The sequence below is a fragment of the Orcinus orca genome, chromosome 6 (genome assembly GCF_937001465.1).
Source record: "Orcinus orca chromosome 6, mOrcOrc1.1, whole genome shotgun sequence".
In the NCBI taxonomy this organism is placed as follows: Eukaryota; Metazoa; Chordata; class Mammalia; order Artiodactyla; family Delphinidae; genus Orcinus; species Orcinus orca.
The window spans coordinates 45,958,815-46,247,172 of NC_064564.1; the positions used below are offsets into that span (position 1 = coordinate 45,958,815).

The 288,358-nt window shown below is 36.9% G+C and overlaps 4 protein-coding genes across 13 annotated transcripts; 3 read left to right on the top strand and 1 right to left on the bottom strand.

The window, feature by feature from the left end:
- Positions 1-28,993: 28,993 nt before the first annotated feature.
- On the bottom strand, positions 28,994-107,137 carry IFT74 (intraflagellar transport 74). 8 transcript variants are annotated; one of them, XM_004275059.3, is made up of 20 exons: positions 107,000-107,135; positions 102,112-102,250; positions 98,486-98,621; positions 96,261-96,309; positions 94,572-94,670; positions 94,345-94,405; positions 91,920-91,979; positions 90,571-90,632; positions 73,663-73,801; positions 72,180-72,242; positions 66,949-67,092; positions 65,579-65,619; positions 62,808-62,887; positions 46,362-46,415; positions 44,927-45,024; positions 44,301-44,427; positions 35,240-35,403; positions 34,206-34,331; positions 30,656-30,716; positions 28,994-29,305 (listed from the first exon to the last, which is right to left on the bottom strand). In XM_004275059.3, exons 2-20 carry the CDS (start codon positions 102,229-102,231, stop codon positions 29,187-29,189), a joined length of 1,803 nt encoding a protein of 600 aa, XP_004275107.1. In that variant the 5' UTR covers positions 102,232-102,250; positions 107,000-107,135; the 3' UTR covers positions 28,994-29,186. The 8 variants fall into 8 exon arrangements, 7 of the variants coding, with proteins under 7 accessions (XP_004275107.1, XP_033293636.1, XP_033293637.1 ...); XM_033437745.2 differs by lacking the exon at positions 107,000-107,135 and adding an exon at positions 106,828-106,959; XM_033437746.2 differs by lacking the exon at positions 34,206-34,331 and having other exon boundaries at positions 107,000-107,136.
- On the top strand, positions 81,784-85,330 carry LRRC19 (leucine rich repeat containing 19). Its single transcript, XM_004275060.1, has 4 exons — positions 81,784-81,864; positions 83,115-83,628; positions 84,290-84,478; positions 85,002-85,330. The coding sequence occupies exons 1-4, from the start codon at positions 81,784-81,786 to the stop codon at positions 85,328-85,330; spliced, it is 1,113 nt and encodes a 370-aa protein (XP_004275108.1).
- A 2,151-nt stretch (positions 107,138-109,288) lies between the features above and the next one.
- Positions 109,289-146,740, top strand: PLAA (phospholipase A2 activating protein). Of its 2 annotated transcripts, XM_004275058.4 has the most exons (14): positions 109,289-109,825; positions 116,103-116,296; positions 123,202-123,302; positions 123,390-123,510; positions 125,759-125,926; positions 126,612-126,747; positions 128,821-128,990; positions 132,573-132,730; positions 133,412-133,631; positions 135,710-135,781; positions 138,625-138,693; positions 141,191-141,292; positions 142,825-142,989; positions 144,024-146,740. In XM_004275058.4, exons 1-14 carry the CDS (start codon positions 109,677-109,679, stop codon positions 144,587-144,589), a joined length of 2,391 nt encoding a protein of 796 aa, XP_004275106.1. In that variant the 5' UTR covers positions 109,289-109,676; the 3' UTR covers positions 144,590-146,740. The 2 variants fall into 2 exon arrangements, with proteins under 2 accessions (XP_004275106.1, XP_049567713.1); XM_049711756.1 differs by lacking the exon at positions 135,710-135,781 and having other exon boundaries at positions 109,491-109,825.
- Positions 146,741-154,436: 7,696 nt separating this feature from the next.
- Positions 154,437-208,485, top strand: CAAP1 (caspase activity and apoptosis inhibitor 1). 2 transcript variants are annotated; one of them, XM_004275057.4, is made up of 6 exons: positions 154,437-154,854; positions 159,353-159,553; positions 160,391-160,475; positions 161,362-161,437; positions 188,384-188,457; positions 206,602-208,485. In XM_004275057.4, exons 1-6 carry the CDS (start codon positions 154,543-154,545, stop codon positions 206,946-206,948), a joined length of 1,095 nt encoding a protein of 364 aa, XP_004275105.1. In that variant the 5' UTR covers positions 154,437-154,542; the 3' UTR covers positions 206,949-208,485. The 2 variants fall into 2 exon arrangements, with proteins under 2 accessions (XP_004275105.1, XP_033293635.1); XM_033437744.2 differs by having other exon boundaries at positions 154,652-154,951.
- Positions 208,486-288,358: the final 79,873 nt, after the last annotated feature.

Consider the following 288,358-nt stretch of genomic DNA (forward strand, 5'->3'; position numbering starts at 1 on the left):
AAAAATCTCTCCATCAAGGGGATTTTTGAGAGGATTAAATGAGGTTTAAAAATCCGTAAAAACATCTGGCACTGTGTCTAATTCATAGAAGGCTTTCATTAATTGTGTTAACGTATTCACTTCCTTTCGTCTTTCCATTCTGTCTCTGATTTCAGTCCTAAAAGCTTCCTCCAGAATGCCATTCTCTATTCCTAGGAGATGGCTTCAAGTTTGGCCGTAAAGAACCAGACTAGGATAGGAGTCAGGGATTCTGGGTTCTAGTTTAGTTCTGCCATGATCTGCCTGTGAGGCTTTGGACCATTCACTTCCCATCTCTAGGCCACGTTTTCCTCAACTGTAAAGTGAAGGATTTAGACTGGATATGACTAATTTCCCTTCTGATTGTAACACCTCATAGCCTAAATGACTAAACTGTCCGACTCTCAGCATCTCCAGGTTGATTCCTAGGACCTTTCATCTGGGCAGTTCAAAGAAGATGCTAGCTTTGTATATCCGTCACTGTGAAAGCCTGAGGGGGTCACCAAAGTGATCTACTTAAGCACATTGTATCTGGGACTTTGTGAGGTCCACTGGCCCCAGGCCATGTGGAGCAGCTGTAGAAGGAAGACCTTGGAAACAAACCAACCCCAGGGAACCTGCCTTCCCAGGCACAGCTTCCCCTGTTTGTGCTTGATGGGCAAACAAGGAAGCCATCATTGCTCTCGCTCCCTCCTTTTTGCTGGTTCTTGTGGGCTGAATGTGTTGCTACCTTGCGTCCTTTCCTGCACTGCCTGCCTCTGTTATCCACAAAAGCAGTCCAGCTTCATCCTTCCGCATCATCCAGAATGATCTCCTCTTACCCAGAACTGTGAGTCAGGTCCTTCCTCCCTCCATTATCCAGGTTGAGTGACTCAATTTCACTCTTCTCTCTGTAATCCAGAAATATTGCTCAGTTTAATTTATTTCTTCATTATCCCAAAGATCCATGTAGCTTAACTTCATCTTCCAGGATCCAGAAATATTATTCCATGTAATCCTTTTCACTGTTATCCAGAATATTGACGCCATATAACAAGTACTGCTGGATTTCCTGAGCCTATGATTATACAGCTAGTCAAAAGGCTAAGCAACTTTCATGTGGGAGGTCTGAATCTTTGGCATGTAAATTCCAGGTGTAAAGCGAAGATAACTTGTGGACAAAAGTGTCCAGACATGCTCTGCTCCAGCTTTCTGCCCTATTGATCTTAGAACATGGAGAACCTATTGAGGAATAACAATATGAGCTTCACTACCAAGTGCAAGGCCAATAGGTCAGCAGAGCTGATTGGCAACAGGTTGGGAAGTTGCACAACTGGATGGCATGCCAGGATTTCCAAGGGAAGGGAGAGGCCATTTCCATGTCTGGACAGGACTTTCCCCAATACATAATGTATTAAGGAAATACCACACACTTGGACATGGCCACAACCCTTCTCTACAAAGCTGGCTGTGGTCATCATCAGGGCATCTTCATCCCCTGAAGAGCCTTGTTGGGGACCAGCTGGATCAGCTCTCTATCCTCAGCAGCTCCATCCACCCAGAAATATTGAAAGGCTCTTCCCATTCTTGCCTGATTAATACCTAGTTATCTTCTGGGTCTCAATTTCAGAAAGGTCTTCCCTGACCTATTCAATCCAAATCAGGTCTTCCCTGTTATTCCATCCCAACACTCTGTCTTTTTTTTTCACAGTACTAATCACAATTGGTAATCATATATTTGTGTCTTCATCTTTTTAATGTCTCTTTTCCCCCAGCTGACTGATATCTTCATGAGGCAGGAAACATATCTAATTTATTCACCACTGAATTCCCAGATCTGACCACAGTGCCTGGAAGGTCATAGTATGTATTGAATAGATACTTAATGAATTGAGAAATGAGTGAACAGGGCTTCCCTGGTGGCGCAGTGGTTGAGAGTCTGCCTGCCAATGCAGGGGACATGGATTCGTGCCCTGGTCCGGGAAGATCCCACATGCCGCGGAGCAGCTGGGCCCGTGAGCCATGGCTGCTGAGTCTGCGCCTCCGGAGCCTGTGCTCCGCAACGGCAGAGGCCACAACAGTGAGAGGCCCACGTACCGCAAAGAAAAAAAAAAAAAAAGAAATGAATGAACAGACTCCCATTGTTACTTATATACTCATACCTTGAGAACGCTTTGGAGACAGGCAAACCTAGATTACATGTTATAGCTGTAATTTACTCTCTGTATGACCAGGGCAATTTAATTCACATCTCTGAACCTCAGATTCCCCATCTTTAAAATGGAAGACAATAATGCCTAATTCATGAGATAATATATACATAGTATCTGGCACAAGTACATATTTAATAAAGGCTTTCTATGGGTTTCTTCCCCATCTACAACCACCACACTACCCCTGGATTGTTATATAGAGCTATTTGCAATGAGGAAACAAGGTCCCACACAGGCTAAGTAACTTGCTTAGTTGTGGGTAGTATCAGAATCCTGGTCTCTTGGCCTCCAATTTTTGCAAAGTTGGCTCTTTTTTTTCATAGTTCATCTTTAGACCACAATGTGCAAAAAAGTAGATAAAGAGAAAGGTAGCAAACATCACAAACACCAACAGGGTATGCCCAGACCTTAGGAAAGTATTTGCAATGAAACTTTGACAGATAGTGGAAAAGTTTGATGACACTGATAAATGCAGACATTTATCATTGTGCTTCCGAAATAGTGGTAATAACATCAGGATCTGGGGGCACCCCACTGCCATGCTCCAGGGAGGTGAAAGGGGCTTCCTTGTTAGTCAAGCTTACTCAGCTTACTCTAATTTGATTTTTCCAGACACACTTATAGCAGCACAAAAAAGAAAAACAAACCAATATACAAGCAAACAAAATATTCAGAGAAACAGGGCACTTGGCTGATATTTCATTTTCTAGTCTCTGCCCTTTGTACTTAATATGTGAAAAAATAATCTACAGAAAACATTGAAAGTCTTTGAGATGGATTAATCAAAATAGCAATGGATAAATTTAAAATGTGAAGAGGTGTGGAAAATAACTTATACAATGTTCCTATAAGCTGGTACCACATGTCTAGAGGCCACGATCACAAATATGTAGCAAGTCTTAGATGCATATCCTTTGGCCCAGAAAATCCACTTTTATGATATAACCCAAGCCCAGATAAAAGACGTGCCCAACATTTATGTATGAGGGCATTACAGAAGTATTGTTGATAATAATCAAAACCTGGAAACAATCTAAATAGCCAACAAAAATGGATTATTAATATAAATCATGGTACACGGAGAAATCCCATACAAATGTCAAAATGTTGTGATGGAAGCATACTGACATGGAAAGATGTAAGGATGTTTATGCTGTATTATTGATTGGGAAAAACAACAGTTTGGACAGCATGAAATTTATACACATGCATACATTCTCTCTCTATATATATATATTTATATATTATATACTTATATATGTATAAAATATACAACAAAATGTTAAAAGTTACTATTTCTGGGTTATTGAAAAACTAATCATTTTTATTTTCTTTATAATTTCTATAATTTCAGCATTATAGAAATGAATATATATGTACAAATGAAGATGATTAGGGGGAAATCCTTGAGACAGTGGACCCAGGGCAGTAGGATGTACCTTAAAACACCCATTGGCAAATACGAAACAGAATGCAGGTGAACCACAGCCTCCAGGAGGTGAGCAACCAGGGTGGGGTGTTGACTTCTGGCAGTGCAGCACTGGCACTCTGCCTTTTGCAGGGCTGTGGGCACTGAAGCTCCAGAGTCATCACATCTGTCTTCTTAAGGACTTTCGTGAACTTTTTTCGTGAAAACACTGCACCTAACGGTGGCTAGAAGAAAAGGAAGGGTCATCAACAATTAAGTCCTGGTCTTCAGCCAGAACACCACAGTTAAAGTGGCAACACCCACTCTGGTCTGGAGCGGAGTTGATGGCCATGGAAAATACCTGACCCTCTCTGAACCCCATTTACTCTAAACCTTTTTTTTTTGAGCATCGAAGTGGCAAGCACTGTACTAATTGTTGTAGGAAGAGACACATAGAGAAGATGTGGTCTCTGCTCTGGAAGCTCACAATTATACAATCCCAGCCATGGTGACAATGCCTCAAAACAGGAAAAGTTAAATAACAAAATCAGACACTGTGTGGTTAAATACCAAAGGGTAGTACTGGCAGTAAAAGTTGTAGTAGTCTTTGCTTTGGGATCCTTGAGGACATGACGCACCAATTCTCACGGCTTTTTTTTCTTTTTTTTCTTCTCCTGATATTTCCTTGGCACATATGGCATCTTTCCAGATAGACTATAAGCCCCTTAGGCAGGGGCTCAGGTCTTTTACATTTGTTTAGGTTTGTTTTATGGCCCAGAATATGGTGTATTTGGTGAGTGTTCCACGTGCACTTGAAAAGAATATGTATTCTACTCTTGGTGGTTGGATTATTCCAAAAATTACAGTTAGGTCCAGTTGGTTCATGGAGTTGTTTAGGTCCTCTCTATCCCTACTGATTTCTTTTCTACCTCTTATGTCAGTTTCTGAAAGCAGAATGTTAAAGGTTCCAACTATAATTATGGATTTGTACTTATGCTTTAAATTCCATCAATTTTTCTTCACGTATTTTAAAGGTTATTTGTTAGGTTCATTCATATTTAGGATTGTATGTGTCTTTGTAAATTGACTCACTTATCTTTATTTAATTAATATCTATCTCTATCTCTGATAATATTGTTCTGAAGTCTACTTTGATATTGTGGTAATTTTTGAAATTTATCATAGTAGACTTATTCTCTGTTCTTCACAGTTACTTAATTATTCATAGCCTAAAAGGGCCATACAGAAGAAGGAAATCTTGAGCTAGGTACCGAAAGCTAAGGTGTTTACCGGGTGAACCATGACAATGGCATGGAGGAGGGCAGGACAGGCATTTCTGACAAATGGACCAGTAGTCTGAGCCAAAACATGAAGGTATAAAATACTATACCATGTTAGGGGAAATGTAATGTTGAGCAAGGCTGAAATAAGCCTGAGAAAGGGCTTAGCCTGAGACAAGGTGCATTAAACAAACTGGGTCCAGGTTTGATATACCCTACTAAGGTCTATAACAAAGGGAAATAGAAGGTTTTAAATCAAGGAGTGCTATGACTAAATTTTCATTTTAGCATGATCACTCTGAGAGCAATAGACATGTTACATTTGCAGAGATTAAAGCCAGGAAAACTCATGATAGATGACTATTGCAGTGTGGTATTTAAAGATCGTTAAGTCTGAATTAAGGCTATAATTGCATCAGAAGTAGAAAGAATGACAAGTGTTAAAGTGATAGAAATATTAATTTTAATGACTGTTTGGGGTTGACTGAGAGGAAGGAGACTAGGATAAGTCCAAGGTTGCTGTTTTGCATAACAATATGAACCTGGTAGTACTCACTGTGAAAGGGCCACAGGACATGAAGCTCTTTTGTGGGGAAATACAAAATATTCAATATAGAATTCTATTATAGATACATGGGCTTGGATTGGGTATGGGATAGCCAAGTCCAGATAGATGCTTTGTTTGCAGTGGATGCATTGGTATGAAACTCATGAGAGGAATCTGAGCATTGCCATGGGGATTAATGAGCTCACCCAGATGGCATGCAGAGCAGGCTGGACCATAAGGAGTAGATGCAGAAAGGAGATGAGCAGAGGAGTGTGATAGGCCTCTGAGAGGCAGGAAGAGAGGTTTTGCAATGACTCTAGCAAAGTACTGTCGATCTGCCTTACAACTCCTTGCTTCCCTTCTAGGCTAAGAGTTCTTCAGAGGCAAGGACCATGTCGTAGTCATCTTTGTATCTCCAGTATTTAGCACAGTGCTTCACTCACAGATACTTAATGAAGTTTTGCTAAATGAATACAGAAGGGCCCATGTTTCAGAGAACAGTTTGACCATTCAAAACAAAACCAGTGCAAATGTCCTTAGAGGGTTGGTGGTAAAGTACTTACCAAATTATCTCTGATTCAATCCATATACACATCATAGAAACCAACTTTTAAGGAGTTGGTAGAAAAGCAGGAAGTATGGGGCTTTAGAATCGCCAACCTAGGACTCAACACAGACCGCACACACTAGCTGTTTCACCTTGGGCTAACTCAGGTCTCTGAAGTTTAGTTTCCTCATGTGCTAAATGGGGGAAGGTAGGGGAGGGGCCTCTCTTTGGAAATAACGTTTAATTTGTGTAAAGCATCTAGCATAATGCCTGAAAATGATGATAGGTATCATCATCATCATCATCAGATATAACCCACACTTTTTACAGGTTTAAAAACATCAACAACCACATATGACAACTGTAGAAAAAGCTGAATTGGCCTCTACTGGGAAATAAATCTACCGTGCTTCATTGTAGAAAACTGTCTGCCCATCTTTCTCTTATAGTAGACTTTGGGCTCCCTGAGAACAGGAATCATGTCCTATGTATCTCCAGCAGCTATTTTTACAAAGGTTTATAGAGTTGAAACATGAAATACAGAGCCTTTAAACTCTATTCAGGAGACATTCCAGTTTGGAGAAATTTATTTTGATACCTTTATTTGAAAACCAAATAAAGGTAGTTTAACTAGTTCCTACATAAGCAGAAGTTTGTTCAATTCAGTGCCATTAGCACTGATGGGTTAAATGTCCAGGAAAAGGTCTCTGAAAAGTCTGTTTTTTGCATATAAGATTTAAAATGTCCACATATATGTGTCCACAGATGAAACTGAAGTTACCCACACCAGGCCAGTCAGGAATACAGGCATCTCACTGTAAAATAACTAAATCGTAATTCTTTGACTTCTAAAACTGCCTGGAAAACTGCTAGACACTCAGGCCCAAATCTCTCCCTTTGCTTCCTTGGGGATGAAGTAGTGGGGTCATGAGGCACTCTCTTCTGCCTGGCATTGCCCCATGGAAGGCCCCTGCCCTTTGTGACTCATGACTACTCATCGGCTCTGTATTGTGGACTCTTGGCGTGGCCTGCCATACCCTGCAGGAGCCATCCTGCCAACCTCTCCAATTTTATAGGAGCCGCCCTCCCCTTGCCCTCTGCACTTGGGCACAATGGCCTCCTCACTGTTCCTGGAATATTCTAAACTCATAGCCCCATAAGCCATTCCCCACCTTGGGGCCTTTATAATAAATTTTCCCTTTGTCTTGAAAGCTCTTTCTCTTAATCACTTCAGTGAAATGGGAAAGAGATGGAGAAAGAGAACAAAATTAACCTTAGATTATCTTAGATCATCTCTTCAGTCACACCCACCCACTGAGATAGCAATCATAGTCCTTCTTGTCAGATACAGAAACAAACAAACAAAAATTGTAATGAAGAATTTAACAAAACAACTCAAAATAGAAACTTTTTTTTTTTTTTTTAAGTAAGGGGGTCTTTTTTTCCCTGCATTTGGCAAAATACGCTTTAAGTCAGGGACATAAGAGTCTGTCTGTGCTATCAATTTCTTGACACCGGAAAGCCCACATTTGAAATGACTTCTGAAACTGGCATTCCCGCATCACATTAAGTTAATAATATTAATTGATGATAATTGTCTATACTTTAACCTGGCTTAAAGGACAGAAAATCCAAAGCAGGAAAAAATCCTGTTTAACCAAAAACTTATTTAATCATGTATATATGTTTAATTTAAAATGTAGATACATATTAATAATACCTACAGACCCACGCACAATTCGTGCTATGGCAGATTTAACCAACCTAGACTGTCTATAAGTTGAATACGCAAGGTTCTCCCCAGTACAGCACAGCATATTGTTGAGAACAAGGCTCAAGATAAGAAAAACAAGCATAAAGGACTAAGCCCACCATTTCCTAGTATGTTACACTAGATATTTAAGCCTCTGCTTCCTTATCTGTAACAGCAGTTTGAAAGTACTCCCCTTATGAGGTTGTTATAAAGACTGTATGAGATAATGTATATACAATGCTTAGCACAGTGCCTGGGATAGAGTATGTACAAAATAAATATTACTATTAATATTCTTAAAGCTTTAAAAAGGAAGTTAATAGCCATCATGTATATGAAGCTTGAAATAATGTATCTCAGTGATTCATTTAAAAGATGAAACAATATAAGTAATTGTGCATATAATTTTTAAATGATCATAAGAGAAAAGAACCATCATAAATAATTCAAGTATACTTCTGTTTTCATTTATTCCCAAACGTAATGTCTTACTCAAGTGTGGCTTATGCCTCGATTGCCTCTTTTAGAAACAAGAAATGTTTGTTAAACCTCATTCTCCTCAAAACGTCAAACAAAAAACTTCAATAGGCAAATAGAATTGAAAACAAATTTCCAGTTTAGAGATGGTGAACTAATCATATGCAGAACGACTCCTCCCTCTCAAAATCATTAAAATAGAGTAAATGAATTCTTCAAGGATATAAAGCCAACCAGCCAAAGAAAATGGGAGAGAAGGCAGAAACCACAACATTTCAGAAGCTGGAAAACTGTTGAGCCAGAGTTACCTGATATAACAAGCACAGACATGCTACTGCTTAGTGATTGGTGGAGGGGAAAGCAATATACACTGCAGAACCTCTAAAAGATGGTAAGTTAGTGACTACCTATACCTCTGGAAGTGAGGATAAGGTGGAATTAGGACTAGTTGAATGTATATTTAAAAGCCAGTTAGACAAAATGAGATACCACTTCACACACACTAGAGTGGCTATAATGGAAAAGTCAGATAATAACAAGTATTGTCTAGGATGTGGAGAATTGGAACACTTGTACATTGCTGGTGATTATGTAAATGGTGCAGCCACTTTGGAAAACAGGCAGACAGTTCTTTAAAGGGTTAAGTGCAGAGTTACCATGTGACCCAGCAATTCTACTCCTAGGTATATACCCAAGAGAAATAAAAACATGTCCATATAAAAACTTGTACATGATTATTCATAACAGCATTATCTATAATAGCCAAAAAGTAGAAACAACCCCAAACCATGAACTGACAAATGAATAAAATATGATATATCCATAAAATGGAATTTTTTGGCAAAAAAAAAAATGAAGTACTGATACATGCTAGAACATGCATAGACCTTGAAAACATTATGCTGAATAAAAGCATCGAGTCACAAAATACCACATATTGTATGAATCCATTTATATGAAATGTCCAGACTAGGCAGGTCCATAGAAAAATAAAGTAGATTAGTGGCTGTCTAGGTCTGGGGTAGTGGGGGCAGTGGAGGATGAGAGGAATGGTCGGGCAGGTGACTGCTAAGGACTCAGGCTTGTTTATGAGGTGATGAAAACATTCTAAAATTGATGTGGTGCAATGGAATATTACTCAGCCATGAAAATGAAATAATGCCATTCGCAGCAACATTGATGAACCTAGAGATTATCATACTAAGTGAAGTAAGTCAAAGATAAAGACAAATACCATATGATATCACTTATATGTGGAATCTAAAATATGACACAGGGCTTCCCTGGTGGCGCAGTGGTTGAGAGTCCGCCTGCCGATGCAGGGGGCACGGGTTCATGCCCTGGTTCGGGAGGATCCCACATGCCGCGGAGCAGCTGGGCCCGTGGGTCATGGCTGCTGAGGCTGCGCATCCAGAGCCTGTGCTCCGCAACGGGAGAGGCCACAGCAGTGGGAGGCCCGCGTACCACAAAAATAAATAAATAAATAAAATAAAATAAAATAAAATAAAATATGACACAAATGAATTTATGAAAGACTCACAGACATAGAAAACAAACTTATGGTTACCAAAGGGGAAAGGGGGTGGGGGAGGGATAAAGTAGGAGTTTGGAATTAGCAGATACAAACTATTATATATAAAATAGATAAACAACAAGGTCCTACTGTATAGTATAGGGAACTATATTCAATGTCCTGTAGTAAACCATAATGGAAAAGAATATGAAAAAATATATATATGTAACTGAATCACTTTGCTGTACACCAGAAACTAACACAACATTGTAAATCAACTATACTTCAAATAAATAATAAATGAAATGAAATTGATGTGGTAATGGTTGCACAACTCTGAGAATATAATAAAGACCATTGAATCATACAGTTTAAATACGTGAATTGTACAGTACATAGATATCTCAATAAAGCTGTTCCAAAAAACCCCCCCAAAACCCACACAACAGTTAGATCCTTGACGCATTTCCTCTTGCTCTCCACACAGTGGAGTAAACATACCTTTTCCACCACATAGAAGACTGGGGCAGGGGTGTCAAAGAGGTCTTTTTCTCTGGAGGAGGTATAAAAGAGAGGTTCTCTGGACCATACAGTTGTAGACAGCAGGTAGGATTAAGCTAAAGTTCTGAACTGAATTTAGACCTTGGGCTTTCTTCACCCATTGTCTCACAGAAGGCTGGCAAAAGTTTATTCTCCACACAGGAGTTCAGCAGATCTCTGGGAAATCTGACCAGCCCTAGTGAATAAGTCTGAAGATGTTGATATTTCTCCAACGGATATATCAGTAGGGCACCTCCAACAAAACCATTCCGCTAGTTTTGCTGCAGAGAGGTGCAACACACTGAACTCATGCTCAGAGCTTCCAGTCAGTTTTTTGATGTCCCACTCTTAAACAGCCAGCCAGGACAAACGGATATTTGCAGAAAGCCTTTAATGTAAAAGTACAGGCCTACAGAAAGGCCAGAGGAAAAGCATCTTGGCAGAAACAGAGACTACTAAGGAAGAAGGAAATGGCAAAACATTTTTAAAAGATTATATGAATATCAGAAATATATATGGATAAAGAAGATGTGTTTTTTATATATATATATATATATGAATACTACTCAGCCATAAAAAAGAGAGAAATCTTGCCACTTGCAACAACATGGGTGGACTTGGCGGGCATTATGCTAAGTGAAATAAGTCAGACAGACAAAGACAAATACTGTACAATATCACTTATATGTGGAATCTAAAATATACTCCAAACTAGTGAATATAACAAAAAAGAAGCAGATTCACAGATATATAGAACAAACTAGTGGTTACCAGTGGGGAGAAGGGGCAGGGGGGCAATATAGGAGTAGGGCATTAAGAGATACAAACTACTATGTATAAAATAAGCTATATGGATATATTGTACAACATAGAGAATATAACCAATATATATATTTTTAAATTTGTTTTTTATTATTTTTTTATTTTTTTGTGGTACGCGGGCCTCTCACTGCTGTGGCCTCTCCCGTTGCGGAGCGCAGGCTCCGGACGTGCAGGCCCAGCGGCCATGGCTTACGGGCCCAGCTGCTCCGCGGCATGTGGGATCTTCCCAGACTAGGGCACGAACCTGCGTCCCCTGCATCGGCAGGCGGACTCCCAACCACTGCGCCACCAGGGAAGCCTATAACCAATATTTTATAATAACTATAAATGGAGTATAACCTTTAAAAATTGTGAATCACTATATTGTACACCTGTAACATTACATTGTACATCAACTATATTTCAATAAAAAAGAAATACATGAAAAGATACTGCAGGCATGAAGCAAGAGCAGGATGCTATTTTTTAAACATTCAGATACATCCATACAGTGGAATACTATTAAGTGATAAAAAGGAGGCGCTCTCAAGCCACATAAAGATATGGACGAATCTAAAATGCATAATTACTAAATTAAAAAAGCCAGTCTTAAAAGGCTATATACTATATGATTCCAATCACATGACATTCTGGAAAGGGCAAAACTATAAAGATAGTTAAAAGATCAGTGGTTTCCAGGGGTTTGGAGAGAGTGATGAATATGTGTAGCACAGGAGATTTTTAGGGCAGTGAAACTATTCCATATGATATAGTAATGGTAGATATATGACATTGTGCATTTGTCAAACCCATAGAACTTTACTGAACCAAGAGTGAACCTTACTGCATGCAAATTTTTAAAAATTGTTTAGAAGGCCAGGGGATCTCAGAATGTATACAGAATGTAACAAAAGAATCGAACTGTATTACAATTGTATGAAACAACCTCACATTAAGGAAGTGGGGAAAAAGGAGTCTCCTTACTATTTTTGTCCCAGTATTCCAGACATTAGATCATGGAATTCTATTAATGTATAAAGTTAGAACACCTTCTCAAGGGACATCTCCAAGTAGATACCAAAATACTCTAATAAAAATGACAGGGGTAGTTACAATATGTTTCCTTTGACAAAGAAAGAAACCTGCTTTCTTCATAGGGTATCCTTAATTTTTGAGAACAAGTTAAGAAGTCCATTTTTTAAAAATTTTCAGAAAATAGCTGTTGACAAAAAAGAAAGAAAAAAGACATTTAAATCATAACACAGGCCAGGCACTTACATATATGTTATCTTATTCAATTTTCCACAACCTTAAGAAATAGGAATTTCCATTCCCATTTTACAAAGAAACATTACATAAAGTCCTAGATCTCAGAGTATGTAGTAGACTTTCAATCAGTTTACAGGAAGTAAATAAGAGAATGAATAATTTAAGCACAAGTCATGCGTGGATAACAAATAGTTTATTATACATTGCTAAGGGTGGAAATACATAATGAACTTAAGTATTGTTATTACAGAAATTTCAATTATTGTTTAATTTTCACTGAAATATTCAGATATGGTTTCAGTGAGAGGATGAGACTTGAGTTGGGCTTTGAAGTGAGGCTAGAAAATAGATAACGGACATGGGGAGGAGGACATTTCAGGTGGAGGCAGCTAGAGGCAGTCAGGAACATGGTTGTGGAGAGAGTCAAGTGGATTGAAGCACTTTCCTAGGAGCCTTTCAACTCTAATTTTTTTTTTAAACACTACAATATATACAAGCTATGCAATCTATGTCTACTAATTTTATGGCTCTCTTAAAGCTAATATTTAACTTTCTTCAATATGTCAGCAAACATGGAAACATTATCAGATAAATCATTAAGTCAAAAAATGTAAAAACAAGGAGACTGATGCAGATAAGTTGTTAAAATTTTCCAAGACAACACACATGGTAAGTGGCAGAGTTGGGGTATGAACAGATGTTTCTGGTTTTGAAGTTCTATATTCTTTTGACCTACATGGCTTGATTCCTCATTTACAAATGAGGAACTGAAGTCTGGAGAGGTTATATTACATAAAATTTGTTAGAATTAATTCAGTGAGGTTTTCCTGTTCTGATTTCTCTAAAAATACAGCTAGAATAACAGAATACAAACTATAAATAGAACACAGTTAATAGGCTCTGTCATACAGAAAAGGTGTCAAAAGCAGAGGAGCAGGTTAGGAAGATAATTTGCTTGATTTGTGTTGAATTTGAGCTGTTATTAGATAAGCTTTGGATGTCTAGGCACGCTTCTTAAAAAATCCTCCAAATTATGGGAAGAACCGCTTGGAGTTTTGTCAGATCTTGTACAACTGTTTGTATATATGTTTGTTTATTCTAATCCCAAATATTCTTTTTCTCCTCCAGTTATGCAACCAAGTTGTGAATCATCCCTTTGACAGTTAGGTATTAGGTGTGTGCATTTCCTTGGCTTGATAGTTTAAACTACCCTCTAATCATTACCCTCTTTGAAGATTTAGACTTAAAAGAAGAGATATGGTACTTCTTAGCCACTCCCACTCTGTGAGATATGCCTGGTTGTACCTTCACGCCTTTCTCTTCAGTTCAGTGGAAACCTGATGAAGACCAGGCCTAGAGCTTATCCAAACCTAGAGCTGACGAAGAAAGACAATCCCAACGGTACTGAAAAAGAATATTACATATCCTGCCCCTTTTTGCAGGAACAGAGTAAGAATCTCTCGCCTTTTTCATGAACATATCACCACTTAATATGAGTTAATGTTATATTTTTTAAAAACTGTAAAATCGACTCTTAGTCCTTTTAAAAGTTGACAAATTTCTCAGTAAAATATACATAAATATTTTCCAGAATGCTCTCATCTTAAGTACAATAATGCAAGAAGCCAGAAAACGAAAGTGATAAGAAATTAAGGTAGTATTCTCATTATCTAAGTTTCTCAATGTGTTGAGAAAGCAAGCTAAGAATACTTTGACAAAATTATGTTGAAAACTATATTTTCATGTTTAATGAAACATATTTGTAGGAGTGTTTGATTTATTCTTGCAATAATTTAAATTTTATATCTACTTTGTTTCAAATTTCATCTTCATGCTATCTTTTGTCATTAGCTCACTTGACCATGAATTAATCAGGTTCTTTTCCTGCTGATATGTAGGAAAGAGGTTTTACAGTTTTAAGTTTTTACCATTTTGACCAGTTTCCTTTTTAGCCAATTTTCATCTTTCTATCATATTTTTAAAGTAAATGTGCAAATTAAGTATATAAATATTTCGTACTCATTATATATCTACTATGCACAGAACTCACATTTCCTCATGGAAATTACTAAAGGAGAAATTTTCAAAATGCTAACTAGCGTCTATTAGTGTTCTTCCTATTAACAGGAACAGTTTGATAAATTTATCAAGATGTTTTTCATTCCAATAAGTAAATGATGGTATTTTATTCTACTCCCTACAAAGATACACTATAAATTTAGTGAACTGAGCAATTAACTTTGAACTTCCTGAAGGACTTGATAGCATCATCTAAACTTTCACATGATGGACTATCTTCTTACCAGAGGAAATTAGTGAAAAATGTTTAAGTGTTATATTTCAGCATTCTGTACACCACAAAACATTTAGCCAAAAGAATACGAAGCCACTGAACTTGCAAGAAAAAGTGTGTAACAGCCATATGACCGTGTATTACCAGGATGCTCAGACATCCCGTTTTAGGACAGCCCACTTGCGGAGGGGAAAGTCACCTATTGATGAAAGTAAACGTGGAAGGATTTCTATTTCACCACCCTTTCTTCTTCAAGTCTCCTGCTCCCTGCCCCCATCCCCTACCCAACTCGACTTCCCAATTACAGTAATTAAAAAAGGAGGACATAGCCCAATGGAATGCTTCTTTTGTTTGAAACTTCCTTACCAGAAGTTTATTGTTCTTTTTTTAAAAAAAGATGTCACATTTATTGCTACAACACTACTATGTACAAGTGCCATTTTCTGTAAAAGTGACACAAAATGTTTTTACATTTCTTACTGTTGGTAGAAAAGATTTGTCAATATCTATTAAAATTAAAAATAAACATGTCCTCCAACGTAGCAATCCTTCTCCTCGGAATCTGTCCCAAAGAAATAAACACATCAGTAGGTAAAGACATATAAATATGTTTATTGTAGCACAATTTGTAGTGCCAGAAATGGAAACAAAATGAATGCTCAGCAGTTGGGGGATTGCTGAATACATAATGTTATATCTAAATCATAGAATATTGTATTGCCATTAAAATATGAATTCACATTATAGCCAAGTGAATTGTTCCTCTGGGCATTGCTGGGTGAGAAAAGCAACATGCTTGAGAATATGGTCTCATTTTTTAAATTAATAATCAAAAAACCCTGTATTTGCATAGGTATATAAGTATATTAATTAATAGGTTTGCACAGAATTGTATAAATCAAGAGAAAAAAATGGATGGATACATATTAGGCTATTAACACGGGCTACTATGGGAATGGGGTGTAAAGAGGCTCAAGAAGGGCGAGAGAGATATTTAAAAAAAACTTCACTATGAAAACATGTATATGATCACATTTATGCATTATCTAAAATGTTATGTACATTTATATAAATGTATCAGTAAAGTAATGAACTTTTAAAAATAAAAAGCTTAGTCAATATTGCTTGAAATTTGCACAAATCTATAATAATTCATCCATGAAAACTAGAAGTCAAGACAGGAAGTAAATCATCTAAGGCAATTTGTTCTTACAGTGAAAAAGTATTCCTCAGTACATTATAACCAGACTGTAGTCTTAAAATGTCATTAAAAGTTAAAATCTCTGTATTTCCATTATATAACATCTGGGAATATATAATAACTTCCATTTAATAATATTAACTGTTACTATTTATTGAGCACTTTGGTGGCAGGCACTGTGCAGATGCTTTACTGTATCAGTTCATTTCATCTATATGCTATAAAGAAGACATTGTTTTCCTTATTTTGCAGTTGCTAAAACTGAGGATTAGAGAAGGTAGGTGGTCCTGGGTTACCCTAACCAGTGGCAGACCCAGGAATAAAACCCGGATTTGACTACCTCCAGAACCCATGCTCTTAACCACTATTCTATATGTGTTCCCCATTGTTCTGAAACCAGATTTCCTCTGTATTGTAACCCTTTCTTCTCCTGGAAAGGCTGTTGTAGTGATATCCCAAACCTCTTAGCTGATGTAAGTCTGGTTGTAGGGCTTCTATGATATGCAGTATATCTGGAAAGAAGGAAATCCCATCAAGAAAAATGCTATGATGAGTGCTGCTTATCTAGTTTTGTTCACTATGCAACACTTTTTTTTATTATCTAACACTGAGCATAAGTTTCTTAATTCAGAATTTTATAATGACAAAAACAATCATCCATTTATCAAAAAATACCTGTTGAGAACCTACCATATACAAAGCATTATTCTAAGCATTATTGAGGATGGGTCCACATTCTATTATATACCAATATATACTACAAACTGTACAGAATTATGGTAAGGTCATTGTTTCATTTTGTTAATAAAAACCTAAGTGTGCACTAGCATTGTTCAAGGCACTGGTGGGTACCACAGTAAAAAAGACAAAGTCCTGTCTGTTATGAAGCTCAAATTCTAGTTGGGTTGAAGTAGGCTAGCGGGGCGTGGTGGTGGGGGGAATTAATCAAACACTTAAGAACATACCATGAAGAGATAAAAACATACGTGCCGGGAAGAGAATTAAACAGGATGATGTAAATAGAGTGTTGCCGGGTGGGAGGAGGGGGGCTGTGTTCGACTGGGTGATCAGAAAAGGCTTCCCCAAGATCACGAAGAACAGATTTGTGGGTCAAGGCAAAATGTTTAGCAGTGGGAGGTCACTGGAGGTTTTAAGCAGGGGAAGACTGTGATCTAATTTGTGTTTTAAAAATATTACTTTAGGGGCTTCCCTGGTGGCGCAGTGGTTAAGAGTCCACCTGCCAATGCAGGGGACACAGGTTCGAGCCCTGGTCTGGGAAGATCCCACATGCCACGGTGCAACTAAGCCCGTGCACCACAATTACTGAGTCCATGTGCCACAACTACTGAGGCTGCTAGCCACAACTACTGAGCCCGTGTGCCACAGCTACTGAAGCCCATGCACCTAGAGCCTGTGCTCCGCAACAAGAGAAGCCACCGCAGTGAGAAGCCTGCACACCACAAAGAAGAGGAGCCCCCGCTAGCCACAACTAGAGAAAGCCCACGCGCAGCAACGAAGACCCAACATGGCCAAAAATAAAAAATAAATGAAATAATTTAAAAAATTACTTTAATTAAAAATTTTGAAATACAAATAACATCTTACATAAAGTGAAAAGATAAGGCATAGACTGAGAGAAGATATATATCAATATATAGATATAGATATAACTAAACTATATATGGTGTAAATAATTAGGATCCAAAACAGTAATAAGTAATAGATATGAACAGATAATTCACAGAAAAAGAAAAATTAATATCCAAGAGTCACGTGAAAAGATACTTCACCTCACTAGTCATCATGGAAATCCCATTAAAACAACAATTTGAAAAAATTTAAAGTTTGAAAATACCAAGTTCAGGAGTTGATTGGTGGGACTGTAAATCAGCACAACTACTTTGGAAAGAGCTAACTGAAAATGTGCATGCATACCCTATGATCTAGCAATTCTACACCCAAGTAATGAAAGTTGTATGCATGAGCACAAAAAGTCACATACCAGGATGTTCACTGGAGCACTGTAATAGAGAAAAATATAAAGCAACCTAAACATCAATCAGTAGCAAAACTGAAGAGTAGGTTGTATTTTATTCATACAGTGGAATACAATACACAGCAATTAAAATGAATAAACAAGATTTGTAAGAATAAACATGGACAGCTTTCAACAAAGTAATGTTCAGTCGGAAAAAAGAAGGTGCTTTTATATAGATGTTTTAAGCATACAAAACAATTCTATATTTTGTTTATAAACACATGTATCAAGTAAAGGTATAAAAACAGCCTTGAGGGATAAACACCAAATTTAAGGTGGTGATTAGTTCTGGGCTATGGGGCTGAAGAAAGAAACAAACACGACATCACCATACATGTAATACCTATTTTTATCATATTTGTAATGTCATTCATATGTAAAGACAAAATATTAATAACTTACTAATTTCAGGTGGTGAGTACACTAGCATTTGTTGTAAAATTCTTTGTATTTGCTGAGTTTTAAATTTTTTTCAACAAAATCAAAAGTATTATCATGGCTGCTCTTGAAGAATGGATTGTAGAGAGGCAAGGGACCTTAACTTTTGCTTAGACCTTAACTGAACAAAGTTAAGGTCTAACTAAAACATGATGGTGGCTTGAACTGGGATTATAATAAAAGAAATGAAAATAAATAGACTAAACAGGTGATATTTTGGAGATAAAGCTTTAGAAGCTGCTGTTAAATTGAATATAAAAGTTAAGGGAAATAAAGGAATGAAGGCTGTCTCTTTTTTTTTTTTTTGTAATTATTTATTTATTTGGCTGCGCTGGTCTTAGGTGCGTCATGTGGGATCTAGTTTCCTGACCAGGGCTCAAACCCGGGCCCCCTGCATTGGAAGCGTGGAGTCTTAATCACTGGACCACCATGGAAGTCCCTGAACGATGTCTCTTAATTTTAAATCTGTTTTTGCATGTAGACTTACTTCCTACTTGGAGTTTAATTTTGTTGGGCAAAAACATAGATAGTATGAAACTACCTGTGCAGTTCCATTAAATATCACTTATAGTCACTTGAGATAGTTACTGCTTAATTATTTCAAGCATAAAGGTAAGAAAAGTATACTTCCACATTTTGTTGGGAGGTGCTCTACTCCCAAGTAATGCAAAGGCAGCACATTAAGAGAACTTGGTTGGTACATGCCATATGTCTAGCTAACTATGCTTTCTGATTCCCTTGAACTCAACCTTCCCTTCATTTGGACCAGAACTTCTCCCAAGTTGCCCATGGCAGTAACTAGATCTTCTTCAGCTCTCTATTTACCTGTGTTGTAGTGGCAGTACCAAAGAATAGCTTAGGGGAAGCTTTTGAATTCCACTCCCAATCTATATCACTATTCCCCAAATAAACAGTGTGCTTGCTAGTCAAATACAGCTTTAAGACAAGTCTCCTAGCCACACTTTCAATGAAATTACAATCCTTAAGGCCCTCTCATACAGACATTCTGGAGCCAATGTGAGACTAAACAGTCCTGGGTTATTCTGGGATGTTGGTCAGAACACCGCATTTAGGCTGGAGATGGATCCTAGAGACAGAAGCTGTGGTATTCACTTATGCCTTTAATCACTTTAGAAATTGATTATCCCATAAAGTTTGAGAAAGTTGATATGAAATAGATGAGATGTCTTGAAGAACCCCTAGAGGTTTTACTTGAATGCCTCAGGAAAAACATATTTTATGGTAGTAAAGGGTTCATGAACTTGGCAGTTGGGTTTACAAAGAGACACTTTAATTTTCCAGTATCAGCCAGTATTGACATTTACCAGGAAAAGTTATCACCACATGAACTTGCATTGTTTGTTTATTCCTCCATTAGGATGTAAGTTCCATCTGGGCAGAAATTTTGTTGGTCTTGTTCACTTCTTTATTCAATAAGCATTAGTTGAATGAATTTGATAAATGAAAACAGGCAGCCTTACTTGCTGGTATGTTCGGCTTTATATATACAGATACGTTTTGCTTTCCGCATATGATGGACTTCACACCATTAGAAGTTCCTGCTATTGGCAATGAAATTATGACAAATAAGTATGAGGATGGAAACTATAATTGGTGAAAAAGTAATTGCAGAGGGTTGTGGCATATGTTGCATAAATCTGGGCTGTAGTGAATTACCACAAGCTTAATGGCCTACAGCAACACAAATTTATTATCTTACAGTTCTGGAAGTCAGAAGTCTGAGAAGTCTTAGGTTTAAATCCTTCTAGAGGCCCTGGGGAGATTCTGTTTCCTTTCTTTTCCCAGCTTCCAGAGGCTGCCTGCATTTCTTGGCTCATAGATCCTTCCTCTACCTTCAAAGTACATCATTCCAACATCTGCTTCTAACCCTCAGGTTTTATTTCTCTGGCTTTGACCTTCTTGCCTCCCTTTTAAAGGGAGGTTTGTGATTTCACTGTGTCCACCCAGATAATCCAGAATAATCTTCCCATCTCAATCTTTAATCACACTTGCAATGTCTCTTTTGCCATGTAAGGTAACATATTCACAGGTTCTGGGGATTAGGATATCAAAATCTTAATTCTGTGTACCACAGCTACTTAGAAATCTTACTTGCAATGAAGTTTTCACTCTTTGCTCATTCACTATGTTGTTGCTTCCGTGTAAAAAACTGAAAATTTTTGAAAAGTTTAGAGGCACACAGCAGAATTTTACCCTGAATAAACAAAATTGGAAATTTATTTCCATCTCAACCAAGAAGACCTGATTATTTTTTATAATAGCTGAGAGCAGGGGGAACACTACTTCTTTTATCAATTATTTCAATAGATTGTAATATGAGTTATAAACAATGATTTTCAAACAGTAAGACTAATCCTCACCTCACTCCCATTCCTCACCTTCCAAACGTACTGAAATCTGCTTTTCAGTTAAATTCAGATGTGTGTTGAGCTTCAAAGCAGCCAACCTGGTAGGGCAGGCTCCTAGCTGAAGGATGTTGCCTTTAAACATTTTTATAGCTTTTTTTTTTTTTGGAATTGTCTTTAAAGACAGTTCACCAGACACACAGGAAAATGTGGCTCGTTATTTTAAGGTCACAAGGTACTTCGCCTACTCTGTCTTCTTCCCTTCCCCATTGTTTTAATCCACTTGCCTTCATCCTCAGTCTTTCCTCTGCTGATACTAGTGCCAGAAATCTGTGAGGTTGAGAGGAAGGCCTGGGGAGCCAGAGTGTAGCTGGGAAGGGGGCAGGGAGATCTTCATGCAGAGCTCAAGACATAGCAGACTGCAATGTAAGTTTTTTTGTGTAACCCAGCCTATTTCACACACTATTAAATAACAATATTTGATAATTTGCTAAGTGTCCAAAAAATCATGCTGTTAAAATAAATCCCTATTGAGAACTGCCTATAAGTTCATCTAAACTTTCTTTTTTTTTTTTTTTTTTTTGCGGTATGTGGGCCTCTCACTGCTGTGGCCTCTCCCATTGCGGAGCACAGGCTCCGGACGCGCAGGCTCAGCGGCCATGGCTCACGGGCCCAGCCGCTCCGCGGCATGTGGGATCTTCCCAGACAGGGGCACGAACCTGTGTGCCCTGCATTGGCAGGCGGACTCTTAACCACCGCGCCACCAGGGAAGCCCCTACACTTCTTTTTATGGCCGAATAATGTTCCATTGTGTATATTTATACACCCCATTTTATTTATCCATTCATCAGTTGATGGATACTTGGGTTGTATCCACTTTTAGACTATTATGAATAATGCTGCTAAGAACATTTGTATACAAGTTTTTGTGTGAATGTATGTTTTCAAGTCTCCCGGGTACATATACCCAGGAGTGGAACTGTTCGGTCACATGGTAACTCTATGTTTACCATTTTAAGACACTTTCAAACTGCTTTCCAAAGCGACTCTCATGCCTTCTCAATTTGGCTTAGTGTAACCCACCCAAAGTAATTCAATTCGATAAGCATTCACTGTGAGCTTATGTGCCAAGTGGTCCACTTGGCAGAGAGGATGCAGATGACTAAGACATAATCCCTGTCTGCAGGGAGCTTACAGCCTGGTGAAAGACCTCATAGTTTAGTAGAAACGAGTGAGAAGTTCTTCCTACCACCTGGTGCCTACCTTAAAGAGAGAAGAAAATACTTGTGGCCCAATAGTACCAGATGAGGACAAGATGCTCAAATGACTGCAATACTTTACAATAACAATAGCATTCAGGGAATGTTTAATAATGGGGTTTTTGTTGTTTTCATTGCTGCTACTGCAGCTTTTTTTACCTTTAGATGAGGCCACAACTAAACTCATTAGTTGTACTAAAATTTATCTACATCTAGTGACACTTTAGAAGTCTATGGGAAATAAGTAGTCACGATCCAATTTTCATTATATAGTTATCTTAATCACAAAATCATTATCAAAGTATGAAATCAGCCTGACACATAGGACTCTTTGAGATAATTCCAATAGCCAAGAAGAAAGAATTCAATTTGGCAAGTCAAAATTCTCTAAGCCTCCTGTAGAAGCAGAAGAGATGCCTGGGAAAAGAATGAAGAGTAGACAAAAAGGTAGAAGAATTAAGTGAAAATGATGTCACAAAATGCAAAGGAAGACAAAGTTTCAAGAAGGTAGTGGTTACTAATTTTAAACCCTACACAGAAGTTTTACTGGAATAAAACCTAAGAGTCCATTAACTTTAGTAATTAAGATAGCAATCCCACTACTAGGCATATAACCTGAGAAAACCATAATTCAAAAAGAGTCATGTACCACAATGTTCATTGCAGCACTACTTAAAATAGGCAGGACATGGAAGCAACCTAAGTGTCCATCGACAGATGAATGTATAAAGAAGATGTGGCACATATATACAATGGAATATTACTCAGCCATAAAGAGAAACGAAATTGAGTTATTTGTAGTGAGGTGGATGGACCTAGAGTCTGTCATACAGAGTGAAGTAAGTCAGAAAGAGAAAAGCAAATACTGTATGCTAACCCATATATATGGAATCTAAAAACAAAAATGGTTCTGAAGAACCGAGGGGCAGGACAGGAATAAATACGCAGATGTAGAGAATGGACTTGAGGACATGGGGAGGGGGAAGGGTAAGCTGGGACAAAGTGAGAGAGTGGCATGGACATATATACACTACCAAATGTAATATAGATAGCTAGTGGGAAGCAGCTGCATAGCACAGAGAGATCAGCTCAGTGCTTTGTGTCCACCTAGTGGGGTGGGATAGGGAGGGTGGGAGGGAGACACAAGAGGGAAGAGATATGGGGATGTATGTATACATATAGCTGATTCACTGTGTTATGCAGCAAAAACTAACACAACATTGTAAAGCAATTATACTCTAATAAAGATGTTTTTAAAAAAAGATAGCATTGGTTACGTTAACAAAAGCAATTTCAGTGGAGTAGAGGGAGTAGTGTTTGGAAAAAAGCTTGGGGTATGAAGTAAACTAGTCTTTTAAGAACTTCAAATGTGAAAATAATGGGAGGAAGATGAACGTGTTTCTGCATTGAGAGGATGAAATCAATGGAGGAAAGGCTAAAGCCATAGGAGGAAGGGGATGAAAGATAGAAAATAAAGGAAGATTCATAAGGAATCTGGACTGGATATGATGAGCACCAGTGTAGGAACTAGTCTTGAATAGAGAGGGAACTTCTAGAAAGACTTAGAAACTATGCTTCTAAGACATGCTTCTGAGAAGGGACAATTATGCTTCTGAGAGGGAAGAATGGGTACTGATGCAGATGTTTGCATGCAGGTAGTGGTACAAGTGAAAGGAATATAGTAACTACTACTTTATTTATATAGTATTTTATACACTAACGTAATTTCACAAATATTAGATACATGTGAGTCTCATAATAACCCTGGAAATAGGCTCAGGGAGACTGAATGAGTTGCCCAAAGTCCTTCAGCTAGTGAGCTGCATGGGTGCTTCTTCAAACTCAAAGTCCCATGCCTTTTCCATTATGCTGCATTCCTCAATCATTATGTACAAGCAGAAGAGAAAGGTGTGAAGGAAAGATCCACAGGAAGTGTATGACTAGCTTGGGTTATATGAAGGGGGATTATTTCTTCTAGTAAGTGAGGAAAATCTTTGCAGACAGCTGCTTCAATGAGGAAAGTTAAAGAAATGACTTATTATACTTATATGGTGGATGCTTTTAGCACCATGGATGAAACAGGGATAAAGTCAGATGACAGGACAAAGGGTCTGACCCGTGTGGCAGTCAAAATTCCAGCGATTTTTCCTTACTGAGGTGCCATGTGTTAGTGCTAAATCTCCTCTCCAGTCTTTATTTGGAAATGTCCTTTCTGTTTACATTTCTGAGGCTGTGATCACATAATGTCAAAACATTAGCTTGGTATGGAATTCCAGACAATCAATCCAATATACTCTTTAAAAAATTCTTTTCATCAGGTCATACCTTAATACTTACTGAGAAGATAATTAAGAGATATGGCTTGTTGAGCTTATTGTTTAGGGAGGGGGATGGCAGTGCACAGTGAGGTCAAGAAATTTCTTAGGAATCAAAAGTCTGACAAATCAGAGTATGTGATACAGAAAACCTGTCCTGGAAATCTAATCTGTGCTCAATAAAAAGATACTGGATCACAGAAACTTTGAATGTTTATTTTATGGAGGCCTTTTATCATTTTTTTTGGCTGACGTGGGGGCACCTTAGAGATAATACAGTGGTGAGTGCTTTTGTAAGAAGCTTGCTTATCTATTACCTGACACCTCTTTCAATTAGCTGTTTCTTAGGGTCTCTTATGGATACCTCTTATGGTCTAACTGGCTACCTCGAGTGTGCCACAGAAAAAGGAAACAAGGCAACTGGACTTTTACAGCTTCACCAGCCCCCCTTCTCTGACTTTGATATTTCTGGCAGAAAAAGGAACTGAGCCAAGGAACATCTTCAAGGCTAGAGGCCCCCAGGGAAGTAGGGCCAATTGGTAGTAAATGTCCATTTGGCCTTCTGATAACCACCATGAGCAAGGGACAGAGCTTATGTGGCTTACAAAGGCAAGAGCTCTGGTACTCTGCAGGGATTTAGGCTTCATCCATCCATCTACCGTTTGGCACTTTTGTTATTTCCTCCCAAGGGATGCTTGCTTTTCTCTGTAGGCTACATGGGAAGTCAGAGAGGCTGGAAAAGCAATTTTCTCTTCCTCTCCTTCTTAACCATTTCCCCTAATCCTGAGACACAAGGTCCCTGCTTTGTCCTTGGCTGGGGCGGGGATGGAGTGGTAATCGTTGGCCTCCAAGGTGGCCCTCCCTCACTCCAGTAAACAGAGGGAAAGTTCATTTTAACAAGAAGCTGTTTAAAGATTGAGAGAGGCTTTTAAAAATGAACTGTGGTTTCCTTTGATAAAAAAAAAAAATTCAGGTTGAGCTTATGGACTGTATCAGATAAATATTTTCACCTTTAGCGTTGGTGGTATAGTGATGAGCATAGCTGCCTTCCAAATATTTTCACCGTCATGTCATTTGAGACTTCCTCTAATAGGGTGAGTTTATCTGTTGAAAGTGACAACACAAAAATAATATTTCAGTTTGGCTAGTAGCAGTTCTTTCTTGACCCTATGCCAAATACAATTCTAATCAATTAAGTTTGCTTTCTTCCATGGTATTACTATGTTGTTATCATGGTAAGAATACCGTTTTACAAAAAGATTTTGAAATAAAACAAGTTAATTTTGAAAATCTCATTTTACTTTTTATATTTTTCTTGTGAAGTGCTCATCTAGTGTGTCTAAGCCTCTTTTAGGTAGAAGACCACTCAAATCCTTCTGACTCATGCTTCCTCCAAACTCTCTTCTATACTAGACTCTCCAATGGGTGTTATTTTCCCTCCCATGACACAGCTTCTCCTTATGTGTAATCACTCTGACCTTGAGGAGGATAAAGTGACCAGGCAGAACAGCCTTGTTTACTGATTAGGTTATTTATACACAGGTTATTCCTATGCCCCTTAAGGTTATACAGTCAGGTTTCAGAGCAGCAATTCATTACAATATGTTATGAGAGAAGATATTGAGGCAGCAAAGTATAATCTATTATCTTCTAAATATAAGCAGTAAGCATTAAGCTTTTGTTATTACAAAGTTATAATGAATAAATATTTTTAATAGTTTTTCAAATATTTTGTTTTCTTTTTTTAGTATGAAAACACATTCTGCATTGTGCTTTCTTGATTAAAACACAAGGTTTCTAGTTGTAGTAATGGAGCCAGTTTGGTTTACTTAAAAAAACTAAAACAAATGAGGTAGTGCAACGTCAACCTGGAAAACACAGGTAGTGGTGAGAGTGCAGGAAAACAAGCACTCTTGCACACTGCTAAGCACGCCACCTTTCTGAGAGCCTTTTGTGTCAAAAGCCTTGGACCCTGCATAAACTTTGACTCAATCCTATGAGTTAAGCACTACACTTCATTCTATAGATGAAGAAACTGAAATTCAGAGACTAAGTAACTTCCCAAGGTCATATGACAAGTTAGTGGAGCTGTGATTCAAACTCAGTTACCTTAGTCAAAGCTTACACTTAACCCCACCCCTTAAACTTCATTCAATAACATGGCGTTTGTTTTCAGAAAGTATTCCCATAATAAAATAATACGCAGCAATTTAACATGTTGTTGTACATGAATATATAATGACACAAATGTTTGCAAAACTATAAATAGCAAAAGTAAGTTTAAGAACAGTATATTAATTTTATTAAAAATACGTAAGTATATAATGAAAAATAGATATGTGTGACAAGACATATAGATGCACATCTAGAGACTAGTGTGATCAGAAGTAATTTATTTTCTTCATTTTGTTTATCTGTCTTTCCTAACTTTTCTACCTTTGTATTAAAACCGGTCTTTTTAAAGATGTTTAATCTCAGTTCTCAAACTATGAATCTGCAATTTAAAGACACAACCTGCTTTTATTTAAAAAGGTACTCTCTAGTAGTCCATCTTGATTTCTTCTTACTTCAAGCCTAAACATTCTAATTTATTAAGGTTGTTTATGCTGGAATCATATAGCTAAAGGAAAGAACAACAGAGAAATTGGGCAGGGGGACAGCAAGAGCCCCTGGAGCTTCTATTATCTTCTATCTTCTTTCATCTCTAGTGTGAACAGCATTACTCCATGCTCTAATCCTCTCACCCTGCCTGAATTCTACACATTAACACAAACCAGAATATGGTCCAAATCAGGGACTCCCATTAGTGAAAAAGAGTATAAAGAACTCATGTTTATTTACTGATAAAGATAAGGATGGGAAAAACAAAGAGTTGCTAGCTTTCCCATGTTGACGTTCATTAGTAAGACTATTCAGCATGTTTGTTCAGTCTGCAGCTTCTTTCCACATGACTTACAAGGTGTTATTTTAACAGGAATGAAACTCACTGAGCAATGTGACTGACTGAGGAAGAGCCGGTTCATGCAGATAGTAGCCTCCAGGTCTATCCTAGCAGAGAGAATATTCTTGTTGGATTTGTTGAAAAGCTCTGAGAGGAAGGAAGAGACATTAGTCAAGAATTTCCCTCAGATAACATGTTTTAGTTTAAAGAAATCCTGCTCAATTATGTTCCCCAAATATCATATATGAGTAATTTAGAATGGAAGTTGAGAAACTTGCTTTTTTCAAGAAATTTTCAAAATTTTTTTCTGCCGAACTTCACATTGTTATAATGCAAATGCATATATTTAATGAATAGGCAATTTTCCTCCTACTTCCTTTCTGGGTAAAGACTGGTTCAGTTCTAGTTCAATGACTACAGAGTTGTCTTAACTATCATATGTCCTTTCTACAAGTTAAAGTACTAACTGTATATATGACTTTATTTGAATTTTTATTGCATGTCTAAGTATTATATGTTCATCACAGAAAATTTTGAGAACATATCAGGAAGTCCAACGAAGATGAAAAGACCCACAATCCCACTACTCAGAAAAAAAGACCCTAATATTAATAGTATATACTCTTCTTGAACTTATTGCACATTAGCACATTAAGGGTTCTGAGCAGTCAAGAAGAAAGAAAACAATTTACCTTTGTTTCAAATAATGTTTCCCAAATTCCTTTGACTATGAATCCTTTGGTGGTATAACACCTATTAAAAATCTGAGGAGCTCAGGATCTGAAGAGCACACTTTATGAATGCCACCTAAATGAACTTATCACTGTGCAAGATCTTCAGCCATACTAGTAATTCAGAATTAATCAAACTCAACAATGTTCACCCCTCTACCTAAACTCACACAGAACTAAAGTCGAATAATTTAATGATAAATATTTACTTCAAGAAAGCAACATGCATGGGTATTTTTTCGTATATAAATTGTATCTCAATAAAGCCTTTTAAAAAAGAAACTAATATGCTTGTGTTTCATGAATACTGAGAAGAAGAATAACTTGATGAACATGATATCAGAGTGAAGGAAGGATAGTTTTAAGGAATATTTTATGCTGGTGCATATGCAAGGTGACTCATTCCTGCCCAAAAGAGAGGATACATCTTTAGTTACCATAATGTCTCCCAGATTCCTATAACACAATTCTACTCCTTCCACCTTTTCCTTTCAAATGTTCTAGCAATGCTTATAAATTAATCTACTTAAGTCCTCCTATAGTACTAAAGAGTGAATGTATACTCCAGGGTGGAAATGAACAGCAGTAGCCATAGTCCAGAAGAGCCGGCCATAAGTACAACATTTCTTTTAAATTTCATGTTTTTCCTAGCAAATATTTACATGTGAGAAAGTATTTTAAAAATGTAAAGATTAAAAGTCTTAATTCGAAATCTTTAGGAATAACTGATATATAAAAAGTTATATATTTACATGTGACTTTACATGTCTTAAAACACATCAAATATACCCTATTTGAGAAGTAAAGCTCAAAACTAAACATCTCCCTTCTATTCTTACTTTTTCTAGAAGCAAAAATTGGCAAGGTTGATAAGTGCTAAATCAGAATCATACTCCATACACCCCTCCTAGGCTTGACATATGAAAAGACGATCTCATGTGCTGCCATAGATGTATTATACCAACTAAATGAGTAACAATGGCCACTTTTAGTTTGTTTTTCTCCTGGTTCTTTGAGACATTTTATCACCCACGCAAAACAAATACAAGTATAAAAGGAGACGATATTTTTTTATAAGTAAACTATTTATTTAACTATTATACTATTTAAAATTTCACACTTCAAAGAGGCCACAAAAATTGTAACATTCAAAAATTTTAGGTAAAACTCTTCAAGGGTAAGCTATTATTTTTCAGCCGGCATGTATGAAGTTTAGCAGCAAAAGGATATTTCTATAGAGACTTGTAGTTGGTTCAGACTCAGTTTCTGCTCATGCTATGTAGAGCATCCATGATGGTTTTATTATACTCTGCAATCTGCTTGGTCACATTCTTCATAATTGGCCGGTAATCACTCTCTTGACTCTTGGTTGCTATGACTAATTACATGAGTTAAGGGGAAACAGTATCAAAACAAATATTAATCTAATTTTGTGACTCAGAAAGGACCCAAATTGTACTAGTGTTTTTCTTATTGAAAACTGAAGATGGCACAAAAAAGCACAATTAGAATAGTTATTAAAAAAAACAGATTAAGCATCAATTGAAACCTTAAAAGGCCAGGCAAAACTTGTTTCAAAAAAGTTCACCTATGGTATAAAATCTTTTTTAGAGTTAACATTTTATTCATCTCAATCTTAATCTGGCCATAGAACAACTCAATGTTCAGAAGAACTGTCCTTTAAAGTACTACACAGGATTTCAGGCAAGTCTCTAGACTTCACTCTGTTTCAAAATCACCTACTTTATGTTGCACAAAACCAGAATTCTGGACTTTATCATACTGTGAATGGGAATCTTCTGCTTTTAAAATAAGTTGCACAACCACTGGGAATAAAGCCCTTAAAGCATCTCATCTGGAGGTAAGCTGGGGTCCATGCTGCCCTGAGCTGATGTTCAGTAGTGTCCTAGAGGAGAATCTATGCAACCAGTGAGTCAGGATCTAGTTCTCTAGGCAGAGATGTCTGTAAATAGGTCAAAAGGGGACTAGGAAACAACCTTTGGGGAAATGTTTCTTACAACTCCACAATACTTGTCCTCAGCAGCTGCTTCCTTCTATGTCCATACAAAAAGACAAGCAAGAAGACTGAATATAAGAACTATCTTGATAGAAATAAGATGGGACATAAGTACTATCTTGGTAGATGAAGCTGAATTGGCTGAAACACAGATGAGCTTGAAGGTCAAATTTCTCATGACACTACTTGGTTTATCTCTCCCTTTGCTGCCCAGATATCCAAGGTACAGCATTATAAATAACAACAAATGACTATACATACATACATACATGCATACATACATATACATATATATGGTTATATGTAATTCTCCCAACAACTCTATGAGAAGGAAGTATTAACTGTATTTGAGATGATAAAATTGAGGTTTAAACAATTAAGTAAACTGTCCAAAGTCCATAACCTACAAGTAGTAGAGTCAATATTTAAAATTAGATCTCCTGACTCTAAAACCTGTACACTTAATCACTATGCTGCACTATGGCTTTGTACAGTCTGCTTTCTATTAGTTTGGTGTATACACACACACACACACACACACACAAAATCATAGAATGGAAACTAAGTCTTATTCATTTATTTCCCACATAGTTTAGCCAGTGTTTTGTACATATTAGGTATTTGATGTTGAACTGAATTTCATTTCAGTCTTTAAAGAAATTCCTAAAAAAATCACTCAGTCAAGCTCATTCACAGTTTTTTAAAGGATACATTCTTTCATCACAAAATTATTTTGCTCATGGTGTTGCCACTTCCTCTCCAAATTTGTAAGCTAAAAACACAAAAGAAAAATGTTAACCAGTGCCCATATTCAAAACAATTATACACCCCTTTGAGATGATAAGAAAAAAAACACCCCCAATTTTAAATCTTTTCAACTCCCTGCATTTTATTGAGATAAAGCCATGATAGACAAAAAAGGAATTTAAAAAAATTAAATAACAGTAATACAATAATAAATACAATGCTGAATTTGACAACAGGTTTACTCTGTTTACTTTAATTGGAAATTATTTATTATACCAATGAACATACCAACTGAAAGACAATTTATGATTTTTCCCTTTCCTAAAAGAACTTAAAACAGAAGAATGGGACATGATAGGAATCTCTCCTTGAAACCTGAAGGTCTAATGCCACAAAAGTACTATATATTCTAATACTGCAAAGGTTCAGCTATATAGGAGAAACTTCCTTATTTCCAGGGCTAAATTTCCTGTCTAATTCCACAGGCTGTGATAAGAGCCGAGCTGCAGTGTGAAGATTATAAGAGGGCTGGTAAAAAGCTGGCACTGTTACAATAATTTCTGCATCAACAGGAAGCTAATGTGGATATTATATTGATGGTTGCTTCCTCCAAAGACAATTTTACTGTTATAGAATTAAATTGTTTTTCTGATTTAATTAACCTTGTAACTCTGGGTTATGGTCTTTCTTTTTTAAGATGCACATAGTTTTTTTCCTAAACAAAGGACAGTCTGAAAAATGAAACATTAAAATAATGTTCTGCCTGGACATTTCCAAGAAGTAATAATCATTTTAAAAAATCTGATAATTGAAACAGCATTATTAATATTTCTTTCTAATCTCATATTAAAATTATTTTCAGGGCATAAGTTCAGTCTTAATGTAGCATCCATCCCATTGTTTCCTCCAAAGAGATAAATCTAGATATTAGGATGAATCATAACTAATTAATTATATGAACTGTATGTGCTGTAACTTAATGCTACTAAATCAGATCTAGCTTCCCCTGATAGAACCTTGAAGTTAAGATGGACTTAAGGAAGCAGTCAGCACTTTTTGACAATAAATCTCTAATAACCTTTTGCAAAGTCAAGTACCAAATTTTTCCTCTTTGTTTCATACAAAGGGGTGGCCTTATAATGCAGCAGACCCCTTAAGTGCTACATGAATAATGATATAAAAGCAACACTGTGTCAGATGGTCAAATTCCTTCTATATTATACATCTATTTCAGTTACTTGCCTTTAAAGCTCCAAGGATGTTATGAAGCACACATCTGTCTTTTTCTCCCTACAACTTATTTTACAAGTCTGTTATGAGTTCTTTATATGTTTTGGATATTAACCCCTTATGAGACATATAACTTGCAAATATTTACTCCCATCCTGCTTTTTCATTTTGTTGTTTCATTTGCTGTGTAGAAACTTTTTAGTTTGATGTGGACCCACTTATTTATTTCTGCCTCTGTCGTTTGTGCTTTTCGTGTTATAATAAAAAACTTGTTGCCAAGACTAATGTCAAGGAGCTTTTCCCCTATAATTTCTAGGAGTTTTACAGTTTGTTCCAGTATAAATGTGTTTAAATGATTTCAAATCAATAACCACTCAAAAAAAAAAAAGGTCTATTGTATAAATTACAGATCTCAAAAGCCAGTTTTTGAGTAAATAACTGCAAAAGATAGGGAGACCAGGATGTGATTCAAACAGTTGGGATTCACAAAAGGCAACAAATAATACAGAGAAGCATTGTAAGTTGTGGTTTATGTTACAAATTCCTGTACGTGGGGTTACGAATAAGATTAGTACTTAATGTGGGAATAAATGAGGTAGCCACTGACTGGCTCTAAGAAATTGTGTTTGTCAAATGTTTTCCTCTTTAAATCATCCATTCAGTGGAAGAGGAGGGTCAAAAATCCATATGAAATATCAGTATTTTTTCCTATGAACCATAAGACAATGGCCTCATAAACTTTTTCTTATGTTTCTTCTCCAGTATCCATTCCCACTCTAAACAGACTAGGATAATTTTGCTATTCACAAGTCTATATCCAGGCCTGTATATTACAAAGTAGAGACAGAGTAACTGACGAATAAATTTGAAATATGTAAATTAGTGACTTCTAAGTTTTTAGAAGTTGTGGCAAACTCTGATGAGAGTCCACCCCTTTCAAGAAGAATATAAGGTTTGTCTTTTTTTAAATGGTACATCCACACAATGAAATAGCTGATGCCATAAAAATATCATCAAAAAAAGCGCTTGAAAACACTTAAGAAAACAATTGCTTAAAGAGCATATGCATAGAATGATTTCATTATTTGTAAAAATCAATATAATTAAGGGTGTATAACTGCAAAGGAAAAAAAATTTACAAGGATATTATACCAAAATGTTAATGATGGTTGTCTATCATCATCATCATATTACTACACGAAGGAAGAAAAAATTTAACACATTTAGCATTAATAAATCATAGTTGCAAATTGCTAATGTAGATAATTAGATGTGAGAATGACCAACCTTTAACAGACCACAATTACTGATTTTGTATATGACACGCATGCTTCATTTAATCCTCCAACAAATACTTATTGAACACCTATTATGTGCCAACCACTAGCACAGTGCTGGGAAGAAAGTGAGGGAAAGAGACATCATTTCTGCCCTTAGAAAGAGCTCTCAATGCAGAAGACCTTAGACCTTGTTCAGGTAATTATCAACAGGATGAGTGATATGAAAAGGGGGCTTGTCTATGCATCCTGTGTAATAATCAGAGATGTAAATAAAGAAATTCAAGAACATTACTGCTCTTTATAGCATTATTTGAATAGTCTGAAAACAAGAAATAACCTAAATGTCCAACAATTTGGAATTGACTCAGTAAATTATGCTATATCCATATAGTCAAATATTATATAGAATCATATTTTTACAAAATCTACTGACAAGGGAAAGTATTTATGATGTATAGTTAATAATGAAAAACAAGTTTCCAAATAATAGGTACAATATGGTACCATTTCTATAAATATACAGAAATAAATGTGTATGTATGTACATGTATAAACTAAGTGTACACATAACATAGAAATATAGACTAGAAATATCTGTCTTCATATACACAGAATCATCTCCTGGGTGGTGGGATATTAGTCATTACGGCTCATTTTTGTTAACTGCAGCATTTATGTATTAGCAAAGTTTCTGCATTAAAAACACTTTACTTTTGAAATTTTTAAAAGCCATTATCATAATGGCTGTGCCCAGAACAGTGCCTAGCATAGAGTTGGCCTTCGATATAAGTTTACAGAAGTCAGGAAAGCAGGAGTAAATTCATTCTGAGTGGAGACTATACAGAATCTAGTTATCTTCAAAGCCAGAAAATCTGGAAGGTAAATAAAGCAGGTGAAAAAAAAAAAAGGAATGGATTGCTTTGGGAGTGAAAATATAGATCAAGAGAACAGGCCAGATAGCCTAAAAACAGAAATGAATTTCAGTCTTTTTTTTTTCTTTTTACCTGAGAATGTGTCTCATTTTCTTGCAATTGTGTTTTTAGTGTCTCATATTCTGTGTTTAGTTTCTGAATTAGTTTTTTAAAGGCATTTCTGCGGGTTGATAATACTGTTCTCTCCTGATGCAATTTCTAGATAGATCCAAACAGAAGTAAGTAACAGGCTTTAGCAGATACCTAGTAAACCAATATAAACAGCATTTGACTTAAACAATTTCAATAATATTCTGATAAAATTCTACCAAGGCTATAATTACTCTAAAACCTGTTTGTAAAAATATCCTTTTAATTATAATAAGCTAAATTAATATTAACTATATTAATAATAACTTATTAGGGCTGTCATATGTGTTTGTACTCCACCAGATTTACTTTATTTTTAAATTTTTTTGTAAATTTATTTATTTAATTTATTTATTTTTGGCTGCATTGGGTCTTCCTTGCTGCACGCGGGCTTTCTCTAGTTGCAGAGAGCGGGGGCTACTCTTTGTTGCGATGCACGGCCTTCTCTTTGCGGTGGCTTCTCTTGTTGCAGAGCACGGGCTCTAGGCGCGCGGGCTTCAGTAGTGGTGGCTTGCGGGCTCCAGAGCACAGGCTCAGTAGTTGTGGCGCACGGGCTTAGCTGCTCTGCGGCATGTGGGATCTTCACTGATCAGGGCTCAAACCTGTGTCCCCTGTATTGGCAGGTGGATTCTTAACCACTGCACAACCAGGGAAGCCCCAGATTTACTTTAAATTAATGTAAATGGCAATGAAAAGCCACTGAGAAGTCTTAAGTACAGAAATATCGTAATCAAATTTGCATTTAACAAAGTTTATATTTGAAGTACACTATTACTTGCTTTTCAATGTTTGTCTTTTGTTTTGAAACTTAAATCACTCTAAATTCCTACTATATATGTAAACTTCTTTATTTTTTCTTAGATTATATATCAAATAGTCAATTGAAAATAATAAATTTTTAAAAATACATATATTATTAAATTTAATCGAGAAAAAACCAACTTGACTTACAATTTCATAGAACTGTTACCATTTACCTTTTTCTTTTCTTCACCTGATGATTTTAAAGCTGGCAAATCATTATATGTTTCCAAATCAGTTATCATTTGCTTAATTTTGCTTTTTAGAGACTGTTGTTCCTCAGTCATTTTACTTTCCAGTAGCTCCATTTTTTGTAGATCCAACTGTAGACGCTGACTATCTGAAACGCAGGAAGATTCAAGGCCATAATTAGTCGAAATTTTATTCCTTACACAAAAGGAAATGCAATCATTAAAAATCATGCATTTTTTTACAAGAGTATCTGCACAAGAAACATGCATTCACTGCAACTAGTGAGACAATACAAAGATAAATTTTTAAAAAATTACTTACCCCCCAGGTAACCAACATAAACCGATGTATATTAATCACATTTGTCTCCATTCTCATACAAACATGTAAGAACACACATAGTTCTTTTTCTTACTTAATAATATATGAGATAAAGATTCATCATTTTTAATATGTGCATGACATATACACACAGTTATGTGGAGAAAAAAGCAAGTTATGAAACGTTATGAGCAAAATTTTATAAGTACATATATAGTCAGTTCTCATTATTTGTGGTAGTTATATTCCGAAAAGTCATTGTAAACACTGAGTTAGCAAATACTGAACTCCTATGGGAAATACAGGATTAGGTTTCTGTGAGTCTCTGGTCACGATACTTTTATCAACTTTGATGATACTTTTATCATCAAACTAATACATAACCTTGTTTTCTGTATGTTTCTCTTTAAATATGTTATTTAATATATATTATTGATTTGTTAACATTGAACTCAAGGCCAACTTATGCCTCAGTGAAGCTTATATAACTGACATATTTTCTCTGTAAGGCACATCACAGCCTTGCGCTTAGGAACACTAGCCAACACTTCAGCACTATACTTGGGAGCCATTTTGAATAGCAAAGCACTAGCAAAAACACACAAAAGTGTGGTTAAAAAAAAAAAGTGACATTAAATAATATACCATGAAAAGGATACTTGTTTATAGTATGAGAACTAATGCAGGAAGGCATAGTGCTGCCTTAATCAACCTCCATTGGGAACTTGAGCATTCAAATTTTTCAAATTTGAATTCCAATTTTTCACCTCTGCGTGTGTTCACAAACGACCATGAAAGTGCTGCAAATATGAATTTGGGGTTACAAATTAATTTCAGTGAGAGCGCAAGTTTACAAATACAGACTCCATAAATAATGAAAATTGCCCGTGTGTATGTGTTTGCACGATTCTTTCTTTCAAAAGTATTGAGCATCTACTATGTGCCAGGTGCTGAGGATATAACGGAAATCAACAGAGACATCATTGTTTTCACTCGAGGAGCTATATTCTAGGGGTTAAATTAGGAAATTAAATAAGCACTTACAGTAAACTGGATAACTACTATGAAAAGAGTAATACAGGGTACCACAGAACATGTGGCATTGGTCAAAAGAATTCTCTGAAGACATGCCTTTTAACTAAGGCATTAAGGATTAGGAATCAACCACACAAAGGAAAAAGTGAGTGTTCCAGAGAAAATAATCAACATGTGCAAAAATGTCTAGAGGTAAGAAAGCATGAGGTAAAGTCTAAAAGTCTAGAGGTAAGAAAGCATGGTACCTTTGCGCAAATAAGAGAAGTATGACTAGAACCCAAAGTTCAAAGTGGATGGTGGTAGGAGAGAAAACTGAAAAATTGAAGGATTTCAGTTCATGAAGGGCTTAAGTCAAGACAGGGAGTTGGGACTTTATGCTAAGGGCTATGGCAAGTCATCAATGAGTTTCAAATCAGAGAGTAACATAATTAAATTTTAGAAAGTTCTCTCTAGTTGCCATGTGGACAATTAATCGAAATAGCATAACTATGTGCAGGAAGACCAGTTAAGTGTTGATTCAGTGATCTAGGCAAGAAATCTTAGACTGGTGGGGATTTTTTTTTCATTAAACAATATTTAGGGACTTCCCTGGCAGTCCATTGGTTAAGACTTCACCTTCCAGTGCAGGGGGTGCAGGTTAGATCCCTGGTAATGGAGCTAAGATCCCACATGCATCACAGCCAAAATACCAAAACATAAAACAGAAGCAATATTGTAACAAATTCAATAAAGACTTTAAAAATGGTCCACATCAAAAAAAATCTTTAAAAAAACCCAGTATTTATTAAATAAATGCTTTCTATGTGCCAGGCAAATAGAAAGGCATGGAGAATATAGCAACGAACAAAGAACTTACATTCCAGTGGAAAAAGACTATATATATAAAATATACAGTTATGTCAGATAAAAATAAATGAAGAAACAGTGCAGGAGAGATCTGGAGGGACTCAAAAAAGATTAGGCATTTGGGATTAACAAAACAGGCAATCGACCGGATACAGTAGTTGAGCGAGAGAAAATGCGGAATCCCGTTTCCAACTTGAATAAATGAGTGTATGGGAGGGTAGGCAGAGGGACATATAAATTTTTGTCTGTTGGAGGGATTTATGATACACTGAAGTCGATTTAGGATTTGTTGAGTTTGAGATACCTCGGAAACATCCAAACAAAGTAAAGATGTCCATATATAGAAATATGGGTCTAAAACCCAGAGGGAAAAATGTGAGCTCTGAAGATACAGATTCTGAAACCACCAGCATAGAGATGGCACCTGAAGCAATGGGAGTGGTTCAAATCATCAACAGAAAAGGATTCATGACTGCACCTATAAGAATACCAAATTTTTAAAGAATAAATTAACATGAAGGATCCATATAGAATAAGAAATGACCAAAGAAATAAGAGAAAAATCAGAAGTCATGGGGAAAAGATATTTCAAGAATAAAGAAGTGGTTTGTAGTACAGAATATTACTTAGAGATTAAAAGAAAAAGATGGCAAAATATGTGTTGAATTTACTGACCAGGAGAACCTGGATGTATCTTCTGAGAACAGATTTCACAGAAAGAAATGGAATCAAGAGTGAGAGGAAGGTTTTAAGAAATTTGACTGTGAAACCTTTGAAAGAGAGGGATAATAGCTGGGCAGAGAATACTCGGAAAAGCCTTTTTATTTTTTTCCAAGATGTGATAAAATATGGAAAAAAGACTAAAAAGATACCAAAATTTTAATAGTAATAAACTTTTGATAGTGGGATTGTATTTTTAGTTTTTATTTATGCTTGCTTATATCTCCTAAATCCTCTATAATGAATATGAATTCCATTTATAATCAGAAAACAGTATTTTTAAAAATATTCCATTCTGGTAGGATTATATAATACCTACCTTCTCTATTTCAGAGACTTCTTAACTTTGTGATGCTGGCTTTAAAGGTCTCTTTTTTAAAGAGAAAGAAAGGTTTAAGAGGAAACCAACATTACTGAGAACCTGGAATGTGCCTGGCTTTATATATTATCTGATTTACTTTTCCTAATAGCCCTGGGCAAGGGTAAATTTTATTATATGAGGAAACTAAAGCTTAGAAAGGTAATTACTGCCCAAGGTCAACAGCCAGTCAAGCTTTGGTGCTGAGTGATATTGTTATCACGTTTATGAAAGGTTCATATTTTACAATAGCAAATGTTACTTTATGATCCAAAGATGCCTCAATGAGCAACAGTGAGTTGTGGGAAGAGGAACAGTAACACTTGGTCAATTTTGCTACTTCAGCCTTCTTTCCCCAGGCCCCATCCTTTGTTCTGCTTTCCTTATAGATACCAAAATAAAATCTGATTTCAGCTAACTCAAAAACAGATACTAAAATGGAATTGAAATATATATCCTGTATATTTAGACGAAGAAATCTGGATTCAAACCTGCCTTGGCCAGTTTCTTCTCTTCTGTGTTCCCAGGGATAGGCATGGGAATAACCCAATACATCCTGTAGTTACTTATTTGTAGAGGCATACAGTGATGCCCTGTCATCTTAGAACATTTTACCTTCACTTTTCCTCTAGTTTAAAGTAGGAATATGAATACCCTCAAAAAAATAGTGGTATTTCAGAGTGTCAAAAGCCAAATATGAACATCTTCCTTAAATTACTTAGATTTAGGGGTAGATTTTTATATTAAAGTAACATATTTCAGAGTAAAATACAAAATTCACAATGATTTTTATGATAAAATTTAATCTCATAGTGGGATATATTGTACCCTGTGTATACATATTATTTTTCTCTGGCTCCTTTTATTGTTTTTTCTTTATTGCTGCATTTCAGCAGTCCGATGATGATGTGCTTAGGTAAGGAATTTTTACATTAACCCTGTTTGGGGTTCAAAGAGCTTCTTAGATCTGTACAATTAAGTTTTTCATCAAATTTTCAGAAAAATTTCAGCCATTATTTCAACTATCTTTTCTCCCCCATTCTCTGTCCCTCCTCTCCTTCTGGGACTCCAATTACATGTAAATTAGACTGCTTGAAACTGTCCCACAGGTCATTTAGGCTCTGTTCATTCTTTTTTCTTCTTCAGATTAGATAATTTCTATTTATTTATCTTTAAGTTCACTGATTCTTTTTTTCTGCTGTCTTCAATCTTCTATTCAGGTCAGTGAATTTTTCATTTTAGTTATATTTTCAACTCTAGAATTTTCACCTGGTTCTTTTTTGTAATTTCCATTTCTCTGTGGGATTCTCCAATCTGTTCATTTTTTATGATTTTATTTTCCCTCAAGCCCTTAAATATGTTTATAAACTTTTTAAAGTCCTTTTTCTTTTCATTTCAATGTCTGGATTATCCAGGTTCAGTGTGTAGTGATTCCCCTTGACTCACATTTTCTTCTTTCTTCATTTTTACTAAATGTAAATTTAGTAAATTTACTAAATGTAAATTTTTATAATGGACATTTTAAATGACATGTTGTAGAGACTTTGCATTCTGCTCCTTTGAAAAGTGCTGATATATATTATAAATAAGCAATTAACTTTGCCGTACTAAATAAATCTCTAAACTTTTCTCCTTTGGAGTGGGTAGCATCTTAAATCTCTGTACTCAGTTCTTTCAACTTCTAGCTGCTGCTTTTTCCTAGGTCCCATAAAGCCTACTCAATGCATACACATTTCAGTAGTCAGATTAGGATTTGGTTAGAGTTTATACATAGATTTTTGGCACTCCTTCTTACCAGGATGTCTCTCTTATACAGGGCAGGCAATGAGTAAGTAAGTTGGTTTCTTCATGTAAGATTTAGCAAAATTTACTTGGACTTAATAAATTTAAGTTTTATTACCTATAAAGATTCTCTAATGGAAAAATCAATACAAAGCTGCTAATTATTAAACCTTCCTCTTCTACCTATGAAATCAGAAAGATTAAAATATACCTGGAAGGTGACATTATAATAAAAATGTCATGTTCAAGAATCGAGCAACTCTCTACTTATGAATATAACAAAAATCACATAGAGTATAAAATACCAAATAGTAAAAAGAAAGCTTCAAAAGACATTGATTTAAGAAAGGAGGTTGTTACCAACCAAATTTGTCCTAAGTTGATATAATTAAATGTGAACATTTCCCTCTGTCTCTTTAAAGAGTCTTAAGACTCAACCACATTGACTATATGTTATTTTAAAAGATGTATCAATATATGGACTGAAATGTTGAGAGGGTTTTGTTTTATTGGATTAATATTTCTACTAGGGTTGGAAATAGTTGAGAATCTAAGTGCTGAATCAAAGTCACTGAAGCTTATGGTGTTTCAATGCTCTAAATAGGAAATGTACTTTGTATATTTTGGCTGTTCGGTGAAAAGTTATATAAATCTAACTACAAGTTTAATTTAAAGATATATTAGGGAAATACATTTTTAAACTATATATACTGCTTTTTCTAGAGAAAGGGAGAAAACGGTTGGTTGGTACAGGGTAAAGTTTATCTTCCTTCAACCGCAGGACCCCATGAAAAGCTAAAAGCTTCTCCAAGAGAAGAGACAGGAAGAGGATGCAGACTAGTTCCTTCTGATATGCTATGAAGTTGCAAAGTTTACCAAGTAGTGTGTACATAGTAGCAAAACTCAGAAGGAACCACTTTGACCTGGGGAAATGTTCCTGAAATATTCTGCCATCAGCGCATTTGTTTATTCCCTGGAGCTTCCTTTCCAAAAATATAAATAAAAACTATTGCTGACAGGTTCCTTGTCTCTTTACTCATGCAGTTTATCAGTGTATCTTAACCTTCTTTTTTTTCATTACTGTCCCCCTAAGGAGCCTTTTGTAGACTATTGTTTTCACAGTCACCTCCCATGAATTTTTTATATTACAGATGTATATCTGTTTATGTACAGTGACCTTTTGGAGGGCCACACACCTTTATAGTTAGTATATACAATTTTTTTTACCCTCCCCACGAGAAGTAATTTTGCCCCCTTGGGAGTGATATTGCTCCATTAAGAAGCACAGAGTACACTAAGAAAATCAGGTGAGTTCCAATTTTAACTTCAAGGGTCAAAGGGAGGCAGTTCACAAAAGGGGAATGTAAAATTCATTATCTCTGAAAGATGAACCAGAATATTATAAACCTCTTATGGTGATTTCCAGATAGAAAAAGTTTCTTGTGGGGGATGGTATTAAGAGAGGAAAAACAATTTATATGCTTGGCTTAAATTAACACTTAAAAATAACTGGCTAAATGAAATTAATTGTAGGGGTCAGATAATTCAAACTTTAAAAGGGAAACTTTCAGTAAAATCCTTATCACAGTAACAAACCAGATTTTTATCTCCATTGAAGCCAGTTCTCATTCTTTTTTAATTCTACATCTCTGGAGAAGACTAGGTTTTTAAAAGAAATGTAAACACAAAGTATAAAAGTATGAAAGGAATACAAAGTCCTGATTATTGAATTCATTTCCCGGTATTGATATTTACCCTTTTAAAAAATGTATGTTTCTCGACAGCCATTATACAAAGGTAGCTTAAAGGAGGCAAAAACTTGTTGAATTAGTATTGACCTTAGAAAATGAAAAATTTTAAACTATGGTCTAAAACACAAAACAGAAGTTTCTTAGATGAAATAATTAAACATAAAATTCTTCAGCTTATAGAAAAAAGAAAATAAAGATGTAAAAACACTCATAGTTGTATACATCCAAAATAATTGAAAATGGGATCTTGAAGAGATATTTGCACACTTATGTTCACTGCAGCAGGATTTCACAATAGCCTAGAGGTGGAAATAACCTAAATGTCCACCAACAAATGAATGAATAATGAAAATGTGGTATGTACATACTACAGAATATTATTCAGCCTTAAAAATAAATCCTGTCACGTGTCACAACACAGATGAACCTTGAGGACATTATGATGTGAACTAAACTGGTCACAAAAAGGCAAATATTGCCTGATCCCACTTATATGAGGTATCTAAAATAGTCAAACTTTTAGAAATATAAAGTAGAGTATGGTTAGCAGGAGCTCAAGAGGAGGAAATGGGGAGCTGCTGTTCAATGATAAAAGTTTCAGTTTTGCAAGATGAATATGTTCTAGAGATCTGTTGCATTAACAATGTGTAGATAGTTAACACTACTATACTATACACTTACAGATAGTTAGGATGGTAAATTTCATGTGTTTTTTATCACAATTAAAAAAATACTCATAGTTAAACCAACAGTAGGTATAAATCAAATTTAGAATGCACCTACTCCACTTACGTGGAATATAATTCAGATATACAAATAAAACTATGGCAAACAAACTTTAAGCAAATCTGGGCAGATAAAATAAATGTACAGAATGATAATTTTCCACCTATATCATCAATTTAAATTCAACTGCATATTAACAGCGTTCAATATGCATTTGTGGATTCACAATCCTTTATATAAAACTCCTAGGCAGTTGTGTTTTAGAATGCAGAATTCTTTGAATTTTAGAAAAGTAATATAGTGTATATACTGATTATTATATAACTCCCATGACAGGGTCTGAGGCAGCACCCAACATCAAGTAGATAAATATACTTCTGCAGCAAAAAGTATGAACAGTCACACTAGGTAGGATAATTAAAAAGCCTCATGTCAGTTCAGGTCAGGTTAGGTTTTGCTGTAAAGAGCTTTTTTAGATTTGGGGATTCCAGATAAAGGGATATTATGGAAACTATTCCATTTTGGGAATCTTTGAACATTTTTAAGTTAGCAAATAGCGTCTTCCTTCTCCATGATCTCACAACTGCCAGAGTAATTTCCAGTAGATAAATAAAACATAGCTAATTCAAAGTCACCATACACCATCATAGTTAGAATCCACCACTTCAGAAAACCAAAGATACTATACAAATTTTGACTTGACTTTATCCTAGGCTCTTTAAGCTCAATTATATTTGTTTCTAATCCCTACCTGCACTATCCAAATGGCAGCCACTAGCCACATATGACTTTTGAGCACTGGAATGTGTCCAGTCCAAATTGAGATGGGCTGTAACTGTAAAATCTCATTGATCATTTTATATTGACTACATGTTGAAATGATAATATTTTGAATACACTGGGTTAAATATAATATATTATTAAAATTCACCTGTCTCTTTTTACTTTTTTAATGTGGCTACTAGGCAATTCAAAATATATATGTGGCTGGCATTACATTTCTTTTGGAAAATGCTACTCTAGTCTCATGTTAGTCATAATGGCTGAAACTATAATTAAAACATTACCACCTCTAGGATACCTCTCTCCTAACTACCCAAGACCACAGTGGATATGAGCCCTGTGCACGTCCATTGCTCCTTATCCTTCTATCTTAACACTGTTTCATTACACTTCAATTGTTTGTTTGTCATTCCACCAGATTGCAAGTTTCTTGAGGAAACAGACTGGATTTTTTTTTTTTAATCCCTGTATACTCAAGTTACAGCAAAGGCATAAAGCAAATACTCAATAAATGTTAAATGAGTGAGAATATCCCAATGAATTACTATTAAGTTGATATGAAAAGCCACAAAAAATTCTGAGCCTATGAATGACTGCAGCAATAGGCAGTCATAAATTATATCCTCAGTCTTTCAAAAAAAATCAAAGAGAATAACATTAGATTTTAAAAGTTCCAGTTTGTTACAGAAAAAAAGGATATTAAAATCTAGGTTGTTTCCTCACCTGAAGTCAGATTCCTAGCCGTACTTTGTGATTTCTGCATTTCAGTAGATTTAAAATTGAGATCATCCTGCATCATCTTCAGCTCTTGATTGGTGATAGAGGATATCTGTTTCATACGATTTATATTCTGTATTTGCAGAGACATAAAAGTGGAAAAAATTCCACTGATTTAACTTTCCAATAAAACTCTTGAAAATGCTGCTAAAGGACTGGATGTTTTGAAAGAGTATTCTTTTTTGAAATACATCATTCATTATACATATATTTTATAAAAGAATACAGTGAGATTCAAAGTGGTTTTCTCAATAAGGAGAGGTTAAATTAAAATTCAGAATTGTTTCTTTTACATTTGCTTTATTTTACTGTAGAAAAAATTCAACTATTCTATTTTAGGAACTGACTGGATTTTTAAAACACTTAGAATATTGAAAAGAGACCACGCATTTTTCCTCCTATGGTACCACACAATAGTAGCTGCTCAATAAATGTTTTTTGAGGAATCAAGATACTCATTAGGTATCCTGTACTCTTACATAATAGTGAACCACTGCAGTTTTTGAGTTGTATTTAGAAAGGTAATCACAGTAAAAATAATGAAGACACTAAGACAGGTACATGGTACTTACTCGACTACAGTGCTCCAAGAGTGCAACAATGTTGGCTTCTATCTGTGCCTTCCTTTCCAGTTCCTGGTTCTTAGTTTCCTCAAAAGTCTCAATAAAGGCTGCCAATTGAAAAATATGATGAGATGCTACTGTTGATATAGCTAAACACTACATAAGCTCTGATTTGTAGGTGTGAAAAGTACTTTTTAGAAATTCAAGGCAAATTTTAAACTATCACTGTTTAGTTTTTTATTAACCCAAGGGTAATTAAACTACTCAATAAGAACATTTCTACATACTTTCAGGCTTTTAAAGTTTGTTATGACCTTAATATAAATAAACTAAAAATTTATAAATTCAGGCTCAGAAGTAACAGTTGATAAAATGGAGATGAGAATAAATCCTATGTTTTTACACTAGGATCTCACTGATACACCTACAATTAACATCTATAATTAGCCACTAACTTTACTTTGGAAAATATTACTAACTACCTTTTTTACCTGCAAATTGAGTATTTTATAATGCCAAATTAGTCTCAACTAAGTAAGTTTAGTAATTTATTGTTACAAATAAATATTCTAAGAAATCCTCCCTTTTCTTCTCTAACATAGAATTAGTACATAATTTGCTCTTACTTATATTCTTAAAATATTTCTATGGATCTTCCAAAAATTAACTTAAAATAATTTTACTATTAGCATGAAACAACAAATTAATTCTGAGATAATTTTTGGTACTTGCTGAGATTTTAAAGAAATCTTGGGATATCGTTAAGCCAGAGTTGGTAATTACTGCTTTATGACATGTTTCTATGAAGGTAACAATCGGCCTCAGACCTATAAAAATGTCAGATTTTTAAAAAATAATAATTTAAAAAGGAAACCAGTAACCGTTAATATAGTCAATTTTGATAAACTTATGAATGTACAACATAAGTTTAAGTGAAGATCTATTTACAAAGTCAAATTCAGATTTTTTTTTCAGATTTTTTAAAAAAGTGAATAAGAAGCTACAATAGAAGGCTACTAAACCTTCAGTTAGTAATAGAACCAAGAAACAAAATCAGAGGTGAGGGCTAATAAATAATGAGATAAGTACTATGAAAAGCTTAAAAAAAGGTGAAAGATATTAAAGGTGAAGCATGTGAAAGAGAACATTCAACAATCAATGAGTGGTCTATAGACTATACAGACTATACATGTACGTATTAGCTTTAGAATCTATCCCTAACATACAGTCATACACATACATACACATGTACAAAATCTTTCTAGAACTCTCTACCCATCTAAACTATGCTAGATATTTAGTAATACTTCAAGGCAAATGCTTTGAATGTCCACACTTCTGCACTTCTATTATTAGTCATTAAATCTTCTCAAAATGAGATCTCTGATTCAGTATAAATGAACAACTGAGAATATATTTTCACATCTATAAGATTATCACTTACTGTCCATATTTTCCTCCCTTTTTTTTAGCTCCTTGTACTTCTGATTCATTTCACCTATAAGAGATAAAAAATTTAACATTAGTTTCAAGAACTTAAGATATAGTACTCTAAATTAGAAATATCTCTTAGGTTCTCGATATGCCATTAGTCATTAAATATTCAGTATTTTCAATTAGGTGAAATTCATTTACATTGACTTACAGGGTCTTTCAAAACAGCTATATATATGTGTATGTTTGACTATTTGGAAAGAACAATCCCCTGACTGGAAAGGACTGAAAGACTCTCCAATGGTTCTCTATTTCACTTCCAACTTGGAGCTATTCAACCTACGCATGCACACACTGGTGACGGGAAACATAAGCTCCCATGAAATTTCATTTCATCTCTGAATAGCTCATAACAGCAAACAAGATGGCAGGGTTACTTCCCTCACAGAGCTTAAAGTCTAGAGATTTAACAATTAAAATGTACTAAGTGCTATCATATGAAAGTAAAGGGTGCTATAGCAGCACACAGCAAGGACAATTAATCTAGTTCAGGGATTCAGGAAATTTTCCTCTAAAGAAGTAATATTTAAGCTGCATTATAAAGAATGGATGAATAGGAGTTACTTGGTCAAAATATAGAAGGAGTTGAAAGTCAAAGCATTATAAGTACAGAAATATGAAAGTGAGGATGAATATGGTAGCACAGAAAACCGAAAGAGTTCTGAGGCAGAGAATGTGAAGTGAAAAAGTGGCACAAAGATGAGGCAGGTTATGAGAGACCTTATAAGACACATGTTATAAAAGTCTGGATTCTCTCCTAAGGGCAAAGATTACTGAAGAATTTTAAGCAGAGGAATAAAATTATCAACTTGCATTTCTGATCTGGAGAATAAAAGAGAAGTAAGAGTGGAGGCAATAAGACCAGTTAGGAGGTTGTCAAAGTAATCCAAATGAAAGAGGAAGACTGCCTGGTGGCAATTAGGATGTAAGGTAGAGGATTTTCATTTGAGACATTTAAGAGCCAGAGTGAGGTGAGGATTTTGGTGAGGGTCAGAGAGGGAGAAGTCAAGTGTGACTCCCAGGTTTCTGGCTTGGGTAATCGAGGACATTGTGGTACTGAAAAATAAATAAATAAAAAGAAAATTGAGGAAGAAACTGCCATGTTGCATTTAATATATGTAAAAGACATGATTAAAAGGGCAAAAATCCATGGCCCGTACAGATGGATGAAATCGGACACTTTAGTTGCATAAAGGGACCATTAGTAGAGGTGGATCATGATTATTTTAGAAAAACAGGATTTTCAGTGTAACAGAAATTGAGATTTGGAGGCCCAGGGCTATTTTCCTGAACTAGTGAGATGGCTGCAGTCCTGTGCTCCCAGGGCCCCAGGTAAAGAAAGCAGAATAAATTTGTGCTTGATCCAATCTGTACAGTTTCTTCATTAAAGTCAGTTAGATCTTAGCATTCTAGAGAAACAAAGGAAGCTTACTAAGACAATGCCCAGCAAAGATGGAGAGAATAAGAGATTCCTAAGGGTGTTCCTGGCAAGAAGCTGGCATTTAGAAGGACTTTAGGAAGAAGAGTTCTAAGAAAATGGGGGAGCCAATAGTTAGAGTCCAGAGGCTAAAACCCATTGGTCAGCCTGTGTTCTATATCCTCCTATAAGCTCTACAGTTTTGCCAAGTACCGGCTAGAGCAGCAATAACATTAGGGAGTGGAGGTAGACAGTCAGAATAGAGCCCCTAATTACGTGGAGGATACGGACTTCCACTTGTATACTTGCTTGGGTGGGAAGTGAGTTACGATTACACAAAGGTGATGGCAAAGTCAGAGACCCAGGTCAGCAGACAGCTTTTCTGCTTTCTGGTCTGAAAACATTTTTCCCAAATTCACTGAGGACAATCCTTATACAGAGAAAACCTTGTCAAGGCCCCCACCACCAGTACTCATAGTAAAAAGTCTGAAAGCTACTGTATAAGGATAGTAAATACCCAGAGGTCATGAATTCCCAGCCAGTGAACACTCAGAACGAATGGGAAACATTTGGTTCACTCTAAGACTTTGGATGCATTAACAACTTTACTGATCAGTTCAGATGATCAACAATGGTCTCAGGGCATACTGATGCAGCATGATTAGTTGTAAGGGGAAGGGGAGAGATCTTTTTGTTTCACTAATAACAAAGTTTGTATATGATTAAGTTTTTTTTGAAAAATACATTATAGACAGATTAAGATTACCCCTATAATGATGTTACCATTCAGTAATTTATGGCAATAGTTTTTTGGATGGGAAACAAAGAGAAAGAATATGAGCTTGCAGCATACATGATCTGGAATATCCTCACAGGAGGCTTATATGCTTGTAAATATTATATAACATATGTGAAGTAGCAGAAAAGCTAGTATCTGCTGAATCTGCCATGGCCTAGGTTTCTAAAAAAGTCCTAGTTCCTTGTGTGGCTGTCTGCGAAGTTGTCCTCTTGGGAGACTGGTCAGGCATTAAGGGATTAAGAAGAAGGCCTGCATCCTAGGCTTTATAGGCATTTAACTACCATCTTATCTTTCCTCTTCTAAACTTAAGAGAATTTCCTACACATGCTGTTTCCAGCTCCTCATCTTGCTATTAGACCTTACGACACTGCAATGAGGCTTCTCCTCCTGACATTCCAATGAAATTGTTCACAGTAAGATTATATGACTCCTTAATTATCAAATCCAAGGGGCAGTTTCAAGTTATCTTACTCTGTAATATTTGACACTATTGATACATCCTTTCTTCTTCCAATTATTTTTCCGCTTATGTTTTTTGTTGCTTGGGGGTTGGGCTTTTCTGGTTTTTCTTACTCTCATTCCTTCTTTGTCTTCTCTTCATAACTTTCCCTTTCTTCATTTAAATTCTGGATTCTGCTCTTCATTGACTTCTAATGCTACATTATATCCAAGGAAATCCCACTCATTCTTGTGGTTTAAAAACTCTTAAATTTGACCTTTTTCCTAATTTTCAGATTGTTTTATCCAATTGTTTACTACATATATTCATGTGGGCACGTTTCATGACATCCTAATACACAGCCTATCCATAATTAAATGCATCAGTCTTCCCCCTCAAAGTCTGTACCCCTCTGTATTGCCTATTATGTTTGAAAGCCCTTCACCATACACTTATCATCCAAGTCAGAAACCTGGGAGATTCCTCCCTCCTTCTCCCCTCAAATCCATGCTCCAAGTTGCCATCAGATTGAGCTGGAAGACATATCTGGTCAATGTCTCCCAGCTATACAGCTGGCCAGCTGGATTAGTTAGGACAGAGCTCCCATATATCTTAGCAAATTCCCAAGCTTCATAAAACCTCCTCCCATATCACTGTTGCTAAAAATAGAAGAGATCAGGGCCCTAGTGAACTCCTCTATTTTGTGATTTCTTAGTTGGTGGATTAATATCTGAGCTTCTCATGAGAGGCAATGTACAGATGTGGGCAGTCCTAAAGTAGGGTAAAATATAGGGCTTGTTACAAAATCTATCCTTAGATTTAATATTATAGGAGAGGACAAGATCATAGACAGGGGAAGCTAATCAGTTATCACACTGGAGGTGCAAAGCAGGCCATAAAAAGGGTCTAATCATTTTCGAAAGATCAACAATGAAGACACCAAAGGAGAGGGAAAAGGACACGTTCATAAAATGAGGGTTATTTTAGAGCTATCCTCAAACTCTGAGTATTTGATGTGATCATAGTTCTACATAATTTATTTCTTCCAAGTTTAGTGAGTACCTATTATGTGCCAGATACTATAATAGGTGCTGGGGATATCAAAATGAACAAGACAGTTGCCACTCTATCCTAGAAGGGTGTACAATCTGTTAGGTGAACAAAAGCAAAAAGTTACAATGCAACATAAGTACTGTAACTAAGCTATATATGAAGTACTATGATAACCAGATGGGTGAAAAGAGTTCAGAAGGCTTTTATATAGAAAGTATCATATCAGCAAGGCACTTTAACAGGTAACGGAGGAATTATAGAGATGAATAAGATATTTTCCTTCAAGAAATTTAATGCTCTAGTAAGACAAGTACCCAAAAATTTCCACTATAAATTCAGGCCTCTTTCCCCTTACAAGGGGGAAAGAAGAAATGAGTACGGACTGTTACAAAACACTTGGGATATTGTAGAAAGGACACTATTGCTTTTTGATACTCTCAGCTATAGCCAGCCAGTGGAGTAAGGGAACTAGGCTCTTCTTCCAGCACTAAAGGGCTGAGTACCACCATAACCACCTTTCTCCTCACTTGTCAGTAAGGTCATCTGACTCTTTTACCTATCATAAAATGTTCTCTTGAATCAAGGCTTAACAGAGCAATCTTGGCTTTTATACTCTGAGAAGCAGTTCTGACCCTGGAGAAGGGTCTGATCACCATTTTCCAGAACAGGTAGCCACCCCAATCTTCTCTCATGATCAGTGTACAACAAGGCACAAGCTAGTGACTCCTCTGGCTGCAAGGCTCCCAAGTCAGCAGACCTACTGATTTTAGAGGTGAAAAAGTAGCAGATAGTAAATAAAATTAGAGAGGAGGGGCAAAAATAAACACCAAGGTACTTTTGCTGGAAGGTAGGATTCTTTCCTTTCTAGCACTTGGGGTCCTTCTGAGGCAAGCTAAATATCCCGGTACCTTCGAGCGTTCAGTACCTTCAAGTGTTCCTTATGTGTCATAGTTTCAGTCTTGTTATCATTCTGTTCATTCTACTCTTAGCCCAGTTCTTCTGGACTAAGAGTTCATTCTACTCTTACTCCAGTTCTTCTTCATTCCTTTTAAAGTATGATGCCAAGAAACAGGATTCCAAGCAGACTATCACTTCTCATAGTCTATATATTCATCTTTTGTTAATGTAATCTACGATTCCAGCTGTTCTGGAGGCTGTATCACATGAATTCACATTGAGCAGTTATCTAAACCCCCTCTAACATTCTCACATATTTTAGTAAGATACAGTACTTTCTCCTCCCCCATTCCTGCTTCAATTTTAATTAGTTTTGGAGTCCTATTAAACTTCATCTTTTTACATTCAGGTTCTCTCTCACCTACTTTTCACACATCACTATAGCAGTAAGTGATAAACTAATATATCAAATATTGCTAAACTGGTATGCTAAAATGAGTACATATAAGTTTAATGTTTTAAACTAACTTTTAGCTTCAAGCTTCACCCAATTTATCAATTATACATTCAACAAAATCTTTTAAATTTTGGCAGGAAAGTTTCTTTACAGCTATGCAGACAAGGTCTGATTATTCTATCTACTAGAGGCATTTAAAATATATACAATAAAAATTCTCTAAATATGTAAAAGTTAAATTATTGCTTAAAGCCTCACCACTTCTAAAGAAAATAAAAAGGACTATGAAGAAGTTTGTTTCAACAGAGTAATGTCCATAAAATCAGATGGTATAATGAGTAATCCTTGGCATGTATACTAAACACAATGTAAGTTCTTAATTATTTCCTAAAGCAGTGGTTATCAAACTTTAGCATGCATCAGAATCATCAGGAGGGTTTGTTGAAACACAGTTTGCTAAGCCCTATTCCCAAGGTTTCATGTTTAGTAGGTCTGGGGTAGAGTCCAAGAAGTTTTATTTCTAACAAGTTTCAGATGGTGCTGAAGTGCCTGGTCTGAAGATAATACCACCATACTAATAAATAGTTTAACCAATCCCCAAATTGAACAATAAGCAATGATTCATTCTTCTTCATTGTATGTATATTGAGAAGCTACAAAAGAGCAATGTAAAGATGCCATTTGAAACTCAGATACCAGCTGATAAACTGAATATATTATCTTGTACATCCTGGGGAAAATACTTTCCAAATATGTTTTGGGAAAATCTCCAGGAAAGTTATTAAAGTTTCAGTTTATAAATTAATAGCATTACATATGGTCACCTTATCTTTGATAAAGGAGGCAAGAATATACAATGGAGAAAAGAAAGCCTCTTCAATAAGCAGTGCTGGGAAAACTGGACAGCTATATGTAAAAGAATGAAATTAGAACACTCCTTAACACCACACACAAAAATAAACTCAAAATGGATTAAAGACCTAAATATAAGGCCAGATACTATAAAACTCTTAGAGGAAAACATAGGCAGAACACTCTATGATATAGATCACAGCAAGATCCTTTTTGACCCACCTCCTAGAGAAATGGAAATAAAAACAAAAATAAACAAATGGGACCTAATGAAACGTAAAAGCTTTTGCACAGCAAAGGAAACCATAAACAAGAAGAAAAGACAACCCTCAGAACGGGAGAAAATATTTGCAAATGAAGCAACTGACAAAGGATTAATCTCTAAAATTTAAGCAGCTTATGCAGCTCAATATCAAAAAAACAAACAACCCAATCCAAAAATGGGCAGAAGACCTAAATAGACATTTCTCCAAAGAAGATATACAGATTGCCGACAAACAAATGAAAGGATGCTCAACATCATTAATCATTAGAGAAAGGCAAATCAAAACTACAATGCGATATCATCTCACACCGGTCAGAATGGCCATCATCAAAAAATCTACAAACAATAAATGCTGGAGAGGGTGTGGAGAAAAGGGAACCCTCATACACTGTTGGTGGGAATGTAAATTGATACAGCCACTATAGAGAACAGTATGGAGGTTCCTCAAAAAACTAAAAATAGAACTACCATATGACCCAGCAATCCCACTACTGGGCATATACCCTGAGAAAACCATAATTCAAAAAGACTCATGTACCAAAATGTTCATTGCAGCTCTATTTACAATAGCCAGGACATGGAAGCAACTTAAGTGTCCATCGACAGATGAATGGATAAAGAAGATGTGGCACATATATACAATGGAATATTACTCAGCCATAAAAAGAAACAAAATTGAGTTATTTGTAGTGAGGTGGATGGACCTAGAGTCTGTCATACAGAGTGAAGTAAGTCAGAAAGAGAAAACAAATACCATATGCTAATACATATATGGAATCTAAAAAAAAAAAAAAAAACGGTCACAAAGAACCTAGGGGCCAGATGGGAATAAAGATGCAGACCTACTAGAGAATGGACTTGAGGACACGGGGAAGGGGAAGGGGAAGCTGGGACAAAGTGAGAGAGTGGTAGTGTATATATGGACATATATACACTACCAAATGTAAAATAGATAGCTAGTGGGAAGCAGTTGCATAGCACAGGGAGATGAGCTCGGTGCTTTGCGACCAGCTAGAAGGGTGGGATAGGGAGGGTAGGAGGGAGGGAGATGCAAGAGGGAAGAGATATGGGGATAAATGTATATGTATAAGTGATTCACTTTGTTATAAAGCAGAAACTAACACACCATTGTAAAGCAATTATACTCCAATAAAAATGTTTTTAAAAAAAGCAGATTTCTAATCAGAAACAATGTAAGTGAGAAGACAGTGGATCAACATCTCTGAAGTATTAAAAGATAACATCTGTCAACCTTGACTATACCCAGCAAAAATATCCTTTGAAAATGAAGGCAAATAGGCATTCTCAGACATACAAAAGCCGAAAGCATTCATCACCAGCAGACCATAACTACAAGAAATGTTTAAAGTCCTTCAAGCAGAAAGAGAAAGATCTCAGATGGAAATCTGGAATCTACATTAAGGACTGAAGAACAGCAGAAATGGGTAAATAGTAAGATTTTGCTCCTTATTAGTAATCGTTTAAAAATATAATTGTCAAAAATAATAGCTATGCAAAATGGATATCTCAGAAATAACTAAATTTCCTTGTCAATTGCATTATTATGAACTTTCATCAAATCTTTAACCGTGGTCATTTTAAAGTCTTTTGTCATTTACAGACAGTTCTGGGTGTACTCGGATGCTTTTGCAAAAATGTTCCTATAAAAGGGTTTCATCTTCAAGGAATTCATGGAAAAGACTCTGAGACGTGCAGGTTTCTGGTAACTGACTGTACTGCTGAACTGAATGAATAAGCATTTTCAGAAAGATCAAGATGAAAAAAAAATTAATGACATGGGACTGAGTGAACTGATGAGGATGATTACAATTTTTTGACTTTCTGTTTGAATTAAAAAAAAAACCCCACAAGGACTCAAGAGGCAAAAAATATGCAAACCAATTTTCACTGCAAAGTAAAGGAGCTGTTACAATGGAGGATTACTGGACTGAATGTCAATATTATGACATAGTATGAGTGTGTTTTGTGTTCAGTAATTGCAATCATTGTTGCTTTTGTTGTGGTCAACCATTTACAATGCTTGGTGTCAGTTTATCTCTTGTAAAAATAAAATACAGTGTATGTGTGTGAAAAAAAATAGCTATGTAGTTATTACCTTATAAAATACGTAAAAGGAAAATGTGTGATGACAATACCACAAAGATCAGGAAGGGAGAAGTAGAAGCATGCCATTGTCAAGGTTCTTATACTATACATAATGAGGTATAACATAAAGGTAGATTGTGATAAGTTAAAGATATACACAATATCCTAAAGCAACCACTAAAATAACAAAGCAAAGAATTATAACTGAAAAACCAATAAAGAAGATAAAATGGAATCATTAAAAATAATTAATCCAAGTCAGACAAAGAAGAATGAATAAACTGTGGTTTATCTTCACAGTGGAATACTACTCAGCAATGAACAGGAGCAAACTGGTGACATGTGCAAATATATGGATAAATCTTAAAATAATTATGCTGAGTGAAGGACCAGAGAAAAATGTGTACATAGTTATGATTCTGTTTATATAAAATTCTAGAAAATGTAAATTAATCAACAGTGACAGAAACAAGATCATCGGTTACTTGAGGATGGGAGAGTGAAGCAGGTAGGAGTGGGAGGGAGAGGCTGCAAAAGGGTATTAGGAGATTTTGGGGATTGTTGAGTATGTTTACTCTCTTGATTGTGGTGATGGTTTCACAGGTGGATGCATATGTCAAAACTTATCAAATTATGTACTTTAAATATGTTTACTGTATTGTATGTCAATTAAACCTTTGTAAAGCTGTTTTAAAAAAACTAAAAAAATTAATTAATTAATAGCATTAATAATAACAGCCAATAACATTTATGTGCAATTTTTAAATTGCATGCTATTCTGAGTCATACACACACACGCTCCATTCATCTAATCTTCACAGTAACCCTAAAAGGAAGGTAGGTACTGTTATTATCGCCACTTTAAAGATGAGGAAACTAAGGTACAGCAAGGTCAAGTAGCATGTCTGAGATCAGCCAGTAAAACAGCACAGCTCAGATTTGAATCCTGGCATGCGGGTTGCAGAACCCGTGCCCTAAAACAAAACTATTCTGTCTTTATAAATTCTATTTTACTTGACATAATCAGAGAATAAAAGCTTCTAACCTGAGCCTTGGAACTATGAGTAGGAAGAAGTATCCTACAGACAAACCAAAGAAAAGTGTTGTATTTTATGTTTTTACTACCCTTGAAAGCAGCATATAAATTATAGAGTAAATTGCAATGAATTCATTTGAAGTTTAGGGCAGTAATCCAATGATCCTGTAGCATTTTATGCATACTTCTATTATGATACATATTTATCACACTGTAGCTGTTAGATATTTAGATATCTGCGATATGCTGTATTGATAACCACATGATATTCCATTTTATCAATCTTTGGGAAGATACTGTATTCTAAAATTGAAGGAATAATTTGTAGTGAGCAATAATGCCCAAAAATCCTTCTTGGGGAGAAATGTGACTGTACTTTGTAAACTGTGTTCCTTAAGCCTTGTCTGAGCACGCAGATGTCCAGAAAATTAGCTCCACCTCGTGGATCATGGTAGTACTACAAATTCAGGCCTTTGAGAACAGTGAACTGTCAGAGAAGTAATTAGCACTGGTGAGGATGCGCTTTCACATACTGCTGCTGGATGTATAAACTGGTACAACCATTTCTGGAAAGAAATTTTCAAAAATAATCAAAATTGTATACATAAGTAACCTTCTATTCAAAATTTCACTTCTAGAAATTTAGCCTATAGAAATATACAAATTAACAAACATATATGTATCAAGGTTATTTAGTGCAGCATTGGTCTTGGTAGTGAAAAATTAGAAACAACCTAATGTCAATGTGGATATAGCTAATACTATTTAACAAGAATATCAACATGACTACAGCTAATAGTTTTTGTAAGTACTTAAATATGTGCCAGGGACCATTCTTAGTCTGGCTTTAAAGCCCTGACATTGGCTACTATGCAATACTTCTTAGAATGAAGTATATACATCCTCATATGGAAGAGTGTTCATCATATACAGTTAAATGAAAAGACTCAAGCTCAGAAGAATTGTATCACTCAATTAAATATATATACACTAAATATATATATATATATATGCCGTGTATAGAAAAAAGTCTAAAAGGCTATACATACCAAACTGTAAACAATGATTACCTCTGAAGAATGGGTTGCGTATGAGGAGAAAGGAGATGATTTTTACTTTATACACTTTTGTATTGCTTGAATTTTCCACATTAAATACACACCAGGTTTGTATATAAAAAGTACACAATTAAAAAAAATAAGTTAATTGGAGTCTTTAAAATAACTTTAACTACTTTAAGGAAAATTTTTTAAAACTAGTAAGGGGTAACCTCCTAGATGCTGACTGATAATTTGCACAGTTAATGACAATACATGAGAATGGTCATTTGAGGCAACACACACACACACACACACACACACACACACACACACCCATAAAATGAAGTACATTCAAGGTGATTAAAACGCTTCAGAAATTCTGGGTAAGTTTATAACTGGTAATTTTTTGACAAAGATGGTAGGTTGAACATGCACATCTAACCCTAACCTGCCCCACCCCCCAAACTCCACTAAAATTATAGTAAAAAGAATTTTTAAAGGTCAAACTCCCAGCAATGAGGAAAATAGGAGAGGAAACAATAGTAATAAAATTTTGGAAGCTGGAAGCAGATGGACAAATGGTAACTAACTTAGCAGACCTGAGAAAGTCTAAACCTAAGCTGCACTGGGTAAAGATGAGAATTAACCAGATTTCAAAAGGCTCAGGAGTTCTGCATAGACAATCACTTATTTTGTGTTCCTACACCATGAAAGGTTTTGTCGTGTCTTAAAATAGTAACACTGCTCTTTTTAGAATTTAACAGAATATAGTGAAGAGTACAGTAGAGGCCTGAGTTAAGTGGACCAATAAACACCATTTACTTTGAGGGACCTTCAATATGAAATATACAAAAATTAATTTGTGGTGAGAATAAATTTTCTTAGTCAACAATTACCTTATCAAAAACTAACTACTCAACCATATGTTAGAAGTAAATCTTTAGGTAAAAGAATAATAAAAATAATATCCTATGTTGAATGAGAATATAGGCTACTATTAGCTTGTTGCCTTCACCTAGAGCTACAACTCCTTTTCCATTACTTTCCCTTTCTCATACAGAAGCAGCATTTTAAAAAGCAACAATTAAGTAAATATTTAATGGTTGGCACTTCAGCTTGAGAAAGGAGAAATCAGGATGGATTCCAGGAGAAATCAGGCTTTTCTGAAAAGTAGCATGGCATCTGCCAATAGTGCTCTGCTTTAATAATGATGCAGATTGTAGCCGAATTCTGACCATATAACAACTTTCAATAGCGCTATTTCTCACTGCTTCTAGTTAGCAAAAATAGTAACAATTCCTTTCCTGCTAAAATATAGGATAGTACACATATTTAAACCTAAGTATTTTTTAGAACCCATATAACAAAGTTACCTGATCCAGCAATAAAGTAAAACTACTGTAGGGGTGAAGTCTAACAAATACTTAACATAATAGGATTAAATCCCCCAGCAGTTTAAAAAAGTAATGACATCTTATTATAATGAAAATTCTCTGTTATCAGGTTATTTCTCCTTTAAAAATTACTTACAAAGACTAAATAAAGATTTGAGAGCAAAGAAGCCCATCTAGAATTGGTCAAAAGTGTAAGTGTATTATGAGGATTTTTTCTGCATTATCCAGATTGTCACAGAAACTGATAACTCAGCATCCAGGAATAATGAAGATTTTTGTAGAATAGCCAAATAACTGTTAATTGATTTTATTAAGTTAACTTTGAGACAATGTAACTTTTAGCAAATTGTAACTTTAAGGACTTAAAAAGTGCAAAAATATGATGAACTTGAAGAAGCTGTTTGATTACAGGACCACCATTAATATCTAGCAGAGAACATAACTGTACCTAAACCAGTATCAAAGGATGCCTTTAAATTTAGAATGAATTATGCAAACCTTTTAAAAGTTTATTTGAAAACTGAAGGGTTGGAGCAAGTACTAACAAAGTCAGACATGTACAAACACATTTACAGTTTAAGTGTTATGTTAACCAGAACCCCTACAAGGCAAAAGGTGGCCTAGCTGGATTACACACAGGTGCCATAAATGGAAGAAACCAGGTAACATCTAAGAAATTAATAAAATGGCCAGAAGGAATAAAGCTGGGGGCAGAGATAAGTATGGACCAGAAAGTCAAAATAACTTGATAATCCTCCACATCTTAAGGAGCAGATTATCCACAATCTTGAGTCAAGGGACTGCTGAGAATGCAGATGTAGATAAGAATCCACCTCTTTACTGGAAATCATAAATCGAAGGTAGGAATCCTCTAAAAAGTAATAAAACTGTTGCTAACTAATCAAGCTCTCTCTGTAGATAAGAGTGCATTTGTATATCTTAAGAACTAGAGGGCCCAAAGAAGTGACTAGAGCCCAACTCTCACCTTTAATTCATTCTACAAATCCTTCCCTTCTAAAATACAGGACTGGGAATTCCCTGGCTGTCCAGCTGTTAGGACTCCATGCTCTCACTGCTGAGGGCCAGGGTTCAGTCCCTGGATGGGGAACTAAAAATCCCACAAGCTGCACGGTGCAGCCCAAAAAAATAATAATTATTTAAAAATATATAAATAAAATACAGGACTGTTTAATTCATTCCACAAAGACTTATTGAATGTTTATTTTCCCAGGCATTGTGTTGATGAAAGAGGTTACCAAAGTGAACAAGACACAGTCCCTGTCCTGGAGGATGTAGAGCTTAAGGGAAAAGACAAACACCTAAGTAGAAAGTGGTAAAGTAATGTGGTCAATACATTTATGCCGTGTGTTCTGATAACAGAGGGGATCACTCACTTAGCCCAGCCCAGAAATAGGTCAGGGAGAGAAATTAGGGTTACTATGTTGGATATGAAAGGATACCTGAGCTAGATCTTAAAAAATGAGAAGTTAGTAAAGTAAGTAACAGAGAAAAGAACATTCAAGAAAAGGGAACAAATAATAGGAGCAAAGGATTGAGCATGAAACAATCCTTTGATGTATGATAAGAGGGTGAGGTGTGAGGTACCACTGGTAGATTATTATTATTATTCTTAGAATGTAAGGATAGAGATGCTGAGGGGTAGGAGAGGAGGCTGACAATGTACAGGTCAGATTATGGAGGGACTAGAATGCCACACAAAGATTCTTAAACTTTATCTTGTAGGTCACGGGGAACCACTGTTAAGTGGAGAATGATACAGAATCACATTTCACATAAGTCACTCTGGCAACACTGTGGTGGATGAATCTGACAGGGAGCAAGATTGGAGGTCGGGGACCAGTTAGTAGACTACTGAAATAGTTCAGGAAAGAAACAATGAGGTCCTGAACTAACAAGTGACCTTCTAATAAAAACCCCAATAATCCAGGATGATCAAAGTGTAGTAGAACAAAAAACTAATGCATTGATATATATGTGAACATACAATACATAATATTTATATATCACATATATTTTTATAGGTACATATATATATGCTTTTTTGCTACTATTACATTACATTATAGATTGTGCCTTTCTACATTAATCAAAAAGGACAGGTAATTCCCTGGTGGTCCAGTGGTTAGGGCTCCTCACTTCCACTGCAGGAGGAACCGATTCGATCCCTGGTCTGGGAACTGAGAGCCCGCAAGCTGTGGTGCGGCCAGAAAAAAAAAAAAAAAAGGACAAAGAATTTACGAAAACAAAAAGGAAAAGGGAAGCTACAATTCAAAGCATTCTATTTATCGTAGAACTAGCAATTAATAATAAATTGTTTAAAAACACAGACCTACTAGAGAATGGACTTGAGGATATGGGGAGGGGGAAGGGTAAGCTGGGACAAAGCGAGAGAGTGGCATGGACATATATACACTACCAAACGTAAAATAGATAGCTAGTGGGAAGCAGCTGCATAGCACAGGGAGATCAGCTTGGTGCTTTGTGACCACCTAGAGGGGTGGGATAGGGAGGGTGGGAGGGAGGGAGACGCAAAAGGGAAGAGATATGGCAACATATGTATAAGTATTACTGATTCACTTTGTTATAAAGCAGAAACTAACACACCATTGTAAAGCAATTATACTCCAATAAAGATGTAAAAATAAAATAAATTGTTACCCCCAAATGAGTTATTTTACTGGAAAAATAAATAGAATTCTGCTAGAAATTTAAATTTAGAAGGAGGAATATTATTTAAAATGTATCCCATAAAGCATCTGAAATCAAGAACATTATCAGATTTCTCAGAATAATTTATTAACAAAGAAAATCTATATACTAGATCTACATAAATTAAAAGCAATAAAATAATTTAATAAAGAAAACAACATGACCTTAGTAACAATTTATTGTGAACCTACCTTGCCATGTGTACCACTTACTATTTGTAAATCTTAGTGAGGTAGGACCACTATATTCATTTTGCAGATGAGAAAATGAAAGCTCAGATAAGTTTACTTACCTAATAACCAGGACTTAAGGTTTGTCTGATTTTAGATGTCTTGTTTACATGTAGCCACATGTAAATAAGACTGTAAGCATTTCACAAGAATATTTTTATTTCACAAATACAGCACTTCATATCAGAAAGCCAAGATTAGGTTTGGGCAATAGAGCTAACACTGGTGTCAAAGAGAACTTGATTTATATCTAGACTTTACCCCTTACTAGCTGTGAGAATTTGAGTTAACTTCTCTGAGTTTCAACAAGCATAAAAGAGGTTAGAAGCCTTCAAAGTGTTCCTGCAAAGATCACAAAGTAACCAGTCCAGGAAGTAATCAATTAATAGTAGCTAATGCTATTATTCATAAATCAATAAAATGTATAAATAAAACTAATACACTGCATTAAAATTGAAATAAAAAATTAATTTAGGAAAAGAACACCCTTTTCCTCTGCTATGAATGTTTCTTTAGCCATAATAGGCATATTATTTACAATAGAATACCTAACTCATAAGAATATATAGTCAACTCTTGATAATCCAATAGCATATTAACTGGCTTGCAGTTAATCTGTGATTAAAGTGCCATAGTAACCCAGCTTTTCCTCCCTTGTTAGAGAAAAGTTGGTTAGGAACCTGTGATGCCCAAACTCTTCCCTCAACCACACATACACTGTAGCTCCCAAATCCCCACCACTGCATTTCCGCCCGAAGTGCTCTGGTCCCTGCCTTGGCACTTCAAATCCCACTGCTGGGGAAAGCTGAGAGAGGACTGGAATAATCAGTACTTGCCACCACACTAGTGGGTCCCCTAGCGAATAATTCTTCCTACATTTTTTGTGATATTTGTGATGTGATCCTCACTCCCCTGTAACTCTACCACTTACGCCAGTTAATAGCTGACAATATTGAAGAAGTATAACTTAGAAATCTGTGAGCAACTTTAAACCATTTTACTTGATTAAAAAAAAAAAATTTCTTGGGCTTCCCTGGTGGCGCAGTGGTTGAGAGTTCGCCTGCCGATGCAGGGGACACGGGTTCGTGCCCTGGTCCGGGAGGATCCCACATGCCACAGAGCAGCTGGGCCCGTGAGCCATGGCCGCTGAGCCTGCGCGTCCAGAGCCTGTGCTCAGCAACGGGAGAGGCCGCAACAGTGAGAGGCCCGCGTACGGGGAAAAAAAAAAAAAAAATTTCTTGCTGTATAGCACAGGGAACTCTACTTCACTTCGCTGTACAGTAGAAACTAACACAACATTGTAAAACAACTACATCCCAATTAACAAAAAAATTTGTTTGCAAAACAAAAATTCTTGCCATTATATAACCATTTTAAGTTATATAAGTTTTTAGTTGGCTTAAATAGTTCAACACTAACTATAATATTTAGTTACTATTAAAATATTTAGTTACTATTAAAATTCAATACTAACTGTAACATTTAAAATATTACTTAAATGATTCAATACTAACTATAATATTTAGTTACTACTACTAAATATTTTAATAGTTAAACTTAGTGATATCACAAAGAATTAAATAATAAACCCCAGGTAAACAGTCCCTGAGGCCCAAGTTAATACTGTATAAATACTGCTATGTATCTATATTATACTTCATAAAAATATTTAAAAAATTACCTTGGTGTTCTTCTAAATCCATGTCAAGTTGTCTAATTTCTTCATTAAGCTGACTTATTTTTTCTTTTATATCTGTTAACCTGTTGAAAATATTATTTAATGAATTTATGGCAGACAATTTAGATATTCAGTAAAAACATTTAGTGACGATGTTATGAAATCTTACATCTTTTTGAATCTGCAGAAACAATATCAATAAATAATATGCTTTATTCTGAGGACAATACTATAAATTTGAGAGAAAAATCTTTTTTCATGATTCGCATTTAGAGTATAAAGTGTGTTCTGAGAATGCTGGCTTGCCTGACTTCAACAGTAGACCCTTCCCTGCCAGCCATCTTTTGAGCTTTACTTGTGATATTAAGAAAATAAAAAATCTTTAGCAACCTTCTTTTTGTAGGTTTATATAAACTAAACTAAGTTAGCAAGTTTGTCTTAAAAGTTAGAAAATAAGAGAAAATTTACCATTGAGAGAAGATTATATGGGTTAAAATTTTAACAAAAGCAGTTGTACTTATTACAAAGCTATAGTAATCAAGACAGTATGATACTGGAATAAGGATAGACATATCCTTTTAAGGATAGACAATGGAATAGAATTGTGAGTCTAGGAATAAGACCCTGTATCTATATACAACTGATTTTTGACAAAGGTGCCAAAACAATTAAACAGAGAAAGAACATTAAATAATATTTCTTAAAAGAATATTTCAACAAATGGTGCTGGAATAACTGGATATACACAAGCAAAAGAATAAAACTGGACTCCTACCTCATACCATACACAAAAGTTAACTAAAAGTGGATCATAGATCTAAACATAAGAACTAAACTATAAAACACAAATAAAAAAACATAAGCATAAATCTTCAAGAAATTGAACTAGGCATTGGTTTCTTACATATGACACCAAAAGCACAGATGACAAAAGAAAAAAATAAATAAACCAGATATAATCAAAATTTAAAACTACTGGGACTTCCCTGGTGGCACAGTGGTTAAGAATCCGCCTGCCAATGCAGAGGATACAGGTTTGACCCCTGGTCTGGGAAGATCCCACATGCCGCAGAACAAATAAGCCTGTGCACCACAACTACTGAGCCTGCACTCTAGAGCCCATAAGCCACAACTACTGAAGCCTGTACACCTAGAGCCCATGCTCCGCAACAAGAGAAGTCACTGCAATGAGGAGCCCGGGCACCGCAACAAAGAGTAGCCCCCGCTCGCTGCAACTACAGAAAGCCCGTGCACAGCAATGAAGACTCAATGCAGCCAAAAATAAATAAATAAAATAAATAAATTTATTTAAAAAATAAAGTCTTAAAAAAAATTTTAAACTTTTGTCTTCAAAGGACACCATAAAGAAAGTGAAAAGAAAACCCAAATAATGGAAGAAAACTTTTGCAAATCATTTATCTGATAAGAGACTTTATTTAGAATATATAAAGAGCTCTTACAATTCAATAATAAAACAATAAATAACCCCATTTAAAAATGGGCAAAAACACAGGGAGATCAGCTTGGTGCTTTGCGATGACCTAGAGGGTGGAATAAGGAGGGTGGGAGGGAGGCTCCAGAGGGAGGGGATGTGGGGATATATGTATGCATATGGCTGATTCACTTTTTTGAACAACAGAAACTAACACACTATTGTGAAGCAATTATACTCCAATAATGATCTATAAAAAATAAATAAATTTTAAAAATGGGCAGAGAATGTGAATAGACATTTCTCCAAAGAATATATATATATGACCAATAAGTACAGGAAAAAGAGTTTAAGATCATTCATTAATCATCAGGAAAATGCAAATCAATGATACCACTTCACACCTACTAAGATGGCTACACAGTAATCAAAAATGACAGATAATAACAAGTGTTGGTGAGGTCATGGAGAAACTGGAACACTTATACACTGCTGGTGAAAATGTAAAATGGTGCAGCTGCATTAGAAAATAGTCTGGCACCTCCTCAAAAAGTTAAATATAGAGTTACCGTATGAACCAGCACTCCTAGGTAAATTCCACTCCTAGGTAAATACCCAAGAGAAGTGAAAATATATATGTCCACACACAAAAACATGTACACGATTGTTCATACCAGCATGATCCATCACAGCCAAAAAATAGAAACAATCCAAATGTCCATCAATTAATGAATGGATAAATAAATACGGTATAGCCACACAAATGGGATATTATTTGGCAATAAAAAGAAATGAAATACTGATACATGCTACAACACAGATGAACCCTGAAAACATTATGCTAAGTGTAAGAATCCAGCCACATAGGACCATATATTGTATGCTTTCATTTATATGAAATGTCCAGAACAGGCCAATCTACACAGACATAAGGTACAGTGGTTGCTTAGGGCTGGGAATGGGGGATGAGAGGTGTGATGGTTAAGGGATATGGGTTTCTATTGGGGTGACTGAACTGTTCTGAAATTGACTGAGGTGGTGGTTGCACAACTCTGTGAATATAATAAAAAACTCTGAATTGTACACTTTAAATATGTGAATTGTACGGTATGTATTATATCACAATAAAGCTGTTTTTAAAAAGCAATTATACTATGTAATGGCTCTTTACTAAACATTCAAAGAATTATTTAAAGCTATAAATAAAACTGAAAGCTGCATCAATATTGTCAGTGTGAATCACAGAAAAAATGACTGTAACAATATGCACCTCTTACACATTTAGAATGCAATTTAAAAGATGAGAAATGAATGTAAAATGTCCTAGTGTAAAAGTACTTACTGTCGCTCCATACTGGCTATTTCCTGATTATCTTCTTTAACCTATAAAGGCATGAAGAGAAAACAGAATTTAAAGAATTACTCATTGTTAGGCTATCTTAAAGAGATTTTCCTTCTAGGGTGTGTACTAAAATATCAAATCTAGTCGCTTTAAACTTATTTCTTGAAATTCAGCCTTTGAAGTTGAAAGGAACATCATTAGGGAACTATTCACAGATTTTTCTTTCCTCCTCAAAGGAAGAGTGGTGACTGATAAATATCCATACCTATCCACGTGGCACCAAGAAGTTAACACATCTTCAGGCCTGGATCAATTTACATAAATATCTAGGATTTTTGAGCCTGTCTCCCCCGCCCTGCTCCCCCTGCTCCCCACCCCCAACCCATGCACACGGTAGGGCTGCCAGATTTAGCAATCCTCGTTACATCTGAATTTCAGAAAAACAATGAATAACTTTTGTGGTATGTATTTGGAATACACTTATTGTCCTTACGTGTATACTTATTCTAAAAGATTATTCACTGCTTATCTGAAATTCAAATTTAACTAGTCATTCTGTATTCTATCTAGAAATTCTATACCAAGATCACACTCTTCGTCCCCTGCCTTCAATGATCTCTTTCCAAGGAACTTCAGAGATTCTAGATTTTGATACCTTTCTAGAATGATTCTAACACTTAAATAGCTCCTGAGTTGATCCCTAAGCCTCCTACAAACCCACTGGATTCAATCTAAGACCACAAAGGAGTCCCATTTGTAGGTTCCTGACTAGAGGTGCTCCCAAATATATAGGCTCCTAAGGGCTGTATATTTAGGGTGTCTCAGGATAAACAATAGGATAAATTAAAGCCAGTATTGGGATAGTAAGAAAGCTACTGAACACATCTGACATAACATGGTGACATACTGTGATTTCACAGGACATTTTAATTCCATTCACTTCATGGTGGCACTGATAGAAATAACCACACAAAGTTGTCAGCCTTGGGGCACTTCATTTTCTAAATATGAGGCCCAAAACAAATAATGGAATACATCTTCAATAAGATTAATTATTTACTGATCAATAAGAAGAGTTTCAAGTTTTTCTTATAAGGATCCAAAACATGAAAAAATGACCAAAATATGCATGAAGACCATATAAAATTAGGATTTAAGCAAAAAAAAAAAAAAGTTTATTTGAGAAATGACTTTTACCTAGATCTTCTTAGTCAAGCAGTTCATATTAATTTAGATGGAGTTCACTTTTCACTGTTTTTTAAGAAAATAAACTTATTAGTTTTCTGTTCAATTCATATGCCTTAAATAAAACAGACTGATACATTTACCAAATCCTGACATATTAAAATACATATGTTTGTTTTTCCTACCTGCTTAAGTAATCTCTCTCTCTCTTCCATTGGGGATCCCGTGCTTTTGTCTTCCGCAATCATTTGATCTCGATGGGACTCCAACTCATAAAGTTTTTCATGCAACAATACAGCCTCCTGTTTTACCTGGGAGTGTGCTATTTCCTGAAGAGAATTAAAATAATTTTAGTATTTTATCAAAAACTATTCAAATAGTTTTCAGTTTATAAGACTAAGGACAAATTTAAACTACCAGCATCTTTAAATAGAGATATCAAGAACCTAGAGTACTCAATAATGCTACAAAGTACGTTTCTAAACATTGAAGAATAAAAATAAATCCCTATATACTTTCATAAGCAATTTTCAGTCTAAGGTTCACAAGAAGGTGGTAGCTTTAGTTTATTTTCTAAATATAAGACCTAAACAAAGATAAAGACATCTCTACTAATGGGAAGATAATAAAGAAAATGTAACGATGTATGTATAACTTTAACCACAAAACCCAATCCAAAGTCCAAGGAACTGATCGCTAGAGGGAAGATATTTTCCCCTGAATAGATCATATATATGCTTTCCTACAAGTTTATGGGTTGAACTATATCCCCCAAAAATGTATGCTGAAGTCCTAATCTCCAGCACCTGTGAACATGACCTAATTTGAAATGGAGTCTGTGCAGATTTAATCAAGTTAAGATTATCTTGAGGTCATTAAAGTGGACCTTAATCCAGTATTAACTGCTCTTTATTAGAAGAGAAGAGGTAAAAAGCAGAGACACCCGAGGAGAATGCCATTTGATGATACAGGCAAAGAATGGAGTGATGTAGCTACAAGTCAAGGAACAAATGCCAAGGATCGACAGCCAGCACCAGAAGCTAGGAAGAGGCAAGGAAGGATTCCACCTAGTGTCCCAAAAGAAGCAAGTCTTTGATTTTAGACTTTTAGCCTCCAGAACTACAAGAAATTTCTGTTGTTTTATGTCACCCAGTTTGTGATACTTTATTACAGCAGCACTAGGAAACTAATAGACACGAGTAGTAAAATTATCATGTATTCACCACTGTTCTACTGTTCACAAAGAGAAAATAAGGGATGTGATAATTTTAAAAGATAACCAAAAGAGCTAGGGATGTTGGTGGTAGTGGTGATGATGATGATGAAAATGACATTTGAAGCTGTTATTTATTGAGCACGTATTCTGTGCCAGGCACTATACTTCATATTTTTTATATACTAGCTCTAACACTCAAAGCAACTCTGTAAGATAGTACTATCATCTCTGTTTTACAGATGAGAAAACTGATGATCTGATATCTAAATTTTTCTAAGTTAACAAAAATAAAAGTTAATCATGAAAAAAAAGTTAATGATATCTGAAAACAGGCTCACAGTATGAACAAGATTTTTAAGAGGGGAGACCTCCTCCTTTTTGAAAGCAAAAGAGAAGGAATCTTAAAAAAAGGAAAAAGTGAACAAGAGGAAATGTTTGAAAGTCCATAGGCAAAGGGTTATATACACAGCTTAAGTAATGTCTTAGCTTCAGGTGAAAAGGCATGATAATAAAATACCGATAGAAAAAATGCAGACATTTTGATGTATCCCTTTTCATAGTACCTCCCCCGTCCCTTTTGCTTAACCACCTATAGACATGTTCATCATTGCATCTTGATAAAACCACTCCTGAAGACTCAAGCTCTTGTTGATCTTTCACCTGATTTTTTTCACACTCCTATGAACTGAATCAGCAATACTTAGCACAGTAGGGAGCATACAGCAGATATGCAATAAACACTACTTGACTGATATCTGACATAATGTTATCTTGAAGAACAAATCTTCCCCCCCCGCAAAAAGACCCACAAAGGAATCCAGCTAAAGTTAAACAGAATTAGGATCTACATTTTCTTCATTTGAGAATACTGTAAGTTTTTTTAAATTCATGTAATTTTAGGCATACATGTACTAATGCCAAAGTAGAGTGGCATCAATAGAAACACTAATTCCAAGGTTATACCCTACACCTCTTCCTGTGGAAACTAAATCTGCCAATGAAATAAGACCTAACTCTCTCCTACACACCCTAAAAAAAGATAGTGAGGAATTCTGAAAGCTGGCTGTATTAATACTATATAAATGCAGTCCTTATTCCTTGAAGCATATTTTTATTACCATAGAGATCAAAGAAAATAAAAATTCTGTGTACCCACATGTAGACAACTGGATATAGAAAATCATCTTAATATTTTTAAGCAAACTAGTTTTTTCAATAGCAAATTTCCAAAAGAATGATTACAAAATACTCATGGTTTATTTCTTTTGCAAGCTAGGTGAAAGCAATCATGTCAATTTACAATTGTTACTAATCCTATCATCGTTATAGCTACCTGAATACATAGGAAATCAAGAAAGGCAGGAAAGATTTGATGTACAGACAGTGGGAAGGTAGTTTGCAGAAAAAGAATGCATTGGCCAACAAATATATAAAGAGATACTCAACTTTTTGTATAAATAAATGAAAATTAAAACAAGATACTAATTTTAAACTATTAAACTAGTAAAAATGGAAAAGGTGGATGGATAATGCAGCTGTTAATGAGTACGGGGGAAATAGGCACTCTCATACATTGAGATTAGGAGTAGAAAATGGAACTTTTTTGGAAGGCAATTTGGCAATGTTACAACGTTTTAGAAGTTTGTACCTTCTGACCCAATGCAAGAAATTTATCTTAAGATACACTCGTAGTAACTTTGCATAAAATGTGTTTTCACTACACCATTGTTTTATAATCTCAAAAAACTATCAATATAAACAACCTAGTCATCTACAAGGCTGTGCTATATATAGTCATACAATGTAATACAATGCAGTAATTTCAAAAAATGAGAAAGATATCTTAAGAGCTGACATGAATAGACATTCAAGAGAGAATGTTAGGTTAAAAAAAAAAAGCTGCAGACAGCATATCCAGTGTACATCCCACTTAAGGTTTTTCTCAACAGTAAAATGAAGGTAGGATTATAGGATTGCTGTGAAGATAAAATGACAATGCTGGTGACATATGTAAAGAGCTCAAAAAAAGCACATAGTAATCACTCAATAAATGTGAGAGCAGTTCTGTCTGGAAAGAGGGAAAATAAATAGGCATTTTTACTTTCATCTTATTCAATTTTTTAACAGAAAACATGTTTTGTGACTTTAAAAACGCTTTAAATAAATAATAAAACAAATGCAAGCTTTTACATCTTTAAAGTAATGAACTGACTTCTCCATCTTCACTTGTCTTTAGTCTCTTGCTTGTATGTTTTTTTTTAACATCTTTATTGGCGTATAATTGCTTTACAATGTTGTGTTAGTTTCTGCTATATAGCAAAGTGAATAAGCTATATGTATATATATATCCCCATATCCCCTCCCTCTTGTGTCTCCCTCCCACTCTCCCTATCCCACCCGTCTAGGTGGTCGCAAAGCACCGAGCTGATCTCCCTGTGCTATGTGGCTGCTTCCCACTAGCTATCTATTTTACATTTGGTAGTGTATGTATGTCAGTGTTACTCTCTCACTTCGTCCCAGCTTACCCTTCCCCCTCCTTGTGTCCTCAAGTCCATTCTCTAGTCTGCATCTTTATTCCTGTCCTGCCCCTAGGTTCATCAGAACCATTTTTTTTTTTTTTAGATTCCATATATATGTGTTAGCATACGGTATTTGTTTTTCTCTTTCTGACTTACTTCACTCTGTATGACAGGCTCTAGGTCCATCCACCTCACTACAAATAAATCAATTTCATTTCTTTTTATGGCTGAGCAACATTCTATTGTATATATATGCCACATCTTCTTTATCCATTTGTCTGTCAATGGACACTTAGGTTGCTTCCATGACCTGGCTATTGTAAATAGTGCTACAATGAATATTGTGGTACATGTCTCTTTTTGAATTATGGTTTTCTCAGGGTATGTGCCCAGTAGTGGGATTGCTGGGTCAGATGGTAGTTCTATTTTTTGTTTTTTAAGGAACCTCCATACTGTTCTCCATAGTGGCTGTTATCAATTTACATTCCCACCAACAGTGCATGAGGGTGTCTTTTTCTCCACACCCTCTCCAGCATTTACTGTTTGTAGGTTTTTTGATGATGGCCATTCTGACCGGTGTGAGGTGATACCTCATTGCAGTTTTGATTTGCATTTCTCTAATGATTAGTGATGCTGAGCATCCTTTCATGTGTTTGTCGGCAATCTGTATATCTTCTTTGGAGAAATGTCTATTTAGGTCTTCTGCCCATTTTTGGATTGGGTTGTTTGTTTTCTTGATATTGAGGTGCATGAGCTGCTTGTATAGTTTGGAGATTAATCCTTTGTCAGTTGCTTTGTTTGCAAATATTTTCTCCCATTCTGAGGGTTGCCTTTTCTTCTTGTTTATGGTTTCCTTTGCTGTGCAAAAGCTTTTAAGTTGCATTAGGTCCCACTTGTTTATTTTTGGGGTTTTTTTCCATTTCTCTAGGACGTGGGTCAAAAAGGATTTTGCTGTGATTTATGTCACAAAGTGCTCTGCCTATGTTTTCCTCTAAGAGTTTGATAGTGTCTGGCCTTACATTTAGGTCTTTAATCCATTTTGAGTTTATCTTTGTGTATGGTGTTAGGAAGTGTTCTAACTTCATTCTTTTACATGTTGCTGTCCAGTTTTCCCAGCAGCACTTATTGAAGAGGATGTCTTTTCTCCGTTGTATATTCTTGCCTCCTTTATCAAAGATAAGGTGATCATATGTGCGTGGATTTATCTCTGGGCTTTCTATCCTGTTCCATTGATCTATATTTCTGCTTTTGTGCCAGTACCATACTGTCTTGATTACTGTAGCTTTGTAGTATAGTCTGAAGTCAGGGAGCCTGATTCCTCCAGCTCTGTTTTTCTTTCTCAAGATTGCTTTGGCTATTCGAGGTCTTTTGTGTTTCCATACATTGTGAAATTTTTTGTTCTAGTTCTGTGAAAACTGCCATTGGTAGTTTTAAATTACCATTAGATTTTGTGTGCCTCAGCAAGGCAGAATGATTTTTGTACAGGGTAGGTACTCAATAACTGAATCTGCTTTCTTACTAAACTAAGATATTTGTAGTCCTGAATAGGAAAAAAAATTATTACATTTCTATTAGTAAACTACTAAATAAATATGTACCTGAATGAGTTCCATTAATATATTTAACTGAATTTTCTTTTGTAGCTGAGTAATATGAAAACTTTTACTTGATTTTTACTTACAGATTCCAAGCTCTCTTTTTTCATGTTCAGTGAATCTAGTTGTTGCTGAAGTGTATCTAATTCCTAAGAAGAAGGAAAAAAATCAAATATATAGGCAAATTACATTAAGAATAATTTCCTTCTCAACATTTTAAATACAGATGTGACAAAGTAAATTTTGTAAATGTTTTCAACCCATATTTTAAAATCTGACTAGAATTTATTAACATTCATTATTTCTATTTTTGCCAATTTATTTCATTATTACTAAAAACCTTGCCAAGATCAACCTTTTAAAATACTTATGAGCTTTTTAAAGGGAGCCAGAACTTTTCACAGTGAATCATCACTGTATTCTGAGAATATCAAATATCAGAATACTTCAAATTAATGATGATACTGTTTAAAGTTATAATTTTTATTTGTCTTTTTAACCATGTTTCCATATCTTTTGCCTATTTTCTTTTAAGGCCAAGACCTGTAGCCATTTATATGGCTCACTCTTAGGGATAAGTCCCTTGAACTGTTTATAGTTGACCCCTGAATAAGACATGTTTGAGCTGCATGAGTCCAATGACATGTGGATTTTTTTCAAGAAATACGTACTACAGTACTACTCAATCCATGGATGGTTTAATCCGTGGATGTGGAACCTTCGATACTGAGGGTCAACTATAAATTATACACAGACTTAAACTGCACAGGGGTCAGTGTGCCTAAAACCCAAGGTGTTCAAGGGCCAACCAGACCCATTCAAACACCCCTGTGTGATATTAGCTATATTTTGATAATATTTTGGTATTTTTATAATATTCTTTCATCAATGTTTCATTATATGTTATAAATTCTGTCTAACATAAAAAGTTATATTAAATTTTCAATAAAGGATTATCTGAGAAACTAGAACTACATTCATTATTGGCATTTGCGGGGACTAATTCTCTGTTAACTGGTTAAGGGATATCTGGACATGAAAGGGCACTACCTTGTAAACCTGAGTCACCACCATGACTGAATGTTGAGAGGATTCTCAATAATCCCTCAGTAGACATCCAAATTTCTTATTTAAACACCATAATTAGGGGACAAAAGCTGTTCAAATTAAGGGCATAGCAAGTAAACGACTTGCTGTTTATTAGGCAGGAAGAAAAGGAAAGAAAGTAAATATCCATATGGCTCTGGTGTATGAGGACTTTTAATGTTTTCATTAAAAGTTCATTAAAAAACAATTGTTTCATGTATCTTTATGACCTGCAAAAATGAATGATGCATAGAACTGAATAACAGAGTAAAAGCTAGGTCATTATGCAACATAAGAAAACGAAATTTTCTAGATCAGTGCTTCCTAAATTCAAATGTCCATGTGAATCATCTTGTTAAAATGAAGACTCTGATTAGTAGGTTTAGTCAAGCTCTCAAGGGATGCCAATGCTGCCCACCTTCAGATCACCTTTTTAGTAGTAAGACTGCTATATGCCCAGCACAGAGTAGTAATTAGTATTACCTGCAACAATTTCTCATTCATGGTTTTCATTTCTATATACTTGACTTGTTTTTCTGGAGGCATATTTTTGATAATGCCCTCTGCTGCTTGTTTTTCCTGTTCAGTTTCTTCTTCTACACTTCTAATTTGTTTTTCCTTCCTGAAATCAAAGGTATACAATATTCCTCTTACAATATTGAGGGGAAAAATCAATTAACTTTACTCAGTCTCAATTAAGTAGGATACGTAAAAGTTATTTAACCATAGTTTGTAATCTAAAAGTCCTTATAGATGTACACACAAATTTTATTTGACCTGTACAAAATTTGGCCCCATCAACACAGACTTATTGGGACTTCCCTGGTGGTGCAGGGGTTAAGAATCCGCCTGCCAATGCAGGGTACACGGGTTCAATCCCTGGTCCAGGAAGATCCCACATGCTGCAGAGCAACTAAGCCTGTGAGCCACAACTACTGAGCCTGCGCTCTAGAGCCCACGAGAAACAACTACTGAGCCCGTGTGCCACAAATACTGAAGTCCGCATGCCTAGAGTCCATGCTCCGCAACAAGAGAAGCCACCGCAATGAGAAGCCTGCTCACCGCAACAAAGAGGAGTCCCAGCTCACCGCAACCAGAGAAAGCCCGCGCGCAGCAACGAAGACCCAACGCAGCCAAAAACAAATAAATTTATAACAAAACAAAACACAGACTTATTTTACATCTTTCTCTTCTCAATCTCCAAATCCTTGTATTTCCTTATTCTCCAGTTTACTTTCTTATAAAAAACCACAAAGATTATCACAGAAAATCCTTAAAGTCTTATACATATGAGAATGTATTTGCACTTTTTGTTATCATACCCTCAAGACAAACAAGAGAGTTAAATTTTAGAATAGTGGTTTTCAAGTATCTTTTAGCTATAGAATTCTTTGACCAAATGAAATCTTGCATGGAAGTTTACCACATAAATCATCTCAAGTAACACAGCTCTGACTGCACTGGGGAGTAGGAAGACCAACAGTGCAATTTGATTAAAAAATTCATAGCTTTAGATTAATATATTTTGCTTAAATTCCCTTTTATCTACTGCTTTAATTAAAACTGGTATTGATATTTCACAAATTATCAACTGTACTTTAGCACTGCAAAATAATAAGCTAATTTCCTTGAAAATATAACAGGAACATTATAAGTCTAATCATGTAAGTAGTAGTAATGAAATTAATTACAAACAATAACAATCTTTATCATATAATCACAAGAAATACCAGTGATGTGCCACTTATTACCTATGCAAGATCAATTATAAATAGGGTAAAGAAAAATTCTGAAAAAAATAGAGGTAAGATGCTAGTTATCATGTAAATACTTCAAGATTTACATATAAAAAGCTTGCTTGAAGATAAATTCTCAGTCTCAATATCATAAATTTCTACTTTGAGTTTCAAAATATAATTATTCTATTCAATCTCTTTCAAATGTAGATATCGTTAACAGTTTTCATAATCACTAACTGAGCCTCATAGATCCACATATCTATCCTCCACACACTTTACACATTCATACCCTAGTACCAGAATAAGATAATCTAAACTCAGAAATTTTCCTACAGAGAGCATCTCATAATAACCAAATAAAAGATGAACATAATGAAACAGACAACCTGGAATTTCTATTTATTTTTGTCTCATTATTGAACAGGAAGTGATGTCTTCACTTTGAGCCTCAATTACTATAGCATAAAAAAATGTGTCTGCTGCTGCTACAATTTACACGGGTATATGCATGTGCTCATAGAAATTTCAAACAGCAAAGATCATCTGTTTCAATCTCTTTGTTTCACAGATTAAGGATACTGAAGCCCAGAGAAGTTTGTTAGATCTAACTCATTCTGAACTCCATGATTATTTACTACCAACAATGAATCTTAACCATGTTTTTGCCTGATATATCTACTACAGTTAGATGGGAACTAATGTTGTAAAGTATTCCATTTTACAGAGGGGAAGTTACACAAGGAAGCACAAGGAAGGTAACTGATTTTTTTGAAGGTCACGTAATGGCCAAGGGTCGGGTCTTTTGATGCTTTGAGCAGTCTGCTCCTGTTATAACTTGGCAGTAAAACTACCAATGATGGTGTCATAAAAATGAGTAAACAACAAAGTTGAAACTCAGTGGAATACAAAACTTGGTGGAACCTTTTCAACTTGAATCTTTCAAAATACAAAGTACCTTTAGGATCAACACTTAAATCACTGTAGCAATGTATCTTTCAAATTATGCATTCTCAATATTATATACTTTAACTCACAAAGTAAATTTGTTAATATTTAAATTTTCTAAGATTAAGAATCACAAAGGTTAAGCAAGCCACCTTAGTTGTTACACTGAAAAAGTCAAAGATGACTTTAAGAAATTATTCTTCTAGTCAATCTTTTGCTAAGGAAGTCTAGTTTCTTTCTTTTTTGTTTTTTCCACCTGTTCACGGTACAAAGGTTAAAACAAAGTGAAAGAAAATCATATGACATACTTTTTTTTTTTAATGGTGTGGAAGAAATAGAGTACATTCCTTACACACCAGTCTCGGAGACAAAAGAAAAAAGGAAAGGTAAGATCCTATATATTTATAGGTTCAGTGATTACTGATGAATTTTTTTAAATCATATTTAAACTTGTTAAGTCTATACAAAAATCTCTGTCTCTAATAAGTGATGAAAGAGAAGAAAATATGATTGTATTTTTCACAAGATCTACCTTAGAAATATAAACCTGGGACATGGCCAAAAAATCTTTCCCAAATAAATTGAAAACGTAATAAAAATTAATTATTTTTCTTTTAAAAAAAAAGGTTTCATCTAACCAATCAAATTTATAAGATCTTTTTATTTTGAAATATGTAATCACAGAGCATTTTGAAGTGATATTAACTTAAAAACAAATTTGTAAGATGAAAAAAGACTGACTACCAGGTGATAATTGTTGAAACTACGCAATGACTATCCTACTTAGAGGTTTTTTCTTGATAGTTTCCATTATAAAAGTTTTTAAGTTTGAAAAAAGAAGTTCTATAAAATTACAAGAGATAAGTTAATTGTGAATTATTAATACCTTACTCCAAATACATTGAATTCTGGTATAAATATCTAAAATATTTAATGATAAAACTGTATTACAGTATATACATTTTATTTAACAAAACCAAAATAATTGCAATATCTTTTTATTTCATGGTATATAATAGTCATATAAAGTACATGACCAAAAACTTCTCAGAAACTTGTACTTGAAACTGCAGTAAGAAGAACATTGTTTCTTTTTTAATATCTACCATTTCCTTTTGTGAAAATCTTTTTTTCTGTAATATAGGTTATAGGCTATATAAAAGGGCACTTAATTTTGTAAGATAGTTTTTAAAAAAACTGATATTCCATTTATTCTCTATTTTTTAATCACTAAACTCAAGCCCACATATCATTTCAAAATAAATATCAAATTGAAAAAAAAAATCCAAAGGGAGAAAAAGGCAATAATAGCTGTTTCCTTTTAAATCAACTTTTTAAATAGGGTAAACTGACTCAAGAACAATTTCTGCACAAACTATTGGCTAGTTATTCTGCCAATCTGATGTCTTCAAGATAGCCAATAAAGCTAGCAAATGTTGCTGTCTTAGGATTTGTCTATTTAGTGTTGTGATGGTCAACATCCACCTACCCCATCTTTCAATCTTTCCCCTCTCAAAACATGTACAAATATATGAAAAGCCCCATGGACCTTGTGGCTCAATCAATGCATTTCATAGCTTTAGACCTAATAATGGTTTAGATCTATTGACTGCTTTCTTGTACAGAATCTATCTTAAGCTCTAAGTATATATAGTTTCTAACTCTAAAATTTATCAAATAGAAGGAAAAAAAAGATTCCTTTTCCAACCCTTACGATTTTATTCACTTTAGCATACTGGAGAAGACAATTATTAGTATAACACAGATGATAAAGATAATAAATACAAGACAATCCTCTGTCTCCATTTTCACAAGTCTCACAGTCCCACCTGACCTCCATTACCTTCTCCGGCTGCTTCTATTCCACATAAACTCTTTAGTTTAGTTAATTTTCTTTGTAGCCTATCTGCTGCCTTTATTCACCCTTATCCTATTTATTTCTTGGGGAAAAAAAAGAAGCTCTTTTTCCTTACCACTGCCCTACCCACATGGGCATCCTACAAAAACATCAGGAAGAATTTCACTACACCATTGAGAAATACTGAAACAAGCCACTGGAGAGGTTGCATACTTATTCCTAGAAATCACTAAATACGGGTAAACTACCTTTTATTTATGATTTAGGGATCTCCTTTTGTAGGCAGTGGTCTGGAATAAGTGATAGCTTGAATTCATTTCTGACTCTAAAAGGGATTCTATTATGATCTACGTTCAAATTGTAAAATCTAGGAGAACAGTGGCTTTTTCTTCAAACTTTGATTTAGCCATGTAAAGAAAGAAAGTGGAAAAGGAATAAACATAAACAGATCATCAGATGGAAGGCAATGAGGAAGTTAACTAGAATAGACCAGTACTCGCATAACAATAAATTCCTCATTGCTAATGCAGCAACAGACTTTAGTAACTTGAAATGAATCTTGCTCACCGAGTAGTTTCTTACCTCCTGCTCTCGTGGAATAAATTTTCCTAAAAAATCATAAGCAACTAATTGTAACAAGTGCAATAAGAAGGCTCAAAAGACTAAATTTTAACTACTAAGGATGATAGTAACAGGACATATTCATATCATTTCAAACAGATCATTTGTTTGCAGCAGTTTCTTATTTATTTCTTATTTATTTATTTTTGATGTGGACCATTTTTTAAAGTCTTTATTGAATTTGTTACAATATTGCTTCTGTTTTGGTATTTTGGCCGCAAGGCATGTGGAATCTTAGCACCCTGACCAGGGATTGAACCTGCACTCCCCTGCATTGGAAGGCCAAGTCTTAACCACAGGACCGCCAGGGAAGTCCCTATTTATTTATTTTTTAATAGATCTTTTTAAAATTAATTTTTATTGGAGAATAGTTGCTTTATGCAGCAGTTTCTAATGTTGACTTTAACAAAACAGAAATAAAAATAAGAAATATCAAGGTCATGAATAAAATGACTAAATGGAAAGTACTTATAGTAAGAAGAATTACTGAAATAAATGGCAGTTTCCAGTTAAACATGGCATGTTGAATGTACCCACTAACTTTGACTCCTGTCCAAAACCCTACTAAAATGAAAATAAAAGGTAATTTGAAGTATGTAAACTCATAAAGACAAAAAGAATGGAAGAGGAAAGAACAGCAATAAAATCTAGAAACTAGAAAGCTAACAGTTAAGGGCAAACTGAATGGGAAAGCAAAATTCTCCCAAGCCAGCAGTGGGGAAAGCTGAGAAGCCACTTGATTTACACTGCAGAATCCCTAGACGGCCCAGAGATTGGCAGTACCAGATATTCTAGAAGTAGAAAAGGAGGGGCTGAAACATAGTTGAAAGTCTTTCTCCCTGACACTGCCCAGCCAGGTAAAGGTCCTCTCCTACCTAAGCAGAAAAATAAGGCTTCTGTTTTTTTGCTCTGGGGAAAATAAAACAAACAGAATCTGGGCACTAGGCACAAGTGACTGCAGGGACGTTATGCCAAAAGCAGGGAGAGTAAGTTAAAGTTTACATACTAATTACTGAGGTAAACTCAACTTTTCCACCACTGAGCTCTCAGAATGCTGGCTACTTGGCCTCACCTTTTCAGGCAGATTAAAAATGTCATTTTGGGGAATCCAAGCAGACCAAGAGAAACAATCTAAAGATAATGACATTTAGGGATTCCCCCAAAAAACAGTCCATTAAGGTCACTCTACAGTAAGATCTAAAGTTAATAAGAACTGGGAATTCCCTGGTGGTCCAGTGGTTAGGACTCCACGCTTCCACTGCAGGGGGCACGGGTTCGATCCTTGGTCAGGGAACTAAGACCCCAAAGGCCATGCGGCGTGGCCAAAAAATAATAGCGAAGTTAATAAGAACCACACAAACGCACAGTTTCCCATCAGCTTTTTTGTTTCCCACTCTTATATGTAAGTCCTAAACCAAATATTAACAGATACACAAAGTTCAAAAGAAAACCTCTAACATAAAGGATACTTATAAAAATAAACTGGAAAAACACAACTTGAGAGTACAAAGGCTATTCAAGGAAAAAGAAAACAAGAGATACAAGAAAAAAACAAGGAAAAAATATATTCATACCACAGTATACTAAAAAAGTAATTTTCAGAATTAAGAAGATGACAGGAAAAAGAAAACTTTAACAGAAGAGCTTGATGATAAAGTTCCAGAAAGCAGAGCAAAAACACACAGAGATGAAATGTGGAAGAGTAAACATAAAAAATTAGAAAATCATACCAGGAGATCCAACACCTAATTAAGGGGGTTCTAGAAAGAGAAGTGAGGTTTTTTTTTTTTTTTTAATGAGGAAGAAAATTATCAATACCATCAATCAAATAATTCAGAAAATTTCCCATTGTTTCCAGATTGAAAGTGCCCACCAACTGCCCAGTTTCATGAATGAAAACAGACTCTCATAAAGGATCATGAAATTTCAGAATATCCATATTAAGGCTATATTGTACAACTCAGAGAATATAGCCAATGTTTTATAGTAACTATAAATGGAGTATAACCTTTAAAAATTGTGAATCACTATACTGTACACCTCTAACTATATAATATTGTAGAGCAAAGAAAAAGCTTTGGGGTTAAGAAACGGCAAGTTACATAAAAGGATAAAGAATTAGAACGGCATAGCATCACAGTTCTCAACAGTAATACAGTCATGGTTGGTTGAATCCACAGATGTAAAACCCGTGGATACGAAGGGTCCACTGTATTCATTATATTGCACCATTTTATGTAAGGGACTTGAACATCTACAGATTTGGTATCTGTAGGGACTCCTGAAACCAATCCCCTGCTGATACTGAGGGACGACTATACTAGAAACCCAAAGACAATGGGGCAATGCCATCAACCTTTTGAGGGAAAATTATTTCCTACTTAGAGTTCTATTTCTAGCCAAAATATCTTTCACAGTCTAAAAAAAATTCTCTTCTATGGACCTTCTCAGGAAGCTCCTGCAGGAAGCTCCATGGAAAAAAGGCAGTAATCCAAGACAGGGCATTCTAGAAAACAGGAATCCAGTAACAAGGGCAAAAGGGAGTCTTTACAATGAGGGTGGAAGGAGAGTGGAAGTCAACGGCTGTGTAGAGGGCCTAGTGATCAGCTCATCTAGATCAGAGCATGGAAGCAGGCTCTGGGAGAGACTTCTTCAAGCAAATGAAACAAATTAAACTATCTAATATACATAAACAATTGAGAGATTTGCTAGGGAGAGTTTGGGTATAAATTAGTGAGAAAAAAAAAAAAAACCCTAAGCACATGAAAAGAAAACCAGGACAATTAATTAGAGGAAAAACAGTGTGCAGGAACAGAATAATAATCCTGTTAACAGGGCTCAGTCATTGACAGCTTTATACATTCCTGATAGTATAAACACTGAGTACTCATCTAAACAAAATTACAAGTAACTATGCTCGGAGAGTAAAGAGACAGTAAGTATATATTTGATGCATTGAAGATGAAGGTAGGGAGTGTTTGAAAGAAAGCTGAGGACTCTCATCTCCCAAAGTGTTAAGTCAAAGGATGGTATCAATAGATAATGCCTAAAATTGAAAAATCAAGAAGTAGCAATATAAGCATATACTTAAACGTGTATATATACGTAAATATATATCCTTCTGGATTTGCTTTTGTGCACATATATTAAAATTTTAAAATGTACAACCACTTCAATTGTTTTAAAGTTCCTTTCACTAGATCTAGGAACTAAAGAGACACCCTGAAAATTACTGTCTTTCATTCTCCCCAGGAGCCTTCCAGTTTTTTAAGATTAGAGTGCAGGGAGGGTGAAGGGATATTTACTTGTTTCATATTTTATATATTTTAAGAAAAAATAGATTTAAAAGGAGAAAATGGAAATCAAAATGTCCTAAAAAATCTCTAATGTTCTAGTCTCCTAATGAGATATAAATACTCTCTTTTCTGTCAGGCTTGCAATATGAAAATCACAAGCATCACAATCTTGTTTTGGCCACTCTCCATGCTATTGTTATCAGACGAAAGCCAGACGTCTAAAACCGTAAGTTTTTACAATCAAGCTAGTGAAAATATTTTCAAAGGTACACTTTGTGTAGATTTAGTAAAATATTGAAGGTAATAAAAGAAAGAAGAAAAAAATCAAGCTATCAAAACAAACTCTTTAGTTAGCTGTGTATATTCAAAACATGTGATCTCTGAGCCAGATTCTAATTTGACAAAAGCGGTCTTCATTTTTTAAAAAACTGAGTTCTTTAAAAGCTGACAAAAGGAGAAATACGTAAAATTTCACTACAAAACCGGAGATTAGTTAAGACATAAAAAACACACTTTAAAATGTAGGAAACTTTTTAAAAAACCACGTATTTATGAGGGAAATTGCTGTTGTTACATTATTATTATTATTGGGGGACATTTCGACTACAAAAACAGTCAAAACAAGAACTATTTCTTTGGATTTATATCCACATAAGGAAAGCACTTCTTCCTGTTGCCTGACTCTTTAAATTCAACACATGGCTCAATTTCTGTTACAAGATATTTTCTTTTAAAACACCAAATTTTGAGCTGTTAACCCTATAGAGATATATATTGAATATTGTTTCTTAATTATTTAATAGTCCTAGATGTAGTGCTGGTAGCTCTGATTTTTAAAAATCAATTTTTAAAAATTACATTTTTACATTATTTTCTCATTATAAATGTCAATCTTGCACACTGAAATACTAAATAAGTTAACAGAATTATTATTTACCATTTATTTCCACATATATAAATGGCAATATACCAATATTTTCTTTCTGTAATGATTATGTAATAACAGTCGGAAGATACTTGGCAAACTACAATCTCCTTCCTCAATTATATATATCAGAATTCCTTAATCTTCAACATTCCATCCCAATAAAAAAAAAAGTATTTGCTTTACCTTTTTCATATTTTAACATAAAAAGATTATATAGGACTTCCCTGGTGGCGCAGTGGTTGGGAGTGCGCCTACCGATGCGGGGGCCGCGGGTTCGTGCCCCGGTCCGGGAGGATCCCGCGTGCCGCGAAGCGGCTGCGCCCGTGGGCCATGGCCGCTGGGCCTGCGCGTCGGGAGCCTGTGCTCTGCGACGGGAGAGGCCGCGACAGTGAGAGGCCCACGTGCCGCAAAAAAAAAAAAAAAAAAAAAAAAAGATTAGATTTTTTTCTAAAAGTATTTCCTTCTAATGTCTAATTGCCTGCATATGAAAATTGGGGAAATTCTGCTAGCATTTTTCCTTATTAATGCATTTCTAATTTTCTTTTTAGGAAGTCAAATGTAATTTCACTGCAAAGAATTATGCTTTGATTCCAGCAAATATCAATAAAAATGTTACTATACTTGACCTCAGTTATAACCAAATTACTCTGAATGTTACAGATACAAGAGTTCTACAGACATATTTTTTACTCACGGAGCTCTATTTGATTGAGAACAATGTCATTATCCTACATAATAATAGTTTTGGTAACCTCTCCAATCTAGAAATTTTAAATATCTGTAGAAACTCCATCCACATAATTCAACAGGGTGCCTTTACAGGCTTAGATAAACTAAAACAGTTATATCTCTGCCAAAACAAAATAGTTCAACTGAATCATGATATATTTGTGCCTCTAAAAAGCCTGATACTATTGAATCTGCAAGGCAATTTGATAAGCTATCTTGATGTACCACAACTGTTTCATCTGGAATTCATAATTTTATACGGAAATCCGTGGAACTGCTCTTGTAGTCTACTGAATTTGCAAAACTGGTTGAACACATCGACTGTGACACTAGGTAAGCAATCATAATTTAAATTAGTCAAAACCAAAATGTGATTGATTTTGGATTGTTCTACCCCAGAAAAGTCTCTTGTTTCATGTCTAAAAGAAAAGGAAACTTCCTGTTTAAGGGAAACAAGAAGAAACACTGAAAAGTAATTGCTGAGTACAAGCTCTCCCTCTGCCTCTCCAGAAAAAAAGAAAAAGAAGAAAAGAAACTTAAATGTTCTATATATATGAGATGAAACTGTCACTTTGTATACTAAGTTTGCAGTTTCAATATATAAGACTAATTTTTAAAAGCACTTCCTTTTCTTAGGATAGCTTGTCAGAGAGTAGGTGAAAACAGGTGACCCACTTTCTAAACTACATGCCATATTCCAGATGTTCACCATAATCTAAATCATAACATTTTTACATTATTAACACAGACAAACTAAACAATAAACAGATACTGCACTTAAGCTACATTTATAACATAAACAGAAATGGGCATTTCGCTTGTTGTGTTGCTAGGCAAATACAACAGTTTCTTTTTTATAATATCTTTAATGACGACAGATAAATATGTCAAAAAATTCTAGATAAAAAATTATAAAATGTTGTTAACCATAATAATTTATTAACCATAATAATATTATTTTCCATAATAAATCTTATTCTTTCTAATTTACTAGAAAATGAGAACATCACCATGTGCAGCTATCCGGATACACTGAAGTGCTACAATATCAAAACAGTACCTTACAAGGCTGAATGCTACTCAAAATTTCCTTCATCTATAACTAAAGATCTTTACATTCATTTTCAGTCCATTAGCAATTCAACATTTAATAGTTTTTTGAACAACTTAACAAGAAATTCAGGTAATGTACTGGTTTTGAATAATAATATTGCTGAGGATAGCATACCAAATAAACCGAGATAGTTTTCATTATTTTTTTGTATTTTAAATTTCTAGAAACTATGTAAAAGAACAATTCCTCCACCCAAGAAAAGACTGACAAAACACTGGGTTTCTAAAGTAGGCTCTGCTAGCTATCAGTCAAATGCCGTTATGCAAATTATTGGTATTTAACTTCTCTGAGCCTTGGTATTAACTAGTTAAGTCACAATTCTTAACAGGTATAAATCAATAATGTTCCTAGGTGAACGGATAAACAATACCTGCAAAGACAGGTAGATATTTTGACAAAAGGTATTCTTTCACCACACTATGAAATATCTTTATTTTTGGCAGTTTTAGTAACTTTTGCTTAAAGAAGATTATGTACATTTATTTCTAATACCAATATTGGGGAGTTATTAGGACATGTAATTATGATTATTTTATTTTTGTCAATTTAACAAAACTACCCCCACCCTCTCTTTCTCGGTATTCCATTTAAGAACGTGAATCTCAAGGAAAAAGCTGGACTTTTCTTGTCAGTGTGGTAGTCACTGTACTGATGACTTCACTCCTCATTTCAATTGCTATCAAATGTCCAGTATGGTATAATTTTCTGCTTAGTTACAAGCATCATCGCCTGGAAGAGCATGAAGCAGAAACCTATGAAGATAGTTTTACCAGAAACCCAAGTCCTCCTCCACAGATACCAGACACAAGCTCCGAAGAAACTATAGTAATATTTGAACAACTACGTCAATTTGTGGTAGATGATGATGGGTTTATTGAAGACAAATACATAGATACTCATGAATTACGTGAAGAAAATTAATTTCTTTCAATGTTTGATTCTTTAAAAAATGTTAACAGCTCACTCACAGTTTAGACGTGGAGATTTTGATACATGACATACTGAACTATAGCTAGTAGAACATCATATTAATTGCAACACACATATATATCATAAAATTATGCTCTTCTCATTGGCATTGTGCAAGTAGGTCCAAATACAGTAACTGCCACTCCTTGTTAGCTAACAGTTAAAATACTAGCATTACTATTCTCAGCAGTATTCAGGGGACCATACATAACAGTAGGAAAAGGCCTAAAGTAAATTATTCATTAATTAAAATGAACAGATTTTCATATTAGTCAGATATGTGATGTAATACATATTAAAGTTTTACTGATTGGAATCAGAAAAGAAATAAAGATTATGGAATTTTATCACAAGTCAAAGTGAAGAACAGAGATAATTTAAACTGACAACACGCTAAGGTTGATTTTATGCCCATAGAATGAATTCATGGAATTGGAAAATGCTTTTTAAATTTTTTTAATTTTTTTAAATTTCTGAAAATTTAGTAGCGACTTAAAGCACAGGTTCAATGTCCAGGCACAATCTCTTGATTTTCGTTACAAAGAAAGACTGTCATCAAAATGTATGACTGTCACAATTGAATAATATGGTGGCTTCCAAAGTGGGAATCATCTATGAATCTTGTTTTTTAAAATACCTATTTCTGCCTCTCTTTAGATTTTTATTCAAATGATTCTGTGCTGTGGCTGAGGAATCTTCAGTTGGTCCGTGGTCAGTTCTTTGCGATGCTGTAGATAGAGCAATGTTTCCCAAATTGTCTTCTAGAACATTAATTTCCAGAGAGACATTCAGAAGTATTTACAGGGTGGGGGATTAAAAGGTACATGGACAAACTACTATAGAATTACTAGGAAATACTGGGTTTAAACAAAGTCAAACAAGTTTCTTTACTATAGGACCTACCCAAGGCTTTACTAAACTGCTCTCTGTTCTTCAAGAGCGAAATATTAAGAATTTGCCAAACTTCCTTGACAACAAAACCTTTTCTTTGATGTATGGCTGCTAATACCTCATAGGACAACAATGGTCCAAAGAATACTGGCCTTGAGACTATTATAGGAAGAGTCTAAAGTGAATTATTTGCCAATTCCTTATAATCCATTGGCTACAATCGTAATTTTAACAACTTAATGCAAATAGTGGCATTAAAAACTGTAACAAAATCTATCATTTTTACCTTCCATATGTGAGGAAATTTAGTATACAGTATTCATATCTTTTAGAGAAAGGAATATCTCTAAAACACTGAAATATATTTATGGATTAAATAATATGGGGTTTTAAATTTTCTTCATCATTATACAGGGAAGGCAACAGTGTCTAGTGGTCTGGATGGAGCAGGGTTGGATAAAAGCTGATGGAGATGGGTGCATAGGAGTATAATACACTATTTAATTTTGGGGTATGTTCAAATTTCTCTATAACATAAAGTTTTTAACACATGTACATACCTGCTAATTTCTTAGAAAAAAGAGACTAAAAATAATGTAGATGTACATTATATCCTAAAAATAGTCATTTTTAAGGTTATATCAATAGTAAATTCAGTTCAAATGTCTACTGAGGAAAATAAAAACTGTTTTGGATGATATACCCTGTGAAATAAAAGAACTGACTCATTTGTAATGCGTATTTGTATTTATAGGAACATGTTTTCAATAAAATATATAAATGTTTTAAGTGTAATATTTCCTAACAGATAATGTAAATTATAAGTTATGGTTTTAAATCTCAATTAGAAGAGTGAGATAACTTTAAAAATATAAGTCATCTTTTTCTAAATAATCTATCATTTTACCAAAATATCATTTCTTAATTTGAGGCAAATATTCATATTTGAGAAATGTAGTAAAATGAAATATAATTATGAATGAGCAAAAACTACCTTTCATCTCCTACATTCAAAAGCCTCTTATAATTAAATATTGGGTATTCAATAGATATCTGACTAAACAAAGAAAAATAAATGGGTTTAAAATTATAATTTCATATATTTTTAAAGGATAAATGATTTTAGCTAACACCAAACTAGAAAACTGTAGACATTAGAATTGGAAGAGAATCATTAGTTCAAGCAGGCACATGAAACTGAATTAAAGCCACAGGTGTCATAGTAACATATTGAGGCTATATACTATAACCAATTTATTAAAAATAGGTGTTCCATAATAAACTAGATGGTCTCATACCACAGTAAATGGTGGTACTAAAAGAGAAGAGAATAAAAACAAGATTTTTATACCTGCTTTCTCAAGGTATGACATTTCCTGCTCCCTTTGAATGTACAGAGTCAAGGTAAAGTCTCGTGTTATTAAGATGTTGGCTATCTGATTAACACATGAAATAAATCTATCCTGTGATATATAAAAATAAACTTTATAAAAATAACTTGTTATTAATTTAAATTTCCTCTTAAAGGGTAGTAGAACCTATTTCACTCAGCCTTAGTTACAAACTACAGATATTAAGTTTTGAAACTGCTGACATTTTCAGGACAAAGTACCTTATTTTAAGAACATTTTCCTTAATCAAATGAACCAAATAGACATAAAAACCTATGAAATTCTTAAATTTATAATCTGGGAGTTATCTTTTTGGATAAAATATCTATAAAACATGTACATATAATATTTATAAATCTGACCTGGGTATCATATAACTTTTCAGATAAATGATGAAATAAATGAGTACCTAAATGTTCTAAACTATATAAGGTCCTCAACAGGGTATAGCTTATTATTTCTTATTCTTTAGGTATCTAGGAAAGTATTTTATATGTAGTAAATGATAAATATTTGCTAAGTGGTCTAAAACCAGAACAACAACAAAAGGAAGTTTTCAAGTAAGTGCTTGGTCACCATGAATATGGAATTTTCTTTGTAAAAGGGAAGAGACTTCCAGTATATTTGTAATTTTTAAGATAGCACTTTAGGGACTTCCCTGGTGGTCCAGTGGTTAAGACTCCATGCTACCAATGTAGGGGGCCTGAGTTCAATCCCTGGTCAGGGAACTAGATCCCAGATGCCGCAACTAATACCCAGTGTAGCCAAAAAAAAAAAAAGATAGCACTTTACAGTAGCATCAAATGATAGACGGGGAAAATGAGATTCCTTTGTTTTTCATCAATAGAAAATTACATTTATCTTTCAAATAGTTCATCCTTATATTTAAAATCCTATTCTTCATCAAATATTTACTGTACATGCAGAGGTAATATGACAGTATGTTTGATGTTACATAATTTTGGTTAATTATTATCCTTGCTCTCAAGGAAATTTATATTGATAAGTTTATGGAACAAAATGTGTGCAGTATTAGTATGTACAAAATAGCTCATCTTCTGTTTGCACTGCTTTAGACAGTAATTAAGATCAAAAAGTCGATAGAGAATAATTATGTTAACTAATGCTGTTGTCTGAATATTTGTGTCCCTCCAAAATTCATACGTTGAAATCCTAACCACCAAAGGTAATGGTATTAGCAGGTTGGGGCCTTTGGGAGGTGATTAGGTCATAAGGGTGGAGTCCTCATGAATGGGATTAGGGCCCTTATAAAAGAGATCCCACAGGGCTTCCCTGGTGGCGCAGTGGTTGAGAGTCCGCCTGCCGATGCAGGGGACACGGGTTCATGCCCCGGTCTGGGAAGATCCCACATGCCGCGGAGCGACTGGGCCCGTGAACCATGGCCACTGAGCCTGCGCGTCTGGAGCATGTGCTCCGCAATGGGAGAGGCCACAACCGTGAGAGGCCCGTGTACTGGGAAAAAAAAAAAAAAAAAAAGAGATCCCACAAACCTCCATAGCCCCTTCCACCATGTGATGATACCTTGATAAGGTGCTAGGTATGAACGAGTAAGAGGGCCTTCACCAGAATAGGACTATACTGGTGCCTTGATCTTGGACTTCCCAGCCTCCAGAACTGTGAGCAATAAATTCCTGTTGTTTATAAGTAACCAAGTCTATGGTATTTTGTTATAGCGGCCCAAATGGGCTAAGATAACTACACTATATCCATTTATTATCTTTGTAGTCATTACTGTCACTGCCACATTTACCTTATAATCAAACTCAAAGTTACTTGGTATTTGGTCTTTAACCAGGTTATATATAAAGATGCACAAATAATCTACATCTATGATTAGATTACTAATATAACAACTAATTATCAATTAATAATTGAATAATGAAATAACATAAATAGCCCACTGAATAATAATGTGCATTTCATTAGACTGGGGCTTAAATCTCATAATTCGAATTAGTTAAAAAGCTCAGGTTAGGGACTTCCCTGGTGGTCCGGTGGTAAAGAATCCATCTTATAATGCAGGGCGGGAGGGTTAGCTCCCTGGTCGGGGAACTAAGATCCCACATGCCGCGGGGCAACTAAGCCTGCGTGCCATAGCTACTGAGCTCACGTGCCTCAACTAAAGCCCACGTGCCGTAAACTAGAGAGCCCACGTGCTCTGGAACCTGCATGCCACAACCAGAGAGAAGCCTGTGCGCCACAATGAAGAGCCTGCATGCCGCGATGAAAGATCCTGCATGCCTCAACAAAGATCCCGTGTGCCGCAACTAAGACCCGACGCATTAAGCTGGGACGAAGTGAGAGAGCGGCATGGACTTATATACACTAACAAATGCAAAATAGATAGCTAGTGGGAAGCAGCCACATAGCACAGGGAGATCAGCTCGGTGCTTTGTGACCACCTAGAGGGGTGGGATAGGGAGTGTGGGAGGGAGACGCAAGAGGGAGGAGATATCGGGATATATGTATATGTATAGCTGATTCACTTTGTTATAAAGCAGAAACTAACACACCATCGTAAAGCAATTATACTCCAATAAAGATGTTAAAAAAAAAAGACCCGACGCAGCCAAAAATAAATAAATAAATAAATAATAAACAAATCTTTTAAAACAAAGAGTTCAAGTTAAAATTGCAAATGGTAGAGATGAAGATGTTCTTATCCATCTTAGATTTTAAACTCCAAGACGTAGAAATTTTATTTCTCTGAATGAAGATAAGATACATAAACAATACAATTTGTATTGCAAATATTCAACTTTTTAAAATAAAAAATACATCAGGGAAAACCAATTAACAAAATTGTAAAGAAATAAATGGCTCAGAAGTTAAACTACCTTATACAAGTCACTTATAAATCTGTTTGATTTCTAAACGGAGTGTACTCACGCTTGTCTTTCAGTAAATATAATATCCATACTTTGTGTTTCTCGATCATTTTGAGCTTTAAGCTGAATAAAGAGTTAACACAAAAGTTATTGATAAAAATTACCATTAGGCCAAACTATCTCTTTAAAGGTTGTTCTGATTATGAACCAATTAGAGATTATTATAATAATCATAATGCCACAGGCAAAGTTTTAAAAAATACAGTATGCTTCATTTAACAAACCACTACAAACACCAAATACAAATAAATGGTCTTTTTCACAGGCACTGTAATCTCACACCAAAAATATTCACTGTTTACTGATCTGTCAAGTAATCTAATGTAAACTTCATTAATGTAAACAGAATTTCAAGATTTTTTTAAGTATTCAATAGTTGATTAGTAATATGTTAAATTTACACCCAATGCAAGTTGCATTCTTAAATCATTTAGCATTTTACCTGAGTACTCCTAGTTGACTCTACCTGTGCATATTCAGCCTAGAATTTGGACCCATCTCAAAAAACTAAGAAAACACAAAGATTTTACTTTTTTACATTTGGCATTAAAAAATACAGTTTTTAAATTGGGAATTCTCCTGTGTTTTAAAGCTAAGAATAATTTCACTACATTATCATTGCTTTTATTAATAGAATCCCAATTTAGAAAAGTCATTTTATAAATACTATGCTTTTATAAAATAGTCTTTGATTGTATAAATAAATTATAAACTATGCTATAAGTTGTATGTTATTTTTTTCCAAATGTTTATAATCAATTAAGCTAGCAATTATCATTTTACTGTTTTCTACCAAATAATCCAAGACCACTGAACATAAATTCTCATTTACTAATCAAAAGTAGTATTATGTCTGGCATCATATGGTAACTATTCATTTTCTCCCTTTCTAATAAAACTCTTCATTGAGTACTCAGCTCCATTTGCACAAATATTAAACCAGAAGTATTGCAAACTAATTTATATACAATTAGTATATATATATACTAATTTATATAGAAACTAATTTATATACATAATATATATTGTATATATTATATACATAATATATATTATGTATATTATATACATAATATATATGTAGACGGGACTCCCTAACTAATGCTTAGTGAGACACCAGTTTAAACACAGCCTTGCAGAAAGACACTGAAGCATCCACTTGGGAGAGCCAACCAACAGGAAGAAATTTTAAAAGAGCAACTAAAGGAACTCAACTATAACAGTAGTATTTAGGATCAGAGTAATACCTATCTCCAAGGTACATAAGGTTTTATCAAATTATTTCTACATATAAATGCTTTGTTTTGGAGGCAATGTAGATCTATTTCTTATACTTATGAATTTTCTTACCATGTTGTAATCATTCATTACTTCTTCCATTTCAGTATTGGTATTAAGTTTATCTACCAACTAAAAAGAAAAGTACAAAAAAACCATATTATATTAGTCTTCATAAATTTTCTCTGTAATCCATAATATAGGTATTCAATCTTACAACTAATGAGTAGTCATTTAAGTATTAATACTTCCAAGTACTTTACATTCTAAGACAAAAACAAATATTGAGCTATCTAAGTAAGCATATACTATGAATTACGGCAATCAATAAACTACGTCTTTAGGGTGGAAAAGTAGGCAGTAATGAACTACTCTTCCTGCCGATAGTACCTCAAAGAGCTTTGTCTGCTCTGAAAAGATGTCTGAGCTTATAAAGAAGGATGTTGAGAAGACAAAATCTGGGGGAAGATCTCTCACTCTCTCTCTTTTTTTTTTCTTTTCGGGGGGAGGAGTGTTAACGGATTTACAAATTTACACCAGTGTAAATGTAAAATGATTTTCTTGGTCTTCTAAAAATTAAAAAAAAAATTTAAAAAAAAACAGGGCAAGGCACAAACAGAACACTAGTTAGCGTACTTCAAAGAGTTAGGCAATGACAGGAATAGCAAACATATTTATCTATTTACCTTGTACCAAACCCTGTTCCGAACTTATTAGATGTATTATTTCACTTAATTTTCACAATTACCCTATGAAGTAGATATTTTGTCCACATTTTGCAGATACAGAAATTTAGCAAGTTGTAGAGCCAGAATCTGAACAGGAGGCTACTAAAAGCAAACTATTTGGATGTAACTGATTTTAAAAGACTAAGCTTTCCTAATGTAATATAAATTACTATATATCACGTTTTCACTTGTGGTATGAATAATAAGTGCTAATGAGCTCTAATATTTATTGAGACCTTACTATATGTTAGATATCTGGCTAACTAACTGCTTTCTCTGTATCAGAGAAAAACCTACAAACAGCATATTTTACATGTTATTAATATTTTTATATTAAGTAACTTACCTAATGCATTCTAGTACAACTAAAAATCCCTTTCATCTAATGTCTTTTTATATTTTATAAAAAACTATTTTTCGGGCTTCCCTGGTGGCGCAGTGGTTGAGAGTCCGCCTGCCGATGCAGGGGACGCGGGTTAGTGCCCCGTTCCGGCAAGATCCCACATGCCGCGGAGCGGCTGGGCCCATGAGCCATGGCCGCTGAGCCTGCGCATCCGGAGCCTGTGCTCTGCAACGGGAGAGGCCACAACAGTGAGAGGCCCGAGTACCGCAAAAACAAAAACAAACAAACAAAAAAAATTTTTCTCATATTTAGAACAGAACATCATTTACAGAATATTATGGATTATAAAGTCCAACAAATGTGAAAATTACAATATACTATAATCAGAGAAATTTTATGAGTACAATGTAACAATATCAAGTAGGTATATCATAATTTACCTAACCGTTATGGTGGCATGTTTCTTATTTTGCGTAACACTTTTTTTTTTTTTTTTTTTTTGTGGTACGTGGGCCTCTCACTGTTGTGGCCTCTCCCGTTGCGGAGCACAGGCTCCGGACGCGCAGGCTCACCAGCCATGGCTCATGGGCCTAGCCGCTCCGCGGCACGTGGGATCTTCCCGGAACGGGTCACGAACCCGTGTCCCCTGCATCGGCAGGCGGACTCTCAACCACTGCGCCACCAGGGAAGCCCTGTAACGCTATTTTTTAGTTGGAGAAGTGAGATAAAAGTTTTCAATAGGTCCAGAGACCACTGCTGCCTAAAGTACCTACAGAGTAGGAAGGAAGAAAATTTTGCCACTAGAAATTTTCATGGGGCCAAGATTACCCCAAAGATTGAGGCAGTAATCAACACTGCCAACGGGATCATTTCTTTTGTAAATCCACATTAGGAATCACCTTCTGGAAGTCCACATTAGGAAGCAAAACTATGTTTATGTTAGATACTCTATTTTGACAGAAGGCAAACACTGTATTTTGAATGAAACATACTGATGAAGGTAATTTGTGGACTAAGTAATTAAATTTTTAAAATTTCATGATGACAACACTCCATAAAAAGACAAAAACATTTTTAAAGTAATGACATTGCTAGTACCCAATAAATTTTATCTACTTTAAAAATTATTATTTTAACATTGTTAGGGAAAAAATGTGTGCATGTTTCTGTATTTTTAAGTATTGATAAATTTTTTTTTTTTTTTTTAAAGGCTTGAAGAATACTTATCAATCTGTTAAGCCAAATTATTTCTGGGGAGGGAAAGGAGGGAGAAAGCAAAGCGAAACTTTAATATCTACACTTTCTATGGTTTCAATCTTTCTCACTACGCATGTATTCATGTATTATTTGGTATTTAAAATAACATTTTTTAAACTGGTAAAAAACAATGAAAATATTCAAAAGAGATTCAGAAAAGAACAAATACCATGTTGTAGTCTGCTAGTTGTCCTTGAAACTCTTTGATTTCAACAGCTAAAGTCTCAGCTCTGGAAACATAAAATAAAAACATTCATAAATACAGAAATAGGCAGATGAACATTATAAATATTATGTATAACTACAAATTCAGTATTAAACTCCTGATACATACTACATTAAATGTTACTCATAATAAAAACATATCTTGCATACTTTAACTGCAAAATTACTCACCTCTTTTCATATGACAAATATACTGAATTCTCTTGATTGTACATTTCTATTTCTTTCTGAAGTTTATTGATTTCTGTTGTAAGTTCACTTATTTTACTTCTAAGTGAAAAGAAATTAAAAAGTCAGTAGTACTTCCAATCCAGAAAACAGTCTCTCTAGTTAAACAAAGCAAACTTTTCATAAATGTGTAACAACAATATAAATGGTTTTGTGAAATTTCACTAAAAAAAGAAAAACAATTTAAGTGGCTTATTTGATTAAGGAGGTATATCCCAACTGATAAACTGATACAGGTTCTCTATTCATTAAAAAAGATGAAACAGTACTGGTATGGAAACCTGGGCAAACTGGTACAATCTAAGACAGAAGTAGATACCTAATTGTCACCCTTACAGCTCTTGCTACCCTCTAGGACAGGGTTTCTCAAGAGCAGCACTATTGACATTTTAGGTCTTTGAATAATACTTTGGTAGGGGGGTGGTATTCTGTGCACTGTAGGATGTTTAACAGCATCTCTGGTCTGGATGCCAGTGGCACACCCCCCAAACCTAATTATGACAACTAAAAATGTGTCTAAAAATTGCCAAATGTTCCTTGGGGGGCAAAATCACTGCCAACTGAGAACCACTGCTCTACAGTCAACTACACAAATAGGTAAAACTATCTTTTAATACAGAAGCACAAATCCTGGAGAAGAGAGGCAATGCAATGATGAGAAACAGCTCTATCACCTTCCCTTCTTTTGATTAAAAAGTGGCTGGATATCAAAAGATGCTATTCAACTGATGGCCTCACTATCTTTCTTACTGATGTCAACTTTGAGGACAGATGGAGAAAACCTACCCTTCTCCTATTGCCTTCTGGAGTTTGAGAATCAAAAGGATTCAGGTAATTGAACAACAAAAGAATTAAGAAGGACTAAGAAAGAAAACAGAGCTTTCAGGACACGATACAAGGATGCATTAAATGGAATGCAAGTCAGAGAGAAAGAAGATATAGAGGATGAGCCAACAAGAAAACAGTGTAATGGAAAAATGGAGATAAGAAAGTAGGACACCTGAGCAGAGAAAAAGGTAGGTATAGAAAGAGAAAAGAGTTCTTAATTTAGAGCTGCATACTTAGAGATATATAACAAAGCTTATGAATTAATTAAAATTAGGCCACATTTATAGCAACTGACCAAATACATACCTACTTAAAACTCTGTACTAAATATATTATAAATAAGCATATATATTTTATCATTAATACATATATATTAATACATATATGCTTATTATAAATAAGCATATATATTTTACCATTAATACAGATATCATTAATACATAATAATATATTATTCATATATGTATGAATAATATATTTCAGAATAACTAGTGAAAGAAGCATAAAAGATTATTATTATTAAATGAAAAACAGTGAACTTGAAATATATAGTTCACATACATTCAAATACATAAAATTTAAAACCTCAGCCTAACTGTATCACCACATTTTGTGATGACATCTATTTACAGCCAAATTAACCAAAAATGATGTTAGAATACAAAATTCTTAGGAATTAACAGACACCTAATTATCTTTTTTTTCATCTTTATTGGAGTATAATTGCTTTACAACTTAACTATCTTAATAAGTACTGTAGTTAAAACTTCATGATCATGCATAGAAAAAAAGTATTTAACATACCGAAGAAGCCCAAGATAATAAGATTTGTCTAAAATTTGCCTCTGGGGACCTAAAAAACATTTTTTTAAGTATTAGTGTTCAGTTTGAAAATGCCACCAAAATAGCAAATCCAAAGCACAAGCAGAATTACACTCAACAGCTCTCTAATAGTACTGACAAATGCCCCAGTAAATCTGAAAATAAGGAAGAAGCACTGAAATAGAAAAGAGAACTAATATCTTAGCATCATGACATAATGGAAGCTTGAATTAAGACCACAAAGAGTGTCAGGACAATGGACTCAAAAAAACAAAAACAAAAACAGTGGATTCTACAGGTCAGGTTGGCTGAATGAAAACTGGGTCTAAGGGGGTCTAGAACAGGGGTAACCAAAAGAACTTTCTGCAACAATGGAAATATTCTATAGCAGCACTGTCCAATAAAGTAGCTGCATGGGAATACTGACCACTTGAAATATGGCTGGTGCTACTGGGAAGTGTATTTTTATTTTACCTAATTTTAATTAATTTAAATTTAAATAGCCACATATACCTATTGGCTATCATAATGGACAGTGCAGATTTAGACTACAAATTTCTCAATGTAGGCAAGATATTATGATTTTACATAATTTTTTCAGAGACTTTTTAGAAAGAAACATAATCTTACATTTCAGTAGGACTAAAAAAGTATTCCTAGGTTAAATGTCCCAAACCTTGAGAGAGGTAAAGTGCCCTGCAAGGCATGAGAGAAACGGCTAGGGAGTACTGACTGAGGTCTATGCTGAGAAGAGGGAGAGAATGTCTCACTAGAATGGGAAATGAGAAACTGGAACAGGTAAGAGCAAAAGTCACAGCAGATAGTGGTGCATGATGGTAACAATCAGAACTCTTTCGCACAAGGCTTTGAAGTAGAAAATTACTATCTTAAATGATACTGGTTCTGTTTTAAAGGAGAAATTAATACAGTAATAAAATTTGATGAATTCTCTATAGAATTGTAGTATGTTTCTACCCTTGTTTTTAAATAATATTAAACATAAACACTTCTATGAAGACATTTTTAAAGACTAAACAACTACAAAATTTTGACTCATTTTCCTTCACAGTATTGATAATTATTAAGCAAGCATTTCTAAATAATCAATTTTTTTTTCCTCATCTTTTGGCCACGCCACACAGCTTGTAGGATCTTACTCCCCAACCAGGGATTGAACCCACACCCCATGCATCGTAAGCATGGAGTCTTAACCACTGGACCACCAGGGAAGTCCAGTAATCAATTGGTTTTTAATATTTAGTGAGCTAAGGGTATTATAATACAAGTAAGAAAATTTAAGTCTCCTGAAAGGTATGATATACTGTATTACAGAATGTAGTATGACATCTTATAATTAATTTTGTACCAGTAGAGTATCTTCATCCCTGATAAGTCATTTGCACAAATCCAGAAAATAAAAAGCTCATTATAAAACAGTTCACCGTGCTTTGAATTATATATATATTATAGACCAACTTCCTGAATCATAACATATATTATTATGCCTTTCTAAACACAGAGAGGCATAATGAGAGATGTAGTACATAAATCTAAGTGTTAGCCTCACTTCCTTACTTAAGCATTATAATGGAATATTATTACCAAAAGTAACAATTCTTGATTCACTACTCATAAATACACAAGTACCTTACCAGTGTCACTTTGGTATAGAAACCAAAAAAAAAAAAGTATTTCAGAATATTTTTATATAGTACTAGAAATCTAATTTTTAACCCTGAGCTTTTCTTTTCTTCAAATTATTTCAAATTTCTTCAAGTTATAGCAAAGTTTACCAACAAGAACCTACTGTATAGCACAAGAAACTATACTTAATATTTTGTAAAAACCTATAAGGGAAAAGAATCTGAAAAGGAGTATATATACACATATGTACGTATATATAACTGAATCACTATGCTGTATACCTGAAATTAACATGACATTGTAAATCAACTATACTTCAATTTAGGAAAAGTTATAGCAAACTTTTATGTTAAGAACAATGAAGATTAAAATAGCTAATATATGTATATAACTCCCTAGTTCACAATGAATTTTCACATTCATTCTTTTATTTAACCCTTACAATTTTGTGAATCAAGGAATAAGAATTGAGTAAAATAGCCTCTTTCAGTCTACAATTCTGATTTAGTAATATGATACTGTAATACTTGTACAAAATATACTCATCTTCTTAAAATAGATACCTTTCATCCCAGTTTTCATTCCACTCAAACCTTGTTGTGTCACAGGACGATCAGCAACTCTGATTTGAGAGGACAGAACTCCTACTGTCCCTATGGGACCACCACGAGAGCCCAGTCTTGCTGTTCCAGGTGGCATCTAAATGACAAACAAGATTCAGTTTTAATAAACAAGAAAAAGACTGTGCCTCTAATATTGTTAAGATTGCAAAGAGAATATTAAAAAAAACTAAGATTCTATATAATTTGTAAAATTTTCCTTATATTTTAAATGTCTGAAATATTAAATAAAATTAACCTCTAAAATTCTATGATAATTAAATAATACATTGCTTTAAAATTTAAAATTCTATGTGTAGATGTATTTATAGTACTCCCAAACTGGAAAGGAGCAAAATGTCCACCTATTTGTTCTTATTTAATCATAGGAAATGGTTATAATTCCATTTTTGTAAAATAAAGTCTGGAGGATTACATTAAAAAATAGTAACAAAGTTTATCCCTATATAATGATATAATAGTTCATTTTTATTTTATGTTTTATATAATTTCATATTTTCAACATTATTACAGTAAGTATATATTACCATTAAAATCAGAAAAAAATAAAGAAATTTTCATCTTGAGAAAAAAAGATATAATTACATCACAAGATAGCCATATAAGTATTAAAGAGTTTCCATCATTCAGCAAGCATTCATATTATTACTCTACATGATTCTCTACTTCAGGTCTGCAGAATCTAATGTAATATTATACACCCTGAGGAAAGGTCAAAAGACTCCCTTCTTGTCAGTTCATATAGTATGTACAGGCATGGGAAGGTATAAAGGACAGCCTGAAACTGTTCCAAGATATCCTTCTTTTGTTTATCTTCCTTTCCCTATTTTCTTTTTTCTCACTCTCTGTCAAAGAATAAAGTAGTAGATTTAAATATGTAGTAGAAATTTTAGATAGAGGTTAGATACAACCATTCTGGTTGATTTTGATTGTTTTTAATTCTTTTAGCTGGTAGCCTCAAATTCTATCAGCTAACATAGTTCTCAAGTGACTCTGAGAAGTACTTGGTAATTAATTTGAGTATGGGGGCCAGGAACAGTAACACATTCCAAAGAATACACTGTATACAGGAATACTGTCAACTACAAATTCAAATAAAATGAGTTCAGGATTATCCTGAGTGATCTTTGGGAAGGAATGCTAAATCTCTCCTTGGATAAACCTTCTGAATAATTTCTTCTTTGGCTCTATGCAAGCATAATTATGACAGCTACTCAAATAACTATATCACTTAAAAAAAATTTACCAGATGAAAGTATAGAGAAGAAAGCATAAATTAAAACTGCACAGGGCTTCCCCTGGTGGCGCAGTGGTTGACAGTCCGCCTGCCGATGCAGGGAACATGGGTTCGTGCCCTGGTCCGGGAGGATCCCACATGCCGCGGAGCGGCTGGGCCTGTGAGCCAGGGCCGCTGAGCCTGTGCGTCCGGAGCCTGTGCTCCGCAACGGGAGAGGCCACAACAGTGAGAGACCCGAGTACCGCAAAAAAAAAACAAAAACTGCACACATTAAAAAGAATGGGGTAGGTATTCATGTGTTCACACAGAAATATATTTACAATACCTTATTGAAAGAAAAGGACAAGATAAATAAGAATGTATACATATAGCGCTGTCCTCATTTTGGAAAATACTAAAACCATACAATTATATATGGATGTGTGTTAATGTTTGTAAATGGATAGAAAAAGGTCTAGAAGGTTACACATCACACCTTAGACAATGGTTATACCTGGGGTAGAAGGAGGGAACTCTGACACTTTTCCTTTGCATGTTTTACAACAAGCATTACTATTTTAGTAACTGCAAAAATTAGTTAAAGCACCTGGCAAACAGTAGGTGGCCAATATATTTCAGATTCCTTTTATAAATATTTAACAAGCATAAATTCTTACTCTTAGAATAACAGAAAAAGATACCCTCGCTCAGTACCATATATATGAAGACTTTAGAAAAATCATTTCAGTATAAGTTGATGATGATGTTGATAATATTACCTAAAATTCTAGAAAAATCTTAAAACTTTAAGAAAACCTAACTTTAACAAAATTATTCCCTCCAAAAATTGCTGCTCTTCTTACGATTTAAACACAGGACCCAACATTATCTCTAGTTTGCAATTAGTCTACCGTCCGAGCTTGAGTACCTCACACGCACCTTGAGATAGGCAAAACCATCTCTCGTGAGCATCAGAGAAATAACTATGAATATTTTGGTGTATTCATTTCTTTCTATGTAAATGTAAATATATATATATATATCTTTATGTTAAACGGACACCACACTTCTTTTTTCACTTAATACTGTACTATAAAGATATATTATTTCCTGAAATATTTTTTGAAAATAATTTTTAAAGGCTACTTAATAGCCGATTATAGGGATAGACATATCATAATCTATTTAAGATTAACCTGTTGTAAGGCCATTTAGGCTGTTCTCAAATTTTCACTATTATAATTATAATGAAAATGTAATAAATATCCTTACAGGATATTATTCTGCTTAGAATTATCAGCTTATAAAGTTTACCAATTCTTTCTAATGGGGTGTGTTTCTCTTACTGATTCACTGATTTATGACACTCTCTATCTTACATTAAGCTCTTAACATTTACTAGAGTTTGTTTCTAGGCTGCTGTAGCAACCAGAACACTGTTTTACTTCTTATATTTTTATATTACAGTATTGTACTTTTTCTTATTTTTGCCTTTGTACCATTCTAAGTGAATGCTAGAATAGTTTTACAATGATATTCCTTCCCCTACCCCAAGAGAAATCTCAAGGAATTTTGATTGGACATAGGATTTATAGCTTTAATACAGAAAGAGCTTTTTCAAATGAGTAAACTTTCCTTTTTCATTTTAAGAGTCTGAATTCTATGTATGACATATATGTTGCAAATACTTTTTTTTTAACCAGTTTGTCATTTTTCTTTTAACCTTTTTATGATGTTTTCAATTTTTTTAAATTCAAATATATAAATATAAAAATACTTTCCTTTTCAGTACTCGATGTTTCCTGTTATTTTTACAAAGGCCTAGCCTACGCCAAGTTTATACAAAATACTTACCCATATTTTCCTCTAATACATTTATGGTTTCATTTTTTAAATATAAAATTTCTAAAATATCTAGAATTTTGTGTGAGGGAGGGACTTGGTTTTTTAAAACAAATGGTTTACCAGTTATTTGAGTGCACTACTGAATACTCCATGTTTTTCCAACTAATTTGAAATGTCACCTTAATCATTAATTAAATTCTTACATGCCCGATTCCATTTCTGGTCTTTTCCATTTCACTTGGTTTTGGCACCAATACACTATACCACTTAAATTATTGTAGCTTTAAAATAAATTTGAATATCAGCATGAGCAGGCGTCTTTCTCATAACAGTGTCTTTCAAACATTCTCCCACATTTATACTTCTAGATGTTTTCTAAAAAACATACTTATATAATAGTATGTTTTCTTTATAAAGAAAAACAAAGAAGAATCTCTTATTATAGACAAGCTTTCCAAATTCTACCAGGATATATGCATAATAATTCAATTATTTGTTTTAAACTTACTCCAGTTGCCACTCGAATATTTCCTGATGGGGGCCGTATTCCAGAAGGAGGCCTTCCTGTCAATCCAATCCCACCTCGAGAAACAGGCCGAGCTGCTGAAGGTTTGTGATTACTGGCCATTGCTTGCTCACGTTAACTGCTGTTTGGAAACAAGGAATAGGTCTCCTTTGGTATCTTCTGTAGTAAGATAGTAGTGACCTGCATACCCTTCCTTCAAACACTTAATCCATGATGACTTTTCTTGCAAATTGCCATTGCAGGTATCACTACGTACAAGGTTGAGCTTGCTTTAATTCTGTTCAGATTTGACATTAATGTTCTATTTAGAACCATGAAGTCATTTATTACAACATGCCCTCCTCATTTCCCTGTTATCTTATCAAAATGCAAGCCCCTCTAGATATCTTTCTCTCTTGGACTCTCATCCCATACTCTAGTAAGCTTTCTCTCTCCCGGCAAAACCAGTATCTTTCTTCTCTGCCGATATTTTCTCTGTGAGTTCTGGTCTATAATAAACTCCTTTATATTCTCAATCCTATTATAAATAGTTCCTTTTACACTTTGCCTTAACAGGTTCCCGTCTTCTCCTGAAAATGCTTTTGGTAGTGAAGGCTGTTTTAGCTTCCTGTCCCACAATTCCAAAGCAAAGGAGTACACCGCACTCTCCTTGCTCCACAATGTCACTGTCAAAACATTATTCTTCCAAGTTTTTAAAAAAATAAACAGGATTCTCTTCCTTTGAGGACCAAATAATGCAACTATATTGCCCTGCATCTTTCTTGGTTGCTTTTATTTAGGGACCTCCTAATCTCTCCCCCATGTTTACTAGTCTTTTGTTCACAGTCCTCTATTCCAGTACCACCAACATCCTGGATGACTTCCATATGGATACTGGATTCAATATGTAACATTCTAGCTTCACAGTTCCCTGACCTAAATTTCAATAATCATTTCAACTCTATTTTAGTCATTCATAGCCATGGCCAGAGCTGGAGCCTGTCATCATCTGGAATTGCTTCATCTCAAATATCTTAATTGAAACACTTTATTCTCTGGCCTTAATTTCCTCTCCTTCTTCCTTTTTCTCACCTTTATTCTCACTACACCTCCCCTTAAACTATTTCCTTTATTCACTCATTCTCTCCCAGTTTACCAGCCCCCTCCTTTACTCATCAGAACATATTATTATTTAAAGTTTGGGCTAATAATTTAAAATAGCATTTTAAAATTATGGGTCACAACCTATTAGTAGCTTATGAAAGCTATTAGTAGCTTTAGCAGGTTATGACCAATATGGTTTAAATATGAAATAAAATAGAAAATACAAGGGAGTTCACTGCACATAGGAAGAGTACTGTTTCATTAAATTCTTTTTCAGTTATATTTATATAAATTTACACATATGTGTATACTGGTCTATAATGTAAAATATATGTCCTATTATAGGTCATGTTCAAAAGAGTTTTAAAGATACTGAACTAGAGAGAGAATATGGAGAAAAAGAGTGCCCAAGACCCTGGCCTCAGGAATGTCAATACCTAGAGATTGCACAGAAGAGGAGAAACTAGTATGAGACTGAAAACTAAGACTCAGAAAGCAAACAAAAAACCAGGAGTGTGTGTCAGAGATGCCAAGAAAAGACAGGAATGGTCAATGTCATTTTCTGCTGGGAATTCAAGTAAGATGAACACTGAAATGTCCATTGGAATCCCCATCCAAGAAACCATTAGTGACCTTGAGGAGGTCAGTTTCAAGGACTCCTTTCCTTCTCAATATTAAATTACTGTCTCAGGAGCACCATCAACAAATTTGCATCCTCGAACTCTTCTTCAACCCTTCTGGCAAAATCAGAAACCATTCTCTACATTCAACCTGGACTGCTGAACACTGTTGATGGAAATCCCAAGACTATACAGACTGGAGAACTGCAAAGCCATAGTAACCAAATTTAGATGGACCCTCATCTCAGAAATTATTTTATTAATCCTTTATAAGCTACTCCGTCCTTGATGATTCCAATTCTTAACCACTTTTCTAATTAAGTCTGTTCCTGCCACTCTCAGCAGATGACTCAATTTCATAATTGAGAAAATTAAGACATGAAATCTATCACATTTGGAGCACATAAACTTTCCTATATCCACCCTGACCTCCAATCTCAATAGCCATCCTTTCTTTCATTCAAGATCAGTCTCTATTCTGATTTATCCTCTTGATCCCATACCTCTGGGACATTAGCTTCCCTCTCCTTACCAACCTCCTTCTCCCTCACCCCTGCCCCAATTTCCTTTGGGGCATTATCCAGCTCTTATGTATGTCTTTAAACTTTCTCCTTTCTTTCAGTCTGTTATCATGTTCCATTCTTTCCTAACCTTAAAAACTAATTTCTTGATCCTGAAACCACCTTTAATACAGTCTTATATGTCCTTTTTCTACACAGGCAAACTCTAAAAAATAGCTTATATCCATTATTCTCTACTTTTTCCACTTCCTCTATCTCCTGGATTCCTACTATTCCATTCAAATGGTTCCTGCCAATGCAGCTAGGAATGTAAATGTCATCTCTCTGTTACTGGTGTCCACTCCTACATGAAACCATCTCCGTGACACTCCCCTCCTCTGTTTCTACTTTTTCAGTCTCCATCTTATTCTACCTGCCTTTATTAGCAGCATTTCTCAAGATATCATCCACAGTCTATTTTTCTTTTTCCTCTTTAAGTTCTCATTGTGCCACCTCATCTACACTCAGGGTTTTAACAATAAGCTAATGACTCACAACACCGTATCTCCAGTCCTGACTTCTCACACTCTAAGGTGTTTATATCCAAATAATTACTTGACATTTCCACTTCAATATATCATCAGTATTTCAAAATAAATATATCTAAATGTAAACTCATTGTCATCTCCCCCAGATTTGCTCTTCCTCTTGGTACCAACTCCTAGCCACACAAGTCAGAAACGTAATCCTTGATTTCTCCCTCTCCCTCATTTCCCATAGTTAATGAAATAATACTACTGATTTTATGCCTAAATGCTTAAAATCTAACTTCCTCTCCATTCCTATAGTACTGCTCATGGCCTCATGGACTCAAGTGGATTATTATACTGGCCTCCTGAGTGGTCCCCTTGCATAACACACATCTTGCCTGTTATCCTCCCTAGGAATCCTTCAATGACCAGACCATAACCACCCCCACCTTCTTCAATTTGAATTTACAGGGCTGAGCTAAATGCTACGATGGATCCATACACATCTCTGTCCCAGGACCTATCACACCAATTGAAATAATCTGCTTAAGTATTTCTCTACCTTGAAGGCAAGAGCTGGATCTTATTTATCTTTATATCCCCAGCATATATCTCAGGGCCAGGCAAAAACTTTCTGTTCTTTTGTACCGTCTGAATTTCCTCCCACATGAAGGCATTGCCAGTTACAAAAATTTACTAAATTATTAAAAAGGAAATAAATCATTTCTCGAACTAAAATGGTTTCTCAGTTTCTATAGCCCATGCCCAGTACTTCTTCCCTGGCTTTCCTTAGCATCATTCATGATCAGTCCTTGGATTACTTCTCGTCTCTCCATAATATTTCTTCCTTTTCTTATAACTTGAACTAGGCTGTTTACTCATAAATCAGTATCTCCTCTTCTGTCCTTTAAACTGGGCACCAATTCTAAGTTTTCAACTGTTTATTGGGAATTTCTATTCAGATATCCCATTATCACTTTATATTTAATAGGTTCACGCCAAACTTACAACCTTCCCATTCCAACTAGCTCCGTGATTCTATTTTCTTGCCGTTTTGAACTTTTCGGACAAAGTAGTAAAATTACTACTATTATTATTGCAAATAGAAAAGAGAGTTTCATGAAACAACTTTTTGAAAGGCAGACAAGATCTGTGGTCAAAACGGTTTCTCCCAGAGAAAGCTAATACAATAAACCTGTTTCCAACAGAATTAGTCAGTGTTAATCCAGCTTTCCTGAGGAACTTTAAGAAAATGTACGATATATAGAATTTCCACCTGATTTTCTTTGCCACTGCTTTACTGTCGTGGAAGAAGTTTAGTTAGCATTGGATCAGTTCCACCGGGTAAAATAAAAGGGAGAGGCACTAGTAACAAATATGCCACTAACTCCGGGGTTAGTCATTCAAATGTTCACAAATCGCTGGGGTTATTCACACAACCAGAGAGGTTCCAGAAAGTTTAGGGATGCTAACGGAGCTCCGTCAGTTACCAGCCATATTATCCCCTCTGGACGTGTTTCCTTATCTGCAGTGTGGAAGCGAGCTCTAGCTTGCACAGCCGTTGTGACGATTCCAGATACTTCACATGAAACATCTGGCTCCTAATTATTACAATCATTATCCTCCCCGAATCAACCATTTTAACATATAGGAAGAAGTGGAAAGTTGCTAAGTCCCTTCCGCTCTGACCAACAGACAGAAATCTATTATTACTTCGAGTAAAATCCCTCAGCCCACAGTGAACTTTATCTTTGAGGCGCTCGAATCGTTCCCTCTGGTCTCGCCTTGGCAGGTCTCCACAAGGGACTGTTTCAGGTCTCTCCTCACGCTCTGCCGGACTATAAATGGAACTTCCTTGGCGGAGGAGAACACCTAAGAGCTGGATTTATTTTGTTTGAAGCGCATCAGCATCTCCAAGGCTAAAATAATCGGCAAGGGAGGCAAAGAGGGACCGGGATTTCTCACCTCCGCCAGCGCTGAGGGCGCGGAAGGAGAGAGGTCGCTCCGCGGCGGGGCGCGGAAAGAGCGAAGTCGCACGACTCAAGGGCACTCGCACTTCTTTCCGAGCCCTCCACCACCGCGTAGCCCTCTAGTCGGGCCCGCGAACCCGTTAGCTCACCCGAAACGCCCCGCTCACCTGCGCGCAGCTTTCCTGGGCCCTCAAGGCCTAACCCCTAGTGGCCGCTTGCCTTCGCGTCTCCCGGCAACGGGGGCTGGTCGCGGTGAGGCCCCCTCCTCCTGATTGGCCAATCCTCGGCCTTCGCTCAGTGAAGCGAGAGTGAAATGCTCTCGCGAGGTTTGAGGACTATCTTCTGTTACCTCGATACCTCTGGAAGACAGGGAAAACGGCGAGTTGGCTAGGGAAGAATATTTTATTTAAAAACCTTGGTTTTCTTTGTAATCAGAGTAACCTCTCTTGATTGTGTGCATGACCTGAACTCACTCCAGCGAGTTTTATCATATCGCTGTGTAACATCATTTGTAATACATCAGACTTTTTAATAAGAATTATTTGAAGTTATTCCGTGGTAGGCAGCATTCATTGTACAGTCTTTTTGTTTTTCATAAGTAATAGTTTCCTTCCTGTTAGAAGGAAGGAATACAACATAGACGATACAGCATTAAGTATTGATGCGATTCTGGTACCATGTTTCATTTCATTGAAAGTTTTATACCTTTAGGCTTCCTTTCAGAATTATTTTGTGAGGGCTGAATTAAAAGCAAAGTTGTTTTAAAATAATGTTTTTTAAACATGTTTTTTTAAAAAATGAGAATTACGTCGTCTCAAATCCTATTTCTCTAATAAAAGTAACTTGCAGTTTGTTTTTTTTCCAGTCTTCCTATAGACAGCTTAAATATGATGGGAGTTCAAAAAAAAATGTGATGGGATCTCTAAACATACATACATATTGGACTTTTAACATTTTCACATTATTCCCATCTTGCATACTTTTTTTTTTTTTTCCCGGTACGCGGGCCTCTCACTGTTGTGGCCTCTCCCGTTGCAGAGCACAGGCTCCGGACGCGCAGGCTCAGCGGCCATGGCTCACGGGCCCAGCCGCTCCGCGGCATGTGGGATCTTCCCGGACCGGGGCACGAACCCGTGTCCCCTGCATCGGCAGGCAGACTGTCAACCACTACGCCACCAGGGAAGCCCTTGTATACATTTTTTACGCCCAGATTTAGTCTCTTGTATACCTGCCTTCAAGTGGGTTAAAACCAGTGCAATACAAAATGAAATAATGTCATGTGATTGAGTTCTCAAAGTTTGTAAAACATTTTCACGTAATTATTCCATTTGAGACCAACATATTTGTAATGGTCATTTGTTATACTTATGGTCGTTGCAGTGAAGGGTGGTAGAATTTGCCATCCCAAAATATGCCACTTTGGTATTATAAGGATTATTTGGAGGGGAAGGCAAGTGAAAAGCAGGTACAGGAAAAGTTCTCTACTATTCTGCTATTTGCTTAAAAGCAGAATATAAATTTTCAAAAGTGCCCCTCCTTGCTTCTTAACCAGGAAGGACAAAAGTTAATCATTGGAGACAACTTCAGACCTTTACCATCCTGGAGACTGCACCAGAAGAATCTACATAAAAACTTTACTAATTAATTAGCCTTTAACTACTGCTAGTTTCCCATATAGTCGGCTTCCCATAATTTGCTGTCTCTAAAGATTTAAAAGTTCTTTTCTTTTATCGCTTGTGTAAAAACTTATTGTTCCTTTGTTAAGATGCCATATAAGCCCAAGCTCTCGTCACCTCTTTGAGTTATTCATCTCTGAATTTCTCCCTTGTATATATGACATACACGTTAAAACACCTGTTTTTCTCTTGTTACTGTCTTTTGCTACAGAGCCCCAGCAGAAAACTTTTCTGCTAGAAGAGTAGAAAGAAAAAAAGATATTTCCTCTCCTACAACCTCTGTCCAACTATTCCGTATGTTGTCTCACAAAGAAGCTACTGACATTTCTCCCTTAGTGTTTTCAGACGTTAAGGACCCAGCATTTGCCATTTGTATAGAGATGTGACAGTTTGAGAGAAAATTTTAAATCTTTAACACGTAAAATAAAACTTTTTTTAAAGTACCAAAAACCCGGCTTAGTATTCACAGAATTCAAGGAAAGTGACTTGTTTCCAACTTGACCCCAAGCTCTCTCGTTTTAATTTAAAAAAGTTTAGATTAAAAAAAAAAAATCTCGGGGAACTACTCAGAGAAGGTTTGGGGAAATCGGCGGCGTAAACCTGCCCCCAACTCTACACGCGACGCAAATTCACTCAGCCACAGAACGGCCCTCAGCACAGCGGACTAAGATTTAAAATATCCGGATTGGCGCGCATACGACTCACGCCCCGCTGGCGCGTGGCATTGTGGGATTTGTAGTCCGGCCCACATCCGGCATCACAATAAAAAGCTCAGCCGGGGCTCGGTGAGGACGCGGGCTCGGGAAAGTCAGGGATTCGGGCGCCCACTCTGAGGGGCTGGACGGTGGTATCTCTTTCTCCGTTGGCGGTCCAGCGCGCATGAGGGAATCGAACCTCAGTTCCTCAACGGCCTCAGCAGTCGGGACGCACACACTCTGCGTCATGGCGGGCTAAGGCCGATGATGAATTCCGGTGCGCACGTCAGGGTTGCTGTGTCACTCGGCTCGCTGGGCGCGCCCCTTCCCGGCCGCCCTTCCGCACCGGCCTTCGGGCTCTTCCGGTCCCGACGCCTCTCACCTTCAAGGCCCTCTCCCGCTGCACGCCCGGCCTCTCAGACGGACTGATCTTGGGCGGTGCTCGGGCACCGGGCGCCGGACCTCCTAGGGCCATGGCGAGTGGCGCCGCCAGGTACCGGCTGAGCTGCTCGCTCCCGGGCCACGAGTTGGACGTGCGGGGCCTGGTATGCTGCCTCTACCCACCGGGGGCTTTTGTGTCCGTGTCCCGAGACCGCACCACCCGCCTCTGGGTCCCAGACAGGTGAGCGCTGCGAGTCCCGCTGTTACCCGGCTGTGCTGCAAGCTTCCTTCTCTGGGAAGAGAGTGACCCTTCCCTGCCCTATCCTGCCCTTTTCCTCTTTTCCCAGCCTTTCCGACGGTCCACGCTCCCTCCCAGTTCTTAGAGCACTGGCAGTCTGGGCACGCAGTGTAAGAAACTAGTGAGGTTTACGTGGAAAGAGCACCGGGTTGGGGGAATAGAGGCCTACTTTCTTGTCCTAACTTGACCACTAAACGACTGAGTGACCTTGGACGAACTTCTTATTTTTTGTGGCTTCAGTTTGTGGACGATGATTTCCTGTGTTTCTTTTCGATTTGAAAACTTTTGACGCCAGGTGCACCCTCCTTAATGAGGCCGTGTGAAAGCATCTGGCATGTGTAATTTAAGGAAGTCCACTTCTTTCCCTGGAATTTGTTCTGTAGTCTTCCCTCAAATTTGAGAATTAAGGTTCTCAAAAATTGCATTGCAAAAAGTTGTCTTGGCCCCTCTCCACGTTGTCCAACTCAGACTTAGTCTGGGGTATGTGATGGACTTGGGCGGAGGGGGTGAAACCCCTCAAATGTCTTCTGGATGTGGCAGAGTGTGTTTTCTTGGGGAGAGAAAGCCCATTGCCTTTAAAAGATTTTCAGAGAGATTAATCAAAAAAATATTAGGAAACAGAAGGTTAAGCTCCAGTCCAAATCAAGTTCAAGGGTTTAGCCCTGATTTAGTTGTTGTAAGAGGAAATTTAAGACCTGGAAGACAGATTTCAGTTCAGATAGGGAAAAATTGAGGTAAGTTACTTCAGGTAGTAACTCTCCCATCAGAGGTTTCACTCATTGAAACCATACGTTTTCCTCCATAAATTCAGATGACAACTGTTTATTGAGTGGCTCCTATTTGTTTGTGATCCGGAAGAAGAAGAAAAGGACAGACAAGTTTCCTGTGTTTATAGATCCTGCCTACAGTCTGGGAGGGAAGATGGATGAAAAAAGAACCAAGTAAATAATTACGCATTGGCATGTGTACTATGAAGAAAACAAATATAGATATAACATACAGAATTGAGTGGAGGGTGATGTTAAAGAAAGAAGCCTCTCTGAGGAAGGTGTTTTTGGTATTTTTTTTTTCTTAAATGATACTGAGTTTGAGCTGGTCTAGGGAGTGAGGAACCAGAAGGGTTGAATTGGAAGAGCACTGTAGACTGTAGGAGGAGCAAACACAGTGGCCCTGGATTGAGAAGGAGGAAATTCCCAATGTGCAGGAGGGAATGAACTGTGAGGTGAGGGCAGGTCTTAGAGGCTGGTGGGAGCCAGATCATGCCCTGGGAAGAGGCCTGAGGAAAGAAGTTAGTGGGTGGAAGCCTTCAGAGTTTCAAGCAGAGGACAACATTATTTGATTTACCTGTGGAGAAGTTTCTGCTAGCTTCAGGTGGAGAATGAATCGCAAAGGGATAAATGTGGAAGGAGACCTGTTTAGAGGCTTTTGCAGTAGTGCAGCCAAAATACGACAGACTAAACTAGGGATATTGTAGAGGAAACTCCTATATTGAATTAGATAAGGTCTTCTCTAATGCTTAAGATTCTATGATATTCCAAACCACTTGGTAACATTGATACATAACTTCTGTGTATTTGAGTACAAATTACTGATTAAGCTTGTACATTTAAAATTTTGTTCAGTAGAAGCACATGCCCAGTAGGATATGAACATTGCAGTAAAGAGTAGCTAAAGGATGCTTGTTGTAATAGTTGAATTCTGTTGAACAGCTAAATCCTCAAACTTTTACATTGTAGGACTGTGGTAGGTTGACAGGAGCTTAAATCACTGGATCACAGGAACTTGACAAACTTTGAGCTGCAATGACCCTCTCTTTGAAAACTGGTTTTTTTCACGTAGTTCATGTTGTCTTTCGGTTTTGTTTTTTAGAATTCATGTGGTATTCAATTAACACTGATTGAGAGCCTGCATTGTACCAGGCACAGGACTCCATAGTGAGGGATTGGTGCGATAAGGTTGTTTTCCTCTCATTTCCAAGTGCTGTGGTAGAGCATCTCATAGTCACTCTTAGGCATCCTAACAAGTGTCTCAGCCATACCTTTAGTGTGATAAAAAGTGTCCTCAAGGCTGACATCCTGACAATTTCTATTTATTTCATGGTATATTAATAAAATCAATGAAGTGCAGTGAAATGTTTGGAGCCAAGTAGTAACCATTTTTATTTTCTCATGTACATTGTTGCTAGGGCTCTGAATTGGGGTGGATAATGTAGGGGTGGACTGGTAATGATGGGGGATTTAATTTAGTTTCAAGGAGGCAAAATAGTTCTATTCTAGGGTGGACTAAACCAGATATTTCATCTTTCACAAGAGCCCACTGAAAACCCAGAAAGCCTCCGGGTCTTCTGAAGGCGCTTCAGAATGGAGATGCCATTTTTTGGTTGTACATTGAACTGAACCAGTCAATATGCCTTTGTTGCAGACTGCTTCAAGCCTCTAGAAGCCCACCTCAGAGTAAACTGGATTTCCCAAGTCTGTCACCAACGATGGCTTTGCCTTTTGAAAACTACCCGTTTTGGAAAGACGCCAACTTCAGATTCAGCATCATGTGTTAAATTTTCCCTGACCGTGCCAAGGCTGGAGTGACTTCTCCCTCATGTAAACACTCAGCACCTTGGGTCCTTAGTCAAGTAGTTATACAGAGTTTAAGAAATTAGAGCCATTCCCTTCCTACCCTCCGACCCACTATTCCCTTTTCTTGGAGGCAAAATTTTCATGTCTTTTAATGGCTTATTTTTGAATTTTGCTTCTGTATCTGTATATAAAGTGCTATACTACTATTTCTTTTCATTTAAAATTTCTTTTAGTTTTCTGTTTTAGCATTTTCTGTTAGTTCTTATTATGGAATATGAAAATTTAGCTCTCATTTCTACCCTCTACCAACCCCCATCACATATGCATCCTTTCTATGTCCTGATCCTTATAACATAGTTTAATTTAATGTAGACTAAATCAGTGTTTTGTGACTGTACAGAGTCTATCTACACCTGAGCTGTGGAATAAACTATGATAACTTTTCCTCAACAATTTTATGATCTCCCTATAGCTAATAATTGTCTTATTTTTGGTTTTCATCTGTTTAATTTTCTATGTATTTATCATTAATTCAACTTCATATTGTTTGCTAGTTGTCTAACTCTCCTCTCAAGACCTCTAGACACATTGAATATATAACAGTTTCATTTTCTTGATGATGAAAACTTTCTGACCTGGTCTTTCTGCCTCTGGTGCACAGCTGATCCTGGGATCTCCCTTCACTGTCTTCTCAAGAATCCCTTTTTGGACCTCTTGTCAGATTTCTATTATCAATATCCTTTAACTTTCTTGGTTTTCTTCCTTGTTACCTTATTGGAGCACATCCTCCAGGAGCTTTCTGAAATACAGTGCAGTGATAATAAATGTATTAAGACCTTGCAATTGGAACATGATTTTAGCCTGCCTAGCTACTTGAATAATAATTTAAATGTTTGTAGCATTGTAGTTTCCAAATTTTCTTCAGAATTTTGAAGCCATTGCTCCACTGTATTCACTGTGTTACAGTTGAGAAGTCTGAAGCCATTCTTGTTCTTGACCTGTTACTTTTTCTCTCTGGGAGGTGGTCTATATTCATTCATTTTTCACGTTCATTAAGTGTGGTCCCTTTTAATGTCCATAAGTCATGTCCATACGTTCTGGGACATTTTCTTAAATTCTTTGGTTTCATCTTATTTTCTCTGTCCTCTTTTCTGGAACTTTTTATTCATATATTGAATTTGTTTCTAAATTGCTTTTTAATTTCTCTCTATAAATTTCTTTCTTTCTCTCTCTACTATACTTCCTCAGAAGTTGCCTTAACTTTTTGTGAAATTATGTTTTTGTTTCATGGTTGCAATATCTTATACCTAAGGATGGCAATGCTGATTTTTTTAAAGTTATTTTCTCCTTAGTGGTCTGTTTCCTCCAAATTGGTTATTTCCCCTCCCTGTTTGTTTTGGTCACTATTTTACCCCAAATGTCTGGTAATTCTTATTCTGTGCTTTCCATTAAGGGTGGAGAACTAAAAAACTTGAAAGATCTGTGTATCCGTGGAGCTTCATGGCTATGAGCTTCACTGTAGGGTTATCTGGCTGGACTGTTTCATAGGGCTGATCTCCTGCCCAGAGGATGATTGCCTGGCTTCTAGATTTTGTCTTTGGTGGTCTTGGCCTCTATGGTGAATGTACATGTTTCTCAAACCCCAAGGATCAACTGTGCCTTGTGTCTACCCCCAGCCAAAGACTTTCACCTTTTCTAAAGAAAAAACTTCAGACTTTTGCTGGGTACAAGAGGGGCAGTTGTCTGGCTGGAGTGTCTTTTCTTTTTTTTTTTTTTTTTTCCTTGATGCTTAAAGCATTTTTTCACTGATTCAAGAAGTACTTAATAATTACCATGTACAACATTGTGCTACAAACTTGGGCAGAACCAGCTCTGGATTCTGCCATTAAGAGCTTCACAGATCATTACAGTGGATACACACAAGCATCCATCTGTACTGGGGAGTGCTAAGGGACACATTTAGGTAGATTTAGTGGTTTATATAATATAGATTTTTAAACATGTCCTATCTTTTACATTTCTTTGGGCTTATTGATGAAATGGTTTCTAGGGCTTCCCTGGTGGCGCAGTGGTTAAGAATCCGCCTGCCAATGCAGGGAACATGGGTTCGAGCCCTGGTCCGGGAAGATCCCACATGCCGCAGAGCAACTAAGCATGTGTGCCACAACGACTGAGCCTGCACTCTAGAGCCTGCGAGCCGCAACTACTGAAGCCCGCACGCCTAGAGCCCGTGCTCTGCAACGAGAAGCCGTCGCAATGAGAAGACTGCACACCGCCACAAAGAGTAGCCCCCACTCGCCGCAACTAGAGAAAGCCCGTGCCCAGCAACAAAGACCCAACTCAACCAAAAATAAAAATACAAATAAAAAAAAAGTTTCTAAAACGACACTTAAAAAAAAACAACACCAAAATAAAGTAAACAAGTTAAAACTAGCTACTACCAAATACCTTCCTTTGAAGATTTTTTGATATGATTCTGTGTCTGATTCCAAAGACTTTCAACTAGTCTTCCTAATTCTAGTTTTTTGTTCCCATTTCCTAGAGATACATAGTGCTGCTAATTCTTGAGCCTTCTGCAGATTCGTTGGTAAATTGGGCCTCTTACTTTCCCTGATGCCTGCTTAGAATTCATTTTTTTCAAGTATCCTAAGGCCTTTACTACTTTTCTGTCAGCTTTCAGTATTCAGTTATATTTCTGTTCTTTTTTTTTCTTATTCTCTCTGGCCTTGTGGGTTTATGCCTTTCTTAAAATATACATAGATGGATAGATAGATATAAAATATACATTATACATATTGTTGTAGTGGTGTTTGGGAAAGGAGTGAATATAGATGAGCATGTGTGCAGTCTTTATCTGGGAGTCTTCCCTTTTATGTACAGTTGTTTTATCTCCTTCAGCTAGATCACAAACTCCTTGATTTAGCTTGAATCAGGGATATAATTCTTTTATCCCCCTCTACAGCTAACTTACTGCCTTCCACATATAGTATATCATAATCTGTTGTTTGACCTGGTATGTAAGGGAGTGGTGCTAAGTGAAGGATGTGTATAACAAATTGGTAATCATTCTAATTCCCAGGCAGTTATTAATATGCTGTGTCCCTAGAGCAGTCATTTGTATGTCCTGTATTAGTTCCTTTAGTTTGCATATTGAAAGTGATTGATAGTCTAGCTATTTAGATACACATGCTATACTAATGAGTACTAAGTTAATGTTTCAGAGTGTGCAAATGTCCTCAATGTGTTTACGGCTTATTGATAGTAGATTCCATTATCCTAATTGCATGAATGTTTCACTTCACCAGGGATTTCTTAAGGTAACAATCACTGATAAGTAGAAATGCAGATGGAGGAAAAAAAAAAACCACTTATGATATTTGTCTCCTTTCCTTTCCTTCCTTGTTCTTTCTGTTAATTAACATACCTCTTAACAGTGAAACACTAATTAAACTTCTCCTAATCTGATTAAGCCTCTGTAGTAGCTAAGACAAATTAGGTATTTAATATTTAATTTAAAACAATAGATTCTTAAAGTGGTATATAAAGTTCAACCTAGATACTAAAAGAAAATGAGTACTTTGACAACGTCTATCTTAGGCTAAGTCAGAGGACAAATGTATATCTTATGAATTATCATGTCTTTCCAGTCCTAACAGGGGCTTTACAGAAATGCACTGTATGAGCGGCCACTCCAATTTTGTCTCTTGTGTATGCATCATACCTTCAAGTGACATGTACCCTCATGGACTAATCGCCACTGGAGGAAATGACCACAATATTTGCATTTTCTCACTGGAGAGTCCAGCACCACTTTATGTACTAAAAGGTCACAAAAATACTGGTGAGTATAATGCTTTGGTATTTTTCTGTTTGAATAAGTTTCATCCTTTTGAAGATAAAATTCTTATATCTGCTTTCCCTAGGTTTTTTTTTTTTTTTGCGGTACGCAGGCCTCTCACTGTTGTGGCCTCTCCTGTTGCGGAGCACAGGCTCCAGACGCGCAGGCTCAGCAGCCATGGCTCACGGGCCTAGCCGCTCCGCGGCATGTGGGATCCTCCCAGACCGGGGCACGAACCTGTGTCCCCTGCATCGGCAGGCAGACTCTCAACCACTGCGCCACCAGGGAAGCCCCCTAGTTTTTATTATTATTATTTTTTACCTATAGCTATGGCTTAATAGTGAAAACCTTTTGGATCATCATTGTTCTGCAAATTCTCTGTTACAGACTTATTGTCATCAGTAATGGTTGACATGATTATATATGTAAAAAGGAAAAGATTATGGTTTTATATACTTTGTAATTTTGGTTTTTCAGCTATCTTGTGCAAGAAATTCATTTACTCAGGAAAACTGAGAGCACTTCTTTATCTTTGGGCTGTTATGTCTGTATTTATGCAGCAAATTAAAGCCCCAGAAGGAATGTATTTAGGGTTCTGGTATCATTATTTGAGAGTATTTAATACTTTTGAACAGCATTTTCTGTGATTTGTATTTCTGATTCTTTTATATTCCTGGATTTGTGTTTGCTTAACAGCTCTTTGTTATAAAATGATATGCTTAATCAGTGCAGTATGTATACTACTTTTTTTTTAATGTATCTGGAATAGTTTGGGACATCTGTAAGCAAATAGTATGGCCCATAAGCAGTCTAAACTTAATTTCTTTAAGGAGTTTGTAAAATGTTTTGTGTGTAGGTATGGGAAATCTTCAATACAGGGTGATACAGATTTTTTTAAACTTTTTGAAGGAAATCTTCAAATGTATACAAAAGTAGAGACAGTATTTTATAAGTTATATATAAACAAACATAAAAGAGAATAGTGTAATGATCTTTTCTACTCATGTATTTACATAGCTTCAAGGATTATCAACACAAGGCCTATCTTGCTTCATCTTCTGCTTCTTCCAAAATATTATTTTAAAGGAAATTTCCAATATACTCTCTCATTTGTAAATACTTCAATATATAGCACTACAATAGGGTTTGGCAAACTTTCTGTAAAGGGCCAGGTAGTAAATATTTTAGGCTATGCAGGCCATACAGTCACTTTCACAACTGCTCAGCTCTGCCATTGTGTGCAAAAGCAGCCACTGACAATAAATGAGTGAACATGTCTGTGTTTCAATAAACCTTTATTTATGGACACTGAAATTTGAATGTCATAATTTTCACATGTCAGGAAGTACCTTTTTTTTTCTCTCAACCACTTGAAAATATAAAAACCATTCTTAGTTTGTGCACTGTACAAAAACAGATGGCCTACAGGCCACAGTTTGCTGACCCCTCAAAAATAAGGATTCTCTTTTTTTTTAACTAATTAATTAATTAACGTTTGGCTGCGTTGGGTCTTCATTGCTGTGTGCGGGCTGTTTCTAGTTGCGGCGAGCGGGAGCTACTCTTCGTTGGGATGTGCGGGCTTCTCATTGTGGTGGCTTCTCTTGTTGCAGACAACAGGCTCTAGGCGCATGGGCATCAGTAGTTGTGGCACGTGGGCTCAGTAGTTGTGGCTCGCGGGCTCTAGAACGCAGGCTCCGTAGTTGTTGCGCACAGGCTTAATTGCTCCACGGCATGTGGGATCTTCACAGACCAGGGCTCGAACCCGTGTTCCCTCCACTGGCAGGCGGATTCTTAACCACTGCGCCACCAGGGAAGTCCCTCTCTCTTTTTTAAAAACAATATCATTATCACACCTAAAACAAAACAAAACCTAATTTCTCATTACCAAATATCCAGTGAGTGTTCAAATTTACCCAGTTGTCTCAAATGTTTCTTTTTACAGTTTGTTTGAATTGTGACCCAAAGGTCCACTTGTCTTTCCATCTATTGGTTTCTTTCTTTTTTTAAATCCCCTCTCTATTTGAAACCAGCTTATTTTACCTGTAGAATTTCCTGTAATCTGAACTCCGCTGGTTAAAGCCTCATTTCTCTAGCCTCATGTTCCTCAGTCCCGTAGTCTTGTAAGCTATTAGATCTAGAAGCTTGATCAGATTCAGATTCAAGTTTTGAGCAAGAATTTTATACTTTCTGTTGTAGCACAACAGGAGGCATGTAATATTTCTTTTCATGATGTTAAGATTCATCCATTCTTTTTTTTTTTTTTTTTTTCCGGTACGCGGACCTCTCACTGTTGTGGCCTCTCCCGTGGCGGAGCACAGGCTCCGGACACGCAGGCTCAGCGGCCATGGCTCGTGGCCCAGCCGCTCCATGGCATGTGGGATCTTCCCAGACCGGGGCACGAACCCGTGTCCCCTGCATCGGCAGGCAGACTCTCAACCACTGCGCCACCAGGGAAGCCCTATCTTGATTTTTTTTAATGTGTTTCTCATAGAAACCTGTGCAGTAAAAATACTGCTTCACATTTTAGAGTATTTTTTCTGCCTGGTTTGTTTCTACTTTATCATAAGGTCATCTTTTGTTATTTTGTTAAGTTACTTGATGGTTTGAAGCCAAATGTCATTTCTTCCTTCCTTCCTCCCTCCCTCCCTCCCTCCCTCCCTTCCTCCCTTCTTTCCTTTCTTTCTTTTTTAAATTTAAAACATACCACATTAGTGAGTAGGAAATAAAGAAATTAATGATTGACATCTTTATGTCATGTCATTTTTCTGTTAGCTTTCTAGCCCAAATTTTATTTTCTAAATGGTAGAGTGGTACTGTTTTTTAGTCAGTGTATATATATAACACTTTCCAGTTACATTACAAGTTGCGGTTTTAGGTAATGGAGGAGGAAAGTGCCATCCCACACTTCGGGGCAAGTGCCAGGGCCCAAAAAGAGAGCTACCACAGTTTGCCTCTGGTCACTAGTTATTCAGCTTGCTCTCTCCTCTGCAGGCAAAATATACCCACTTCTCTCTGAATGTCAGACAAGCCAAAAGTCCCATCCAGTTGCAGCATCAAGTTCAAAATTAAGAATTTCTGGATGATACATAGTATTCTAAATATCAGGGAAATGATGCTCAGGTGTTTCTACATCAGGTCCAGACATAGTTCCTCTTAAATTTGGAGATCCGTGGACCAAAAAACACAAGTTATCTGTCACCCATTCACTCAGTATACAACTGTGGAATATTGAGGGTAGTCAGAGGAAGCACTCCCATTCAGAAAAGGGAGCAATGCAAGACAGCAGTTTCTAATCTGTAGTCATCTGAAATTCAGATGGGTGGCTGTTTCAAGGACCCCCTACTCTGAGAGTGATAGGTTTTTGTGATCAGTTCCCTCTGGTCTCCAAAAGGGGTTTCCCAATCCATTGTTCTTCATGGCTCTCCTTTAACCCTCTGGGATTCTTTTCTGTTATTCTCCTTGGTCACATTGACCCTCCTTGGGGACTACCAGCTTTTTCAACTTGCTTTCTGCTTGTGGGAGCCAGGTGCACAAGGGTCGTGTTAAGTCTTGAACAGTCACAGACATTTTTAGTTATTGGCAGCATAACTCTCTGAAAAACTTATGTTTTTTACCTGTTTGATTTCCAGTCAGATCTCTTTGTCAGTAGTCATACCTCAGCTGTAGTCTAGATTTGCTGTATTACTCCCCATCTCTCCTTCTTTCTTTCCCTGTGTGCCTCTTCAGATTTAGCTACTGAAACCTTGTGCCTTTCAGACGTTAGTTGGAAAGCTGAACCTTTAGGTTCTTTTCCCTGAGCTCTTTTCCCAGGTGAAAGCATTTATTTTCAGGGCAACAACCTTAATTTTCTTTGCTTTGAAAATGCTTTAAATCCATTTGGAAGTTTTGGCACTGTACAGGATGGATGGCCATGTTTTTGATTTGTTCCTGTTGCATGGCTGGGTTTCAGTTGTCCTTTGCTGCTGAAAGGACTTCTCGGGTTTACATTTTTCATTTGGGCTTGAGAAGCAATTGGCTCTTCCAACTCTGCAAATCCCTAAGTTTGGACTCTTCGTTTCTGGCTGGGAACCAGCCAGTTCTTGATCTCATTCCATTCTTTTAGTACCTAGCCAAATGTGGCCAGTAGTAAGCGACACCCATCACTGAAGTCCTGTTTTCCAACCTCTTTCTTTAGACTACAAGTTTGTCATGTCCTGAGTTATTGCCGGTAACAGCTTTATCAAATGTTCCTTACTACATGATAAGGAGCACCAGCCTTCTATTCTGTGGTAATAGTCTCCTCATAACCTGCCTGTTAAACCACTGCCATATATTTCAGCTTTTTGCTTCAGCAGTGCCTCACTTTTGCTGCTAATTCTGAATCGGTCAGGTAGGCTAGGTGACCTTGTGGTAACAGACAACTCCAGAATCACAGTGGCTTAATGCAGTAAGTTTGCTTTGCTTCTTATAGATCCAGTGCAGCAGGGGGCTCTACTCCTTGTGGGATCCGGATGACAGTAGCTTCACTGCAGCATGTGCTTTCACAGAGATTGGAGTAGTGGGGAGGGAGCATGGCTTCATTGTGCACCTATCCTTAAAGCTTCCGCCTGAAAGTAACATTATTTCTGCTCACTTTTCAATGCCAGAACAAGTCATGTAGCATACCTAAAGCCAAAGGAACTGGGGAGTTCAGTCTTACCATTTGCTTAGAAGGTGAAGAGCAGAAAATATTTGATGAATATAACTAATGGCTACCACACACGTTAAAATATTTATATGTTCCATGTATTTCCTGGAAACTTCCTCTTGTAACCTTCTAGCCTTTTGTTGGATTGGTACTACCTGGGCTAATGTCATCCCGGATTTCCCTATTTCCTAGATCCCGTGTTTTGTCATTCTTAACTTACTCTTTCATTTTAGTGTAATACAGCTGTTGCAGCTTCCTAAGAAAGCTGTGACATGGGGGTTAAATATATTGTATTTGCATATTGGAAAATAGCTTTATTCTAGTCTTATTGAATATTTGATTTTTTGGCTAGACGTAGAATCCTGTGTTAAAACCATTTAACCTCAGAATTTTGAAGGCATTGCTCCATTGTCTTTAATGTATAACGTTATTTAGAAGTTTGTCCCGTAGAAAAGATGGGGAATCAAAATAGCATCACTTTTCTGGTCCCCTCCCAAACTTTTGGAGTCTTCTCTATTTCTAATGTTATAAAATTTCACAATGCATGTCTATCTCTGTTTCTCAAAGTGCCTTTCATTGGGCACTTCTGTGGGTTCATTCAATCTAGATATCATGACCTTCATTTTTAGGAATCTTTCTTGTACTATTTCTGTGTTCTTTGCCTCATCTTTCTCCTCCCCCTCCACAATTATCTCTTTCTGGAATCCCTGTTAGATGTTGGACATTTTGAAATTACTTTCTAACTTTCTTAATTATCCTTTCCTATTTTTCATATATTTGCCTTTTGGGTCTAATTCTCAGGAGACTTTTCTCCCCCTAGTTTTTTTTTATTATTTTTTCAGTTTGGTTCTTCTATTTTTAGCATTTAGTTTTCTCGTTCTCTCATTAGTTCTTTTTTTATATAATATCTGTTTGCAAATAATACTGTATTGAAGATTTTTCTTCTGCTTCCTGAAATTGGATTTGTTTCTTATGGGTCCCCCAAACCCCTTCCCCCTTATTTTTCTGTTTCTTTGTTTTGGTTTTTCTCTTTCATGTAGGTGGAGCTTGATGTTTGGTGGGCTTCGTTAGAGGGTGATCTGATGGTCTGACTTTTTAGATGGAAACCCTCTCGAATGTCTGCATCTGGAGTTCTTTAACATTATTCAGTCCTCTAGAAAAGAGTCCTCCTGCCTCTTACTTAGGTGGAGTGGGATGTATGCCTGGCTGCGGATACTGTGGGAGCAGGGACACTGTAGGTACCACATTTCAGGATGGAGACTTTCTACTTATTCCCCTTGTGTTTCTTAGGGTTCCTTATTCCAGCCCTTTATTATGCCTGGTGACCAGAGTCTAGAAACTCTGCTTCAGTTCCTCCAGAGAATAAACCTCCAGTCTCCTTCCTGCAGTGGATAAGGATGTACTTTCCTGACACTGTAGGCTGAGAGGAGAGGTCTAGTGTTTCACTCTGTTGTGTGCAGCCTTTGAATCACTGTTCTCATTTTTCAGGTCCTCTGCTTAGCCCCATCCTCTATGGAACCTAGTGGCTGGATACTTAGTCTCAGTTTTGTGGGGCCAGTTACTCTGCTTCTAATCGCTTTCTGTGTAACCTCCTCCATTTTGCTAAGTCAGTTATGTTGTTTTCTGTTTTCTTTGTCCTTGTAGATTAATACCATTTATAGCATTACTGTGGATAATCTGCCATTTTTAATCAGAACTCTGTCTTTTTTGTTTCCATGTTTTTAGATAATTTTTCATACTTACAATTTTTAGCTTGTACAGTGTTACATCAAGATCATAAGGCATTTAATTAACCATTTCACTACTGTTGAGTAATGAAATGAGTCAGCTTGACTCTAGTTTTTTCTGTCATGTTAACTAAAGTGACCCTAAATAACTATATAAATAGCGTTTGAAAATCATTTGCATTATTTTCCTGTGTAGTTTCTTAGAACTGGAAGGGATTGTGCAGCCCACTTAATCCTGCTCCCTCATTTTACAGTCTAGGAATCTGATGTTAAGTAATATCCCTGAGGTCAGACAGCTCCTAAGTGGTATAGCTAGGACTTGGACGCACTCAGTCTGGCACCAGAGTCTGTGCTCTTGACCGCTGCACTCTTCTGCATTTCCATTGAGTTGAGCCTTAATTAGCTAATACTGTCACTTCATAAAGTGTTTTTAAAATTGTAGTGTTTTAGTAACTAGCAAGGTTGAGCATTTTTCTCTATGAAAATGTGTTAATTAATGCCTTTTTCCCCTTTAGTTTGTAGTCTTTCATCTGGAAAATTTGGGACATTACTTAGTGGCTCATGGGACACTACTGCTAAAGTCTGGCTGAATGACAAATGCATGATGACCTTACAGGTACAGTAGTTCTATGTGAATATTCGAGAAAATAATTAAAGATGATGATTCTGTGGCAATTTAACTTAATACCCATTTTTCTCACAGGGTCATACAGCTGCAGTATGGGCAGTAAAGATATTACCTGAGCAGGGCTTAATGTTAACTGGATCAGCAGACAAGACTATTAAACTTTGGAAGGCTGGAAGGTGCGAGAGGACTTTTTCTGGTAAGATCAGAGTAGACAGCTTTTGTAATCTTTTTGCTTCCTATTTGCACAGGTGATTTTTTTCAAAAATTTAGAAGTTTTAAAGTGGTATTTGAGCCATTTAACTTGGGTGAATGTAAATTTTCTGACAGTTAATATGTAATATCTTTTTTTTTTTGAATTATTTATTTATTTTTGGCTGTGTTGGGTCTTCGTTGCGGTGCGCAGGCTTCTAATTGAGGTGGCTTCTCTTGTCGCGGAGCACAGGCTCTAGGTGCGCGGGCTTCAGTAGTTGTGGCTCACGGGCTCTAGAGCGCAGGCTCAGTCGTTGTGGTGCACGGGCTTAGTTGTTCCGCGGCATGTGGAGTCTTCCCGGACCAGGGCTCGAACCCGTGTCCCCTGCATTGGCAGGCGGATTCTTAACCACTGCGCCACCAGGGAAGCCCGGTAATATCTTTTTAAAATAGGTACTGAGACCTCTCATAAAACAACCAGATATGGACTAATAAATAGCTACAATATGGGTATATGCTTCTGTGTATTTTATATATGTAATTTTTGGTACTCAGTTATGTTTTGGTTGTCATTTGAACAAGTTCAGCCTGAAACTTCCAAGCGTAAGTCTTATTGAGGGTGGGTCAGTAGTGTTATCTTCATATATGAGGAAAACATCAGTTGTGCTTTTATTAATATTGAAGTACATTGTTTAATAATAACAACTTTCAGGCTTTGTTTATGTTGTGGTTTCAGGTGGGTAGTCTTTTAAAACCTCAGCTATTAAATAACTCCTAAAACGAGGCATCTGCTGTCTAATATTAGAACTGATGATTTATTTGTGGGGCACTTAACATTTTTGGTATGATTTTGCTTGTTTGTTTGTTTTTCCTTTTATTTATTCCTTAAAAGTTGATCATCCTGGATAATACTTCAAGAAGTCCCTTTGTGCAGATAAAACTATCTGTAGGTGGAAAGTAGACAATGAGTTGTAACTAAACATCCCTTTGTTTCTGCTTCCATACATACAACATATGTGTTAAGTTTTTATTAATCTGCTATAGATAATCTGAATCAGCATAGGAAATACTGAGCATGGGAAAGGTTTTGACTTCTGGTCTCCTTTATTAGGTCACAAACTTCTGAGAATGTTTTTGTCTTTTAAAAAAAATTGTAGTGGCATCTACAATGCCTCAATTAATATTGAAAAAAATGGAATCTTATCAAGTTTTTAAAAACATTTAATATCCTTTGATGAGAGGAATAAATACACACACACATGTGTGTGTGTATATATATATATATATACAATCAACATAACACAAGAAGTTTTCATTCCATAAATTCTTGCCCTTTTAAAAAATCAATAGTCATTAATTTTTATTTTATCATTTTAATGCCTGCATTTATATAAATTATGAAATATTTCCCTTGGTAAAGCAACAATGTTTGGCTTTATATTTATGTTTTGGTTGAATCGAAAGAGGCAGGAATAGGAGGCAGGAAACTTGAATTCTTGCTTTAGCTCTGCCACTGATTGTGTGGTTTTAGATAAATTAATCTCTCTCAATGTGTTTCACATTTTAATAAAGTTTACTTTTCTATGATATTTTATTTCAAACTCTTAAATAATTGAAATCTTTTTTGTAATCTTAGTTTTTCTTTTCTTGGTGCTTTATAAATATTAATCTCAGTATTATGTGGTGAGAAATTTAGGGGATATTTACTCTTCGTTATATATCTGTTTATATTTTAATATTGTGTATGTTATGAATTACTCTTGTTATTGGGGAAGAGAAGTTGACATGAATTGTCAAGTAAAAATTGGAGGACTTCGCTGGTGGTCCGGTGGTTAAGACTCCGAGCTTCCACTTCAGGGGGCACGTGTTTGATCCCTGGTCGGGAACGAAGATCCCAAATGCTGTGAAGCCAATCAATCAATCAATCAATAAAGGATTTCCTTTAAAAAAAATTGTGGGGATCAGAAACTTATTTCTGGAGGGGTTTAAGAAATTTTTAAGAAATAATTTAGAGAAGATATGGTAAATATAGAACTTCCCAAGACTGGTGATAAAAAATACTGCCAAGCCTACAGTACAAATTTTGGCTATCAGGTTTTTCTACTGGAAAAAAAAAAAGTATTTCTCTAACTTGAAAATCAGTTTTTAATATTCACTGGTATGTGTTTTATAATGTTAATAAAATACATAGAGCCATCAACCAAATGATCCATTTTTATTGATTTATCATGTTCTTTTTTTTTTTTTTCATACAGGGCATGAAGACTGTGTAAGAGGCTTGGCAATTTTGAGTGAAACAGAATTTCTCTCCTGTGCAAATGATGCTAGTATTAGAAGGTGGCAAATCACTGGCGAGTGTCTTGAAGTATTTTATGGTCATACAAATTATATTTATAGCATATCTGTCTTTCCAAATTGTAAAGGTAAGACTGTCTTATACTACATATTTTAAATTTTGTATTGAGCATTGTTCTATTCCATCTTGAGGTGGGGGGCAGAGGGCTAATGATTTAAATCAATTTACTAACTGTAACTTGAGTAATTTAGTAACTTTATTTCATAAGTATCTTTTTCCTAAAGGAGGAAACTGTATGATCATCTTTATATTAATTCAGACTTGATGGTGTGTTGTAAAAAGTTCTTGGGCGGGTTCCCTGGTGGCGCAGTGGTTGAGAGTCCGCCTGCCGATGCAGGGGACACGGGTTCGTGCCCTGGTCCGGGAAGATCCCACATGCCACAGAGCGGCTTGGCCCGTGAGCCACGGCCGCTGAGCCTGCGCATCCGGAGCCTGTGCTCCGCAACGGGAGAGGCCACAGCAGTGAGAGGCCCACGTACCGCAAAAAAAAAAAAAAAAAAGTTCTTGGGCATCTGAGGAAAGACTTCTTATAATTTATTGGTATAAAGTATAGTGTGTAAGATGTTAAATATATAAAAATGTGATTCTTTGAAGTTGTATATTGTATAAGTGACAAATACATAAAATTTAAAGCTATAATTTATAAATACTTGGGGTTTAAAAATCAGTATGCCTATTTAGAAAGGTGGTATATATAAATGTACTTAATTTTATATATTCAAACTAATTTTTCCTGTATTCATTAATTTTAGATTTTGTGACAACAGCAGAAGACAGATCTCTGAGAATCTGGAAACATGGGGAATGTGCTCAAACAATCCGACTTCCAGCTCAGTCTATATGGTGCTGCTGTGTGCTAGACAATGGTGACATTGTGGTTGGTGCGAGGTACTCATATTCTAGTCAATCAATCAATAATATGTGTCTAGGCCTTAGGTAGGTGTTAGAGTGCACAGAGATAAGCCATAGGAATTTCAGGTGAACTGGGGAGACCACAGGCACATTTGTGTTACTAAACAAAACAGTAGTAGGTATAACAGGTTTTGCACTAATGATACATGATATATTATAATAGTATTGCACTGTAAGTTCTGCAGTCGAAACATGAAATTAGAGAAGTTAGAGATTGGTGTGGGCAAACTTTCTGGAGAAGAAGAAATTTGAATTGGGTTTTGAAAGATAATGAAGGAAAATGGTGGAGGAACAATGCTGGGGAACAGTGGGTGACAGGGGAAGATGGTAGCGTGGGGCTTAATTATGGAGAACCTGGAATGCCCAGCATTTGTTAGATTCAGTGCTTGGGGTTAAAGGGTTGTAGCTCTTGAGCAAGAAGTGCTGTGATTAAAGCAGAACTTATGAATTATTAAATACGTAGGTTAGATTTAACTAGTGGTGACAATGGGCAGGAAACCAAGTTGGTAAGCAATTGCAGTAGTAGGTGTGAAGTTGTGAAATATTGACCCTGCAGTGCTAATGGATAAAAGACTGGAAAATGAGATAATGCGGAGGGAAAATGATCAGAAGGGGGCGTGTCAGAAAAGGATAGAGTTTCAAACTTTGGATGATTAGAAGTCCACATTAATAAAAATGGACAAGAGTGAGAGTTGGTTTGGTGAAGAAGGTGATAACTTCCTGGGATCCGAGTGGTGATAAGCCACACTCATGCAGATTGGTCATGGGCATTTGGACTGGGTCCTAGTGTAGCAACTGAGACTGAAGATCAAGATTGGCACAGAGCTTCCAGAGTCAAGCAATAGGGCATCTTTCTCTGAGGGAAGAAACATAGAAGGGGAGGAACAGAACTAAAGACTGAACTTGTGATACACTGTGGGTAGAAAAAGAAGCCAGTAGCCTAAACAAAAAGCAATCCAGATGTTGAAATTCAGAGATGGAAAAGAGATTTTGGAGGGAGATTGTGATCAGTGTCAATAAGTACATGAAGGGGTTAAGGAATGGAAAGTTAGGAAAGCTTTTGGATTTGCTTTGAAAGATGTTAGCAGTGACTTTTTTGACATCACATTTTCATAGAAAATGATAGAAAAAGGTAAATGAGAGGAGACAGATAGAAAGAGATTTTTGAAGAAATGGATGAGGGAAAGGATTATAGACTACTGTGGCACTGAAGGCAAGAGGAAAAAGGGCGACAGCCATAAGGGATACAGTGTCTAATAAAGCGGATGTATTTTACTCCTTGGCTGGGCCAGAGGTTGATTTGTTGGTTTAGTTATTTTCACCCTAAAGTCATTTAAAGTTGAAGAAAAATAAAGGGGTAACACTGCTGTTAGTAGAAGGTTAAGTAAGAAAGTTTTTCTGCAGAGTTGAGTAGGATTAGTACAGTTGAAAGTGGCTAACTTGTCTCCCCTACCCCAAAATTTCACAAAGAGAAATTATGGAAATGAAGTCATTTTTCTGAGAATAGAGGCTGGGACTGTCATCTATTCCAGAGGTGAAGCTGTTTTTTTCTTGATTCGGGTTACATTGCTAGTTAATGGCATAGTAAGGACAGGCTCCATGCGTTTCTAATGAACGGATATCAAGCATCTAGTATTTTCTAAGCCCTGTCCTGGGTATTTGAGCCCTTTATAAGTTAAACAGTTTACTACCCTTCTTTATACCATAATACCTATGTGTGTAATGTTCATTTTAGAAGTGTATGCTATGTCTGTAGATTTTTATGAGGGTAAATATTTAATTTGGAATTGAAAATTGTGTTAAATATATATTTCTTTGTTCTTTCCGAGTAACTTTTTCCTTAAATAGTCTTTTTCCACCCTTTCCATTGCTTTAGAAAGTAATAGAGGGTAGTGTGCTGAAATCGGCATAGTTCTACACTCAGCAATAAATACATAGTAACATTTCTCGTATTCACAAATACAGATTATTTTTGCTTTGGATCATTGAAGTGTGATAATGTTAACCTACTGTGGCAGTGACTTAAAATCACTTTCTGTTTCCTTATAGTGATGGTATTATTAGAGTGTTTACAGAATCAGAGGATCGGACAGCAAGTGCTGAAGAAATCAAGGCTTTTGAAAGAGAACTCTCTCAGGCAACCATTGATTCCAAAACTGGTGATTTAGGGGACATTAATGCTGAGCAGCTTCCTGGGAGGGAACATCTGAATGAACCTGGTAAATATTTCAATGTATCTAGTAGTAAAAAATGCTGCCTTGTTTGCCTTTTGGAATAATGAGTGACAAGAAAAAAAGATTGTTTTGTTAAGTCATTCAGTATTATTCTCATTGCCAGGTACTGATCTTTGAGACTTTTTATTATGCATAACCACAGTGAAAAATCATGTTCTTTTTGCCTCTGCCTCACAGTTTTAAAGACTTCGAGCTAAGTTCCCATAAACAGGAATCTTTTTCTTTAAATAAATCACCTAATACTTAGCTCATATATAGTAGGTGTTCGGAAATCACTCATTTAATACCTTTTGGTTGATTGGTTTCTCTGAGAGGTTGTAGAGACTAAAAATAAAAATGAGTTTAAATAAAGCAATGTCTGCTTAATGCATTAGGGATCATTTGATTTTAAAATCAGAGGACAGTAGTTGTCTCAAATGAAATCTTAGGTTGGATATGTCCATGATCCCTTGGTCCGTGGACCCCTGGGGATTCTGAGATCCTTTCAGGATATCCATGTGGTCAAAGCTAGTTTTATAATACTAAGATGTTATTTGCCTTTTACACTGTGTTATCATCTACATTTATGGTATAAAAGCGGTGGTGGGTAAAACTGCTGGCTCCTTAGGACGTAGCTGGAGGCAGTGGCACCAAACTATTCAGGTAGTCATGGTGTTCTTCACTGGTATGCAGTCGTCATTAAAAAAGAAAAAAATGCCATCTGCCCTTAGGAGTGTCCCTGATGAAGCATTAAAAATTAATTTTGTTACATTTTGGCCCTTTAGTATGTGTCTTTTTTAACATTCTGGATGACAAAATGTAAAGTACACATACAGTTTACCGAAGTACCATGTGCCTCAGGGGTAAGTACTTCTGCAGTCATTTGAGTTGCAGGCTGAACTCTCCCTTTTTTCAGGGAATTCCATTTTTATTTCAAAGAACAACTATGGTTATTCAGGCTTAGGTATTTGGCAGATATTTTTTTGAAAATGAACAAAGCGAGAATGTCACTTTAAGGAAAACAACTGACAGCATTCGTTGCCAAAGATAAAATTCAGACTTCCAAATGAAAATTGAATTTTGGAAAACTTGTGATATTAGTGGTAATATTAACAAATGCAGTTTTTTTATATTGAATAATAAAATGTGTAATCATATGGAAGATCTGCATAGCTCAGTGAATCAGTATTTTCCAAATGACCAGTTCATGGTCTTACAAAATCATACATGGGTAAAAGAACTGTTCAGAGTATAAGATCAATGGATTTTAGTATAATAGAGCATGAAAAGTTCATTGATACAGTTTCAGATTCTAAATTTGTAACCTTTAGGATCTACTACTTGTAGAATATCCACATTTTTCTGAAAAGGCTATTAAACTAGTCCTCTGTTTCTCAACTGTATTATCCGTGTGATGCTGGATTTTCTTTGTATACATCAACCAAGCAACAGATTGCAACAGGTTAAATGCAGGGGCAGGTATGATAATCCAGCTGTCTTCTATTAAGAGAGACAGTAAAGAGATTTACAAAAATGTACAACAATGCCAGACTTCTCACTAAATTTTTAAAACTATACTTATTTTTCATTGAAGTATTACTTATTCAATATGTAATGGATCTATTACTGTTTTCCATGAAGTAAATATACTTTTTGCTCTTCTCATTTTTAATTTCAAATTCAGTAAATCAACTGATATAACCTACATAAAAAAAAGCTGTTTGGGCTTCTGAATAACATTTCTGACTGTAAAGAAATATTGAAACCAAAAGTTTGAACACCACTGTATTATTTCATGTTTTTAATATTCTTACAGTTCTTTGCAAAAATGTAATCTTTTTGTCTATATATACACAGTCAATAAATATTTACTAGGTACCTACTGTCTGCTCTGCATTGGTCTAAGCTCTGGGGAATACAGATAACAAAAGGGACAGAAATCTCTGTTCTCACAAATTTATGTTGTACAGGAGGAGACAGATAATTAAAAAGTTAATAAGTAAATATACAAGTATGTCAGATAAGTACTATGGGAAAAGTAAAGCAGGCATTGAGTTTTAATAAAAAATAAAACAGGAGTTTGAAATTCAGTGGTCAGGAAATGTATAATACTTAGGATAGCACTGGTTGCTGTAACAGATAAATCCTAAAATGTCAGTGGCTTAACACAAGAGAAGGTTATTTGTTGCACATTTGAAGTTCAGTTGACAGCAGGGTATGCTGGAACATGTTCGTAGAATAATTTTACTCCTCTAGGTCATTGAGGGACCCATGCTGAAATCACCATCTTCATCATGTGCTTGCAGGGTCCCCCTGAATTATAGATATTCAGCCACTAGACAGCATAAGAGGGGAGGGTAGAAGATGATGAACTAGGCCTAGAACTGGCATTTATCACACCTACCCAGATTCCACTGACCATTACTCAGTGTGTAATCTAGGGACTACAAAATGTAAGGGGGCGGAATAAGGTAGTCTTCGACTAGACAGCTACAGCTCTACCCATTGGAATAGGAGCAGGAATCTCTGGAGGACAGCTAGCAGTCTGTGCCACTGAAGGCCTTGCTGAGAATGTGGCTTTCAGGTAAAGTCCTTAAGGAGACAAGGGGGCAAATCTTGCTAACATCTGTGTGGAGAATGTCGTAGGCAGAATAAACAGCCAGTGTTATAGACTCTAGGGGGCTCCAGGGCCTATAGTAGGAGGCCATTGAATCAGTGCAACGGAGAAATAATGGTGGCTTGTACCAACAGGTAGCAATGGAGATGGTGAGAAGAGGTAGTCTTTTAGCTATATTTTAAAGATAGAGCTGATGGAATTTGCTGAAGGATTAGAATTGAGAGAAAGGAATCACACTCTTCTATTCTTTTTGGCCTGATCAGCTAGAAGAATGGAGAATCATTTACTGAAATGAAGTATTGTCAGAAGATACTCGTTAATAAAATTTGTTTTATTTTCGATCAGCCAGCTGCTTTTTAGTAGAATCACGTTTTTAACCATCCTTTACTTAATAGAGTTTTTTTTAAAAATTAATTAATTATTTATTTTTGGCTGCATCGGGTCTTCATTGCTGAGCACGGGCTTTCTCTAGTTGCAGCGAGAGGGGGCTACTCTTCATTGCGGTGCGTGGGCTTCTCACTTCTCATTGCGGTGGCTTCTCTTGTTGCGGAGCACGGGCTTTAGGCGTGCGGGCTTCAGTAGTTGTAGCACGTGGGCTCAGTAGTTGTGGCTCGCGGGCTTTAGAGTGCAGGCTCAGTAGTTGTGGCACACGGGCTTAGTTGCTCCGCAGCATGTGGGATCTTCCCGGACCAGGGCTCGAACCCGTGTCCCCTGCATCAGTAGGCGGGCGGATTCTTAACCACTGCACCACCAGGGAAGTCGCAGTAGGGTTTCTTTTAAACTGTTATTTTGTTTTTGGCCAGTTTCCAGTAGAATTACATTTTAAAATATTTTGTTTCATAAAATTTTCTATTAAACCAAAATACATATTTTCTTTTATATATAAACTTTAATGTTAAAACTTTTCGATCTAATGTTTGTAAAATTTACTCTGCCATTCTCTCTTTGATTCTTAAAATTTTTATTTTAAGGTACTAGAGAAGGACAGACTCGCCTAATCAGAGATGGGGAGAAAGTCGAAGCCTATCAGTGGAGTGTTAGTGAAGGGAGGTGGATAAAAATTGGTGATGTTGTTGGCTCATCTGGTGCTAATCAGCAAACATCTGGAAAAGTTTTATATGAAGGGAAAGTATGTCGACTTCTTTCTAATTGCTATTATCTTAAAGCATTAGACAAATTAAAAGTTTTTGTTTCCCTTTCCCCATGCTAATAAAATTTTCTTTGGTGTTTTGACATTTAAAAATAGATTTCAATGGGGAGATTCTTAGTCTTGAAGTAGTTTTTTTTTTTTTTTTGATATCTTTGCATGTAGAGAGAGCTGCATTTGTGATGGACACTGCCATTATTTGCCTTTAGGTAGTTACATAGATAAGCTGTTCCCAACCATTTTGGATTAGGCGCTTCTGTGTCACCTTTCATCTAATGCTTTGTGCCTAGTTATATTTAACTTGACAGGCCATGAGGGACCCTGCAGGGCTGTGCTTATAATGCCAGCATGTTTTCATGAGTAGGGTAAGGTAACAGCTAATACTTTTGGCCTTGAGATCAATTAATTGGAAACCATCCTTTGGTCTTACAATTAATATGTAGTAATAATCCATCCCCCACATCTACCTGCCAGTGAACTACTATTCTTGCACCACATGCATATGGTTGCTATTAAACATTATTTGCCAAGTGGAAGATTTTAAAATTGTGCTTTGGAGAAAGTTTAGCACTATAATTATTAACATAAATCTGTGTTATGTATGTCATTAATTTATGTGAACAGATAGTAATCACTTATCTCCTTTTTATATTCCTATTAAAGGAGTTTGATTATGTTTTCTCAATTGATGTCAACGAAGGTGGACCATCATATAAACTGCCATATAACATCACTGACGATCCCTGGTTAACTGCATACAACTTCTTGCAGAAGAATGATTTGAATCCTATGTTTTTGGATCAGGTGGCTAAATTTATTATTGATAACACAAAAGGTCAAATGTTGGGACTTGGGAATCCCAGTTTTTCAGATCCGTTTACAGGTAAGTTAGGGTTTGTATTAAGTCTTATATACTTCCACCAATGTTGATTATTTTTTTTTCTTTATTTGTTGTGTTTAAACACCTATTATGATTAGCTGTTTAAATAAAAACCAAGATTTACAGCAGGTTTTTGCCGCAGATATATATTTTTGAGGCTCAAATTATATAGTAATTTTGTATTTATGGAAACAGTTGTAAATCATTCTCTTTCAAAAATACAGCCACACTGTAAACTAAATAAAATTAAACTGAAACTAATTCAGTCATTTGAAATGAAAAGAAACCTGTAAGTTCCTTCATGTTATTGCTTCTTTTTAAAATATATATTTTGGTGAAATTTAGTAAATAGAAATTCTGTTTTCACATGAGGCGAAACTAGTTAGTTATGCATCAAATCTAGAACTGAACTATGGGTAGTTTTAGTTTACATGTTATTTGTATTCCACATGTTCATTTTTTTTTTTTTTTTTTTTTGCGGTACGCGGGCCTCCAGCTGTTGTGGCCTCTCCCGTTGCGGAGCACAGGCTCCGGACGCGCAGGCTCAGCGGCCATGGCTCACGGGCCCAGCCGCTCCGCGGCATGTGGGATCCTCCCGGACTGGGGCACGAACCCGCGTCCCCTGCATCGGCAGGCGGACTCTCAACCACTGCGCCACCAGGGAAGCCCTCCTCATGTTCATTTTAAGTCAGTTGTTTATAACATAGTATACAGCGTCTAAAATGTTATTAATGGGATTAGGTTCTCATGCCAGTAGTATTATAATCCCAGTAGTATTAGTTTGAGTCTGGGATCCTTGGAAATGGAGTTTAATTCTAGAAGTATTAGCCTGAGCTCTGGGCCCTGGGAACTGAGGCCATGATATGGGATAGATATAGAGCTGGCCCTATATCTATCTTTTCTTAGATATAAGGCTAGTTCTAAATAAAAATTTGAAATTGACACTTTATTGTTAATGGGTTCCTATTATTTCTGACTCTATCTTTCATGTGCTAGTGCTCTTCCTCGTATTGCAAGGATCCCATATCCTCTTCTTGTCTCAGGTCTTTTTTTTTCTTCTTCCCTCACAGGTGCTTCATGCTCCTAAATTATCTCCTCTCCTTCTAGTTCAAAATTCCATTGTTTGTTCACATAATAAAGTTAATCTCACCTGCATGTTGACTTAAACAGATTATCAGACTGATTCACTATGAACTATAAATGATAGGACCCTCCCAGCAGATGCACTTGACAGAATAAGAAAAAAAAAATGTTTATTACCTGTATATTTCTGTTGGTTGGAATATCAGTCTACAGTACAAAAGAGTACTGTATTTCATAAGCTATCTTGTGGGATGGAGGACCGAAAAGCAGCTGGCTCTGTCTGGAAATCTAACAACAATTTGGCTTTTTTGCTCCTCTGAAACTCTGTCAGCATCCTTAGATATATCTTTTTGTAGACACCTCTGATTATTTCCTTAGAGATACTAACAAAACGTACTCACACACACCACACATTTGTAATTGTATAAATGGGAAGCCTGTTTCCTTTGAACCACTCATCCCCTTTGTGATTTTCTCCAGTAGGTTGTAAGCTTCAGTGGATACAAGCAATCTTGTTCCCTGCTAGATCTCAGCACTGAATGCACTGTTTGACACATGAATTAATGAACCCAGGGGTTCTCTAAAAGATTCACAGTTGGTGCCTGTGGTTTGATAGCAACAACAGCAGCAGGAATTCTAGTGAATTCGTATAGGAACAAGAACTGATTGTATGTGTATATTATTTAGGTCAGAGACCAACTGCAATTTATCTTTTTGTATTTGAATTCCTAGTTATTTTAATATTTAAGTGCAGAAGCTAAGATATAATAAAGGATTAAAGTTAACAAAAGCAAAACTTGGAGAATCACTGAAATTTTAGTTTCTTACTAACCTTTCCAACTATAAGACTTCTGACTGTAACTCCTCTTATTCTGTCATGGGACAGCCTTGCTCTTTTATTTCTCCCCAAATTTAGAGTCTTCTGATGTAAGCAATGTGCCATTTATGAAATGCAGGATTCTGGCGTACTTGAGACTTTTCTTTGTTTGCATGCACAGGTGGTGGTCGGTATGTTCCAGGCTCTTCATCAGGATCTTCTAACACACTGCCTGCAGCAGATCCTTTTACAGGTGGGAAGCAGTTTTAATCAATATGTCTTTCTTCACTAAATGTATAACATTTTGTATTATACAGCTTTACATTTTGAAGATATTATCCAGTAACTGATAATTCCCTTATTATCTGTGTTTCCAATTTTGATGGATCTCCTTTTCTTTAACTTCTAATTTTTTCTTTTTCCTCGAGTACTTTTATAGCTTTCCTCATGACTTTTAATAACATATTATTAAAATTCATCATTTTCTCCAGTGGTCCTTCCTGGAAGGAGAGCAGTCATTAAGATCATAGATTTTAGAGTCAGACAGACCTTGGTTCAAAATCTGGCTCTACCACTTACTTGCTATGAGAAGTTGGCAAGTTACTTAACCTGTCTGAGCCTATTTTTTTTATCTGTGAAATTAGATAATAGGGGAATCCACCAACCAAGACACAGCATGAGTGCTATCACTGGCGAGATGCTACTGATCACGAGCAGAGAAGGAGCCATGTGAGTCCCTGAGATTGGATGGAGCAGTGCAGTCAAGAAGTTTGCCCAGGCATAATTTGCCTTTAGCATGGAAGGAGACAGTCCACCCAGCTACCCAGGATTAGTCTTCCTAATCTAAGTTATTAATGGCCTTCATGAAGCCCTGGAGGTGTTGGTGTCTCTTCAAAGTGACTTTATTTACCAAAGGTATGCATGCCTCAGCATCAACACTACTGGAAAAAAATTGGACTTTAATACAACTGAAGAAATCTCTGTTTTCAGAATAGCATTTGATGTATTTTATGATGCTGTTGTTGGATCTTCAGCCAGAGTTCCTGGACAATATACCAAATTTGGGAAGAAATTCGTAGTATTTATGGTATCTATTGGCCTTGCAGACTTAGTACTGTGAGCTCTAAAAGTGACCGTATAGTCCTTTCTAAACCATAGATGGGACCAACACACAACCTTGGGTCAGTATCATGAAGTTGTGAACTGCTCTCAGTGAGCTTCCCTTCTCCTAAGAATGCATTGGTGGCCCAGATGCAAATAAATAGCTGTACCCTGTGCAGTGTACCAGTGTACTACAGAAACCAACTATCAAGCTAAATGTTGTGATAGCATGATGGCTATTAAGGAAGTCTTTGGTGACCCTGAAAAGGCAGTAAAGATCTGAAGAGTAGATAAGATGATAACTTTCTCTATCAGCATATTCAGGCACAGTGATGCTCTGAAACTTAGAACAACAGAGTTCCTGAATCTCATTAGCAGCTTTTTTTTGGAACAGAAAGAATATACCAAGCTTCAAACAGTACCAACAAAATCAAGAGAACAACTGGGGCCATCGTAACTGGAGCATGTCTCACTGTTGCACAGTGTCAGTAACTCAGAAGATGCACTGATTATGGAGATATGCAAGATAGCATACTAAAAGTCCAAGAGAATTATGGAATTAATAGGTTAACTGAACCACACTGTTACAAAAGATAGGTAAAAACATTTGCCGTATTGCGATATTATAAAAATTAAGTGGTATAGTACATATAAAGTGTTTAGCAAAATGCCTGGAATATATTTAAGCCCTCAATATATGTTAGCTATTACTATTGTTGATGTTGTTCCTCCAGTTTTACCAACAGCACTGGGGCCAAAACATTACCCATCTTGCTTCTCACTTAAGGTCAATCTTAATTCTTTTTTCTTTTCCTCATTTATATGATTCTCAAACATTTAATGTCAGTTAGAATCACATGGGATGCTTGTTTAAGTTAGTTATTGCAAGGTCCCACCCAGAGTTTCTGATACACTAGATTAGAATTCCCCAGGAATTCTGATTATATGGTCTTGGGTGTGGTTTGCTGTTTAGGTAGTTTTAAAAGCTCCCTATTGGTTTCTAAAGTGAAGCTAATTTGGAGAACTACTAGGCTATTATTATGGGCAGGCCCTGGGAGTCTGCATATTGAACCAGTGACTCTCATTCAGGTGGTCAGAGAACCACATTTGGAACAGTGTAGGACTACTTTCTGCCTCATAATAATGCCTTGGGCAAATTATTCAGCCTTCCTCTTCTGAAATATTATATAATAATGATCTCTAATTAATATTTAAATGATTCATGCATATAAGATGCTTAGCATGCTAGCCAGCATGTGGTAAAAACTCAGCAAATCCACTTATTCTGTGTTCTTCATTATTTTAATGAATCCTGTTCACATCTGCAGTTTTGTTTTTTAGTTTTGTTTGCTTTTTCTGTATCTGTTGCACTGGTTATACCAACTCCTGAATATTAAGCTTAGAGGGGCTAGAACAATAGCTCATCTTTCTTCTTCCCACAAAGGCTGATCCAGGACTCCGAACATCTCCAAATCCTGCTGATTCTCTCTCTGCACTTGTTTTTCCTGTTTCTTTCTTTCTTTCCATTTTCAATAAAGCAGCTACAAGTATTCTCAAATCTGAGACTGGGCTATTATCATAGCATCCCTAACTCTTACCTAGTTTCTTTTCTATTTGTCTTATGTGCCAGCTAATCCCGTCTCTATTTCAATAAAATAGTGTTCACATTTCATTATGGAAACTTCTGACTTTCTTTCTCTCCAATCTATTAATGCTTTTATAATTCATTAAACTTCTATAATTATAGTATATAAGGCATGTAATATTTATTTTATAACTTGAGAATTACTTTTCCGGCTAATTTTATTGAGATCTAACTGCATGCCAGATACTGTTCTAAGCATTTTGCTGTATTAAATTTACAGCTGTTTTATTAAGATGTCATTCTGAAGTGTGACTAATAATGAAAATAAGTCATTCTGTGTAAAGAAGGAGCAGTTTGAACTTTATCATTTGCTGTTACCTATGCTTACTAGGAGTATTATTGCATTTTAGGTGGTGGTCGGTATGTACCCGGGTCTGCAAGTATGGGAGCTACTATAGCTGGAGTTGATCCATTTACAGGTACACATTTTTCATTTCCTCTTTTTTTTTATGTAATGAAAGGTTAAGGAAATTGGCATCTTCTTCTTGCTGGAAAACTTTTTATACAGTAAATCAAGACCAAACTTTTGACCTGGCTTTTAGAGTGTTCTCAGAATTGTGTCATTACTGCACATTAGAATCATCTGGGGAGCTTAGAAAAACTACTTCAACCTCATCCCCAGCGATGCTCACTTGATCTAATGTTGCTCTGGGTTGGGATCTTAGCAAGAGTAGTTTTATAATTTTCTCATGTGCATCCAGGATTGAAAACTGCTGTTCTACTGTGTTAAGGCTGGTTTCCTCACTATCCTTACAAAATCTGAGTTATTCCCATCTCTTCCACTTCATTCTTACATACTTAATGTGTTTAGAATATTATTTACACATTGAGAGGACTCAGGAAAGAATTTGCTTTTACGATTTAGGCCTGGAATATTTGGCTTTCCCCTGAGCAACTAACTTTTTTTATTCTTAGTATCCAGCCTAAACCCTGACACATCTTACTTGTTTAGCATTGTTGAATATATGCAGGCATACTTTTTTACTCTGTATAGGCTGCCATAAAACGCAGAACCGAACTTGTGGTTCACCTCTTGTAAGCTTGACAGATCTCTTGGCATATATATTTCCCTATTATTTTATACAAGAGAATATGTGTGACATATATGTTATTGAGCATAATAAAATATTCATAAACCCAGCACTCTACTTGAGAACTAAGTTGGTATGTGATTTTTTAAGCTATTTTTTCATTGTGAAAGTAACATTGGTTGGCAGTATTGAAGTTTAATGTAGTAAGTAATTAAGATTAAGGACTCTGGAGTGAGAATGCTTAGACTCAAATCTCAGTTCCACTACTTTTTATGTGTTTTACCTTGAGCAAGTCATTCTGTTTCTGTGCCTCTCTTTTTCTCATTTGTAAAGTTATATCTACTTCCTAGAAATAAGAGTTTAAAATTACGAAATATATGTAAATCATTTTATATGGAATAAATTCTTAGTAATGTTATACCTGTTGTATTACAAAAGAGTCTTAAAGTTAACAGTGCTTCCTCTCATTTTTAAGAAATTAAAGTTTTTAACAGTTTGGTGTATGTCATGGACCTTTGTATACCTTATCTAAGCCACTGTCATCTCTCACCTAGACCAATGAAATAATGGCCTCCAAATTGGTCTCTCAGTCGTCCTCTGTTTATGCCCCTCCCTTGATTAAAACCCTGTAATAGCTTCCCATTGACTATTTTCTCTTGCCTTGTATCACATTCCTCTCTGCCTTTTTTCTTCCATACTGGCCTGCATCAGTGTCTTGAGCATGGCATGCAGTTTTCTACCTCAGGAATTTGGTACTGCTGTTCTCTTTGGGAATACTTGTGCCCTCTACTTTGCTATTTTGACCAGTAATTATTGTTTGGCTTTTTCCCTCCTTTTTCTTTTTTATTTAATTTTGCAGTATAGTATTTATTAAATGAATTCAGTGAAACTTCCTGGATATGCACATATACCTCTTGCTAGATCCTCTAGTCTATCATAAGCTCTCAATGCATCCTATACTTTTCCTTCAGAGAACTTTTCATTGTATTTAATTGTTTGGATGATAATTTGATTTGCAGTCTCCTTACCACAACTAGACTCTAACAACCAGGAGTACAGGCAGTGTCTTTGATCATGTCAATAAATATTTTATGCTTTGTAAGCAATTAGAATTAATTTTGTGCACTTACCTCATTCTTCATTTATCTACCTTCCCCCTTTCTATTCCTAATATACTCAGAAGATTAAAATGTTTTATTCATATTTTTGCAAAATACCTTCATTTTACGTCAGAACAAAAATGTTGTATAAATTAAGATTTGAAATGAAAGACATAAATGAGATTTAAATTATGCTTTAGTTGAAGTAGCTTATACACTGAGTATTGTTGAATTTTCATCTTGTGGCAGTTTTTTGTTCATCATCAGATACTGAGTTAGTGTTACTATAATGGGGACTTAAGAAGTAAATACATATGCCCTTCAGGAGCTTACAACTTGGGAGGGATTTATAAAAATGATGTAGAAAATGATTGGAGAAAATGACAATGCCTACTACATGATTTGGAATGAGAAAAGAGAGATTAGTATGCCTGGAGAAGAAGGAAATGGAAAGTTTCATAATTGTTTTGTGTTCTTTGATCTTTTAAAAACTTTCAATTTAGATTGAATCTTAAAAATATGAGAGAAGTAGAAAATATGAAATGGAAAGGCTTTGTTTTACAATGAAGCTCCCATTCCAAAAACTAAAATTTATTATATTAACAAATATATACAGTATATAAAATCTTACGGATTTATTTTCTTTTTTTCTGAAGTTGGTTGTTATTTTATTGCATGCACTGAATAGTTATGTATCTCAGTAATTTTGAAAACAAAAATCAGTTAGAAAAATCTTGCTCTTGACCACTCTGAACGATTTTCACTTTCTTCTATTCTGTAAATAGGGAACAGTGCCTACCAATCAGCTGCATCTAAGACAGTGAATATTTATTTTCCTAAAAAAGAGGCTGTCACTTTTGAACAAGCAAACCCTACACAAATATTAGGTAAGTGTATTTTAATTAAATAGTTTTCTCACATATCCACAGACTCCTTGAGTTACTCTCAAGGCTGTTTCTGTCCTAAGCATGTGCTGGGAACCAGGTGCTTACATGATAGAGACTTGTATTTTGGTATTACACAACTGAGTCAACTAAAAATACACGATCTGATAATGGACATTAATACTTTATAAGAAACCTTACACAAATATAAGTAAATGCTTTTTGATGACTTTAATGAGAAAAAAAATTAAAGGGGAAAAATATCAGTCACATTCCCTAAGCTCTTAACTGATTTCAGAAAAAAAATAATGAAAACGAATGAGTAAAGCATTTAAAAAACAAAGATCTTGTCTGTAAAAATGAAACTGCTCAGTTGGCTTTCATTGCTTTTTCTGTTAATGTTTTCCTCAAAACAAAATGACTAGGTTTTGTTTTTTGTTTGTTTATTTTTGACTGAGAGTATTACTAGCTCTGTTTTCCTCAAAGATTATGGTGGGAGTCTATTGAGATAAGATAACATACATACCTGAATATATGACAGGGGTGTTATTGTTTTGGGGAGGTTTGTTTTGTTTCTCATCATCCTTCATACTGTCTTTATAAAAATCATTCATAGGTCTTTTCTTAATTGCTTTATTTTTGAACAATAAAGAAGTGTATACACACTTTTAGACAACTTGACATTTTTAAACTCTTGTACAAATATAAAAGATCTCTTTTTGTATTCCCTTAATAAACTGTTTTAATATTCTGTTAGTGTTAAGCAATTTTTAATGCCAAAGAATAATGAAATAGATCCAAGTTTCCAGTTATGATAGATAAAAATTTGTAAATTTGGACATTGTATCTTCTTAAACCTTTTGTGATGGAAATTTGGCCTTTTTTATGCTTTGAGATGAAAATTTTTGAGGAAATAGTGTTAGATGACTCAAAGTAACATTAATGATGACAAAGATGCTGATATTGAAGATGCATGTGAAGAGTTTGAAAGAAATAGTTTCATGAAATGTCAATATTATGGGAAGCAAATTAAATGTTTTTTTTTAAAATGTGATGTCAAATGTACAGATGAAACTAAGTCAATAAATTAAATATAAATACACATTTAGCTTTTTGACTATTTCATTGGTAGTCATAGAAGTTGCCATAAGTTGGCTAAAAGATGTTATAAATTTTCTCTCTGAGAAAGTAGGGGATTGACTTATATATGACATAATATTACTTTGAAAAGCATTCAAAATGATAACAAATATGGTATACTTAAAAACTTATTCAAAGCAAAAAGCTTTAGAAGATCTTAGAAGACAACAGGTAAAATAAAAATCATAACAGTAATCTTTCTTTTTCTATACTGTACTCAGCTTAAAATTACTCCCAGGCCTTATTCTTGTTTTATGGTCTTTGATAATTGCTGTGAAAAGTCTTACCTCCCCATGGTGTGTGGTAGAGTACTTTTATTGAAAATGTTGGCATTTATGTGATATATCTGCCTAATTACAGTTAGAGAAAATTGAAGGTTTGGATTTGGGTTCTAGGTAAACTGAAGGAACTTAATGGAACTGCATCGGAAGAGAAGAAGTTAACTGAGGATGACTTGGTATTTCTTGAAAAGATACTGTCTCTAATATGTAATAATTCTTCAGAAAAACCCACAGCCCAACAACTTCAGATTTTATGGAAAGCTGTTAACTGGCCTGAAGGTACAGAAACACTCTTTAAAATGTAACTAGAAAGCAGAAATTATATCTTTTAATTTCATACTACTGGTGTTTCTGGATTAAATAAAAGTTGACATGTTAGTTGAAATTCGCATTGGGAAAAACTTCACAAAAAGGATTCACTATACCACTGTAACTCATAGTCTTGCTTTGGTCACATACCTTAAGAGAATCTGAAGGTAATGTAATGATCCCATACATGGACCATTTTGTATACTCTTTCAGAGCATTTGTGGGTTCCCTGCAAGCCATCCACGAAACTCTATCTGACCTGTTAAACATAGGCTACAAACATTTGCTATAAGTATGTTTTCTTTTATTTAGTTAATTAACTCTTTTTTATTCTAAAAGTGTCCTCTTCCCTGTTATTTTTTCATGTAATTGATTTATTGGAGAAAAAAATCATTTTTCCTGCAAAATGTCCTATATTTTGAATTTGGCTGATCACTTAATGTGTTCCTCTATCTGTGTTTTTCCTGCTAGACATAATTAGATTCTGGTTCAGTAGTTTTTTTCAGGTGAATATCCTTTATAAATGATGTTGCATACTACCTTTATATCACAGGGCCCATAATTTCTGCTTTCCTCACTTTTAATGATGTTAAGATTGTTTAGCGCATTCATTTACATGGTGTCTACCCAGTCCCTTAAATATAAATCCTTCTACCAATGTGTATAGTAAGCATCCTATTGGCATTTGTGAACTGGAATTCTCCTATAAAGAACTTTCCCTCAATTCTTTGGTCTTGTTTTAGAATTTTTTAAAAGCAAGGTCCCAATCCTATTCTTTGCACAAAGATTTATTGAATACTCACTGTATGTCAAGCTATTTTAATAACCCAGGAGAGTTACCATATTTTTAAAGTAATGTGATCTTGTAGCAATAAATACAGTTTCTATAAATATGAAAAATCAGTTAACACAAGTTTCAGAAGTATACACATTTTGTAAAGCAGGCGTATGATTTTTAATGTTTAAAATTTTTTTTAACATTAATGAATTTTTCTTTTCAATAGATATTGTCTTTCCTGCACTTGACATTCTTCGGTTATCAATTAAACATCCCAGTGTGAATGAGAACTTCTGCAATGAAAAAGAAGGGGCTCGGTTCAGCAGCCATCTCATCAGTCTTCTGAACCCTAAAGGAAAGCCAGCAAACCAGCTGCTTGCTCTCAGGACTTTTTGCAATTGTTTTGTTGGCCAGGCAGGACAAAAGCTCATGATGTCCCAGAGGGAATCACTACTGTCCCATGCAATAGAACTGAAATCAGGGAGCAATAAGAACATTCACATTGCTCTGGCTACATTAACCCTGAACTATTCTGTTTGTTTTCATAAAGACCATAACATTGAAGGGAAAGCTCAGTGCTTGTCAGTAATTAGTACAGTCTTGGAAGTTGTACAAGACCTGGAAGCCACTTTTAGACTTCTTGTGGCTCTTGGGACACTTATCAGTGATGATTCAAACGCTGTACAATTAGCCAAATCTTTAGGCGTTGATTCTCAAATAAAAAAGTATGCCTCGGTATCAGAACCAGCTAAAGTAAGTGAATGCTGTAGACTTATCCTAAATTTACTGTAACAGTGGGCTTGGGGACTGAGATTTTAAATTGATAAGTTTTTTTTTTTCTCACATTTCACACGTCTGATTACAGATGATGAAAAGAATGCTGTGGATTAAGTAAAATTTCAGATCTTGTAAAGTGGGGGCGGGGGAGGGGAAACAAAGGAGAAATAAAATTTTTGCACTGGTGAACTGTGAAATTTTCCTGGGTAATGGGGATAGGTTTTTTAATAGTTCAGATATAAATTAAGAATGAGCTATGACCAACGGCAACACAACTACAGTGGTGTAGTTCCCTTACCTTAGCCAACTAGGAGAAGACAAGGGCTTTTATTTATGTAATCTGCTTTACTACTTATATACCCCAGACTGTTACTTGTTGGTGGTTGTCTTTTATTTAATTTCTGCTCTACTCATTTTCATTGCTGGATTCTTTCAACAGCACTGATCGATTTCAAGGTTTTGTTTTAGGACAACTACTTTAGAATTTTTAAAATTAAGTTTGTTATAAATTATTCCATATATTGAAAAGATATAACATAATTTCTTCATTTAAGTCCTCTGTAAATAGAAAGTTTGTTTGATGGCTTATTTTTAGTTGAAGTAAAAGCAAATTACTAAGCTGTGTTATGTGTATCAGTTCAGACAGATGAAGCCCCAAATTGACTACAGGCTTATGATCCAGTTTCTTTTCCCCTTCACTATTTGAGGTAACTTCATTATTCATTCCAATTTCGATATCTGATTGTCTATTTTTGGTCATTTCCATTATATCAAAGGGAATTTAGAATGTGTTGAATATTATCAGGCAATTGAGCGAGCAAGAATACATCAAACTGTTATTTGCAAGTCCAGAGACTGTCATGGGAAATTAGTATTTTTGAGCCTCTAACATGGTCCCGGTATAGTGCTAAACACTTGGATATTTAATTCCCAAATCCTGTTAAATGTAGGGTGATGTTATCTCTATTTTCAGAAGTAAAGATAGTGGGATGAATCATGATGGAAAAAAGGAAAAGTACAAACCATGCCATACTTCCTAGAGAGGGAGGGGTCACAAATTTGTCTGTGAACATCCTAGCAACTAACACCAAGAAGGAACCAACCCATTAATTATATAATTTGTTGTGTCTAAGAGAACCTTAATTTCTTAAGAGAAGTGTAACTATTCTTAATCTAAAATAGTGAGCATCATTCCCAACATTTATGATATTTAGAACCATGAATTTCCTGGCTTAATGCCAAATTGCAGTCTAAGAAGAACATTTCCTCCCCAATAGGAGAGGAATGGTTTGATTGTCTAGATTAGTCCAAGGAAAAACTTTTGGAATATCAAAAGAGAATGGGTAAAATGTAAATTGAGGGGATATGTATTTTGCTAAGTATTAAATTGCAATTTTCTGGTGTGTACCCAGACGTTAAATATTGTTTGCTGGTTCCATTAGTTACCCGTGCTTTGCTTTTTGTTGAATTGGGATTTAGGGGGTTAAGTCAAAGTTAAATGACTGCATTAAGAGTGTAACTGGGTCAGCCTGGTTCAGTGCTTACAATACAGTGCTTTCTTTTTAACATGTCGTGTTTAGCATGCAATTGTAAGTACAATTTATCTGCACTATTTTGAAATACTAGGTACCTTTGAATAATGGTAGGATGTAAAGTCTTCGTTAAGAATAGGAGTTTACTCTTGAATGTAAGGGGTGGCAAATGGTAAACACTGTTTGCTTCCCATTAGTGTGCAAGTGTTTTTATAACCACTTTTACTATACTGTTATGTTTATTGAAGAAAAATTACAAGATACAGTTTAGCAAAAAGGAAAAAAATCCCACTTGAAAGATAAGTGATAAGTGGTGATCTAATTGTTTTAAAGATTTTTTTAAGTTACTTAAAGTTACTTAAGTTACTTTTTTCCATTCCCTTATTATTTTTTTCTGAATAGAAAAATGCACATTCATTGAATAAAACACACACACATTAAATAAAAATTGCCTATAATTCCACTACCCAGAGAGAATCATTCTTGACATCTTGTGCCATATCAATTGGTATGTAAACATGTTTTATTTTTTAAAAAAGGATTGTATGATACACATTGTTCAATAACCTGATTTTTAAACTTGACATATAGTACACATATTTCCACCTTAATAAATACGTTATATCGATGTGCCCATTTCCTATTATCTGACATTGTTTCCTATTTCAGCTATCAAGCAATGCTATGGCAAATCTCACAAGTTTCTTACTAATTCCTTCGGATACATTTTATACTTGGAATTGGTGGGTCAAGTTAATGCACATTTTTAAACTTTGATAAATGTTGCCAAATCACCTCCAGTGGTAAAAGTCTTGGAGTTAATGTCCTTCATATTGCATTAGAAACAGTTGCCTGCAAAAGAGCTAAGTTATCATTGTCTCTAATTCATTAACTATTGTAGTCCCCCTCTGGCATTACATTTTTAAAAATGAGCATTTTAGGGAATTCCCTGGCTGTCCAGTGGTTAGGATTCCACGCTTCCACTGCAGGGGGGCAGGGTTCGATCCCTGGTTAGAGAACTAAGATCCCCCATGCCACACGGTGTGGCCAGTAAATAAATAAATAAATAAAATGAGCATGTTATGACTTTTTTTTCATGACTAGCTGAATTTATAACTAAATAACAATGTGACAAATTTTTTTTATCTACCTCATAATCTTCTTAAAATAATGGAAGAAGCATAGCTAAAAACCTTCACAAAGATAATTCTGGGGATAAGACTGGGTTATGGCTTCCTTAGCAGTTATCACTGTATATTATGGTTATTTTGTGAAAAAATAATAAAATGTATAGAGGATCATTAGTGATGTATCATCCTTCCTAGAGGTCTTGAGATATAAATTACCCACCTGAGAATAGGGAATGTTATTCAATCATTAGAAAAAATAATTTATAATTACTCTAAATTCTAGTGCATTCTTCTGTAGAAAATTATACACAGTATCTCAGTCTGTTTCGGCTGCTACAACAAAAATACCATAGATTTGGTGGCTTAAACAACAAACATTTACTTCTCACAGTTCCAGAGACTGGAACGTCCAAGATAAAGGTGCTGGCATATTTGGTGTTTGGTAAGGGCCCACTTTCTGGCTCTTAGATGCTGTCTTCCTGTGTCCTTGCATGGCAGAAGGGAGGGGGGAGCTCTCTGGGGACCCCTCAATCCTGAGGGCTCCACTCTCATGATCTAATCACCTCCCAAAGGCTCCACCTCCAAATACCGTTACGTAGGAGATTAGGTTTCAACATATTTTGAGGAGGCACATTCAGTCTGTAGCACAGTGTAGTTGTCATTATAAATACAATTTTGAAGGCTCATTTAACATTTTTCCATGTGTTTCCTTTCAATTTTTTAATGAAAATGTTCATACATACAATGAACACCCATGGACTTGCCAACTGGGTTCTGCAGTTGTTAACATTTTGCCATATTTGCTTTATCTCTATTATTAATACTTCCATTTGAAATTATTTTAAAATAAGTTACAAATAACACACTTATCAACTAAATAATTCATTATGCATCTTTTAAGAAAAAACATTTTAAAGAATATTCTTATTAATAACCACATACTAAAAGAATTAGTAATTTCATAACATCTAATATCCAGTGTATATTCAAATTTCCTCATTGTCCTAAGAATGTTTTTTATAACTTTTGTTCTAAAGGCTCTAATCTAAAAAATCAAGGTTTATGTATTGAATTTAGTTATTTGGTTATATGGCTGTTTGGTCTCTTAATCTACAACAGTTCCTCCATCTCTTTTTTTTTTGGTCATTGACTTTGAAGTGTGTTGGCCAATCCAGAATGTTAACTACTCCCGTTTTGTATTTGTAACAAACATTCTTATAACCCTACTGTATTATCTACTGTTGCTTAATAAATTACCTCAATACTTAGTGACTTAAAATAACACACATTTATTATCTCAAATTTTCTGTGAGTGAGGAATCCTGCCACAACTTAGCTGCTTCCTCTGCTTCTTTGTTTCACATGAGGCTGCAATCAAGGTGCCCACCAAGGCTGGGGTCTCATCTGAAGGCTGGACTGGGGAAGGATGCATTTTTTTAAGCTCACTTATGTAGTTAGTGTTCAGTTCTTTTTGATTGCTGAGTTAAGGACCTCAGTTCCTAGCTGGCTGTTGGCCGAGGCTGCCATCAGTTTTGCCTGGTGGGCCTCCCTGACATGGCCAGTTGCTTCATCAAAGCCAGGAAGAGACAGTCTGCTAGCAGGACCAACAAGAATCTTTATAATTTAATCACAAACATGACATCCCATCAACATCAAGATACTCTATTGCTTGGAAGTAAATTACTCAAAAAAAGTGGATTACACAAGGTTATGAATACCAGGGAGAGGGATCTCTGGTGGCCCTCTTAGAATTTGCCTGCCACACCTATTTCCTATAAACAGAAAGCTAAATCCAAAGGCTTGGTTAGATTGAAATTAGACTATTGTGGCCAGAATATTCACAGGTGATTAGTACTTGTTTTTTGTTTGATTTTTTTTTTACTTGATTGCATCATATCTGAGCTTCCTTAGTGATGTTTTCCTTCCCTTAACTAAAGGAGGTTAGGAGAATAAAAATGGTATAATTGGCATTCTAGTTACCATCTCAACAAAGATGGGGGAACATTTTTTTGAAGTTTTCTTGTTCTTAAATATTTTTCCACCTGTCTGCTTCCTAAAGTGGTTATCAGGTTTTATTTGTTTAATATTTGAAATTAGGATGCTTGTTTTCCAGGGATACTAAGAAAGGCAGGATCTTGACTTTGAGGGCAAAAGTAAACCACTCGTGCCTGTCATGGAGGAAAACAGCCTTCAGAATAAGGTGGGTAATGGAAGTTTTAGAGGAGAAAGTTGACCAACATACTTCTGTAAAGTAGGTAAGCTGATATTGATGCTAGGCCTAAGATGAATTCCTGGGACTTAACACTTGACCCTGGGTTTCCTGGACACTTTATAATAAATCACAAAAGTATAATGTCCAAGTGGCAATGATATTTTCATTAGATATGATGTGATAGAGATAACATCACTCTACATTTAAGGCATATGATATAGTAATGTTTACTCAATGGTTTGCAACTGTATTTAAAACCAACCAGTTGAGCAGCATTGCAAAGAACAGATGAATTTAAGTAAACTAAATAGCATGCATTAAGCAAGTACATTATGCTATTTCCTATGTTTACCATTATTTCCATGGGGCAAGTACTGCTAGTAATCTTACAGGTGAAGAAACTGAAAGAGGTCAAGTAAATTTTTTTGACAAGTCAGTAGTAACAAAACAACAAAATTATATTTAAAAAATGATGTTGGCAAAACTGGACATCCATATGGAGAAAAATCTCGATTTGTAGTAGCCACTTCACTTTATCATAATAGCAACTATGATGGTTGGTAGTGGCATGTAAGTTTGATACATAGAGCAGAAAAAAGTGGCCTGAAACAAGTCCTCAAACCACATTTCTTTCATTCTTGTGTCCTCAAAGGAACTAATAAATTCAAGAAATGTTTGCTTACGTCTACATCATTTAAAATTTCAATAGTAAGAGCAACCAGAGATGCAGTGTAATATAGCAAAAGAGTACTGGCTTTGGAGTTAAAAAGCCATATAGTTCAGTGATAGTTCCACCACTTACTAATGAGTTAAGGCAAGTTGCTTAACCTCAGTCCCAGTTTACATATCTCTACATTGAGATTTCATAAAATAGAAGAATAAGATATTTGTGTAAAAGCCTAGCAAAATACGGGCTTCCCTGGTGGTGCAGTGGTTAAGAATCCACCTGCCAATGCAGGGGACACATGTTCAAGCCCTGGTCTGGGAAGATCCCACATGCCGTGGAGCAACTAAGCCCGTGCGTCACAACTACTGAGCCTGCGCTCTAGAGCCTTTGAGCCCAACTACTGAAGCCTGTGCGCCTGGAGCCGGTGCTCTGCAACAAGAGAAGCCACAACAATGAGAAGCCCGCGCACCTAAGGAAGAGCAGCCCCCGCCGCATCTAGAGAAAGCCCGCGCATAGCAATGAAGACCCAACGCAGCCAAAAAAAAAAAAAAAAAAGGCTAGCAAAATATCTGCCACATATGTGTTTACCAAGCATTACTTTCAAAGATAACCAAGTCTAACATCTTCTTTAACAATGAAAGTGACTGCTGTGTACAAAGAATATTTAAAAGGAAAAGAAAAATACTAGATTTTATTGCTACGGGGGAAAAATTGCCCATGTAGGTGGTAGGGGGTGGTGGTGTCCTGATGATTTTTTAATAAAAGCAGTTGGTTGGAACTCTAAACACAAATATCCTTACACTTCTTTATAATGCCACAGAACCTCACCATGAAATATAAAGGCATTTCTGTTAGACTATAAGAATCACATCTACCCATCCTACAGCTGTAGCATTGAACAGTGACTCATTTGATATCAAACAGCGTTGAAGGTCCTTCTCATAACTAGCAGAGAAATACAAGGAAAGAGGGGGCAGGGGGAGTCTAGAAAGTATGCATGCAAGTTAACTATAGCCACAGTAATACTGCGCAGAAAACAATAACAAAAACGATAGCATTTATTTAGCTCAGGAGTTAACACGTTTGGGGTTTGGCTGATCCTGGCTAGGCTCATTTGTGACTCTGCTCTACTCTGGACTTGACTGGATAGCTTAGCTGGGGCAGCTGAGCCCTATCTGTCTCCTCTTTCTCCTGGGATCAATGGGCTAGCCTGAGTATATAATTTTTATGGTGATGGTGGAAGCACAAGAGTGGACCATCTTAACTGCACAAGCTTTTATTGAGACTGCTTGCTGCACATCTGCTAATATCCCCTTGGCTTCATTAAGTCATATGGTTGACTCCACTTTGCAGGAATTATGTCTCTAGTCAGTGGAAGAAGGACATTATCAAATTACATGGCAAAGGGCACGAATACAGAGAGGTGAAGACCTGGAGCCATTAATGCCATTTACCACAGTGACGACATAGAAAGAAGCTCTGTGTGGATCTGCAACTTCTCAGTACAGAGTTTAACAAGCATTGAGTTTCTAGCATGTGCCAGATACTGTATTATATGTTGAGACTAATGTTGAGACTACAAAGATATGTAATACACGGCCTCTGTTCATGAGAACTAACAGTATTTTGAAGAAGATATTAGCAAGTGCCTGCAGTAGAGAGTTTTGGTTGCTCTGTAGGGAGAACAGTAGGTTACAAAGGAAAAAGCGGCTAATCTTAGCAGGGTTCAGAATGCAAGTGATTTGGAAGGGTTTTCAATAAGAAGTGATACTTGAAGTGAAATCTTAGATGTAGTTAAGGTGAGTGGAGGTGGAGTTTTTGAATAGTCTCGATTATTGGCTCACTGATGAAAAATGACACCATTAGGACTTTCTGTGTCTTGTTTCAGCAAGTGTCTCTTGTTGGTCTCATTCTCTTAGCATCCTTCCCAGGACAGGGAACACGACAACTAGCAGCTATGAGGTAACTTCCTTATAGTTCATAATTTAAGATGAAAGAGCAAAATTCTCATCTAATGTCTCTTTATAAAATTCCAGAGAAGTACTGATTGGCCCCAGCATTAATGCATCCTGTCCCGAGCCAATCACTGTGATTAATGCTCACTGGGTTAACTCACTGAAGAGTAGTTATGAAAATGGCATATAAATCCCAATCTCTGTCCACCCTCCCGTATATCTGTTCCAGGGCAGAAAAGCAGTCCTGCATCTGCTTGCAGAGCTTTTAAGTTCATAACAATATTTAGTGCTGGGCCTCTTAAGCTCTATAATATTGGGTTGAACCATATGAAACTGTCACCATCCAACCAGTTTTGACTTAGAAAAAAGGCAATTTCATATGGTTCAACCTAAATAGACAATGGCATCTCACTGACTCTATGACAACCTGGATGTCATATTCACACCATGAGTCAAAGCCCTTTCCCTGTCCTCATGAACTCATTTAAGCTTAATTACCTCCTTAAACTCCCTACCCAAATATAGTTATATTGGGTTAGTTAGGGTTTCTACATATAAATTTTGGAGGAACATAATTCAGTTCATAACAAGGTCACAACAATTACATGTTATTGATTTTATGTATTTATTCTGTGTGAATATACTGTAATATTCCCATTCCTTTCAGGCATGAGACTTAATGAGGCCAATATGGAACTCCTGAGGGCACAGTGGGCTTGGCCTCAGCACTGACTTTAGAAGGCAAATATAAGGGTAGAATGGGGAGTGGAGACAGCTATTTTCCCAGACCTGGGATTGCCCCTGCAACCTGGTTTGTTTTAAGCACTTACTAAATTGTTGCTGAGTGACTGAGACAGGTAGGAAATGTAGTCAAAGGGAGGTTTCTTTTTTCAACTGCTTTCTGTCACCTCAATGAAAGTTAGAAAATTACTACCACCCAACTAGTGTTGCCCTATCCTTACCTTTTTCCTTCTGTGGCTAAAGGCCTCAGCTGAGACCACCGAAGCCAAAAGGTGACACATTTTTTTATGTGTTCTTGATCTCTGATTTTAAAACCTGGTTTGTGTTTAGATCCAAAAATCCCACACAGCAGCCCACAAAAGCTAACATTCATAAAACTATGACCCATAATCTATTTTCAAAAACTCACTCGTCTTTTTCTTGTCCCTCATGCACTCTATGCAGGAAATACATAATCTCCGGAAGTACTCCCTAAATTCTCTTCTATTCTTTTCCATTGCTGCCTTCACACACTGCTCCTTTTCTTTTGCATTTCTTGCCTCAAATCCCTTTAAAAAATGGTCTGGGATCTCCTTATTGGTCACCTCCACTCCTAAACTCTTCTTGTTTTCCTCTCCTTCAAAACACCATGAACTAGTGTGAAACGGCAGTTTATGAGGAAAGAAGGAAAAGAGAAAAGGTAGCAACACTAATATGCCAAGAGTATTTTATTCCTGCTCCCCTTTCCCCAACATAAAGAATTAATTTACATTTAGCAGTTCGCTATACTTATTCTGGTAGATAAAAGGTTAAACAATACCGGACTACTTGATGATGAGGAAACAGTGTTTCAATCAGTGGAAAAGTATTCAACACTGTAAGTCAAGAATCCAAGTTAAAACTACTATTATCATGTGTTAGAACAAATTCTTACAAAGATTTCAGTGTATGCATGACATTCTAAGTTGGTTCAGCCCTTCTTTTTCAAAAGAACTCGATTAAATAGAAGAATAATAAGATGCTTATATCCTTTGGTCAATTTCTTTTTTTTGAGTACAAAATAATGTAAATTTTTTCTTAAGTTATATATAGCGGCATTTTTCTGACAATATGCCAAGCTGTCAACAATCTAAGCGCCAGTATTTGAATATTAAATAAATTGAGAAAGAATAAATACAAGCGTCAAGGGCCTTTAGAGTGAAAAGGCATCATGCCCAGAGAGTAGTGTTAATGGGGAAAAACAAAGAAGCAGAAGAACCTACTCTTGTACAACTCCCTATAATATATTAAAAAAAAAAAATCTATACACGTGATGATGATAATGAGATTTCCCTTAAATTTTCTTTATTGTCATTGTCAACCAAAAACTGAAAGACAAATGACACTGGAGAATCAAACAATATACCTTTACCTTACTGTGTATTGTATATAGACAAAGATTGAAAAACAATATCAATAAGGCAAAGAGTTGTTGTAATGCTCCGCCTTCGGCCCTTTGTAGGGGTATGAAAACAAACAACAAAAAACCACCCGCGCTGCTCACCTGCCGCAAACTCAAGCCTACCTCCTCGGCTGGCGGAGGCAGCGCTATTGGCCCCGGCCCCGGCTCCAGAAACGCCTCCTGACGTCAGCGATGCGGCCGGAAGTGACGTCAAAGCTGCGACGCCCCGTGCCCGCTGCTAGCTGCTGCGGCAGGGTTTCGGTCGATCCACAAGCGGCGGGCTTTCCCCGGATGGTTGTAGCAGAGGGATCATGACGGGGAAGAAGTCTTCCCGGGAGAAGCGGCGCAAACGAAGCGGTCAGGAGGCGGCGGCGGCGGCGGCGCTCGCGGCGCCGGACCCGGTTCCCGCCGTCGCCAGCGGCGGCAGTGGAAGCACCAGCGGTTGCGGGAGCGCCAGCGGCTGCGGGAGCGTCACCTGCTGCGGGAACACCAGCTTGAGTGGAAGTGTCACTGGCGGTGGGAGCTGCGGCAGCTGCTGGGGTGGGGGCAGCGTGGAGCGCAATGAGCGCCGTAAGCGGAGGAGCACTGACTCATCTGCCAGCGTCTCCGGCTCCTTGCAGCAGGTGCGTGCGTGCTCTTCTCGCCTCTTCTCGAAGCGGCTGCGTTTCCGGAAGAAGGTGGGCTAGGAGCGGAATGTGGCAGCGGGATGCGGAGCCGGAGGTATCTTACGTTAGCGCTGCGATCCTAAGGGGTCCCGTGTTTGAAGTTCACGTTCCTAAGTTCCCTTGAACCCCACACTCGCACGTCTTGAACTTAAAGTTTCCGATTTACCGATCGTCTGACTCATACTGCTTTTGGCTTCTTCCACTCCTGTGGTCTCCTCAGTCTCCTTGAAAAGTATGGGTCAGAAACTACCCTTCAGTGCCCTTGCGAGCTGCGCTTTATTTCTCTCTTCCTCCACGTTACAAGATGAGAAAATTGAGGCTCAAAGAGGTTAAGGAAGTCTACCCACAGTCACAGTTTGTTAATAATGCCTACATTCGAATGCAATATCTGATTATAAAAGCCATGTTCTTTATGCTCCATCGACCTAGCAAGATATTAACGTTTTTTAAAAAAGTTTGCTTACATTATAAAACAAATGCATGAATACATACTTTAAATGTATACAACACAGAAATGAAGGGAAAAATCATGGAAGTCTCTATGCTTCCCCATTAATAGTTTGATATGCAGCCTCTTTATTAACTCTTGTCAGCCCTGATAATTCTTTCTTTATAGAATTTTTTTTAATTTTTATTTTTTATTGGAGTATAGTTGATTTACAGTGTTGTGTTAGTTTCGGGTGTACAGCAAAGTGCTTCAGTTATACATGTACATATATCTATTCTTTTTCAGCCCTGATATTTCTTATTTTTTGTTCTTTTCAAAATTTTATTTACTTATTTTTCACTGCGTTGGGTCTTTGTTGCTGCGCACAGGCTTTCTCTAGTTGCAGTGAGTGGGGGCTGCTCTTCATTGCGGTGCGCGGGCCTCTCATTGCAGTGGCTTCTCTTGTGGAGCACGGGCTCTAGGCGCACGGGCTTCAGTAGTTGTGGCACGCGGGCTCAATAGTTGTGGCTCAAGGGCTCTAGAGCGCAGCCTCAGTAGTTGTGGCGCACGGGCTAAGTTGCTCTGCGGCGTGTGGGATGTGAGATGTGGGATCTTCCCGGACCAGGGCTTGAACTCATGTCCCCTGCATTGGCAGGCAGATTCTTAACCACTGCGCCACCAGGGAAGTCCTTTTCTTTCTTTTTAATCTAAGGCTTTTAGTATAGTGTTGAACACAAGCGTTCATAGTAGGCATTCTTTTCCCATTTTTTTTGTAGTGGAAACATTTCTAATTTTACACCAGTAAGTGTATTTGCCATAGGTTCTGAAAGATACCTTTGATCAAGTTAAGGACATTTTCTTTAATTCGTGGTTTTCTGAGGGTTGTAGAGTTCTATCAGATGTCTTTAGGGCATTCTGTTGAGGTGATCAGTAGTTTTCATTCTTAATCTGATTATGTAATTTTATTGATAAGTTAACTTATATTGAATTGTCCTCAGCATTCTTGGGATAAATACTGTTTGATTTGTTGATTTGGTTGTTGTACTCGGCTGAAATTCAGTATTTTTACTTTTGTACCTATGTTCTTAAGTTAAATCAGCTTATTGTTTTTATTTTTGTAGTTAACCTGTCTTGTTTTGGTATCAGGGTTATGGTAGCCTTACAGATTGAATTGGGAAAGCTTTGCATTTTTTTTGGTGTGTTCCAGAGCAGTTTATATCTTTTTCTCAAAGATATGTCGGAACTTGACTGTTGGACCATACAGCTGTCGGGGTCTGGTGGATTTTTCTAGGGGTGGTTTTTTTCTCTTAACTGCCATCTATTTTTCCCCAAATTCTTCAATAGTTATAGATCTATGCATTTTTCCACCCCTTTTAGATTCAGTTTTGGATATCACCATTCTTATCTTAAATAGTTTCCATGTCTTTAGTACTCTTTATTATTATGGGGAGACCAATAATAAGGATTCTATAAGCATTTGCATACAGAACTAAACTGTACTTCTCATGAGAAGTAACTGTAGTTGTAAAAAAAAAAAAAGAAGTCATTATATATTAGGCATGTAGAGGACATCGCAAAATTCCAATAGTGCCATAATATTTGTTGTGTATTGCATTCCCTATTGTTGTTAACAGCTTTATAGAGATATAATTCACATACTGTACAATTCACTAATTTCAAGTATACAGTTCACTGGTTTTTGAGTATATTCACAGAGTGGTGCAACCATCACTGTAGTCAATTTTAAAATATTTTCATCATCCCCAGAAGAAACCCTATATGCAATTTTTAGCTGTCATCCCTACTAGCCCTACACCCATACGCCCATTCTATGCCTAGGCAATCACTAATCTACTTTCTATCTCTATAGATTTTTTTCTTTTGGCTGCATTGGGTCTTCGTTGCTGTGCGCGGGCTTTCTCTAGTTGTGGCGAGCGGGGCTCTTCTTTGTTGCGATGTGTGGGCGTCTCATTGTGGTGGCTTCTCTTGTTGCGGAGCACGGGCTCTATGGCGTGCCGGCTTCAGTAGTTGTGGCGCGTGGTTCTAGAGCGCGGGATCAGTAGTTGTGGCACACGGGCTTAGTTGCTCTGCGGCATGCAGAATCTTCCCAGACCAGGGCTCGAACCTGTGTCCCCTGCATTGGCAGGCGGATTCTTAACCACTGAGCCACCAGGGAAGTCCCCTCTATAGACTTATAAATTTCCCTGTTCTGGGCATTTTATATGAATAGAATCATATGTGATCTTTTGTGTCTGGCTTCTCTCACCTAGCATATTTGTTTTTCAGAGTCTGCCCATGTTTTAACACATATCAGTACTTCATTTCTTTTTGTAGCTGAATAATATTTCATTGTGTGGCTAATACCACATTTAAGTTTTTAATTTGTCAATTGATATAGACATTTGGATTGTTTCCAACTTTTGGCTATTATGCATAATGCTGCTATGAGCATTTGTGTACAAGTTTCTGTGTGGACATTATGGTTACATTTCTTTTGGATATATATCCAGGAATGAAATTTCTGCATCATATGGCAACTTTATAAGGAACTACAAACCATTTTCCAAACCAGCTGCACTATTTTATATTCCTACTAGCACTGTATGGGAGTTCAGTTCCTTTACATCCTTGCTAACACCTGAATTGCTTTGTGAGCCATTAGAACAAGAGCTAACCTTTGCTTTTTCAGTGTAATTATCATAGTGTTCTTTAAAATTAGCCTGTTTTTAAACTGCATTTTAAACAATTGCGTTAGAAAGTGTAAAAAGGAAACCTACTTGAATAATATAGTTAGGGATTTTCCTGAGGAAATGACTTTTAAATTGATACCTGAGTTTGTTGATCTTGGGAGTATAGAGTGATGGGGAAGTGGGGAAGAAAGACTCTCCTAGACAGAAGAACAGTGTGTACAAAAGCCCTGCCTGTATGAAATGAAGGGAGAACACCTTATGTTTGAGTAGTTCAGACAAGGTCGTTGTGTTTGGAACACAATGAGCATGAAGGACCTAATAGGCTATATTACCCTAAGAACAGTGGGAAGTCATTGACAGCTTATATCAGTAAATAGGGAGGATGAGTATATGTGCATTTTATAAAATCCATTTTGGTGTCAGTATACAAAACAGATTGTCAAGACCTCAGATTAGATGTAGGGAGTCCAGTTAAGTGCTACTGAGGTAATCTAGGCAAAAAGAGGATGGTACCTTGGATCAGGATTATGGCAGTAGATTTGGAGAGATTGGATAGATTTGGGAGATAGGAGGTAAAATTGATAGAAATGTCTTAAATTACTTGCCTGCTTTGAATATCATTAGATATATAACAGTTTTTAAAATGATAGAGACTTCCTTGGTGGCCCAGTGGCTGAGAATCCATTTCCAATGAAGGGGACGCGGGTTCGATCCCTGGTTAGGGAACCAAGATCCCACACGCCGCGGGGCAACTAAGCCTGCACGCTGCAACTACTGAGCCCATGCACCTCAACTAGAGAGCCTGAGCCCGTGTGCTGCAACTAAGACCCAGTGCCACCATAAATAAATAAATAAATAAATAAATATTTTTTAAAAAGAAATCTTTATTTAAAAAAATGACAATAGCTTCTGGTAAGCAATGATACTTTAGTATATAATATTTGTGGTTTATAACATTTTTGCTGCTATCCCATTTCTTTTTATGAATTAAGAAGAATGACAATGCATACATAAAATTCTTGGGTGAATTGTCTACTGGAGGAATATCGTATTCCACAAGTATAAAATTGTAGGAAATCATTCAGTATTGAGTATATTTTCATTTGTGTGTCCTAGGATATTATCTCTTCACTTTTCCTCAATTTATTGATAATTACAGAGTGGAGAGTAACTTCAAAGAATACTGAGCAATTAAATAATCTTTCCTATGGTTTTAAATAAATAATTTGTGCAAAAAAAGAATTTGGAAATGTTTAACGAAGATTTTATTAAATGAAAATGTATAACATTATAGACATATTTCTGTTGTTTAACAGTTCTTTATCTGTTTTAATTTTAGGAAGCCAAATATCTTTTGCCAACTCTGGAAAAAGAGTTATTCTTGGCAGAGCACAGTGACCTTGAAGAAGGTGGATTAGACCTGACTGTGGCATTAAAACCAGTTAGTTTCTATATATCAGACAAAAAAGAAATGCTTCAGCAGTGTTTCTGTATCATAGGAGAGAAGAAGTTACAGAAGATGCTTCCTGATGTGTTAAAGGTACTTCATTACATACATTATCAGGCTATCCACATATACAGGATATACAAACACTTTTTTTATAGCAGTCATTTTACTTAATGGAAATTATAATCGGACGTTTTCAACTAATATGAGCTACTTCGAAAAGATATAAAGAAGGGATTTTGTAGAACCATAAATGGCTTTGTATATTTAAAAATTTGCCAGGAAGAAATAGGGTACTTTACTATATTTAGGTAAGGAATTTTTTGACCTTCTGGAAATTATTCTATTAAATACAGGCAGTTTAAGTAACTAAGTTAGAGGTATACTGATTCTTTCTAGTGCTTTAAGAAGTAGTGTACTGCTGTGTAACAGTATGTAATGATAGTTGGTAATAGCCTATATTTCATTAAATTCATAAATGTTTTCATATATTTATCTCTGAAAATTATTCAGGGAAATATATGGTATTCTAATTTTACAGATGTGGAAAAAAAGCCGTGGACAAGTTAAGCCCAACATCATATATATCTACGATGTATGGAGCTAGGACTTGAATATTTAAGCCTTTAGAGGTATTACCTAACATAAGTAGGCTGCTATTAAGAATATCTGGGCAACTACTTATTCTTCAGTTCTTTCATAATAAACATGACTTTATATATCCAAATCAAAACTCTATAAATTACAATATTTACATGTTAACTGGCAGGTCTTCACATTTCATCCCAGAAAAAAATTTATGTGGCTTTTAATTTGTTTTACTGTAGGATTTTGCTTAGCAGACTTTTTTTTTTTAAATGGTTGCTGTTTTCTAGTTTATATTGGCGCTTTGTTATATAAATGCATTTTTTAAAATGTCATTTTCTTTAGAACTGTTCCATAGAAGAAATTAAAAAACTGTGCCAGGAACAGTTAGAGCTCCTGTCTGAAAAAAAAATCTTGAAGATTCTTGAGGGTAAGAATGCGTATTTCTACCTTCTGGTAACTTAGTGGTTAATACTATACTTAGCATAAATCCTGAGGTATTCTTTTTTTTTTTTAACTGCTACTTTAATTTTATTATTGGGTAATCACTGAGTATTTTTACTTCTGTTTGTACAGAAATGTAGTTTACATATCAGAATAGCATCTCAGGAATGGACTTTTTGATGTATGTATGGTTTCTCCAAATCAGTTGTGTAGGTAAGAGCATTAAGTTTGTGCACAGTAAAAAAATGAAATAAAAAATGTTTATCCAAAATACTATAAAAAATTACTTATTGAGAAGGCAAAGCCTTCTCTTAAAATATTTAAAAATTTTCTGCTTTATATTCTTACTGCTTTTAATTATCTGTTGAATACCATTTCTGCTCTGATAAGACCCAAATGCAGAGTTAGAAGAATTGCCAACATTTATCTGTCTGCCTGAACTAAGACTCTTCTTTGTATATATTACCTGTAGAATTTTGGATTTTAAAGCTTTTCTTTTTGGACTCTACAAGGATATTAGCATTAGCATTACAAGAGAAGGAACAAAAAAATGGAGAATTTCAATTTCCAGAGATAACATATTTTTTAAATGTAAAATGGTGATAGATGTATACATGTGTGTATAGTTTGTAAGTATTATATGTACACACCTTCTTGCTTATATATATTTTATACATTTATAAAATAGATCAAGGGAAGGCAATGACAAATACCTAATAAGGCATTTTAAATATAAGCAATTAAAAATGTCATCTTTCAGCAACTCTCAAGTTATTTAATCATCACTTTATACATGACACTTTCTGTATAATGATTAAATCACTCTGACATTTTATGAGCATGCTTTCAATTTTTTTTATGTCATTCATAAGGTGACAGTGGTATGGACTCTGATGTGGAAGAAGAGGCAGATGATGGCTCTAAGATGGGATCTGATTTAGTTAGTCAGTAAGTTAAAAACTTTCATTTTTATTTCAGAATTTCTTTGTTATCCCTTTGGTGATTTCTTACCTCAAGAATGTGATTGTTTTTCTGTGTTATGTTTATATAAAGTGATTCAACAATGTTGGATTGATCTTTTTACTTGTAATGATTAGTCCTTTTGGTATATATGAGAATGAAGTTAATTGCGTTCAGGATTAAGATGATTTTCTTAAACTACTGCTCAGATATAGGACTGCAACAATGCCAACCTCAAGCAGAATCACATTTCTCATTTGGAATTTGAATATATGTATCACTAGTGATCCCACTATTTATTAAATATTATACTTACTCTACCAAACATTATGTTAGTAGTTTAGAAGACTTTATCTCGCTGAATATCTTCTACATACCTATTAATGTTTGGTGATAATAGCTTCTTTTCATAGCTGAGATAGTAAGGTGGTTCACTTTATATAGGTACATATAATTTGATTATTGTGATGATGAAAAATACCTGATGTTTTGGGATGCTGACTAATCAAGAAGCAACATGCTAATTTCTTTTTCTAGATTATTCTGCTCTGCCATGGGCTCATCAAACTTTCACCCACTGATTTTATCATCTATTGATGATTTTTGCCTAAAACAATTTTTTTTTGGTAGTTGCCAAAGACTGACTTGTATCTCTGTTTGCAGACTTTGGCTATAGGCAGGAGCACAAATAAAAACAGGTAACCAGAGGCAGTAGCATAAATAAGTAGCACAGATTTAACCTGAAACCTTGAGTATATTTTCATTTCTAATACAATGCTATTGGGTAAGTATCACTGCAAAAAGATAATTTAATTTCATGTTATAACTGTAGAGGGCATCAAATAATCTACTTATACTGAAGCATTGAAGAAATCGTTGTATCTTGGTTGCCTCATAATCAGTAGATTTTTGGTCATCACATACATCTTGCCTAGGAGTGTCACAGGATGATTTATACTTACCCACAGAGTAGAAAATGTACACATTTCTAAGAAGTCTTGCTATTGATTTTCCTTCAAAATACTTAGCTTTAAATTGTCTATGTAGTATGCTAATCTAGTTCAGATAGTTTAACCATTTACAAGGCTTGTCACTTTTTAGTTTCTTTTTTTAATTTTTATTTATTTATTTATTCATTTATTTTTGACTGCGTTGGGTCTTTGTTGCTGTGCACAAGCTTTCTCTAGATGCAGTGAGCAGGGGCTACTCTTTGTTGCGGTGCGTGGGCTTCTCTTTGCAGTGGCTTCTGTTGTTGTGGAGCAGGGGCTCTAGGCGCGCGGGCTTCAGTAGATGTGGCACGTGGGCTCAGTAGTTGTGGCTCGCGGGCTCTAGAGCACAGGCTCAGTAGTTGTGGCGCATGACGGGCTTAGTTGCTCTGCAGCATGTGGGATCTTCCTGGATCAGGGATCAAACCCGTGTCCCGTGCATTGGCAGGCAGGGAAGTCCTTAGTTTCTTAAATTATCTAAATTAACCGTCTTGCTTCTTGATGTTTCTTACAGAGCATCAACTTCTGCTTGATTACATTTGTTTGCCTTTATTTAAGGCAAATGTTTTGCCTCTTTGCCTCTGCTTATTTTTCCCAGTTTTTGAGGTGTCAAGTTTAAGTCCATTATTGTTCACACCTGAACATTAATGCTACCTTTTCTACTGTCAGAAGCCATTTGATGGATAGCCAATCAGATTAGAAACTTAATTCTCTTAAAAAAAATTACAACAAAATACAGTATTTGACTTCTGAACTTTTCTAATGAAAAAAATGGTGATTAGATTCAAAGTGACTATTGCAAAGAACCCACTTTTACAGTGTTACTGTAAGACAGATCATGTTAGCTTTTAAATGCTGCAATGAGCAGGTTAAGCAATCACAAATATTACCCAAAACTGTCATAGTAGCCACTTGTGGATCTGATAAGTGCCAGATCATTGGGATTCTTTTGAGTTATTTGAGAATATAGGCTTTTTTTAAAAAAAAGCTACAAGATGCCAAATAAATAATAATACTAAGCTAGAAGATGCCAAATAAGCTAAAGATGCCAGATAAATAATAATATTAAAGCTAACACTTACTGAGCCAGTAAGTGTTGTATGCCAGACACTGTTCTAATCACTTTATATGACTTCATTCACTCATTGGGTTTGTACAGCAACCTTGTGAGGTAGGTGGTATTAGCATCATCATTTTACAAATGGAAAGATAAGGCCCAGAAAGATTTGTGTGCCTGAGGTCACACAAATGAACGTGGAAGTAGGAGGAATGTTAGTTCTGAAGAGATTATATAAGCATTCATGTTAATGGACCTGGCTTTAAGACACTCAACCTTCCCTAAAATCACTTTATACATTTGTAAAATGTGGGTAATCCTTGCTTCAATAGGATTGTTGGGTTTAAATGAGCTAATATGACTTGTTTGTTATTATTTGTTTACTATTTTATTATTAATAATCTTAGTTATGAATGGGGAGATATACTGCAGTGTGAAACGATGAAGGTGGGACAGGGAGTTAATGTGAGAAGATGCTGGCTTTAGTGCATGTTCCTGACATTTGCTATGTGCTTTGTGCTTAAAGGGACAATTCAGTCCTGTTAATCTCTATAGAAGAGAACTGAACCTGGTGGGCAGACTTATAAAAACCTCGTTCCAGTGCTTCAACAGAGGGCTGTTAGTTAACATGTTTGGTCCTTGGTGCTGAAAATTTCCATGTTTTTTATTACCTGCTGGTTTTTTACTCTCTAATAAATAACAGTAGTCTGAGCTGTCCAGATGCTGAGGGAACAGTTATGAGTAGGCAAAGACCAATGAAAGGAATTCAATAATTTGAGAGAGGAAAATGAAGCTGAATAAGTTGAATAGGTAGCTTCTGTGGAACACAGAATTAATAGACTATAGGAAAGAAAACTTTAACAAAATAATGAAAACTCTCAAAGAAGTACAATTAGAGCACAAGTGTAGTTTTTTTTAAAAATAAATTTATTTTTTATCTTTTTATCTTTGGCTGCGTTGGGTCTTTGTTGCTGCACACAGGCTCTCTCTAGTTGCAGCGAGTGGGGGCTGGTGGCTTCTCTTGTTGCAGAGCATGGGCTCCAGGTGTGCGGGCTTCATTAGTTGTGGCACGTGGGCTCAGTAGTTGTGGCTTGGGCTCTAGAGCACAGGCTCATTAGTTGTGTCACGTGGGCTCAGTAGTTGTGGCTAGTGGGCTCTAGAGCACAGGCTCAATAGTTGTGGCACGCAGGCTTAGTTGTTCCGCGGCATGTAGGATCTTCCCGGACCAGGGCTCGAACCTGTGTCCCCTGCATTGTCAGGTGGACTCTTAACCACTGTTCCACCAGGGAAGTCCCCACAAATGTAGTTTTAGGAACTAAAAATAAATTCTGAATTCCTAAACTTAGTAGACAAACTGATAAAGAGGTTAGCTATGACTGGGGGCTACATCATTTTCCTAAGAAATCAAGTTGAATAAATAAACAGAATAATAGAAACCACACACAAAAAGTATAAATCCTTATGTTTAACTCATGGCTACCTGGAAGACAATTTTAGACCTATCCTGAACATACTAGAAATTATAGAAAGAGAAACAAATAGCTAGAAAAGTATTGAAGAAATGATAGAATTAAAATTTTTGATTTAAAGACTTAATACTGTAAGGGCAAGGATAACGAGAAAACACCTGGTTATGGGCTGAATTATGTCCCTTCAAAATTCATATATGGAAATCCCTAACCCCTACCACCTCTGAATGTAATCTCATTTGGAGATAAGGTCTTTAAAGAGGTAAATGGGACTTCCCTGGTGGTTCAGTGGTAAAGAATCCACCTTACAATGCAGGGGATGTGGGTTCAATCCCTGGTCAGGGAACTAGGATTCCACATGCCGTGGGGCAGCTAAGCCCATGCACCACAACTACTGAGCTTGCACGCCTCAACTAGAGCCCGCGTGCCTCAGACTACAGAGCTCATGTGCCCTGGAGCCTGTGCACCACAGCTAGAGAAGAGAAAACCTGCACACAACTAGAGAGAAGCCCACGGACTGCAACGAAGAGCCCGAGTGCTGCAACTAAGACCTGACACAGCCAAAAATAAAAATAAAACAAATAAACAAATAATACATAATATTTAATGTATAAATAATAATAAAAATAAATTTATTATATATTTATATATTAAATAAATAATCATAAACAAATAAATAATAAATAAATCTTTTTTAAAAAAAGAGGTGATTAAGTTAATCCAATCTGATTGGTGTCCTTATAAGAAAAGAAAATTTGAGTACACTGAAAGACTCCAGGGCTGGGCACACACAGAGAAGGGCCATGTGAGGACACAGCCAGAAGGCAGCCATCTGCAAGCCTCAGAAGAAACCAAACCTGCAGACACCTTGATCTTTGACTTCTACCTTGTGGAACTGTGAGAAACACATTTTTGTCATTTAAGCCAGCCAGCCTTTGGTATTTTGTTATGGCAGCTTTAACAAACAAATACAAACTTACATGTACGTGTGTGTGTATATATTTCCCAGTGAAATTTTTTTCCCCAAACTTTTTATTTTGGAAAACTTCAAACTTATATAAAAGTTGAAAGAATGATGTAATGAACATCCATATACCTTCTACCTAGATTCAGCAACATTAACATCTTGCCATTTTTGCTTTTGCTCTCTCCTTATATTTATCCTTTTTCCCCAAGAGCCATTTGTATTAGGCTGCTAGAGCTGCCATCGCAGAATACCACAGACTGCCTGGCTTAAACAACAGAAATTTATTTTCTCACAGTTCTGGAGGCTGGAAGTCCAGATCAGGGTACAGGCAGGGTTGTTTTCTCTGAGGCCTCTCTCCTTGGCTTGCAGATGGCTACCCTCTTGCTGCCTTTTCACTTGGTTGTCTTTCTCTGTGTGTGTGCCCCTGGTGTCTCTCCCTGTGTCTTAATCTCCCCTTATAAGGACACTAGTCAGATTGGATTAGTACCTACCATAATGGCCTTATTTTAAGTTAATTAGCTTTATAAAGGCCCTATCTCCAAAACAGTCAACATTCTTAGGCACTGGGGTTAGGGTTTCACATGTGAATTCTTTGTGGGGAAACAGTTCGGCTCATAACCTATTAAAAAATAAGTTACAGATGTCATAACATTTCATGCTTAAACAATTCAGTGTGTACTTCCTAAAAATAAGGAGAGTTTTACAGCCACAATGTCATCATCACTTTTCAGAAATAAACAGTAATTCAAATAATATCATCTAATATATTGCCCATATAAAATTTCCCCAATTACTAAAAAAAATTTATAGTTTACTTATTTATTTTAATTAATTAATTGATTGATTCTGATCCAGGATCCAGTTGGAATTCATGTGTTCTGTTTGATTGTTAGTATTTCAAAGCTAAATTTAAAGAGAAGATTTAGATATGAGAGAGAAAACCTTAATGACTAGCCCAGGAACTTAGTTCACATCTTAAAGGAATTTTAAAAATAACAAAATAAACCAAAAGAAAGTTGGAAAAATGAAACAACAAAGGTAAACATTAAAACTAAGAAACAGAAAACAAAAGGATAATTTAAATTTATTAACTTGATTTTTGTAAAGACAAGAAAATAAGATAAACTCTTCTTCGGTCTGATTAAGGAAATAGGTAGAGAGCAATGAAAATTGAGATTAGTGAGAAAGGAGGAGACAGAATCATAGGCATGTATGAGTTTAAAAGAATAATGAGAATCCACGTGCAGCATTGTATAAACAAACTTGAAGCGAGCAAATGTATGGTATTCTATCAAAATACAAATTAACCAAATTAACTTCTCCCAAAAGTGGAAAACTTGAAGAGATTAACAAAGAAGAAATTAGAAAGGTGAATAGAGATCTGTTGAAAAAGACAAGGTGAATTCACAACTGAATTATTATTTGCATGATGTAATGTGTTTAATGTGTTTACAGCTAATAAAACATTCAATAATGCATGCCATCTGTTACTATTTTCAAACAGATTACACCTGTGTTATTTAAATTAGTCCAAGCCCTAGAAAAAGATGAAAAGATCTTCAGTTTACTTTATGATTTCTGCATAGCTTTAATATCCCAGATTTCATAAATAGTGCCAAAAAAGTGTTCAGGGGATTATAGGCCTTCTCACTTGTGAATATAGATGTAAAAATTGTAAGTACAACATTAGCATATCGAATCCAGCAGTGTATCAGTGGGTAATTATGCTACTGACCAAGTAGGATTTACTATAGGAATTTACAGGAGACTTCATTAGAAAGTCTATTAGCATAAGTCATTTCATCAAATTAAAAGAGAAAAATTACATGGTCAGATAAGTAGATGCTAAAAAGACCTTTGCTAATATTCATCAGTCATTTCTAATATAAGCTGTAGGTAAAAAAATATAGTAGAAAACTATTCAGATATGTAATGACCATTTGACCAAGCTTAACTACCCACTTGGTGAATTAAAATGACGAATCAGACAGGATCATTCATTTTTCAATGTTTCTTGGAGGTTCTAGCAAATGCATTTAGACCAAAAAAACAAAAAACAACTCGGCCCCCCCACCCCCACCCACACACACGCATGCAACATTGGTGGTAGGGAGTAATTAACTGGTCAAAGGCAGCTAAAAGAGATGGGATGATGGAAGCAGAGATTGGAGTGATGTACTTTGAAGATGGAAAAAGGAGCCACAAGCTAAGGAATGCAGGTGATCTTTCAGAAGCTGGAAAAGACAAGGAAATGGATTCTGCAGAAGAAATGTAGCACTACCTACACCTTGATTCTAGTGTCGTAAGACTAATTTGGGATTTCTGACCTCCAGAACCGTAAGATAATAAATTCACATTGTTTTAAGCCACTAAATTTGTGGTGAGTTTTGTTACAGTGGCAATAGAAAACTATGCAAGGTACTTGATTAAAACCTAGACATAAGCCAGAGTTTTAGATTGTTGCCTGTAACCATAGAGATGTTTTGCTCAATTTAAATATTTAAAAAATTTTTATATAGTTCCAACATTTAAAAATCAAGTGATAACACACCAAAGTTTGGATTTCTGACTTGCTTGAAAATCAGATCAAGCAACCTTTCCTGAGAGGGCAAAAAAAATTTGGAGCTGAGTGTAGGTACTCTCTTTTTGAGTGGCATATATATGTTTCACTTTGCCACATAGTACTTCATTTGCCTATATGCTTAATGTACAGAATGTCTAGAAAGTGAAACTCTGATTCAAGGGAAAATACATAAAGGCCAAAGGTTTGCCTTGGAACCAGTTCTGTCAGTTTGTCAGTGTCTTATCAACTGAGACATACACCTTTACCTTTTTATCCCAATTTTTTTTGTTTGTTTGTTTGTTTTGCGTTACGCGGACCTCTCACTGCTGTGGCCTCTCCCATTGCGGAGCAACAGGCTCCGGACGCGCAGGCTCAGCGGCCATGGCTCACGGGCCCAGCCGCTCCGCGGCATGTGGGATCTTCCCAGACCGGGGCACGAACCCGTATCCCCTGCATTGGCAGGCGGACTCTCAACCACTGTGCCACCAGGGAAGCCCTATCCCAATTTTGATGAACAAAAAGAATTTTAAATAGGTCTAGATAAAGCAGTCTGTGGTATTAAAGACACGTGAAAATTTTGATATTTTCTTTTAACGGCAACCTGTGTGCTTTTATTGTGGTGTTTATGGGAAAGGACATAACATTAATAGCTTCTTAGAATTATCTAAGAAGCTGTAAAGTGACAACTTTCAGTATGAGGTATATGTATGCGTATGTGTATGTACATGGTATTTAATATGCCCTATGTAAATTAATTTTCTCATAAACCATTAAAAGTTTGAAAATACAGAAGTACACACAAATGTTTACGCACAAGGGAAAAAAATCTTTATATTTTCAGTTTCATATGATCTCCTCACATTGTTAGCTTTATATTTTTAAGTTATATTTATCTTCTAAGGTCAGCTTTCAAATACATGTTTTTTCCCCCAAGCTCTCTTGATCTCTACTGCTTTTTAAATTTTTGATTGCTTACTCTTACTTTACAATAGTTCTTTTTTACAACCCAAAGGAAAAAGAAAGTAGTAGTTGTAAGAAAGTTTTGACAGTGTACTACTTTGAAACTTGAAATTAGTGTTAACTTATAACAATTTTAATCGGAATGAGATGCAGGAACTGTGAAGATAGAACATTCATAGTTTCTAAATACCTTCATTTTTAAAAAGGTGAGGGATGGGTTTGTCTGTCACTTTAGTTCACCTTAGTTAAGTAAATGAGCAACTTTGTATTGTACTGAGATAGTCTAAAAATTTTAGCATTTACAATTTTGCAGTGTTTTAAAACTTAGATATTGTGACAAGATTTGCACGTTACAGATTACAAGTTGCTTAACAAGAACAACAATTTTAAGTAAATAAGGTAATATGCCTGGAATCAGAGCGCTGTCTTCATTTGGAAAAGAAGCTTTATTATAGCTAAAGTAACACTAAAAATGAGAACAGGTATTAGCTTGGCCTATAATGTGAGATGATTACACCCTAAAGAATATGTTTGTAGTGAAATTTAAATCTTGAATAGTGCAATAAAATAATCAGGATCGAGGTTTTATATAAAAAGAATAAAAATACAAACACTTTAGGGAAATCTTAACAATGTTTTAGAATTGATTTAATAAATACCTTTATGAATTTTAAATTAATATGCTTTTAGTGAATGATATTAAGGGAGATGTCAGTGGAAATGAAGTTGTATTTCTCTATGGATAATAAGCAGTGATGAGATAATATCCCAGTTCTAGAAGGCAAAGAAATTTAAAAATCGAGATTCTCAAACTAAGGTATACTGCAAAGTAGGTTCTGTAGGAGTGTTCTGGAACTATTGATCCTAGTCACTGCTTCTTATCAGAGGATGGGCATGTTCTAAATTAGTTATTATCAAATTCTAGTTTTGGGTGATTAACTTTCTGAAAAAGCAAGATACTCCTGAACAGGCCTTAGAGCTTTTAGGTAATACATATAATTTGGACAACAACCCTTATAGTGATATGTGGTAGAACTCTGATGCCATTTGTTAGTTGAATAAAAAGCGTTAGTTTTGTTTTTAGTAAGGGAGAAGCATTCATGTCCTTTTTGATAAGTTATAGCTGTCTTGTGGGTTCAGCTCAGCTGGCATTAGAGTATTGAGTTGAATTTGTTCCAATTCAGGCAACGCACTCCTTGGATTATGTACGTATAAGTAACTTTCAAAGGGGCAATAGTACTAAGCCAAATGTGAACTCTCAGTAAGTGTCAATAAAACTAAACTTGTTGGGAATAAAAGAGTCCTTCATAAACTGCTATTATTAAGCTTCAAAGGAATAAAGCATTTGAATAAAATTTACAGTGCTCCGGAGCATTGAATTAATGGGCAGCATAAATCTACAGTACATAATTAAGCATTTTTATCAATAGATACAAAAATAGGCCTCAGGTAGACCCTAGACCCGGGCTTATTAGTAATAATACCTTCACAAATTGACCTGTGATTGATCTAACTCACATAACCCACTCTGGAATGTATGAGGTTGTTTTGTAACAGTTATTTGTTTGTTTTAACTCTATTATGAAAAATTTCAGTGTACGATGAACGCTTGAATACCTATCACCCACTACGTTTCCTCCCATATTATTTTAAACCCCCTGCTTTCAACTTGATAACTTTGAAGCAGATGTTGACCCAGTTCTTTTTAAATATTTAGCAGATAGGCACCTCTCTAGAATCTTTAGAACATTCCTTGAAATGGGAGGGCCTGAGCTTCTCAGAGGTCTTAGATAGGCTCTTCATTTGAATTGCAACTGTGTTTTCCATTGGGGAACTTTGAGGGTCTTGGGAAGGATTTTCTGGTTTTGTAACTGTCTACACACACAAAAAATCTTTCTTTGTGTTACAGAAAGCTGATTTTTAAACTGTATCTGTTGTTGTTTTCCCATCAGTCGTTTTAATGCCTCAGCTTGCTGCTCAAGCACTAGATTAGATGTAAGCAGGTAGTTTTCCTTTTTTCTGCTCTTCCCTTACGACTTTTTAAAAAAATGTAAGATTTTCTTAATCACTTATCTGATTCTTTGTATTAACTGTCTTTTCCATTTCACTTGAAAAATAAATTCACTGATGTTAAGTGCACTAAACTGGTTGTTAATGATTATTCTTTAATATGCTGGTGCACTTCTCCCACCATTTGAAGTTTTTGCTTACCAAGAGTCACTTGTATTTGTTTCCAGTGCAGTTACTGTAGTTTTACAATATAGTTATATGAAAAAACAGGTGAAATATCAGTATAAAAAGATTATTTGATCACGCTGAATGCTTTGGAAAAACTCAAACTGCAGTTGTTTTTAGCTGTGGGATAACACCAGTAAAAGTTTGGGCAGCACTGTATAAATAAAGAGGGTTATTTTTTTCTGCACTCAGATTTTTGTACTTTAAATAAGCCAAAAGTAGAGATGTAGTCAATGGCTTATATGAGTAGGATGAGACTGAACTCTTTTCCATGGATTCATATCAAAGATAAGACTTCATATCCAAAGGCTGATGAATGAAGATACATTTCTGTTTTATGTTAACCTAAAAAGCTTAAATTATATATGTAACTTTTTTTCTTTTTAACATCTTTATTGGAGTATAATTGCTTTACAATGGTGTGTTACTTCCTGCTTTATAACAAACTGAATCAGTTATACATATACATGTATCCCCATATCTCTTCTCTTTTGCAGCTCCCTCCCTCCCACCCTCCCTATCCCACCCTTCTAGGTGGTCACAGAGCACCGAGCTTTTCTCCCTGTGCTATGCGGCTGCTTCCCACTAGCTATCTGTTTTACATTTGGCAGTGTATATATGTCCATGCCACTCTCTCACTCTGTCACAGCTTACCGTTCCCCCTCCCCATATCCTCAAGTCCATTCTGTAATAGGTCTCTGTCTTTATTCCCGTCTTGCCCCTAGGTTCTTCATGACCATTTTTTTCCCCCTAAGATTCCATATATACGTGTTAGGATATGGTATTTGTTTTTCTCTTTCTGACTTACTTCACTCTGTATGACAGACTCTAGGTCCATCCACCTCATTACAAATAACTCAATTTCGTTTCTTTTCATGGCTGAGTAATATTCCATTGTATATATGTGCCACATCTTCTTTATCCATTCATCTGTTGATGACAGGTTGCTTCCATGTCCTGGCTATTGTAAATAGAGCTGCAATAAACATTTTGGTACATGACTCTCTTTGAATTATTGTTTTCTCAGGGTATATGCCCAGTAGTGGGATTGCTGGGTCATATGATAATTCTATTTTTAGTTTTTTGAGGAACCTCCATACTGTTCTCCATAGTGGCTGTATCAATTTACATTCCCACCACCAGTGCAAGAGGGTTCCCTTTTCTCCCCACCCTCTCCAGCATTTGTTGTTTGTAGATTTTCTGATGATGTCCATTCTAACTGGTGTGAGGTGATACCTCATTGTAGTTTTGATTTGCATTTCTTGAATAATTAGTGATGTTGAGGAGTTTTTCATGTGCTTCTTGGCCATCTGTATGTCTTCTTTGGAGGAATGTCTATTTAGGTCTTCTGCCCATGTTTGTTTAGGGTTGTTTGTTTTTTTTAATATTGAACTGCATGAGCTGTTTTTATATTTTGGAGATTAAGCCTTTGTGCATTGAGTCGTTTGCAAATATTTTCTCCCATTCTGAGGGTTGTCTTTTTGTCTTGTTTATGGTTTCCTTTGCTGTGCAAAAGCTTTTAAGTTTCAATAGATCCCATTTGTTTATTTTTATTTTTATTTCCATTACTCTAGGAGGTGGATCAAAAAAGATCTTGCTGTGATTTATGTCAAAGAGTGTTCTTCCTATGTTTTCCTCTAAGAGCTTTATAGTGTCCGGTCTTACATTTAGGTCTTTAATCCTTTTGAGTTTATTTTTGTATATGGTGTTAGGGAGTGTTTTAATTTCATTCTTTTACATGTAGCTGTCCAGTTTTCCCAGCACCACTTATTGAAGAGACTGTCTTTTCTCCATTGTATATCCTTGCCTCCTTTGTCATAGATTAGTTGACCATAGGTGCATGGGTTTATCTCTGGGGTTTCTATCTTGTTCCATTGATCCATATTTCTGTTTTTCTGCCAGTACCATATGGTAGTTCTCTTTTTAGTTTTTTAAGGAACCTCCATACTGTTCTCCATAGTGGCTGTATCAATTTACATTCCCACCAACAGTGCAAGAGGGTTCTCTTTTCTCCACACCCTCTCCAGCATTTATTGTTTCTAGATTTTTTGACGATGGCCATTCTGACTGGTGTGAGATGATATCTCATTGTAGTTTTGATTTGCATTTCTCTACTGAATAATGATGTTGAGCATTCTTTCATGTGTTTGTTGGCAATCTGTTTGTCTTCTTTGGAGAAATGTGTATTTAGGTCTTCTGCCCATTTTTGGATTGGGTTGTTTGTTTTTCTGATATTGAGCTGCAAGAGCTGCTTATAAATTTTGGAGACTAATCCTTTGTCAGTTGCTTCATTTGCAAATATTTTCTCCCATTCTGAGGGTTCTCTTTTTGTCTTGTTTATGGTTTCCTTTGCTGTGCAAAAGCTTTGAAGTTTCATTAGGTGCCATTTGTTTATTTTGGTTTTTATTTCCATTTCTCTAGGAGGTGGGTCAAAAAGGATCTTGCTGTGATTTATGTCATAGAGTGTTCTGCCTATGTTTTTCTCTAGGACTTTGATAGTGTCTGGCCTTACATTTAGGTCTTTAATCCATTTTGAGTTTATTTTTGTGTATGGTGTTAGGGAGTGTTCTAATTTCATACTTATACATGTACCTGTCCAGTTTTCCCAGCAGCACTTACTGAAGAGGCTTTCTTTTCTCCACTGTATATTCTTGCCTCCTTTATCAAACATAAGGTGACCATATGTGCGTGGGTTTATCTCTGGGCTTTCTATCCTATTTCTGTTTTTGTGCCAGTACCATACTATCTTGATTACTGTAGCTTTGTAGTATAGTGTGAGTCAGGGAGCCTGATTCCTCCAGCTCCGTTTTTCCTTCTCAAGATTGCTTTGGCTATTCGGGGTCTTTTGTGTTTCCATACAAATTGTGAAATTTTTTATTCTAGTTCTGTGAAAAATGCCAGTAGTTGGATAGGGATTGCATTGAATCTGTAGATTGCTTTGGGTAGTAGAGTCATTTTCACAATGTTGATTCTTCCAATCCAAGAACATGGTATATCTCTCCATCTATTTGTATCATGTTTAATTTCTTTCATCAGTGTCTTATAATTTTCTGCATACACGTCTTTTGTCTCCTTAGGAAGGTTTATTCCTAGATATTTTATTCTTTTTGTTGCAATGGTAAATGGGAATGTTTTCTTAATTTCACGTTCAGATTTTTCATCATTAGTGTATAGGAATGCTAGAGATTTCTTAGCATTAATTTTGTATCCTGCAACTTTACCAAATTCATTGAGTAGCTCTAGTAGTTTTCTGGAAGCATCTTTAGGATTCTCTATATATAGTACCACGTCTTCCACAAACAGTGACAGTTTTACTTCTTCTTTTCCGATTTGGGTTCCTTTTATTTCTTTTTCTTCTCTGACTGCTGTGGCTAAAACGTCCAAAACTACGTTGAATAATAGTGGTGAGAGTGGGAACCTTGTCTTGTTCCTGATCTTAGTGGAAATGGTTTCAGTTTTTCACCATTGAGGACGATGTTGGCTGTGGGTTTGTCATATATGGCCTTTATTATCTTGAGGAAAGTTCCATCTGTGCCTGCTTTCTGGAAGGTTTTTATCCTAAATGGGTGTTGAATTTTGTCAAAAGCTTTCTCTGCATCTATTGAGATGATCATATGGTTTATCTCCTTCAATTTGATAATATGGTGTATCACATTGATTGATTTGCATATATTGAAGAATCCTTGCATTCCTGGGATAAGCCCCACTTGATCATGGTGTATGATCCTTTTAATGTGCTGTTGGATTCTGTTTGCTAGTATTTTGTTGAGGATTTTTGCATCTATGTTCATCAGTGATATTGGCCTATAGTTTTCTTTCTTTGTGACATCTTTCTCTGGTTTCGGTATCAGGGTGATGGTGGTCTCGTAGAATGAGTTTGGGAGTGTTCCTCCCCCTGCTATATATTGATAGAGTTTGAGAAGGATGGGTGTTAGCTCTTCTCTAAATGTTTGGTAGAATTCACCTGTGAAGCCATCTGGTCCTGGGCTTTTGTTTGTTGGTAGATTTTTAATCACAGTTTGAATTTCAGTGCTTGTGATTGGTCTGTTCATATTTTCTATTTCTTCCTGGTTCAGTCTCGGAAGGTTGTGCATTTCTAAGAATTTGTCCATTTCTTCCAGGTTGTCCATTTTATTGGCATAGAGTTGCTTGTAGTAATCTCTCATAATGCTTTGTATTGCTGCAGTGTAAGTTGTTACTTCTACTTTTTCATTTCTGAGTCTATTGATTTGAGTCTTCTCCCTTTTTGTCTTGATGAGTCTGCCTAATGGTTTGTCAGTTTTGTTTATCTTCTCAAAAAACCAGCTTTTAGTATTATTGATCTTTGCTATCATTTCCTTCATTTCTTTTTCATTTATTTCTGATCTGATCTTTATGACTTCTTTCCTTCTGCTAACTTTGGGGTTTTTTTGTTCTTCTTTCTCTCATTGCTTTAGGTGTAAGGTTAGGTTGTTTATTTGAGGTGTTTCTTTTTTCTTAAGGGAGGATTGTATTGCTGTAAACTTCCCTCTTAAAACTGCTTTTGCTGCATCCCATAGGTTTTGGGTCATCGTGTTTTCATTGTCATTTGTTTCGAGGTATTTTTTGATTTCCTCTTTGATTTCTTCAGTGATCTCTTGGTTATTGTGTATTGTTTAGCCTCCATGGGTTTGTATTTTTTTCAGATTTTTTCCTGTAATTGATATCTGGTCTCATAGCGTTGTGGTTGGAAAAGATACTTGATACGATTTCAATTTTCTTAAATTTACAGAGGCTTGATTTGTGACCCAAGATATGATCTTTCCTGGAGAATGTTCCATGAGCACTTGAGAAGAATGTGTATTCTGTTGTTTTTGGATGGAATGTCCTATAAATATCAGTTAAGTCCATCTTGTTTAATGTATCATTTAAAGCTTGTGTTTATTTATGTATTTTCATTTTGGATGATCTGTCCATTGGTGAAAGTGGGGTGTTAAAGTCCCCTAATATTATTGTGTTACTGTCACTTTCCCCTTTTATGGCTGTTAGTATTTGCCTTATGTATTGAGGTGCTCCTATGTTGGGTGCATAAATGTTTACAATTGTTATATCTTCTTCTTGGATTGATCCCTTGATCATTATGTACTGTCCTTCTTTGTCTCTTCTAATAGTCTTTATTTTAAAGTCGATTTTGTCTGATGTGAGAATTGCTACTCCAGCTTTCTTTTGATTTCCATTTGCATGGAATATCTTTTTCCATCCCCTCACTTTCAGTCTGTATGTGTCCCTAGGTCTGAAGTGGGTCTCTTGTAGACAGCATATATACTGGTCTTATTTTTGTATCCATTCAGCCAGTCTGTGTCTTTTGGTTGGAGCATTTAATCCATTTACATTCAAGGTAATTATCGATATGTTTGTTCCTAGTACCATTTTCTTAATTGTTTTGGGTTTGTTATTGTAGATCTTTTCCTTCTCCTGTGTTTCCTGCCTAGAGAAGTTCCTTTAGCATTTGTTGTCAAGCTGGTTTGGTGGTGCTGAATTCTCTTAGCTTTTGCTTGTCTGTAAAGGTTTTAATTCCTCCATCAAATCTGAATGAGATCCTTGCTGGCTAGAGTAATCTTGGTTGTAGGTTTTTCCCTTTCATCACTTTAAATATGTCCTGCTACTCCCTTCTGGCTTGCAGAGTTTCTCCTGAAAGATCAGCTGTTAACCTTATGGGGAATCCCTTGTGTGTTATTTGTTGTTTTTCCCTTGCTGCTTATAATATGTTTTTTTTGTATTTAATTTTTGATAGTTTGATTAATATGTGTCTTGCCGTGTTTCTCCTTGGATTTTTCCTGTATGGGACTCTCTGTGCTTCCTTGAGTTGATTAACTATTTCCTTTCCCATATTAGGGAAGTTTTCAACTATAATCTCTTCAAATATTTTCTCAGTCCCTTTCTTTTTCTCTTCTTCTACTGGGAGCCCTGTAAGTCGCATGTTGGTGCATTTAATATTGTCCCAGAGGTCTCTGAGACTGTCCTCAATTCTTTTCATTCTTTTTTCTTTATTCTGCTCTGCAGTAGTTATTTCACTATTTTATCTTCCAGGTCACTCATCCGTTCTTCTGCCTCAGTTATTCTGCTATTGATCCTTTGTAGATAATTTTTAATTTCATTTATTGTGTTGTTCATCATTGCTTGTTTCCTCTTTAGTTCTTCTAGGTCCTTGTTAAATGTTTATTGCATTTTCTCTATTCTATTTCCAAGATTTTGGATCATCTTTACTATCATTATTCTGAATTCTTTTTCAGGTAGACTGCCTATTTCCTCTTCATTTGTTACGTCTGGTGGGTTTTTATCTTGCTCCTTCATCTGCTGTGTGTTTTTCTGTCTTCATTTTGCTTAGGTTACTGTGTTTGGGGTCTCCTTTTTGCAGGCTGCAGGTCTGTAGTTCCCATTGTTTTTGGTGTCTGTCCCCAGTGGCTGAGGTTGGTTCAGTGGGTTGTGTAGGCTTCCTGGTGGAGGGGACTAGCGCCTGTGTCCTGGTTGATGAGGCTGGATCTTGTCTTTCTGGTGGGCAGGTCCACGTCTGGTGGTGTGTTTTGGGGTGTCTGTGACCTTATGATTTTAGGCAACCCCTCTGCTAATGGGTGGGGTTGTGTTCCTGTCTTGCTAGTTGTTTGGCATAGGGTGTCCAGCACTGTAGCTTGCTGGTCATTGAGTGGAGCTGAGTCTTGGCGTGGAGATGGAGATCTCTGGGAGATTTTCGCCGTTTGATATTACGTGTGGCTGGGAGGTCTCTTGTGGACAAGTGTCCTGAACTTGGGTTTCCCACCTCAGAGGCACAGCCCTGATGCCTGGCTGGAGCACCAAGAGCCTTTCATCCTCACAGCTCAGAATAAAAGGGAGAAAAACTAGAAAGAAAGAAGATAAAATAAAATTTAAAAAAATAAAGTAAAATAAAGTTATTAAAATAAAAAATAATTATTAAGAAAAAATTTTTAAAAAATTAAAAAAAGCAAACACACACAAAAAACAGACGGAACCCTAGGACAAATGGTAAAAGCAAAGCTATACAGACAAAATCACACACAGAAGCATACACACTCACAAAAGTAGAAAAAGGGAAAAAATATATATATATATCTTTGCTCCCAAAGTCCACCTCCTCAATTTGGGATGATTTGTTGTCTATTCAGGTATTCCACAGATGCAGGGTACATCAAGTTGATTGTGGAGATTTAATCCTCTGCTCCTGAGGTTGCTGGGAGAAATTTCCCTTTCCCTTCTTTGTTTGCACAGCTCCTGGGGCTCAGCTTTGAATTTGGCCCCGCCTCTGCGTGTAGGTCGCCTGAGGGCATCTGTTCTTCGCTCACACAGGACGGGGTTAAAGGAGCAGCTGATTTGGCAGCTCTGGCTCTCTCAGGCCTGGGGGAGGGAGGGGTATGGATGCAGGGCGAGCCTGCAGCAGCAGAGGCCGTCGTGACATTGCACCAGCCTGAGGCACACCGTGTGTTCTCCCGGGGAAGTTGTCTCTGGATCCCGGGACCATGGCAGTGGCGGGCTGCACAGGCTCCCAGGAGGGGAGGTCTGGAGAGTGACCTCTGCATGCACACAGACTTCTTCGTGGCGGCAGCAGCAGTCTTAAAGTCCCATGCCCGTCTCTGGGGTCCGCGCTGATAGCCGCGGCTCGCGCCCGTCTCTGGAGCTCCTTTAAGGGGTGCTCTTAATCCCCTCTCCTTGTGCACCAGGAAACAAAGAGGCCAGAAAAAGTCTCTTGCCTCTTAGGCATCTCCAGACTTTTCCCGGACTCCCTCCCCGCTAGCTGTGGTGCATTGGCCCCCTTCAGGCTGTGTTCACGCCTCCAACCCCAGTCCTCTCCCTGCTCTCCAAGCCCGAGCCTCAGCTCCCAGCCCCGCCCGTCCCGGCGGGTGAGCAGACAAGCCTCTCGCGCTGGTGAGTGCTGGTCGGCACCGATCCTCTGTGAGGGAATCTCCCCGCTTTGCCCTCCGCACCCCTGTTGCTGCGCTCTCCTCCGTGGCTCGGAAGCTTCCCCCCTCCGCCACCCGCAGTCTCCGCCCATGAAGGGCCTTTCTAGTGTGTGTAAACCTTTCCTCCTTCACAGCTCCCTCCCACTGGTGCAGGTCCCATCCCTATTCTTTTGTCTCTGTTTATTCTTTTTTCTTTTGCCCTACCCAGGTACGTGGGGAGTTTCTTGCCTTTTGGGAGGTCTGAGGTCTTCTGCCAGTGTGCAGTAGGTGTTCTGTAGGAGTTGTTCCACATGTAGATGTATTTACGATGTATTTGTGGGAAGGAAGGTGATCTCTGCGTCTTAGTCTTCCGCCATCTTGAAGCTCCTCCTATATGTAACTTTTAAAAGTGTTTCCCTGTGTTAATAAAATATTTTTTTTTTCAGTTAAGTGATACCATCTTGTCCGAGTTAGACAAAAGGGACTTCACTGTATTAGGTTGTTCTTGTGTTTATTTTTTTATTATGAAAATTGTCAAGTGTATAGAAAAGTAGAACAGTATAATGAAACCGCCAAATAACTATTGCCTAGGCCTAACAATTATTACAGTTTTCCATATTTATTTTATCTATTTTCTTGAAGTACTGTAAGTTGATTCTACATATTTATGTTTGAATTTTCAGTAAATGAGGACATTTTCCCACATAGCCATATATTTTGTGTGTGTTATTTAACAGCTTATTTATTTGAATGGTAAATATATGCACATAGTATAAAGTTTTTTAAAGTATATAGTGAAAATAAGTCTCACTCTTTTTTCTGTTCCCCATTCTGAATCCCTTCTTGTAGGCAACCACAGTAAACCAGTTTCTTGTGTATCCTCCCAGAGAAATTGTATACATTTACAAATGTATAAGTGTATGTATAGTTTTTCTTGTCACGCAAATGGTAGCATACTGTGCAAACTGTTCCATACCCTTTTTTGTTTAATTTTTTCCATTTAATAGTATGACTTTTTTGGATTTTGTTCTACCTAGTGCATATAAGGCTTCCTACACACACACACGCGTGCGCGCGCACACACACACACACACACACACACACCTGTATACTATTCCATTGTTGAATATAGCAAAAGTCTATCTATAGACATTTAAGTGTTTACTGTTCTGTTACTGTATATGATGAGTATCTCTGTATATAAGTAGTCTTGTTCTTCTGGACATTTAAGTGTTTACTGTCTTCTGTTACTGCATATGATATGAGTATCTCTGTATGTAAGTCATCTTGTTCTTCTGTGATTATATAAAGCCCTATAAGTTAATTGTTGGATCAGATGTTTGGGCATTTGAAATTTTAATAGATACTGCCTAATTGACTTTCAGAGTTTAAACCAATTTATACCCCTCCCCCAAAATGTGGAATACATGTTTTCATATACTTTAGCTAATATAATGTTATCTAACATTTTGATCTTTGTTCATCTGATAGGTAAAAAAGGATATCTCATTGGAATTTTAATTTATATTCTCTGAGTGAAATTGACTGTTTTTCCGTATATTACAAAGCTATTTGAATTTCCTTTTTCTGTGAGCTTTGTCATTTTTGTTTACCTTGTGTGTGTATGTAGGTAGAGGGCTTTGGTCTTTTTTTTTAATTAATTTATTTTATTATTATTTGTTTTGGGCGCACTGGGTCTTTGTTGGGGTGCACGAGCTTTCTCTAGTTGCGGTGAGTGGAGGCTACTCTTCATTACGGTGCACAGGCTTCTCTTTGCTGTGGCTTCTCTTGTTGCAGAGCATAGGCTCTAGGCGCACAGGTTTCAGTAGTTGCAGCATGCAGGCTCAGTAGTTGCGGTATGCGGGCTCAGTAGTTGTGGCTTGCGGGCTCTAGAGGGCAGGCTCAGTAGTTGTGGCTCACGGGCTCTAGAGCACAGGCTCAGTAGTTGTGGCAAATGGGCTTAGTTGCTCCACTGCATGTGGGATCTTCCTGGACCAGGGATTGAATCCATGTCCCCTGCATTGGCAGGAGGATTCTTAACCACTGCGCCACCAGGGAAGTCCCCTCTGGTCTTTTTAATCCGTTGTTTGTGATGTGGGTTGCAATTTTTTTTCTTTTTGCTTGTTGCTTTTTTTTTTTTTTACTTTGTTTATGGCTTTTATTGTTCTTTTGCACATGCATAAATATTTCATGTTTATGTAGTCTGATTTTATCAATCTTTTATGGTTCCTGGGTTTTATATTTACAAAAGTCCTTCTCTATTCTGAAATTATAAAAAGTATTTTTCATACTTTCTCTTAGTACTTTATGGTTTTTTTAAATGTTTAAATCTTTTGATTCATTTGGAATTTGTTTTGGTTACCAGTTGTATTTGCTCATGTCTGTCTTTTCATTGAAATTTTCCACTGTAAAATAATAATTCTGTCTTGATGATTTAATAGCATATCTTAGTTTTTCCAGTAGAAAGAAGTATTTTCCTATGAGGTCTTGGGGTCAAATTTTGAATGAAAACTGACCTGATACTTTGAGATATAGATGATGGCTACGTATAATTTTTAATATTACCGCTTGGAGAACTATTTCTTTAAGTAGGAGAAAGTCTGCATAAATGTAAAGAATGAAGGTTCTAGAGTTAAACTGCCTGCACTTTTAGCAGCAGAATTCCACCGCTTACTATCTCTCTGACCTTTGGCAAGTTAGTTAACCTCTCTGGGCCTCAGTTTCCTTGTTTGGAGAATAGGGGTAATATCAGTACCTACTCATAGGATTGTGATGATGATTAAATGGGAAAAGATTGTAAAGTGCTTAGAATAGTAGTTGTTGAAATGCATTGAAAAAAATGTTGCTGTATTTGCTCTAGAATTTTTACTGTGAATCACTGAATTTTTACTTTGAGTCACACAATCACTGTTCTTAAAATTCCACTTTACATTGATGAGTATTGGGGATTCCCTTCCCCAAATTCCTTTTATGAAAGCCTAAAGAAAGCAAAAGAATTCATTGTGATTTTTAAAATTATTATTCTTTACTGCTACTGCTTTTTAAAAATTTATTGCTTACAAGTGTCTAACTTTTTCATTTATTACAAACATAGTTTAAATTAAGAGAAAACTATTGTATACATATTTTAAAGCATAAAAGGATTTTTTTCACAAATGAGATGAATTTGTTAAATTGCCATTACTTCTGTATGCTAAATTCTTTTAAAACATAGTATATGTATTATAAAGGGCTTGACTGTGTGCTTTTTGGCTGGTAAAGGGTAATAAATTGGTTATCTGTACCCCACTTATGTTCTTGTGTCCTTCTAAATTAGCTGTAATACTTATGCAGACTATTCTATATAATAACTTTATCAGAAATAACAGAATACGTTTTTCAGAAAACCTTCACAGAAAGTACTACTAATCATTGACAGTATTGCGACTTAATGCTTAGATAGGACTCCACATTCAAAGTAGTAGGATATTTACACATCCTACTTGTGCACCTTTAAATAAAGCACTTATAAAGTGATCTCATACAATTTTTAAAACTGGAAAAGGCTTGAAAGCAGGAATATAGGGATAGAACAAAGAGGAGAACCTCTGTGATTGCCTTTAGTCACTTTTATATAGATTAGAGCCCCCATTTAGAGAATTGACTTATTTACAAAAACTTGGAGTTGTGGGGGGCAATTTATAGAATGAATTCTTAGAGAATCATGGATCAGAGAAACTGGAGTATGGTAACTGATTTTTGGAATTATGTTATTTGGGGAAAGGAAATGGAAACAAGGGTTAAATTTTGCTATCTTGAGGAATGAGCTTGCTGAGGGAAACACTAGAGATGTGAATTTATTTGCTATTTGGAAAGGCCCTTTGAGAAAGATTGTTTTGCTCCATTCCATAGTGTTTGAGGGTTACATTTGAGCACTAGGTGATTTCATTTTTCTGAACTTGTTCTAAGGCTTTGTGGTACCCCAACTTAAAAAATATTAACAGTGTAATTTAGATACAAAAATATTAAAAGTGTAATTTAGTTTTTTTTTGTTTTTTTTTACTATATAGTTATGCAGGTTTGGACAAATTTATCTACCATCACAGCCACAATATAGACCCGTTCCATCATACCCAGAATTTCCCCCATGGCTCTTTGTAGTCCACTCCTTCTCCTGTGTCCAACCCTTGACAACCTGATTTATGTCCTCACACTTTTTCTTTTTCCGGAATGTCATATAGATAAATACAGTATATAGGCTTCTTTCACTTAGCATAATGCATTTGAGATTCACTTATGTTGCTGTGTATATAAGTAGTTCCTTCCTTTTCCTTGCTGAGTAGTTGATATTCCATTGCGTGGGTGAACCACAGTTTGCTTATCCATTCTCCAGTTCAGGTAATATAGTAGGCAGAAAAATGACTCTCTGATCTCCAGAACTTAAGAATGTGTTACTTTATATATTGAGAAAAGGAACTTTACAGATTTGGTTAAGGTTAAGGACTTTGAGATGGGGAGATTATCCTGGATTATCCAGGTTATCCCAGTCTCATCACACTGAGTTATTAAAAGTGGAAGAGGAAGACAGAAGAAGAGTAGGTCAGAGAGATGTGACATGAGAAGACCTTGACTGGAAGCTGGGTAAGCAGCAAGGCAACAGGGATTTTGGCCCTACCATCTCAGGGCACAAATTTATGCCAAAAATCCAAACGAGCAGGAAATGAATTCTCCCCTAGAGTCTCCAGAAAAGAGTGCAGCCTGTGGACACTTTGATTTTAGTCCAGTGAGACCCCTCCCAGACTTCTGACCTACAGAACTGTGATACACATTTACGTTGTTGTTTTAAACTATTGACCATATATGTGTTAGATCTGTTTCTGTACTCTATTCTGTTTTATTAATCCAGATGTTTATCCTTTCTCTAATACCATTACTATCTTGGTTACTGTAGCTTTTTACTCTTGAAATGTGCATCCTTAAACTTGGTTATTCTTTTTCACAATTGTTTTGGCTACTCTAGTTTCTTTGCCTGTCTCTTATTTTTAATAGTAGAAAGCTCATAACATGATAAGCTGGCATCATTCAGCCTCTAGTTTTACTCCCAGGATAGTGGCGAGAACCAAGGGTGTATCTGTCGTTAGGCCAGTTTGCCTGATTCTTTGTTAGCTGACTTTTTCCAAAGTGGGAGGAATCCTTCTGGTTTGGTTCTCTCTTTATCCTTCTGTTGAGGTCTCTTCCCAGTATTTTTCTTTTAGACAAGAAATTGATTTTTTTTTTTCTGTTTAGCAATATATTTTAAACCTTAGTAATTCACATGTGTGGTTGTTCTTGATTAAGTCCTACAGATCTCCCCAGTGTATTACTCTGATTTTAAAAAACAAATTCATTGGAGTTATAAGAAAGCATCACTCATAGAACCATATTTGGAGTAAAAGAAAGAAAGTTGGACTGATATTGGTTTGAGAACTTAAATCCCAAGGATAGATATAGGGCTCTTTTATAATTCAAGGCCAAGATTGTAAATTAAGGTGCTTTAAGGAGCATTGCAGATGGGAGAAGAGAATTGGGGAAATAAAAACTGTCTTTTTTTTTTCTTAATGGAAAAGACTACAAAAAACATTGCAAGTTTCTTAACCCAAGCCAGATTTTTAGTGTGTTCCTTCCCTCCCCCCTTTTTTCTCTTCACCTCTTCTCTCTCCAGTTGTTATAAAATTCTTATATGGTATTAAAGCGTTTGATAGAAATATTTAAATGTAATTTAACTATAAATTGGAATTCCTTTAGTTTTCCTAACTCTGACACTTAGTATGTTTTATTATGTTGGGGGAGACATAATTTTCTTACACTTTAAGACATTTCCTTTTTTGTTTCCGTCTTGCCTTTTATGCTCTTTAGTGAAAATCTTTAAATTGCATTACAGAACTCTGAATGTGTATGATAATTTTAGTTGCAAATCTACGTCTTGGAAAAATTAAAATTCCAAACTATTTTCTGGAACATTTTTTCAGCTTCAGATGATACTGATGTAAAAGCATCTAGCTTTTCACTTTTCAGCCACAAGGTGGTGTACTACCTCTACTGTCTGAAGTTTTTTTTGGTGATTTTCTTCAACAGCCTGATCAAATCCAACTTAAGAGAAAACAGAACATTATAAACATTCACTTTGGGCAATAAAAAAATTTGTTTATGACAGCAGATAGACTTTATAGAGGGGTCCAGTTTTATTTGAAGGGGATTCAAGGAGCTTTCACAGAGAAAATCAAATAATGCATAAAATAATGCACTTCACTACATTATTATTAATTAAAAATTTTTATTTGGAAATAATTTCAGAATTATTAAAATGTTGCAGGAATAAGAATAGTACAAGAAACATACATATATCCTTTACCTGGATTTACCTATTATTAACATTTAGTCCCATTTGCACACCTTCTCTTTATATACTTGTATATTTTCTTCTGAAACATTTGAGGCTAAGTTACATACATCATGACACTTTACCTCTAAATACTACATTGTACTTTTCCTAAAATAGTGATATTCTTTTTCATATAACCGCAATACATTGTTAACTTCAGTAAATTCAGCTTCAGTAAATTTAACATTGATACTTTTATCCAATCTGCCATCAGTATTTTAGTTTGTCACTTGATTCAGTAATATCCTTTATAATGTTTTCCCCTCCAGTTGAGCAGTCTCAAGTCAGTTATAACATTTAATTGTCATGACTCTTTAGCCTCCTTTAACCTGGAATATTTCCACAGCCTTTCTTTGTCTTTTATAACATTGACTTTAACTCCCCTCCCTCTTTTTAATAGAACATTACTCATTTCCACTTGCAGTTTGTCTCATGATTCCTCATGATATAGATTATACATTCTCAGCTATAATGTTGCGTGAGTGATGTTGTGTCTTTATTAGGTATTGCATATGCCCATGGTCCTTTTAATGGTGATGTTACATTATGTTTTTGTTCAAGTCATTTTTTGAAAAAGTTAGGTGTATATGTTTAGAAGAGAAATATAAGTGCCATTCAGGTATTAGAGGAAACAAACATTTTCTCTAAAGGAATATACTTAGAAATAGATTAATGTTCCCAGTAGGTAAAGTCTAATTTGACGTAAGGCTTGAGGTGGCACATTTTAACTTTATTCTTTGCAGAGCTTTTTTTTTTTCTTTTTTTTTGGCTGCGTTGGGTCGTCATTGCTGTGCTTGGGCTTTCTTTAGTGGTGGCGAGCGGGGGCTACTCTTCGTTGCAGTGGCTTCTCTTGCCATGGGCTCTAGGCATGCAGACTTCAGTAGTTGTGGCTCGTGGACTCTAGAGCGCAGGCTCAGTAGTTGTGCACTGGCTTAGTTGCTCCGTGGCATGTGGGATCTTCCTGGACCAGGGATCGAACCCTTGTCCCCTGCATTGATAGGCAGATTCTTAACCACTGTGCCACCAGGGAAGTCCCCTTTGCAAAGCTTTTAATGTGGTATATTGGCATTTAATCTGCCCTTAGATTGCCAGGGTGTGTTGTTGATATCCTCCTTGGGATCTGCTAGTCATTCTGGTGAAAGAATAAAATCTGAGTAGGCAACATTAGACAGAAAGAAGGATAAAAAATGGAGCTATCTCAATTATAAATCTCTAAGATGTCATAGTACCAAGTTAAATACTTTCATAGTTTCTATTTGAGTTTGTACTGTATTAGTAAAGTTTTAATACAGAACAAACTTATAAGTGCCAAATGTGTTGACTGGAAAGAAAATTGTAAACTTCTCAAAGAAATAATCACAAGTCTTTATCCTTTAGTCATTTGAGGGATTTGTTATTAAGTGGATATAAAAAGTTTTGTGAATACGAAAATTTCCTAGATATTTCTAGTATGTTAGTCTTAGGGTGTGTATAAAAATTCTCAGAAGGTAATAGATATGTATTTTAAAGAAGATAGTTACTTTGAATATTTACAATAATTAATGTCTTGACTTTTGCTGTAAAGTATTTGTAACATCAATATTATAATGGTATAATGCTCTCTAAGAAAGAGTATTAGTTTAGTTTACAGCTCTTTTGCAGAAATAGTGAATCAAGAACTTTTTTTATGGCATGATCTTATACATAATCCATTTACTTTGATTACATATGTATATTACAAATAAGATATGTATTTTCCACATCCTGTAGACACCAAAGCATTTGAGGTATGAAATTAGATGAATATAAAATAATTTGAGGCTTCCCTGGTGGCGCAGTGGTTGAGAGTCCGCCTGCCGATGCAGGGGACACGGGTTCGTGCCCCAGTCCGGGAGGATCCCACATGCCGTGGAGCAGCTGGGCCCGTGAGCCATGGCCGCTGAGCCTGTGCGTCCGGAGCCTGTGCTCCGCAACGGGAGAGGCCACAACAGTGAGAGGCCCGCGTACAGCAAAAACAAACAAAAAAAATAATTTGAATGCCAGAGTGCCCATTAAATTTAACAGTTGAACTTGAAAAGTTACTAGATTCTTCTGTGAGTTATGACTTCTCCCATCAGCTACCCTGCAGAGTATTGGAAGGGAGAGAAAATTAACCTCGGTATTCATTCCAGGTTTGTTCCTTGATTTTACAAAGTATACTACTTAAATTGGTAGTAGTTTATAGCCGCTGCTTCTGACACTTGTATACATGTTTCTGAGTTTCCAGAATGTACTGAATGGTACCCTGGGGGCTGAGAAGAATTCACTGTCTTCTCAAGTGTATAACTTAATTCTAGGAACCTCAGCAGTAAATATTATTTCATTGAATAATGTTTAAAAGATTGTTTTTATTTATTTTCATTCCTCAGACAAGACATCTGTGTAGATTCTACCTCATCCCTGAGAGAGAACAAGCAACCTGAAGGTCTGGAATTAAAACAAGGTATGGATCACGTACTTAACTTTTTCTGTAACATTTTACCTGAAAATTATAAGCATTTTACCAATAATAAATTTTCACAGTCTTCCAGTTTGCCCCCATTTTATAGATAGGGAAACAAAATAGTTTATTTAGTCTAAGATCAAGAGTAAGATATACATCCTTTATTTCATGACTCCTTTAGCCATTGGAGTGGTTCTGTCTTAGTGCTGTATGGTTACAGATGCCAACAGAAAGGTGTCATTTTTGAATAGTTTTAATTCAGTAATCTATTATATATTCTCACCTCCAAGATACTGTAGCTGTGTTAACTGGATATCTTTGGGTTGTATATGGGGAGAAAGTTTTATAGAGTAACTTTTTTCTGTCTTTTTTTTTGCTAGATATTTTATCCTTGTTTACTTTCTTCCTCATATATTATTTTCTATAAATCAGTAATTTTTGACATTACCAGCTAACAGAAGTAAAATGGTAGTTGTTATTTATTCAAGCCAGGTAGATGAATAGGGCTAATCTTTTAGATGTCTTTTTGTTGTTGTTGTTGTTTTCTCATGCCTAGTAGGGAAAACTGAATGTAAAAATAAATTTTTACTAGTTAGTCAAAGATTACTTCACATTTTTCCATTTTTCTGATGAAAATTACTTCAGAGCAGTGAGAATCTGTTGCAGCCAAGAGGGTTATGTTGTTTATTTTGTAGGCAGCTAGTCTTTGATGGCTTAGAATAGTTTCTCTAAAACTTGAATCATAAGAACTTATTTGGTAGAGAGAAACAGGTCATCAGTTTACTTAGGCAGAATTTCTTTTTTTAAGCCGTGGCCTGTACTACTAATGCTTAATTAAGAAAGGGAGGGACTTCCCTAGTGGCACAGTAGTTAAGAATCCACCTGCCAGTGCAGGGGACACGGGTTCGATCCCTGGTCCCGGAAGATCCCACATGCTGCCGAGCCACTATGCCGGTGCACCACAACTACTGAGCCTGCTCTTTAGAGCCACAGGCCACAACTACTGAGCCCTTGTGCCACAACTACTGAAGCCCACTGTGCCTAGAGCCCGTGCTTTGCAACAAGAGAAGCCACCATAATGAGAAGCCTGCACACGGCAAAGAAGAGTAGCCCCTGCTCGCCGCAACAAGAGAAGGCCCGTGTGCAGCAACGAAGACCCAATGCATCCAAAAATAAATAAATAAAATAAATAAATTTAAAACAAAAAAACAGGGCTTCCCTGGTGGCGCAGTGGTTGAGAGTCCGCCTGCCGATGCAGTGGGCGCGGGTTCGTGCCCCAGTCCGGGAGGATCCCGCGTGCCGCGGAGCGGCTGGGCCCGTGAGCCATGGCCGCTGGGCCTGCGCGTCCGGAGCCTGTGCTCCGCAACGGGAGAGGCCACAGCGGTGAGAGGCCCGCGTACCGCAAAAAAAAAAAACAAAAAAACAAAAAAACAAAATATGTATTTAAAAGAAAAAGGGAAAACGTTGATTAATTAATTTTGTGATTCCTTCAGTTTATGTGTAGTGAGAACAAAATCTAGATTTTCTGTAATTCTAACTTACGTTCTCTGGTGTTTATAAATATTTCTGATGATTTTGAGAATTCCAGTGCCAGACAAAATTACATCTTTGTGCCCTTATCCTTCTCAGCACCCCCATAGACAGAAACTCAGATTCATAGTTTTATTTACATTTGTTTGTCGTGTATCAATACATGCCAAGCACACATCGTTTCCATATAATGTAGTCATGGTCATTTAACTCTTATGCCCCATGTGTAATTTGACAGCACTGCTATTGTTTCTGCCTTTGTTCTGTTCTTTGCATTTAATGAGCAGAAGGTGTGGAGACTGTGCTATTAAATTATCTGTGGAGAGAAGAACACCGTATACGTATACGTACAGCTGATGAACTTTGTTTTGCAGCAGAAACTAACACAACATTGTAAAGCAATTATACTCCAATAAAGATGTTAAAAAAAATCCTGAAAAATAAATTTAAAAAAAGAATGCCATATAAAGGATAGAAAAGTCTAGAATGGGCAGGTTGATTCCAGTTCCCAGGGAAAAAGGAATGGAGACCTCATTGTGCACATTAGCCAGTGCTGCCCTCTAAGGGAAGGGGTTTTTCTGCTTCTGTGTTCAGGTACCTGGACCTCTCTTCAGAATTCCCTTCCTGGTGCTAACAGCCTATTTTGCTGTGATATATATATATTTTTTATGGTAACTTCAGTAATTGGAAAATTAGCAATGGAGGTGAAGAAGGAGAGAAAAATAACTCAGTAACCAGATATCACAAAGCCTAGTTTTTTATGCTCAGGAGCCTTTATAGACACTCTTGGGTTCTCACCTCAGCATCAGAAACATCAAGAACACACTGTCATCAGTAAGTGACAGCAAGCAGAGGAGAGGAAACAGGAGATCCAAGCACAGCAGTTACCATTTTGCAGTACAGTTCCTGTTCATACTGTAACTAAATTTGTAGAAAATGGTTAAATTAAATTTCAGCTCTTTTTAGAAAGCTGTGAAATAAGTGAAGTCTTTTAGAAAAATGCCTATGAAATGGTTAAAATTTTAAATTTTGTTGCATAATGGGATAAACGTAAGTCATTTAGAAGACTCAATTATATGGAACTTTTTACAGACAAATATTAGTATAGCTGAAATCTGAACCAGATAGTAACTAACTTGCTTGGAGTTAACCAAGAAGGTGAGGTACCCCAGGAAACAAATCCTGACAGGCTCAGTAAAGATTATTGCCTTTATTTATTTATTTATTTTTATTATTATTATTTTTTTGCGGTACACGGTCCTCTCACTGTTGTGGCCTCTCCCTTTGTGGAGCACAGGCTCCGGACGCACAGGCTCAGCGGCCATGGCTCACGGGCCCAGCCGCTCCACAGCACGTGCGATCTTCCGGACCGGGGCACGAACCCGTGTCCCCTGCATCGGCAGGCGGACTCTCAACCACTGCGCCACCAGGGAAGCCCTTGCCTTTATTTTAAATGAACTAATATTGTCTGTCTTTAATATGCAGAACTTTCAAAATTGATTTAATATTATCTGTAACTTTCTATTTTTGCTCACAGTTATTAGCTCAATAAAAACAGAGCATAATTCTCCTTGTGAATGCGTTGTCATTTTATTTAATGACTTGACCATTTAAGAAAATTAATTGAAGCTTACTTAGCACTAAAGTAACCCTTTGCTCAGTAGACCAAAATATAAAGCAGCACTGAATTTTCCCTTTGTTCTTTCAGGATAAAATAAATCTTATATGCCCTATTAATGGTATATGATATTGACAAGTTATTTAAATTATATTTTCAGTTTTTTCAGTTTCTAAAATACTCAATACTGAGAAACAGTGACTATGAATTAGGTAAATTGAAAATGGCATTTCTTTGTCTAGTACTGGTATTATTTATCTTATTGATAGGAAATTTATTTATGAAACTGGCTGTGCTGAAGGTATCAGATTGTACACTAACTTTCACCTTCACTGTGCAAACATTATTTAAATGTAAATATAATCTACTAGTTGATTGATTGGTCCTGTAGTAAAATAGGATTAGGATTAGTGTCCTAAGTCATTCATTTTTAGCAGGAGGGTAGTTGTATAAGAATGGTTTATATAAATTTTCTAAATTAGTCATTTGTGCTACAGTTAAGAAAAAAATGAAACTGCTGTTTGTCAAAGGTATTTAATGCATAGAAAATACTTTTAAAATATCAAACAAATCTTTGCTAATCTTAATGAGTTCTCTTCTATATATTTATCTATAAATAAATAAAGTTAAGACATTTAGTAATATTAAAACAATTTAAATTTTTGCTTTAAAGTTTACAACTGGGGTAAACTTTGTGTAATTTTGCAAATTATTCTCCTTTGTAACTTCAAGAATTAAAGTCTTATGTTTGCATTCCTTCTTGGAAATTGTTATGAGAAATTTTTTTTTTAACTATACATGATTAATCAAATAGCTAAGTTAAAAATTGTGTATTTAGGTTGACGAGAAGAGTTGAGGAGTAGTCCCTTTAAAATATTTGAAGGGCTGTTAAATAGAAGACTGACTAGGCTTGTTCTGTATTGAGAATTTGAGAATAAAAGCAGGGCCAGTAGATAAGGTTATCATTAAACATGTTTGGATCGATTTATTTATTTCAAATAATCAGATGTATCAGAAAATGCATAGGGCTGCCTTCTGAGATACGTTCATCCCTATTGCTGAAGGTGTTTGAACACAGGTTGCACAAATGGCCACTTGGTGTTGCTGTTGTAGAGCAGATTCTCGCAATGTTTAAATATTTGGATGTTTGGCCTCGATCTTGAAGTTCCTTTCTATCAGATTTTCTAAAGAACAGGGCCTAGAGCAGTGTCTGCACTTGTGAAGAGTGCTTCTTAGTAACTGTTTTATTAAATTGTTTAATGGAAGAAGAATGAGATATACAATTTTTTCTATCTCTACATTTTTCTGTTAGAGAAAAAGATGCTTGAGTTTTTAGTCTTTAAGCTGTATGATGGTTCCTTAAGATGCATTCATTTGAATACAGTTATAAAAATAAGTAATGTAACCACATGGTGTATAAAACGATTAAAATTAATAAGACATTGACTACATTTTACTCTGAATCTTTTACATTAACTTTCTCATGTGAAAATTATTCCTCTTTTCTATTAGAGAAAGATGTGCAAACACACACACAAAATGCACAGACTTTTGCTGTGATTAGACTCAAATCTTGTCACTTTTTTTAAAGTAATATAGTTGCCTCATGCAATTATATTTTGGCCTTCTAATTCAAGAGTTAATGAATGATAGGACTTCCCTGATGGCGCAGTGGTTAAGAATCCTGGGGTAGAGTGCAGGGCACACGGGTTTGATCCCTGGTCTCGGAAGATCCCACATGCCGCAGAGCAACTAAGCCCGTGTGCCACAACTACTGAGTCTGTGCTCTAGAGCCCGCGAGCTACAACTACTGGAGCCTGCGTGCCACAACTACTGAAGCCCATGTGCCTAGAGCCAGTGCTTTGCAACAGGAGAAGCCACTGCAATGAGAAGCCTGCATGCTGCAACAAGAGTAGCCCCTGCTCACAGCAACTAGAGAAAGCCTGTGCACTGCAACGAAGACCCAACGCAGCCAAAAATAAATAAATAAATTAATTAATTAATTAAAAAACAGTTAATGAATGATAGACAGCTTTAAGAATTACCTTGTTGAGAGCTTCAAGAATTTGAAAAGTAGACTTTAATAGGGGAAAATTGTTTTCAGTGGTTAAACCGTGTGATGAAAGTTTAGATAGGTATTTTCTTTGGGCTTCTTTCAGCCTTTCAGACCACTGGTCACCACAGTGTAATTATACACACTCCCTGGGAATGCAAGATAAAAATACTAGAGCTTCTAAAGTAAATAAATACATATAAACTTATATATTTAAACCTCTCCCTTTTAAAATTTTCAGTTACATGTATGTAATTGTAATGGTTCATATTAATTATGTATTAATTTATAAGTAAATAAAAAATATGTAGTTGGACAGGTACTTAAAAAATGTTTTCACTGATAGGTTTATGTAAATAATGAAGTTGAGAGACCACTCTTTTAGACTGTTATAAAGGATTGATGGTGGCCATAATGTATTCATTTATTACTTCAAAAAAATTCAATTATATATGGGATATTTTCCATCATTTAGCAAAGATTAAATGTAAAATTGTGTGAGACTGTTTGAGTCCTTAAGGTGAGAGAGAAATGGAAAAACTCAATTTTTGTTCTTATTGCTTCTGTTGTTGTTCTGAGGTAGTACTGCACTAGGAGAAGGGAAGGTAGGTACGGAGAGGGACTAGAATAAAAAAGAATGAAGAAATCAGCTTGCAGTTACAAAGGGGTTGAGTTTTGCTGAAAAGAACTTTACAACCATGAAGGAATAAGTACAAGTTATAAAAAATTGAAAAGATAATGAGAAAAATGTCATCAGAGACTTTTATTGCACTGTAAAGGAAGAGAGAATGAAGATCATCAGTTAATTAAGTAGCATTTGTAGGCCAAAAGTTTTACGTGAAGAAGTCTGGATTGGCAGATGAGCTCTGTGCTGCCTCTTCCTTTGAAAACCAAAATTGCAGGTAGGAGTGTTAGAGAGCTGAGGGGAAATTGAAAAGAAAGTGTTAGAAGGCTGTTCTGGAGTTGGAAGCAGAGAAGCATGCGTACTACTGATTTGTTTTCAAAGTTTGAGTCTAATTCCTTTCCTCCTTGCCCTTGATTATCTCCTTGACTGACTCTAACAAATAAGTATTCACAGAATGCAGCTTTTCAACACGAGTTAACTTCTTTAAAAGATTTTAAAAAACTTGTTCTGGGGAAATGTTACCCAGTTCAGCAATTGGTGAAGTAAGAAGAGATTGTGGTGTAACCATCGGTGTGGCATGAGAATTTACATTTCTTTTCTCATTCCTTTGAGCTTTTTCACAAGTTATTACCAGCAGTGACACCAACATGATCCTCCCTGCTTTTTAATTTGTCTCTTTCTATGAGTAGTAGTTGAATGAAAGGGTAAAAATTACACTTTATATGGAAATTAGCCCATACTGTTCCTGTACCTTTTGAAGGCCCCTCTGTTGCATTTGAATGTGAGACTTTTCTGGATTTAAAAAAAAAAAAAGTAAACTGATAAGGTTTTTGGATGCATAATGCTCTGTGTGTTTTTTATCAAGAATGAAATTATGAATTTGGTTCAGTATTGAGAGAAATGTTTATTTCCATGTTTCTTTAAATTGTACTCATTTTAAACATTCTATCTTGTGATGCATTTCATAGGATCCTAGACACACTCTCAGGGGAGCTACTTTGGAGGTTGCATACTCCAACCCTTCCTCAGATGTTTGGATCCTCTGCGTTTTTCAGCCACTATGTTCTCATCCAGTTCATTGGGAAAAGTACCTCCTTATATAGAAGTGCTGCTACCAAAAGAAAGATAGTAAATACTAGGCTTGAAATCAATTTTGTTAACAGTTCCTGAACTTTTTATACACCTCACACCTAGCCTATGATTTAATCAGCCGTTTTGGTTGCCACATCATATAGTTGATAACATATTGAGCTTGTAGTTAACAAGCTTTATTTTTATTTTTAAAAACTAATACTTAAAATTTTTTTGAACAGCTTTAAATTAGGTTTACAAAAAATTGAGTGGAAAGTACAGAGCTCCTGTATACCCACTTACCACCGCTTCTCCCTGTTTCCCATATTATCATCTTGCATTAGTGTGGTAAATTTGTTAAAATTGATGAGGCACTATTAATACATTATTACTAACTAAAGTCCATAGTTGCCTGTTTATTTACTTCTGTTATAACACTGCCCAATAATTAATAATTGTTTTCAATTCAATAAGCATTTATGAGTACCTAAATTTAGGTACTTAAGGTAAAGGATTGTGTCTTAGGATTCTTTTAAGTCTTCACTGCTTGTCTATAGTGGGTACTCATATTCTTTTGAATGAGTAAGTGGATGGATAGATGACTAAAAGAATTCCTTCTTTCTCTTCTGTCCTGTCCAGTATGTTCAAGTTTCTTAAAAAGAAGATAGAAATGAAATAGAATATTAGTTATATTTACCTATTAATATTCTACCACCTACCCCAAAGAGTGAGTTGCTTATAAGCTTGTTTTTCTTTCTGGTCTTAACAAAACTGAGCCATGTTTTGGTTTGTTTCCCTTAGCCTTTAGCTTTGTTTATATTGCTTGTATAGATTAATACCAGTCTTTTATATTAAGCATTGATCATGTGCCCTTTATAAAATATGTGGTCATCATAGAGATTCTTCTGTAGCTTGTATTTCTTTGGATATTTCCTCATTTGGATAATTAATGTTTGGTTAGAGTTTTATTTTTTTATTTTTTGCGGTACGCGGGCCTCTCACTGTTGTGGCCTCTCCCGTTGCGGAGCGCAGGCTCCGGACGCGCAGGCTCAGCGGCCATGGCTCACGGGCCCAGCCGCTCCGCGGCATGTGGGATCTTCCCGGACCGGGGCACGAACGCGTGTCCCCTGCATCGGCAGGCGGACTCTCAACCACTGCACCACCAGGGAAGCCCGAGTTTTATTTTTGAGCATCTTTCTACACTCTTGAACTGTCCTTCCTCATGAGATTATCTTTTTTCCAACCATTCTGAAAACATACAGGACACTTTATACTGCACTTTCCACCTTCATACCATATACTCTAAGGTGACATAGTTATTTTTTCCAAAGACTCTCACTACTTCCACATATTTTCTTTTATGAGAAGAATGAGGGTGAAACTGACAGTTTTCATTATTTTTCCTACTTCTTTAATGAAAGTGTTTTTAGTTTTAGGGTAGGATTTCTATGTTTTATGAAATGCACTACCACTTTTCTGGCATACTGATAATGACTGGCTGCTATCTGCATGAGTATATAAAAGATACTTTTACATTATCTAAAATTAGAATCCAGTCTTTAGTATCTCTTTGTAAGCTTATATTTATATTTAAACAAACTAAAGCAGTGTCGCAGGAAACGTGGCCTATTGTGAGGTAGATGATGAGTTTAAGAACGCCTTGGATGGGCAGATTGTGGAGCACTGAGATGTTACTAGCAGAGAATATTTGAGTGTGATGCCCTTTTAAATTCATAAGTTCCAACAAATCTTTGGGGAGAACAGTTGCCTGATTTTAAACAGCAGTGCTTGTAAATACGCTACTCTGTCTTCATTTTTAACCCCATGTTTTATGTTTTGTATGTTTTCATATTAGAAGCCTGTTTAATCAAATGATAGGAGAAATGATGAATGACATTTAAAAATATGTCCTTCCTGTTTACTTTCAGATTACTAGAGGAAGGGTAGTCAGGAATCTCTCATGTGTTAGCCCGTTATTGTACCCCAGTGTGACCCCAAAATATTTACTTACCTGATCCATTGTAAAAGCCTGTTGTGCTTTTTATCCTGGAATGGTGATGTCTTCAGAGGCAGTAATTTTGGGTACTACCCTTTTTTGTATTCTCACGTCTGCGTTTTATTCTGTTAGGCTCACATATTGTACTGAGTTTAGATCTAATACTTTGCCTTTGTCCATTCTGTCCCTCACACTTGGAGTTTCCTCCCCTGTCAATATCACCTGTTAGATTCTAAGACCTACTTAATAATACATGTCTGTAAAGATCTCCTTGACTTTTCACTATTGCTTTATATACTGTGATCTTCTATTATGCTTTATATTGTACAATTTAGCATTTTAAAGTGTGATGTTCATATTTTAAGCATCCTCAAGCACCATGAAGGCAAAACCTGTGTCTTAAATCCTGCCACACATATTTAGTCTACACTACCTGTGGCATTTTGTAAGGCCTACTTCTGTGGCCTTTACAGCACATATGTAAATAGATACTGAGTGAATATTTATTGATTCTTGGACTAATCTCTGGATTCGTGTTTCTTAAAAGTTAGGTTTACAGGTTAGCAGACAATCACTTATCCAGAAGTTTAATGGATAGTTCAAGGGGTTTGGTAGAATACTAGACAGTTTTTCTGTATTAAATTGTTTGCATTTTCTTTTTTATGAGTAATAGTTGGTTAATGTCATGATTAAGTTTTGAATATGATGGTTAACATGATGCACTTAAAGTTAAATCAATAGTTTAAAACACTGCATGAAAAAAAATAGCCAAATCTGTTAGTTTTGCTGAGAGGAAGATTGAAGGCTTATCCAGAAAAAATTATTCTTATATATTAAAAGAACAGTTTTGTTTCTTTTTCAGAAAATAAAGTTTTGGCTTCTTGAAAAGGCTGGAACTCACTAAAAATGTTAAAAGTTATCAAGCTGACTTTCTACAGTTAGAATACATTAAAAATGTGTTCTTCATAACTTAAAAAAATTTTAAACCAAAATTATCTGTAGTCTAAGAAAAGAAATCCATGGAGGCATAGCATTGCTGTCCAATATATCATACGCTTTGTTACTAATGAGATTCCAGCAGATTGATAACGCCGGAGGCCTTGGAGAGTTAAGATTCTAGAGGGAAGGATGGTGAAATGTGTTGTTCTAAATGGCATAACCACTGAACGTGAATAACTTAAAATCAGATGAGAAAAACTAATTAAAATAGAAAAAGTAAAGTAGTTTAACCCTTCTAATAACCAACTCTATGTTTGCTTGATAGGAAAATTGGATTTCGATTTTCTCATTTTCTTTTCCATTGTGTGTGTGTGTGTGTGTGTGTGTGTGTGTGTGTATTAAAACCTGTTGTTACAGGTTTCTAAATAAAAATCAACTTTAAAAAACCTTTTTATTTGGGAAATTTTCAAGCAAAACTAGGAAAGAAAATAGGAATATTAATTCCCATGTACTCAGCTACATCTTCAACAATTATCCACCTATGTCTAATCTTTTTTCATCTATATTCCTACCTGCTTCCTACCCGTTATGTTATTTTAAAGCAAATCCTACATCTTTTCAGTTCATTTGTATATATTTTAGTATCAATATATCTCTTAAAGATAAGAGGTGGGTTTTTAAACATAATCATAATACCTTAAAAAGTAGCATTTCTTAAACCATCAGATAATATTCAGAAAGTGTTCAAATTTAAACCTAGTTGTTCATTGGTGGGTATTGTGATATTAAGGTTGATCTATTGGGTCAGGTGTTGTCAGCCTAATGGTTTTAATAGCTATTTAGTATTGTCTAGTTCCATTATTTCATTAGGGGTTACAGAACAGTGATAATGTAATTTTAATCCTGAGATTTTCAGTGTTCAAACTTCTCTGATTGTCTTATAGTATTTTTAAAACTATATTTGTAAGAATCGGGATACAAATAAGGTCCCTACATTGCAATTGGATGATACCGAGTCTCTTTTTAATCTACTCCCCTTTCTCTCCCTTTCTCCCTCTCTTTGCAGTTTATTTCTTGAAGAAGCTGGGTTGTCGGAGTTTCTCAGTTTAAATTTACTGATTGCATCTCAGTGTTTTATTTAACATTATTTTTCTGTAAATTGATAATTAGATATAGAGGCTTGATCAGATTCATGTTCAATCTTTTAACAAGAATATTTAGAAGCAGTGTTGTGTCCTCGAGACACAGAGTATGTCATTACTCCTCTTTCTTGTGAGCATGTCCGTAGCCATTGGAATGTATTGTCCACAGTGGCTGATAAGAATGCTCTTGATTTCTTGAGGCTATCTTTTCTTGAACATCTATTTTTTTCCCTCCTCGGAAATTTTAAGAACTATTTTTTTTTATCGTTGTGTTGTGATATTTCACAGGATGTGTCTTAAGTGTGATGCTCTTGGCAGACCCTTTCAGTGTGAAAGCCTTCTTTGTTTCATATCAGTTTTCTTCTCTTATTTCTTTATTTGTATTTTTGGGGGGTATAGTTGCTTTACAGTGTTGTGTTAGTTAGTACAGTGAAGTGAATCAGCTATATGTATACATATATCCCCTCTTTTTTTGGATTTCCTTCCCATTTAGGTCACCACAGAGCACGGAGTAGAGTTCCCAGTGCTATACAGTAGGTTTTCATTAGTTAACTATTTTATACATAGTATTTTCCCTCTTCACTCCCTCTCTTCTTGCTTTCTGACTTGTTCTGTTGCTTTAAGTCTCTGCTCAGCTGTTACTGTATCAAATCACAGTGATCACTCTGTATGAAAACATTCTGCTACTATCTTCTATCCTGATTTATTTTTTTCATAGCACCTGATATTGATTTATTTATAGTGTCTCTCCTATGACTTAATGGTAAGGCAAGGAATTTTTAAAATTCACTGCTGTTTCCTCAGTGTTTAAAACAATGTCTTGTACATAGTAGGTGCTCAACAATATTTGTTGAATTAATTATATTAGGTTGTTGGACTTGTGAGTCATTCATCCTCATCTCTTAACTTTTATTGCATATTTTAAATATATTTTTATTTTCTACATTTTGAAAGTTTTTTTTTTTTAAACATTGTCTTTCAACAGCCATTGAATGTTTGCTCTTGATAACTGTAATTGTAAATTATAATATTTATTGTTCTCTGGTCCTTTTTCATTGCATCCTGTGCTTGTTTTATGGCTACATTGTCTACTTCAAACTCCATAAGGATACTAAGTAGACACCCCAACCCCTCATTCTCCTCAGGTAGAATATCTTCTGATCCCTAAATTTTCTTTATGTCCTCCTTTGTTCATCTTGGTTCTTCTTTTATTGTAGTTTTTCTGGTAGCTGGTTTGGATTTCTTCAATAGATGTTTAGTTATATTTCTCTACCAGATCTCTTTAGTGTAAGTGAATGGGGTAGGCCTCCCAATAGAGTGCCTGGGCATGTGTCAGGGAAGGGGAGAGAAGGAAGGAAGGGTTCAGTTGACTCAACTATTCTGAATGAGTTTAATTATCTTGCTGTATGTTCCAAAGCCAACTCTTCCCTGCTTCCAAGACTCTAAGAAAGAATTACACTTACCTGTGGTGTCTTTGGCAGTGATTTTGCTTTGCTTTTATTTTTCTGTCAGTTTTATCCTGCCTACTTACATTTTGTAAAAATCCAGCAAAATTTCTTTTTAGATGATACCCTTTCTTATCTAATATTATAATTTCTTTTTAAACTTTCTACAAGGTTATATTCTTAGAAATGGTTGAAAAATACATATGTTCATAGAGCAAAATTGGAAAACTCAATTTCTTCTCTTCCCCTTCTACTTTTACTCCCCTCCCCAGAAGTAAACCACTATTAATAACTTACTTATGTTATTTTTAACATAGTATGATTATTACTCTTTAGCTTACTTTTTTGACTTAACAATGTATCTTGATCATTTTTGCATCTTGCCAATTTATTATTTTTTTCTCCAGATGGCTGAAATTCTTATTTTTTACTAATGAGTAAAAAGTAATATCTTAATGTTTTAATTTGTATTTCCCTGATGAAAAATTATGTTGATCATTTTTTATATGTTTATTGATCCTTTGTATTTCATATTTTGTGAAATGCTTAACCCGTTTCTATCCTTTGCCCATGTTTTTAGTTATTTCTAACAATACCCAGACGTTGTATATATCCTTACATTTGTCCTGTTAAAAAATGTATTTTGCTAATATTTTCTTATAGGTTTGCCCCGTCTTATAATTTTATTTGTAGTCTATTTTCTTTCTCAGAAGTCTTACATTTTTTCAGCTTTGTTTGTTGATATTTTTCCTTTGTGGTTCTCCGTTTTGCATTTTACTTAGGAAGGACTGATGTTTGTTATTTTCATTCTCAGTTAATTTACAGGTTTTTTTTCTTTTTTATAAATTTATTTATTTATTTGTTTGTTTGTTTATGGCTGCGTTTGGTCTTCGTTGCTGTGTGCAGGCTTTCTCTAGCTTGCGGCAAGCATGGGCTACTCTTCGTTGCGGTGTGTGGGCTTCTCATTGGGTGGCTTCTCTTGTTGCAGAGCATGGGCTCTAGGCACATGGTCTTCAGTAGTTGTGGCACTTGGGCTCAGTAGTTGTGGCTCACAAGCTCCAGAGCTCGGGCTCAGTGATTGTGGTGCACGGGCTTAGTTGCTCCGCAGCATGTGGGATCTCACTGGACCAGGGCTCAAACCCTTGTCCCCTGCATTGACAGGTGGATTCTTTTTTTTTTTTTTTTTTTTTGGCGGCACGCGGGCTTCTCACTGTTGTGGCCTCTCCCATTGCGGAGCACAGGCTCTGGGCGCACAGGCTTAGCGGCCGTGGCTCACGGGCCCAGCCGCTCCACGGCATGTGGGATCTTCCCGGACCAGGGCACGAACCCATGTCCCCTGTATCAGCAGGCGGACTCTCAACCACTGCGCCACCAGGGAAGCCCGACAGGTGGATTCTTAACCACTGTGGCACAAGGGAAGTCCTAATTTACAGTTCTTACGCTATTATTTCTAAGTATCTCTCCTGTCACTTCAGTGGATTCTTGATAGGGAAAGGAATTAGATATGTGTGCTCAATTTGCCATCTTTATCAGGAATTCAGACAGGTACTTAATTATTCCATGTACTAGGGTTTGTCTCTTGGCTTAATTTAATAACTCACTATCAAGAAGTTTCACAAGCATGTAGTCACTCATAACATTAGATATGCTTTCATTTTATGCCTTAAAAGTATTCTGATATGTTGAATTATTTGCAAGTGGAATATTATAGGCCCTATCAAGGTTTTAATGTAATATAACTTAAAAGACCTTTTTAATTTTTATTACTCAAAATATTTAATAATTCTTCTATGTTTGTTTACTTTGGATAATTAAAACTTTTATTTTAACAAAAAGCAAACATAAAACATAAAATGTTTTCCTTTATCTAGCTTAGGGGAATCTCTGTAGCTTTCAAGCATTGAGGTTTGTTATAGATGATAATAACAATACAGGTATTGCATTTCAGCTTTTCTATTATGTAGTACACTCCCATTTTTAAATACCGAAACTCTATTAATTTTAAAGTGATTGAGTCTTTTGTAGTTGTAAATTTTCTTCTTGTCAGTAAAATATTTAAAGAGTGTTGGGTGTTCTGTTTAGTTGTGAGATATTTTCCCTTATGGTTTTATCCCATGTTTATAACTATGCCTCATTAAATAATATAAACAAATATTTTCTCTGATAAATTGTTCCATTTATTCATCTGTGTTAGTGATGAATTTAGATAGTGATTGATTCATTTTGCTGTCTAGATACTGAATCTAGATGGATTGATTTGTTATTTAAAAAGCTTTGGTACTTGGGTAGAGTTTGACGGGTATGAATCAAGTTGGTAGCACAGAAGATAGCAGGAAAACAAAAGAAAAGAGAAATGATGAATGTATCCAGATCAGAGGAAAATGGAATAGAATGTATATTTGTGAGTAGTTGGCTAGGGGATCAACCATAAGAGACGAATGCTCAATAAATCCTTGTATTACTTTTTCCCTGAAAAATATTTTAACTCTACTCTGTGTTCCTTAGCCAAATTCTTCAACTCCTTTAGTCCTTTCCCTTAAGTTATTTGATTCATTTCTTTAGTTATGCTGCTTTTTCTCTGAAGTTCTCTAAATGGTATGTAGTATTTTAAGGGCCACCCATGTTACATTAATTCTGCTCTTTTATATAATCTAGTAAGGAATATATCATACCCTCTTGTTTCTGTGTGTATATTTTAAAGTTACTTTATTTTTAAATTTTTAAATTTAATTTATTTTAATTTTAATTTTATTGGAGTATAGTTGATTTACAATGTTGTGTTAGTTTCAGGTGTACAGCAGAGTGATTCAGTTATACATAAACATCTACATATATTCATTCTTTTATAGATTCTTTTCTCATATAGGTTATCACCTATATTCATACTCAATATGAATATTGAGTAGTTTCCTGTGCTATACAGTAGGTCCTTCTTGGTTATTTATCTTATATATAGTAGTATGTGTATGTTCATCCCAAGCTCCTGATTTATTCCTCCCCCCACCTTTTTCCTTTGGTAACCATAAGTTTGTTATTTACAACTTTGAGCACTCAAAGTTGTAAATAACCATAAGTTTGTTTTCGATATCTGTAAGTCTATTTCTGTCTTGTAAATCTGTTCATTTGTATCTTTTTTTAAAAATTAGATTCCACATATGAGTGGTATTATATGATAATAATGACTTACTTCACTTAGTATGATAGTATGATAATCTCTAGGTTCATCCATGTTGATGCAAATGACATTACTTCATTCTTTTTTATGGCTGAGCAATATTCCATTGTATATATGTACCACATCTAAGTTACTTTAGTTATTTTGCTGCTTTATGACATCAGTAATTTGGGTCTAATTTTATGCTTGCTCTCTTCCCTGAGCCATTTTTTATTGTAATGTCTTTAACAGTCAACAGTCTGAATTCTTATTCTTAATATTTTCAATTACATTTGTATTATTTTACCTCAGACCCACCTGTCTTTTTATTTTTCTTGGTGGATTTCAATAGCCTTACTTTAACATCATGCGTACAGTAAAACTGTTTTTATTTATTTTAGAGGAGTACAAACGATTTCCCTGAGATTGATTTGTTACTCTCAGACTCCTAAGCCCATGTAAAAACTTGAAGATGCTCTTTTGTAGAATTCTCTTATAATTTAAATGTGTACTCACTTCCCTGTGAACACACATGCACACACACACACATTTTCACATATGTAGAATGGGGGTGTGGAAGGACAGAACTTTACCACACTGACATTTTGAGGGCTTAGAATGAGGCATTTTAGGTTAAAGTTACTTTTTTAGAAAGAGTGTACAAGTTATACCCCTTCTGATTTGAGGGTCATAATTGACAACAAAAAAACCTGCTATTTCTAATACTTAGGATGAGAGTAAATTATCTTTGAAAATGTATTCATATATTTGCAAGCTATACTTTAAAAGTGAGTCAGTAGAATGAAGAAAATTAAGAAATAGTGAAAAGACTTGAAGTATGATCCTAGATCTTTACATAGTTTGTCAGATTACATTGTACAAATCACTTACCTTATTTTCACATTTGTGAAGTGAAGTGCTTATGCTAAATCATTTCAGGTACAGATTCTACAAAGCTTTGGCATCCATGGTGCAGGTATAATGGGCAGATGGAACTTGTGAATGCTTTTACCAAAACTGTGCTACAGAGAACCCAGTCACTTGGATTTGGATAATTTTTAATGTAAACTGAGAACACCAAATTTATAGAGCCCCATTTCTTCAGTGAATAACATGTATAGCTGTTTCTGATTAAAAAAATAAAGCAAACCCCACCTCTGCCCTCTAAAAATGTTTGAAACAAACCCGTAGAAAATATAATCAAAAAAAGTTTTTTCATAAAGAATTTTCTCCTTTGAAACATTGAGAGGGTGTGTAGCAGAATCAAGGTCACTAAATCATTTATTTTAAAATCCATGGAGTAGAATTGTTTGTACATTGTATTATCAGAATTTTCCATCTGTCAATCTATATTTTGTCAATAAGTTCTTCCTACTACAAGAAAACTAACAAAGCTAACAATTGGGGGATCATTACTGTCTTTTTAAAAAAACATATTAGGAATTTAAAAGATAAATAAATTGGAGGTATAAGGGAGCGCTCAAAGTTGTAAATAACTCGTGGACTTCAGTAATGGTCCAGGCCAAGGTGGTTGAGGGCTACAATCTTTGTTTATATGCAAGTTCTTAGCATCAGTTATAGAAGTTTTATAACAAATGTACTTTAAAAATTTATGGCATGCTAACTTTATTAATTAAAATCCTCTTGGTGAAAAGTTATTTTACCTTAGAAAGTGGCCTTAGGCATTCTCCTTTAATTTATTGATTTAGAACAAAGTGTTTGAAAAAGTATATGAAAAGCTTTGAAATAATTGCAATGCACATGGTGTCCAGCTTGCCAGTGATATTTTTCCTTTTTTGTAGTTTATAAGGCAAAGTATTTTAAACTCCTTCTCAAATAGAATTTTGCTTCTTCAGTAATAAGCTATACTCTATCCAAAGGGTGTCAGCATTTTGTAACGTAGAGGCTTCACTGTGGTCTAAAGAGTTAACGATATTTTAATTAGGAAAATTGATCAGGGACATCCATATGATGGTATACATTTCCCAGTGCTTCCATATTCTTCTAAAGTGGAATGAAAAATACATTAAAATTTGCATTAAATTAGATCTGTTTTCAAAGTTGAAGGGGGGAACCCTGGCGGTCCAGTGGTTAGGACTCGGCGCCTTCACTGCTGGGGCCTGTGTTCAATCCCCGGTCAGGGAACTAAGGTCCCACAATCTATGCGGGGGCGGAAAAAAAAGAAAGGGAGGAAGGGAGGGAGGGAGGGAGGAAGGAAGGAAGGAAGGAGAAGGAAGGAGAGAAGGAGGGAAGGAAGGAAAGAAGGAAAGAAAGGGAGGGAGGGAGGGAGGAAGGAAGGAGAAGGAAGGAAAGAAGGAGGGAAGGAAGGAAAGAAGGAAAGAAAGGGAGGGAGGGAGGGAGAGAGGGAGGAAGGGAAGAAGGGAGGAAGGGAAGAGGGGAGGAAGGAAGTTGAGTCAGGGGAACAGGGGTTGGGATGGGGTTTATGGAATGTATTTGGGACTCCATGGTGGGAGGTGTGGGTCACAGCAGCCCTTTCATCATAAACAGAAAGGAAATTTTGATCAGGGCATTTAGGTTACATGGTTCTTTGCCTTTTTTTGTTTGTTACAGGCAAAGGGGAAGATAGTGATGTACTCAGTATAAATGCAGATGCTTATGACAGCGACATAGAAGGCCCATGCAATGAAGAAGCAGCTGCTCCTGAGGTCTCAGAAAATACAGTCCAAAGTGAAGCTGGTCAGATAGATGACCTGGAGAAAGACATTGAGAAAAGTGTGAATGAGATTCTGGGACTGGCAGAGTCTAGCCCAAAGGAACCGAAAGCCGCCACCCTGACTGTTCCTCCACCAGAAGATGTTCAGCCTTCTGCACAGCAGCTGGAGCTGCTAGAACTTGAGATGAGGGCAAGAGCTATTAAAGCCCTAATGAAAGCTGGTGATATAAAAAAGCCAGCCTAGTTTATTTAAATTGTATCTGAATATTAGATGTGTTTGAACAAAGCCACATCATATAATTTTGTATCTAAAGTTTATTTGGGGTCTTACATGATATTTCTCATGTAACTCTTATTAGATAAACTCATTTTAGGCCTAAAATACATGTTTTTGTTGTTGTTGTTACTTTTGTATTATATATGTTATTGTTTTCTGAATTCATGGCAAATATCATTGGGTAACCGGGATACTTTGTTAGATGAGTATTTAGCTATATCTGCAAATTAATACCAGAAAAGCCATTAGCAAAGAGTCATGGTATTTTTTTCTTTATTTTGAAATGTTTTGACATCAAACCAAAAAGTTTATGAAAGATTGACCAAGCATGTTGCCTTTAGGCTACCTGTATTTTGCGATAGAATATTAAATTATTGCTCCTAGGTTTGTTAACAGTTTAAGAAATTTAGTTATGCTTATATGCACTTTTAAAATATGTACTGCATTGAAGATGCCTTCTATGGGTGTGGACTTGCTAGTAAAAACTGAGTGACATTTTTGTTACAAGACTTAGAGATCCAAAATGGCTGAGAAAAGCTTTCTTTATAAAAGAGAAAAAGGACTTAATTTAAAGCATTTTTTAACAATGTAGAAGTAATTGCCCAACTTTAATTCCAGCAGACAAGTTATTCTAACAGGTATTTGATATTACTGGACGCTTAGTTCATTTTTTTTCCTTCAATAAAAAGGGAAGGGCTTCCCTGGTGGCGCAGTGGTTGAGAGTCCACCTGCCAATGCAAGGGACACAGGGTTCGTGCCCCGGTCCGGGAAGATCCCACATGCGGCGGAGCGGCTGGGCCCGTGAGCCATGGCCGCTGAGACTGCGTGTCCGGGGCCTGTGCTCCGCAACGGGAGAGGCCACAACAGTGAGAGGCCCGCGTACCGCAAAAAAAAAAAAAAAAAAAAAAAAGAACACATTTTAATTTACATTCCAAGCTATTAGGAAAAGGAGACTATTTTATCGTACAGCCTTTCATCCGATGTTTTTGCTTGAAGATCTGATGTGCTATAATTAAAATAATTTTAAATTAATGAATTAAAAATAATAAAGACTATCATTCTGGATCTGAGGACTTTTGATACATTTCCAAAAATGAAACTAATTTCAGGAAGCTTTGATAAGTTGATGTAATAATTAATCTAATTTTGTATAGTTTTTGTAAATAACATCCTGCCACAATTATGGATGCTTGCCCCATCACTAATTGTAGTTGTTTGATACCAAAATGAATTTAGGCGGAGACTCTTAAAATAAATTAATTTTTTTTCTAAAAGATAAATCTGGAACTGTTGTTTTTATATTTGCTAACAAAAACAGTATATTTTATTTATAAGCCATGTTCTGTTAATGTTGTATGAGGATTTTCCTTATACACAAAACTTACAGGGATTGTGTCTTACTAGCTGGCTTAATTATATGTAAATTTTAGAGGGTTTCTTATGAAAATAGTATTTATGAAACACTGGAGTTGCAGTTAATAAATTCATTTTTGTTGTTCCTGAACATGCCTTTAAATAATCCTGTCATTTTTTTTTTCTTGTGGAATCTTTCTAATGAAGGACAGAGGCCTATATCATTTGAAATGCTTCTCTTAGGCTGATAAACATGGATATGATTTAAATAGTTCTCATAGTTACTGCTTCAAAATGAAAAAATCAGTTTCTATTTCAACTTAAATTAAAAGTTAAAATAATAACAAAGTAGTGCAGAATAAACTTTATTGCTGCTTATTAATTATAAGATGCAGTAGATGACTTTTGTGTGATCAAACATAGGAGTAGAAAAAGGTCTGAGTGCTTTGTAGCTGATTAAAGTCACCACCTTCATGAAGCATTGTGTGTCTGCTGTATTCACTGTGCAGAATTGTTTAGAGGACATTTGACTAGAGGGAGTGTTTGAGGTAGAATGAACTGAACAAATCAGAGGCTGCTTGGATTCTTACCTTGGAAAATCAACTTTCTCACTTTTTTTTTTTTGTAATGTTGAAAGACGAGAGGTTTTTGCAAATGAATGGCTTTAGAGAACAGGAATAAGGTTATTTTAGAAATGCCTAGATCAATATATGGGAAAATATCATATATTGATCTGATGCTGTCATTTAAATCATCAGCTCACAGGTATTTATTGACTACCCCAAAGGTGTTTAGTCTTGTTCAGAATCTTAAACTGTTATGGTGTAGGAATGTTGTGGTATAGATTTTAGCATGGAATAGACTGATGAATAAACAGATGAGCGCTGCTTCGTTTTATGCCTAATTCTTCCCTTTTGCCAAGGTAAAGAAAAATTTTAGGCAATGTTTAATTAGTGATTAAGAGGAAAAAAAATGGGCAGCCTAACTTTCCATCCAAAGTCAGGTAATTCTGATATTTGACTAGGAACTTGACCCAAGACTTGAATGATAGGTGGCAACTGGTAATAATGGGTCCTCTGCAATAGGCCTTGGCCCGCTTTTTGATGTTCCTATTAATTCAGAGACTCAAGGTATATCCTAAAAACCTATCACTAGGTTACCAGTGTGTAGCATAATAATTATGAAAATCACCTAACACTCTCAAGTCCTTTGGTTGAACACCATCAGTTCCTTAAAACTATAGGGCAGTATATCTTTTCCTAGTAAATCTTGTTGTCAAAACCTACTTTCAGCAAATCGTTAGATCCTAGGGCATGATTAGCTATCTGAATAAAGGTGTTCTGAGTCATTTGAATAGTAATACAAATTGCAATAAAATATGTGTTTTCAATGCCATTTTCCAGGTAGATAAAGCAGGAGTGAACCCACAATTTAAGCAAAATATAGATGGCAGCCTGAAAGTTTTAAAAATTCTCGGTTCCATTTCATCATAAAAAGTAGGAAAAGAGAGTTTGGTTATAGATACTTTTCCTTTATTGTATAATGTCTAATTATTTAAAAGTAAAAGACCAATATGCTTTAACTTAAAACTAATAGATATTTTTACATTTTTTATTTTCAAGTAGTCTCCCTTTTTAAATAAAAAGAAAAGTGCTAATGAATATATCAGTAGGAACTCAATTTCCTTGATACTTAATTATTATTTTAAAATGCATTGTGATAAAATGACAAGAGTGTGAGAGTTAACAGAGGGTTCTGATTCTGCCCAAACCAGCTGTGTAACTTTGGACAAGTAACTATAAAATAGGAGAGATGAATCATTAGCAAATATATAAGGTTTCTTTCTGCTGTAACATCCTGTGATTCCAGTAGAAAATACCATAAAATTTGTAAAACTTAGGGAACTCTTTTGAGTTCAAGTATTTTTTAGGGCTTCCCCTCCTCTTCCCCCTATTCAAAATGAAACAGTCTAATCTTTCTTTGTCCCATAGGGTTGCTAGATATGAACAATAATCCAGTTTTTTTTTCTTTTACCTATTTTTTTCACTATTTATTTATTTACTTACTTATTTATCGTTGCTGCCCGCGGGCTTTCTCTAGTTGTGGCAAGTGGGGGCTACTCTTCATTGTGGTGCGTGGGCTTCTCATTGCGGTGGCTTCTCTTGTTGTGGAGCATGGGCTCTAGGTGTGCAGGCTTCAGTAGTTGTGGTGCATGGGCTCAGTAGTTGTGGCACACGGGCTTAGTTGCTCCGTGGCATGTGGGATCTTCCTGGACCAGGGATTGAACCCATGTCCCCTGCATTGGCAGGCAGGTTCTTAACCACTGTGCCACCAGGGAAGTCCTACCTATTAGTCTTTATTGTCAGGGTCACTTGGTCAGTATTGTCTAGAATTATTCACTTTGGCCTATAAACTTAGGTTGCTATCTTTAACTTATTGCTTTATTTATTTATTTCAAAATATGTAGATAGTTTTAAGTCAAAAAATTTTTTTCCAAGGCTTATTATAATGAAAAACAGTACTGCCTTCCCTATTCTTTTTACACCAGCTCTTGCTACTGAGAGGTAACCACTTTCAAATCTTTTAGCTTTCTTAAAATTTTACCTTTGTATTTCTGAGTAACATGATTTTTTGCTATTCCTTGATATTTCAGTCTTAGATTTTATTTATTGATCTATTTTGGAATATGAAAATTAAGCTCTGTTCCTTCTCCCTGTTCCCTAAAAATGTAGCTTCCTCTCTCATCCTCCCAATTTAGTGCAGTTACATCACAGTTTTGGTTCAATTAGCATTCAATATTTATACTCTTTTGACTGTGTAAACGTTATTCACAACTGGGTTGTGTGGTATCTGTAATTAGATTTCCTTTTTTGTTCCAATTTTTGTTTTAAGCCGTTTGGAATTAATTTATAATGACCTTATTCTTTCATTTGCTCAGTGTTCTCTGTAGTAGCAGTTAAATTGTACCCTAACTACCTTCCAGGAGTTTCAGTTTCTTAGTAGGTTCAAACACATCATGTAATCTAGCTTTGTTTTTTTCTTTCTTTAAAGACATTTCTCCTGGGGCTCTCTGTCCTATGCTAATCTGGATTGGTTGCTCTTCACCTCTTTCATGCTGGATATCTCATTTCCTGAATCCTGTCTTCCTCTTTTCGTTTATTCCCTCATTTTGGTGGTGTACCTCTTCCAGCAGCTTCCTGTGAAAAACTGCATAAAGAATAAATAGTTTTGATTCATTGGTGTTAACCAACATGGCTCAATTCTATCCATATGTTCAATTGAAACATTATGTGAGTGTTGACATTAGGCTGGAAATCATTGTCCTTTTCAATTTTACAGCATTACACCAGTGCCTTTTAACTTCCACTGAAGCTATTGAGAAGTCGTTTGTCATTTTGATTCTTGATACTTATGTGTGTCCTGTTTGTTTCTCTTTGGAAGCTGTTAGTATCTTATCTTTACTCCTAATATTCTGAAATTTCTTGATGATGTGTTAAAGGATGGATCTTTTTTTTCATCCTTGAGTTCATCATTGATGGACTCTTTTAAAAGGGAAATTCACATCATTGAGTTCTGGGAAGATTTTTAATATTACTTCTTGGATAAGTTCCTTCCCTCTAATTTTTTCTAATCTCTATTTCTAGAACTCCTTTTATTAAGATGTGGATATCTAGGCCTAATTTTAAAATTTATTTCTCTTTTCCATCTTTTTCTTCTGCTTTCTTATATATTTTCTTAATATTCTCTTCCAGTTCTTCCAATGATTTTTTCTCCTATCATATTTTTAATATCCAAAAGATTTTTTAATTCTCTGAATATTCCCTTTTAAAAGTAGCAGTATGTTGTGTCTGTAGGGCCATGGCTCCACTCCATGGTGTTCTGGTGACCTTGTACATATCCCCGTAGGCCATGCAGTCAGAGCTTGAACCTCCTGGCCTAAGTCTTGGTGCAATGCCCTGTTATCTTCCTAGGAACGTGGTCAGACAGTCAAGTCTTGTGAGGAGCCGTCACAAGAATATTTTCTCATCGGCCTTTTCTTCTTGAGGGAAGCTCCCTATTTTGCAGAAGGATGTCTTGAGGCAATTTTCCCATCTGCCTCCCTGGTTCCTTGGAGACTTGAAACTTTCTATCTTGCCCCGCTTAGGGCACAGCTGTAGGCTATAAAATTTCTTAGCTGCAGCCTGGCGTTAGCACCTCAGCAGCAGTGTCCCGTTAATCCTGTTGCATCTGGTTCCTTTTACTTTGGTGTCACCCTACCCAGAGGCCATGGGGACTTGGCACCTTTGACTACGATTTTTTCACTGTGTAAGTAATAAGCTGCCTGCATCTAAAAAGAGCTTGTTGTTTTTCGTTAATGGCTAAGTCTGTTGGGCCTTGCTTGACCCTTGCCTTGGACTTGCGCTTGATAGTTTCGTGGACGAAACATTTTTACCTGAGGATGTTAATTTTAGTGGTTGTTTTCAAGTTTTCTTCTGCTTTTTTGCCTTCTAGTTCCTTCAATTTAATTTTTTTCTTATTTTCCTCTCTAAGGTTGTCTCGAATTTCCTTCCATCTGTGGTGATGTTTAGCTGCTTTCATGAGTAAGACCCTAAAAAGCTGATTGGAAGCCCTGTTTATGGATGAGGCTCGCTAATTGGTACAATTCACTTTTCTTTGGGGCTGCCTGAGGATATCCACGGTTTGCTCTGAAGGCTTTTTCCTGAATGCCCTTAGCTCTGCTTGGTATGCCTGAGTTTAGAATCTCATGCTTCAACTCTGCCAGAGTTTTCTGTGGAGTTGGTGAAAGAAGGGTTGCCTGTTTGTGAAAACAACTTTCGCGTTTTCCCCTCTGCACTGTCATTGGAGGAACCCAGGATCTTCATTACTTGGGTTTGTGTTTAGAAGCAAGTTGCTTCTTAGTTTCCTACGGCCCTTCGGGTTGCAAATTTCTTCACCTGCTAAGTCAATTCCACTCATTTGTGCTTCAGCTTCCAAAATTTTCTTACCATTTCGGTGGACTTTCATGAGAGAGCAGTGGCAAATGTGGTTGTTTAGTATACGTTTGAGCAGATGTGACTTGAATTTTTAACTTGTTTTTGCTTTGGTCAATTCTGAGTTTTTGTTTTTCTTAACTCCAAGCTTAGATTAATTGGTTTCAAGTGGAAAGGTGTGAAAGAGAGTGGACCAGGATGATGGTAGACTAGAATCTGTGATACCTGAGGCTGGCTTATATAGGTCACCATGTGTTTTTCTTCTTTCACTCTAGTAATTTTTAAGAGAATATGTGTTGGCGTTAGTTATTGTGCTGATATTTTCAAATATGCCGTGTGCTCTTTCATTATGTAATTTCACATTCTTTTTAATTTTACAAATATTTACTTGAGTTCTTATTGTAGTATTTGTTCTTTTGCCCTTGCTTTGGTTTTCTTCTGGATTTCCTGTTATTTGCCATGTGTCTTTGCTTATCTTCAATACATGTCACTTTCTTGTGAACCTTTTTTATCCGCATTTTGAGTTAAATTTTTTTCCCTTTTCACCTGTTTCTCTTAAGGCACTATCTGTTATGTTTATTCACTCCTATGTTTCTTCTAGTTTTGTTTTCATTTCTGGAGTGACATTTTTCTTTCATTTCCAATTTCTCCCTAAATTCTGTCTCCTCATTTCTAATTCTGATTCATATTTCATTTTTTTATGGCTTGTATCATTTTTGTAATGACTTTAATCTCATTTTAAAATACAAGGTAATAGTTTTGATATGTTCTGTGGGTCTTTCTGGTGTACTTTTATTGTCTGGAGGGATGTTATTCTTTTCCTTATTCTCTGTTTTATTTCTAACAATATAGCATAGGATTTGATCTTGATTTTTTTTTTTTTTTTTGCGGTACGCGGGCCTCTCACTGCTGTGGCCTCTCCCATTGCGGAGCACAGGCTGCGGATGCGCAGGCTCAGCGGCCATGGCTCACAGGCCCAGCCGCTCCGCGGCATGTGGGATCTTCCCAGACTGGGGCATGAACCCGCGTCCCCTGCATCGGCAGGCGGACTCTCAACCACTGCGCCACCAGGGAAGCCCTGATCTTGATATTTTTGTTTCTCATTTTTAGTGAAGCTCATTTTTCTGAACTTTAAAAAGGAACCTGGTTCAGATTAGCTTTTCTATCTTCATACTCCTTTTGGTTTGCAGTAGTTGTGGCATGCAGTAGTTGTGGCATGTGGGCTCAGTAGTTGTGGCTTGCGGGCTCTAGAACGCAGGCTCAGTAGTTGCGGCACATGGGGCTAGTTGCTCCGCGGCATGTAGGATCTTCCTGGACCAGAGATTGAACCCGTGTCCCCTGCATTGGCAGGTGGATTCTTAACCACTGCACCACCAGGGAAGCCCCTCCTTTGTTTTTTGTTCTCTGCTGTTCAAAATTGTGCTGCCTTGCTTTCAGAGCTCTGTTCCCCTTTCCCACCTTTACTTGAACTCCTCTTTCCATCTGTTGATTTCCTCTATCCTGATCAGTTTTGATTCTACCACCAAGTGATTCTTCTTAGTGGGACTCTCTCCTAGAAAGGAGCCCTGGCTGGTCCGTTTCAGGAGTGCTTAGGGTCTAGAGTGCTCCTGCTGCTTTGAGACATTATTATCCTCACATTCACCTGCTATTATGAGAGGCAAAACCCATCCCACCTTCAGTTGCTGTCTCAAATTGCCTCACCTGATTTCTACTTATTTTGAGCGTCTCCTATTATCAGGTCTGTTAGATGCCCAGTTGGCTTCCCTTTGTTTTCTCCTACAGAAGTGCTGATATTATGAAGGTCATAAGACTTGTTAGTGGTTTGTTCTACCTACTTATATTTTGAGGTTGTTGCATACCTGTACTTAGTCTTGTTTTAAATGTTGTCCATGGTTTTCGGGTTTTCTTTCCATTGCTCTCCCTGGGTTTATGGAGAGATTCAAAAACTCTTGCTTTTGCTATCACTATCTTCCCAGGGTACTCCTGTGTTTTCATTTTAAGACATGTAGTCAGTCTTCATTGTATACAAATAAAAATGTACTTTATATAAAGGAGGGCTGACATATATATGAGATATCTTATTGAATTATTTCAAAGAATTCTTAAAATTATTACGTTAATTTTATCAGAGTTATTTTTAAATTTTAAAACCAAAGCTTGATTGTTATCTGGTAGAAGCAGTTGTTACCCTGAATGTAAAACACGTTAGTACTGCTCCTTAATAGCAAAGGGAATTAGCTTTATTAGGTATATTCTTATAATAGTTATTGTCAGTTGTAAGATCTTTTTTATTCTCTTAAGATTAAAAGTCATTTGTACAAAAATAAAAAGATATGACATTATAGATTCAGAGAACCAATATTTTAATGTTTTAAAATTTGGGGGGAAGATAATTCACTGTGTCACTTTTAAAAGATAAATTGTTTCTTATTCTTTGAATAACTTATATTTATTCATTAGTCTTCTGTTTTAGTATATCTTCTCTGCCTGGAACGTATTTCCTGAGGCCAAAAGAGAGCTACGAGTTTTAGTAACTGATTTTTTTCCCTCTAAATACATTTGGTGGAGGATTTTAAATAAGATTCTATCTTTAGTGTGATATTTAAAATCACCATATTAATGAAAAATTGGTACTATCGTATGCCATGTTTATCAATCTATTATAACATGGTCACAAAAACCAAAAAAAACTCTGCCTGAAAAGACATTCAGAAAGTGTCAGTATCATTATTACATAAAGTTTTTCTCTGTCTTTTAGTTTAAAAGATAGCTTGATGTGGTTGATTACTGTAACACAATTGTTTTGGTATTAAATATCTGTGTAATAGCTTATTTGTGGAATTTTTCTATTAGTAAACATGGAGACTATATTAGGAACACTTAAGATATCAAATTAAAATCCGATTATGCCTTTGGCTTATTCACGATTATATAAATTTTCTTGTTTACATCTATGTCAAATATGCAATATGTAAAAAGAGAAAAAATGTTTATTATGTATATTTTATTTACAGCCAGATTTGAAGGTTAAAATACTGCATTTTCCAATCAGGTTTCATGTTTTATAGTTCTTGCTATTAACATTTAAATGCATAAATGGAATTCTTATGCATTCTGAAGTCTGCAAAAAGATTTTTGCTGCATACTAGTTGATCAAACTGCTGCTATAGTCCCATGAGAAAGAACCAAAGATGATAACTGTAAATACTGTATGTTTATGAAACTGTGGAGGACAAGTAATCATCCCTCTTTTTAAAAAAAATATATGTTCATACAATTGACTATTCTCTTTTCAATATACCTTCAGATATCATCTTTTTCCATTTACTCTTTAGATACTTTTGTCAAAACTTAATGTGAATATTATCTTTTTCCACTTAATCTTTAGACTCTTTTGTCAGAACTTAATGTGAATTTTAACCTATGGTAAAAATCAGTCTTATATAAATGCTTATTGTTTTCTGTGTTGAGTAAATGAAATCAATCCCTCCCAGTTATGGAACACGTTTATATTGACATGTGACATCTATAAGAACTTGGTTTTCATATTTCCACTTATATATTAATTAAATGTTAATTGATTTTTTTTTTTTTTAGGAAAGCCTGCTAGTCTTTAGTGGAGGAGAGACATTTCATTGGCAGTTTTTTTTTTTCCCTGAGTCTCCAAAATGAACCTCTATTAGTGCGTTGATTTGGAATTCAGAAGCTTTTAAATTGTAGCTCAAAGTATTTAAACATTGTGAGTTGGCAATCTTAAGCACACTTTACTGTGAATTAGTTTGAAATTATTTGTCTTTATTAGCTAGTTATTATCAGAAAATAGAGTTTTGATTGGTAAGAGAAGGAACTTCATATTTAGAGCTTATGGATCTAACAAATGGATAGGAGACCATGGGGTGCAGCTACCCACATTAGCTTGGTTGGTGTGTCTGTTTTGAAACAGCCCTACTGACCAAAATTTTTAGTAAATCTTCTTTGTTTGCTTTTCTTTCCTTTTTTCTTCCACCTCTCTATAAATATTAACTCTTTCCTTTGCTCTTTTTTCATTTTCCTGCTCTGCATTTTCTTCCTTAACTGATCATTATTTGAGAAAGTTTTTTAAATTCTTTGTTGTATTCTCAATCTATATATTTAAAAAAATGTCAAAAACTTTATGTTTAGAAACCTGTTTTTCTTTAAAGTATATAATTGAGAATTTTATAATAATTGAGAATCAGAGAAACAGAATTTTTGATTGGATGAGATATTAAAGATCTAGTTCAAAATACCAACAAATTGAATGTCTATTTTTGTATATGATCTTCAAAAAACTTCATTTTTGAATTAGTGTTTTACCATTACAAGAAAAGATTAAAGCTTTTGGTCATGCCACTTCCTTCCCCCATTCCCCACAATCACTTCAGTGCATATATCACCCAAATATTAATTCTCTTCCTCCTGTTTTATCCACAGCTTCAGTTTAAATTATCAAAAGTATATGAACATTAGGTGATTTTGAGTTCAAAGTTTTCTTTCTCTTTTTTTAAAGCTCTGTTTCCTAATTTCTCATTTGCAGCATTAGAGCTTTATTGCAGATAACTTGGACAAAGAGAAAAGCATAGAGAGGAACCTCAATGTCTAGACGTAATCTATTGGGTATTTTACCTTGTTCTCCAATGTTTAAAATCATTGTCTGTTGATCAAATTAGCAGTACAACACACACACACATACACACACACACAGTGTGTTGTCAAGATACTCAGTGTTGTCAAGAGTACAGAGCTTCCTTGACTTACAATGGTGTTATGGCCTGATAAACCCATTATAAGCTGAAAATACTGTAAGCTGAAAGTGCATTTAATACACCTAACCTACTGAACATCAGAGATTAGCCTAGCCTACCTTAAACATTCTCAGAACACTTACATTAGCCTCCAGTTGGACAAAATCATCTCACACAAAGCCTATTTTATAACCAAGTGTTGAATATCTTACGTGATTTACTGAATACTGTACTGAAAGTAAAAAACAGAACGGCTGTCTGGGTACAGAATGGTTGTAAAGGTATCGGTTGTTTACCCTTGTGATCGCGTAACTGATGGGAGCTGCAGCTCCCCACCACTGCCCGGCATCATGAGTATCATATACTGCATGTCGCTAGCCTGGGAAAAGATCCAAATTCAAAGTACGGTCTCTAGTGAACATGTATATTGCTTTCACACCATCATAAAGTGGAAAAATCCTAAGTCGAACCATCATAAGTTGGGGACCATCTGTATAAGGAGTAAAAACATAAAAGGCAAACGATCTAGAGGAAAAAGAGCATGTGTACAAATGAAAGCCATAGGGTTGATATTCTTAAGATACTAAGATTTAATACATATAATCAAGAAATTACAAAGTGTTAATATCGTAGAATTGTGTGTTAACTGTGGTTGCTGATTCTTCCAGCTCAGAGAATATTGGTAGGAGACAGCGCTGGGAGATGTGCGGAGTAAGCACATCCAGAGGAGAAATGACAGCTCACAATGAAAGAAGTGAAAGAGCTCTGGTTCCGTGGTCCCTGGAGACCATTTAGTGCAGGGGCAAATAGTTTCACACTCAAGAGGTTTTGTTTGCTCTAAGTATCACACTACGGTGTGATAACTGACGTGTCTAATGATGAATCCGAGTCTGTAAGAAATGGAGTTCCTGTGGAATTGTTTGCAAATTTAAGTTTCGTTGTAAAGTGTAAAAGCAGATGTTTGGGTATAAGAAGACTGTATATATGGGCAGCTTCTTTTCTTGATTTACTGGATAAATGAGACATCATCTTTAGGTAACTATTTGAGAACATCCTGTTATATTCTCTTATCTCCGCTTTGAGTCCTAGCTGCAGTTAGAATATATGTAATTTCTGTTCACTGAAACAATAGAATAGAGAAAATGGACTTGAGTATTCCTTGGTAGATGGCCACATAATGTCATGTGAAGCATAAAACATATTTATAACTGAAAACTGAAATTAGCCCCAGAACTAGGGGGCTGTGTTTGACACTTTAAAGGTATAAACTCAGTGAGGAACATAATTAGGGATAACAGGCTTTAATGCTTGGCAGGAGTAGGTGGCGCATTTACTTAACATAGAGTGCTTAATATTACTCTCTTGACAGATTCTCCAAATATCATTTTTTTCCATAGCAACATGTTCCCCCCATGTGTCTGATACTTGATATGAACAAGATTTTTAACAAATGGTTGATTGCAGTTAAATGAGAACCCTGTGGTATGGTCAAAGTGAAGTATTGTATACGTTGTATGTAACAAGTGTGAATATTATAACTTACCTGAAAGTTAAGAAATCAAGTCAAGAAATCCAACTTTTTTTTTTTTTTTTTTTTTTTTTTTTGCGGTATGCGGGCCTCTCACTGTTGTGGCCTCTCCCGTTGCAGAGCACAGGCTCCGGACGAGCAGGCTCAGCGGCCATGGCTTACGGGCCCAGCCACTCCGCGGCATGTGGGATCTTCCCGGACCGGGGCACGAACCCGCGTCCCCTGCGTCGGCAGGCGGACTCCCAACCACTGCGCCACCAGGGAAGCCCCAACTTTTTTTTTTTTTTTTTTAACATCTTTATTGGGGTATAATTGCTTTACAATGGTGTGTTAGTTTCTGCTTTATAACAAAGTGAATCAGTCATACATAAACATATGTTCCCATATGTCTTCCCTCTTGCGTCTCCCTCCCTCCCACCCTCCCTATCCCACCCCTCCAGGCTGTCACAAAGCACCAAGCCAATATCACTGTGCCATGCGGCTGCTTCCCACTAGCTATCTACCTTACTACGTTTGTTAGTGTGTATATGTCCATGACTCTCCCTCGCTTTGTCACAGCTTATGCTTCCCCCTCCCCATATCCTCAACTCCATTCTCTAGTAGGTCTGTGTCTTTATTCCTGTCTTACCCCTAGGTTCTTCATGACATTTTTTTTCTTAAATTCTATATATATGTGTTAGCTTATGGTATTTGTCTCTCTCTTTCTGACTTACTTCACTCTGTATGACAGACTCTGGGTCTATCCACCTCATTACAAATAGCTCAATTTCGTTTCTTTTTATGGCTGAGTAATATTCCATTGTATATATGTGCCACATCTTCTTTATCCATTCATCCGATGATGGACACTTAGGTTGTTTCCATCTCTGGGCTATTGTAAATAGAGCTGCAATGAACATTTTGGTACATGACTCTTTTTGAATTATGGTTTTCTCAGGGTATATGCCCAGTAGTGGGATTGCTGGGTCATATAGTAGTTCTATTTGTAGTTTTTTAAGGAACCTCCATACTGTTCTCCATAGTGTCTGTATCAATTTACATTCCCACCAACAGTGCAAGAGGGTTCCCTTTTCTCCACACCCTCTCCAGCATTTATTGTTTCTAGATTTTTTGATGATGGCCATTCTGACTGGTGTGAGATGATATCTCATTGTAGTTTTGATTTGCATTTCTCATGATTAATGATGTTGAGCATTCTTTCATGTGTTTGTTGAAGTCTGTATATCTTCTTTGGAGAAGTGTCTATTTAGGTTTTCTGCCCATTTTTGGATTGGGTTGTATGTTTTTTTGTTATTAAGCTGAATGAGCTGCTTATAAATTTTGGAGACTAATCCTTTGTCAGTTGCTTCATTTGCAAATATTTTCTCCCATTCTGAGGGTTGTCTTTTGGTTTTGTTTATGGTTTCCTTTGCTGTGCAAAAGCTTTGAAGTTTCATTAGGTCCCATTTGTTTATTTTTGTTTTTATTTCCATTTATCTAGGAGGTGGGTCAAAAAGGATCTTGCTGTGATTTATGTCATAGATTTTCCTGCCTATATTTTCCTCTAAGAGTTTGATAGTTTCTGGCCTTACATTTAGGTCTTTAATCCATTTTGAGCTTATTTTTGTGTATGGTGTTAAGGAGTGATCCAATCTCATACTTTTACATGTACCTGTCCAGTTTTCCCAGCACCACTTATTGAAGAGGCTGTCCTTTCTCCATTGTACATTCCTGCCTTCTTTATCAAAGATAAGGTGACCATATGTGCGTGGGTTTATCTCTGGGCTTTCAATCCTGTTCCACTGATCTATCTTTCTGTTTTTTTTAGAAGATGTTGGGGGTAGGAGTTTATTTATTTATTTATTTTTGCTGTGTTCGGTATTCGTTTCTGTGCGAGGGCTTTCTCTAGTTGTGGCAAGCAGGGGTCACTCTTCATCGTGGTGCGCGGGCCACTCACTATCACTGCCTCTCCTGTTGCAGAGCACAGGCTCCAGACGCGCAGTCTCAGTAGTTGTGGCTCACGGGCCTAGTTGCTCCGCGGCATGTGGGATCCTCCCAGACCAGGGCTCGAACCCATGTCCCTTCCATTAGCAGGCAGACTCTCAACCACTGCACCACCAGGGAAGCCCTATCTTTCTGTTTTTGTGCCAGTACCATACTCTCTTGATTACTGTAGCTTTGTAGTATAGTCTGAAGTCATGGAGCCTGATTCCTCCAGCTCCGTTTTTCGTTCTCAAGATTGCTTTGGCTATTCGGGGCCTTTTGTGTTTCCATACAAATTGTGAAATTTTTTGTTCTAGTTCTGTGAACAATGCCAGTGGTAGTTTGATAGGGATTGCATTGAATCTGTAGATTGCTTTGGGTAGTAGGGTCATTTTCACAATGTTGATCCTTCCAATCCAAGAACATGGTATATCTCTCCATCTATTTGTATCATGTTTAATTTCTTTCTTCAGTGTCTTATAATTTTCTGCATACAGGTCTTTTGTCTCCTTAGGTAGGTTTATTCCTAGATATTTTATTCTTTTTGTTGCATTGGTAAATGGGAGTGTTTTCTTGATTTCACTTTAAGATTTTTCATCATTAGTGTATAGGAATGCAAGAGATTTCTGTGCATTAATTTTGTATCCTACTACTTTACCAAATTCATTGATTAGCTCTAGTAGTTTTCTGGTAACATCTTTAGGATTCTCTATGTATAGTATCATGTCATCTGCAAACAGTGACAGCTTTACTTCTTTTCCAATTTGGATTCCCTTTATTTCCTTTTCTTCTGTGATTGCTGCGGCTAAAACTTCCAAAACTATGTTGAATAAGAGTGGTGAGAGTGGGCAACCTTGTCTTGTTCCTGATCTTAGTGGAAATGCTTTCAGTTTTTCACCATTGAGGACGATGTTGGCTGTGGGTTTGTCATATATGGCCTTTATTATGTTGAGGAGAGTTCCCTCTATGCTTACTCTCTGCAGGGTTTTTATCATAAATGGGTGTTGAATTTTGTCAAAAGCTTTCTCTGCATCTATTGAGATGATCATATGGTTTTTCTCCTTCAATTTGTTAATATGGTGTATCACGTTGATTGATTTGCATATATTGAAGAATCCTTGCATTCCTGGAATAAACCCCACTTGATCATGGTGTATATCCATTTAATGTGCTGCTGGATTCTGTTTGCTAGTATTTTGTAGAGGATTTTTGCATCTATGTTCATCAGTGATATTGGCCTGTAGTTTTCTTTCTTTGTGACATCCTTGTCTGGTTTTGGTATCAGGGTGATGGTGGCCTCGTAGAATGAGTTTGGGAGTGTTCCTCCCTCTGCTATATTTTGGAAGAGTTTGAGAAGGATAGATGTTATCTCTTCTCTAAATGTTTGATAGAATTCGCCTGTGAAGCATCTGGTCCTGGGCTTTTGTTTGTTGGAAGATTTTTAATCACAGTTTCTATTGCAGTGCTTGTGATTGGTCTATTCATATTTTCTATTTCTTCCTGATTCAGTCTTGGCAGGTTGTGCATTTCTAAGAATTTGTCCATTTCTTCCAGGTTGTCCACTTTATTGGCATAGAGTTGCTTTTAGTAATCTCTTATGATCTTTTGTATTTCTGCAGTGTCAGTTGTTACTTCTCCTTTTACATTTCTAATTCTATTGATTTGAGTCTTCTCCCTTTTTTTCTTGATGAGTCTGGCTAATGGTTTAAATCACTTTAAATATGTCCTGCCAGTCCCTTCTGGCTTGCAGAGTTTCTGCTGAAAGATCAGCTGTTAACCTTATGGGGATTCCCTTGTGTGTTATTTTCCCCTTGCTGCTTTTAATATGTTTTCTTTGTATTTAATTTTTAACAGTTTGATTAATATGTGTCTGGGCGTGTTTCTTCTTGGATTTATCCTGTATGGGACTCTCTGTGCTTCCTGGACTTGATTAACTATTTCCTTTCCCATATTAGGGAAGTTTTCAACTATAATCTCTTCAAATATTTTCTCAGTACCTTTCTTTTTCTCTTCTTCTTCTGTAACCTCTGTAATTCGAATGTTGGTGCGTTTAATGTTGTCCCAGAGGTCTCTGAGACTGTCCTCAGTTCTTTTCATTCTTTTTTCTTTATTCTGCTCTGCAGTAGTTATTTCCACTATTTTATCTTCCAGGTCACTTATCCGTTCTTCTGCCTCAGTTATTCTGCTATTGATCCCTTCTAGAGTATTTTTAATTTCATTTATTGTGTTGTTCATCGTTGTTTGTTTCATCTTTAGTTCTTCTAGGTCCTTGTTAAATATTTCTTGCATTTTCTCTATTCTATTTCCAAGATTTTCGATCATCTTTACTATCATTATTCTGAATTCTTTTTCAGGTAGACTGCCTATTTCCTCTTCATTTGTTAGGTCTGGTGGGTTTTCATCTTGCTCCTTTATCTGCTGTGTGTTTTTCTGTCTTCTCATTTTGCTTATCTTACTGTGTTTGGGGTCTCCTTTGGAGGCTGCAGGTTCGTAGTTCCCGTTGTTTTTGGTGTCTGTCCTCAGTGGCTAAGGTTGGTTCAGTGTGTTGTGTAGGCTTCCTGGTGGAGGGGACTAGTGCCTGTGTTCTGCTGGATGAGGCTGGATCTTGTCTTTCTGGTGGGCAGGTCCACGTCTGGTGGTGTGTTTTGGGGTGTCTGTGGACTTATTATGATTTTAGGCAGCCTCTCTGCTAATGGGTGGGGTTGTGTTCCTGTCTTGCTAGTTGTTTGGCATAGGATACCCAGCACTGTAGCTTGCTGGTCGTTGAGTGAAGCTGGGTGCTGGTGTTGAGATGGAGATCTCTGGGAGATTTTTGCCATTTGATACTATGTGGAGCTGGGAGGTCTCTTGTGGACCAGTGTCCTGAAGTTGGCTCTCCCTCCTTAGAGGCACAGCTCTGACTCCTGGCTGCAGCACCAAGAGCCTTTCATCTACACGGCTCAGAATAAAAGGGAGAAAAAGTAGAAAGAAAGAATTAGTAGAAGTAGAAAGAGAGAAAGAAAGAAAGAAAGGAGGGAGGGAGAGAGGAAGGAAGGAAGGAGGAAAGAAAGGAAAAAAGAAAGAAAGATAAAGTAAAATAAAATAAAGTAATATAAAATACAATAAAGTTATTAAAATAAAAAAATATTTATTAAGAGAAAAAAACAAAACAAACAAAAAAATGGATGGATAGAACCCTAGGACAAATGGTGGAAGCAAAGCTATACAGACAAAATCTCACACAGAAGCATACGCATTCACACTCACAAAAAGAGGAAAAGGGGAAAAAATCATAAATCTTGCTCTCAAAGTCCACCTCCTTAATTTGGGATGATTCCTTGTCCATTCAGGTATTCCACAGATGCAGGGTACATCAAGTTGATTGTGGAGATTTAATCCGCTGCTTCTGAGGCTGCTGGGAGAGATTTCCCTTTCTCTTCTTTGTTCTCACAGCTCCCAGGGGCTCAGCTTTGGATTTGGCTCCGCCTCTGCGTGTAGGTCGCCAGAGGGCGTCTGTTCTTTGCTCAGACAGGACGGAGTTAAAGGAGCCGCTGATTCGGAGGCTCTGGCTCACTCAGGCCGGGCGGAGGGAGGCCTACGGAGTGCGGCACGAGCCTGCGGCGGCGGAGGCTGGCGTGACGTTGCACCAGCCTGAGGCGCGCTGTGCGTTCTCCCGGGGGAGTTGTTCCTGGATCCCGGGACCCTGGCAGTGGCGGGCGGCACAGGCTCCCCGGATAGGCGGTGTGGATAGTGACCTGTGCTCGTACACAGGCTTCTTGGTGGCGACAGCAGCAGCCTTAGCGTCTCACGCCTGTTTCTGGGGTCCGCACTTTTAGCCGCGGCTCGCGCCCGTCTCTGGAGCTCCTTTACGCAGCGTACTTAAACCCCTCTCCTCACGCACCAGAAAACAAAGAGGGAAGAAAAAGTTTCTTGCCTCTTCGGCAGGTCCAGACTTTTCCCGGACTCCCTCCAGGCTAGCCGTGGCGCACTAATCCCCTGCAGGCTGTGTTCACGCCGCCAACCCCAGTCCTCTCCTGGCGCTCCGACTGAAGCCCAAGCCACAGCTCCCAGCCCCGCCCGCTCCGGCGGGTGAGCAGACAAGCCTCTCGGACTGGTGAGTGCTGGTAGCACCGATCCTCTGTGCGGGAATCTCCCCGCTTTGCCCCGCGCACCCCTGTTGCTGTGCTCTCCTTCGCGACTCCGAAGCTTCCCCGCTCCGCCACCCGCAGTCTCCGCCCGCGAAGGGGCTTCCTAGTGTGTGCAAACTTTTCCTCCTTCACAGCTCCCTCCCACTGGTGCAGGTCCCGTCCCTATTCTTTTGTCTCTGTTTTTTCTTTTTTTCTTTTGCCCTACCCAGGTACGTGGGGAGTTTCTTGCCTTTTGGGAGGTCTGAGGTCTTCTACCAGCGTTCAGTAGGTGTTCTGTAGGAGTTGTTCCACGTGTAGATGTATTTCTGGTGTATCTGTGGGGAGGAAGTTGATCTCTGCGTCTTACTCTGTGTCTTTATATTTAAATTGTGATTCTTGTAGGTAACATATGGTTGGGTCTTACTTTTTTTATCCAATATTACAATCTCTGACTTTATTTTTTAGAATTTGTTTGCAGTTTATTTTTTATACATATTATTTGCACATAGTGTATGATATGTAACACTATCTCTCGCCTTTTAGATATCTTCCACACTATATTTCTATCATTTCTTTTATATTGACAGTCTTGTTGATATATAATTCACATACCATAAAGTTTACCCTTTTTTTCTTTTTTCTTTTTGGCTCTGCCACTCGGCTTGCGGGATCTTAGTTCCCCGACCAGAGATTGAATCCAGGCCCCTCGCAGTGAGAGCACTGAGTTCTGATCACCAGGGAATTCTAAAGATTACCCTTTTAAAGTGTACAGTTCAGAAACTTTATACCTATTAGCAGTCACTTCCCATGCACACCTTCTCCCAGCCCCTGGCAAACATTAATATACTTTTCTTTGTATGGATTTGCCTATCCTGGATATTTCACATAAAGGGAATCTTACAATAGGTGGCTTTTTATATCTAGCTTTGTTGTTTTCAAGATCCATCCATGTTGTAGCATATGTCAGTACTTCATTCCTTTTTTATGGCTAAATAATTTTCCATTGTATTAATATATCACATTTCATTTATCCATTCATTAGTTGGTTAATTATTGGGTTATTTCTACTTTTTGGCTACCGTGAATAATGCTGCTATGAACATTCATGTACAAGTTCGTGTGTCAACAAATGTTTTCATTTCTTTTGGATACATACCTAGGAGTGGAGTTACTAGGTCATATAGTAACTCTATGTTTAACTTTTTGAGGAATTCGCAACCTTTTTTCCAAATGACTGTACCATTTGCCTTTCCTACCAGCAATGTACTAGGGTTCCAGTTTCCTTGCCAATACTTGTAATTGTCTGCCTTTTTAGTATTTTAAAGATGTTGCTTCACTGTGGTCTCATTTGCTTGTTTCCAATGAGATATCTCCTGTCATTATTATTCCTCTGTATATAACATGTCTTTCTCTGACTGCTTTTACAGTTTTCTTTATTACTAGTTTTGAGCAATTTGATTACAATGTGGCTTTATGTAGTTTTCTTCATATTTCTTGTGCTTGGGGTTCATTGGTATTCTTGGATTTGTGAGTTTATTATTTTTATCACATCTGGAAAATTTTCAGCCATTATTACTTCAAATAATTTTTATTGCCCTCTTTTTCTTTTGGGAACTCCCATTACACATATATAGAGTACTTTAAGTTTTTATCATAGCTCACTGCTGCTCTGTTCATTTTTTAAAAGTCTCTTTTCTCTTCATCTCTCAAATTCACAATCTTTTATTCTGTAATATCTAACCTGCTGTGAATCCCATCTAATACTTTCTCATATTTTACATTGTAATTTTCAATTTAAGAAGTTTGATTTGCATCTTTTTATATTTTTCATATCATTACTTAACATTTTGAAAATATAAAAAATAGTTATAGTAACTTTTTAAAAAGTCCTTGTCTGCTTATTCTGTGTCAGTTCTGAGTTCGTCTCAATTGATGAATTTTTCTCCTACTGATGGGTCACATTTTCCAGTTTCTACACAGGCCTGGCAATTTTTGATTGAATGCCAGACAATAGGACTTTTACTTTGTTGGATGCTGGATATTTTTATTCATATAAATGCTCTCGAGCTTTTTTACTGGGACATCGTTAAGTTACTCGTAAACAATTTGATCCTTTCCATTCTTGCTTTTAAGATTTGTTAGGCCCAACTGGAACATGCTTATGCTCGGTGTAGTTTGTCCTCATTACTGAAAAAAGCCCTCTGTGTATTTAGCCTAGTGCTCTGTGAGTCATGAGGTTCCAGTCTGGCTGTTGTGAACAGGCACTGCTCCTAGCTTCGTGTGAATGCTGGGCCTTATTACCTCCTGTCCTTATAGTGGTTCTTCTCCTGGCCTTGGCAGCTTCCTCACCTGCATTCCCTGTTCAATCCCAGCTGAGTATTTGAGAAGGCCTCTGTACTTCTGCAGAGTTCTTTCTGCGTCGCTCTCTTGTCTCTGGTTTAGAGTGCAAGTCAGAGTTTGTCTTCAGTGCAGATTTGTCTTTGACTAGTTTATTCTGACTTCTGTTCTTTAGGGTGTTTCTCTAGTCTTAATAAATCTAGATTTATCATACTCCCTTCAGATGATCTGAAGCCTTCTCTCTCTGCCTCTCTTTACACCTATTTTCCTGTATTCCCTCACCCTACATAGCAAAGAACTGTCTTTTATTTATCTTATATGATGTGTTGTCTGATTCTGGAGACGTACTCATTTCTGTGTTTCATAGAAGTAGAGAACTAAAATGTTAATCGTTTATCCATGTTTTGTTATTACGCAATAGGATACTTGCCTACGTAAGTGTATTAGTTAGTGCAGCCGTCAACTGGTAGTTATTTGTGTTACCCTCATTTCCTTTAACAGTGTGAGTTATAATTTAGATTGTCAGTTTTCCCTCTTAATTTTAGAGGTAATTGATACTGCTAATAAATTTTTTAAAAATTTCTTTTAGGCCTTCTTCATTTGCAATGAAATAACTGTATTGCCATCTGTTTTCCTTAGTATTATAGGTAATGAATTTTAAGGAGAGTTGAAATGATGGTAACTTTAGGCCCTTATTAAAGTGGCAAAGAAGAATTATTGGGGAATAAATGTACAATTCTATGAATAACTGTTTTCTGGTTGTAAAATAATGTTTATTCATATAATGTTTAAGTAATACAAAGACAGATGGTTAATAACTCCTATCTGCAGCCATAAAAGTAAAATAAGTTTGTTTAAAAAAATTTTTTTTGTCAAATGGACATGTGGGCAATTAATCTGTTGCCATCTTTCCATTGAGAACAAATTTAAAATGGTATAAAAATATTCAGAAACAATTTCTTAGTCATGGAACATAGTTTCTTATTTTGCTTCTCATTGGTACTTCTCTGTTCTTGTTGGAACTGCTGAAGTATTGAAATACTTCAATAAAAAGGGGGTGGACCTCCCTTTTATCCAGGAATAGATTTTGTGGCAGACCACTGAGCCAGCAGTTATTTTGACTTTCCCTGAAAGAGATGAAGTTCCTAAGAATTTATTATATATGTGTTTTGCCACTGAGTGAGCAAGAAAAATACATACCCATCAGTGCTGACTGGATGGTAATTTCTGAAACATGATGCCACCGTCCTCATAAATAACAGTGTAACAGAATCACGGAGAATTTGGCAGAGATCAATCTCTAGATGGATGAGTTAGTCTGCAAGCAAAGAGCTACTCAACTTCTCTTGACTTTTAAGAATGCTCTGTGGGTTTTCTAATCCAGACCCTTGGATTTCAGTGAGTCTCTGGAGATCAAGAAATTTTTACAGACTAACAAAGACTAACTGGTCAACCACTGAGCGTTGGTGTGTGGAGGTACATTGTAATTTCAGTGAGAGATGCCCCTGTGCTGCTTCTAGACACTCGACTCCACTTGCTATCATGGAAATTTGCCATGACTGTTTCGTGAGTTGAATTTTACCCTGATGTCGTGAGATGAGAAAGTATAGATTTCATCAGTGAAAACCTCACCAGATCTGTGAAAACCTGCCAATAAAATATTTGTGTAGTTTCATTTTTGGTGTATTTATGAGGCTGGGTTATGTGGTGTCTTTGAGATCATCTATCTATCTATATGTCAATTGCCTTGTATAAAAGTATAACCTTGGTAGCCAAAGACATTTCCTGCTCTTGCCATGTTTCTCTATAAATATGCTGCAGGGACTATAAACTTGTAGTTGTTTGATAGGTATGGTGCCTAATAGCCCCTGTTTCCCTGTTTGGAACCTAGCAACATTCCCTGGCTCTATAAGTGAACAAAGAGATGATCTAAAAGCAAGTGAATATGATTTGAATTTTCAAGTGAGATATGGACCCAAGCAGTCCTTTATGCATCTCTGCATATGAGGAACGAGGAACCAGGAGATGCCTGAAATGGTCCCTAATGTGCCATCAGCTATTATCTCGGGCTTTTGGCAGGTGTAGGCAGGCAGGGTGGTTAGAAGTTTGAAAACAGAGTTGAAAAAATTATGTCACATTTTTAACAGCCTTCATACAGGGTTTGCCTCATTGCACTGCTTTTTACTACCTCTGTACATTTGGACAAGCTGAGGTATTTTTTAAAAAAGATTTTTTTTCAATATGGCCCTTGGCAGGGGCAAAGCTACTGTATGGGGAATGTTAACTAATTTGGAATGGATGTCCTCAGACAGAGCTGTGAAATAGGCCAAGTGCCTTTCTGGCAACCCATTGCCTCTTTTGAAGTGTCCTTCCTGCTGAAGGGATTTGTGCCATCAGTGCTGCCTGGGCCCCAAAGAGGGAAGAAATCCCATCAAACAAAGACAGTGGGGACTTAATACATTACACATACCAAGAGCAGTGACATTTTAAGAGAGAACCCAGGGAAATGGCAATGCTAGCCATAAAGGTAATGGTAATACTAATAATGATAATGAGTTACCTGTATCAGGCACTGTGCCAAGTACTCTATATACATTGTCCTCCAGCATGAAACCAGTGGGGAGTGATTGTTCTCCCCATTCCTTAGATGCCACGCCCACAATAACACAGGAAAATAACAGAGTCAAGGTTCGTTTGTCTGACACCAAAGCCAGGCTCTTTCCTTTGTGCTGTGATTTTCTACTATGAATGGCTGGTAACTGGAATTTTGGATATCACAAGGGGACATGATTTTAGGATAGGGACCTTCTTAGCTTTCTCAGATTATGGAGAGACAAAGTTAATTCTGGAACCAGAGATTTTTTCACACCCCATACAAATGGTTTCCTGGCTCCGAGGATCTGAATCGATTAAAACGTATGCTGGAGCTATGAGCCAAGAAAATAAACAAAGTGCCTTGATGGTGACAGGAGGTTTTGTCTGATCACTGGAATACCACCCTGGGGAAGCATGGCGCCCACGGGCCATCAGCCACTTTGCCCCTGTTTGTTCCTGAATGCCATTGGTGACCTTCTGTGAATGTCAGGGGAAGCAGCATCTCCCCACTTGAGTGGCTGCACGCCATGGGTAAGAGCATCATTAATCATCGATAGAGGCATTTTACATTTTCTAGCTGTGCTCCAATAGCATAGAAGTCACTAATCATAGATGGTGCATGAGCAAGTGCCAAGTAGGTATTTTCATTTAATGGGAAAGTGAAGTAAGGGCAGATAATTGGTAGCTGTATATACACCTCTTTTTCAGTCAGTGGTCTATTTTATGTGAGGGATAGTAGGTTTCTCACATGTCAACTCCAAATGACAATAAGGCCTGCTCTGAGCTCTATGTTACAAAGGATTCTGAGAACCCACCTGGAGGCCATGATCTATTAATGATGTCTGCCAAAGGTGCAGGAAGAGCTAGTGAGTCATGAGTTTGCCACCACTTGTTAGATCAGTAAAATATATTCCAAAAAGACCCTCAAGTACCGGGTAGTTTTCTCAGAGTATAACCAAATACTAATTCTGCTCTGGTGTCGGACCTCTTGGTTCTAACCCTGGCACCTTTGTGACCTTTGGCCTCGAATTTCTCTGTGCCTCAGTCTTCCTCATCTATGAGATGGGGCGTAATAATAGTATTTAGCTCAAAGAGGTCGTTAGTTTAAATAAGTGAATATATGTACATTTCTTAGAACAGTGCCTGGCACATTCAGAGTGTTCAATAAATGTTAATTACGATTAATACAAAAATGGCTTGAGTACCTATTATGTATAGGCACATTCTGAGTTTTGTGCCACACCTCTAACCTAACATCCTGCCCAATTTAGGCTAGTATTTATTGAAAGTGCAGCTTGATTCTCACTTGGTATCACCCTAAGGGCCAAGTGAATGAGAACCTCTCCAAGCCAACAAATCCTGTTTTGGTCTAATACCAAAATTTTATAACTGGAAGGTATCATAGAGATCATGGAATGTACTTCCTTATTTTATATAGCTGAGAATCTGAAGCTCAGGAACATTGAAAAGACATCTCTTTTTGTGACTTAGGCATTTATCTTATTTGTTAATGAAAGAATCATAGGCTGTTATAGCAGATTAGGGTTTATGTTTCATTCATGTATCACATGAAGTCGTTATGTGCACCGTGATGCCTCCTTAGAAGGAGATATTTAGGATAAAAGAGGAAAGTTGGGCACTAAAAAGGCATTGGACCCAGGAAGGCTTGATCTTTTCGGCAGTAGAGTGTGTCTGGCTGAGACAGTGCTCTTCTGAAAGGGATGAGCTGCAGGATGTCTTGAGCCCCCTGCAGGGAGAACAGCGCCAAGACTTAGAACACCTCTGCTGTGAAACCATATAATGAAGGATGGAAGTTTTACATTTTCAACACCTGATTCCTGATCCCACTGTCCCTGAGAAAAGACCCTGACTTATCATGTGCAACACAATATGGAATATGAAAATCTTAATAAAAACGTGTGTGTGTGTGTGTGTGTGTGAAGCGGTATTGTCTGTAATTAGATTGTCTTCAAACTTGGAAACAGCTTAAAAGAACTAAAGCCCAAAGAGTCACTTCAGCAATCCAGGAAGGAGGTAGCAATTTACTGTTGACCTTGACCACAAATTCTTTATTCTAGCAGTGAGGCAGATGACAATTTGCCTAAGATATGTTTAAACAGTGAAGAGCTAAAGACTCTTGTTTTTGTGTGTGAGAGAGAGGAAAATGCAATATTTAATTTGGGACATTTATTTGGAGAACTCTGAGGATTTGAAGTAGAGCACTATAGGTATAGAAAGAATTGAAGAATAAAGATCTAGAACTCTCTTTCTCCCCTCTCCCTCCAAAGCTCCTCTGGAAGCTGTAGATAAAGGGTCACATTAGCTGCTCTTTTCCATTGATACTGGAACAAGACAGAGGCTGAGGTTATACCAACGGGCATTTAAGTAATAAATTAAGAATTTGTTGCATGATATCACAGTTGCTAATGCCAGAAGAGAAAGTAACTTTTCTAGGAACTTTTCCCCTTATCTTTTTTGAAAAGGTTAGTTCTAGTGTTGTAGCTTTGTAGACACATCTGGCTTCAAATCTTGGGTCCTCTACGGTTAGCTATAATGAATTGAGTCAAAGTTACTTAACATTGTTTAGTCTCAATTTTCCAAACTGTAAAGTGGAGTTAATAATACTCACCTGTAGGGGTCATTGTGCAATCTAAATGGGATAACATGAACAGTACCTAGTATGTGGAAGCAGCTAAATAAAGGTTACTTCTCTTGCCATTTATTTGGAAGATATATTTGAAGTAGTTGAAAAGAAATGAACAAGGTCATTGATTGGCACACCTAGATATGCTATGAAATTACATGAGGACTTTAAAAAAAACTACTGAACTACTGAATCAGAATCTCCAAAGTATAGCCTAGAAAACTGTAATTTTTATAAAACTCTCAGATAATTCTGATGCCAAACTCAGTTTTAGATCAATAAACTACAAGAATTCTTGAAATTCTTTGTATTTTATTATCTCCCATCATCATTTAAAAATCAATTTAGTTAGGCAACGAATATTAACCAGTGTTAGAATCATCTGTACTGAGTTTAGAAATACTTCTGATCATGGGCTGAGCTGTAGAAGACACTTGAATTGCTTTGATCACATCTCACTTTCTGAAAGCCTTGAAATAGTCTGATTAAGAATTATATGTAAAAAAGTTCATTCCACAGATATTTATTTACCACCTCCTATACACCAGACACCATGCTAGGTGCTTATAATTGGTTAAACAGGCAGAACTCCCTGCTTTGTGAAGCTTAATAAAGTTAAGCTTGTTTGTGTGTTTTTAAGACCTGAGCAAATAAGCCTTTACTACAATTATAATTTTAACCTTAATAAATAGCCAAACCGGAAGTTTACTGCCATGCACATCATACTTCATATTTATTTTTTTCATGTTTTCTAACATTTTGTTATGAAAATTTTCAAACAAGTAGCAACATTGTAAGAATTTTACAGTGAGCACCCACATACCCAACACCTAGATTCTACTATTAACACTTTACCAGACTTGCCTTGATACTTAGCTATCAATCCCATAAACAAACCCATCTTAGTATTTGTGATGTACTTCAAAGTAAATCTAAGACATCAGTGTACTTCCCCTAAATACTTCAGAGGCATATCATTAGCATCAGAGTTTAATATTTGTTGACATTTTTCTTTTGATGTAACATTTACAATGAAATGCACCATCTTAAGTGAACATTCGCTGCATTTTGGCAAACGTATATACACATATAAGCTATCAAGACACAGAACACAGAAAGTTTTCTCACTCCCCTTCCTAGTGAATCCTTCCTCCAAACCCCAGCGGCAACCTCTGTTCTGAAGTTTTTCCACTGTAGATGCGTTTCGTATTTTCTGGCATCGTGTCAATGAAATCATACAATATATACTCTTGTGTAAGACTTCTTTTGCTCTGCATAATACTTGTGAGATTTATCCATGTTCTTTCATGTATCAGTCATTTGTTCTTTTGTGTTGCTAGTTTCATTGCTTACCACCATGTATTTATCTGTTTTTCGGTTGATGGGCACTATGACTCTTTCTAGTTATTGGCTATATGAATAAAGCCATGATAAACATCACAAGTCTTTTTTGTGAACGTATTTTCATTTATATTGGGTAAATACTTCTGTGTGGAACTGCTGGTCATAGGGTACATGTATGTTTCATTTTAGAAGAAACTGCCAGACCTTTTCCCAGCGTGGTTGTGTCATTCACCCCACCGTGGACAGCATTGCTCCAGGTGCTGCGTCCCTGCTTCCATGGGTAGCTGGTGTCAGTCTCTTTGACTGTAGCCCTTCTGATAGGTGTGTAGTCCTGTCTCCTTGTGGTTCTAATTTGCATTTTTTGATAACAAGTGATGTTGAGCGCTTCTTTCATGTGCTAATTGGCCATTCTGCTATATATATTTTTGATTCTTCAAATCTTTTGCCCATTTTTAATAGTTTTTTTGTCTTTCTATTGTTGAAGTGCCACAGTTCTTTGTATATCCTGGATAACAGTCCTTTGTTAGATATATGTTTTGCCAATGATTCCTCCAAGTCTGTTGGGTTGACTATTCATTTTCTTAATGGAGTATTTTGATGAGCAAAAGTTTTTTAATTCTGATGAAGCCTGTTTTTGTTCTCTTTTGTGGTTATTGCTTTCTGTGACCTAAGAAATCTTGACTACTCATGAGTCATGAACATATTCTCCTATACTCTGTTGTAAAAGTCTGATAGTTTTAGCTATTATGTTTAGGATATTTATTTCACTTTTTCACTAATTTTCACAATTTTTCAAAAATGGATCTCCTAAGCTATGTAAAATAATATCCAGTTAAATTTCTTATATATAAACAAATAAATGAATTTTATTCACTGTCAGGGAGGGGGAAATTTCCCCCTCTATCCCTTCTTGAGTTCTGTGGCTGTACTAGTAATAAAATTGGCACAAGACGGATTAATAGGAGAAACAAATTTTAATTTTTGCACATAGAGACCTAAGAAGTGACCAAAGCAAGCAGCTGTTATACTATTTAAACAAAGAAACAATAAATTTTTAAAATTGAAGTATAGTTGATTTACAATATTATGTTAGTTTCAATTATATAGCAAAGTGATTCAGGTATATATACATATATTTTTTTTGTTCAGGTTATTTTCCATTATAGGTTATTATAAGATACTGAGTATAGTTCCCCATGCTATACAGTAAATACTTATTGCTCATCTATTTTATATATAGTAGTGTGTATCTGTTAATCCCATATGCCTAATTTATCCCTCCCCCACTCTCTTTCCCTTTTGGTAACCATAAGTTTGTTTTCTATGTCTGTGAGTCTGTTTCTGTTTTATAAATAAATTCAGTCATATTATTCTTTACATTCCACATATAAGTGATATCATATAATATTTGTCTTTTTCTGTCTGACTTACTTTACTTAATATGATATTCTCTAGGTCCATCCATGTTGCTACCAAGGGCAATATTTTATTCTTTCTTATGGCTGAGTAATATTCCATTGCATATATATACCACATCTTCTTTATCCATTCTTTTTTTTTTAATTAATTAATTTTTGGCTGCATTAGGTCCTCGTTGCTGCACGCGGCCTATCTCTAGTTGTAGCGAGTGGGGACTACTCTTTGTTGCGGTGCATGGGCTTCATATTTTTTTTTTTTATACAACAGGTTCTTATTAGTTATCCATTTTATACATATCAGTGTATATATGTCAATCCCAACCTCCCAATTCATCACACCACTACCACCACCGCCCCCCCACCGCTTCCCCCCTTGGTGTCCATACGTTTGTTCTCTACATCTCTGTCTCAATTTCTGCCCTGCAAACTGGTTCATCTGTACAATTTTTCTAGGTTCCACATATATGCGTTAACAAATGATATTTGTTTTTCTCTTTCTGACTTACTTTACTCTGTATGACAGTCTCTAGATTCATCCACATCTCTACAAATGACCCAATTTCATTGCTTTTTATGAATGAGTAATATTTCATTGTGTATATGTATCACATCTTCTTTATCCATTCGTCTGTCGATGGGCATTTAGGTTGCTTCCATGTCCTGGCTATTGTAAATAGTGCTGCACTGAACATTGGGGTGCATGTGTCTTTTTGAATTATGGTTTTCTCAGGGTATATGCCCAGTAGTGGGATTGCTGGGTCATATGATAATTCTATTTTTAGTTTTTTGAGGAACCTCCCTCCTGTTCTCCATAGTGGCTGTATCAATTTACATTCCCACCACCAGTGCAAGAGGGTTCCCTTTTCTCCCCACCCTCTCCAGCATTTGTTGTTTGTAGATTTTCTGATGATGTCCATTCTAACTGGTGTGAGGTGATACCTCATTGTAATTTTGATTTGCATTCCTTGAATAATTAGTGATGTTGAGCAGCTTTTCATGTGCTTCTTGGCCATCTGTATGTCTTCTTTGGAGGAATGTCTATTTAGGTCTTCTGCCCATGTTTGTTTAGGGTTGTTTGTTTTTTTTAATATTGAACTGCATGAGCTGTTTTTATATTTTGGAGATTAAGCCTTTGTGCGTTGAGTCGTTTGCAAATATTTTCTCCCATTCTGAGGGTTGTCTTTTTGTCTTGTTTGTAGTTTCCTTTGCTGTGCAAAAGCTTTTAAGTTTCAATAGATCCCATTTGTTTATTTTTGTTTTTATTTCCATTACTCTAGGAGGTGGATCAAAAAAGATCTTGCTGTGATTTATGTCAAAGAGTGTTCTTCCTATGTTTTCCTCTAAGAGCTTTATAGTGTCCGGTCTTACATTTAGGTCTTTAATCCTTTTGAGTTTATTTTTGTATATGGTGTTAGGGAGTGTTTTAATTTCATTCTTTTACATGTAGCTGTCCAGTTTTCCCAGCACCACTTATTGAAGAGACTGTCTTTTCTCCATTGTATATCCTTGCCTCCTTTGTCATAGATTAGTTGACCATAGGTGCGTGGGTTTATCTCTGGGCTTTCTATCTTGTTCCATTGATCCATATTTCTGTTTTTCTGCCAGTACCATATTGTCTTGATGACTGTAGCTTTGTAGTATAGTCTGAAGTCAGAGAGTCTGATTCCTCCAGCTCCGTTTTTTCCCCTCAAGACTGCTTTGGCTATGCGGGGTCTTTTGTGTTTCCATACAAATTTTAAGACTTTTTGTTCTAGTTCTGTAAAAAATGCCATTGATAATTTGATAGAGATTGCATTGAATCTGTAGATTGCTTTGGGTAGTAGAGTCATTTTCACAATATTGATTCTTCCAATCCAAGAACATGGTATATCTCTCCATCTGTTGGTATCATCTTTAATTTCTTTCATCAGTGTCTTATAGTTTTCTGCATACAGGTCTTTTGTCTCCCTAGGTAGGTTTATTCCTAGGTATTTTATTCTTTTTGTTGCAACGGTAAATGGGAGTGTTTCCTTAATTTCTCTTTCAGATTTTTCATCATTCGTGTATAGGAATGCAAGAGATTTCTGTGCATTAATTTTGTATCCTGCAACTTTACCAAATTCATTGATTAGCTCTAGTAGTTTTCTGGTGGCATCTTTAGTATTCTCTATGTATAGTATCATGTCATCTGCAAACAGTGACAGTTTTACTTCTTCTTTTCCAATTTGTATTCCTTTTATTTCTTTCTCTTCTCTGACTGCTGTGGCTAGGACTTCCAAAACTATGTTGAATAATAGTGGCTAGAGTGGACATCCTTGTCTTTTTCCTGATCTTAAAGGAACCGCTTTCAGTTTTTCACCATTGAGAATGATGTTTGCTGTGGGTTTCTCATATATGGCCTTTATTATGTTGAGGTAGTTTCCCTCTATGCCCACTTTCTGGAGAGTTTTTATCATAAATTGGTGTTGAATTTTGTCAAAATCTTTTTCTGTGTCTAATGAGATGATCATATGGTTTTTATTCTTTAATTTGTTAATATGGTGTATCACATTGATTGATTTGCGTATATTGAAGATTCCTTGCATCCCTGGGATAAATCCCACTTGATTCATGGTGTATGATCCTTTTAAAGTGTTGTTGGATTCTGTTTGCTAGTATTTTGTTGAGGGTTTTTGCATCTATATTCATCAGTGATATTGGTCTGTAAATTTCTTTTTTTGTAGTATCTTTGTCTGTTTTCGGTATCAGGGTGATGGTGGCCTCATAGAATGAGTTTGGGAGTGTTCCTTCCTCTGCAATTTTTTGGAAGAGTTTGAGAGGGATGGGTGTAGCTCTTCTCTAAATGTTTGGTAGAATTCACCTGTGAAGCCATCAGGTCCTGGACTTTTGTTTGATGGACGATTTTTAATTTCATTTAATATGAAATTCAGTTTCAATTTCATTACTTGTGATTAGTCTGTTCATATTTTCTATTTTTTCCTGCTTCAGTCTTGGAAGGTTTTACCTTTCTAAGAATTTGTGCATTTCTTCCAGGTTGTCCATTTTATTGGCATAGAGTTGCTTGTAGTAGTCTCTTTGGATGCTTTGTATTTCTGCAGTTTCTGTTGTAACGTCTCCTTTGTCATTTCTAATTTTAGTGATTTGAGTCCTCCCCCTCTTTTTCTTGATGAGTTTGGCTAATGGTTTATCAATTTTGTTTAACTTCTCAAAGAACCAGCTTTTAGTTTTATTGATCTTTGCTATTGTTTGTTTCTATTTCATTTATTTCTGCTCTGATCTTTATAATTTCTTTCCTTCTGCTAACTTTGGGTTTTGTTTGTTCTTCTTCCTCTAGTTCCTTTAGGTGTACGGTTAGGTTGTTTATTTGAGATTTTTGTTTCTTAAGGTAAGATTGTATTGCTATAAACTTCCTTAGAACTGCTTTTGCTGCATCCCATAGGTTTTGGATCATAGTGTTTTCATTGTCATTTGTCTCTAGGTATTTTTTGATTTCCTCAGTGATCTCTTAGTTATTTAGTAACGTATTGTTTAGCTTCCATGTGTTTGTGTTTTTTACAGGGTTTTTTTTCCCCTGTAATTGATTTCTAATCTCATAGCATTGTGTTCAGAAAAGATGCTTGATATGATTTCAGTTTTCTTAAATTTACTGAGGCTTGATCTGTGACCCAAGATGTGCTCTATCCTGCAGAATGTTCCATGCACACTTGAGAAGAAAGTGTAATCTGCTGGTTTTGGATGGAATGTCCTATAAATATCAATTAGATCTATCTGGCCATTTGTATCATTTAAAGCTTGTGTTTCCTTCTTAATTTTCTGTTTGGATGATCTGTCCATTGGTGTAAGTAAGGTGTTAAAGTCCTCCACTATTATTGTGTTACTGTCGATTTCCACTTTTATAGCTGTTAGCATTTGCCTTATGTATTGAGGTGCTCCTATGTTGGGTGCATATATATTTATAATTGTCATATCTTCTTCTTGGATTGATCTCTTGATCATTATGTAGTGTCCTTCCTTGTCTCTTGTAGCATTCTTTATTTTAAAGTCTATTTTGTCTCATATGAGTATTGCTATTCCAGCTTTCTTTTGATTTCCATTTGCATGGAATATCTTTTTCCATCCCCTCACTTTCAGTCTGTATGTGTCCCTAGGTCTGAAGTGGGTCTCTTGTAGACAGCATATATATGGGTCTTGTTTTTGTATCCATTCAGCGAACCTGTATCTTTTGGTTTGAGCATTTAATCCATTCACATGTAAGGTAATTATCAATATGTGTGTTCCTATTTCCGTTTTCTTAATTGTTTTTGGTTTCTTTTTGTAGTTCCTTTGCTTCTCTTGTGTTTCCCACTTAGAGAAATTCCTTTAGCATTTGTTGTAGAGCTGGTTTGGTGGTGCTGAATTCTTTTAGCTTTTGACTGTCTTTAATGGTTTTGATTTCTCCATCGAATTTGAATGTGATCCTTGCCGGGTAGAGTAATCTTGGTTGTAGGTTCTTCCCTTTCATCACTTTAAATATGTCATGCCACTGCCTTCTGGCTTGTAGAGTTTCTGCTGAGAAATCAGCTGTTAACCTTATGGGAGTTCCCTTGTATGTTATTTGTCGTTTTTCCCTTGCTGCTTTCAATAATTTTTCTTTGTCTGTGATTTTTGCCAGTTTCATTACTGTGTGTCTAGGCATGTTTCTCCTTGGGTTTATCCTGTGTGGAACTCTCTGTTCTTTCTGGACTTGGGTGGCTATTTCCTTTCCCATGTTAGGGAAGTTTTTGACTCTAATCTCTTCATATATTTTCTCGGGTCCTTTCTCTCTCTCCTCACCTTCTGGGGCCCCTATGATGTGAATCTTTTTGCATTTAATGTTGCCCCAGAGGTCTCTTAGGCTGTCTTCATTTCTTTTCATTCTTTTTTCTTTATTCTGTTCTGCAACAGTGAATTCCACCGTTCTGTCTTCCGGGTCACTTATCCGTTCTTCTGCCTCAGTTATTCTGCTACTGATTCCTTCTAGTCTATTTTTCAGTTCAGTTATTGTATTGTTCATCTCTGTCTGTTTGTTCTTTAATTCTTCTATGTCTTTGTTAAGCATTCCTTGCATCTTCTCGATATTTGCCTCCATCCTTTTTCTGAGGTCCTGGATCATCTTCACTATCATTATTCTGAATTCTTTTTCTGGAAGGTTGCCTATCTCCACTTCATTTAGTTGTTTTTCTGGGGTTTTATCTTGTTCCTTCATCGGGTACATAGCCATCTGCCTTTTCATCTTGTCTGTCTTTCTGAGAATGTGGTTTTTGTTCCACAGGCTGCCGGATTGTAGTTTTTCTTGCTTCTGCTGTCTGCCCTATGGTAAATTCACGGTGCATGGGCTTCTCATTGCAGTGGCTTCTCTTGTTGCAGAGCACAGGCTCTAGGTGTGCGGGCTTCAGTAGTTGTGGCATGTGGGCTCAGTAGTTGTGGCTCACAGGCTCTAGAGTGCAGTCTCAGTAGTTGTGGCGCACAAGCTCAGTTGCTCCATGGCATGTGGGATCTTCCCGGACTAGGGATTGAACACATGTCCCCTGCATTGGCAGGCAGATTCTTAACCACTGCACCACCAGGGAAGTCCCTCCATTCATTTATTCATGGACACTTAAGTTGCTTCCATGTCTTGGCTATTGTAAACAATGTTGCTATGAACATTGGGGTGCATGTATTGATATCTTCTCAAATTAAAGTTTTCATCTTTTCCAGATCTATGCCCAGGAGTGGGATTGCTGGATCATATGGCAACTCTATTTTTAGTTTTTTTAAGGAAACTCCATACTGTTCTCCATAGTGGCTGCAGCAATTTACATTCCCACGCACAACGTAGGAGGGTTCCCTTTTCTCCACACCCGCTCCAGCAAGTATTATTTGTAGACTGTTTGATGATGACCATTCTGACCCATGTGAGGTGATACCTCATTGTGGTTTTGATTTGCATTTCTCTAGTAATTAGCGATGCTGAGCATCTTTTCATGTACCTGTTGACCATCTGTATGCCTTCTTTGGAGAAATGCTTATTTAGGTCTTCTGCCCATTTTTTGATTGGGTTGTTTGTTTTTTTTGATATTGAGTTGTATAAGCTATCAAAGAAATAATTTGTGAGGAATTGACAGGACAAAGACACTTAAGTTTTGGGTGCTTAATTAGTGAAGAATCTAAACAGAGTTTGGTCTTGGGGTAGTAAATTAAAGAAGTAACAAGGTTTGTTTATAGAAGCTTCTCGGCCCAAACTCCTTGTATCTGCGGTAAGGCTGTCTTACTTCCAAATGCAGGGTGTGCACTTTTCACATGAGAGATTTATTTCCTGCTTTCAGGGAGGCAGAGGAACATCAGAGTTTCCTCCTTGGGTCCTCTGCTTCTCAAGTAACTTCAGTTCAAAATAATCAATATGTCATTGTGGCATGTTTTGGGGTGTCCTGCTGTGAGCCCCAACATCACATTACAAGAAACCCATTACAATGTCTTTCCAGAGAAAATATGTGTACACATGGGATTATTGAAAAGATCGGACTATCTTCCATATTCATGCTTTGTTTTCAAGCATATCATTTAAGAATAATAAAGGATTCTCTGATTAAAGAGCAACCTTGACTTAAAGAGGTTTGAAATATATGTTTGTTTAGTTAAAAGAAAATGGACTGTTCTGTGCATTTATAGGTAACAGTGAGGGGCAGGGAGACAAGAATAGCATCCACACGCTGGGCTTCGTCTGCTCGCACGGAATTTGGGAGGAAAGTGAGAGCAGAAACCACATCCTCCTTGATGACACAGGAGAGAGAAACTTACTCCTCCTGTTCCCAGTTGTCCTCATAACTTGTTCTTTTCTATCTCATATGTTCAGATCTGATAGTCAGATGATGACTCTGGCCACCCTGCTTCAGGCGGAGTGTCACCTGTGTTCCTTTACAAGGCCTGGCTCCCAGCTGTTACCTGGTGGAGGAATCTGACACTCTGATAAATGAACAGGCCATTGGATCGTCTATCCAACAGAGGGCAGTGGCTCATTGAAACATTTGCTCTGAAAATAGATTTTCTGAAACTTTCCACTTAAATAGCTGTGGATTAACTTTTAGTGAGGCCAACATAGTGGAAACTAAGCAGAGCGTATAACCCCAGACTGTTGGGCAGCCGCACGTGGTCACGGTTCTGCCTTAATTTGCTGCATATTACTTCCTTTGAAATTTGCAACCAGATTCTAAACTATTCACCTTTTAATGTCTGGAAGTGCTGAAAGCATTTGGCCATTTGCTCACCTTGTTTAAGCTGAACAACCCAGGGAGCGTAAGACTGTATTTGCCAAAGCAGAGTGTACGTCTCTGAAAGTTTAGACTGGTACTTCCAAAATGTTCTTCTAGCCTAGACAAGCCATAGAAGGTTAGTGATCATGTTTTTATGCAGTCCAATAGTGATAACATTCTATGTTATGATGCCTCCCCCCAAAGCTTTTTTTATGAAGTTAAAAAAGTTTCTAATATAAAGGTTGTATTATCAACAAATGCTGGTTTGAAAGAACCAAATAGGATTTTGAAGATTACCCTTCTTTAACAATGTCTTAAATTTTTATCTCCTTATACATTCCTCGTTGCTTTCTTTCTCAAGACATTATGGTTTATTGTGTCTCCACTAGGTGCCTTGCATGTGATTTATACAGTGAATGGCCCTGCTTTTGGAGCAAGTTAATGATATAATATCCCCATTTATATTCAGAGCAGTCAACACTTTCTAGCTCCCAGAATAATAAAAGCACCTGCATTTAATATACATGGAAGAATGGGAAAGCAAAGAGCAGATAAGGCACAATCAGGTAAATGTAATCCGATAAAATATCACAATATTATAGTAGATCAGCATCTGGTAATGACTTGAATTTTGAAAGACTGACAAACAGCGTGGCCTAAAGCAGCCAGGAAAACCTCATTCAGAGCAACTCTTCCCGGAGCTGATTGCTCCTCTCATGTGTTTCCTGCCAGATCATGCAGGTATGGTTTCTTATTTTAATTCTTCTAGGACAGCATTGTGCCACTGGAAAAACACTGGCAATGTTCCTTTTTGAGCCCAGATCAGAAACAAAAACAAATGATGTCTCCAAAATAAAACCTGGCATCTCCCAGCAGTTATCTCAAATTGATCCAAATCAATTTTATTAAAAAAAATAAAGCTTGTGGTGGTAGGCAGAGCTTTCATTTCCATCTCTGTAAACTTGCCTGCACAGCATTGACATTTTATTCTTATTTTTTTAAAAGCAGGGAAAACTTAGTTTATTCGAAGCTTATTTGTCTCTGAGAGCTTCTTCACTTTTGACCCTTGGAAGCTAGTAAACCTAGCTATCTTGGCCTTGCACAAGTCCTAATGTAACAGAACCATAAGGAGACAAAGAGAACGCTTCAGATGTGCAAAAGTAAGAACTGAACAAACCTGGTTTGTATAGTGGAATTTAGTAGTTTTCCTCTCCTTTTAAGTTACTCTTTTTTTTTTTTAGGTTTTTAAATTGAAGTATAGTTGATTTACAATGTTGTGTTAATTGCTGCTGTACAGAAAAGTGATTCAGTTTTATATATATATAATCTATATATATGTGTGTGTGTGTATATATATGTGTGTGTGTGTATGTGTATATATATGTATATATATATATATATATATATATATATATATACTTTCATTTTATATTCTTTTCCTTAAGTTACTCTTTGATGGAGGCAGGTGAGCTCTTCAATTAATTCACTTCCCGGTACCGCAGAGGCAAGGGAGGGTGGCAATGGGGTGCAGAAGGGCTCTTTGGCCCACAGTCTGCCCCAGTGCTGGCCTCTCTGGTGGGACGATCAGGAAGTGTCTTTGCTTGTACCTGCTGCCACTGGACTAGACATCAAATGTAGAAAATGGCATCGACTGCTCCATCTTCTGAGAAGGGCTGTATCCACCCTCTTGTTCCTTAGTTCTTATCCTTCTGTTCCCTGTTCTAAGGGTGGTAGCCCTGGGCATGGCCAAGGGATGTCTATTTCAATGAAACTTTCATAAATATAAGTATGAAGGAGATAAAATAACTGTCCATTGAATTTAGAACAACCATATCTTTATGGAGATCACTCTTCCCGGAATGTCTTTGTCTCTTCACCTGGTTTAGTCAGCTAGCGCTGTGATAACAAAATACCATAGACACAGAAATGAATTATCTTACAATTCCAGAGGCTGGTAGTCTGAGATCAGGGTGTCAGCATGGCTGGGTTCTGGGGAGGTCTCCCTTCTTGGCTTGCAGACCATGACCATCTCCAGTGGCGCTCACTTGACCTCTTCTTTGTGCATCCACAGGGAGAGAAAGAGCAAGCTTTCTGATGGCTGTTCTTATAATGATACTAATCCCATCATAAGGGCCCCACCCTCATGACCTCACCTAAGCCTGTTTACTTCCCAAAGACACCATCTCCAAATACCAGCACTTTGGGGGTTAGGGCTTCACCACATGAATCTGGGGGGCGGTGGTACAGGTCAATTCATAGCATCATCCAGTTGTATTATTGTGGCAAAGTTACTAAGGCTGAGACAAAGAGAGCTACTGTGTGGCCAACAAGGCTGACATGAAGGATATTAGTAGCTCGGTCCACGATGGAGCAAATATCAATGAACCAGAGCCCTTGATGGCCATATTCTTCATCCCTTCTTCGAACACACCCACACCCACACTCACTCATCCCTGCCACACCCACTTGCAAATCTTAGGAAAAAGATCACAAGAGAAAGCATTTGTGTCAGGAACAAAATGGGAAAGCCACGGCTTCAGGATACTTATGGTGTCAACATTCTCTTGTATTTTTCTATCACACTTTTCACCCTTGCTATAACATGGACTGATCACTGATTTCAGAATGACAAATGAACCCACTTGGGAGGCTCACTCACTCAAGAGTTTTCAGTTATATTCTGAATATAAAGGATGGCAAAAGAACTAATTTTCAGACGTCTAATGACAGGAGTAGAAAGTAAGAAGGAGTTTGTGGAGCATCATGGGTTTATTATAACACCCTATTTCCAGAGCATCCCGTTTTATATAATGCTTTTTTTCACAGAATTCATTATTCAATGCTTTGGGGAGGTGGGCTGAGATTTACACTGTACAGTTGAAAAATGTGAGCTTCTCCAAGGTCATGAGAAGAGATCTGGATTGTCAGTTTAAACATGAACTGTACAATATTGAAAATGGAAAACACCTTCCTCAACGGTTCATTTGTTGTTTGGTTGGTTGGGTTGGTTGAGGTTCTTCTGCACTTTAGTTTTGGCTCAAGAGGACAAACAAAGCAGTCTGTTGTTATTTTTTTTTAATATTTATTTATTTATTTTGGCTGTGCCGGGTCTTAGTTGTAGCACGAGGGATCTTCGTTGCAGCATACAGAATCTTTAGTTGTGGCATGCAGACTTCTTAGTTGTGGCATGCGGACTTTTAGTTGGAGTATGTGGGATCTAGTTCCCCGACCAGGGATCGAACCCGAGTCCCCTGCATTGGGAGTGTGGAGTCTTATCCACTGGGCCACCAGGGAAGTCCCTATTGTTACTTTAACTTGTCATTTAATGAGTCTGGGCCATGAAGAGCCATGGCCTTGTCAAAAAAGAGATATATCACTACCTGATTTGTGATAGAGACGACCTTAGACAAAGCCCAGTTGAGGCTACTTCAGCCTCCAAATTGAAAACATTTCTGTTTCTGCTTAAAGCCACATTAAGGGGTATTTTGTAAATAGTGATGGTGATATTGCAACCAGACAAATTCTTCTCTGGTTCCACCTGCATTCCTCACCCTTTCATCAGAGCCCCTGACCTGGAGAGCCAGGCTACTGCAGTAAGTAAGCAGTAACACAGTTGTTTGAAGTATAGGGTGAGCATTGAACCATCCTGGGTGTTTCAGTATAGACTGTGCTATACGTAATTGGGTATGAAGCATAAGCCTCTCTGACTTAAGACTGTGGCTTATGTGTTTTGCTACCACCATCTCTGTTTTGGGCAGATAAAGTACTGATCTTTTAGAAAGGATAGTGGAAATAGATTGAGGAGAATAAAAAGACTGGGGAGATATATGGGTGTGATGGCCTTCACCCACACACAAGAAAATAAGAATCATTACTTGAAGAGAGAATTTGTATTTTAGGTAACAGAAAAATATTTCTTACTTTTTCAATTATATTTGAGTTATTTACCTTGACCCAGAAAAATACCTGAGTTTGCCTTTGTTAAATGCACACCCCAAATCTAAACTTGGTACATTTCAAGCTTCTGGAATTAAAAAGATTAGATCTTCATGCATGTTAGTTCTTAGGAATTCATCTAGCTCTGTGCCTCAGCTTTCTCATTTCAAAAGCAGAAACATATTATTTTTATGCCACATTTCATAATCCACTCATTTCTTAGCTGAATTCTCCAGATACTTGTCAGAAGATTTTTTTCCTTCCGTGATGAGGCACAAATGTTTAATAAATCATTGCTATCAAGACATTACAAAATATGTATATAAATAGATTTCTTTTTTTAAAATTTATTTTATTTATTTATTTTTTGGCTGCATTGGGTCTTTGTGGCTGCACACGGGCTTTCTCTAGTTGTGGCGAGCGGGGGCTACTCTTCGTTGCGGTGTGCGGGCTTCTCATTGCGGTGGCTTCTTTTGTTGCGGAACATGGGCTCTAGGGCATGCGGGCTTCAGTAGTTGCGGCATGTGGGCCCTAGAGTGCACGGGCTTCAGTAGTTGCAGCACACGGGCTCAGTAATTGTGGCTCGCGGGTTCTAGAGTGCAGGCTCAGTAGTTGTGGTGTACGGGCTTAGTCGCTCTGCGGCATGTAGGATCTTCCCGGACCAGGACTCAAACCTGTGTCCCTTGCACTGGCAGGCAGATTCTTAACCACTGCACCACCAGGAAAGTCCCTATAAATAGATTTCTAGGGAACAAGTATATGCATAGTTGGAAATGACAAATTGTTAAATATCAGAAATGACTAGTGGAGAAAGCCCATCTGAAAAAAAATGGTAACTTAGCTGAGTAATGAGTGCTCTGATTAACATATTCTACAAATCTATCAATACTATGGCTCAGCATGTCCTTGTTACTCTGTAAAATTAATAATGACAGGTACCAAGACCCTTTTAATATTGTAATAGTCTAATAGGCCCAGGCAAGCATGCAACAGAGAAGAATGTAAATCATTTGTCAGGGTTGCTGGGTGGTCTCCAGAGAGTCTGCCAGGTGGGAGAGCTAAGTCCTCATAAAGCTTTCTTAACTTCTTCCTGCCTTCATTCACATCTCAGCAACCAGTTTCAGAAAATGTACTAATTTTGAACAGAAGGATGTGCTAGTACAAGGCAAAACCCATAGAGTATTTAGCATTCTTTATGCCCACAATGTATTTTAAGAAATACTAATGTTCGGGCTTCCCTGGTGGCGCAGTGGTTGAGAGTCCGCCTGCCGATGCAGGGGACATGGGTTCGTGCCCCGGCCTGGGAAAATTCCATATGCTGCGGAGCGGCTGGGCCCGTGAGCCATGGCCGTTGAGCCTGTGAGTCCGGAGCCTGTGCTCCGGGCACAAACGGGAGAGGCCACAACGGTGAGAGGCCCGCGTACCGCAAAAAAAAAAAAAAGAAAAGAAAGAAATACTAATGTTCATGTCAGTGTATATCCTTAAATGCTCTGTCATCTGAAAACTAGTAAGAACTCTTACAAAGAATATATGTACATGAGTTTGAAGAAATAGGCTTTCTCTGACTCTAGCACTAGCAGTCTCCTTGTTCTCGTCATCTCCAAATTCATCCTTAGTAGAAATGGCATAATGTGTATAAACTACTGAGAGATACTTGAAAGAATAAAACTGAATGAAATGAGCAAAGAAGGGAAGAAAAACATTCAGTAACATGTGTAAAGTACCCATGGTGGTGCCCAGCACAAAAGGGGTACGTATACAGCAGTGTTCGTTTCCTGATCTTTTTCGCTTCAAGGAAGTGGTCCATTTCCTCAGGAACTTTCGCTTCACCTTCCTGTGTGGCCCACATGTATCTTGCAGCTCTCATAAAGTTTTCCTTGGAGTAGACTTTGGATTTGAGGATATATTGATAGTTCCCCACTATAATAGCATGTCCCTATAATTTGATGCTCATTGACGTTGTTCTTTAGAGAGGAAGCATCTGTGTATTGAGGGCTGTCATCATCGGGTAGTTTTGAAGGATCATTTGTTGAAAGCCATACAGGTCCAGGGAGGAGAGACCAAATATTTTGGGGTTGGAATATCTAATCTAAATACCACAACGGATCTATAAAGCAAGGCGGGGGGACAAGCCAGAAGAAGAGAGGCCAAATTCCAGAAAAAAAAAGGGAATAAAGGAATTTTTGCCGGGAAGCCAGAATTTGTATATACACCCCAGGACTAGCACCCCCAGATGTAGGTTTGGTGGCAGCTGCTGGAATCTCTCCAAGACCAGAATTAGCTCTGTTCTTGGAGTCTTCTTATACCTCAGCTGGCAATGACTCATTTTTAATCACCTGATTATACTTAGAGCTCAGAGATAGGAAATATTTCTTCTCTCTCCCTCTCTTTTATATTTTCTTACAACTTAAAAGAGGTTGGTTTTTATTTTGGTCTTGACTCTGCTGCCAGTTTGCCTGACTGAATTTTCTCACCACAAGTCCCACCCAGCTCTCACTCCTGTATATGCTTGCTGTATTTTCTGTATTTTCCCTTACCACCTCTCACTAAGCTATTGTGCCAGGCATGTATTGGAACCAGCCACCTTCTTTTTTTTTTTTTTTTGCGGTACGCGGGCCTCTCCCTGCTGTGGCCTCTCCCTGCTGTGGCCTCTCCCGTTGCGGAGCACAGGCTCTGGACGCGCAGGCTCAGCGGCCATGGCTCACAGGCCCAGCCGCTCCGTGGCATGTGGGATCCTCCCGGATCGGGGCACGAACCCGTGTCCCCTGCATCGGCAGGCAGACTCTCAACCACTGCGCCACCAGGGAAGCCCCAGCCACCTTCTTGTCCCTGCCTTTTGACCAACTGTTCATCCTCAGGGTCTCCTCCAGCATCACCTGCAATGAAGTTTTCTCTTCCTTTCCCACCATCTCCGGTCTAATGAGCTCCATTTTCTTCATTTCCACAGCACAAGCACTGCAATCTGTACCTGTAGGATTATGCTTCTATGCAGGCATGCTCGTCTTTTTCACTGGATTGTCAGCTCCTTGGCGACAGGGTCTGTGCCATTCATTTTTATATGCGTGGTACATAGTAGGTGCTGATGGCACATTTGATAAACAAACATTCAGTACATTCTCTTGTGTTTCATGCAACAAAATAATTTGAAGTTAATAGGGAGCTTCTGACGTGCAAGATATTAATGAAGAGATTAACTGCTTGTATTTTATTGTTTGTTGAAGACATGGAAGGCTACATATGTTTAATAAATATGGGAAAAAGTTATTGACTTGGTGAAGTTATGGGATGAACCATCCTGAAGGATGGCATGATGAGGTAGGACAAGAACCCTGGTCTCAGGTTCATAAGCCAGCATCCTAGGCAGAGCTTTGCCATAGAATCTTATCATAGTCCCTGGAGACTTGCCTTTTCTTGACCTAAGTTTCTCATCTTGTAGAATGGAGAGATAGGATGAGATAATTTTTTAAGAACTCCAGGTCATTCAAGCTCTGAAACTTTATCATCTATCATAATAATCCCGGTTAGGAATTGTCGTTAGTTCCAAGAAGCCCCATCTCTCTAGCCCCCAAATAAGGTACTTAAATTTCTTATACCTTATTCAGATTTGGGGTCCTCTAGGTACTTTTTCTTACTTCCCTCCTTCTCCTTCCTCTAGAACTATAGTGTTTGCCTTGAAGCTGCAGGGTAGTTTGAATGTGGTGTTATATGGTGCCCCTGTTCTTCCTGTAGGGTGACCTCATTCCCCGCTCCATGGCCTCATTACACCAGCCCTCATACAAGCCTTGGCCCCTCTCCAGCCCGGCCTTACCTCCTACTGGCCCAGATAAGATTTTAAAACCTCCTTGCATTTTGCCCTATCTTCGTTTTTTGTGTAAAAGCCATACCACCATGAAAATCTGTGGCCATTTCATTTCACCATTAGCTCACCTACTTTTTTTTTTTTTAAGTTATTTATTTATTTATTTATGGCTGCGTTGGGTCTTTGTTTCTGTGCGAGGGCTTTCTCTAGTTGTGGCTAGCGGGGGCCACTCTTCATCGCGGTGCACGGGCCTCTCACTGTCGCGGCCTCTCTTGTTGCGGAGCACAGGCTCCAGACGCACAGGCTCAGTAGTTGTGACTCACAGGCCTAGTTGCTCCGAGGCATGTGGAATCCTCCCAGACAAGGGCTCGAACCCGTGTCCCCTGCATTAGCAGACAGATTCTCAACCACTGCGCCACCAGGGAAGCCCTCTCGCCTACCTTTTATCTGTTTTTTTTTTTTTCAGAACTCTCCCATTTTTAATATGAATCAAGTAGTAAATACTGTTTACAGAATGGTTACTATATACATGCCAGGTTTTGTGGTAGATATTTACTTACATCTCTAATGCTTGTAGCATCCCTAAAGGGCCGATATTTTACATTAATTTTAGAGGTGAGGAAATTGATTCTCAGATTGTTTAAAGAAATCGCCCAGATTGTCTAACTCCAAAGCCAGTGCTGTTTCCATTGCATTAGGCTACATTTCAGCATATGTAGGTCCATATCAATTTTTGTTGTTTTGTTCATATCAGTTTTTTATTTGTTTCAGTAACAGTATTATATCACCAAAAAGAAAAACATTTCACCACTTTATGACACATCAACTTGCTATTTTATATTTCTTATACACTAGTCTATTCTTTGTTTATATTCACACATATTTTAAAGAGTTATGATTGTAATGTGAATGTAGGCCGTATTCTAAAAAGAAGAATTCCATAACTATTTTCTTTGTTGCTCTCTTCTGTATTGTCATTTTAATGGCTGCCTAGTTTTCATCAGATTGGTTTATCAGAGATTAAAAATTTTTTTTCTCCTGTAGAACATTTAGATTATTTCCATTTTGTGCTGCAATAAATTGTTATAATAATGATGCTTATGTAGTTTTTTAGATTAATGGTAATGCATTGGCTTTTAAAACCTTTTTTATCATGAAAATTGTGAAATATTCATAAGAGTCTAGAAGGGACCTGCATCTACCTATCACTAGGCTTCAACACTAATCAACCTTTTGCCCATCTTGTTTAATCTATTTCCTCACCTTTTTCTTGAGGACATTAAAGAAAATTTCAAGTAGCTTGTCATTTCATGTGTAAATACTTCAGGATAGACTTATAACTGATAAAGGCTTTTCCCTAATATCATCTAATACTCAGTCTGGTTTAAATTGCCCTGATTATCACGAGTGACTTTTAATATTTGGTTTGTTCAAATTAGGATCCAGTTATGGTCTACAAGTTGCAATTGGTTGTTACATCATTAAAATTTTATTCATTCTAAACAGTACACACAGACACAATTTTTTTTTAATGGCATCAGTTTATTGGAGAAACCATGTCAGAAGTCCTGTAGAGTGTCCTACATTCTGAGGTTGAAGTTTCCTTCAGGTTCATTTAACTTGTTTCTCTATCTACTATAGAAGTCTCTTGATATCTGTAAGGTATTGGTTCCAGCCCTCCCCCCAGACACCAAAATGCATGGATGCTCTAGTCCTTTATATCAAAAGGCATAGTATTTGCATATAACCTACGCACATCCTCCTGTACACTTTAAATCATCTCTAGATTACTTGTACTACCTAATACAATGTAAATGTTACACAGATAGTTGCTAGCCATGGCAAATTCAAGTTTTGTTCTTTGGAACTTTCTGAAAAAATGTTTGTTCAAATATTTTCCATCAGCGGTTGCTAGAATCCACAGATGGGGGACCTGCAGATGTGGAGCACCGACTGTATATTGGTTTTAACTGGCATTTAGATGTTGAGAGCCTAATAAGATTGTGGCTCAATTTTGAAGAAAGACTACGTTGTTAATAAGGTCCTTTTCAATTTGAATTCAAACTTAGCACACCTCTCAGAACATTTCGCCAGATCATAAGCTTCTTTTCTTTCTTGCTCTGTTAGAAAGCCTCTTGTACAGGCGGTTTATTAAAATAAAAGGCCACTTGTGTCAGATGCACGTAACTGGATCCCCGTTAATCCCAGCCTCTTCTGTGCTGGGTACTGGATCTAGTGTTAACATTAACCAATTTCATTCTAGCCCCTTCAACCTTGGTAGAAAGCTAGGAATTGCCTGAAATACTTTTGAAAGCTGTTAGAGACCCAAGAAAAACCTGGATTTGAAAGAGGAATAATTGAGAAATGAAGAAGGATGCCTCAACCTTAGACATTGAATGTTCTGTTCACAGGTTAAATTCAAGGAGATTGGGCAGGACCATCACAATGATGCCTTTGCAGGTTAGGCAAGGGTTGAGATACACAACTGTTCCTGCTTCTATACTCTGAGCTTAGGGTATAAATAAGTTTTCTTTTTTTTAGAGTGTTAATGTTGAAGGTCATCATAAAGCAGTAAGTTCTCATGAGTCTGGTTCCATCATCCTGAATCCCTGGGTGCAATGAGGAAGCCATGGCCAGAGCAGGGGAGTGGGGCACTTCCCTATCTCACGATAACACATTCCTCCTTATAGTTTATTTTATTTATTTATTTTTTTAGCTACACTGGGTTTTTGTTGCTGCGCGCTGGCTTTCTCTAGTTGCAGTGAGTGGGGGCTACTCTTCGTTGCGGTGCATGGGTTTCTCATTGCGGTGGCTTCTCTTGTTGCGGAGCATGGGCTCTGGGGCTCGCGGGCTTCAGAAGTTGCAGCATGTAGGCTCAGTAGCTGTGGCTCACGGGCTCTAGAGCGCATGCTCAGTAGTTGTGGTGCACGGGCTTAGTTGCTCCACGGCATGTGGGATCTTCACGGACCAGGGATTGAACCTGTGTCCCCTGCATTGGCAGGCGGATTCTTAACCACTGTGCAACCAGGGAAGTCCCTCTCCTTATAGTTTAGATGTGGGATTTGAGGCCTCTCTTCGGGGCCACATGACACCTAATGTTTCTACCAAACAGAGCAAAGGGATGTCCAGGAATTGGGAGAGGCAGACCAAGTCTCCTTTCTCTCTGCGCCCAGGAAATTGGAGGGCGTATGTGGCTTTCTTTTTAGGTCATTAGGCAAAGTCAGATCTTCCATGTCCTGGTTTGCTTGACTTTTCCAACCCACTACATCTTCATACTCTACACACTCATACTCTACAGGTAAAACCTAGCATTACTGGGCAAGTAGACATATGTTCCCACTGCAGCCTTCTCTGGATTCCCTGCAACTGGAAAGGCTAGATCGAGGCGCTATTACATTTTTCCCATATGTGCCAGAGGCAGTTATGCTATTGTGTTAATGGAAACAAGGATGGAAAGGGCTCATGACAATAGCTTCAGAGAGAGGACTGCGAAGCACTTTATATAACAGGGCGATTTTGGGGACTAAATTCAAGTACCTGAATTTTTCTCTTTTATCTTATTGGACAGGCTCTGGAATGGTGACTCTGGATTTTAACTTTGAGGGCGTAGGAATACAGAGACTTTCTTCATTCTTTTAGCTGCTGGTTGTTCATTTGTTTTTTTCATTACCATTGTATGGTATTGGCAACCTCACTGGAAGGAGTCACAGAAATTGTGAATTTGAAAAAGGAAGGAAAAAAAAGACTCACCATTAGGTTGTCTCATGCTATAAAACTCTGTTTAAAATTATATTCTGCAACTTGATCTTTTCCCAGTTTAAACTTAGTGCTAACCATTTTTCCTCTTTATTTTTCTTAAGAAATGGCTTTGGTGTGTATCAGGTATTACTTTGAATCCTTGTTACTCTTTTGTTTTTTCCTAATTGTACCCAGGTATGCCTCTTTGGGCATAGTAAGCAATTCTTTCTCTTCCTTATTTAACCTTTACAATATTTAGAGGTTTTTAAATTGCCACTGTGGCAAACTGCACTATTTGTACCATTTGTTCTTTGACCATACGATTCTTTTTACTCTTTTGATAATTCTATAATATGTGTGCAAGGTGTAGTGTGAATGCAATGAATAATGTGTGTACAATAGAGTACTGAATTCCTCTAAATGAGAGGAGAGAACAGTGTCTGACTTCTTTTGGTTTTGAACAAGTCATGTAAGGAAGAGAAATGAAATTGAAAGGAGGATGTTACTTCAGGCTGGAGTTTATACAGCTAACTAATTTTAAAGACCTCTTTCAGACGTAGCAAGACCTAAGCTAAAAAGTGTAGTACTTTATTAGACTATCCAGTAATTAGTTAAGCATACTTAGAAGACAGAAGCTAATGTATAAGATTCTATACTAAATGGAAGGCAACTGTATCATGGCTCTTAGATCATAGAACTTTATAGCTGAAAGAGGTACTAAGAAGTCATACTGTTTCATACTCTTCCCTTGTCCATAGTGAAACTGAAGCTCCGGGGTTTTTCTAGGTCCCCTGGCTACTTAGTTGCTGAGCCTAGTTAAGTCCCCGCCCCCTCCACTCACTATGCTTTGTTTAGTCAGCACCAAGTAGGAATGACCTTAAGAACTGCAAGCTTCTTTTTGCATTTTTAACCTTTATGTCATGAATTATTTATTACTTTTACACTAAATGTTACTTGGATGTTCAATATTGTTGCTTATTATTATTTGGCAAATACTAGATAAATCAATGTTAAGTTCCTCCAATATGATCCCAGACTATGAATCCTTTAGCTGTCCACTCTGAAATTGTAAAAGCAGTGACTAACTCCATCATGATGTTTTGTCTGAATGTTCATCAGCATCTAACATATACATGTTCACCAGTGCAGGGAGGCCAAAAATGAGTCAAGTAGTAGATGAAGAATGTTGTTAATTATTTCCAAGGTCAATGACAAACCTTTTGTCCCTCGGACTCCCAGAGGGAAAATGTAAATAAGGCAGCCCCTAAAATGGAGAATCAGCTTCTGACTTGATACCTGGCATGGATCTAACTCTTTGCTAGAAAAGGAAAGTTTCCATTCCATTCCTCCTCTGTGTGCTTATCCGGATTTTGTCTTTTTCTTTCAGTGTCTTCCATTTGTTTAATTCTTTTGATTGTTTTTTAAACCACTTTATTGAGGTATTGACATACAAAAAGCTGTGCATATTTAATGTGTACAACTTGATGAGTTTGGAAATAAGTATACACTTGTGAAACCATCACTACAATCTGTGCTTTGCACCTTCCCATCACCTCCAAAAGTTTTCTGCTGCTCTTTTTACTTTTTTTCCCCATATATTTAAGTCTTATCTCCTGACACTCTACATTTGAAAAAGACCTCTCTGTAATCCATGGACACCATTTGCTTTTTGTTTTATAGTGTTAATTTGCTGCTATATCCTAGGCATTCCCTGTAAATGTATACAAGTTGTACGCTGGGTAATTGGTATATGCTACCTAGCAGTGTTCAGTCTACATTCATTTCCTTCTATTGCATAAGTAGTTCTGGCTTTTATGCAAACAAAGGAGTACATTTCTATATACAGTATATGGATGAAGCTAAAATGAAAAACAGCTTGGCTATCAGACGTGAATCCAATGTGCTATACAGACTAATCCATTATTTGAGTATATCTGGGATGGCATGAATTAATCTTAATCGTGTTTATTCTTTAAAAAATATCAACAGTTAAAAATTGCATATCTTATTATTAAAAATGGTTTTGGAGCTGAGATGTAATCTCCTAAATGAAGGAATAAAAATAAGAGCAGGATGATCCAGCTAACCATTTTTCTTCCTAAAACTTGAAATAAATGGAGATCAAGAATGTTAGACATCTTTAAATAAATCAGAGGTCTTATGACATTTCTAATACTTTATTAACAAAATTTTGATTTGATTTATCTATCTAAAATAACCAGCAAGGTATTCCCTAAGTGCTGAAACATAAATTACAAACACGAAAACTTGATTTATGTTAATGGTGGATAATATGCGAGACATGGCAAGTTATCACGGACTTGGCAATATTCCTTTAGGCGGGGGATGGAATCACAGAAAAGTACTGAAGAAAGTGCTGCCTTAGGCTCCATTTGTTGATATATAGATGACAGCTGTCTTCTAAGAAATGGTATAATCCTGATGATGTGAACTTCACTTTTATTCCAGACACCTCCAGGTTAAGTGAAATCTGCTCGACAATTCTGAGTGTCTCCGTGTCTCTGTGATGGATAAGAAACATTCAGACCTCTGGAAAGGATGGCAGAGGAGTATTAAAAAAAGGTTCTGCATAGGTAATTATTGGATCTCTCTGGTCTCTTACCGAATGTTAACGTTTGCATATTTCTCAAAGCACCTTCATTTCTATCACATTTTAGACCTTTAATGATGCTCACTGCCAATTCCCAATTCTGTGTCAATTCAAAATATGTCTTCTGTATCCTTTACCTGGGCTGCTAAGCGAGCATCAGTAGGGGGAAATCACATGGTTCTGCAAACTGGCACCAGTACACATCTTTATTTTCCAACCTCAGGGACTTGTGTTTTTCTCCTGCACCATCTCCCTGTTTTTTGTATGGCTGTCCTCTTCCGATTCTTAAGGTCTCACCTTCAACGTAACTGCGTCAAATAATCCTTCCCCGATCTCTCTGCCTAACTGGGTCCCCCCCTCACCTGGGGCCTGTTCATTTATTTCATGACACTTTGACTCCTTATAATTCTTTATTTAGTGTTTGCCTGACTTTTTGTTTGTCTCTACAACTAATTTCTTGTGCAGAGGGACAGCATCTATTTTATTAATTACTGTGGTACAGCACTTCCTAGCATGTAGTAGGCACTCAGGAAGAATTTTTGTACAAGTAAATAAGTTGTAAGATTGCTTTTTTTTTCTTTAAAGAAAAGTCATCCCTAATTTTAAAAAAGTTTAAAAAGCACTCCTTTAAATGATTGTTACCATAAGCCCAAGAGATATTCTTATAGATGTCACGTTGCATATACCTTTCAAATCAACTTCTCATGTGTGGTTAAATAGTTAAACAGACTCTTGTATTGTGAATTCGGAACATGTAGCAGTTGCTAAGTCTTTACAACAGTGGTTTTCACCCTCCCTCTGTTTGCAGATGTGCACAGACTGATGATGCTCTGTTGACACATGCCACGTGGACACACCCAGTTGTATATGGTTCCCAGAGCCCTGGCTGTTTTTGCACCTCTTTCTTCCCTGCTCGAGAAACCATATTGAGAGTGACTGAGTGTGAGTATAAGGCTATTAGAAGGATTACCTTGAATTTGTTCTCATTTATATGAAAAGTACAAGACAAACCCATTATAAATTTTGGATTAAAAAATAATAATAATGAATGGTTTGCTACACACCTCACAATTAATCAAGACATATCAGTGCATCATGACATGGGATCTTTTGAAGTGGTGTTTCAGAAATCAGTTCCAAACCACTGGGGAGATTTTTACTGCTCATATAACTTTTGGAGAAGAAGAAAATGCATGAGTTGAGAGTGAAAAATAGCAAACCCTGTAGAAGAGGAACTCATGGAAATAATAATTGCTGTAAAGTGTATACTGTTGCTTATAAGGTATTGCCTCTGAAGGCCTCCCTCAATGATTAACACAAAATACTTGTTATTTAAGTTGCACCATATAGGTGTAAATATTAGACATCTTTGGCCTAAAAATGCAATTTCATATGGCTCAGACTAATTAATTTGGTAATATTTTCTATCATTCATCTAAAATACACTTGGAAATGAGCTATAAGTGCTTGAAAGAAAAGTGGCACAACAGTGGATTTTTTGGTGTCCCTTTTGGTGTCTTCTTTCTCAGGACACGTCAACCAACCAATGAAGCTGTTGGTCTTAGTTGCACATCCTTAGCCCAGCACTGGTCTACATGCTCTTTGGGGAACACCAGAGAAGCCCAGGATAGCTCTGACCCATAAGAAGTTATAGTCTAAGTGGAAGAACAAGATACATCTAGAAAATGAGACACTTTATACATGCTAAATTATGCAGCCCTTACAAATAAAGAACGGCTTTTCTGCCACTATGGTTCCACTGTGGCTTGCCATACATGTATTTAAAATTTTTTTTTATTTTGAAAAATAATTTTATATTTATAAATGAGTTGCGGTGATAGTACAGAGAGTTTCCATATAGCCTTATCCTCGGCTTCCCCAAGCGTTAACATCTTACATAACCATGGTACAGTTATCAAACTAAAGTACTACCATTGCTACCTTACTATTAACTAAGCAACAGACTTTATTCAGATTCCATGTTTTTCCATTAATATTCCTTTTCTGTTCCAGGATCCAATCTGCTGAGGTACCACATTACATTTAGCATATATGTATTTTAATAATGGATAAGATATAAAAGTAAGGAGGAAAGCATTTTATACATATTCAGATATCACTGCTGTTGGTATATTCTCTTCCTAACACACACACGTAAACACATACCACACACATTTCAGGATCAGACTGAATATCTATTTTTGTACCCTATTTTTTATCATGTAACAAATCATAAGTATTACCCTATATTATTAAATTAGTATTTGAAATATGTTTGATGTATACATAGTTTTTATCACATGGATTACCAGATTATTTAAAAACTTTAAAAAATTGAATAAAATCAATTTGTAACATTGTACGTATCATTACCAGATTATTGAATGCTTGTTTCCATTTTTACTCCTACAAATGACACTGTGATGATTTTCAGTGCACGTGAGCTCTGGGCAGTTTTCGTATTTCTGCAGGCTGATCATAAGGAAAAATATATAAAGTGAAGGTCTGTGGAATTTCCCCTTTTATTATATTTTAAAATTCAACAGTAGCACGTTTAAACTCTACTGAAATCTCTAAATTGAAAATGAAAATCTCCCCCTGCTCTGGTAGACTTACTTCCCTGAGGAAAAGAACGTATCGCGAGGTCTCTGGCTTTAGCCTGAACCCGTGCAACTGAAATTATTAGGGGTGTTTCCAGCAACTGTGTAAAAATGTAGCTTTAATCCTCAGCTTTTCATAAGTGGTCAAAGTTCCAATGAGTTCACAGGAAGACTATTTCAGCCCTATGATCTTTTGATTTGTGACCAAGGGTGGCACTGGTTGAGCATTTCCTGTGCTTGTGGTTGGCTGGCTTTTTTTTAGGATTTTGCTGCTTATTTGTCACCGAGGAGTCAGTTTCATTACTAGGTAGACATCAACATCAGGGAAGAAGGTCCTCTGATTGTCCCTGCCTTCAAGAATAGATAATTTATCCGTTCCCAGGACACTAAGTCTTTTAGGGGCAAACTCCTGACCTAACTCCCGTTGGTCATGAGAGCATCCAGGAAGCATCTTGGGACCCCTTAACTGCCAAAGCCGCCAGCCACAGTGGCTTGACTGGTCACGGAGAGCTCACTGCTCATGTTGGGGCTTACCACTACCAGCGGACAGAGCACGGGTAATGGAAAAAGTGTGGCTCTGGGCTTCCCTGGTGGCGCAGTGGTTGAGAGTCCGCCTGCCGATGCAGGGGACACGGGTTCGTGCCCCGGTCCGGGAAGATCCCACATGCCGCGGAGCGGCTGGGCCCGTGAGCGATGGCCGCTGAGGCTGTGTGTCTGGAGCCTGTGCTCCGCGACGGGAGAGGCCACGGCAGTGAGAGGCCCGTGTACCGAAAAAAAAAAAAAGTGTGGCTCTGAAGCTAGTCAGGCCTGGGCTCAAATCCTAGCAGGCAGGATCCAGTACCTATCAGGGACTCCCAAGTTTAAGCAAGTAACTGAACCCCTCTAACCTGAGCTTTCTCAGCTGTGAGCATGCGATTGTTACACAGGCAGTTGTATAATTTGAACAAGATTTGAAAATGTTTGGTACAGTGCCTGGCATAGAGTGTGTCATCGGATCAAAGTTTGTTAAATGAAGGGATGGATGAATGACTCGCAGAGCCAACTGAACACCCTTTTTTAAAAAAATAGGGGTGTGCCCACTTGTGATAGAAAGCATAAGAAATATCAATGCAATGAGTTAAATGTCAATTTCATTTCTTCCCCTGGGTGGCAGACAACATACACCACCTCCAGCTAGCTAACATAGAAGGAATTTATTGACAGGACACTCAGGTTCTGAAATCTAAGAGCTAAAGCAGCCAGTCTTTGGTTGGGTTGGAGCCAGGCAATGTCAGGGACCTCAGAAGCAGGAAATTATGAACCTTTTTTGTAGGATACTGACATCTATAACTCTCAGCTTTAGTGACCTGCTGTCAGATGGACCGACTCTGGCCAGGAAGGCAGGGTCACGTGGTCCAGGCATGACTGCGGGGGGGTTCCTCCTTTGTAAAAGGGGCAATCCCCAGGACAAGGGGAATATTGGAAACTAACTGAACATGCACACGTGTTTTCATTTCTCTTGGGTGAAAACCTAGGTATAGAAAGGCTGGGTCATATTGTAGGTATATATTTAACTTTTTCAGAAACTGCCACCAGTTTTCTAAAGTGGTTCTACCGTTTTACATTCTCACCAGCAATGCATGAGACTTCCAAATGCTCCATATTCTCGCCTGCACTTGGTACGTATCCAGAATTTATTTTTTAAAAAACCTCTCAAAACTTAATACTAAGAAGACCAACAACCCAATTTTTTAAAACTGTATAAAAGATTTCGACAGAGAATTTGGCAAAGAAGATGTAGTCCTTAGAGAAATTAGTCATTAGGGAAATGAAAACTAAAACCACAACTGACATGCTTATTTAAATGGCAAAGGTTAAAAGGGAGCAAAAATTTTACATTAGTATGATATCCATTTTATGGATGAGAAAAGTGATGTTCTGGGAATTACATAACTTGACTGAGGTTGACCAGCTATTAAGTGGTAGAATTTGAATTTGAACCCAGGTCTGCTAACCCCTGCTTAAACCTGATGCTATTCAAGCAGTAGTCCTTTGAAGGAGGCTTCAAAAGCCAAGGTTGGGGGCTTCCCTGGTAGCGCAGTGGTTAAGAATCCGCCTGCCAATGCAGGGGACACAGGTTCGAGCCCTGGTCCGGGAAGATCCCACATGCCGCGGAGCAACTAGCCCGTGCTCCACAACTACTGAGCCTGCGTGCCACAACTATTGAAGCCCGCGCACCTAGTGCCCATGCCAAGAGAAGCCACCACAATGAGAAGCCCACACACTGTAACGAAGAGTGGCCCCCACTCACCGCAACTAGAGAAAGCCTGCGTGCAGCAACGAAGACCCAAAAATAAATAAATAAAATAGATACAACATTAAAGAAATAAAAAGTGATTTTTCTTTAAAAAAAACCAAGGTCGGAAATGGGGGAACTCACTTCTTACTAAGGAATACAGTTTCCATTTCCTCTCCTGATGGGGCAGCCTATCGCCAGTCACAGTGGATATCATAGAACTTCAAGTCTGGATATCTCTTTTGCCTAAAGGATAAAATTTATGTTTTCCCAACATCCAGCGTTGTCTAGATGCCTTTTTAGAGAAGAATTCAAAGTGTAGAATGCCCACCAAAACTTCATCAGTCCAACAGAGATATAGGCCTGTTGAACCATGATGATGAAGAATGTGTTTTTCTTTAAAAAAAAAAAAAAAAAAGAATGTGAGTTTTTTGGCTCAGAGAGAGATGAGTTTGAATCACAGATCTGCTATTTTTTTTTAATTTATTTATTTTTGGCTGTGTTGGGTCTTCATTTCTGTGCGAGGGCTTTCTCTAGTTGTGGCAAGCGGGGGCCACTCTTCATCGCAGTGCGTGGGCCTCTCACTGTCTTGGCCTCTCTTGTTGCGGAGCACAGGCTCCAGACGCACAGGCTCAGTAGTTGTGGCTCACGGGCCTAGTAGCTCCGCGGCATGTGGGATCTTCCCAGACCAGGGCTCGAACCCGTGTCCCCTGCATTGGCAGGCAGATTCTCAACCACTGCGCCACCAGGGAAGCCCTGCTATTTCTTGATTACGTGATCCAGGACAAATTACCAAACGCTTTGAGCTTTGATTTCTTCATTTGTGAACTTGGAATGATACTGACATTACAGTGTTTTAAGGGTTAGAGGAGCTGATGTATAATATATAGGTTACCACAATGTCCTACAGTTAATAAATTCTCAAAACACTGTTACCATGTCACAAATAATAATGTGCAACCACACTAAGAGTAGGTATATTAATCGTCTCACTCACTACAAAGCCTAAATGAAACACTAACTCATCATTACCTAACATCTTACATCCCTCCAGGGACTTGCTCCTTTATTTAGGAAATGCTAATCCACCACCAGATGATGGCATTAATTCTATAAGGATTATTAAGAAGTCAGTGAGATATTTATCCTTTAGTTGTCAACGTTAGACATAGTCTTTGGAGGGCGTATCTCTGGTTGCTCTTGGGCCACATCAGCTCAGTGTCTGTGCGGTGTTTTTACAGTTCAATTATCAGATATGCAGGGATCCCACGGAGTAAAGAAATCAAAGTCAATGTAATGAAAGAGCTCTACGCAGCCCTGTTACTTTTGCTAAGATAACCAAAGCCTGGCTGCGGTTCCGTGGCTTATGAACCTTATCAGGTGTGCACACTCGGCATCCTTCCTTCATCCTTTACTGGTTCTAACTCCACCAGCTCTTTTCCCAGCCCCTGGACATGCTACTTTAACTACCAATGAAGTGTTTTCCTCTGTCCTACTGACTTTTTTTTGAAATACAGTTGATGTTTTCAGTCAGTACTTAGGGACCACAGTGAAGCTTCCTTCAAGCACTTGGATGTCAGATGATGAGGAAAAACGAGGCATTTTCTCTCTGGATGCCTCCAGCAACTTTCTCTCAGGTCGTCCAGTAATGAGCTGGCCCGGCAGAGAGAGCCAGAAGTTATACTGCTTGGCACCAATTCTGATACACAAACTTCCCAGAAGATGGGCATTGAGAAGAGAATGTTTTTTCACACTGGCAAGGTTGTGCCTCATTTTCAGAGCAACAGGGTTAGGTGATCTCTGTCACCTCCCAGCTATAAATATGTGAGGTGGTGGGTACCAGAAGATCTCTCTCCTGGAGCACAATTTAAATTGTCTCCAGCTATGCCCACTTAAGCAAGACGGACTCAACTTAAGCCATATGATGGTGGGAGACTAGGTAACTGCCTACATTCTGTTCCTTGAGCCCAAAGGCGCCTGAGACAATTTCTTCTTAGTGTGTCATTGTGGTGTTTGACCCTAGATCTCTTGCAACGGAAAAATAATGCTTTTTTTCTTTCGTAACTTGACTTTAAAAAAAGCACATAACACTTTAGAGTGGAGATACTGAAATTCAACTCCAAGGCCTATAAGATATGCCTATAACTCATCCAATTAATCCATTTATTCCTTTTTAAAAAATTATGGTAAAATACACAAAACATAAAATGTATCATCTTTACTATTTTTGAGAGTGCAGTTCTGGGGTATTGAGTACATTCATATTGTGCAACCATCACCTATCTCCAGAATTCTTTTCGTCTTGGAAAACTGAAGCTCTATACCCATTAAACAATAACTCCACATCATGCCTCCACCACCCCACTTGCAGCCTCTGGCAACCACCATTCTCCTTTTGGTCTCTGTGTATTTGATTAACTCTAGGTACCTCATGTAAGTGGAATCACACAGTATTGGCCTTTTTTCCCCCTTTCATTCTTAAGATATAGTGATAGAAGTTAGCCAGTTACTTTCTAGAAACTTTGGCAATGGAATTCCTATGGAGTTGGGGGAATCCTGCTGTTTATCTTAATGCCATTAAAATGTGTATTTCTGGATTTCTTCTGATCCCAGGTTTATAAAGCAACCCTCTTTACAGTATATCTTTGTACAGTAGAATCATGTAGCTGCCTCCCAAGCATTTATCCCAGCCTATTTACACTGTATAGATTGTATTGTAGTTTGGCCATTCCTTAACTCCAGAGATTGGCTGTAAACCAATTTTCACAAACCCATACTCTTTGTCACAATGATTGATTCAGGGATAAAAACTGACCTAGACCTAAACTAATCCTCTGGCTATAGTGATTAGATCATGGATAGGTACTTATCTCATTTATTCCAGTCAAAGTAAAGTTTAGGACCTTTATTTGATGGTTGGACAGAAAGAAGCCATCATTCTTTTACTAAAGTTGAATAGAAAAATGCATATCATCTTATTGCTGCTGACAACCATTTTGCCACCATGGAAAGGGTGCCAATATGATGGAAAATAGAGCCAATATATCAAAAGAAATTTAATTCTTGGTGATAGCCTTAAGCTGCTGGATCAAGCCTTGCCTGGAGTACTTCCTAGCACAGACCTTTTGGGTTATATAAAGCAATCAATAAATTATTGTTTAACCCAATTTGAGCTGGATTTTCTATGACTTGTTTTTAAGTACATTCTAATGGCTTTCCATAGAGATCTGTGAACAGAACCGGAAAACAGTGGTTAAATGGAATCCATGTATTCCCTTTGATACTAATTTCTCTTTGTGAAAAAATACATTGGTCTTCTGGTTTTACACATTAGTTTCTTTTGCTTGTTTAATATGAGATGTGGGTTAATTCTCAGGATCCTGAAAAAATTTAGTTTTTGACTTTGTCCTACTGGGAACCACGGTCTACTTTCAAGATAGTGAATATCATTCTGTGGAGGCATCTTGGGAAAAGACCTTAGCGACCATGCACGGTCTGCCTTGAAGGCACTCCTTGACCTTGAGCTTCTGTTTCATCCCTTTAAATTTCTGTAGCCACTGGAAATTCTTTTGGACATCAGTGAATGCTCTAAAAGTAGCAGTGCTAGTCCCACCATTGGCCACTTGGTCTCTGACACTTGGCCTCACAATCCTGGAAGCCTCCTACTTAGGTGCTATTGTATTCTCTGGTCAGCAAAGGGGAGCCAAGTCTTCCTGCAAAGGCCTGAGCCCTTTGCATGTGACCCATGATGGAGGTGATATCATCTAGCACAGTGCCTAGCAAGTATGTCCTGCATTGACTCTGAATCTGAGAGGTCCCTCTAGTTCTGTCACTGGCAGCCCTGAGAAGGCTGGAAGACACCAAGTTCAGTTCAGTGAAGGCTCATATTTTTCCTTGTCTTGTTTCTCAGCTCTTCCGACTTATACAGATCCCTGGCTGACCTTTCTGGTAGCGTAGTTGTGTGTTCTCAGTATTTTCCCCCTTCCTGCTCCTCTTAGAGAAATCTATGCATCATTTCTCTTCTTCTGCTGGCCCTGGGTAAAAATATATTACACCCAGAATAGAAATAACACATTAGCAGTAGGGTTGTTCACACATGGTGTGCTCATGAAGCATTTCTTTCTAATGCGACTCAAAATGCAAAAAGAAGATGCTAACAAAAGATTGCAATTACACCAAAAACCTGAGTGTTTATTGTTTTCAGTTTTACCCTAGAAGTTGTGGACTCCTTGAATTCAGGGAAAGTTGTGGATGAAGTGATGTTCAGACATACTTAGGGAAATGTCCATGGACACATATTCTATTAGTTGTGGCTAAATGCAGAGCTATTTGCCCTGTCAGCATCACGACAAGACGTTCTTGGAATTCCAGTCTATAAACATTTACATGCAGTCACTCTAAACGTTTTGGGGCAAAGACTTGTATTTTCTCTTTTCCAGTGACGGAAGCATTTTTTAACAGAGCATCCTGTGTGAACTGGTTGAACAGAGTGCCATGAAAGTCTTTAATAAATTATAGATGGATTTATGGGTTCTGCTCAGGACCATTGTAGGTTGGCTGAGTTGAAATAAAATGGCACATATTCATCCAGAAGGTTCAGTGGGTCCTAGGTATTAGGAAAAGGAGATTCATGAGTGGAAGCTATTTTTTTTTTCACCTTATAGTCAGTCTTCTTACTCTACATGGACAATTGTCTCTAGGATTGAATAGTCCCATTACATTAAAGTGCCGTATTATTAAGTTACTTAGGAAAGCTTCTTCAGAGAAACTCAATTTACCTTTTGCAAAATCATATCAGTGAGCAAACTGAGAGTCTGCCCCACAGTTCCAACAGGAAAGCATCACAGCAATCTAAGGTGGATGGACCTCATTTATATGCGTAACATCTCTAAGAACAGATATTCACAAGGTCTCTTGTGACTAGTGTTTTCCACCATGTATTACATTTCCTACTTCCTGTGCTTTCATTAAGAGGAGCAGAGGACTGCTGATGGAATGTCAAAGCTTCTGCTGACTTGGCCACTTGCAGGGATGTCGTTGGCTTTGTCGGTCCATTGTGACTTTCTGTACTCATTTATAAATAAACCTCTTGTGAGCTGTGCTCATGAGAAAAATGTGAAGATGAGTGGGAGTTAGGTTCTAAATTAAATAGGAGTGTTTCCTTAAATCAGGGCCAAAGTATTAGCAGAAGCAGTGGTGTTTGGAAATTATGGCTGAAATAACTGGGATTCTTGAGGGAAGGTTCAGAAACCTTGAAGGTTATCTGTACTGAATATGTATATTGAAAGTTCCACCTCTTGCCATAAGCAGTTACATGGACCTAATTTCTAACTGCATGATGTTGACCTGCTTTGTGCCTCTTCTTCCCTTCACGTGGTGCTTCTCTTCAGCTCTCTCTTCGGTACGGTTGATAACTAACATGGATATTCGCCATCTGTCTTCATTGAACTTGTGTGTTCAGTTTATGCTGCTCAAGCTGGCGATGTAACCAGTCACACCACTCAACTAGTGACTAATCTTTGTGAAGCAAAGCAAGGATAATTTTATCTAAAAGAAAATTTTCTTCTCCTTTTTTCCTCTTCCAGAAGATCACTGAGATGGCTAGAATTTATATGTTGTTTGTGCACTTGGAGAGCTCCCAGTAGATAGTGCGAAGGACAAGGAAAGAGTAAGGAAGAAAAGATAGTGAGCAAACTCTTTGTTGGCAAAAATAATATTGCTGTGTTGCTGCCTCCAAAGGTCTGTGTGATGTCTCCACTTACCTAGTAGCTTGTGTGCTTTCTGGTGAGTTTCCGTGAAGGTCCTACTCCGTGTAGGAAGGCCAACAAAAGGGCAATTTCCAATGCATGGGTTGGAATTGTCTCTCTTTCCTATAGAATCAAGTTAGAAAATGAATCTCGACATTTATCAGGGGGTGTCATAACACTGGAGACCATCTCATGCAAGTAGGCAGCATTGCTTTTAAGAGGCTCTTGTGAATCACACAGGGAACTCTTTCCTTATAGAAGTGCTAGAAAAGTCATCTTCAAAGAGATGAGGATGTACACTGGCCCCTCTGCCTGGAATACCCTTCCTTTTCTTGACCACCTGCAAAATCCTGATCTTGTCAAGCAGAGCACAAGTGTCTCTGACCTCTCTTTCCTCTGTAGAATTGTGCCCCTAGTATATTTAGTTCTTAGTTTATTGAGTTCTTGCCACTGTTATAACACCTTTTAGAGTAGAACAAATATCTGTTGCCTGCTTTATGTTGGGAACTGGCTACGTGCTATAAGGGTGACTCTTCATAACCACCCAAGTATTATCTCCATTTTACAGATGAGGAAATGAGGTAATGTATGAAAAATAGTTAGTATCTAGCATAAAGTAAAGATGTAAAATAAATTATTAGAAGTAATCAATATTATGTGTTTACATATTGACCTAATATTCCTTTGAGATAAGGGCAGAGTCAAATTCTTTGTAGTCCTAGCACCTAACAGAGTGCTTGGGGCCTAGTAGGTGCTTAATAAATCTTAGTTAAAGGTGTGAGTAATTGGCCAGTAGATCTGAATCTTCCTAAGAGTTTAGAGTAGAGCGAAAGTGATTCAGGTTAGATAGAAAGCAGAGCTTTATATCTCTTATAAGGTATTTGTCTAATTATAAAAATAATAGAAGGGCGTTGAAGAAAATTAGGACAATACAGAAGAATATATACTTTTCACAGTCATCTATCACTCAGAGAAAATAATTTTCCTTCCATTCTTTTCTCTGTGTGCTTTTACTCTGATATCATAATATATATGCAACATTGTATGTTGCTTTTGTGCTATTCCAATATTATAAGTATTTTCCATGTCATCAAAAACTTTCAGTAAACTTTACTTCTAATTGGTGTATAGATAAATATGTTTATTATATGAATTTACTTATACATTCCCTTTACACTGAACATTTAGGGTGTTTGTAAATTTTTACCATAATAAATAACACTGTAATGAACATCTTCGGGCATATATAAGTTTTGTGCACATCTTTGATATTAACTGTTGGTATAGGGATTTCTACAGATTGAATTAGTGGTCAAAGTGTATCAATATTTTTAGGCTCTTGGTACATATTGCCAGTTTGCACCCAAGAGAGGTAATAACAGTTTATTCATACATTAGCTGTGTCTGAGCACACTCATGAACATTATTATTACCTTTTACATCTTTGCTACTTTGATAGACTAAAAAAGACATTGAACCAGGCTCAAAGGCTACTTAACTTTATGATTCTATTTATATGACATTCTGGAAAATGAAAAACTGTAGGGAAAAAAATTGGATCAGGGTCTGGGGAAGAGGGAAGGGATTGAAAAGAAAGGGGTCCAGGGGAACTTTTTGGGGGTGATGGAAATTTTCTATATCTTGATCTTGATGATGGTTTCGTGACTGTGTATATTTGTGAAAACTCATTGAACTATATACTTGAAAAGAATGAGTTTTCCCGTGTGTAAATTATACTTCAATAAACCTAACTTATAAAAAATGACATTGCTCATTTTTTAAAGTCACAGTTCTTTTGCTTTCCAGTGAAATTGAACGGCTTTATATTGATTAGTCATTTAATGGAGAATTAGTTCCACTGGAGTTCTTTGGAGACTTGTATTTAATCCCATTATAGAATTGTCTACTAAGTCTGAGAATTTTTCCTATGAATTTGAGTGATCTTTTGATAGTGTCTGTCCTACTTGCTAAAAATAGTTTTCTAAAGTTCTTTTAACTTTGTGAATATTTTATGTAGTTATTTGATCTAGCCAAATTTGCTGACATTACTTTCATGGTTTCTTTAATTTTTTAGCAGGCCTTCCCGATAGAAACCTTTGAAACATAGCATTGTTTCAGTAAATTGTACTTCAGTTTCTCTGGGGAATTTACCAGGTATGCTCTGGGAACACTTTTCAAATTAAGAGAAGATGACCTCTCTATGTATAAGTGTAGTTGTTTACCTTCCAAGATGCTTGTTGGGTTCATCCTCTCATCCTTTTCCTACTGCACCATTGGGCTGAGTGACTGGAGCCTGTGCCTGTGACCTAAGTCACCACGCTTTCCCCACAGTGGCAGCAATGCCCTGTAAAGTGATTTTAGCGATAGAAATGGACTAAAACCTCAGTTAATAGAGAACCTCATTGAACTTTTCCTTCTGCTCTCCAGTTTTTGGAAGTTGTGTTTTGTCTTGATTTGCTCCATAATGGGATTGAGGGAAAAGTATTACTTAACCTTGTACATTTCAGTAAATACCTACTGATTGCTTACTGTGTGCCTGGAGCATTGCTAGGTGCTAGACATACAAAGGTGAATAAGATAGACTAAGTTTCCTGGCCTCATAGAACTTACGGCCTAGTTATGTGGATAGACAATGAATAAGTATCAGACAGTGACATCAAATAATTGGAAATTATGATAAGTGCTATGAAAGGAACAAAGATGATGTTGTCTGCCTGCTGCAAGTAGGGACGTGAAGAGTGACCCTGTTCTCACTCCAGTCTGAAAAGTTCTGTTTGGCCTCAACCTTCCAATAAATTTTCCCTTCTTGGAAGACTTCAGCAAAAGGAAAATGGTTGCAAACCAATGCCCTATGGAATTATAAATAAAGGTGAGAAGCTGAGTGAGCTTGGGCAAGGCCAGGTTTCCTCATCTATAAAACATAGTTAATGTTATCTGTCCTAGGGGTTGCTGGGAGAATTACCAACTATAAATGTAAAAGAGGCAGAAGAGATACTGGCTGAAGACTCTGAAGTCAGACAGCCAGGGTTCTGGCTTCTCCACTTACTAGCTGCTGCTGTGTCAGGTAAGTTATTTAGCCTCTCTGTGCCTCAGTTTCTTCATGTAGAGGGTGGTGATGGCAATAGTGCCTACCTCCGAGGGTTGATTGGAGAATGAAATAAGAAAAAAATATACATTTGGCTTTTAAAATAGTGCTTGGTGCATGGTAAGAGATAAATCAAGGCTAGCTTCTCTCCTTGTCATCATATCATTGTCGTCGTCATCATCATCTTGGAATACAGGTCCTAACACAACCACAGTGAATCCTCATGCATTGTAGCCATGTAGTCAGATGACCTGGAGCAGTCGGGCCCTGGGTCTATGAGGAATAGGTACATGCGTAAAGAGAGAAATGTGAGCAGCACGGTGGCTGTAGACTTTCTGTGTAAAAGGGGTCAGAGATCTCATCTCAGTTCCAGCCCCATTTCCCTATCCCTTTTATTAGGGAGAATGACCTTGAAGGAGGGAGAATTGCACTCTGAGTAGGTAGTACAGCCTTGGCTACAAGCCCAGCTTCACCAGCCAGGTGCAGAGGACAGCCCTCTGATATCTCTGCAATGATTTAGCTTTATTGCCTATTGTCTCTCTCTCCAAACTGCCTCCAGAATGAATGTCCCAGCCAGAACCCCTATAAAGGACACCAGCTCCCCAAGTACCTCCCGAGATGCGGATACTCTCCCTGTGTGAAACATCCTTCAAATTGACCATTAGTGGAGGCTGTATTTTGCACCTTACGAAGAGGAAATTACACTGCATTAGAAGTTTTGCCCTCTGGCTTAGGGAGTGAATTAGATGAGGGATGCAGGCTGGGCTGCTTTCCTACTGGGCATAATACCCAGTTTATTTTCATTTACATTAATTTCTCTACATCAGTGACTGCATGAGGCGTTAAACTATTAAATGCAAACAACTCCCAATTGCTTGACACAAATAGAAATGTTTAGTGAATATTAATTTTTAAAAAGTAGCCTATGGATCCTCCAAAATTCAAAATTGTGAGAACATGTTAATCAACTTTTCACATTGCATAGAGCTTGACTCTCTTTCTCCCTCCCTGTCTCCCTTCTGTCCTCCCTGCTTCTTTCCCTCTCCTCTTTTCTTTCTCCCTTTTTTTCTTCCTTTCTAAGTTTCCTTTGAAAAGACAAAGCAAATACTTTTAAGTGGAAAAAGTTAAAGTAGTATAACATTGGTAGCACAATGAATAGAATGCATGGACATGAAAGCCTTTATCTGGAGGATTCCAAGATGCAAAGAATTAAAAAAAAAAAAAAAAAAAATCTGGGGCTTCCCTGGTGGCGCAGTGGTTGGGAGTCCGCCTGCCGATGCAGGGGACACGGGTTTGTGCCCCGGTCCGGGAAGATCCCACATGCCGCGGAGCGGCTGGGCCCGTGAGCCATGGCCGCTGAGCCTGCGCGTCCGGAGCCTGTGCTCCGCAACGGGAGAGGCCGCAGCAATGAGAGGCCTGCGTACCGCAAAAAAAAAAAAAAAAAAAAAATCTCCCTTCAGCTGTATGAATGGAGCAGTTTGGCTGCTGGTATGAAAGGGGATTTTAATTTATGCATCTCATCTAAATATCAATTACATCTACCTAATATCTTCCTGGCCTCACTGGCCTGTTAGAAGGAGAGTCAGTTTAGGAAAAAGGAAGATGTCTCTACTGGGGTGTCTCATCAGCACCTCGTTCCTAAGCTTCCAGGAACCTTGGGACTTACTTGAGCAAGAGTGGAATCTTAAAGCCTCCATAAAAATTGACGGATCGGGCTTCCCTGGTGGCGCAGTGGTTGAGAGTCCGCCTGCCGATGCAGGGGACATGGGTTCGTGCCCCGGTCTGGGAAGATCCCACATGCCGCGGAGCGGCTGGGCCCGTGAGCCATGGCCGCTGAGCCTGCGCGTCCGGAGCCTGTGCTGCGCAACGGGAGAGGCCACAGCAGTGAGAGGCCTGCGTAGCGCAAAAAAAAAAAAAAAAAAAAAAAAAAAATTGATGGATCTTTCCCGCCATAGTTTTATTCTCATCTCCTAACTTCATTGTATGCTGTGGTTTGTTAAGAGAGATCTGGAATCCAGGCTCTGTCCTTCATGAGTTGTATGACTGGGCAGAATGACTTTCACCTCTCTGGTCCTCAAATTCCTTACCTACAAGATGGGCAACAAAGACCTGTCTTCCATGGATATTTCCAACACTCTGATAGTAAAAGCTCAAGTATATAAAAATAAACCTAGAAAAGACACTGGAAGGAAAAAATAGAATGTTAAAAATGGTTGTTTATTTTTCCTCTTTGTTTCGCACCTTTCAACTTTCTATATAGGCAAGCATTATATTTCAATAGGAAAATTATGGTTTATAAAATCACATTTTCTTTTGTTCAAGATCACATGGATTATAATAATATCTATTGAATCTCCTTTTCCTTTTCCTCTGCTCCATAAAATCTACCCTTCTCTCTTACTCTTTTGAAAGGAAAGCAGATATGGGGTGTATTCATTTCCAATTGCTGCTGTGACAAATTACTGCATACTAAGTGACTTAAACAACACAAATTTATTCTCTTACAGTTTTGGAGATCAGGAATCTGCAATGACTCTTAGGGGGCTAAAATCAAGGTGTGGGCAGGGGCGGTTCTTTTGGGGGCTGTGAAGGTAGAATCCGTTTCTTTGCCTTTCTTGGCTTCTGGTGGCTGCCCGTATTCCTTGCCTTGTGGCTCCTTCTTTCTCTTCTCTTTTTTTTTTTTTTCAGTAATAAAGTATTTCTATTTTTATTTTTTAAAATTTATTTCATTTTTTAAATTTAATTTTTATTTTGTATTAAAATATGGTTGATTTATTCGGTTGGCTTTTTGGCCAATCCAGAACAATGTTGCGTTAGTTTCAGGTGTACAGTTATACATATACATACAGCCATTCTTTTTCAGATTCTTTTCCCATATAGGTTATTACAGAATATTAGGTAGAGTTCCTTTTGCTATACAGTAGGTCCTTGTTGATTATTTTATATATAGTAGTGTGTATATGTTAATCCCAAACTCCTAATTTATCCCTCCCCCCACCTTTCCCCTTTGGTAACCTTAAGTTTGTTTTCGAAGTCTGTGAGTCTGTTTCTGTTTTATAAATAAGTTCATTTGTATCATTTTTTCAGATTCCACATATAAGTGATAGTACATGATATTTGTCTTTCTCTGTCTGACATATACACGAGGGAATATTACTCAGCCATAAAAAAGAATGAAATAATGCCATTTGAAGCAGCATGGATGGACCTAGAGATTATCATGCTAAGTGAAGTAAGTCCTTCCCTCACTTTCAAAGCACGTCACTCCAGTCTCTTCTTCTGTCATCACATCACCTTCTTCCCATGTAAGGACATTTGTAATTACATCAGACATAGCCGCTTAATCTGGCACAGTCTCCCATCTCAAGAATCTTATTCACCTCTGCAAAGTTCTTTTTTGCCATATTAGGTAACATATGGAGATCTTTTAATGAGGGGACATCACTAAGCCCAGCACATGGGGCTTGTGTATAAGAGGTGATGAATTAAACAAAAACTGGGCAAGGGAAAGCCACAACAAAGTTTCTGATAATGTGAAATAACAAGTACGTTACACAGAATATCTGTTCATGTCTTAAAGATCATAGCTGTACTGGACCAAATGCACTGGCAGGAGATACAACGTGTTTGGGTCTGGTGTAAATGCAGAAGCTGGTGTGTTCTATTAAAAAACCCAAATCATGACATACAACAATGAAAAATGATCAAGTCGCTTCTCCCCAAATCTCTAAAAGGCTAGAAATTCAGTCTAAAATTATTCTTATTATTCTTTGAAATGTTAATTCTTACTGCTAAAAGGCACCAGAAAGACTCATATCAGGGACTACTCCTTGATTCAAAAGCAGCCTGGTTTCTCCAGCTTGGTACCAAGATATGGCAAGGATGACTTTTTTAAAAAGCAAAAAGGTTCAAATGATTATTTTTTGTTGAAAAAGTGCCACAGGTTATTAAACTAGCATCAGGAATGGATATAATCAGATCTCATCTATTATTAATGAGGTTCTGCCTTAATGTGATCATTGTAGGTGTGTGCCTTACACCTAGAAGCTATCATCTAACATAATAACAACCTGAAATAATGAGTTGCCAGCAAGATATTTTTCTTCTGTGAAGGGTTATACCTATAGGGCTGCTTTTTCCTTTTCCTGTAACAACAACAACAATAATAAACTGTAGCATTTTAGACAGAGACAGGTGTAAGTTTTATTTGTAATATAACAGTAACTGCTTATCATCTTTACAGTTAAGATTGGCTACAGAGCCTACACAAAAATGTTTTGAAAACCATATTATTACACCTTATAATAATGATCCCAGAGCCGAAAAAACTCATGTACCTTTTTTTAACATCTACTGTGTGGATGTGTGAAGGACAGAGACAGAGAAAGAGACCGAGAGAGAGAGAGAGTAACAGAGATCCAAGATATGATTATGCTTAGAGGTCAATTTACTAAGAAATTAAAAAATATTTGTTCTTGTACACAAGCCTTTTAACTGCAATCCATTTCCTTCTCTAAGGCATAAAGCTCAGAAAAGACATAAATTAAGCCTCTATGAACAGAGGAAGAGACAGACCACATCCTGAATAGGTTAGCTTCCTTTATAGCTGGTTATTACATCTAGTTGTGTGAGGCTTGCTCACAAAAATCCTATTTAATCCTTAACGCAGTTGAATTCTATGGGGTGCAGTTACCTGGAAACCAGATTAGGCAAACTTAAGTGTCAGGAGTGAGAGTGAATGAAGAAGTAAGGCAATAAGACCCAAGGACCTGAGCATGTGACAACAGCAAAATCAGTGGCGAAAAGCTCAAGGTTGGCCAGTTAGAACCTTGATCTCTCCAGTGGTTATTCCACTAATTCCCCCACTCTCTCCCTTCCTGGCTGGACTCCACTTCCTTACAATCTGCTGGATTCCAGCTCTGCAGTGTGACTTTTGCTCTGCTGGCCTGGTTTCGGGGCAGGGTGTCTTGGAAGTATTGGTGACTTGATCTCGGTCAAGTTACTGCTATGGCGTCTGGAGGCTCTCCCCTCCTCCGCCTTCCTCAGCACGAGGCTTTCCTGGCTCTTCTTTTCTTTCTTTTCCTTTAAAAATTTTTTTATTGGAGTATAATTGCTTTACAATCTTGTGTTAGTTTCTGCTGGACAGTGAAGTGAATCAGCTATATGTATACCTATATCCCCTCCCTCTTGGACCTCCCTCCCACTGCCCACCCCATCCCACCCATCTAGGTCATCACAGAACACTGAGCTGAGCTCCCTGTGCTATACAGCAGGTTCCCACTAGTTATCTATTTTACACATGGTAGTGTATTTATGGCAATCCTAATCTCCCAATTCATCCCACCCTCTCCTTCCCCCCTGTGTCCACACGTCCATTCTCTACGTCTGTGTTTCTATTCCTGCCCTGCAAATAGGTTCATCTGTACCATTTTTCTAGATTCCTCATATATGCGTTAATATACTATATTTGTTTTTATCTTTCTGATTTACTTCACTCTGTATGACAGTCTCTAGGTCCATCCATGTCTCTACAAATGACCCAATTTTGTTCCTTTTTATAGCTGAGTGATATTCCATTGTATATATGTACCACATCTTCTTTATCCATTTGTCTGTCGATGGGCATTTAGGCTGCTTCCATGACCTGGCTATTGTAAATGGTGCTGCAGTGAATATTGGGGTGCATGTGTCTTTTTGAATTATGGTTTTCTCTGGGTATATGCCCAGTAGTGAGATTGCTGGGTCATATGGTAGTTCTATTTTTAGTTTTTTAAGGAACCTTCATACTTTTCTCCATAGTGGCTGTATCAATTTACATTCCCACCAACAGTGTAAGAGGGTTTCCTTTTCTCCACACCCTCTCCAGCATTTGTTGTTTGTAGGTTTTCTGATGATGGCCATTCTGACTGGTGTGAGGTGATACCTCATTGTACTTTTGATTTGCATTTCTCTAATAATTAGTGATGTTGAACAGTTTTTCATGTGCCTCTTGGCCATCTGGATGTCTTTAGAGAAATGTCTGTTTAGGTCTTCTGCCTATTTTTGGATTGGGTTGTTTGTTTTTGCTTGATATTGAGCTGCATGAGCTGTTTGTATATTTTGGAGATTAATCCTTTGTCCGTTGATTCATTCTGAGGGTTGTCTTTTTGTCTTGTTTATGGTTTCCTTTGCTGTGCAAAAACTTTTAAGTTTCATTAGGTCCCATTTGTTTATTTTTGTTTTTATTTCCATTACTTTAGGAGGTGGATCAAAAAAGATCTTGCTGTGAATTATGTCAAAGAGTGTTCTATGTTTTCCTCTAAGAGTTTTATAGTGTCCAGTCTTACATTTAGGTCTTTAATCCATTTGAATTTATCTCTGTGCATGGTGTTAGGGAGTATTCTAATTTCATTCTTTTACATGTAGCTGGCCAATTTTCCCAGCACCACTTATTGAAGAGACTGTCGTTTCTCCATTGTATATCCTTGCCTCCTTTGTCATAGATTAGTTGACCATAGGTGCGTGGGTTTATCTCTGGGCTTTCTATCCTGTTTCATTGATCTATATTTCTGTTTTTTTGCCAGTACCATATTGTCTTGATTACTGTAGCTTTGTAGTATAGTCTGAAGTCAGGGAGTCTGATTCCTCCAGCTCCGTTTTTTTCCCTCAAGATTGTTTTGGCTATTCCAGCTCTTTTGTGCCTCCATACAAGTTTTAAGATTTTTTGTTCTAGTTCTGTGAAAAATGCCATTGGTAATTTGATAGGGATTGCACTGAACTGTAGATTGCTTATTGCTTTGGGTAGAATAGTCATTTTCACAATATTGATTCTTCCAATCCAAGAACATGGTGTATCTCTGTATCTGTTTGTGTCATCTTTGATTTCTTTCATCAGTGTTTTATAGTTTTCTGAGTACAGGTCTTTTGCCTTCTTAGGTAGGTTTATTCCTAGGTATTTTATTTGTTTTGTTGCATGGTAAATGGGAGTGTTTCCTAATTTCTCTTTCTGATCTTTCATTGTTAGTGTATAGGAATGCAAGAGATTTCTGTGCATTAATTTTGTATCCTGAAACTTTACCAAATTCATTGATTAGCTCTAGTAGTTTTCTGGTGACATCTTTAGGATTCTCTATGTATAGTGTCATGTCATCTGCAAACAATGACAGTTTTACTTCTTCTTTTCCAATTTGTATTCCTTTTATTTCTTTCTCTTCTCTGATTGCTGTGGCTAGGACTTCCAAAACTACGTTGAATAATAGTGGCTAGAGTGGACATCCTTGTCTTGTTCCTGATCTTAGAGGAAATGCTTTCAGTTTTTCACCATTGAGAATGATGTTTGCTGTGGGTTTGTCATATATGGCCTTTATTATGTTGAGGTAGTTTCCCTCTATGCCCACTCTCTGGAGAGTTTTTTATCATAAATGGTTGAATTTTGTCAAAAGCTTTTTCTGCATCTATTGAGATGATCATATGGTTTTTATTCTTTAATTTGTTAATATGGTGTATCACATTGATTGATTTGCATATATTGAAGAATCCTTGCATCCCTGGAATAAATCCCACTTGATCATGGTGTATGATCCCTTTAATGTGTTGTTGCATTCTGTTTGCTAGTATTTGGATGAGGATTTTTACATCTATGTTCATCAGTGATATTGGTCTGTAATTTTCTTTTATTGTGATATCTTTATCTGGTTTTGGTATCTGAGTGATGGTGGCCTCGTAGAACGAGGTTGGGGGTGTTCCTCCCTCTACAGTTTTTTGGAAGAGTTTGAAAAGGATAGGTGTTAGCTCTTCTCTAAATGTTTGATAAAATTCTCCTTTAAAGCCATCTGGTCTTGGACTTTTGTTTGTTGGAAGATTTTAAATTACAGGTTCAATTTCATTACTTGTTATAGGTCGGTTTATATTTTCTACTTCTTCCTTGTTCAGTCTTGGAAAGTTGTACCTTTCCAAGAATTTGTCCACTTCTTCCTGGTTGTCCATTTTATTGGCATATATTTGCTTTTAGTAGTCTCATATGATCCTTTGTATTTCTGTGGTGTCCGTTGTAATTTCTCCTTTTTCATTTCTAATGTTATTGATTTGAGTCCTCTCCCGTTTTTTCTTGATGAGTCTGGCTAATGGTTTATCAATTTTGTTTATCTTCTCAAAGAACCAACTTTTAGTTTTATTCATCTTTGCTGTTGTTTTCTTCGTTTCTATTTAATTTATCTGCTCTGATCTTTATGATTTCTTTCCGTCTACTGACTTTGGGTTTTCTTTGTTTTTATTTTTCTAGTTGCCTTAGATGTAAGGTTAGATTGTTTATTTGAGATTTTTCTTGTTTCTTGAGGTGAGCTTGAATTGCTCTCAACTTCCCTCTTAGAAGTGCTCTTGCTGCATCCCATAGGTTTTGCATCATTGTGTTTTCATTGTCATTTGTTTCTATGTATTTTTAAATTTCTTCTTTGTTTTTTTTGGTGATCTCTTGGTTATTTAGCAGTGCATTGTTTAGCCTCCATGTGTTTGTGTTTTTTACAGGTTTTTTTCCTGTAATTGATTTCTAATCTCATAGCGTTGTGTTGGAAAAGATGCTTGATATGATTTCAACTTTCTTAAATTTTCCAAGGCTTGATTTGTGACCCAAGATGTGTTCTGTCCAGAACATTCAGTGTGTACTTGAGAAGAAAGTGTATTCTTCTGCTTTTGGTGGAATGTCCTATAAATATCAATTAAGTCTATCTGCTGTATTGTGTCATTTAAACCTTGTGTTTCCTTATTTAGTTTCTGTCTGGATCATCTGTCTATTGGTATAAATGGGGTGTTAAATTCCCCCACTATTACTGTGTTACTGTCGATTTCCCTTTTATGGCTGTTAGCATTTGCCTTATGTATTGAGGTGCTCCTATGTTGGGTGCATAAATATTTATAATTGTTATGTTTTCTTCTTGGATTGATCCTTTGATCATTATGTAGTGTCCTTCCTTATCTCTTGTAACAGTCTTTACTTTAAACTCTATTTTATCTGATATGAGTATTGCTACTCCAGCTTTCTTTTGATTTCCATTTGCATGGAATATCTTTTTCCATCCCCTCACTTTCAATGTGTGTGTCCCTAGGTCTGAAGTGAGTCTCTTGTAAACAGCATATATACGGGTCTTCTTTTTATATCCATTCAGCCAGTCTGTATCTTTTGGTTGGAGCATTTAATCCATTTACATTCATGGTGATTATTGGTATGTATGTTCTTATTACCATTTTCTTAATTGATTTGGGTTTGTTTTTGTGTGTCTTTCTCTTTTTTTGTGTTTCCTGCCTAGAGAAGATCCTTTAGCATTTGTTGTAAAGCTGGTTTGGTGGTGCTGAATTCTCTTAACTTTTGCCTAGCTGTAAAGCTTTTGATTTCTCCATTGAATCTGAATGAGATCCTCGCTGGGTAGAGTAATCTTGGTTGTAGGTTTTCCCCTTTAATCACTTTAAATATGTTCTGCCACTCCCTTCTGGCCTGCAGAGTTTCTGCTGAAAAATAAGCTGATAACTTTATGGGGATTCCCTTGTATATTATTTGTTACTTTTCCCTTGCTGCTTTTAATATTTTTTTCTTTGAATTTAATTTTTGTTAGTTTTGCTAATATGTGTTTCTCCTAGGTTTTATCCTGTATGGAACTCTTTGCACTTCCTGGACTTGTGTGGCTATTTCCTTTCCCACTTAGGGAAGTTTTTGACTATAATCTCTTCAAATATTTTCTCAGTCCCTTTCTCTTTCTCTTCTTCTTCTGGGACCCCTATAATTCGAATGTCCGTGTGTTTAATGTTGTCCCAGAGGTCTCTGCAACTGTCTTCAATTCTTTTTATTCTTTTTTCTTTATTCTGCTCCTCAGCAGTTATTTCTACCATTCTGTCTTCCAGGTCACTTATTTGCTCTTCTGCCTCAGTTATTCTACTATTGATTCCTTCTAGTGTATTTTTCATTTCAGTTCTTTGGATCATCTTTACTATCATTCCTCTGAATTCTTTTTCAGGTAGATTGCCTATTTTGTTTCCATTTATTTGGTCTTGTAGGTTTTTACCTTGATCCTTCGTCTGTAACATATTTTTTTTGTCATTTCATTTTTTTTTTGTTTTGATTGATGGGGCTGTGTTCCTGTCTCACTGGTTGTCTGGCCTGAGGTGTCCAGCACTGGAGTTTGCAGGCAGTTGGGTAGAGCTGGGTCTTGATGCCGAGATGAAGACCTCCATGAGGCCTCACTCTGATTAATATTCCCTGGGGTCTGAGGTTCTCTGTTAGTCCAGCAGTTTTGACTCGGCGTTCCCACCACAGGAGCTCAGGCCCAACCCCTGGCCTGGGAACCAAGATCCTGCAAGCCACATGGTGCAGCAAAAGAAAAGAAAAAAAAAGGAGCATACAAAAACAAAGAATACAAGATAAAATAAAATTAGAAAAATTAAAAATATGTTAGGAAAAATAAAAATATAAGTGAAATAACTACAACAAGGTAAAACAGAACCACAACAGGAAAAAAACAAAAAGGGGAAGAAGCCAAAAGGAGCAGAGCAATAACAAAGTATAAAGAATAAAATAAAACTAGAAAAATGAAAAATTTATTAGAATGAGTAAAAATATAAATGAATCAACAACAACAAGGTAAAACAGAACCACAACCTAAAAGAAAAAAAAAAGGCCGGAAAAGGCCTTGGCTGTGGGGGGGCGGAGCTTAGGCGGGAGGATGGAACTCAGGTGGGGGCAGGGCTTGGGGTGGTGTTTAAGCGTGGGGTGGGGCCTATGCTTAGGACCTGGGGACAGGCAGCACAGCCTGAGCGGGGCCCCGGAGTTCAGGAGGTAAGGCCCTGGGTGGGGGCGTAGGGGCAGGGCTTAGGCTCAGAGCTGCTGGCGGGAGCCTCCGAGGCCAAAGAATTAGGCTCAGGACCTCAGCAGGCTCCGTGGAGCCCAAGTGGGCAGGGGAAACACTGGCCGTGCTCCCTTCCGTTCCTCTGCTCTCCCGAGGGTCTCCCCTGTTCCCCCTCTGCGTGTGGGAACCCCTCCCCTTCTCCAGCCGCCCCTCAGGGGCACCGGTCCCGTCCCGCCTCCACTTTTCCTCCCCGCTCACTTACCCTCCATGTACTACCCAGTTGCTTGGAGGTTCCTCCCACCAGTGTCCTTGGTCCTCCACCAGTACCTGGTAGGTGCCCTAGTTGTGCGGAGCTGCGAACTCTGCATTGTCCTCGACTGCCATGTTGACTCCGCCCCTCCTGGTTCTTTTCTTGCCCCTTTTCCCCACTGTGCTCAGCTGGGTACTGTGCCTCCATCCACTCTCCAAACACTGTCATCCTCCGGGTGCTTCTTCACATCTGTACTGATGACTCCTGAGTCTGTTTCTCTAGCCTTGTCCTTGCTAATGTGATTCAGGCTTGAATTGTCACCCCCTCTCTGGCTGGGTCCACAGGGAAGTTCCAGCAGCCTCTCAAACTGTACAAGTCTGGTTTTGCTCAGCAGTGTCTCTTCTCTCTCCATCGTCTGGCCTCACCTACTCTGTCCTTACTGACTCTTGGATAAAGGCCTCACCTTCTCTGACTCCTTCAGTCTGGAAACACCTTTGTCTCTTTTTGCCAGTTTCTCTACTTTCTAGGTTCTGCACTTTCTTGTTTGACCAGAGGATGTGTGTCTCCCCTTGTTCCCAGTCCTGCTATCATTGCCCCAGCAATTATAATAACCTCTTAACTGACCTGTGTGCCTCCAAAGTAGCCTTTGTTGTGCTGCTAGAACTAGCTTCTCAAAACACCTAACTCGTGATACTGCTTGTTGTATTGCTTTGCGTAATATTTGCTCAATAAATGCTACTTTATTACTTCCATAGGTTCAGTGACTTTATCTGATAAATTGAAAGATTTAGACCAGATAGCTCTATAATCCAGCCTTCATCTGATATTTTATATGCCTCTAAGAAATAAAGGACAGGGTTTCCATTTGATCTCTGCCTGAAAATCTTACCATTGATGAATTTGGGCCCAGGCGATCCCAACATTTGAGGCTCACTTTTAACTCTGAAACTCTTTTTCTCTGCCCCGTGGATTTAACCGATGTCAGAAAATCTCAAGTTCTCAAATCAGTGTTGCTCAGAATATAAAATATACTCTTGAAAAATAGGACATTAGACATTTTCTAAAGGGTGGACTATTTGAAATAACTTCTTATCTGTAAACACCTTGAATTAGGGAGTTCTGTGGTCCATTCTGCTTCCAAAATGTCAGTGTCTTTTTGGAATCTCATTTATATGCTGCTTTGGGGTTTTAAAATGATTTGTTTCATAGAGTCACGCACTTTTTTTTAAACATTTTTTCTCCTTTTATTCAAACATAAAGTCACAAAAATTATAATCATCCTCATCAGTTCACTCAGTCCCATGTCATTAATTTTTTTTTGTCTTGTTCTTTTGTTAGCACTTTTATGAGTTCATCAGTTTTCCATTAGAGTTCTGAAAATGCTTATTCATTCAGTTCAGCAGTATAGTCAGTTACCAGAAACCTGTACTTGTCAGAGTCTTTTCCATGAATTCCTTGAAGATGAAACCCTTCTATAGGAACATTTTTGCAAAAGCATCAGAGTACACCCAGAACTGTCTGTAAATGACAAAAGACTTAAAAATGACCACGGTTAAAGATTTGATGAAAGTTCATAATAATGCAATTGACAAGGAAATTTAGTTATTTCTGAGATATACATTTTAAAGTAATTACTAGAATTATGACTTATAACATTATACCAGAACATATAAGATTTTTAGAAATTTCATGTAATGTCTGAAACATTTATATTAACATATTTCCATACAGATAACCCAAAGAAAGTTTAGTATTAGGTTTGGTTTTTTTTAATACAACAGGTTCTTATTAGTCATCAATTTTATACACATCAGTGTATACATGTCCATTCCAATCGCCCAATTCAGCACACACACCCCTGCGGTTTTCCCCCCTTGGTGTCCATACGTTTGTTCTCTACATCTGTGTCTCAACTTCTGCCCTGCAAACTGGTTCATCTGTACCATTTTTCTAGGTTCCACATACATGCATTAATATACAATATTTGTTTTTCTCTTTCTGACTTACTTCACTCTGTATGACAGTCCCTAGATCCATCCACGTCTCAACAAATGACTCAATTCCATTCCTTTTTATGGCTGAGTAATATTCCATTGTATATATGTACCACAACTTCTTTATCCATTCGTCTGTCAGTGGGCATTTAGGTTGCTTCCATGACCTGGCTATTGTAAATAGTGCTGCAATGAACATTGGGGTGCATGTGTCTTTTTGAATTATGGTTTTCTCTGGGTATATGCCCAGTAGTGGGATTGCTGGATCATATGGTAATTCTATTTTTAGTTTTTTAAGGAACCTCCATCCTGTTCTCCATAGTGACTGTATCCATTTACATTCCTACCAACAGTGCAAGAGGGTTCCCTTTTCTCCACAGCCTCTCCAGCATTTGTTGTTTGTAGGTTTTCTGATGATGCCCATTCTACCGGTGTGAGGTGATACCTCATTGTAGTTTTGATTTGCATTTCTCTAATAATTAGTGATGTTGAGCAGCTTTTCATGTGCTTCTTGGCCATATGTATGTCTTCTTTGAGAAATGTCTATTTAGGTCTTCTGCCCACTTTTGGATTGGGTTGTTTGTTTCTTTAATATTGAACTGCATGAACTGTTTATATATTTTGGAGGTTAATCCTTTGTCTGTTGATTAGTTTGCAAATACTTTCTCCCATTCTGAAGGTTGTTTTTTCGTCTTGTTTATGGTTTCCTTTGCTGGAGTCACGTACTTTTGTGTGTGTGTTCTTTATGGTTTTCTTTGAGGTGACCGTGACAGTGTATCTCTCAGATCTCTGATTGTAAGGACTGTAGTTCCTCAAGGCCCCAGCTCCTGGCCTAAAAATCCATTCCTGCAATTCCATGAGGCCACGTTTCCTGCCAGCTGCTGTCAGTCAGTGACCTGAGCTAGGCTAGGATATGAAGCTCTTGCATCACTGGGAGAGGCGGGTTCCACTGACAAATGGTTTCGGCTCAAGAACTCCTTGACAGTCCTGAACTTTTCTTAGAACTGTACCACATTCTCAGACGCTGCCACCCAATCTTCCTTTTCTTTCCCTTTCACTTGGGGTCAGACCAACGTTACACAGCCTCTCAGCTCCTCCTCATTTTCTCTCACAGGCATTTCCCCTAGAAAGTTCTGCCGTGTCTTGGGTACTCCTTCTTGGGTGACCTGGACTCATATACAACCTATATTTGGTATCATAAGAAATTCACCCTTCTCCATGGAAGGAGATGGAAAATTTGGTCTGGTTTTAGCATCATTTGTACACCTGCAACCAGTCCCACAGATTCTTTTTTCCATAGCAAAGGCATCCATTCGTCTTTTTCTTAAAAATGGTTTTTTTCCTATTAATAATTAAGAATACATAACATTTGTGGAAAAAAAACACATCCGTAAAAAGAAGGAAATAAAACTCTCCATAATCCCTCCATCCCTGAATAACCACTGTTTTCATGTCTTTTCTAAAATATACCAGAAAAGTTTTAAAATAACAATGACTAATAAAAGTTGATCTCTATAGTGGTTTAGTAGAAGAGTTGGCAAACTTTATCTGTAAAGGGTCAGATTAGTGAATATTTTTGAATTTATTTGCTCTGCAGACTCTTGTAACTTTACAACTCTGCCCAGTGGGGTAAAAGGAAAAGTAACCCTAGAGGAGGTGTAAATAGAAACGTGGCTGTATTCTAGTTAAACCTTACAGTATTTAAAAATCAAGTAGGAGACTGGATTTGACCTGGGGGCCGTGATTTGCTGACCCAGGATTTAATAAAAAGAGGAGATCTTGTTGAAAGGCCTAATTTGTGGCTGAATGGGAATTTTCAGACCTTATTTCAAATGACCCATTGCAGCCTGTAGAATCAGCCTGAGCCTTTTGCCAAGTGGCTGCTGGAGCAGAGGCCCCAGCAGTGTCCTGTAAGAGTGCGACTGCTACAGGCAGGGCTCGCTTACCTCTGTGGAGTGGGTCCCAGGCCACAGGGGGCAGGCCCTAGGATGTGTGAGAGGCTCCTGTTTGCTTGGAACTTCCCAAAAGGAGTAGCCATGATTTAAATTGGGCAGGAGAACCACTGAGCTGACAGCTACACTGTGCTCTTTTGCTGTTGTCAGGCATGAGTTAAGTAGGTTGCAAACCCTTCCTAATGGGCTTTTCTCATTTAATTTTGTGGCTACATAAACTTTCATAGCAAATAATGAGTTAGGGCTGCAGCCCAAATGTTATGGACTCTTTATGTATCTGGAGAGCCCGTGTGTGCAGCTCTGCATTCTAATGGCCGCTTAACCAGGCGCTGCCTGGGCTGAGCAAGCTTGTTTTGGCTTGAAGATGGATTCTGCAGAATGCGAGGGGAAGCCACCAGGGAGCTCCTTGGCCCCACTGCCGCCCTCCCCTCTCCACGGAAGCATTTTTTCCCCAAGACTTGACAGCTGTTCCTCTTGGGTCGGAGTGAATTTTTCCCTCGGCTAGAATTCTGACTCTGTCTGTTATGATTTGAGTGCTGAAGGATAAATTCTTACCTAGGAGTCCTGCTTTCAGCATCTACACTTGATACTCCTATTTGTCCCAGGAAATCAACATTGACTACCTATTCTCTGGCCCATCTGCTGGGGTGGCACGCTGCCTGGTTCCTGGCAGGGCGGGTGTAGTCCAAAGGGCTGAAGTTTCAGTGAGTGGTGTTTGGAGGGATGGCTGGGAGAGGTGGGGAGAGCAGTGCGCTTTGGAAGGACAGGAGGTGCAGGAAACTCCTTTTTCTTGCATTGTCCTCAACCTCAGGCTCCTGGCCCCATGTAGCAGCAGACCTTGCTTTACCCCTCTAGGGATCCTGCCATTTAGAAAACCTGGGCGTGAGAACTGCATGTCTGCATGGGGGATGGTGAATGTTGGACTCTTGTTTCAGTGCTCTCCCCATCCACAAATCTAGAGGGGTCGTCACCTGAGATAAGACAGAGTGAAGTGGGTAAAGCAGGTTAAAAATGATAACGTATAGTGTTACCCCATTCATGTAAAATGTGTGGTGTGTGTGTGCACGTTAGTATTTTCGGAGGTAGGTAGGTGGTGGGATTATTGGTGGCTTTTATTTTTCATTTCTTTTTTATTATCCGCTTTTACAAATTCCTACAATAGATATGTGGATGGTAATAATAAGAAAGCAAGCAGAACAAAAATAGCTGCAGAATAGTAGGTATAAGAGACTTTCCTAAAGGACCTAACCTCTGACTGAGGAAGAATTTCTCAGCCCTCTGTAAAATGTTAATCAACGGGTGCTCGTGAAGTTCAAGCTGGGACTTCAGGACATGAGACAAAGGACCTGGAAACAGAGGAGATGGGGCAGTGGCTGCAGTAGAGGAGGATGCAACTGCTGGTTCTGAAAGTGCTGGGGAGGCGAGTAAGAGCAGAGCTGGAGCTACGGAGGAGACTCAGCATCTGTGTTATTTTCTTGAGAAGCCTTCAACTGTCCCTCACCACCCCATCCTTCCCTGGACGAGTTGATGGCTCCCTTTTCTGACTCCACAGGCTGCTATCAGAGAAGTTTTCCACTGTAGGTCCAATTCATTGAAACAATCCAGTTCCTCTCTCTAGAGGTACATGGGTTCTTTGAGAAACGGAACCATCTCCCCAGTGCTAACAAGGGAACCTGATTTATGGCAGAGGCTCAAAATAAATCTCTCCCTTCCCCCAGCCAGAAAACTTTTTTTTTTTTTACCACTCTAGTTTATTTTTATTTTTTGTGGTAAAATAGATAGAACATAAAATTTACCACCTTAACCATTTTTCAGGTGTACAGTTTATTGGCATTAAGTACATTCACGTTGTTATGCAGCCGTCACCACCATCTATCTCCAGAACGTTTTCACCTTCCCCACCTGAAACTCCATCCCGCTCCTCCCAGCCTCTGGCAGCTACCATCACCATTCTACCTTCTGTTCCTGTGAGTCTGACTTCTCTAGATACCTCGTCTAAGTGTAACTGACAATATTTGTCCTTTTGCCACTGGCTTATTTCACTTTGCATAATGTCCTCAAGGTTCATCCATGTTATAACGTGTCAGAATGTCTTTCCTTTTTAAGGCTGAATAATACCCCATTGTATGTATTTACCACATTTTGTTTATTCACTCCTCTGTCGATAGACACTTGCGTTGCTTCCCCTTTTTGGCTATTGTGAATAATGCTGCTGTGAATCTGGAGGCATAAATACCTGTTCAAGTGACTGGTTTCATTTCTTTTGGGGTATATACCTAGAAGTGGAATTGCTTAGAAAACTACTCTTTAGTAGCCTGGCATGAGGTTGA

What these genes read in the sequence shown, in the direction of transcription:
- LRRC19 (XM_004275060.1), top strand. Translation starts at nt 81,784, where the DNA reads ATGAAAATCACAAGCATCACAATCTTGTTTTGGCCACTCTCCATGCTA. An exon ending in AAAGCCAGACGTCTAAAACC is followed by an intron (nt 81,865 to 83,114) that starts GTAAGTTTTTAC and finishes TTTTCTTTTTAG; the next exon opens with GAAGTCAAATGTAATTTCAC. An exon ending in CAACTTAACAAGAAATTCAG is followed by an intron (nt 84,479 to 85,001) that starts GTAATGTACTGG and finishes ATTCCATTTAAG; the next exon opens with AACGTGAATCTCAAGGAAAA.
- IFT74 (XM_004275059.3), bottom strand. Translation starts at nt 102,231, where the DNA reads ATGGCCAGTAATCACAAACCTTCAGCAGCTCGGCCTGTTTCTCGAGGT. An exon ending in TATTATCTTGGGCTTCTTCG is followed by an intron (nt 94,671 to 96,260) that starts GTATGTTAAATA and finishes CTTTTCACTTAG; the next exon opens with AAGTAAAATAAGTGAACTTA. An exon ending in ATAGCCAGTATGGAGCGACA is followed by an intron (nt 62,888 to 65,578) that starts GTAAGTACTTTT and finishes TATTTTCAACAG; the next exon opens with GTTAACAGATATAAAAGAAA.
- PLAA (XM_004275058.4), top strand. Translation starts at nt 109,677, where the DNA reads ATGGCGAGTGGCGCCGCCAGGTACCGGCTGAGCTGCTCGCTCCCGGGC. An exon ending in GTGCGAGAGGACTTTTTCTG is followed by an intron (nt 123,511 to 125,758) that starts GTAAGATCAGAG and finishes TTTTTCATACAG; the next exon opens with GGCATGAAGACTGTGTAAGA. An exon ending in TTTTTCAGATCCGTTTACAG is followed by an intron (nt 133,632 to 135,709) that starts GTAAGTTAGGGT and finishes TTGCATGCACAG; the next exon opens with GTGGTGGTCGGTATGTTCCA.
- CAAP1 (XM_004275057.4), top strand. Translation starts at nt 154,543, where the DNA reads ATGACGGGGAAGAAGTCTTCCCGGGAGAAGCGGCGCAAACGAAGCGGT. An exon ending in TCTCCGGCTCCTTGCAGCAG is followed by an intron (nt 154,855 to 159,352) that starts GTGCGTGCGTGC and finishes TTTTAATTTTAG; the next exon opens with GAAGCCAAATATCTTTTGCC. An exon ending in AGGTCTGGAATTAAAACAAG is followed by an intron (nt 188,458 to 206,601) that starts GTATGGATCACG and finishes TGTTTGTTACAG; the next exon opens with GCAAAGGGGAAGATAGTGAT.